Source organism: Dermacentor albipictus, chromosome 7, assembly GCF_038994185.2.
Source record: "Dermacentor albipictus isolate Rhodes 1998 colony chromosome 7, USDA_Dalb.pri_finalv2, whole genome shotgun sequence".
Classification (NCBI taxonomy): Eukaryota; Metazoa; Arthropoda; class Arachnida; order Ixodida; family Ixodidae; genus Dermacentor; species Dermacentor albipictus.
This window is the reverse complement of record NC_091827.1, coordinates 13,975,410-14,219,202: the sequence shown is the minus strand read 5'-3', so window position 1 is coordinate 14,219,202 and position 243,793 is coordinate 13,975,410. Positions and strand designations below refer to the sequence as shown.

The window sequence follows — 243,793 nt, the reverse complement described above, 5'->3', positions numbered from 1 at the left end:
TGGTTCTGCGCATAAATCACTCCCCACGCACGCACTGCACGCGCGCATATCGATTTACGCAATAAATAAACGAATAGGCACCAATTAATTTTTCTCTAAAAAATAAAAAAACGTCAAGCCTATAGCCCATGAAAATATCGTCCCGGCCAGGTCCAATCATTTCTCTTGAAAGTGCTGGTTCTGCGCATAAATCGCTCCCCACGCACGCACTGCACGCATGCATGCCGATTTACGCGATAAATAAACGAATAGGCACCGATTAATTTTTCTCTAAAAAATAAAAAAATGGCTGTGGCTTAGGTAAGGTTAAGCCCAGGATGCGAAGCATACTAGCCTTTATTTTAGTTGTTGAACCACTGTTTAGCCTGGTGAACTGCTGTTGCTTGGCTATATTTGGTTCGGCTAGACGAAGAAACAACTCATGCATTACTTCTTCGCCTTCAAGAGTGGAACGCGACAGCATTCCCGTCGACCCGCCAAGGGGTGTAAGACAATGGGCTACAGGGCAGCGACTACGCGCCCCGCATTGGACGCGGTGAGCGTCGAGCAAAGCAGCGTTCGGCGCGGCAACGAAATGTGCGCCTGAGCAAGAGACGCACGCCTTAGAAACAGCGCGTTTCTAAGGCAACACCGCATTCACTAGAGGCGCTTTTGTACCGCTTTGAAGCGTTGTACTCGTGGCTCAGTGGTAGCGTCTCCGTCCCACACTCCGGAGACCCTGGTTCGATTCCCACCCAGCCCGTCTTGCAAGAGTTGAGCCAAAGCCACTTCTCCTCTGTCGTGACGTCACGGTGTCACGTGATTTCATGGTCACCGCCGCGCCTGAGGAGCTGGGTTGAGCCCTCGTAATATGCTTCGCATAAAAACGTCAAGCCTATAGCCCATGAAAATATCGTCCCGGCCAGGTCCAATCATTTCTCTTGAAAGTGCTGGTTCTGCGCATAAATCACTCCCTACGCACGCACTGCACGCGCGCATGTCGATTTACGCGATAAATAAACGAATAGGCACCGATTAATTTTTCTCTAAAAAATAAAAAAACGTCAAGCCTATAGCCCATGAAAATATCGTCCCGGCCAGGTCCAATCATTTCTCTTGAAAGTGCTGGTTCTGCGCATAAATCGCTCCTCACGCACGCACTGCACGCGCTCATGTCGATTTACGCGATAAATAAACGAATAGGCACCGATTAATTTTTCTCTAAAAAATAAAAAAACGCCAAGCCTATAGCCCATGAAAATATCGTCCCGGCCAGGTCCAATCATTTCTCTTGAAAGCGCTGGTTCTGCGCATAAATCACTCCTCACGCACGCACTGCACGCATGCATGCCGATTTACGCGATAAATAAACGAATAGGCACAGATTAATTTTTCTCTAAAAAATAAAAAAAACGTCAAGCCTATAGCCCATGAAAATATCGTATCGGCCAGGTCCAATCATTTCTCTTGAAAGTGCTGGTTCTGCGCATAAATCACTCCCCACGCACGCACTGCACGCGCGCATGTCGATTTACGCGATAAATAAACGAATAGGCACCGATTAATTTTTCTCTACAAAATAAAAAAAACGTCAAGCCTATAGCCTATGAAAATATCGTCCCGGCCAGGTCCAATCATTTCTCTTGAAAGTGCTGGTTCTGCGCATAAATCGCTCCCCACGCACGCACTGCACGCGCTCATGTCGATTTACGCGATAAATAAACGAATAGGCACCGATTAATTTTTCTCTAAAAAATAAAAAAACGTCAACCCTATAGCCCATGAAAATATCGTCCCGGCCAGGTCCAATCATTTCTCTTGAAAGTGCTGGTTCTGCGCATAAATCACTCCCCACGCACGCACTGCACGCGCGCATATCGATTTACGCAATAAATAAACGAATAGGCACCGATTAATTTTTCTCTAAAAAATAAAAAAAAGTCAAGCCTATAGCCCATGAAAATATCGTCCCGGCCAGGTCCAATCAATTCTCTTGAAAGTGCTGGTTCTGCGCATAAATCACTCCCCACGCACGCACTGCACGCGCGCATGTCGATTTACGCGATAAATAAACGAACAGGCACCGATTAATTTTTCTCTAAAAAATAAAAAACGTCAAGCCTATAGCCCATGAAAATATCGTCCCGGCGGGCTCCAATAATTTCTCTTGAAAGTGCTGGTTCTGCGCATAAATCACTCCTCACGCACGCACTGCACGCATGCATGCCGATTTACGCGATTAATAAACGAATAGGCACAGATCAATTTTTCTCTAAAAAAAAAACGTCATGCCTATAGCACATGAAAATATCGTATCGGCCAGGTCCAATCATTTCTCTTGAAAGTGCTGGTCCTGCGCATAAATCGCTCCCCACGCACGCACTGCACGCGCGCACGTCGATTTACGCGATAAATAAACGAATAGGCACAGATTAATTTTTCTCTAAAAAATAAAAAAAAAACGTCAAGCCTATAGCCCATGAAAATATCGTATCGGCCAGGTCCAATCATTTCTCTTGAAAGTGCTGGTTCTGCGCATAACTCACTCCCCACGCACGCACTGCACGCGCGCATGTCGATTTACGCGATAAATAAACGAATAGGCACCGATTAATTTTTCTCTAAAAAATAAAAAACGTCAAGCCTATAGCCCATGAAAATATCGTCCCGGCCAGGTCCAATCATTTCTCTTGAAAGTGCTGGTTCTGCGCATAAATCGCTCCCCACGCACGCACTGCACGCGCGCATATCGATTTACGCAATAAATAAACGAATAGGCACCGATTAATTTTTCTCTGAAAAATAAAAAAACGTCAAGCCTATAGCCCATGAAAATATCGTCCCGGCGAGGTCCAATCATTTCTCTTGAAAGCGCTGGTTCTGCGCATAAATCACTCCCCACGCACGCACTGCACGCGCGCATGTCGATTTACGCGATAAATAAACGAACAGGCACCGATTAATTTTTCTCTAAAAAATAAATAAACGTCAAGTCTATAGCCCATGAAAATATCGTCCCGGCCAGGTCCAATCATTTTTCTTGAAAGTGCTGGTTCTGCGCATAAATCACTCCCCACGCACGCACTGCACGCGCGCATGTCGATTTACGCGATAAATAAACGAATAGGCACCGATTAATTTTTCTCTAAAAAATAAAAAAACGTCAAGCCTATAGCCCATGAAAATATCGTCCCGGCCAGGTCCAATCATTTCTCTTGAAAGTGCTGGTTCTGCGCATAAATCACTCCCCACGCACGCACTGCACGCGCGCATGTCGATTTACGCGATAAATAAACGAATAGGCACCGATTAATTTTTCTCTAAAAAATAAAAAAACGTCAAGCCTATAGCCCATGAAAATATCGTCCCGGCCAGGTCCAATCATTTCTCTTGAAAGTGCTGGTTCTGCGCATAAATCGCTCCTCACGCACGCACTGCACGCGCTCATGTCGATTTTCGCGATAAATAAACGAATAGGCACCGATTAATTTTTCTCTAAAAAATAAAAAAACGTCAAGCCTATAGCCCATGAAAATATCGTCCCGGCCAGGTCCAATCATTTCTCTTGAAAGCGCTGGTTCTGCGCATAAATCACTCCTCACGCACGCACTGCACGCATGCTTGCCGATTTACGCGATAAATAAACGAAAAGGCACAGATTAATTTTTCTCTAAAAATAAAAAAAACGTCAAGCCTATAGCCCATGAAAATATCGTATCGGCCAGGTCCAATCATTTCTCTTGAAAGTGCTGGTTCTGCGCATAAATCACTCCCCACGCACGCACTGCACGCGAGCATGTCGATTTACGCGATAAATAAACGAATAGGCACCGATTAATTTTTCTCTAAAAAATAAAAAAACGTCAAGCCTATAGCCCATGAAAATATCGTCCCGGCCAGGTCCAATCATTTCTCTTGAAAGTGCTGGTTCTGCGCATAAATCGTTCCCCACGCACGTACTGCACGCGCTCATGTCGATTTACGCGATAAATAAACGAATAGGCACCGATTAATTTTTCTCTAAAAAATAAAAAACGTCAAGCCTATAGCCCATGAAAATATCGTCCCGGCCAGGTCCAATCATTTCTCTTGAAAGTGCTGGTTCTGCGCATAAATCACTCCCCACGCACGCACTGCACGCGCGCATATCGATTTACGCAATAAATAAACGAATAGGCACCGATTAATTTTTCTCTAAAAAATTAAAAAAGTCAAGCCTATAGCCCATGAAAATATCGTCCCGGCCAGGTCCAATCATTTCTCTTGAAAGTGCTGGTTCTGCGCATAAATCACTCCCCACGCACGCACTGCACGCGCGCATGACGATTTACGCGATAAATAAACGAACAGGCACCGTTTAATTTTTCTCTAAAAAATAAAAAAAACATCAAGCCTATAGCCCATGAAAATATCGTCCCGGCCAGGTCCAATCATTTCTCTTGAAAGCGCTGGTTCTGCGCATAAATCAGTCCTCACGCACGCACCGCACGCATGCATGCCGATTTACGCGATAAATAAACGAATAGGCACAGATTAATTTTTCTCTAAAAAATAAAAAAACGTCAAGCCTATAGCCCATGAAAATATCGTCCCGGCCAGGTCCAATCATTTCTCTTGAAAGTGCTGGTTCTGCGCATAAATCACTCCCCACGCACGCACTGCACGCGCGCATGTCGATTTACGCGATAAATAAACGAATAGGCACCGATTAATTTTTCTCTAAAAAATAAAAAAAAGTCAAGCCTATAGCCCATGAAAATATCGTCCCGGCCAGGTCCAATCATTTCTCTTGAAAGTGCTGGTTCTGCGCACAAATCACTCCCCACGCACGCACTGCACGCGCGCATGTCGATTTACGCGATAAATAAACGAATAGGCACCGATTAATTTTTCTCTAAAAAATAAAAAAACGTCAAGCCTATAGCCCATGAAAATATCGTCCCGGCCAGGTCCAATCATTTCTCTTGAAAGCGCTGGTTCTGCGCATAAATCAGTCCTCACGCACGCACTGCACGCATGCATGCCGATTTACGCGATAAATAAACGAATAGGCACAGATTAATTTTTCTCTAAAAAATAAAAAAACGTCAAGCCTATAGCCCATGAAAATATCGTCCCGGCCAGGTCCAATCATTTCTCTTGAAAGTGCTGGTTCTGCGCACAAATCACTCCCCACGCACGCACTGCACGCGCGCATGTCGATTTACGCGATAAATAAACGAATAGGCACCGATTAATTTTTCTCTAAAAAATAAAAAAACGTCAAGCCTATAGCCCATGAAAATATCGTCCCGGCCAGGTCCAATCATTTCTCTTGAAAGTGCTGGTTCTGCGCATAAATCGCTCCTCACGCACGCACTGCACGCGCTCATGTCGATTTACGCGATAAATAAACGAATTGCCACCGATTAATTTTTCTCTAAAAAATAAAAAAACGTCAAGCCTATAGCCCATGAAAATATCGTCCCGGCCAGGTCCAATCATTTCTCTTGAAAGCGCTGGTTCTGCGCATAAATCACTCCTCACGCACGCACTGCACGCATGCATGCCGATTTACGCGATAAATAAACGAATAGGCACCGATTAATTTTTCTCTAAAAAATAAAAAAACGTCAAGCCTATAGCCCATGAAAATATCGTCCCGGCCAGGTCCAATCATTTCTCTTGAAAGTGCTGGTTCTGCGCATAAATCACTCCCCACGCACGCACTGCACGCGCTCATGTCGATTTACGCGATAAATAAACGAATAGGCACCGATTAATTTTTCTCTAAAAAATAAAAAAACGTCAAGCCTATAGCCCATGAAAATATCGTCCCGGCCAGGTCCAATCATTTCTCTTGAAAGTGCTGGTTCTGCGCATAAATCACTCCCCACGCACGCACTGCACGCGCGCATGTCGATTTACGCGATAAATAAACGAATAGGCACCGATTAATTTTTCTCTAAAAAATAAAAAACGTCAAGCCTATAGCCCATGAAAATATCGTCCCGGCCAGGTCCAATCATTTCTCTTGAAAGTGCTGGTTCTGCGCATAAATCACTCCCCACGCACGCACTGCACGCGCGCATGTCGATTTACGCGATCAATAAACGAATAGGCACCGATTAATTTTTCTCTAAAAAAATAAAAAAAGGTCAAGCCTATAGCCCATGAAAATATCGTCCCGGCCAGGTCCAATCATTTCTCTTGAAAGTGCTGGTTCTGCGCATAAATCACTCCCCACGCACGCACTGCACCCGCGCATGTCGATTTACGCGATAAATAAACGAACAGGCACCGATTAATTTTTCTCTAAAAAATAAAAAAACATCAAGCCTATAGCCCATGAAAATATCGTCCCGGCCAGGTCCAATCATTCCTCTTGAAAGTGCTGGTTCTGCGCATAAATCACTCCCCACGCACGCACTGCACGCGCGCATGTCGATTTACGCGATAAATAAACGAATAGGCACCGATTATTTTTTCTCTAAAAAAATAAAAAAGCGTCAAGCCTATAGCCCATGAAAATATCGTCCCGGCCAGGTCCAATCATTTCTCTTGAAAGTGCTGGTTCTGCGCATAAATCACTCCCCACGCACGCACTGCACGCGCTCATGTCGATTTACGCGATAAATAAACGAATAAGCACCGATTAATTTTTCTCTAAAAAATAAAAAAACGTCAAGCCTATAGCCCATGAAAATATCGTCCCGGCCAGGTCCAATCATTTCTCTTGAAAGCGCTGGTTCTGCGCACAAATCACTCCCCACGCACGCACTGCACGCGCGCATATCGATTTACGCGATAAATAAACGAATAGGCACCGATTAATTTTTCTCTAAAAAATAAAAAAACGTCAAGCCTATAGCCCATGAAAATATCGTCCCGGCCAGGTCCAATCATTTCGCTTGAAAGTGCTGGTTCTGCGCATAAATCGCTCCCCACGCACGCACTGCACGCGCTCATGTCGATTTACGCGATAAATAAACGAATTGGCACCGATTAATTTTTCTCTAAAAAATAAAAAAACGTCAAGCCTATAGCCCATGAAAATATCGTCCCGGCCAGGTCCAATCATTTCTCTTGAAAGTGCTGGTTCTGCGCACAAATCACTCCCCACGCACGCACTGCACGCGCGCATGTCGATTTACGCGATAAATAAACGAATAGGCACCGATTAATTTTTCTCTAAAAAATAAAAAAACGTCAAGCCTATAGCCCATGAAAATATCGTACCGGCCAGGTCCAATCATTTCTCTTGAAAGTGCTGGTTCTGCGCATAAATCGCTCCTCACGCACGCACTGCACGCGCTCATGTCGATTTACGCGATAAATAAACGAATAGGCACCGATTAATTTTTCTCTAAAAAATAAAAAAACGTCAAGCCTATAGCCCATGAAAATATCGTCACGGCCAGGTCCAATCATTTCTCTTGAAAGCGCTGGTTCTGCGCACAAATCACTCCCCACGCACGCACTGCACGCGCGCATATCGATTTACGCGATAAATAAACGAATAGGCACCGATTAATTTTTCTCTAAAAAATAAAAAAACGTCAAGCCTATAGCCCATGAAAATATCGTCCCGGCCAGGTCCAATCATTTCGCTTGAAAGTGCTGGTTCTGCGCATAGATCGCTCCCCACGCACGCACTGCACGCGCTCATGTCGATTTACGCGATAAATAAACGAATAGGCACCGATTAATTTTTCTCTAAAAAATAAAAAAACGTCAAGCCTATAGCCCATGAAAATATCGTCCCGGCCAGGTCCAATCATTTCTCTTGAAAGTGCTGGTTCTGCGCATAAATCACTCCCCACGCACGCACTGCACGCGCGCATATCGATTTACTGCAATAAATAAACGAATAGGCACCGATTAATTTTTCTCTAAAAAATAAAAAAACGTCAAGCCTATAGCCCATGAAAATATCGTCCCGGCCAGGTCCAATCATTTCTCTTGAAAGTGCTGGTTCTGCGCATAAATCACTCCCCACGCACGCACTGCACGCGCGCATGTCGATTTACGCGATAAATAAACGAATAGGCACCGATTAATTTTTCTCTAAAAAATAAAAAAACGTCAAGCCTATAGCCCATGAAAATATCGTCCCGGCCAGGTCCAATCATTTCTCTTGAAAGTGCTGGTTCTGCGCATAAATCACTCCCCACGCACGCACTGCACGCGCTCATGTCGATTTACGCGATAAATAAACGAATAGGCACCGATTAATTTTTCTCTAAAAAATAAAAAAACGTCAAGCCTATAGCCCATGAAAATATCGTCCCGGCCAGTTCCAATCATTTCTCTTGAAAGTGCTGGTTCTGCGCATAAATCACTCCCCACGCACGCACTGCACGCGCTCATGTCGATTTACGCGATAAATAAACGAATAGGCACCGATTAATTTTTCTCTAAAAAATAAAAAAACGTCAAGCCTATAGCCCATGAAAATATCGTCCCGGCCAGGTCCAATCATTTCTCTTGAAAGTGCTGGTTCTGCGCATAAATCACTCCCCACGCACGCACTGCACGCGCGCATGTCGATTTACGCGATAAATAAACGAATAGGCACCGATTAATTTTTCTCTAAAAAAATTAAAAAACGTCAAGCCTATAGCCCATGAAAATATCGTCCCGGCCAGGTCCAATCATTTCTCTTGAAAGTGCTGGTTCTGGGCATAAATCACTCCCCACGCACGCACTGCACGCGCTCATGTCGATTTACGCGATAAATAAACGAATAGGCACCGATTAATTTTTCTCTAAAAAATAAAAAAACGTCAAGCCTATAGCCCATGAAAATATCGTCCCGGCCAGGTCCAATCATTTCTCTTGAAAGTGCTGGTTCTGCGCATAAATCACTCCCCACGCACGCACTGCACGCGCGCATGTCGATTTACGCGATAAATAAACGATAGGCACCGATTAATTTTTCTCTAAAAAATAAAAAAACGTCAAGCCTATAGCCCATGAAAGTATCGTCCCGGCCAGGTCCAATCATTTCTCTTGAAAGTGCTGGTTCTGCGCATAAATCGCTCCCCACGCACGCACTGCACGCGCTCATGTCGATTTACGCGATAAATAAACGAATAGGCACCGATTAATTTCTCTAAAAAATAAAAAAAACGTCAAGCCTATAGCCCATGAAAATATCGTCCCGGCCAGGTCCAATCATTTCTCTTGAACGTGCTGGTTCTGCGCATAAATCGCTCCCCACGCACGCACTGCACGCGCTCATGTCGATTTACGCGATAAATAAACGAATAGGCACCGATTAATTTTTCTCTAAAAAATAAAAAAAACGTCAAGCCTATAGCCCATGAAAATATCGTCCCGGCCAGGTCCAATCATTTCTCTTGAAAGTGCTGGTTCTGCGCATAAATAACTCCCCACGCACGCACTGCACGCGCGCATATCGATTTACGTGATAAATAAACGAATAGGCACAGATTAATTTTCTCTAAAAAAATTAAACAATGTTAAGCCTATAGCACATGAAAATATTGTCTCTGCCAAATTGAAACTATAGCGCTATTTATACATCGATTTCGCCAAAACGGCCCAACTTTTTTTCCCACTGTGTTTCTGTTTCCCACTGTCAATTTCTGTTCCCCACTGTCAATTTTTTTTCCCATTGTCAATTTCTGTTTCCCACAGAAATTTTCAAACCCTAGTGAAATGCGAGAAATGATTAACAACCAATCAGACCAAGTTGAGTTTCTACTAGCAGGTTTCCAAAATTTTGCGAAGGTTTTCTTCTGGGCAAAGTGACTTGTATTAGTGTAAATGCATGACTTGGAAATGAACTGAACCAGTTGCAATAGAATTTAGGCGAGCGCACACTGTCAGAAAGCAAACTAGCGGTGCTGTGTGCAGGTTGAACACTCTAAAGCTGGAACGAGCGTTGTTTGCTGTTGCTTCTAAATTTTTCGCTAGCAAATAAACTGGCAATTCAATGCTTTGAATGAGAAAACAGCATCATCTGCTTGCATCGCTAAACTGAGGCATGCTATGAAAACAATATGTCACCTTGCAGCATAACAGGTGTCGTGATCAATTTCAAACCTACCGAAGCAGTTATCATTCCTGCTACCGTGCCTGCAGACAAAAGTACATTAGCGAGAATTTTCCTGCTGCTTAGAGCATTGTAACACCAACGCTGGCACAGAGTCATAAACAAACAACACCAAATTAAGCTTATACGTACATCGCTATAATTTATTGAAGAGCCTGCCTAAAAAAAGCACACTCCCCGATATGAAACGCCAGCAAGATCTTGAAAGCAATGTTCCGCTGGCCGGGAAGAATGAAGTCCCGAGTGAAGTATTTTGAAGAAACCGGTATAGTTATCAGCCGTCACCTTTTCCCAATAAGAAGTTTCTTATTCAAGTCATTCTACGATGCGCATTGCCTGCTTCTTTTCCAAAAGGATTAAATCATACATTGCTGTCTTTCCACCGTGATGACACACATATTACACAAGTCTTTTGACATCCATATTTTTTTCATTTTCGGGCTAGCGCGCCATGGCATCACGACCATTTAAGAACTACAAGGCATTCAGGTGCATGCTGTGATAGGAGGCCCTATTTCGCTTCAAGTTTGAACCTGGATGGGCTGGTTCTTGGCACGGCTGCTAGGGTGCGAGCATTTAGTTTGAGTCGCCAATAATAAGGTCACTGGCATCAAAGAGCTCTTAACACTTAGTAAAAAAAATATTCATGCACACAATGACATTTATTATACACATATAAGTGCAATCTTACATATACATACATAATTACAACATACAATACAGAATATAGCAGAATCAACAGCTGCTTGTGTCAGTCAGGCAATGTTTCCAAGGTCCTTGTACAATATAAACCTCTGAATGGCTGGTGGAATGTTTGTCTTTGGAATAATTTCCTCGAAGTAGTGGCCATGATTGCTGTGCAGCCACTTGCGCAGGACCACTCGGCAGAGGCATTTCAACTTCAAAGGAGACTCTGCAAGAAATAGGCATGATGAGAAATTAGGCATACAATACTGAACTGCACGTGTACTACAAAATAAGAACGTGCAGTTTTGCACATAATGTTAAGCAGCAATATTATGCGCTGTAGGTCTTGCACTGTTCCATCTGGAGTAAAAGTTCCGAGTTGCGCAGTAACAGGTAAAAAGTGCTTGAAAAAAAAAATGAGTATGAAGGAGGGCACAACGTGAGTGCTGATCTTTAGACAAATGGCTAACTTGAACCTGAGGCACACATATATGCAGCAGACACCACTTAAACAGAACTTGAAGAGACAAAAAAAGGTGTTTCATTTATCAGGAGTTTTGTTTAAGTGAAGGACCATACAAAAAGGCCAAAAAATTATTTGGAAAGCACCATGTTTTAAGTTTAATGCAGTGAAAAAAAGACATTATTGTGCTCTGCTTTGAATATCACTTCGCATATTTTGAGCAAGGTATTTATTCATATGGGAGAAGCTTCCCAATAATTCCACACCAATCTCACGTTCCAATTAGTGCTGCAGACTCTCAATGACATGTCTTCCGTCTACTCCAAAACAGCAATGTGCACTGAACCAGTAATTATCTTCCAACGCACACCTCAGAGCAGGTAACAAGGGCATCAGCTAAAGTCTCATATTCTTGCAGAAGTTACGAAGCAGCAACAACTTGACTGTAAAGTTCTTCCGCATCAATTCTGTTTCCTTCTTCCTCAACAATCGCTTGCCTAGAGAAGCCCTATGGTGATTATTTGGCGTCACCATTTAAGAGGAAGCTTTAGCTCGGGCCCAACTCCGACGCGGCCTATTCAAATACATGTAAAACACAAGAACACTTTTATAAGATAAACCCTGGACCGATTTTAATGAAATTTGTTGCATTTGAGAGAGAAAGTTGAATTCTAGTGACTGTTGGAAGCGGGATTTCAGTTTAGGACCTGAATTTTGTTAAACAAAGTTTACAAAGTAATAGCTCTGTATCAAGAACGGATAGCATGGTTCTGTAAACAGCATGTATTAGATCATTGAAAGTGGACAAATTCGATATGTCATTTTATATCTTACATGAATTCATTACGTTGTGTACAAGGGTTCTGCAAAAGCTGTATTTCTATATTATTAGATTTTTCTAGATTCATGTGTAGCGTGTCAATTTTGTCTGGTTTAGATGTACTATTACATGCAATTCACATAATTGCAGTATAATTTTTCATTGCTGAGCTACAGAGCTGTAAACTTAATAGTTTCGTTTTGTGATAATTTAAAATTTTTGCCAATTCTTAATAAAGAATTGACAACCTAAATAAAAAATTCGAAACCAAGAGTCACTAGATTTTCAGTTTTTATTTTAAATGCAACAAACCTCGTCAAATTTGGTGTCATGGTTGCTGAGAAAAACGAATTCTACTTTTAGATGTATTTATAAAGGAGCACCCAAGTTAAAGCTTCCTCATAACATGGTTGTCATAGATTTCCTGTTCCATATGTGGTATAACTGTCAATCAAGCAGGTGGTAGTTTCAGTTCCAGTTTCATTGAACCGTAGTTCACGAAAAGAAGCACTCCGTTAAACTGAAGTTTGTAAACGGTTTCTCTATTAAGGCCAACTAAAGATGGTACCCTTATTCTGCTTATCCACCATTTACGTTTGAGTGAGTTTCGTTTATCTGGAGTCCACTGTGCCTGCCATGCGTGGAGATAATGACTTTTTTTTTTTTACGTGCACACTTTCCAAAAATGCAATCACACTATCAAAGCACACACGAGGACACATTAAAAAATTATAATTCTTTGTCTGACGAGGAGAAGGATGAAGTGCTCACACATTCAGTGCCCGAAGTTGCAATTTCCAGTGCTTCTATAATTAATTTTGTTAGTTCATCTCTGCATGTCAATAAAACTATACACAACTGTATAAGATTTACAAAAAAAAAGTTTACAAATTATGCAGAACACGCGCACTATGGGAACTGATTCTATGCAAAGCATTTTGCAGGTGACCATCCAGCATCATCTGGGGCTGTTCAAAGATTTACAGCTGTGTGACCACAGCTGCAAGATGATGACGACAGCTAAAATAGTATGACAGCTACAGCATGACAATCATTATTTTTTTCACTCCAGCAAAGAAAACGTCACAACTTGTTCCATTACGACTTGGGTCGTATGATGGCCGCACAATGCTGTGCGACATCCTAGCGTTATCTACTAAAAGGAAAGCACTGGGGGATGTGGGCCAATCTCGAAGCACTAGCTGCCACAAGGCAACTGGCAGGAGAAATGAGCACGCTCCTGCTTGTGATGCACAGGAAAGACAGTGGTTAGTCTGTGGCCAAATGGAAAGTGGGTACGCCAGACCTCTGAAAGAGCTATTTGGTATTGGCATTGGCATGAAAGAAGTATGCGAGCAATCGCAGTATAATGGTAAGAGCATCGGGCTGCTTTGCTGGGAAATCGAGGTACGATCTCACCATCTCACACATACTTATTTTATTGAAGAGGCCTGAAATGAGGTGAGACAGGAACCTATACAGTTACCACAAGGTGCCTGGAATGATTCAAAGAAGCTTCACATTTTGAATAAATTATGCACATGCCAGGTGCTTTGGGAATGGGTTTAAGCAAGGCAACCATTTGCAAATATGAAGCATTTTCACAGAGAAACGCCTCACTCAACGTGAACCTGTAGCGCTTGAAAGCATGAAAAGCTGGACGAGTTGGTATGGCTAAATTTCTCTAGTACTGGAGACATGTCCAACATAAACCAGAGTCTATTGCATGCACTAAAAACTGGCTAGAGTGCTTGCCAGCATGCCCGAACTATGAGATCAGCTCAAGTCAAACCCAGGCTCTGGCCACATTCTGCTTGTGTTGGAACTCACATCAGCACTCAAGTGTATTATGCCCCTGGAATTCCTGTGCCACGTCAGTTTGCACTATCTCCGGGACCGGCCCATTGTGCAGGACAGCAGTCAGCCCCCCACAAGGTAAGCAGAAATGAAAAGAAAGTTTGGCTTTAAAAATGAACTTCAATAGAAAAATCTGCACATACATAACTGCACAAACACAAACAAACCGATTCCTTGCAACACTCACCTAAGGATTCTACCATGTCTGCCCACTGTTCCTGTTTTAGTGGACACCACCGAGGACCAATCCTGATACAAGTCTTGACAAGGTTCTGTAGTAACGACGGACTTGTCACAAAGCACCGAATTGTTTTGAGAACATTCAATGCATGTTGTTCATTCTTCTTATGGTAAAAAATGCAGCTGGAAAGAAAAATCAAAGCCATTTCAAATGGCGCCAACAGGGATGAAGTGTGTAAGCAACATTACAAATGCGTAAGCAATGAGAACTGAAAGCTAAAGTGCCATAAATGCCATTATCATTTCTATGCCAGCTGCTTTTGTTTCGTGGCATTCTTGGTATGCTTAGGCAGTGGTTCATCTGCACTGTGCCTTGCTATCATGGCAACGAGAAGTCTGGGTGCAGACACTGCATACTGCATATAATCCAGCATCGCTACTATGGCAAACACAATGACAATGGCAAAAAAATCAAAGCAGAAGTAGCACTAGCACTAACTGAAACAAACTGAATGTGGTTTTTAACATTACATATTTGACTTTATCTATACAAACCCTTTAGAATTGTGCTACAAAAAAATTACGCTTTCTTTCTTTTTTTAACGCACTAGGCTCAAACACTAAAAGGATTTCAACCACAAACCTCACATGATGAGTGCTTCCCAAAGTGTGTTTTGCAATTTAAAGGCAGGCTGCACCAAAATAAGTTCGGTTTTGAAAGATGGCTTGGAAACATTAGTAATAAAGAGATGGAAGATGGCTGTGGCATTGATGACAGCAAAATACAGGCTGCAGCTGAACATCAATAAACGAATCAAACCAGTGCACTTTCATTTTGGGCGATTCTGCTTTAACTGCTGCTTGCTTCCTTTCTCGTTGGCTCAATCTGTACCCAAGCTGAATCGTAGCAATCTTCAGCCATCTTTGTAAAAAAATTCCAGGCGCTCAATCAAAATCCGGCTTCCTACAGTCACCAGAACTTAAGTTTCTGACTGAAGTGCACCAACCTTCATTCAAATAAGTCCAGGGGTTCGCTCATAAAAGCATTTCTATTTTTACAAGTTATCTGAATAGGTGGCATCGAAGTTGGCCCCAAGCCAAAGCTTCCACGTAAGAGGAAGCTTTAGTTCGGGTATTCCTATCTAAATACATGTAAAAGAAGAATTCATTTTTCTCGGTAACCGCTCCACCAAATTTGGCAAGGTTTGTTGCATTTAAAAGAAAAACTTAAAATCTAGTGACAGTTGGATTTAAATTTTTGATTTAGGTTGTCAATTCTTTATTAAAAAATGGCAAAGAATACAAAATTATCACAAAACTATTAAGTTTACAGCTCTGTAACTCAGCAATGGAAAATTATACAACAATTCTGTGAATTGCATCTAAGAGCACATATAAAGCAGACAAAATTGATATGCTACACATGAATATAAAAAAGTCAAATAATGTGGAAATACAGCTTTTGCAGAATTCTTGTACACAATGTAACAAATTCATGTAAGTTATAAAATGACATATCGAATTTGTCCGCTTTCAATGATCTAATAGATGCTGTTTACAGAACTGTGTTATCTGTTCTTGATGCAGAGCTATTAATTTGTAAACTTCGTGCTTCTATTATTTTTCAAACTTGCAAATATTTGGAAATCTTTTTAATAAAATTCAGGCCCTAAATCAAAATTCCGCTTCCAAAAGTCACTAGAATTTAACTTTCTCTCTCAAATGCAACAAATTTCATTAATATCGGTCCAGGGGTTATCTCAGAAAAACGCTTTTGCATTTTACATGTATTTGAATAGGCTGTGTCGGAGTTGGGCCCGAGCTGAAGCTTTCTCTTAAGCACAGGCTGTGAACAGAATTAATTAACAAGTTAAATGAAGCCACTTTTTAAACGAGACCAACAACACTCATTGCACTAACTTTACGAGTCTCGCGTCTCCAAGACTGCTATGAGGCTTCTTCAATATCATCGTGCGAAAGCTGCAAGAACTTGACAGAGAAAGCATCCATGCTGCACTCATCCAACAAACATCCAACTGCGCCTTGCCTCGACACACTTGGAGGTCTCGGTCAGCTTTTGCCGCCACTCTCTCCTCACAGTATCAATGTGTCTTGGCAAGCGCTCCCTTGCTCCAGAGCAATGTCCTACATTTTTTTACAACTTCGTGTGCATGTCGCTTCTACTTTTACCAAGTCTGTTGGCTGTAGCAGTTGCATGCAATGCACGTTCACACTGTAATTTATTTATTTATTTTTACATACTGCAGCAGTTTTAGGGCTATGGCAGGAGTGGGGAATCATACAGTTGTGTATCGTAGAAAAATGTGCAGAGTAAGCAGCACGAGAGAGAGAAAACAACAAAAAATCGATCAATAACATTCAAGTTTAAGCAAGAAATTGTCCAACAGAAGAGAACGAATGGCACCGGGCAACGAGTTCCAATATTCAATGGTTAAAGGGAAAAAAACTATATTTTGACGCATCAGTTCGTGATCGATAGGATGCAATATTGATGGTGATACCTTCTTGATGAGGAACGTTCAGCAAATTTTACGTATGTACTAAGGGGGAAAGTGAATCATAACATGTATTGCCATTTTTATATGAGCCTGCCCTGTACTGCAGCCATGATCACATTACATACGCGAGGATATGGAAACTGCTTCCTTCCACCCCTTCCATTCCAGACCCCCTACTATATGTTAAGTGCAAGTTTCACTCATATGCAGCCTGGCCCCATATTTAGTTCAACCACTTGGTGCGGCAAGAAATCTCTGCATTAAATGTCACCAAACATAACTTACCTTGCCAACTTGAGATTGCTGGCTTCATCGCAAAAGCCGACAGCTGGATCGAGCCCCATTTGCAAGACTCTAACAAGCGTGTTCTGATCACTGACGGCCACTTGAAGGCATGGGTTCCCACAGCTGACAGTGTGGTTGAGACGATTCAAGTCGCCTCCAGAAGCGACGAGAAGCCTCAGGAGTTGCTCATTTGGAACTAGCAGTGCTGCGAATAGATCACCATCATCAACCACTTAAAGACTAAGTGCTAGAAAGTCGCACATTGGCTAAATTGGCTACAAAGGAGTAGTATATGCTGCTGAAGAAATCTTGGCAAAGCTGCAATGCTGGTAATTGTCTGATTGTCTTATTAGCAGCCGTTAAGTAGTGGCACCTAAACAGATGACATTTGAAACTTGTGGGTAATGGATATGATGAAAATCCCAGACTAAGACCTCCAAGATTTTCAGCATGCTGAGGGCTCCATTTAATCTTGGAGCTAATGTCAAGGATCTGCTCTGGTTCTCAACTTTCTGGATCCTGCATCACTTTCACCATTCCCTCACCACACTTGACAAGGTTTGTCTCCTGTATCAAACACCAAAAGGCCAGCTGTTGGCACTAGTGATGTTTAAGCACTCAGCCCTTGACACTTCACAGATTACGAAACGAGACATTCCATTCTCTCATAACGTTAGAGACAGACTTGCACCGAAACTAGGAGATTTAGATTGTTCTTGCCTGTAGTTCATGAATATGGCATGCTCATTGTAGTTGAGCAGCTAGTGCTTGTGCCAGTGGCAATTGTGAGGGAAATTTTTTTTGAAGTACAGAGTGACAAATGGCAAGTGCATTACGCTTCTTTGGGAAGAGACATTCCTGTATTCTTCACTTGTCATTTGCTCTAAAATTGCCGACTCTTAGGAAAAGTGTTTCAATCCATACTGAGCTGGGCTCATTGCCTCATATTGTGATACACACCCTGTGATACGGAAAAGGTACACTGACGAATAGTAAATCTGAAAGCAGTTTTGAGTGTCATGTGAGAACAAAATTTACTCTAAGATTTCACGAATCAGCAAGGCTATGCTTAGGTGCATGAATAAAGAGGTTTTACTGCAAGTTCATGTTTGTGTCAACATGATTTTGCACAACAATAAATAAGAAATTATTAAGCTCCTTGAAGCATTATTTCATGTACATTTTTTAAAAGATGTGAGACCAAAATGTTTCATGAGATTTCAATATGTTTATCCATCTGGGTGCTGCAGCGTTCCAATTAAAGTAGTACACTTGGCTTCAGTGTTATCATATGAAATCTGTGGGACAAAGTGCACAACACACAGAAGCAGTATGTGGGCTGCACTTAGAAACAATTTTTCTCATTTTTAATTCCTTTTGCTCTTGGCCACTGGCTTGCATAAAGCAGTGGCCCTGACTTTGCTGCGAATGGCTGCTCTGAGCAATGGGTAATAGGAAGTTGCAGTAAAACGTTGTTAAACCGTACCCGCTTAAACAGCAGTTTCGTTTCAAAAGTACTAGTAAAGTCAAATCCCCAACTCAGTGGCCACTGAACATAATGCGTTTTGTATCCACATAAACCGTACCAGCTTATTGTGTACATATCGGTAAACACGTAGTGTTTGCACTTTTCATAGTGCAATCACATTGGTACATCTGCCAGGCAGAAGAACGAGTCTCAGAGATCAGAACAGGCTCCAAGCACAAACGCAGAGGGCGCCTGGAAGGATGAAGCCACATTAACATCAACATCATTTCGATGTTGAACCAGAGAGCGTTGCAGCTGACTATTGGTGGCCTGTGTTGTGGCATCGTGCAAGCTAGGGCTCGCGTCATGCCAAGGAAGCGCGGACAAAGACCAGGTGTACAGCATAAAAGAAAAATTGGACATCATTTGTGCTATCGAACGGGGCACAATGTCGGCACTGGCTTTGCAAGAGGAATCTACCGTTGACCACGGAGTATGGCATTTGGAATGTGAAGGGAAGATGCTAGGCTGCTGGGACTGCGTAAACATGTCAACTACAAGGTTCAACTTTTTGAAGTTCGGCGACTTTTCGCCACTGTTGCTTCTGTTATTGCAGAAGCATTGCCTAACGACATTGGTGAGCACAACACTGAAAGTGACAGCATGGGTGATTCTAGCCCGACAGAAGCTGTGCGTTACATCAGCTTCATGTGAGTGTTTGCTGAGAAGAGGGGGCTGGTGGAAAAGCTGGCTTGCAAGTTTGAACTTTGTCGTCACTGCTAGGTCGCTGCAGCATAAAAAAAATGTAACAGACTTTTGTCGCGCAAAATGAATAAATACTGCATATTTTTTGCCTTTTCGTCGCACTCTCTCTGATTGCATGCTCTTGACAGGTAAGTGGGTGATCTCACGCTATTTCGGTTAAGCAGTACTACCGTTTAGTACGTACTTTTTCCAAGCTCTGGCCAACTACGGTTTAACGAGGTTTCACTGTATTACAATATAATCGGACGAAAGAAATCCTAAAGAAATACAACCCCTCAGCTACTTTTTTTCTCCAAAACTTAGTTTTTTGCTGCATCGTATGTATTGTAATCTGATGAAAAGCTTACGCTAGTGTTGCCAACTGAATGACTTCACAAAAATGCTGGTTCATAATGTTTGACTTTTTTTAACAGACACAAAGTGGTTAACGAGCGCTAATGTTGGAGCACAGTAGTTGCATTTAACTGCTTCTCAGTCAGCGAACGAGGTGGACACCCTTGGCACAAAACACAAGTACATACAGAAATAAAGCTCTGATATGTGTGTGTTTAAATACGAAAAGCATCAGTGAATTCTAAGAATCCCCAAGACTCACTAATGCCCTCACTCTTAAATCTTTCGCATTCAGGCTGTTGTGAAAGATGATATCGGTCTTCAGCAATAGAAAGCACTCTGCACCAGCTGGCTTTGAACTACATGTGGTCGCTGTCCTGAACTGCTTTGGATGCAGCAGCGGGAATTACTTTTTCCATTATTTCAAAACCTTCAAGACACCCATATTACAATACACCACTTCACACTACTACAACCCACTCACAACGTAACTGATTCAACATGAGACATAACCCCACCGTCATCGTACCGCATGCAAGGGGGCTGACACACTTGTTGCTGACGTGATTTGGACTAGCCCCTGCTTCGAGGAGGATCTGGACGGAAGGCACATCACTCTTCAGCACCGCAAATGACAGGGCAGAGTGGTACCGTGGGTGTGACTGACGAGGCAGCTGTTCTATCGGCTCCGTCACCCGTAGCAGGTAGGTATTGGGGTCGAAGCCAGCTTTGAGCAACTCCTGCAGGCATTCGTGGCTGCATGAGAATGAACACTAAGTGCCTTTTGTGAAGCTTTTTGCAAACGACTGTTGAATGAATGAAGCTAGCATGCCTGACATTTCAGCTGGGCTCTCTTAAAAAGCAAAAGCTCTGCAGTGAACACGAATGCCATATATTTTTGTGCAACGGTCACACTTCTTCTAATGATTTGTGCCCAAATTTTTTGGCTGCAGCCAGTGCATAAATAAAGAGTGAATAAATTTGTATATGCTTTGACAAACTAACACGCTTGCTGCCATATGGGATGACTTTGGGAAGCTGTTATATTAGTTTCATTTGCTACCCAATTCATATCATGGGCTGGCACGTAGCCATGAAGCTGGAGCAGCTAAAATTTGGTTCACCACAAGCACACTGTTACAAGACGAAGCCATCCTTGAAGGCGGGCCCGAATGCTGCACTGCACATAAGGTTGTACCACATAAGGTTGTACGATAAGGGCACTACTGGAACTTTCACACAAAACAATAGTGCCTGCGCACATTTCAGCTGGCGTGGGAAGGACAAAAGCTCACTACACAAACGTGAACAGTATGTAAAAAGCAGAGAACCTGTGGATGCTGCCCTTAGTGGCCTAAAACATTGTGTGAACCCGTAAGCATGACCCTACAGGACAAGCCACAGGGTACCTGGATACAAATTTCGTTGGTGCTTAGTATACTACTGCGGAAACAACCAAATAGAAAACCTACGTACTGCACCAGCATCACACTGTTCAAAGGTGAAGACGTTCTCGGACAGAGCACTGCACAAGGTTTCGTGGTGAAAAATACCCGACGTTTTCATGCGAAACGTGAACAGAATATTGCAGTCGAACGCACATGCTTTTTCAGGCAGCACGATAGTGACAACATAAGCACAAAGCATCGAGAACCTTACGGTGCAGTGCTTACGTGCAGCAGCAGCACGCAGCTGCCTACGAAAGACAGCATGGACGAAAACTGCGACAACACAAACTGAGGGAATTGGGAAATTAATTTTGTGACGACATTAATGGTTAAGTTGACGATCTTCCTGGCAAAAGATTTATCAACTTCAATTACAACCGAAAAGGATACCAATATCTGCACCTATGTACAGCACTGGTACTATGTGGAGGTAAGGTTACAGGACCTCGCCTGACAGGTTGCGTGCAGAGAAAATGGAGGTGCAGCCCATACCTAAATAACTTGTTCTGAAATATTTAGGCCCAGATTTAGGGGTGCAGATCTTACATGGCTGCCACCCTTACATGGGAACCTACAATATCTGTTATTGGAATAGCTGATCTTTCGTGATGACTAACGGTAAATTAGCCAAACTTAATGCGCGGACACAATGTAGAAGGCAAACACAAGAAATACATTTTGTTGTTTATACCTGGCTAGAGAACAGCGCAAGTACGCCAGTTTGTACAAATATGGATTATAGAGGCACTAAAAAATTATGCTAATCTAGTTTTCACTAATGAAATATTCTTTCAGAAGTCAATTCCCATTCATTTGGTGGGAAAATATTAGTTACCAGAGTAGAAAATTAAAAACAAAGTTTCCTTTACTGAATTATATCGCCTGACTGCAAGGCCCACATGCTAGTGTAACATCGCAGACATCAAATTATTTTCTCGTATCATTCTGGAGTGGAAAATGCTTTCCCAACTTGCTAGGTTGACTCTTTGGTCTCTTTGCAATAAAATGCAAGCCTTCTATATTGCCCAGGATAGGTTGTCTTACTTCCTGCCAGTTACCATTTTTCACTACATTATTGCTGTTATCGCTCGGCACAGGATGCACCTACTCCATTGAAAATTTCCTGAGTGTAATGACCTATTCCACAGCAAGAGAGACTTGTCTAATCAGACTGTGCATGCGATGCAAATAGTGTTGTACATTTTCAAATGTACACAACCACCTGCTATTACTCCAGAATGAATGGAGATATATGTATAAATAGTGGATGGACTTGATCTCTGAAGTTCAGATTCAATTACAGACAACTATGGTTGCCACTATCGTGATTTCAGTGCTGCTTGTTTCTCTGGGCAAAAGTTCACCCCATAAATAACTATGCTATTAACTCACATTTTTGGCAGTGTTTGTTTTTTAACTGTCACTATGTGACAATATCATTAAACGATTGCCTAGTTTTTAGCAAAGACTGTAAAAACCCATGATATCACAGATCTTGTGCCAGGAGTGCAGAGCGGTGTCACAACCAATCTTCCATTTTTGCACTTTTTTTTTACCTTAGCAAGCCTCCACTCACAATACAAGTGACATATTTAGTATTCCAGAAATAGAATTTGCCAATTTAGCTTAACCTTACGCTTCTCCTTAATATCCCTTAACACAAAGCTGTGTGGATGCAAGAGCCGTGATATAGACACACCACACATGGGCATTTGACAAGAAAAATTTTGACAAGTGCGCACAGACTGATCAGAGTGCCATGTTTTATCAATACAAATATATCCTATTTTCATGTGTGTAGCCCGCACCAAAAATTACATAAATTAAAAGTGCTGTGTGTATTACACGCAAGTATTGCCTTCACATAGGGTCTCATGGCAATGCACACCAAACTGCTATGAGGCCAGGCCACATTCAACAAAAAGCAGCGGTGAAGCAGTGCTAACTGAATATATAGAATAAGGTAAGTTCCGGAGCTTTTCTTTTTGCCGATAACTGTGCCAAGTTGCATTAAGAAATAGTTTACCACTGTTGTGTGTGGTTATTGTATTTGAAAAATATAACGCCAGGAAAAACTTTTGACCACTCAGAATATCGTTGAACATACAGAATAAAAGTTTCGGAGCTTTCATTTTTTTTTCTGATAAATGTGCCAGGTTGCATTCAAAAGGAGTTGAACACTGTTGTGTGGATGTCAGGAAGAAATTTTGATCAGCCAAAATATTACTGAACATGCAGAAAAAAATAGTTTCGAGGGCTTTCCATTTTATGGATAACTGTGCCAGCTGGCATTCAGAAAGAGTTGACCACTGTTATATGTGGTTATTCCATTTGCAGAAAGAATGCCAGGAAGAATTTCTGAACAGTCAGAATATTACTGAACATACAGGATAAAATAGTTTTGGGAGCTTTCCTTTTTGCTGATAACTGCGCCAGGTTGTATTCAAAAAGAGCTGACCAGTGTTGTGTGGTTAATGTATTTGCAGAAACATAATGTCAGGAAGAACATTCGACCACTGAGAATATTACAAACAAGGTAGCATGACAATTATAATGGGAACTAACGATGCAGCCATAGCCACGGGGCTAAACTCGAGCACATTAACATAGCATAGTGCCTGGTAAGAGTACAGTGATGCATGCTGGTGCAAAACAACCTGCGCATGTGACAATACTTGCATGGCCGTGCACCACAGTGGCAGAAAAGGGTAATGTGCTGCCCTCAAGAGTTAGTGCCATGCATATGCCAGCATTGCTGCATTAATGCAGAAGTTGTCTTAAAAGGTGTAAATGTAATCAGCAAGTGAATAACCATGCAACTTCACTGCAAAGGAGGAATAGCACTGTTTACACTACGCAATGGAAAAAAAAAAAGAATCTGAATAGATTGAAAAAAAAAAAGAAGGACTTTAGCATCTCAAATTTATGGCACCAGTAAAGTGGCACCGCAAACTTGACATTCACAAGTTGTTTGCAAATCCGAGAATCACTTGGGAGTCTACTGTGACTAGGCTGATGTGCAAGTACTCCTATTGATTTTCAAGAACACTTCCACGACAGGAAACATAAGTTCCTCACGGAGCACCGTCCATTTCAATATCAACAGACCGGGTGTACATCAACATACCTGTTCCACTCTATGGCTATGTGGAGAGGCGAAATCATTGGCTCGGATTCGTTCGCTTCATTGGCAGAGGCAGCACTTTCCCTCTGGAAGGGCTGCAGGCAGTTCTCAAGGAGCCGCTTCATGTCCATGGCACCAAGCAGAAGCCTGAGACAGCTGTAAGCAAAATATCCAAGCCCGTGAGAGAACCGTTACAAATGGAAGCCACTGCCACAAGCTCACTATGGACACAAAGCAAGTAAAACATGCCAGGCAAGAGAAGGTGCTGTCGTGTTAGCAGAGAATATACCGTGAAATTTGCAGTAGACAACGGCACGGAATGTAAGCCGGTACAATTGCCATGGCAACTGTGGTGGTAGAATCATTGCACTTTCTTTTCACGTTACGCCAGCACAGTTTGGCTAGTGTCCTGCACTGTTTTAATGTTATCAGGCCAGGCCAGAAAGCAGAATTTCTGCTCCTGTTCCACTGGAGCACAAATACTCATTAATGATGGGACAAATAGGGCTGCTAATGCGCACCTCATGTGTTTTGGACAAGCATTTGAGAAAATTATGGGCTTTATTTGTGCAGGCAACGAACAAGGCTTACTTGCAACCTTACATGTATGGCCATTAAAAGTGAAGTGCAGACAGCTACTGCCATAGTGAATTTGTAAACAAAACCACAATTTTCTTACAGTGCTTAACAGCAATATTTTTTCTTTAGTGACTTCAGACAAGAGTAATGAGAATGTTCTTGTGAGCCAGTGACATGACCAAACGGTTGTCACTTGATTTCAAGTGGTGCAGCATGATGAAGTGGTGGGAACACCATTGTACATTGAATCTCGCAGATCTGTACTCACTGAAATAAACAAACGAATACCTCTTTCAAGAAATTACAAGAAAAAAAAAGCACAATATACTTTAGGAAGAACATGAAACTTGTTTACACCAAATTGCAATACACATGAGGATAAGAGAACGCAAACAAGGACTCTACACCGAATGAATTAGTAAGTTACATCCCTACCTCGCATTTTATTTTCACATGTCTGCGTGTGTCATTTTCCTGTGCCCCCATCTGTGGTTGTTGCATGCAGCTCCAGGTGAGAACGTTATTGATGCCAAAAGCAAGCCCTTGCATTTTATTCATGCAAACACGTCTCAGCATGTTTCTGGTTGTCAACAGATAAAAGAGCGAGTTGGATCCAAGTGTCTCAAAACACGTACAGGAGGCTGTTGGACTGAGCAGCGAGGTGCACTCCTGTGTTGTTGTCATTCGTAGTTCGGTTCGGATCGGCACCACAGCGAAGAAGCAGCTCCACACATTCATGGTGACCCTTCTGAGCAGCAATCATCAAGGGTGTTGCCTTATCCATAGCACCACGATCAATGAGTGAATCCTCCCCTGAAGCAGGCAGAAAGCAAAGCACTCACACAATGGTAAAAGAAAATAAATAAAATGCAATAAAAAGTGCTTTACAGGTATATTTGGCCAAGCTAACAAGGAAAATAAAAGAAAGACCAGAAAGTGCAGCTGTGACTAAAGCAGCACTTTGATCTCTGTAGCGGCATCAAATTAAATGCAAGTGGAGCTGAAACCAATGCTTTAACTGCAGAGGAAACATGTCGGTTTTGTACGACCATTACGATGAAACTTTTAAACCCTCATTATGCACGAATTTGTTATCACATCAGCCAGCGGCAAGAGTGCTGCATAATGTTCAATGCTGAATGGAAAAGTTTGGTGGGTAGATTCTACATAGTGCACAATGGACAGACAGACAACAGACAGACACAACACCCGCAGTGGCTGCATTTAGTCAAAATGCACCCCCACAACTTGCAGGGCCACTAAACAACCTCTGAAATTTTGAAGACATTTTAGGTAAGCAAAGGCATCATGCTCAGAATACTGCGACGATCATCACTGACAAACAGTGCAGCACAATGTGCCATGAGGAAGTCACAAATTTTAAAAAAAAGGACGTAAGTTAAGCTTTCTGTGTTGTTTGCTTTGATCGAGGACAAATAACGGCAAGGTTGACAGTGAATGTTTAATTTCTTAAGCGTTTGGTCTAATACAAAAGTGGTGAGTTGAGTTTAAACATTACCTTGCATGTACCACAGCTGTTTGTCTGCATAGTACACAGAACACACAGCGAGATGTGTTTGCTTAAGTCATTGCTGCACGCCATTCTTCACAACCTCCGAGAAGGTTAGTATTGTCATTGCCTCACACAGCACATCGCATCGTGGCAGACGTGTTAAACTGTAGTTGAATTATGGGGCTGTACATGCCAAAACCACCATCAGACTACGAGACACGCCGCAGTGTCGGACTATGAATTAATTTTGACACCCTTATGTTCTTTGACGTATGTGCACCTTAATTTAACTGCATGAGCATTTTTGTATTTCGTTCCCGTCCAAATGCAGCTGCCGCAGTCGGAATCGAACCTGTCACCTCGGGCAATGTCATAGCCGCAAAGCTACCACAGCGGGCACAAAGGTGTTGATTCGACGTGCAATATGTGGGCCCTTGAAGATCTTGCATTCAAAAAAATGCAGCACCGCCACATTGTGCAAGAAAGTAACTAACCAAAATAATAAAAAAAAGAAGGATGCCAGGAGTAGATATACATACCTGCAGCTTTGGCAGTGCCAAGAAGAAACTCGAGGCAGGCAAGGTGGCCATGTTGGGCGGCGACAAAGATGGGTGTCATACGGCACTCATCACGTACGCCAAGCTTGGTGTGGCGCCCATGCTCGACGAGACACTTCAGGGTGGCTAGGTTACCGCGCTCGGCTGCTTCGTGCAGCGGGCACCAGAAGCCACAGTCCCCCCTGTTCACGTCAGCCCCACCAATGCACAGAAGCTGCCTTACAACGTCCGTCTCTCCAGCACGAGTTGCTGCATGGGTCATCAATGGAGAAGCAGGGTTACCGAGCAAACAATCAAATCGTATCAATCAAAATTTCTGTTTATCTTGAGGGGTGAAAATAGGTAATGGCAAAAGGCTATATTGCTGCTCTTATAGGTGCCGTTCATAAGACATGTTGCCACTCTTTATAAGTGCAAGTACAAAGTAACTTAGTGCAAGCTTACACAGCTCCATAGGGGCCATAAAGAGAGATGGAAAAATAATTGCAAAGCAAGTACAGAAGCAAAACACACATGCCTCACAAAGGGTAGCAACAAAACAAAACAAACAAACAAAAACTGCAAGGATCGGCATACAAGAAATACCATGGGCAAAAGACGGAAAAGTGACATGTATAACAAGAGAAATAATAAACATGCATCAAGAACATTAGTTTGTGCTTTATGATGTTATACTGCAAGCATAAAACGAGCAAGAAAATAAACATCAAAATCACGAACAGCACGAGTTTATACGAAAAGAAGAAGGAAAACAAGCTACAGTCCACCAGTCCTATACACGTCAGTCGCACCAAAGAACTAACCTGCTAGCAGCGGTGAGTCGCCCTCATGATCAGTAATGTTGACGTCAGCATTGCTGCTGAGCAGTCTGTTGACGATGTCCAGCAGTGTCTTTCCTTTCAGCCTCTTGCATGCAAGGAGCAGTGCTGTCTCCCCTTCAAAGGTGCGCCAGTTGACATCCGTGTCAGCTTGAAATAACAAGGGTCATGTATTGAAGTTTAGAGAATTACTCGTTGAACACAACTACAAATATTTGGAAAGGCAACGGTGCCTGATTGACCGGCAAGAAAAGAGCAAGATCACAACACCAACTGCAGAATTTCATTGCCCTTTTTTAACTCTATCTGTCTCTCTCTCTCACACACATACACACCAGCGCGCGCACACACAACCAATCAAAACAAAACAAAAACCAATCTAAATGAGACAATGCAGTCGCATCACTGTCATGTGTACAAATGCCTATACAAAAAGTTATTTCCTTTTTATTAAAGCAACTGCGAGATCAGTCAGAGAAACCTTAACAGGCGCACGTCCCACGCAAGCATTTCGGGTCTCATGCGCGCTGACGTCCACAGTCACCTACGCCGAAGGTGTAAATTCAATTTTATCGTTCTCTTTGAGCACTGGCGGTTCTTGAACTTCGATAGCTGTTGATGGGGGCAACAGATGATGCGAAAGCGCAGGGAGTCGATTGGCCACGCCCTCGACAGCTTACACATTCGCGTTCTCTTTACTGGTAGCACAGTTAATGAAGACAATACGAACGATCTAGTTGTGCTCATTTGCTCGTTTTCAACGCGCGAGCTTTGCGTGCCCAGTGAAGCTTACAACCGACACGCTGCAGTTGCGTTATTTAACGATGACTGGGCTTGTACACGTATATACTCACGTTCGTGAGTTGTCATCTATGCTGGCGCTTAGGCGCCCCATCTCCATGCACTGATGCTGATCGTGTCATGAGAGGAAAAAGCTGTATGTGGGACCGGACAAGATGAGCACTGCTGCAGTGTCGCCTTTCTGATTATGCGACAGGGAACACTTGGTGATATGTGAAGCACACCTCACCGTGGTTTAGGAGGAGGTCAAGCACTTCAACGCTGCATCCCGCTGCGACAGCCTCGTGAAGCGGCCTCCAACCGCGGTTGTCTTGCACGTCTACGGGCTTGCCGCTGTCAATCATTTCTTTCAACGCCGCTACGTCCGAAGACACAACGGCGACGCTCACCGTAGACCGGGTGTTACTCCAAACTTCAGTGAAATCCATCGTTCTTTTTTGCTGAAATAAATGCACAGGCGTGGTCGAAAACGACCGCCGTGTTGTTTAACAATTCGCGAACATCTTGATGTTGAACCGGTTGAACTTTCAGTCGAGGTAGACGTCTATTTTACTACTTGCGCGTATTTTCACGGCAAGCCAAAGCAATGAACTAGCCAAGTCAAGCAAAAGTTTAAATCGAATGATTTTGTTTGCTTTATCCAAAATTGAAAGACCACCACGGCTTCGAGGAATAGATCATCATTTATGATGATAGTGATCTAAAGAAATACCGCTTGATTCTGCAAATTCTGAAGGAGCACGGTCAAGCTTTGCTAAGGTGGCTAGCGTCGCACTGTCGTGCTACTGTAATCTAAGCGCCCCTTTTCATCCCTTTTCGATAGGTGCGGTTCTTTATTCGATCAGGTCCGTTCGATTCGCCTGCACCATTTCTTTATTCTATGGCACCACTGTGAACCAGTTCCTGGTAATTCACGGTGCAGTAGGGGGTAGGTTCGTTTCTTCTACACCACCTGAAACAGTTCACGACGTACTGCACCCTGCCATTCGTTGTAGTGGTGCAGCCACGACCTACTGTATAAATAGGTCGTGGTGCAGCAGTGGCGCCTGTTGAACCACGATGTTCACTGTGGACCAGTTCACGGCGATTCACGAGAAGTTCAGCTCGATCCCAGAGGTGCAGGCCAGTGCAGGCCCAGCTAGACACTCGCGACGAATGCAAAGGTGCAGACACGGTGCAGGCGTTATATATATATATATATGTTATGCCAGACTAATGTGCACGGAGAGGTCCTGTACTGCAGGTATGAGCGTAAATTCTGGGGCGAAAATGCACACCACATTTGCGTAGACATATCAGACAAGTGTAAGCGGGGTTTTAACTGTGCTCGCGCCCGTCTGCTTCGCACCTGTACGCCTGCACCAAGTCGGCACCGACAGTTGAGTGGGTGCAGCAAAATCATGAACCAGCCTTACACCATTGGAACAGTTTCTAATATGAAACTCTATGTTTGGAACGAACGTCGTGGTTCAGCGGGCGCCATTGCTGCATCGCTGAAACGAATGACAGGGTGCAGCACCTCATGAACTGGTTCAGGTGGTGCAGGCGAATCGAACGGACCCAAAGTGCAGACGCGGTGCAGACGCGGTGCAGACATTTTGTTTTTTCCGACCAATGTACACGGAGTGCGTAAGTTTGAGAAGTCCTGAATGGCAGGTATGATCGGCTTCTGGGGCGCAAATACACGCCACACTTGCGTAGAAACATCAGACGTAGCTAAGCGCGGTCTTAACGGCGATCGCGCCCGTGTGCTGGGTCGTCTGCTGCGCTCCTGCATCGCAACCATAGAATAAAGAATCGCAACTGTACGCCTGAACGGCCTGAACAAAGTCGACACCGACAGGGAACGAGTGGGTGCAGCAGAATCATGCCAGCCCTGCACCTGACGCACGTGCACCTTTAGAAACGAACGGCGTGGTTCGAGCACCATATTGCTGCACCGTTGAAACGAACGGCTGGGTGCAGCAACTCATGAACTGGTTCAGGTGGTGCAGGCGAAGCGAACGTACCTGATGACTCCCCCTCCTCGGAGATGGTCGCTTAAACAAATACGGCCATGTGAAATCTAGGCGTATGCAGGCGCCGAAAACACGTCTGACAGCACGTCAGACATTTTGTTTCGTTTTATAATAACGAGTATTTTGACGTTAGCTTGTGATTGTGCTCCCCTTCCACGCACTAAATTAAGAAATCAGCTTTTCATATGCATTTCAGCTCTCGTATAGCATATGGCAGTGTGTTCCGTTTGTACCAAAAAAAAAAAAAACGGCTACTGGACGAACGACAGAAACGACAACACAGTTTGCTCGTCCATGTCTTTTACATGTTTAAAGCTATCAAAACTAAGCACAAGACCGACTAGCCCAGCTTTCCACACTTCAAACTCCAAAAGAACACATTTGGACGCACGGCATCTGGCGCGCTGTTGTAAATGGGCATGCAGGGTTTCGTCACAATTTTATCAGTTAAACTGTGATTAGTAGAAGAATTCTTGTGCGTCATATTTTTTTTACCCGTTTTACTAGTGCGAACAGGCCATGGCGCATTCCTCCTTTCGATGGTACCCTGCCCTCCTCTTGGTTTCCGTTTCACTGGGGAGCCACCCATGAGCTGCCACTCCAAGTAACCAAAAGCCTCCTCTTTGAGCTTGCAATATAATTTTAACAGATCTTGTGAACCACAGACGCTGGGTGACAGCAAATTTCGTAGTACGTGCCAGACTATGCAATAGCACCGTGCCTGAGACTATCGAGACCAAACCCGACGTCTGTGCAGCGGTGTTGCTGCTTGACCTCAGAAGCAACACTAATTTGCCCTGATCACAAAATTCACGGTATGATAATCCATGGGCATTAGTTACACTAGCTTTGACCAAGTTCTGATCAAGGTTACAGCATCATTGGCTGCGGTACCGATGCAAGGAGAAATTGTTCTTCTCGCCACTGCACTAAATGTGATTAGGTTCGTTGCATTTAAAAGGGAAAGTTAAAACCTATATAAAGTGACTGTTGGTAGAGTATTTTCGATTTAGGCAGTCAATGTTTTAATAAATATTGTTAAGAATCGCACATTTTCAGAAAACGAAACTATACGTTTACAACTCAAACTCGGCAATCAAAAATTCTGTCTAGTAGTATACATCTAAAGTGAACAAAATTGTTACATTACACATGGCTCCCCAATTTATCAATAATACGCGAGTGAGAGTTTTGAAAAACCCTTGTAGACAGTGTAACAAATTCACATAAGACATAAAGTGACATATCAAATTTGTCCACTTTGAATGCTCTAATGAATTCAGTTTACAGCAGAACTGCGATATCTGTTCTAGGTGCAGAGCTATGAATTTGTAAACTTCGGGCTTCTATTTTTTTTCAACCTTACCAATTTTCGAAAATTCCTTTAAAAGAACTCAGGCCCTAAATATAAATGTCACTTCCATCAGCCACTAGAATTTAACTTTCTCTTGCAAATGCAACAAATTTCATTAACACTGGCCTAGTGCTTACCTCAGAAAAGCGTTTCTGCATTTTACATGTACTTGAATAGGTAACATCAGAGTTGGGCCCGAGCTAAAGCTTCCTCTTGAAAGACAAAAACAAATCGCTTCTCAAGGACTAGCTTAGCATTAGAAGTGAGCTTGTCTGCTTCTATTCTTAGCCCTTGTCTTATTTTGCACCTAAAATCGTTTCCAGCTATGTACAAACTAGCCCAACAAGCATACTATGAGCAACTTGTACGTAATGACGCATGCATATTGTGCGTTTCTTGTGGACGATGCACACGGGCGCTCGACGAAGACGACCAACACTCTCTGGCTCTTGAGCTGTCGACTGAACTGGCCAGCACTGCAGTTATCCTTCGTAAATGTACCTTGTAAATAGTCTGCAGTTCTTAATCCTTCGTTCGCGTAACAATATTTTTACATGCATTAAATGCTTTTACTAACTTCTAGCTAGCTAGGGTTTATATCAGTTTCATGACTGCATAAATAGGTATTTCTTGATATTAAGTTTTCACAACCACTATTAAATAAAATACCTTACAAATAACCAAGCTATTTACTCGAATTTAAGAAGATAAAGAGAAATTCAAAAATAATATTGATGCTGAGTGAGAGTAGACCTTCTATTCTTTATTCCGAACTATGCATGCAGGCATGTATGAATGCATAAGTTTTGATAGCAATCACTTACGTTAATAAAGCAGCTTCTCTTGCACAGCTGTAGTGTAGGTTAAATGACTACATGCATACCTCTGCTCCGAGATGCTGCTTTTCCTTCTATAGATAGTTGCCCAATGTTGCATTTTAAGTGGCACAAAATCATTCCAGAATATATGTATCACTAATCTAAATTGGATTCTAATCTGGTATGGACTGGTATACTAATCAGAGTACTATCAAATTTAAATGTGCTGAACTTCTTTGAGTTGATAATAAAGTGAATGGCTGCTCCAGGGAAAGTTGATGGCAAACATGGCAAGTTAAATAGAGGTGAAATGTCCAGAGCAGGGCTGCTGCTTAAGTCAATGTTGTCAATAAAGTCAGCCTAGCTGATTGAGTTTTCAGAGTCACTGCTAGTTGGAATTAAGTTTAAGTAATGTTCCAAAGAGACTCACTGCTTTATTTAGTTGCAGTGCAGAAGATCTTTCTAAATGATGAGCTTAAGTTATTTAATGTTGCAAACCAAATCTCCTAATCTTATTGCAATTGCACTGATAATTGAAATAAATTGCAAGGTGCAATCATTATGCAAGGTTCTCACATGTATGTGTATAGAAGACTTCTTTCTTTCAGACTGACATGCAAACGTTGTCATGATAAACATACTGTGTGCTGTATTATTAAATAGTGGCTGAACTCACAGGTCTAGGCTGTTTACAGGGAAACCCTAGATTAAGCAAGTAGACTATGAGGGGCCATGTAATATAGATGAAGCATGACCAGCAGTCTCTTAGCAACAGTTTGAAGAAAAACATAATCAAGGCAGAAGAGAGTCAGACTGAAATTGCCCAGAATTCCATAACTAAAATTTTAAACTACTTGGTGCTTGCAGATGTGCAGGACAAGTATGATTAGCATTAAAATACTTTTTGTTCCACAGTGGAGTTGACTTGGCTGAAGATTATAAAAAGAAAGTGTAGGTAAATATTAAGTGCACTTACCTTGATGCAGCTCATGCATGTATTGTTTTCTATACCTGAGCTACCTTCAAAAAAAAAAAAGAAAGAAAGAAAGAAAAACTAGCTTGAGTTTCTTTGTATTTACACTATTGCCACCTGATTACCTCTTGAACAATTTCCATAACATGACGATGGTTAACCTACTGATCTGTATGCATGTTTGTTTCCTGGTCCTCACTCGGTAAGTAACTGAAAAGATGTTGTGAAAACACCTGTGCGATAGACAGAGTATATGGGGTGTTTCAGAATATGTTTGAAATCCCTCTATATTGATTTCCTTGGGTTTTTCTTTTTTACCAAAGGCATCCACATTAAGATTACTTGATGGTAGTAATTAGACAAGTAATCATGAAAATTTGGACTAAAATTTTAACCGAAAGCATCAGACAATTGATCGTAATGTTAGAACTCAAGCCCATGACCTGAAGAGTTCACGACTGTTTCCAGACATAAAAAAGCTGATACTTTCTGTAGTACAATGAATTTCAATCAATTTAAATGAGAAAACCAATACTGAACTGCCGAAGAGTGCAACTGCCATGCGCTTAGCAGATTCCCATGGGTGGCGACTAAATATATTGGACTTCTGTCAAAATTTTCGTGTTTGTAAGTTCTATCAGCTCTAAAATTTAATAATTCGTACACCACATTGCAGGTATAAAAATATGAAACATTCTCTTTATTTCGGCTTAAGAAGCGATAAAGCAGGCACGCACACACCATGAATCTCGAGACGTTTAAATGCAACATGAAAGACAAGATGTAACTAAAACAATAAAATGTATGGCAGAACATGATCCTCAAACACTCCATTGCAGTGTGCCATATCGGAACCACAATAAGAAAAAAAGAAAAGAAAGAAAAACAAAAGAAACAGAAGCTCAACGAAATAAACAAGGAAGCCAAGAACATCAGTTCCTGGCTAATAAATAACCTATAACAAAAACCAACTAAAAACACAGCACAATGAGTGACTCTGGATTTAACAACTCAAACAAAACAATGAACGCCGGCAAAACAAAAGAAGCAAATGAGAGTTCCGTTCGGCACAAGCAGTCTTTGGTACAATTCGGAGCTGCAAATAAGCAGGTGAAACATACCGTCATTAACATTCTCACAAAAGTGCATAATGAGAGTCATGAGCATTGTGTTCTGCAACGACGGAGAGTTACAACCACACATTCATTGTTGTTGTGCAGATATAAAAGGGCATTATTGCTGTGTCATCTAAAATAGCATTATGCAGTATATATTATCATAATAATTATAAGTTTTGTATAGAAAATATATACTATCAGACCACGCATATAGCATTCTTGCAGGAAAAAGCATGTGGCACTTTTAGAAGAATGTCTGCATTGGCTAAGGAGCATGCAAGCCCAGTATTTGCTGATATACAGTCTTTTACTGGTGTAACGTACATGCTAGATGCATGCATATGTAATCTTCATTATGCATATAAACTGCGCACAATCTTGCACCTCTCAAAAACGTCTCGGCAGACCGTGTCACCAACATGGCAGGATATTCAGCACTGTACGCTTTACGAGATTCACTGGAGTGTTGCGTTGAGATACTACATGTAGCGCAGAACCACTTGTAACAGCCATTGCGTAAGCAGAAATGCATGTGATCGCGTGACACAATGAAACAGCTGTACGAAAGTGAGGGCCAATGATATGACAATGCCAGAATAAAAACACTCCCCTCCCTCCCTCCCTCTTTCCCTCCCTCTCCAACCTCAGTCATCCCAGATCCCTGTGATCACATATGCACACATGCATGCACAAAAAGAAACTCATTTAATGCACAAACACTCACATGAAATGTTAAGTACAACGAAGCCTGTTTAAAATGGAGATCTGGTTACTGCTGGTCAAAGGATTGCAATATTTGGTCTACATTGGCTATACTAGAACTTCACTTGGAAATTTATTATCAAATACACAATTTATTTTATATCACTTGATTTCAATTTCATCCAACTTAAACAGGCTTACGCTCTTATGTCAAGAATCGCATACACCTACAATCAATGATCCCCAATGTTCACAAATGTGATGGGGTCCTCTCTCTCCATATTGCTTAAGGTTGATTATGAAAGCACTCATTCACTTGCACAATGAATTGCAATAAAAACAGACTAGGTGCATGGCGCCAACGTTACACCGCACAAATGATCTGAAATGCTCAACCTGTGGCTATGATTATCTGAGGATATTTTGGCATTATGCATTGAATGCAAAACTTGTGTGCACCACGCCAGGACTACAGCTGCTGGCTTAACCCGCAGTTTTATCGGGAAAACCTTCTTCCATTGCTAACAAGCTTTTCCATTGACTCTACGCACAAAAGCCTTCTGCAACGATTCATTTCAGGTAGTGGCCACGCTATGCACTTCTGCATGCTCTGACAATCAAAGCTGAAATAGCGAAGAAATAAGTTATGGACATATTTATGTTACTGCATAGTGCAGGACATATTGTCATGTGTACAGGCACCTAACATCTAAACTACAAGGTTTAAAAAAAAGAAAACTGGACTTGAATGAAAAGCCTCGCTGAAAGGTGCTGACATCAATGCCCATAAACTTTTGACATCTGACATCCTTACTTTTTATGGCTCAAGGACTGTCTGAAAACTGTGCACATTATATACAACCCTAATTCAACTGAAATTGTCCAAGCATGCTACAAGTAAATGACAATTGGAGGCAGCCTTGAAAACACGCACACAAAAAAAACAGAGATTACTTCCCGATACTCAACAGTGACAAACCACTCTGGCATGGCACATTTGAGGCGACAAGAAGACACTTGTTGAGCAAATTCAAAACTTGCAGCCTAGCATACAGTTCCTAAGCAGCCTCCATCAATATCATCACACATGAGCTCCAAGGGTGTATGAACCCATTCTTCCCAAGACTTCACAACCAGCCGACTAAGGTGACCTGCATCACGAGGTGTCGCAATCTGCGACACCAGAGGAATGGTGTTTGACTGGAGCAACTGTACTGACTTCCTTCTACAGCAACAGCTTGGTCTAACAACGCACTGCCAACAAACACTTCAATAATCTTCTGAGAATTATAGTACACCACAGGCTGTCAGCGGGGAACTAACTGCTCTATAAGGAAGCAGTGTTCAAGGGTGTTTGTTACCACCACGGCAAGGCAGCAAAGGACACATATTCATGTAAGGGCATGACGCCCTGTCAAGCAGACACAGCTGCAAATTTAACTTGGATCGACAAAGTTTGGTCATCAAAAATAGCTTGGATAGTGAGCAGTGGAATACATAGTTAGAGCACTTAAGAAGAACCACACTTTATAAATCAACTTTTTGCACTCTGATGCCAAAAGTTCTCGGTAAAAACTAGGAAAGTGCTGAAGCATGGAAAAACACAGACACAGTCAATTTATACGACATATGAGCCCGTTTATCAAGCTTATTAAAGAAAGGAATAATCCACTTCAGGCTCATGACAGAAATAGAGTAAGAAAAAATTACAGAAATACCTTCCATGTTAAAAGGCACAGGCAGCATACAACGATGCAGCAGCAAGTTACGTTTGAGGAGCTGACATTTATTTCCAGCTCTAGTACAAACAAACACACTGCCCCCAGCAAGTGTACCTAAGTACCTCCAAGCGAAACAGAACAGAGCAGCCAGTTCCCGGCAGGCACATCACGTTGGACGCGTCCGACTCGTTGCAAATGGACATAGGGCAACAAGTGCCAGCATGAGAGGATGACAATGTTGCACACGGTACGATGCACCGTTAAAAGTTCCGAGCAATGACACTCGGGGAAAGAACTGGTGGTGCATGCAACCCCGTGAGAGGCTCGGTCAGAGGTCACAGCTCCCAAGATGCACAAACCTCAGTTCTGTGGGGGTCAGAGTGACACCAGCTTGGGGGGGTTCATGCCATCAGGACTGGACAGGTCACCGTTGGTGTTGCGCTGCTGCTCGGCACATGATGTCACTGGCGAAAACGTGAGAGGTGTGGTTCCCGTGGGCGTCGCTCCGGTGCCCTCGACGATGGACTCAAAGCTGTACATGCCGGCTGACGGAGTCTGGATGGGCACACCGGCGACTTCCGTCAACAGCGAGGGACAAGATGCAGGAACACTGCAGCTGTTGTTCAGGGCACTGCTGCCATCTGAGTTCGTGAACACCGAGGTAACAGCTAGAGAGTTGGGACGGGAAAACTTGGGGGCTCGGCCAGGGGCATTCGGAAGCTTGTGGTTGTTGCGGACAGGGCCAGAATCTGATGAGGTGACAACAGGGAGATGCTGAGGTCGTTGCTGCGAGAGCGCGCTCATCGTAGAAGAGGCAGTAGTTATAGCTTTCATGTGGGACATCTTGCAGCTTGCCCGGTGAGCCTCAAGGATAAACTCAAGGTTTTCCTTTTCGTTGCGCAGTGCAGCGATCTCCTTTTGCAGTGAGCTACGGGCTTCTTCAAGGCCTTCTGTTTCCTGCAAGAATGGATGCATCAAGTCACGTCATAAGTAAAGCTTTCCATCCTAAAAGCAGCAACAACAGAGAGTGGTTCAGACTATTTCATTCTATTTCAATAATTTTATGCCGACATTTTCTTCTTGTATTTACAATAGTTGGTTTTACTGACATTGCTTAGAAAGCAGAGAAAAGCAAGTGCCGTCGACACTGCAGGCAGACTTGGTTTATTCGGAAAAGAAATTAAATTTTTTTTTGCACTACACAATGATTGCATTCTTGTGAGCTTACCACTGAGATCTGCATTCAAGAGACGTTATGCTACCCACAGTTAGATAGAAAGGAGACAGATTTCCGTATAAGGCTTCTTCCACCTACAATAGCTTAGCTAAGGAACGTGTGTGGTATTGAGATGAGTAGCCAAAGAGCACAAGCCGAGGTCTAATCTTGCAACCGTGGACATGTGCTGACAGCGCGAGACCACGTTAACAATGAGGGAGCCTGCAGCATAGCTAGGAACTTGATTACATCAGTGCTAAAGATTATGGGCATTTCTTCGAAAAGGCATGGCAAGTAAATAAAGGAGAGCATTTGTATTCATTTGCTATATTTGAAAGTTTGCAAAACTGAATTGGGCTTAATAAATGCTGGAGAGTGGTCACTTATTGGTGGGAACCCAAACAATGCTCACCTTAATGAGGCTGTTTGTGTGATCCATCCGCCGCTTCCTACAACGTGCCGCAGCCAGTTTGTTTCGCTCCCTCCTAATTCGCCTTCGCTCTTCTTCTTCAGGACTCAGCTGAAAAGCAAGAAAATAATAATAAGCAACTGTCAGGATCTGGTAATCATATTCATAATCATGTTTATTATGGTAATCATAATCACACAAGAAGCTTGCTTTAAGAAAGGATATCAGAGGGCCTCCGGTCTACATGGCACGAACATTGTAGCAATAGAGAATCTTAGCTTGTCCACAAAATTCTTACCATTAGCAGTTTACCAGAGCTATAAACAGAGGCAGCAAAGCTGGCAGTGACGCCCTGTGGCGCTTTGACCAACTACAATGTATTTGAAAACATCTTGTGTCGTGCAAGTGTTTTCCAACAAATAATAAAAACATGGCATGCTAATTATGTCACTACCGACGCTTTACACCAGCAGGTCAGCAGAATGTGGTAGGTCAATGCATCATTAGCTTTGTGTGCTCTCTCATTAAACGTAGTGTCACATGTTGCAACCAGCATTGTTGTTGCCGTGCGCCTATCCGGTAACCCAGAGAACTGCAAACAGTAATTAGTTTGGGGACAGACTAAAACTCCCAAATAACAAGCCTGAAAGTCGAGCCCTTTCACAATGCTACCCATGAAGGAATACCGAATGCATGATATGAACAACATTTGCCCTTTTCTCATCGAGATGCAAGATAGAGGAACACAGATGTGCAAAATTTTATGCAGTACATCTGAATTAGCTTAAGCAGCACTGTGGTAATTCACTGGCACAAAGAAGACCCACAACAAAATCTTAAAAGGGGTGATTTTTGTCCCCACCTGCAATTGATTTGGCTATCGCCTCTCATCATTTCAGGCCAGGGATTAATATAGTTTTCACCATTATTTTTTTGCGATTTCTGATGACACTCCCAACTATATTCTGTTTTAGTGCTCTATGCACAACTCTCCGTCACTCTCTCTTTTTCTTAACTTTTCTTAACTAAGTGGTTGTTTACAACACACTACCATTCTTTAAAATCACACAACTCCGAGCAGAGTTCTGGGGTGTTGTCTTTATAAAGCTTGCTTAGTATCAATTGTGAATAAAGGTTTGATTGGTTGATTCATTGACTGATAATATCCGAGACTAAAAAACCAAATGAATTCATGTACTCATTAACTGTGAGATTGGCCTAGCCCCACCCCCCTCACGTTGCAGTGTGCGGAGTCTCACCTTTTCACTCCTGTTGGGCCTCCTGCCACCACCAGTGCGAGCTGGCTTAGGGGGCAGAGGTGGCGATGGTGTAGGTGTGTTGCTGATGTGCCGAGTCACTTGCTGCTGCTGCAGCTGCTGCTGAGTGGTGCACGGGGGAAGCCAGTCATCGTCCACCTCTTGCTTGATCGTCACCATTGGAGGCTGCTGCTGCTGCGACCAGAAAGGAGGAGCCTGATCGGCTTGAGCACAACACACATCATGGAGAACAACAACATCAATGTTACATACAATGTCATAAACGACTAGGTCACTGAGGCGCCTAGGATGGCAGCTAGTTCAAAAGTGCCACCTGCTTGGGTATTGCAGGGCTTGAATCCAGTGTCACAGAACAGGCCGTTGCTTAATATTCACATTGTTGGGGCATCAACTAGGCAACACACGTGGCGTACTAAATCCAAACTTTACCACCAAACTGATATTAAAGGGATAATGTGGGGCATAATGTAAAATGAAAAACACTACTTTGCTCTGGTCCACCGAAGACTATTTTTCTTAAGGATCCACCTAAAACAGCTGATTACAGATTATCTCCACCTGATCTATATAAGCATCTGAATACCATACAGAGGAATGAGTAATCGAGCAAGACCAAAAATGTAACTTTGTCCTTTGCTCAGATAAAAGCATAATTGTCTTTAAGGTACATTCATACAAGTTGAATAACAGTAAAACTAAAAGCACTGCAGAGACATAATTTCACAAGAATGTAATATAGAGGTAAAGCTAGGCAACAATGAGTTGAGACTAACCTGTTGCTGCTGCTGATGCTGCTGCTGTTGCTGCTGCTGGTACTGGGCAATGTTGACCACGGGTGGCACGAAGCCAGCTTGGTGTTGATGCTCCATTGGTGCTGGAGGGACCGACTGCAGCTCCAAGAACGACTCCTCTATGTTCTTCAAGGTTGTGGGAGTTAGCGTGGAAGTGGTGCGTGTTGGGATCCCAGTGATTCCCGAAAAATTGGAATACTGCAAAGACAACAAAACAAAGGTCGCAGTTGAGTTGACAGTTGCTAAATTCCACTACGGGGCTGACAGAGAAAGCTCATCTTCATACAGAAATGATGTCTGACTGAGTAACAGTGCAGTGACAATAACTTATGAAACTAAATGAATAAATAAAGGAGGATAACTAGACGGCTGATGTATAGCGTCATGCAACGAAAATGACACATGGTCAATGGCTGTGTGTCTGGGCATGATTGATAGGGCTATTCGAAAAGTCACTTCATGTGGAAAAAAAGAGCGCTTTCGGTGCATTTATACACTTCTCTAATGAATGCCTTGAATAATTTTTTTTTCGTGTTTGGTAGTTTGCTGTTCAATTATTTAGAAAATTACGTCTGTACTAAATCATAATAATAACAAATAAAATATGTCTGTTTTAAATGCGGCACGTGCACATCTTTTTCATTCAGACATGTTGAGAAGGTATCATCAATTAACATCACCACATCATCCCCGGAAAGCTATCCGAATACCAGGGAAAAAAAAGTCTAAATCCTCCCTAGGAGATCGAACGAAACCGAATGAAAATGAAAAGAGTCGTGCACGTAAACGACGGGCGAAGAGGGCTACGAGCACGAGCGCCTCTGCGGCGGCTGCAACTTCTTGCAGTCAGTGCCGTGCACGGCTAAGTGCAATGCGGGAGAAAGATTACGGTCAAGAGGCGAGGCCGTGCGATCGATCAGAGGCACTCCCACGAAAATACGTCCCCGTTTTTTTCCGAGAAGACAAGTTTACCCGGAAAGAACGAGAGGGAGGCCGCCGCTAGCGCTCATCAAGCGACGCGACAATCAGTCCCCCCCTCCCCCGGTGTCGCGCCGCTCGTTAATCGATGGCGCCAAAAGTCGGGTCCGCGTCAAGGGTGCAGCACCAGCGATCATTCGCATCTCGAAACGTTCAGTGGGCGGTAGGGAATGATGCGCAAAAACAATAATAACGCGAAACTGAAAACAAGAGCCCCTTCAATAGGCTTGTGATCGCGAAGAATAATAATTAAAAAAAAAAAGAGCGAACTCGTGAGCGCACACGGATGAACTAGGTTGCTAAATGTTGCTAGTCTTGGCTCAAACGCGACGTTCGTCACACAGTTACTTCATGCCTTCCGACCGAACAATCGTGTCGGAAGGTCGCGCCAACGTTCGGGGAAGACAACTTCCACGGTCGACACGCAACGAGCTTCGCAACAGCGAGCGCTTCGCAATATCGAGTGAGCACGACAGGTGGCGTCCGAGCGGGCCGCGCAGTAACCGCATAGTACGGTGCACAGGTGGAACATGCCACCGCTCTGTTTTAAAAGGGAAACGGTCACCATCGTCGTCCAGTGCCGCCTTCTGTCCCTCGGCGAAAGCGCCGGCGTGTGTCCTTTTCTCTCGCCGGGCCGCAGACGCAACAGGGGCAGCGGAAAGCGCGCCTTCCCGCAGTAGATTTCCACCCGCGAAAGCCCAGCACGCGGTGGCCGTAAACACTACTGCGAGAGGGCGACCAGCAGGCACCGCCAGCCACGCGCACAAAGCGGGTCAAGGGTGCGCCGCAGTCTACGGCGCGGCCGATCGTCCGGCCCTCGGGGGGCCCCCCCGAAACAGCGCGAAACCCTCGTTTTTTTTTTTTTCTCCTCCGACGACGACGACGAGGGGCCGCCAACAACGCCACCACCACGGACGTTAGCCACATTAGATGCGGAAACGTACCGCCGCCAGACCTCGTTTTCCGATTCGCTTCCCCCGCAGTTCGCCTTGTAGTGGGGCGCTTTTTTACCGTCGAGATGGTCCGCCTCGGCAGAGTAAAGGGTGAGGGGCGAAATTCACGAAATTTTCCTGCCCACATTGTGTCCGCAGCCAGTGCAGTAGTAAAAAGTCATAAACAAGCAAGCCGCCCGCCGGCCTAATGGAAGTGCAGTTAGAGGCAGGTGAAAGCTGTGCGGAAGTTAGCGTTTTTGGCTACCTGGAAGATGAAACTAGCGTTAGAGCGCGACGATTCACGAGTTGAGAAACGAAAAAAAAAAGGCTCTCGATTCGCATCCACAATCTCGACAGTGGGCCTTGAGCCGATACGCACTTACGCCCAATGACGTGTTTTTCTGGAGCACTCGAATGGCGTGGCTGCCGCATACATTAACCGCAGCCTGGGCTGAACTCGAATCGACTTCCGGCGAATTGAGAGCCATATAGCGTCCTACTGAAATAAAGCACTACAGTGACCTGCAAGGGTCCCAAGGAAATAGTTCACTTAACTGAAAGTTCACTAGAACATGGAACAGCACGCGGACATCGAGTCAAAAGTGTGAAATGCAATTTATGGAGTTAGGTACATAGATATATACGAACTGCGTAACAGTGACGTTGCAGCCTATCTCATTCAATATATATATATATTCTCCGGGACGAATACTGGAAACAATTTCCAGATCTGGACAGTGGCAACCAGCTCACTGTCGCACTGCGCATTAGGCGCCGCTGGAGGCACAAATTGGGGGCGGCGGCATCGGCTAGGCCAGCACTGCAGGGCGCAAGACTTCGTTGAACTGATTTCAAAACTGAGCCCGGGTCCACAGATCAAGGTCGTTCAACTGAAATATTCGCTATTCAGAAATTCGTTGAACTGAAAGATTTTTTGCATAGAAAACAGGAAAACCGCCGCGGAATTTTTAAAAAAGTTCGTTATTCTGAAACATTCGTACAACTGAGAGTTTAGTGTACGCTATAGGAACGATGCGGCAGCCCACGCGGTTTCGAGCCCCAGTCAGTTACGGCGCCACTGTTGAGCAGGAGGGCAGCGTTCAGGCATATGTGCCACGTATCTGAAATGGTGGCGCAGTGGCTTGGGCGTTGCGCTGCCAAGCTCGAGGGCGCGGGATCGAATCCCGGCCACGGCAGCCGCATGTGTAGCGAGCATTTCATTTACATATCACGAGTTCAAAGCGACGCACCGCCGACCTATAGTGGTCGCCCAAGACTGAGAACAAGAGGGAAGAAAGCGCCCGCAGTGTCCCTGTCACCGTGGCGGCTAATGCACTTCGCAACAAAGGCACGCGGGCGCGCGAAGGACTCTACGAAAGCCACACACGTGATTGCCGCTTCGTCCTTGCAAGGAAGCCTACATGAGCGACAGCTGCGTCGGGATGCACGAGGAAAAGAAGACGAGGCATTGTGTGTGCACCTCCAGCCACACCTCGACGGAACACTACACTTCAGTCTAGCGTTCAACGTGCGGAGCCACGCTGTGCGCGCCAACGTGACTATGTAGTCTCGAGACTGTCTTGCAGCGAACGGCAAGCTGTGGTTGCCAAAGAAGGCTCCTCGGCTGGAGCAGTGTGACTGGGGAAGCAAGAGGGGTTTCGTCAGAAAGGTCAATCGCTTTCGCCAAAGCTGATGCCGTTAACGATGCAGCTGTCAAGAAGGGCGATTGGTCGGTGGCACAAAGGGAGGTGGTTGGGGTACTTGGGCGAAGGGTGTGATGGTGGCACATTGCACAGACTAGCACGACCGCGTAGCTCATGATGAGCCACTGCTTTCGGTGCTCCCTACAGTCAATGCTAAGCCTCCACTCCCTTTGTCCAAGGACCCCAACCGCGTCCAATTCGTACCTCCGACATTGCAGATCTTTTGCAAACGGCATCAGCTTTGGCTTTGACTGACCCAAACGAAACCCATTTTGCTTCCCCAGACACATTGTTCCAGCCGAGGAGCCATCTTTGGCAACCACAGCTTCCTGTTCGCTGCAAGAAAGTCTCGAGACTATACACACATAATCAAGTTGGAGTGCAAAGCGCTATTCCGCACGCAACTCCTTTTTTTCCTTGTCAAGTACAAAGCAGCTGTCAGCCAGACATCACGCCGTGCGATGATCTACCTTAACGACTCCTCCTAGGAGTGTTAGTAGTAATTCATTGTTCATATATATATATATATGGATAGATAAAGCAAAAGGAAGGCAAGGAAATTACTACTGGTCGCAGTAACTACCACGTCATCATTTCGGTTTTGATTTCAGTTAGCGCACTTGTAACGACGACGAGCGCTCGTCACGTCCGTTTTCATCGGCGTATGTGTGCCAATTTGCGGGCCTGTTCTTAATACCTCTAAAGCATTTCACCAACTAACCCAACCAAAAATACTCCTAAGCCCATTTTCAAAGTACTTATTGTATCTGTTTTATTGAATTCACGCGTTTGTTTTCTTCGCTCTGTAACGTTTTATTTTCCCGTTATTTCTTTCCTTGGCCGCGAGACAGTTCCGAGTGTCACCGACGGGTGAGGCGGCAATTGGGATGTTGCGGTGAGCTATCATCTCGCGTTATATTAAGCATTCCGGTCGGTCTAGCTGGTACGAACCCATAGTTTCGGGTTGTGAGTGTTCTGTTGCCAGTGTCCTCAACTAGCAAGCACTACACAAAGCTATGGATCCAATGTCATGATTTAAATTATGCGAGGGTCAGGCAGTTCGTACGTCGTCCCACTCGTGTAAGAATACAGTCACGAGAACAGATATATGTACGCGGAGACGGGAAAGACCGATAAGTTTTCGCCTGAACACGAAGATGTAAGTGAGATACATCGCTGGGCACGACGGTGCACCCGCACCGGCCAGAAACCTGACAACCGGCCACGGACCGAGTGAGTGATGACACCGCGCTTTCCACGCCGAGGGTGGCTATAAAACTGCAAGTGCGGCCAGCGTTGCCGCGGGAGAGGCCTTGGCAAACGCGCCGGGCGCTGACAGCTTCTTCGGCGCGAATCCAGTTTGGAGGCCACTCTTCGCCCAGCCGTTGTTTCGACACACTTTTTTTTTTCCCATTTCCTTCCTCACAGCCTCAAAAGCGGCGCCGCCCAGTGGAGGAAAAGAAACACATGTAACGGCAGTCAGATGTAGCGGCGACGGGGACTTTTTCTCGCTTTTAACGACAGCGCCAAGCGATGAGCGTGCTTCGCATGCGGACGACGACAGCCGGAGCGAGGCGGCGTACGCGTTGCCACGTGTTTTAAGAGCACACCTTCACACGCACCGGCACGGGAGGCGTCTTCAAGCAACGAACCGCGCCCTGCGAGAGCCAACTCCCGCAAGTTTCCTACAAACATTACTGCAGGTGGCGCTAGTGTCCAAGGGAGCTGCAAGCATGGCGGAACGCTGACAAATACCGCCGCTGCGTCGAATCTGCCATCTTGCAAGCCCCGATTGGCTTGAAACCCCGACATGGCGTAATTAATGTGCGTTTGCCCTAAGCTCGTCTTTCTGGCTCCGTACGATTCTCCGACTCTGCAGAGCGATCATTTTCGAGACAAAAATTGCGTTCTCAATGCAACAACTGGAATTGATTGATTAGTCACGTGCACGGAGACCCACTGCCTCCACGTGTTTAGATAATGAGTGCCTGGAAATTTATCGAAAAGACAAAGCGGTATAGACAACGCCGAAACAATGTTTTCAAGCTGCAAGCACGAAGACTGTAGATAAATCAATGCAATAGCCATTCATTCACACGGTAGCCAGGCGATCGCAGCGTCAGTTTCTTCCTCCATGGCCCTAGTCAGTAAGAAAAGCTGCTCCCAAGTGCGTCATTCGTGCTACAGTCAATGTCAGAGCAACGGTTACGCAACTTGCGCAGCGACAAAATGGCTGAATTATCGATAGGTCCAATGGGTCAAATGCGTCTATTACGTTGCTCCGAAGGCGCACATGGACAGTGCTCCCGAATTTCGGGGCGCGGAATGCCTTCCAAGCTTTTGACAAGGCTGCATGCAGTTTTTTTTTTGTTGTTGTTTCCCTGTATGTTGGCCCTGCGACACAAAATCCGTGATGCATGCACTTTACGTTACGTGTATTGTTGGCCAACATGAGAGGGGATGCCCGATTTGCTTCGAGTAACACCGACTGGGAATGCTTTTTCGCACCGACAATTACCAGCGTCCTTCAAAACGGAAGCTATGCTCGACATGCCTCGGCAAGTTTGGTCCGAGCCTCTTTTGTGTTCGCCAGCAATTGTTACTCAAATTTCTATCTAATTTTCGATCCCGCGAATTCTTGGTCAGCACACGACTACCGACAAATTTTGTTAAGCTTTCACGGGCTGTAGCTTCTACATCGAGGTTCAAGCAAGTTTCTATAGTCCGACGCTACATACGTTCTACGGAGCCCGACTTGTTGGAGTCAAGACTGTCACAAAGATACATTTCAGGCTTTCCCAGGGGCGCACTCGTTTCGTTCCGTTACCGTACGACCAAGGGTCCCATCAAATCCGCGCGCACGAAAAGCGAGCCACAAAAAAAAAAAAAAAAAACAGAACGAAGCGATGAAAACGAGCTCGAACACCGAGAAGAGAAGCAACAAAATGAATGGAATCGTCCGCGAGGCACGTACACCACAGGTGCGCGCGGAGACAAAAGGCAGCCCGATAGCGCCGACGAAGCTGAGAAAAGGATAATACCAGAGAAAAAAAATTAAGATTAAGGGTTGCGGGAAAGGGATGGACAGAGACGTGCGGGCCAAGCACAAGCCACCAACGCAGCCAAGCCATGCTCAAAAAACGCGTGCGGCCTTGAGCGCGACTTCGCAAAAAAAAGGAAGAAAACTCCGCGTCACGAACGCACGCACGCACAGAGCTGAACAGCGCGAAAAGACCTCGCACCGGTTGCCGCTCGAGAGAGCAGGGCAGTTCCATTGCTTACATTTCAAGGGCGCCGCCAACCAGCCAGTCAAGGGCTGTTTAAAACAGAATCCTGCGGGCGGCAAGCGTGGGCGTTTGCAAAAGGGGCGAGGGACGACAGTGTACAGGCGCGGGGCCATCGAACGGCGGGTCCCGCCATCGAATTCGAGCCTCCTCGACGTGCCGACAACGCCGCGGTCCTCGCGAACCGAAAAGATCGACGACCCGTCTTCGTTCGTCGGAGACGAGAGCCGCGGGAAACGTGCACGGGCATGTTCGGTGCACCCGCCCCCGAAGGCCTCGCTCGCTCCGCCGCCAGTGTAGACGTCTCGCGTGTGCGCGTCGCGTGACAGCGACCCGTGCCCAATGAACTATGCATGGATGTACAAATGCACGCGACTGCATAAAAACACAGGGCGCCTGAGCGGAACGCAGCTCGCGACGTTTATCGCCCGCCCCCCCCTGAACAGACTTGCGAGCGCCGTGGAGCGTGGCCGGCGGTGCCGAACTGGTAATTAAGAGGTGGCCGGCCGACCACCCCCAACTCCGGGCAGGACTTGTTTACGCTCGAGAGACGCATCGCCGCACTTGTAAATCCAAGCCTTCGACAGCTCCAAGCTCTGAGGACGCGGCACTGGTGCGTGAGTGACTAAACGGCTACCTGGACATGCAATACATCTAGCAGTATCATGGGCGCCGCCGCCAAACAAGAGCGCACACGATTATCGCGATGACGAAATGTGAGCGCGAGAAATCGGTCGCGGTAAAATCCGTGGCACTACCTGTGGACGTTACAGCTGCTAGAAGACACCGGCAACAGACGAAAGTTGACACGAACTTGTCGAGCGAAGGGACAAGCGGCGGCCTCTTGCGAGCAGCAGACGACGGAATGCCGGCGAGCGTTCTCGATGCCGCCGCTGTATCCAGGGGAAGGCCGGGCTCGAAAAAAGAACAATAGGGGGTTGATTCGGGCGCTGCGACTTGGCAGCGGTGCGGTTAGGACCTCCGCGGCGTTCGGGCAAGGCAGGCGAACCCCCCTCCCCCCTCACCGACAACGAGCAGGCACACACCGGAAAGGCAAGCCGGTGATGCAATGCGCCGACAAACGTTAAAGAGAACTCCGTTCGCGACGACCAGCAGAGTAGTAAATCAAGAAATAACAAGCAAACCTTCGCGATAGTTTCAACCCGCAGAGGCAACGTGCGCCGGCGCTTTCCCCTCCCACCGTCGTCTGGTCACGGCGCCAGAACCGCTTGTTTACCGCGGTCTCGAAAACACCTACGCCCTCGCAAAGCTGCCGCAGACCTCTTTGCACGGCTGCCCAAGAAAAAAAATGCTGGTGGCACGACTCACATCCAAGTCGATGTCAGTCACTGTGTCCATGATAGTCGGTGTCTGGAGGTCACCATCAGCCTTCAAGAGACTGTCCGCGTAGAAGTCCTCATGGACCGGGTACTCCATGGCGCAGCTCGACCACACGTCGGTATCCATGAACCGCCGACTACCGCGCGTGCACTACGAAACTGAACGAGTGTGCGGTGCGCCAGGCGGCCGCTTTCTTTTCAGGAACGGCAGCGGATCGCTCCTCCTCTGTACGCTTCCCTCGCCCTTTCTCCTCCCCCAGCCCCATGACACGTAGGCACGCATCGGTGACGTCGCCGCGACGTCACGCCTACGTCGCGTTCGAGCGCGTCCTCCTTTGGCTGTCCTCTGCCAAATGGGCCGAGCGCCGTCCTATCTCTTCGTGGAAGGAAAAACAGCAGTGCGTTCTCTCCTCGCACTTCCAGCGATGCTGCCCTCTCTCCCTCCGCACAATGTGACGTTTTAGCCGTTCGGCTCGACGTTGGCAGACATGTGGTAGCGTCGCCGGCTTTCCAAACTTCTCTCTACGACGCCTGCGACGTCGCGATTCAACCACTACACGGCTCGCCATGAGAGCACACCAAAACGCGCGCACGGAGCTGACGCCCGAGAAATGTTGTGCGACATACAAATCATAGAAGCTCATAGCAAAGAAAACGGAGTTCGACGTCCACTTATAATGCGAACGTAAGCGACCGACGCTATGTATATATCGCCCCCACATATATAGCCACAAATGCGATGTAAGCAACACTTCCCGCCTCGTGTTTTGGAGAAGCAGTCGAAATATGCGCAGAAATATACGCATACAGGGTGTCCCAGCTGTCATCACCGAGTTAAAAAGCGAAGCCTATGCGGATGAGACCAATGGCATGTCGTTGGCAGCAACATGGAAAGACGTCCAGTATCTTTTTTTTATTGCTCCTAATTAATTAACCTGTAATGATCTACGAGCTAACTTTTGTAAACACAATTTTTTAGAACATACTCGAAAACCAATCTAAATTGTTTACAGCGCGCATCGCTTGTGCGTCTTCCTATTTCGCGCTCAAAAAAAAAAAAAAGAAAGAAAGCCGCAAAGTGTAATGAAAGCCCTCAGTGTGGCAACTAAATTGTTGAACGAATAAGTGGATATATTTAATCGGATTCGGATTCATTGATTTACAGACGCGATCTTCAACGTAAACAAAACTAGCGATTTATGCGCACATACTTAGCAAAAAGCAAAAGAAACCGGGCTATTTGTATCGACTAATTACCTTTAACGGCGACACTTCGCGCCAATCGACGTATCAATAATACCAAGTCCACACACGCGCAATCGAAGAACTCTAAAAATGATGTCGCCGAAAAGCAATCTAGTGAGGAAAATCAAGACATTCGCGCTCACACAATGACGGTTTGGATGCCGCCACATTCGCCCTGCGTAACCAGGCGGCATCGCGTGAGAAATCCTCGCTGCTGCATCCAGTAAGTGCAGCAGGATCTGCATGTACCCACGGTTTATTCAAGACGGTACACGTACCGTTTCTCCGCCGCCAACTTCGTGCAGTGAAATGGAGACATCGAAAAACTATCCGTAGTCGTGCCGATCGAAAGGCACGCTCTTCTTCTTCTCCTTGAGAATATACATTTGAACACAGAAGAAAGGCCTTCCATGGCGCCTGCCTGCGTCGCCTTGTGTCTCTGGACACAAGGCGCGCTAGGAAGACTTGGGCCTTTGTTTCTCACATTTCCTAGAGACACCGATCTCTTCGACAGGTGTGAAGATACACCAGTGACAGCGACGAAAGAGACGCTCAGGCGAAGCAACTGCCGGCACCGATCGCTAGGCTAAAGCCCACTTGTTGATGCAACGCCACCACCACGAGCTTGATGACGTTGCATACTATAAGTGAGGGCGATCGAAGAAGCACAACTTCGCAGTAATCTTCGGTTTATTTGCCTAACAGTTGGTCGGTGGACTGACCTTCTTGAATTGGAAAATCCCGTCCCTATTGATAACGAGAAGAAAGGGAACCGAGGGGCCCGATTTTTACTAATAATATCATAAGAAGGCAACAAAGACTCCACGGACACCTTAGGGGAAATTACTTGTACTTACTGATTGAGTTAAAGAAATGATAAATTAATGGAAATGACAGTGGATGAAAACTCAACATGGCGTAGGTGGGATACGAGCCCACGTCTTCGCATTAAGCGGGCCAATTGCGCTGTAATTGAGCTCTTACCAATTGAGCTGCGCCGCGGCACCGTTTTCCTATCAACTCTCTGGGGTCTTTATGCTTTACTACTATAACTAACCCTAGGAGTGTTGGTGTGTATATATATATATGAACAGGTTAGACAGCGGAGAGGAGATATCGTTACTTATTGTTCTTCGCACTAACTATCTTTTGTTTCAATTTCCAAGACCCAAGAAAAGGGTACTTGGATAAACAAATTATTGTGCCACGAGTGCCCAGCACACGGTGTTGGTTAGCTTTATACTTTTCAGCGTCACCGCCGCACCGAAGTCCAGCCAGCTTCGCCCGTGCTTTCGCAGCCATACCCTGCGGCCGGGAGTATCCGGCCCACCGCCGCTCCAGTAGCGCGCAGACCACCGCACTTGGCAGCGGTTCAAAAGAGACGCCTTAAAACATTTGCATGCAACGTCCGACACCGCCGCCGGCGGCAGAACCGGTATACCGTGCGCCGTAGCAGCGCTAGCTCGCCGGGACTCTCTCCTTGCCGTCCACTACGTCGGGTGCAAGCCAAGTTCGCCACCAGCACTATAGCGAAGTGTATTTTTTTTTTCTTTTTTTCGTCTCACAAGCCTTCAGCTACTACGAAGAGAAAGGAGGGTGAAGTGTTCGGTCGCGTAACCGCATGCCGTAGTAAAACAACGTGCTCTTTCTAGGAACGGCGGAAGTGAGTTTTTTCTTCTTTTCTTTTTTTTCTTAGCGAGGCATGCTTCGACCGCCCATTCCATTGATTACCGGCCTTCGCTGACGGCTCGGTGGTTTTCGAAGCAAGAAAGACAAGAGGAAGAGGCGGCGGTGTACCTCCCGAGGCGATTCGAGGCGGTGTCGCTCAAAAGCATACCGCTGCGGGTGCCGGGGAATCGACTCCGAAGAGGCACCGACGAGGAGGCACAATATCTTCGCTTTGTTGACCACCGCCGACAACCACCACCAAAGGCGAGAGCAGTATACATTGCCCACGTCGATATTGCAAAGGAACGTGCGTGCTAAGTGCCTTAAAGTACCGAGCGAGAAGATAGGGGCCCGAGGTTTCTTTCTGTACACGAAAGACCGCCGCTTGTCGCTGCAGCAGCAGATCGTCGGTTGTGAACAAGCTCGCGAAAGAAACAGTAGGAAAAGCAGCCGAAAAAGGGGGAAAAGAAGCCTCGCAAAAGACAAGTCCACTTGTCGAATCCACGGTGGTCGAAACGTTGCCTCCCGATTTCGCCTTGTTCTCGCTTTGCTCATCGTCTTGAATTTCCAACTTCTGCCTGCCTCCCCCTCCCCCCCCTTTTCATTTTTGCCTGAGCGAAGTGTGTGGCATCTCACAGCTCAGCGCGCAAACGTCTCGTTTCCTGTGCGTGCGTGCGTGCGTGTGTGTTTGTGCGTGTGTGCGTGTGTGTGTGTGTGTGTGTGTGTGTGTGTGTGTGTGTGTGTGTGTGTGTGTGTGTGTGTGTGTGTGTGTGTGTGTGTGTGTGTGTGTGTGTGTGTGTGTGTGCGCGCGCATGATTGATGCGCGCCCACATTAGCGCAGGGCTTTCTGTCGTGCTTCCGTGTACGCCACCAAGTCGTGCAGTACACACGTTTTCGCGTAAACAAAGACCGAACAGGCGAGACCGCCAGAGCCGTTCCCAACCGTCAACAGCACAATTTTGTTTTAACCACGTGGAAACCACGTGTAACTATGTGGGACTAAAGCCCCTCCATGCGCGTTTTCGCCGACCAGCTATGCGGCGGCAGGTGGATGGAGGGGCTTTTTGTGGGACAACGTCGCGCTTGTTTAAAGGCGGTTTCAGGTAGATGTGTGTGAAACAATGTTTCGGATAATAGATACACTGCAGGTATGCGGAACATCGTTCGGGATAACAGGGGGTATATCACTGGAACCCAGTTCTACATATACACTGTGATTGCATTAAAAAAAAAAATGGAGACGAATCTATGGGAAGCCGTTCCAAATACTTTGCGATTTTATGTGGAGCGCCGTTTAAGTGGAAAATATTCGCGAAAATATACCGATAACTGGCGCCTAGGCGGAACTAGGTTAATGGCGACCGACATAAAGGATAGCTTGCTTATTCATACCTCAAGGGTCCCAGTGAAACATCTTCGACTGGGGCGAAATGCAAAAATAAATAAATAAATAATGATAATAATAAAAAAATCCCTGTGTCTCGTAGGCATTGGGGGCACGTTAAAGATCGCCTGGTGGTCAAAATTAATCCGGTGTCCGCGACTCATAACCAGACCGTGATTTTGGCACGGAAAACCCAAGAATTCAATTCAATGGGACACCACCTATCGAGCTATGCAAAGCGGCCATTAGCGCGGAACTGGCCTATAGCGCACTTATAAGTTTGAAGAGCTCGAGATTACAACAGAAGCACTGCGAAGTCGTGCATGTCACGACAGGTCCTCGTGAGGGCACAAACACATGACGCTCAAGTGCCATATGTGTTTTCGCCGCTGCTGCATTAAGCAGACGCATAAGCTCTGTTTTCGTTCCTACGAAATTGTGAACTCGTGATACCACGTCGCTTTCCTGCTACGCATTTGCTAGTTGCTCTATCCTTTATGGCTGCTTTGTTTGTCGGCGTGAAGCGATGTTCTTTTCCCACCACTGACGCAAAATTAACGCTTGTTTCTTTAAAAACATATGAAAAGAAGGTCGAAAGCCCCCACAAGCCGGTTCCATAGCGGTGTTTCTGTCTCAAATGAAAACAATGCAGGAAAATAAAAAACTAAAATGGAGAGTCTATTGTACGAGTCGTAAGCAGTACGGAGGTAAGTCACTTGGAGAAACAATTCGACATCTTTCGTGCCTGGGGAGTTCAACTAACTTTTTCTTTTCTTTTTTTCACGACAAGCACTTAAATTAACGCCGCGGAAGGCATTCGGCAACGGACATGTTGAAGAAAACCACACATGGTAGAATAGCTCGGCTGCAACGTTTAACACCAATGAGTGCCACTGCCTTTGTTCAGTGAAGGACGTTTGGCAAAACTTTAGAGGTCAGAGCGAAATCTTCGCGGCTTCCAGAGAAGAAATACTCGCGGCATTGAAGGATGGCCCGAAAACAATGCGTCCATGCACGGCAACCTCTCCTTAGAAGGCCCATCTATATCGCTGCGCCGGCGACAAGGGCCACAGGCATATCAGAATCGCCATGCGTGCTGGGCCATCCTGTGATACCATATATACTGTGCGGTATCAGCGGCAGCCACGAATGCCTTTGTCTTCATTTTGCGCACCAGGACGGAGAATGCAGTTGCCGGAGCCGAACGGCGACAGGGCTCGGCTTTATCGGTCACGATATAGCCCCCAAAATATAGCGCAGATATCGCGCGAGTTGCCAATCGCTCAACAGTAGAAAACGATTTCTTGGGAAGCGCATTTCGCAGTTTTTCGCTGCCGGCTAAAGGCGCCGGCGATAACGAATTGGCGGGATCGCTACGAGCAGGTTCATTCATCGAGGTTGCGGGGAAGTCAGGCAGCTGAGTCATCTACATGACTCAGCTTCTCTGAGCCTCCGGAAACTCTTTATCAGGCATAGCGAGTTCCATGCTAAGATTAATCTCGAATTTTAGCCGAGACAAGGGCGTTCGATGAACGAGTGAACGAGGCCTAACTAGTGCGCATACATTCGTTTAAAAAAAATTTAAGTTTAAAAATATAAGTTTTAAACAAAATAATTAAATTCTGCGTGTTTTATGTGTCAGAGCCCCGACCTGATTACGAGGCACTCCGTATAGTGGGGGACTCGGGATTAATTATGAGCACGTAGGATTATTTCTTTCTTTAGCGTGCACCTAAATCTATAAGCATACACGAGCGTTTTCTTTTTACATTTCGCCTCCATCGAAATGCGGCTGACGCGTGCGGGATCGCACCCACAACCTCTGGTTCAGCAGCGCAACGCCACACGTAGCCACAGGGCTACCAGGGCCGCAGTGACGCTTAATTAGATTCTAGAGCTCAGTGCAACTCAAACTGATTACACAACGGTTCGCAAATTATTAAGCGTGCGTCTCATTACAGCACCACAGTTCTTGAAGGCACCTCCTGCTTGCAGTGGGCCTGCTCGTCACGTCTACAAGTCACCGTTTCCATCCGATAGTGTTCTAACTAAAAGCATAGCTAAAGAGCGTGCTGCACGTATGATGGCGTCAGTGAAGGAAATTATGTGTGGTGTATATTCCGAACAATTCATTTGCCTTCCTTTATTGATAGCCTGTCCCTGCATGTTGTTGAACTAGCGTACTTTTGGAAAAAATGACTATAAGGTAAAAAACTAGTGGTGGGCAACACCACAAAGGCGTTAAGTGCATGGACGTTTGCCACGAGTCGAACCACCACCAATCCGTCAGCGCCTATCCAGAGGTCAACGCAGCGTGGACACTGACTCCTGACGGGTCCCACAAAAGGTCAATCACTCCACGATTACCTGGTAGCCTGAGCGAATGATGAAAAGGGGAGGAACGACGACCTGGGAATCGCAGTTAATTAGACGTCTAACACAAGTCAGCGCCGATCCGCGCCAATCCGCGGCGCCCATCCATCAGCGCCTATCCAGATGCAACAATACCTTGGTTTGAGCGAGTTGGTTCATCTCGACAATTTTCACAAAAACGCGTTAAGGACGAAAGGAACACATACGACAGGACTGGCGCTACTTCCAACTGGCATTTATTACAAACAGTCATCTATTTATGCTCTGCGCACAGGTTCCATCATACACTCATCATCAAACACACAAAATATTGTCAGAAGGACGCTAAAATAATACCACATAATATTGGGGCTATTGACGAACCGTCAATAGCTCGTCAATCGTCAAAAAAGAAGCGTCAATCGTCAATAGCCCCAATATTATGCGATAATTTTTTAGCATTCTTTGACTGTCCTTTTTAGTGTTTTAGCGTCCTTCCGTAACTGGAGCCGCGTAAACCCTCTTCCTTCATTTTCTACAACCTGACGTAGCAGTCGATGGGCTTGGTGGATTCCTTGCCCTAGCGCCACCAGGGTCGAGAGAAAGAGGCGTCAAGAAAAAGAGGCGTACAACACGGCCGAGTAAATCTAAAGCCACTAAACCCTGTGCGGAGCGCAGAGAAAGATTTAGGGAGGCGCGTTTGTCGCTTGGAATGTTTTCGAGTTAAGAGCGCATCCGAATCGTCAGACGAGGTTGAAAAGAAATCGACGTTCGGCGTGGAGGACAAAAGTCAGGGGGCAATTATGTTCCCACTCGTTTAGTTCTTTTCTAGGTGTAGATTGCAGGACGCGATAGAACACGGTGGTCAGGGGACGCGACGTGGTCATACCGAGCAGTGCATTCCGAGGAAAATGCCAGAAGGGCAGGTGGACAGTGCGAAAAGATATCGGGGCTCTGCGTGCCCTTGTTAACTACGTGCCCTTTGTATTCCCGGGTTGACTAGTTTGAGAGAAGCTTTCAGACAGCGACCCCCTCCAGTACGGCTTAAGGAGAGGGTTTTCGCGAGCATCAATTTCGGGAACTGTTTTTTTCGGTATGGTGCTCTTCTTTAACAGATATGCGGTTTTCTATTTCTTTTCTTCTGCTTCCTTTTTTTTCTTTTTTGTCTAGGGTATTTCTTAGAAATCTGTAGGGCACGCTTGTGCAGCAATTCACTTTTCCCAACTGGTCGCGAGGTCTTTTCTTCTTTAAAGACTGGTATTCAGAGGAGCTGTTATTAACAGCAGAATTTAGAAAATGTCCCTTGAAGGTGTGTCTCGCTCGGACACAGAGAAGCAACGCGTTAGTGCGCGTCTCGCACGGATATTCATAAGACGACACCGTTTGAGAATCGCTTAGAGCGTGCGTGGTAGTATTTGGAAATGAGCTCGAATGTAGCAGAAATTCGTTTTCTTTTTTCACGGCTTCTGACCTTATTGCGACAACCATTTATTTAGCGTTTTTGGAAAGCTAGTTACAGCATTAACTGATCCTTGGAAGGTTTGTTTTCCAGGCTCTAAAGATGTTGAGATGCTAGTTCTGCAGGCACTTTATGACAATTGATGATCTTGTGTTTTCCACTGATCCTTTGTCCCTGATATTTCAATTTGTTTTCTTTCTTTTTCTTTTGCACTAGTCAGTACGAACGTGGTAACGAATAATACAGAAATACTTATTATTCCTGTCCGACACGTATACTCGAAAAAAGTTGATATTCGCCCACCTCTAGTAAAAACTTAGGCATATAACATGTCATTAAGAAGGATTCCCCGCTTTGCATAGGCCTCCAAAAATACACACCCATTGCGGAAGAAGCTTTAAAGTCTTTTTGGGATGTGCGATTTGGTGCATCCCAAAGATTTTTTCAATACGGTTTAGATATCTTTTTCGCATTCCAGGGGCCGGCTCCATGCTGCCAGATACTATATCACTTGAAGAGCACTGGTGGCGGTGGTGTTGAGCTATTCTTCAACGGCGTTTAACTCATTTTGCGCTTGTCGACCGAAACGATTTATCGTCGCTGCTGTTTCCATGCGAGCCAGCTAGTGATTTGAGCGTATACCCTATATTCTTCTCTTTACAACGACACGTGACAAATTTGTGCTATCTTGCACGCCGCATCGCGGGCGGTGGTTCAGAGCGTGCGCACACTCGTTTACGCGTGACGAACGTGACAGAGAGAACAGGCGACGCCAAAAATTGGTTTGAACCATAGAGTTACTGTGTAGGCTCTCCCTTTCAGGGACAGCAACTATAGCTTGAACCTCTCCATCGCGTCCCACGTGCACAATGCCCTCTCGAGCTGCCTGGAAGTCGCCAGAGTAGCCTCTTGACAGCTGTAATTATCCGTGACCCCCTCAGAAGCACTAGGGAAAGCGCGGGGCATGCCTTTCTACTAACGACGCAGTCGCGCTCGCTCGGTACAGATTTATCGATGCGTGCGAAAATAAAATATACAGTTGAAAATTAGCGCTGTCTCTGCTGTCTCTGTGTATCTGCTTCTTCATATATACGTCCTCGTTCAGTCGCGATTACACATTATATCATGCATTCAAACCAACTAGCCCGCCAACGTGTTTTAGCCGATATGTTATGCCATTAGGTATAAGCGCGTTTCGCAGCACGGTACGAAAAGGGCTGAGTGCGATGTACCGCACATGTGAGGAAGTTTAGTAGTTGTGACACGTGTGTTGCTTATAGTATTCCCATTGTAAACAGTGTGGTTTCGCCCACCTCTTCAATAACTTTTCAGTAATTGGGAACGCTAAGACGCAAAAGGAAAGAGATTATAGAAGCTTTCCACATCTATAAACTTGGTCCGGACAAGTGTGTGAGCGCGCCATCTGTGTTCCTGACAAGCAGAGAGCTCCGGTTTCTCGGTAAAGGTTGTCACGCGTATTTAGATAGTTTGCCTTCGAGTGATTTGAGTGCTGTCACGCATGATCAGCTTAGTCTTTGGGGACGCCGTTTGTGAGAAATGAAGCAAGTTGTCAGACCAGCACCCTTCCCGTTCCTTTCTCTGTGTATTGCCTCGCGATTTTTTTTTTCTAGTTATTCTTTCCGTTTGCTGGCATGCCCTTACAAATTCCCATACATGGGGGGAAGAGCGGGACAGTGAAAAAGAGACGTGAAAAGGTAAGGAAATGCTACTACCATAGACACAACAAGGGTTGTGGGCAAACTAAAGGCTGTTGTGACTGCCAGTCCTTCAGAGCGGGGGACGTCCCACCAGCGACGTGCGATTGTCACGGTTGATTTTCACGCCTCATCGTTCGCTTCGCTTCAAGACAGCAACGTCGCCCCCCTGACCGTCACTAAGTGGCCAGTTATCGATGAAAGGGTCCTTCCCGGGACAGGTGGTGGCCTCCCATTGTGACAAGTTGGAGACGGGTGCACCACGAGGCAACACATAGAGGGCAGCACGCTGACAAGCAGAGAGGGGTGAAGGAGGTGGTCAACGATTCCGGGGTTGTGCTTGGCCAGTGAATTCCCTCAAGGAGGGAAAGAGGGAAGAAAAGGGGCATAAAAGCCGATCCAGACGGCTGTGAGGGGGGGGGGGGGGGGGCATAGAGAGACTAGTAAGCTTAAATTTAGGTGCACCAAGGGGTCAAAGTAACACCACGGTATGAAAGTTAATCTGAGTCCGCCACTGAGGCCTGCCTTATAATGCCCCATTGTGGTTTTGGCACATACAGCCACATAATTCAATTAAAGTTTAACACTTCTGCCACGATGCGATGTGTCATTCGAGGCAATGACGATGCTCAACCCTCTCAGGGGTTACGATGCGTGGCGCACAACACCTCAAAAACAAACTCGTCTCTCGTTGTGTTCTGTGCACTACGCAGGCAAACAGCAGCTGTGCACGCAACTTATAACGTTTAGCATCAACTCACCCCTCTCGTATCGGACTAAACGCTGAAGAAATTAAGCATTCGCCGTCAACACCAGCGCTAATTGTCGTAAATCAAAGCAGACAGCCCAGAAAGCTTTGCTTACATCGATTCCCAAAGCGCGTGAGATACACACTATTTTTAATTCTAAGTTTTACGAACAGCAACCAAAATCGGATTACGTGACACGCCGTATAAAGGGGAAACTACGAATTAATTTTGATAACCTGAGGTTCCTTAACGTGCACCCTGATCTAGGCACACTCGCGTTTTCGAGCTTCGCTCCCATGTAAATGCGGCCGCCGCGGCCGGAATCCAACCCGCAACCTCTAGCTAAGCAGTGCAACGCCATATAGCCAATATAGGCTACCGCGGCGAATTATTATTATTATTATTATTATTATTATTATTATTATTATTATTATTATTATTATTATCCTTGAAATTACTCGCAATGGCCGCTGCTCGACCAACATAGATGCAACGGGATTACCCGCACTAACCACCCTACGAATGGGGCCACATGCCCGATGTGACGTTACCCGCGCGGGCGCCAATCCCGCGCAATGCGGGAAAGCGCGCGCAACCGGGGCAAGCTGCGGTGGAAATCGTGCGCGCGTATATATACAGGCAACGGGCTAAAGTACTCCGCTTTCCAAAAACGGAGGCCAGCCCCCCTCCTCAGAAAGTGGGCTGCGAGCGACGGCAAGGGAACCGGACTCGCCAAATCGATACATGTATGCCGTGGCGGGGAAATCCCCGGAACGCTTTCCCCCCACCACCATCGCCGCCATCGCACAACCACAACAAACGCCGAGGCAGAGAGGGGGCCCCACTCGCGCAACGAGCTCGACGAAGGCTACGCGCGAGAGGAAGAGAGCGTGTCTCGGGCACAGCGTGTGCCAAGAGCGCCAAGCGCACGTAACGGCGCTGCCTTCCTCGGAGGAAGTGGAGAAGAAAAACTGGGCCACCGGCGGCACCGCGCCGGCCGCCTCGGCGACGGAACGATCGGGGTTTTTACGTGGAACCGACAAGAATCTGGCGGACGCCGCCGCAGGGTCCGCGGGGTGAGGGTACACGTGGTGTCGTCGCGTCGCTTTGAGAAACTGCGGCAGCAGCAGCAGCACAAGCAGTCGCTCGTTTGGCTTTGTTTGTTGTTCTCGAGGCGGTGAATTTCCACTGCGTCAGCGTCTCGTAAACAAATAACGACAGAAGCCATGGGAGAAGGTGTGAATACCCGCAGAAGTTCCTCGGACCGCGACCCAGCAGCTCATGCGAATACGCACTTCTGAGAGATTTAAGAAAACGTACATGCGCCTCGATATCGTTGCCGACTGACGTCTGTACACGCGCACGTGTTAAGCGCACGTGATACTACACGTGCATTTGTAGATTCGGCCCAATCGAGGTGTGCTCGTGTGCAAGTCTGCACTGAGCCGTGTCAATGCGTGACGACCTGCGGGTATAGCAATCACGTATGCAGCACAGTCTCCTTCGTCACAAGTTTTGACGCGGCTCTACACGAGTTACAAGAGCTGTCACCAGACCCCGTTCTGTATTTGTGATATTCAGAACGAACCAAACAGGCTACAGGTTCAGAATTAACCAAACGAAAGTTTTTCGAGGGCACAAGTATACAGGGCCCGACAACGTACGCGTCCGTTCACGCGCGCAGTGGCTTCAGAACTTTTCTAAGAGACTGTATATACGCGGTGAAGCACCACCATGGCGTGGATTCCGTGAGAGCAAACGGGGGTAGCCGATATTAAACTTGACATTAAGAGGGCGAGAATGGAGCTGAACAGGTCATGTAATGTGTATAGGGCACATAAATGCATGGTGGTCCATAAGAGTTACAGAATGGGCGCCAAGGGGGGGAGGGAAGCGCAGTCGAGGACGGTAGAGAATAAGGTGGGGTGACGAATGGAGGAAATCTGAAGGCATATAACGTGGAACCAGCTAGCGCACGACAGGGGCTTTGCCCTACTGTGGACATACAAATAGGGTGATATACACGGAGAACACCTGCACTATATATATAAAAAAAAAAACTGTAGCGCGAGCTGCATTTCACAAGTGATGAATGAGATCAATGCTATAGCCGCGAACATGTACACAAGCTGTAAAAAAAAAAAGGGGGGGGGGGCTATAGAACGAGGATGATCAAGGGAAAAAAAATTCATCAGCCCTTCCCCTCTGTGAAGAAGGACGAGTATATGGAAGCTGTGGTGTGATTGATTGAGGCGTCTATGTGTATAACGTATTATTATTGTTATTAAAGGACACAGATAACGAATACATTTTTTGACTGTGGAGTGATTTATTTTTGCTCTTTTATGCAGTATAGTGACGTGTGCAAGTACCGCCGCATGGCAGAGGGGAATTCCGCAACATCTACAACTTCAATGCGAACTAACTAATAATGACAAGTAAATGAAACTCGACGTAATGATAGAGTCGTCTTAGCGGCCAATTTCAGTATAATCTTTCTTTGGCCAAGACACTTACAGTAGAATGAGAGCTACAGAGGATTCGCAAGAAACTGGAGACGAAAATCTGTTGTGTCGACGCGACGCGTATATATAGACGGAAGGACATCGAAGTACCACCGCTGGAGGGTAGCTATATTCGCTGTAAAATGACCACTGCAGAACTCCGGAATTTAATTAATCTAAGCGCGACATTTCGACACCCGCAAAGTAGTGCCATTATAAGCGTATCTCTTGTTGTGCGATCATAGAACAAATAGCCCGAGAAGAAAAACAACTCCCCACTCGTCCCCAATCCCATGCAAGCACCCATATATATATATATATATATATATATATATATATATATATATATATATATATATATATATATATATATATATATATATATATATATATATATATATATATATATATATACGCGAAACTGTGTACGCACTTGCAGCGAGCAATTAAGCGTCCACTAAAGCTGTATGTTACGAGTTCACCAGCCATTGTGTGTCGCCGCTGCCAGACGCGGCAATTAGAAAGCGCGTATTTCACTAATCTAATCGAGTTGCCAAAACAATATAATGTGACTCGAAAGGAAATAAAGAAAACCACGAACGCTTTATCAAGCGACGCAGCAATGAACTTTCACGTCCGGCAGGAACATGCATGCCGTTGTTTTCTGTCAATAAACGCTTTCCGGTTGCGCACTATAGCGAGAACGCAACAAGCGCCAATATGCCCGGTATGCGCACCGCGAAGGCAAGTATACGTATACGCGTTCTATCACGTCCCACTTACACACCGGCTATAACCGGGACAATTTCTGCTTCGTTCCACACAAAACTGCGGAATCTGTGAAAAGGCGTTACACATGTCGGATAAAAAAAAAAAAAAAACTTTTTGAATACGTCACAGCAGTAAACGCAGGGTGCGTACAACACATTTGACTAAAAAAAAAAAAATTCAAGGACAGTTTCCGGAGGTCTCGGATCTCACAGGTACCGACCACCGCAGGTTCGGAAGATCGCCTCTCTCTAATCTTTTTCTCCCCACTCCCCTTACCCTGTGCAGTGCTGTTGAGGTGCCCTCCCTTGAGAGACAGTTACGGCATTGTACTTTTCTCTTCATTTCATTTTCAAAATCACTACAACAACAAGATCGTCACAGCCGCAAACCGGTCCGCGGGAAAAAATATGCAGATCCCACGCCCCGTGGGAATCGATGTAAGCGAAGCTTTCTGTGCTATTCGGTTTGATTGAGGATAATTAGCGGTGACGTTGACCGCGCATGTTTAATTTCTTCAACTTTTAGTCCAACGGGAGGGTGGTCAGCCGATGTTAAAGGTTACCTTGCGTGCACCACTTCTGCTTGTCTGCAGCGCAGTACACATGCAGAACATAGAGCGAGACGAGTTTGCTTGAGATGTTGTTGCGCGCCATACGTGTTTGCTTGAGGTGTTGGTGGCACATCGCATCGGGGCAGAAGTGTTAAACTTTAATTGAATTACGGGGCTGCACGTGCCAAAACCAGGATGGGGGATTATGAGGCACGCCGTATAGAGTGGCGGACTGCGGATTAATTTTGACACCGTGGTGTTCGCTAACGCGTCCCTAAATAGGTGCAGGAGCGTTATTTATTTATGTCGCCCAGGTCGAAATGCTGCTGACCTCGAGCAATGGCATAGCCGTAAACCTAAAGCGGCGGGCACGGAAGCGTTGATTCGATGCGTGACCGCATCCGTATAGACCCTATACAGTGCGCTTTTAATGCGGCTCTGCTCCTGCACGCCATACGTTAAGTTCTCCGCTTGACAAATTTGCGTGGCGTTTATATTTCAGAAATAGCAGAAACGTGCCGCACCGTACCCTTGAACTTAAATGTATACCGTTTACCCGCAACCGCAGTCGGGTATCCATTCGTTTCCTTGCCTTCTCACGCCAGCTTTTCCCGATCACTTCCCCCCCCAACTTTCCCTCCCCCTTGTATGGGAACTACGAGCGAAGAGTAGAGAGGCTGTTACTCGCTCGTTTCGCGACTGCGTCGGTTCTAACCATTCTGTGCCGCCTCTCTCCCCTCCTTTCTGCCATTTTACCTAGCTTCCCTCTGGACTTGCACGTCAGTAGAAAGGTAAGCGCTGCAATTTCTGTAATGCTTTTGCAAAAGTCACGGATAATTACAGCTGTGAAGAGGCTAATGCGGCGACGCCCAGAGAGCTCAAGACGGCATTCTGCACATTCGACGCGGTGCAAAGGTCCAAACGAGTTTCTCGCGTCGCCTTTACTCTCTGCTGCGCTCCTGTTATGTATAAACACGCTATGAAGCCCTTCCCCCCCACTCCCCGCACGCGGTGTTCCAGATAGCAGCAGCAACGGCAGTGGGAAAGTCGAAGAGACAAAGAAAGCTTCGCTTTAAATCGTATATATAGCGAGGCATCGTAATTCAAGAGTAATCAAGCGCCGATTTGGTGAACAGTGTGCCGTGTTGCATCTCTTTTTTAAATAAGAATATTAGCATCACCGGATCAAACCACATATACAGTTTAGTTTAATGGCTGCGGGAATGTACAGTCAATAGCAAAAGTTTGCGAGATGCGCGAACGCGTAGCAAACGCGCATGCGTGTAGGCGTCGGTCTCGACACCAGGGGTCACCGCTAGAAGGGGAGGAGGGTCGCTTTGCCACGCGCTCGCGCATCCCGCAAACTTTTGCTGCTGACAGTACGGGTTCCTGACGGAACGCAGCGTCTCGAACACACTGCCAAACACCGCAGTGGTCGTACGCAGCAATACGCTGCAGTCTATAACGTGGAGTCATATAGGAACCACTTTAAGAAAAAAAAAGTCTACTCTTTTGACGCCATATCTTCTCCGCAAACGATAATCGCCACCATGTCTTGCTTGCGTTTCTTCGAAAAATATCTGCAGGCTGCATATTCCTGTCAAGGATGCTATACGTGACGCTCGATAATTAACGCGCATGCCCTCTGCGACCTGCAGGCACAGGGCGCGTAGCGAAAACGGGGAAAGGAAAGGCATCTCCAAGATTGATGACGGTTATTGTTGCGGGACAAACATGCGCTATATTTTTTAATGGTATATACAGGGAAAGCGGAGAGTTCGATGAAACTGCCGCTCAACACCCGTGTTCTCTTTCTTACTTTTGCCACTCTGGCAGATCTGACAAAGTCGAATCGAGTACACAAATGTGCACACGCCGCAAATGCAGGGGATACACATGTTTCGATGTCAACGACCGCCGGTACATAGAGCATCCAGGCACCCACGCCTGCTTTTCGACCGCGAACGGTTCCGTCTGTCAACCTTGGCGTAAAACGGAAACACCTGCCCCACGCCTACATTCCGCAGAAACGTTTGTTTTCGCACCGCATGCCGGCGAAGGCCGTTTGCTCAGGCCGCGCGGCGATTACACCCCCGCCCCCTCTCTCGAATGAGGGAAGGGGTCTTCGAATGGACTAGCGAGCACCTCCCCGATGTAACACATCCACTTCCGCTCCAGCGTACGTACAGTTCGCTGACAGAGAGAGAGAGAGAGATTACAGCGAGAACAAAACAAGACAAGAATGGACGCTTATCAGCGCCTTTTCGTTGCGCGGATATGTCCCAACTTTGGTCGGACCCGCCTTATCTCGATGTCATGCGATGGACGCGGGAGCGCCGCAGAAGCTTCGTGCCCATATATGGCGTGAAACGAACGGTCGCATCCGCCGGCTAAATAGATTACGCGGCTTGGCGCTTCGAGAGGTATAACGGCACTGGCACAACAGAGAGAGAGAGAGAGAAGTAAAAGAAAATGTAATTGAGAGAGAGGCGGAACAAAAAAAGATTAAGCGTTATGTTATACGAGATGAACCTTTACGAACCTAATTCGCGAGGCTTAATAATAATAATAATAATAATAATAATAATAATAATAATAATAATAATAATAATAATAATAATAATAATAATAGGCCTGGCGCAAAGAGGAGGGGGGTGAGGGGTGCACCCCAGCTCAGATACGCTGTATTTTCGGGTCCCACGCTCACTTCCCTTATGACAACGGCACGAATATGACCCGCGCTAAACAGGCATGGTTTACTATACAGTTGCAAACTCGATATGAACAGATCCTCTAATGAGCCGCTCAAGAAGATATGTTATCAGCAGCCAAAAGCCAGCAAACGGTTGCGTCACATGCGAACAAATTGAAGAACTCTCGTCATGAAGTATATAGTGATCGACGTCTTGGCGAAGTGCAGCAGTGGTCTTCAAGTAAGAAAGCCACCAGTTCACTAAACGTGCGAGTTGGTTGGGGCCAAGCACGTGTGTCGGTCTTTTTGCCATTGGTGTCAAGCCATGGGCGCACATCGCCGACATCATCATCATTACGCGACGAAAGCTCGTTCAATAATCGGTTCACAACTGATACGATTCGTAGACCAGCTGACTCCGGACAAGATCCTTCACGGACTTCCACAAGAGGTACAATGTTCTTAGAGGGACGAAAAACAAAATAAGTTAGACACTTACGACGAGCCTCTTGCAGCAGAAACCCCGTGACGTCGTCAAACTGGCACCACCAACAACACTACACTCCTACACTCATGAAAGGCGATAAAGAAACGTACGTCACACGCCGTCCATATATCGCTCGTTTACGATACGAACCACCAGACTGCGCGGCTAATCGGGACGAGATAGGAACGTACGCACGTATAGGTATATAGCAACAGCAGACGATCGTGCGACGGCAACGCAGACGACACGACCCGAATGCAGACGACACGGAGAGCGAAGCAGACGTAAAAAAGAAAATAATAAGTAAACGTAATCGTCTGGCACGGCGTAACGCCGCCTGCTACATTACATTACATGCGCGCTCGAGCCAATCGCTTGGCAGGCCCTCCCGCTCGAGTGCACTTTCAGAGAATCGCGAGGGAAAAAAGCGAGGCAAGCCCTTCCGGAGCTGGAAATTCCAGCGCCCCGAGCACTCGGTCGCGGCGGCGTCTTTATCGCGAACGCCGCGAATCGAGCAACAAACAACTGCGCGCGGCCTCAATGCGCCAAGACCACGGGAGGGTTGGTCGCTTTTCCATATACAGCGGCGACGCACGAGGTCTTTGGACGAGCGGAGCAGTCCGAGAACCCCTGCAAAAAATACTGGACGATATTGAAGCCGCTATTAACACAGACCCATACGAACATATCAGAAACTCCATAGAGACACTGTAGTTAACATGAACACTTGTTTACGGGAAAGCGCCGACCGCATCCGCATTGAACGCATTTTCGCTGTGCCTTCGCTGGGTGTATAGGCGCGTTTGCTTTCCCGGTGACTGCACAACAATGCCTGCCACAGTGCGGTCCACGGAGCACATGCGTGGGTCTCCCAACTTATCAGGTTAAGTAAAGCGCCATCTTATTTTGGGGCACTAAAGCGAAATGCTCAATCAATTGGGACTGTTCAAGTAACCTTTCAGAAGATTATTTCCATTCGTATTATAAAAGAAGAAAGAAAAAAAAAGAAAAGAGAACGCCACGTAGGCGCAGCGCTGCTAAACATGAGGTCGCGGGATCAAATCCCTCCCGGCTGCGGCTGCCGCATATAATTTGACGGGGTAAAAGGAAAAAACGGCCCTGTGCAGTGCACTGGGAGCACGTTAAAGAATCCCAGGTGGGGAAAATTCATCCAACACTACGGCGTGTCGCATAACGGGATCTGGGTTTTGGCACGCAAACCCCCAAAGTTTAGTATAAATTAAATTACAGGATAAAATGATTGCAACTTCCCTGTCTTGAATTTCGCGTCGGAAACTACGTGTGACGCCGCGTATTCCAAAGTAAGCTTTCGTATTCGGGCCGTTGTACGTTGTTCAGCAAAAGTGCTTGAACATTGCTAAGATCAGTTTTTGGTCATTTTAGGATACTCCATGCTTAGCGATAAAATAAAAAAGGAGGGGGGGGGGGGGGGGCGGGCAGGCGTCGTCAAAATCTATGATGTCAAGGTACACTGGTGCGAGAACTTCAAGATGGCGGCGCCACCTGTCTTTCTGTCTTTTGCGTCTGTTCTGGTTTACTAGACCACCTCTCAAAATAAGAGTTGGTTTTCTTGGCATTGTAGAAGGGCAATTTACTAATATAGCTGAACCTGTTTTCCCTTTAGCGTCGTCCCTTTCAACTTTATGTCACGGTAAACGTGGCCGTTTTATATGGCCGTAAATATGTGACTTACTAATACACTTTAACATGTTTGACAGTCCTCTTCAACGTCCCTTCAAAGACTACCTGCTCAACGATTCATATCAGCCATCTTGCTCTCCATGACATCAATCATTGACCTGAACTGTTGAAGTCACAGTGGTCTGAATACTGACTAGTCTGGTAGTTACGGACGTGTTAAACAGTGCGTGGTTATCGTGCAGTACGACATCGAGATGCAGATATTCCAAGCAACGCCGCTGCAGAAATACGTCGGCATCGTGCTTTTAGTTGCCGGGCTATATTCCGTCGCTATACATAAATCTATCGTGATCTATCTATAGCTTTCCAAACGGCCTAAGTAAGGTCAAATCGCAGCTGCAATACACGGCATATAGGAAAACCGAAAACGATCGTCAAAACCACAACTGCGGCTACGTCAAGGTTTCTAAAACCACGCATTTTGCGTTTCGTTTTCTTTCTTTTTGTCTCTCGTATTTGACAACTGAGAAGCGCGGATCAAGATGAATTACGACAAGTGTTCGCCTCGACGACCACGGAAACATTAAATTACATTAAACGCGGGACAAGTGATACTTCAAGTGTCATTTCACTACATAAAGTCAATACATTAAACAGGTCACATTGTCACGGATGAAAAATTAAAAGAAGATGTGTTGCTTAGTAGCGCCTAATATATGCGGAAAGCAGTCTATATAATACGTCATATATATATATATATATATATATATATATATATATATATATATATATATGACGTATACAGCAGGCGCACGTCTGCCACATACGAATTCCTGTATCGCACACTCAAAATGTAAACAGCCTGCACGCCGCTTTTTCCATGCATTTCCCTCATGCCAGTATATACTCCTGAACACCACGGAACTTAGAGAGGTATAACCAGACGAACACGGAAAACTTTTTTTTTTCGTAAAACAGGAAATCGGCGACAAGAAACTAAAGATAACTTACTTAATACGGTTACGTTCTCATCAAATTTAACAAATTTTAAGCCGGTATACAGCTGCATAGTCATGCGAAGAATACAAGTTAGGCGCTGCAATTAAGTTAGTGCTCCAAGGGCGCATTATAAGGCTACAAGTGCTGAATCTCACGAGAGTTGCTCGTTTTCTAACCAGCCAAATTTCGTTCGTGTCCCCATGTGTCCGTTAAAAAGATGTGTCAGTGTGCTTCCACTGGAGCGACTATTGCACATTTACAGGAAGAACATAATAAACGGAAACAGCCGCTCTTAAACCTCGTTATAACGAAGTAGTCATGGCTCCCCTTTCAAATTCGTTATAACGAGGTTTTACTCAATATAAGCACTGCAGTGAAGCATAACGCGCACACACTATATATATATACCGTCCGCTCCCGCTATCGTTCGGCTTCCGGTGACGCAGCTCTACCAATCGTCCAATTGAATTGATCTAGCAAATTACACGTAAATTAGCAATTAATCAGCAATCAAAATAAATTAACAAAACGAAGCTGTATGCGTGCCTGATCCGCGGTGTTGCATGTTACCGTTGCAAAAGCGATCTCCAGCGTACGCACGTACACAACTGCGTGGTTTTTACGAAATGTTTGCACAGCACTGTCGGACTAATATCGCGTCCTCCACGGAAATGCCGTTATACAGTGAGCGCCGAAGCGAACTGATTAGTACCGCGGCGCGGGAATTAACGCGGCACGCAGCCCGCGAGATTGCGAAGATAAGCGCGTAGTCGTTATCGAAGCAACGCGTGGCCAAAATGTGGCAGCTGCCCTTTTGTTCAGCACTTCGCATAGCAATATCGGGACGAGCGCATGGTGGATGGCGTACGTCACGAAGCCTCGATCGAGGGCTCGTTCTGACACGGGCGCCGTGTCCACGGCGGAGGTCTATGGAGATTAGTTTTAACCGCCCGGGGTTCTTTTGTATGTGCCTATAAAGTGCAGTACCTAAATCTAAGTGTACGAGAGCTACTTTGCATTCGGGCTCCGTCGGGAGTCGAACCCGCCACCTCACGCTCATCAGCACAACGCCATAGACATTGTTAAGCCACCGCGCAAGGCATTGCGATGTGGCGAGATGCCAGTTTTATTTACCACGATACTTTTACCAGAGATTCGAGCGTTCGATCGGCACGTTAGAACGTTAGTAGCCTGTGTTTGTATCACTAGGAGAGTAAAGAGTAGTGGTTGAACTAAATTCTGGATTTTGCGAGCCAAAGCTAACGATCTGATTATGAGACACGAGACTCCAGAACAACTTTTGACTGCCCACGGGGCTCTAACGTGCACCTAATGCACAGTACATGACCGCTTTATTTTTTTATTCCGTCCCTTGAGGAGTGCTGCCGCCGCGGCCGAGATTTGATCCCGCGACCTCGTGCCTATAGCGGCGCAGCGTCATAGCCACTGAGCTGCCGCAGCAGGCATTGAAGAACAGTAGATTCAATGTTCAATGGAATGTACTGACTTTACTGTACACTATGAATTTCGGCTGGGTTCTGCGGTTCCCACGACGTTGCTGACACACTGCAGACCTCTGGTGTGGTAAGTACGAAAGTTGTTTTCGGTCTCCCAGGGCGTTCGGAATTTCGGCGTACCGCGGGAAATCACTTAAACAGCCTGTACACGGCCTGACAGGTCGCAGGCAAAGTCTACCTTCGTCAAAGAGTGTTACACATGGCAATGCGGGGCAGAGCATCATACGCAAAGAATAAAAAGAAAGAAAGAAAGAAAGAAAGAAAGAAAGAAAGAAAGAAAGAAAGAAAGAAAGAAAGAAAGAAGGAAAGACTGCTCCCGCAATTTCCGGCCGACGGGCGAGCGAAGTCCCGTGGAGGCGAGGAAGTGGTGTGGCCGCGGTTAAGCAGTATTGCACAACGCTTGCACCGCCCACTCTCAAACCTCACTGGTTGTTGGCTGTCTCCCGAAAACCATTTAAACCAGGCCCTCCTGCCGCTTGCGACGTGCAACCGAACAGAGAAGGGGGGGGGGGGGAGCACACGAAACGCCGCAACGCCATTGGTAGAAAACAATTCTCGCGGGAAGGCCACCGGTTGGTCTACTCGGATTTGGGAAAGAGCGACAAGAAAACGCGGGGCGGAGCAGCCGAGACGAAGGGGACACCCGATACCGACAAAACGAAAATAAAACGAAAGTCGAAAAGAGAAACCCAGGACCACCTGCGCCTACACCTTGCTCCTGCGCGAAAACGCAGCGGTCTTCAAAGGGCCCGTTCGTAACGGTGGCAGCCCGCCACGGATAGAGGCATTTCACACACGCCGGTTCTTTCTGCGAAAGCTGTCTGGAGTGCCCTAAAGTAAACGAGGGGGGGTAACTAATGTTTTCGTTTTTTATGCTTCTTTGGCGCGTGCATTCTTAACGGCTCTGTTTTCCCTCAGGCTTTTCGCAGAACGGAAGGGGAAATCCGTGAACGACAAATGCCACGGTACTAAACGGTTTGAGCCTTTCGTTATGCGACTCGGTACACAACACGACTGAGACGAGGAAAAAAATAAGAAAAAAAAGATATACACACACATAAAAAAAAAGAAGAGAGAAAGAAAAAGCGAGGCAAAATGGAAGGAGGAGTAACCGACGGCGAAAGAGGCGCGGCCGGCCTTGACATTTTCGCCTTTCTACTAGGAGGGGTGGAAAGTAGGAGGGGGGGGGGATCAGACATCAATAACGTGCGCACGAGACCAGAGGCAGCACTCAAGACGAGCACAAGGCAGGGCAAAACGAAGACGAGGCAGAGAAAGCAGCGTCGTAAAGGAGTAAAACGGCGTCCAGCAGAGCCTACATCGATGCAGAAGCGGCACGGCCTCTTCGCTTTGACAGAGATTGCACGGGAAACGCGCAATACATGCGGCCGCCGGAGTCTCCCCTTTCCGTCTTTTCCTCCCTCTCTCTCTCTCTCTCTCTCTCTCTCTCTCTCTCTCTCAAGGTTTTATATATCGCGCGCTCCAGAGAACGCGCGAGGCCAGTTGCACCGCTGGGAAAAACAAAGTAAAAGCGGATAAAAAGAAAACGAGGCGCTATAAACAGGAATAGCATAACACACAGAGACGCGTGAAACGAGAAAGGAAAATTGGGGAAAAAAAAAAGATGGACCGACGAGGTTGCCGCAACGGCTTCGCAAAACTTCTTTTGCGAAGCGCTGCAACGGTTGCTTCCGCCGTAGTCCACCGCGCGCAGGCACACACTCCGTCGCGGGTATGCAGCGTACTGTATACACAGCGACCCACACGGGCATAACCCCCGCCGAGCTTTTAGGAATGCCGCGGGGGGGGGGGGGGGGGGCAGACGACCTCCCCTCGCCGCGTTGTGCAACCACGCCCGTCTCGTACGAAAGACACGAGCACGTGAGAATCGTATCAGCCGAACGGTTACGGTCCGGCAACGGCAACGACACCTCGCGTCCAAAATAGTGAGCTCTAGCGCACTGGCAAGCGACACCGTGAAAGCGCCAGCCACGCAAAACATGCCCGAAACAGTTATGTGAAACCAATAGGAAGCCTAGAAAAAACATAGGGGAAAGCTAACTGCTTATTTAACCGAATTCATAATGAATAAAATGAAGTAAATGATAAGTTCAATGGAAATTAAAGTAGATGACACGACAACTTGCGGCAGGCGGGACCGTAGTCCACACGTCTTTCGCACTGAGGGTGCGATATGCCCATTAATCCATTAAACCCATTAATCTATCCCCGGCGGCAGAGTCATCTATAGTCAACTTTCTCGGGTATTTGTACATGTGTGCTATTTATATATAGCTCTGGGGGTGTTAGCCAGCGCCATCCCTCACAACCATTGATACATATAGCCAATGAACACTCGAAATGCTATGTATGAATCTCATGGAAAGTTGGCAAGTCGAGACCTTCGCTACATGCGATGGGCGAGCAGGATAAATGGAATCGAGGGGCTCGATTCGTTGTTAAATTTAAACACATTAGGCGAACATTTCAACTAAAACTAATTTCCCTTATGCTTCGCGTTTCCCTTCGTGTGGTTGTAATTAAATGATTTTGCCCGCTCACAAAATAGTCACGATTACGAGCGTGCAGAGCATGTCTTCCCACGAGATAACCAAACGGTCTCGAATCCTAATCATTAGACGCGCGAACTAGTTGACTTAGTTTTACAGTTCTGAGTTCGTGCCCCCTTTCCATCTCCGCTGTTTTCTGATTGAAGTCCCAAGCGTCCCTCCTCACTCAGAAGCCCGCAAGCGGATGTTGGCTTCGCGCGCGGCTGAAGCATACACTTCGATCGCGATCGATGGCCGATATTATAAACATGCGTATACGTGAGCGATAGCTCACTTGATCATAGTTTCCTAGCAAAAGGCCGTGCTGAGAGAACTATGGCCAGAATCCTGTAAGTGCCACAGGTCGTATATATACCACGGTATACATTGCTGACGTTTGATTTTGTTAGCCGCGTCTTGTCTTCGAAACTGTCAACTTCTGCGCGTGTTTTCGGACTAGCTCGTGAACTTTCACTCGTTTCCGAAACTTGGCCCGTCTCTACGAGTGTCATTCGACTTTCTTTCGTGCTTTCGTTTACACGTGTGGGGAGCTTCGAAAATGTTCGTGATATTCGACTGTCGTCAGTCTTCTTTTTTTTTTTAAGTGTTTCTCGTGGTTTCAGTTTCCGTTTCTCTATGCGGACAAGAGCAGCCATCGCCACTAAAGGCGTCAACCTCACCTTTCAATCCATATCAATGAGGGGAAAAAAAAAAAAACATACTTCCACTGCAAAAGTACTGCGCCGGCAGCTGCATTTCGGAGTGCAGCTGTCACGCGGCAATTAAGTTCCCTCACGGCTTTTCAGCGAGGAAGCGGGCGTGGTGCATGTATTCCCTCGCGGAAGTATGCACAGAGGGAAAACTACGCGTGCGCGAATTACGCGTTTCCTGCGAAGCGGAGACGGACTTATTCTCGACTAAACACGCTTCGCAATCTTGCGGTGCGGGCAATATGGTATATGTGCGACGCAAGGCGTAACATTCCAGGGACAACTTTCTTTTTTTTAATTTTCCAGGCGCAGCTGTAGGCTTCATAATTATTAAAACAAAGAACGTTCGTTTACTCGAGAGCGCCGAAAATCATTACGTCGACTTTCAGGCGACCTCTTCAAAACACGCGCCAAGTTGCAGCGCGCGGCATTCGGACGTTAAGCACGGAGATATTCACGTCACCGAAACTAGAGGTGGCGGCCACGTGGTAATCATACACAACCAGAGCTCAAACGCGCGCCGTATAAAACTGGACACATAATACGATGTTCAATTCGTAGTATTAATTTCATAACGTAAACAAGCTTATGATCATTATACATCGCACGTAATGACGCGTTGTTAACCTGAAGAACAAATGGAGCGTTGTGAACAAATAAGCACTTCGTTTCGTATGCGCAGCTGCGTTGGACCCTTCAGACAGTGCTAATGATTGCTGCGTATACAGTGAAGTTGGATGCATGCGTCGGTGACGTGCATACGGCCTGCTCGATACCCTGCGCGAGTTCTCACGTGTTATACGCTCACGGGGATGAAATTTATTGCACCATTTTGCCCCAATTCCACGTTTGAATGCGAGCAGTTGATGGGTTTCAATATTCGAAAGACTATATGGAAGGAAACAATTTTTTTAACGTACCATGAATATTCGATTCAAAGACCGAATCGAACAGCTAGCTACGGGACACTATATTCGATTCGTTATTCGCGATGTTTCGAACATGCTCATGTACAGAGAGTCTCGAGTATAGACCCTTTTCAAGCTTACAAACAGGCTTCCCAGAAGACTTCTTCCGATTAAGCCTTCTGGAACAGCACAAGTTACAATAGTCTATAAATTTACAGAACCCTCCAGCTGGCATCAGTTTTGCTGTGAAGTTGGAATGTTCTACAAGTGAATTTTATTGTTCAGTGCAACAACAACAAAAAAGCCCATACATGAGATCGACACATGCCGCACTTTCTTTATATCTCAACACATCGAGAATATATGCCTACAGTAAACTATGCGCAAAATACTTCCGTTTTCTTGGCTATAACTTGACTGTCCGAAATGCATGACCGGAAGTTTTCTGGGGACATGAATGCACTGCTGCTACAGCGTGGACAAAAAGTGCGTGCTGGGATTTATCGCTCACGGCCAACGCCGCCGACGACACCGGCTTTTCTGCGACACGAGCTCCTTAACGCTGTCGCGTTAAAAAGGTCTATTCGCAAGGTTTCGAACTTTCACACGCGCGCCCACAGAGAGAGAGAATGAACTTTAACAGAAAGGATGGCTCCGTGGCCATATGTTCGGGTGCGGGTTGCGCCTATACAAATGTTGTGCGTCAGCACTCATTTGCAAAGACATCGCGCTGCATGAGACGCGCTTTTTTTTTCCCCCTTATGAATGGGCATCCATCGAAGTGAGCGTAGCAGCATCGCACGAAGATATGTATATATCGCGGCACGGCAGCTGTTCCGAAAGAGAAAACGCACTTGCACGTCTCGGGGAACGCAAAGTATGCGAGCAAGCGAATGTGCGACGCGCATATCGTATGAGAAAAAAAAAGAAAAAAAAGATAAGCGAACAACAAAGGGAGAAACCGTTGTCACTGGCGGCATTTGCCAAGGCAAAAAGGGAAGAGAACGCCAACATATAGTCACACGCCGAAGAGCGATCAACTGCCGTCTCGTGTGGCGTGGGGGGCCTCGAGGAATTCTCCCGAGTTATGTGGCTTGTCGTGGAAGCCTCAGGAGACGTGTACAGTCGTTCCCTGTAGATTCAATAAATAAATAAATAAATAAATAAATAAATAAATAAATAAATAAATAAATAAATAATCACCCAACGTGTCACGTATGTGCTATATTTTACGCTCAGACTGATGCGTCGAGAAAGGCTGGATTTAAAACCCGGCAACTTAACGCAAATGAAAACTCATATAGTTGGGTTTTGGATATAGCAAAGTTTCAGATGTGTATATAGTTCAGCGAATCATTACTATTTATTTAATGTACTAATTAAGCTTCAACTCGAACAACATTTCATATTTTTGTACGACTGTATTATTCATGGTCAGAAATGGATGTGAAGAATTTGTTCTTATTTTCCTTGATACATGTGGAACTGTGCTTGGGCATTGCAGGGATAAATATACACTAAAAAGCAAAACAAAATTATAATTAACGGTGTGTTAGTTAATTACTTTTCTACGATACTAAGGACATCATTATACGGAGGATGGTGACGACGACGCCTTCCCGTACCGTGCCTCGCCACGGCGTCATAGATTTTGATGACGTCTGCTCGGGTCTAGATCATGGGCAATGACGGACTACATTGTATTCTAAAATATACAAAGACTGAACTTAGCAAGTTTCGAGAACCTCTGCTGCGCCACAAAACCCACCGAAATAGGAGAACTTGTACACATCGATATATATTCACGACATCACAGAGACCTATACCGGACGGTGCTGGGATTTTGGCTCCAAGTTCAATAAATGGCTGCTGGACCAATTTACTTTTCTAATAATCGACCCCACACGGCGAAATTTATGAAAACAGAGTTTCTAATGACTGTTTTTACGAGTTTAGACCGATAGTCTATAAGCTCAGTTTAGGTCGAATTCGCGGGTCTCCGCGACGACGGGCGGTGGGCATATACATGCAGTCGAGTCCTTCCGCCATTCCCCGCCCAACACAAGGCAAACCAAAGGCCGTTAATCAAAACTGCCCACGGCGTGCAATGTCTGCGGCGGTATCAAACCGATTCGGAAGTCACGCGCGCGGAGCAAGAAGTTGCGCGCAGCCTGCCCAGATGACAGCGGGCAAATACGGACCCCGAGTTCATATACAGGCAGGAAATCCGCCGCAGTGAAATATCCTCTTCTCCTCGCTGTTATCATTTGATGCCTCGGAAGAGTGTTTCGAAAAAGCCGGCTCGTAAAGAGGCAATGTGTCCTGCGCGGCACGCAATCCCTGGGTATATAGAGGATATATATATGTATATGTATATATATGTATATATATATATATATATATATATATATATATATATATATATATATATATATATATATATATATATAACGACTCGGAGATTTCAACGAAAGTTGCCCGACGCGGATGTGGTAATAGTTCACGCGAGTGGGCCTCCAGCCTTTATCGACACCAATCGTATTGCAACTGATGCGCACGCATGCTGACACGCGTGTATACGAGCCCACCGGCTCCCCCCCCCCCTCTCTCTCTCTATCTCTCTCTCTATCTCTCTCTCTCTCTCTCACACACACACACACACACACACACACGCGCGCACACACACACGCACACACACACACACACACACACACACACACACACACACACACACACACACACACACACACACACACACACACACACACACACACACAGGTGCGTTTTTATCGAGCGGCCGTGACAGCACACAACTATCGATTGTGCGGTGTAGAGTACGAGGTTATGTACCTTTCTGGCGCATATACACGGCTTATATATACGCTGCTTCCAAACGGTGCTTGTTCAGCCTGCTCAGAGCACAACCGCTTTTCCAGTCGGTTATTGTTACTGAACGATAAGTCACGAAAAATAAAAGTTTTTTTAAGGTTCCGCGTGGTTAGAGGCATCTATGTGCCCACATACGTGGAGAAAGAATACAGCATTTCTTTGTCGTAAGAACGTTTCTTCTTGGCCCAAGCACAGAAATTAAGGTTCGAAGGCAGTGATCACTCGAATGTAGTCACTCCGGTTGGGGAACAGCTGAAGTTAGACGAATTAAAGGAGTACTAGCCGAGTAGGTTCGTTGAACTTAAACCAACGTTGCGGAGTCATTCCGCCGTCACTGACGACACAACAGTCTATATGAAGTTAAATGTACTTTTTCACACGTATGAACTGACGGCGAGAACATGTTTGCCGGAATCACTTCCACGCAGTCTCGCGTGCGTTTCGTCAGAGGGCGCTCCGCGCGTTATCACCGGAATCGGCGAGTCGTGCACGATGGATTGAAAAACAAAACAAAAAACGAATAGAACCAAGCGAAAAATAACGCGATCAAATGACGATCTGGCACTCTTAACCACGTGCACTCCCGAACTTTTGAGTCATCTGCTGAACGCTATTGAAGAACCTCGTGCTTAGCCCGCATTCTATTGTGAACAAGGGATCCGTACGGACCCCGAAGCGTCATTTTATTCTGACCTATAGGTCCGTGATCTGCTTTTTTTTCTAACCACGAAAAGAACGGTGTGACAGATATTGAAGGCGACTGAAGCCACGTTCCCATGCTTCGAACTAAACGGATTACACGTGGCATAGGCAGCTAACATTCGCTATTATTTAAAAGAAAGAAAAAAAACGAAACAAAGCAACCCGGCGCTTCACGCTGAACAGTGGCGGCTGCAGATCGACGGACCGAAGACATCTCCTCCCGGGCTCGTATATCGCGGTCCTTGACTAGGCGCGCTGTATATCAGCACCGAGCACACGTCGCTTCGCTGCTTCCGAAAGCGCGCGGCAGCCGCTGCGGAGCGCGATAGAAGGCGTTCCGGAGCGAAGAATCTGCCTGCGAACGCGGAAGCAGATCGCCGAAGTCGCTGTCTCCGTTTGTCCGCGGCGCAGAAGCGAACGTTGCGCGCGCTGATTAGCGGCTCCTACCACCACTCCTCCACGCGGATGCCGCAGGCAGCCGCAGCACTTGGGCGCGAAGAGCCGACAGCGATTAGACAGACCCGTGGAGCAGTGACCTTGCGGGGGGAAGGGAACGCGCGGCCCTTCTATCGCGGCTCCTCCGCGACAGCTGCTGCTGCTGCGCGCTTCCAAAGTTCGCTTCCACGAGCGAGCCGAAAGATACGTGCCCATTATTCTCGAAGACTGAAATCTGCCCCGAAGTGTGCCAAACGGCGGAACGCGGCGATCAAAGAAAGATTACGCTTTGTTCTGAAAAAAAAAAAGGAACAAGAAACTCGTGCCTAGACCAGTTAATATCAATATACACCCTCCGATAGCATTCGTTGCGTCTCGTCGAAATCTTCGAAGCGGATGCCGGCCGTCCCTGCGACTCTGGTTATACTCGAAAACTACAGAGATTCAGAGACAGAACGTCCAGCGCTCTTATACTCGGCTTCAAATTCACAGAACGATCGTATATATGGCACGATAGACAAACGAAGTCCACTGCGAGATTGCCACTGCTTGCCCACACGCGCCGCATGCATACCGTTTAATTGTGTGCAGTGCTCAGCGATAGAAACGCGATACTCGGAGCTGGATTGCGGCTCTCTCTCTCTCTCTCCCTCCCCGTTCTCCCCCCCTTTTCTATTTTAGCCGCTGTTGAGCACTGGGCACCAAGCTGATTAATTGCGGTATACCATGAAGGCCGCAGTCTCTGTGACCCATTGTGACTGCATTTAGTCCTGCAGCGCCCTCCGATGCATGGCGCAAAACAAGCGCCGGCCGCCACGACCTCCGAGTGCGGCGCACTGCACACTACATATTACATAGGGTGCATGTTCTTATACACTGTGCACGAAATGTGCGGGTACGCTCCGAGTCTCCCGCGTCCCGTTCAGTTTCGGAGAGCACGCGCGCCGCTGCACGGGCGAACACGTTCGCGGGACCGCGCCCACTGACTGGCGAACATTCTCGGCAATTACACCTATAGCGTGGAGCCAAGACCTTCCAGCCTGCATCTGAGGCGGCGGGATTCGCCCCCTGACCTGCGTGTCGGGGGGTGGGTAGATCACCTTATCCGTTGGACAATAAAGTTTATTCTACCTATCTGTAGCGTGGAGGGGGCGAACTTCCGATTCCAGAGAGTGTCGCCTGTACCGGGAAACTATTCCTTGCGCGCGTATTTAGGTTACCCGGACCCTTGCGACTTCGAGGACAAGAAGGCGTGCCTCTTTTGCGTTTGCGCTATGCGCCGCGTTGCAGCGTGCTTTGTTCATACCAAGAGCACTTGAGGTCCGACAAACGCTGCCCGCTTTTGCGTATATATCTGCCTATGCATAGAGACCGCTCTCTTTTTTCCGCGCAGTAAAAAAGAAAAAGTTGTCAAAAAGTTGTTGTAAAAAAGAATGACAGTTGAACTTCAGCCATCGTTCTGTTTTTCCTGTAAGCCCTCGTTCCGCTCTGGGCACATTCCGAGTCCTCGCAACAACTACACAGTCCGATGTTGAGGTGTCTTAACACTTGTAAACTCATGGCGTTACACACACACACACACAATGGTTGAGGTGGCACAGAAAGAAACACCGGAAATGCGAAGCTCTGCAGCAAATCGCTGCACGGGCGGTATAGGACAGGCTTCGTTACACAACACTGCTCGGATCTATATAAAAAAAAAGATAAAAAAAAGCAAAGAAAAAGAAATAAATCCCTCGCAACTCGCCAGCTATACATAGAGGGCAAAATGGCGCTGTTGCTTCGGCGGCAGAGAGGAAATCTGTGCGGTGAGGGGAAGTTTTTTTTTTCCTTTCTTTTCTCTACAAAAAAAAAAAGCGCCTTAGATTATTTGCTGAAACCAGTGCCGCGCGGACGTATAAAACTATAACGGCCGGCGCGAACTGCTGACGTCACGGAAACGCACGGAAACTTCCAAGCCGAGAGGATATATAGACACATACAGAGACAGAGAGAGAAACGGCATTCCCCGAATTCAAACCATGCAACAGCTGCGCGCCTGAACTGTGCGCTATACGCGTGCATGGAGACAAAGCTACTTGCACCCGATTACGAAAAAAAAAAAAAAGCGAAGGAAAAAAGTTATTAACAAGCACAGAACGAGAAGATCGGGCAATGCACGCCTCGGAAAAGTGCTTTAAGTCCAGTGCGACACGTACTTCGAGCGAAGAGACAATGAAGGAATAGTGCGCGGACGCCACACGCACCGCACAAATGCGTCGCAGGGTGCATATGTTTCACGTCTCTCGGACACTTTGTTTGTACTGTACGCCATACGCTTCTCGTGCCCGTTGTAAATTGTGAGTATATATGCGTGTTGAATTAGGTGGTTTTGCGAGCCAGAAGCATGCCGTGACTGCGAGGCACGCCGTATAGTAGGGGGATATATGGATTATAGGTTCGACCACCTAAGCATACTATCGTGTGTGTGTGCGTGCGTGTGCATGTGTACATGCATTTCCAGACTGAATGCAAAATAACGAATGCAGGAGGATCCATATGTGCAAGTAACGTTAGCAGTAGGAGGCCCCCATAATTACGGCTTTGTCACTGGCTGCTTCTGTCGCAGATGCTGTCAGCATCTGCGATGTCGCACGCAGTCGGGCAGATTATGCGCCATGGAACCTAACTACATCCCAGTCGTGAGGTTATTATAGAATCCCACGACCTAATGCCGAAATAAAAGAAGCCCGCAGAGTAGGAGACATAGAGAATAAAGAAAAAGAAAGGAACACCCGAAGCACGCGAATTCCGATGTGCAATGAAAAAAAAAGTCACAGACGGAATCGATCGACGTACGAATATCTACAGGTGATAATGTTTAAGTTCTATGGAATTTTTAAACATCGCCTGTGGCAGATAGCGTAATTCTTGTCCTTAAGCAGGATTATTCGAAGAGGCGGGCATTACTGGCCCTAGAAATCAAAACATACGTTAAAATAACTATCAAGAATTCACTACTTAACTTGCAAGACGTATCCATTGGAAATTCATTTCCAGGATGACACCAGCTTCGAGATATTGTTTCCCAAGCTGTGGAACGAAATACACGGCCGTTCCAGTTATTTTTGTGCATCAATATTAAAAGAGCGTTTTGTTAAAAAAGCAAGTGGAACCACAGTGCACTTCAGGGCAACCAAGCTTGATGGCGCATATCTGGACTCCCAATTGGCGTCATTCTAATATTCATTCTAAGTGGACACGTCTTGTGAACTCACCGACTACAATTCGTAAATTGCAATACGCGCCGTAATGTAATTAATCCAAAATATAATTAACGATCTTTTGTTAAATAACTGGGCCTGTGTTCACATTTCTCGTGCAAGGAATGTCTGCCTCGTTGAATAATCGAGATCAGGGACTGCAATTATGTTACCTGCAACAGGCAATTTAAAAAATACATATATATAGTACGCATGCAGCATGTACAGTCCATACTGCAACCCACCCCCTCTTGTTTTTCCTTTTCTGTTTCCATTCTTTAAAATCTGCGGCAGCCCGGAAACTGTTTTCCAGGATATTGCGCAGATCCTGGATGCCTCCGCACCAGTTGCTTTCATCCGCGATCCGGATTTGGCATTCGAATGCGATATCTATATATATTTTCTTTTCTTTTTTTCTTCCGAAGAGGAAAATCTGCTGTCCACCTGTTGCTATGAGCCCAAAATGAAAAAATAAAATAAAAATAAAAATAAAACGGCGTTGGCGCGCAGCATCACATGTGCAGCGCTCCTTCGGGAAGGGCATCCGGCAAAGCGAGCGCCGTAAAACAAGCGGACGGGCGAATACTATTCGAGCGCCGAATTCGAGGGCTCCTAATAAACCAACCGACCATACAAGCAAACAAAGAAATGAGAGAGAGAGAGAGAGAGAGAGAGCAAAAGGGTATTCCGAACCGAGACTGCACGGGGTGTCGCGGCCTCGGCCGATAACTGCGACGCTTCCCGGAACGCAGTTGCTCATCAGTTGCGTCAGTGGCAGCCAACAACAGTTCTTTGTTTGGAGCGGCACTGTCGCCGCGCAGCTGCACACGCAAGGCGCCACGGCGGCCGCTCGCCGAAGGCGGGCTTGGCCTCCGAGATCCCACGAGCCGTTGCGGTCACTTGCGGCATCCCGGGCCTCCTTTCGTTTCGGGGTGTCGCGCGATGCACCTAAGTGTAGGCTTCAGATGCGGGATGCCGGGAACGTTGCGAATGACGATATCGGTTGCGTGACGTCACAGGAAGACTCGCGGCGCGACGTCAGCGTCCGTCACGGATGGGTCGTTCGGATTCGAGTGGCGTGCGCGCAAAGTGGCCCTGCACCCACGACTGGCGCGATGCGAGCGCCTCCGGCAGAAGTGTGGCGAAGGACAAGGCGAAATACCGTGGCCTCCGAGGCACTCGCATAGCCTCGGAGGCTATGCGAGTGCGTTACGGGCAAGCACAAAGCTCATTTTCCGCGACATTCAGAGTGGCGGATCGGCAGTAAAGAAGCGGTCGGCCGTCGTATCCAAGCCCCTTCCCCCCCCCCCCCCCCCTCCTTTTTTCTTTCTGTTATGTAGAGGTTGTCGTGGGGAGTTGAGGTAAAGCACTTCTTCGCTGTGCAGCAAAAGATAAATGATTAAACGATAACGATAATATAGAAAACTGAAAGAAAGTCGACAACGAAACTAACAAAGATAACGCCGCAATGGAGAGTTCACTTGACGTCCGTCCGTGCCACTAACCGATAATATATGCGCTTCGTAGTCCTCATCCTTCGATATACGAGAGTCCTGCACGTATACAAGTCGGTTCAAACACGTACACACCTCCGCGTTCGAGTTCCGTCCACGCTAGACAGATCACAAGCGCCTCACTTCATACATAACTGAACAGCAGTACTTATTACAAATTAACGGTTTTTCTAACTATATGTTCACAAGGCAATTGCGCCGTGGCGATTCCAGCACGTCAACTTATTTTAGCGGCGCTCAGCAACCGGAACAAAATAAAAAGGAAATATAAAGAAAGGGAAAGGAAAGAAAGAAAGCGCGGGCGCCGAAGCACGGCTTCGGCGCTAAAGCCCTTCCGCGGCGCGTTTTTTGAAAAGAGTGCGCGGCTCAGAGAAGACGGCGGCACGTCTGCCATACGCGGACAGGTGAACGGACGAAGCACGCGCGAGGGCAGAGATGCGCATCGACAACTTGTCCGCTGCTCCCATGAACGCGGGCGTCGGTGAAAAAAAAGGTCCTCGCCTTCGATGCATCTCTCCTCCCTTTGCATGCGCTACAACCTACAGCGCCTCTACGCCGCTGACGCGATGCGTGGTGGACGACCGCGCTCCACGGGGCAAACGAGACAAGGGCTTCGTAAACAAGCCGTCTGCTCGAGCGAGTCCCCGAGGCACGTGACTTCGGGCGACGCTGCGCTGCGCGGACGATGCACCGCTGGCCAAGCCGCTCCTCGCAGTGTTGCAAAGGGGGAGGACGTATCGGCGCGAAGAACGCGCTCCTCCACCTACCCGTCGCGAAGCGAGGCCGACAGCCCGAGAGTCGCGGGTGCGCGCACTAACGAGGACGCCGGCGCGTGTGCAGAGACAAAGAGGGGGAGGGGGGGAAGCAAAACGTGACGTCACGCTGCCGTCAGTTTGGGTGTTGGCAAACAGAGAGGCGCGCGCGCATGCGCACCCACCCGGCGCCGCCCAGAGATAAGGAAAGACACCTCCGCTCTTCGACTTTTAGGCGACTGTACGCAGTGATGTTCGGTGCAGAGAATTCATCCCCCCCCCCTTCTTTTTTTATTTCGGAGAATTTTCAGCCACAATTTCGGACGAAAGGGAGCAAGGGAATCTGCGATATTGCGGGTGATTTTAATACTGATGAAGTTAATATTAGAACCATACCTTTCAGTTAAGCCATCACTTTAACAAAGTGCAGGGTGACAACTTGGAGTCGGTCGGGTTCAAGTTCTAATAGCCTTTATTTATGAAAAGCTGTTGTAATGTTTCGGCATAAAACGCCAACTGCAATTTGTTGCATCTATATTGGATAAGGTGACCTCAGAATCGCTAGAAAGGTGCGAGCCACCTGTGTTGATGCTTTATAGAGCTGTCTACGCGGAATATATGTCGGGAACCGACATTAGAAAGTGCCACATCTTAAATTGAGTTCTCGTATTGTAGTGTGTGTGTGTGGGGGGGGGGGGGGGGGGAGGATTTGCAGCGATGTTTCTTGGAATCATGCAGGTAACATTGTCGCAAATGGCGAATTTTCGTGCATAGGAATTATGCTGCAAGGTACGGAACATCACTGACTGTACGCGCACGCAATGCGTACACAGCTCACGATCTCCAAGACCCTTAATCCTTCACCCACACCCTTTCATCCAAATGGCCAATACGAAGACATGACCGCATCGAAAGTGAGAAAAAATTTGGAGGACGCTTAAGCTTCGCCTCTAACGCCATAGATTTAGAAGAACCCTGACGTTGCGAGAAAGCGAGTGGGAAGCGCCGCTCGGAAAAGGGAGTTGCGTTTGAGTTTCTGCGTAACAGAATTGTGTTTTCTGGTATATCCAAATTAAACTCCGACGCTATCATGTCTGTAGGTTGCGTTCAATTTGTTCAATTTGTTCAGTAACGCATCTGCGCCACGCGGAGGGCCTGCGTGGTTGTGGTTCGGAATTCTGTTTCGCCAAGCGACGTCCGACGCCGACATCGTATATCTTGAGATACGGGGCCCTTAACGCTATCGCTTTAATAAACATCTGGAATTAAGATAAGCGTAACGGGGGACAGAAAGAGAAGAGGACGATCGCTCAAGGCGCTGGCTTCCAAAAATCCTTACGATTAAATATTAATTTCAATCTTGGGGTCATACGTGCCAAAACCACGATCTGACTATGGGGTAGGCCGTAGCGGAGGGACTCCGGATTAATTTTAATCACCCGAAGTTCTTTAACTTGCGCCTAAATCTAAGTAGACGAGCTTCTTCTTGCAACGCCCACGGCCACTGTAATATACAACCACAGTTCCACCAATCCTTTATTCTTAAATAGCAATTATTTAAAACACCCCAAAATAAATCAGCAATATATATATATATATATATATATATATATATATATATATATATATATATATATATATATATATATATATATATATATATATATATATATATATGCGTAATCAACAGCGCGAGCCGCGTGAACTATATATTTCCCAATGTAGCGCTGGGAATGCTACGAACTGGTTATGCATGAATCCTGCACTATGTGGGGAAAAAAAGAAACGAATGCATGGTGACGTGCAAACGACGCCACGTTGCACTGGTGAAACGAATGGCGAGGTGTTCCTGCAATATAGTTCGGTTAGAGTGCGGGCGAATCGAGTGGACCGACACCGGTGTCACGTACAGAGCGCGCGCGTGCATGCACGCGTGCCCTCGGATCCGCGGAAAACACAACCCCCTCCTCCCCCCCGCCCCCTCGTCCAGCTCACCCATACATGCACACACCCGTGGTCATGAAAAAAGGAGTCGCATATGCTACCGTCGATGTCACGGGACCCATGAAATAGAGAGAGAGAGAGAGAGAGAGAGAGAGAGAGAGAGAGAGAGAGGGGAGGGAGGGAGAGAGAGCCATCTCGTCGAAGCACGAAAACACGACGGCAAGGAGCACGCGACGACTAGAAACAATGGTCTCCGTATACGCACACACACACACACAGACGGCGGCGTCGGCTGTGCACAAAAGCCATAGTACTCGCGGACACTGGAAACGCGATCTCGTGGCACCTATGGCCGCGCGAAGTAACCCGTGCGCGCGAACACCGGTGTTTACTTCCGGTCTCGGGCTCCCAGAGGAAGCCGTGGGGCTCGCCTTTCGCTGACGCCCCGCCGGAGACGATGACGGCCGCCACGTTATTATTATGCGCACGTTCCGCCGGCTCCTCCTCTGCAGAGCCTATCGTCGCCCGCGGTCGGATTTCCCAGGACGTTCCGACTTTAAATAGACGCTGGGGACAAAATGGGTTGGGGCCGTACATTCGCGAATCGAACTTCTAAGAGGACGCTTTAGCTCGGGGCCCAAACTCCAACGCGGCCTATTGAAGTACATGTAAAAACGCAAAAACACTTTTCTGAGGTAACCGCGGAACCGATGTTAATGACATTTGTTGCATTTGAGAGAGAAAGCTAAGTTCTAGTGACTGTTGTGAGCGGAATTTCGATTTAGGGCCTGAGTTTTGTTGAAAGAAATTTCAAAAAATTTGAAACTTGGGAAAGACGGAAGCACGACGTTTACACATTACAGCTCTGCTTCAAGAACAGATATCGCGGTTCTGTCACTAGTCATCGCCCTGTCTTTGCAGCGATGTTGCTATCAAGTGTAAGAAACAATTGGACGAGAAGAAAAAAAAAAACCGCTTTTACCCTGAGGAGGCTTGATAACGAAGCAAAGACGCAAAAAGGAGCAAGGCAGGTGGCGACGCCACCTTAAAGTCCCTGCACCAGCTCAAGGTGACGTCATGGATTTTGTTTGGCATATCTTTAATTTTTCGTTATCGGCAAATGTCGAATACATTGTATTCCAAAAGATACAAAAGACAGAACTTCGCAAGTTTCGAGTACTGTAGCGGATCCACAAGCACATAATAATAATAATAATAATAATAATAATAATAATAATAATAATAATAATAATAATAATAATAATAATAATAATAATAATAATGCGAGACCTGTCACGTCACAACGAGGTGCTGGCGCTGGGCGCGAAATAAAAATAATAAAAAAATGAAACTTTTATTTTCACATTCTCTTCTAGAAGTCAACATATTATCGCAACATAAACGAAAATAGAGTTTTGAAATACTGATCTGTAAGGTAAAACGGATTCAGCCTATATCGTTGGTGTCTCTTCAAGGGACACTAAATAAATGTACAGTTTATGTTGTCTTTAACGGCAAAATGTGGTCGAAGCAACGGCTCCAGCGCCCCGCCACATAAACTGCCTCCATCGAGCGTAGGTCTGTTGGGCCCATTTGAGGAGTCGATCTCCACCATCCGTCAGAAGAGACACGCACACAGAGATAATCAACGTATCTGCACCAGCGCGGAAGTAGTACCAGCAGAGGCAGGCTGGATTAAGAAGCCCGTCTTTCCACAGCGCGGTGAAAAACGTAATTAGAAGAGCGTTGAAATCCCCTCCTTTCGTTTTGTTTGCTTTTCCTGCCTCTGACACGTCCGCTGCAGAACAATAGGCGATCATATTAACGTGACACGTAATCCGGCGCAATCTCGTGCGCGGATTGCGCAACCAACGGGAAACGACGAAACCACGAACAGCGCGCACTTTCCCGAACCGGGCGAGACATCGACGAGTGGGCGCGTCGACCTTTTAGTTCGCCCCCGCGATTCGACATCGTTAAAAAAATAAAAAAATAGAAAGCGGAGAGCAGCGTGCTGCCCCCAACCGCACAAAAAATAAAGGCACACCGGGCGCGACAGACGAAAACGACGAAGGGAGCTGCGCGATCATTGCACCGGACACGAAAGGTGATGGGGGGGGGGGGGGTCAACAAAACAACAGGTGTCAGAGCTATAGATGGCTCGCGCTGCGAAAGAAGAGGCACGTGAATCCTGCTCAAAACAAAAGGTTCCCGGCAGGCAGGCAGGCAGTCCGAGACACATGACTCCCGAAGAAGAGACAACAGGCTCTATAGCCGCACTTTTCCAATGCAATCCCTCCATACCCTTCCCCCCCCCCCCCCTCGCAAAGCATCCTCCTTTTCCTCCTTCATGGAAAAACGAGCGAGAGAGAGAGAGAGAGAGCACAGAATACGTCGAATCGGAACCGGCCCGCGGTTGCCGCATGAGTCCCTTCTTCGGGTTACGTACCAGGCAGAGAGGTATTAGACAAAGGAGGCAGGAAAAAGATGACAAAGGACCGAGAAATATAAGAGACAAAAAAAGACGGTGGACGCTGCTGCTGCTGCACCTGTCAGCTGGGCGACAGGCGAGACGGTCGTTCCAGCTCGAAACCACGAGCGCGCGTTCGTCCGATGATCCCCGCTTTGTTTCGATTTCTTGTTTTTCTTTCCGTTTTCCAGGAAAAATAAAAGAAAAGCGCCGCGGCGGTCATTGTCTCAGCAACACCGAGGCCCACCGACCGAGCCAGCGACAACAGGAGAAAACGAGCTCTCGTCGCATCGTTTTTCGCTTTTCACGTTCTGGAAAAAAGAAAGAAAGAAAGAACGAGAAATTGCCAACACGGAGGGGGAGTCGCTTTCTGCGCAAGAAATGGCCCACCCGTTTCAGAAAGGGTGGGTGAGCGAGCAGAGCACTAAATGGTGCAGACGTGACCCACGTTCGCTGGATTCATCATAGGCGGCTGTGAGAGGAGCACCGTGGGCGACGGTGGCGGATTGATCACGAAGGCCTGGGGTTTCTTAACGTGTATCTAAGGATCTCGCGAAAGGACCGCGTGCGGATACCAAGATGCACGACGCCAGTGCTTATTATTATTATTATTATTATTATTATTATTATTATTATTATTATTATTATTATTATTTGCATAATCTCCTTCTGGTACACCTCCCCCCTCCCCCTCAATACTCCCGCTCTCGGTAAAAATGTACATCATACATACGAAGAAAACTGACAAGCCAGAAAAGTCATATTCGTTATGTTTAATAATTCGCCATGTTACGCAATATAAATTGTGCTAGGACTAATAAGGTAAATGAAAACCAAGAACCCCAAAGAAAAAGTTTTCACCCATTGGGGCGCACCCTGACCCCGAACGATAACCGTCGTTCCGTCTCGCTCGCATTTCACTTCTTGAAAACTCGCTGCTTTCCTGTCAACAATGCTGCATCACGTTGATAACGCGCATGCCATTCGTGACCTGGAAGTAGCGGCTGCGCAGCGTTGGCGAAAGGAAACGCACGCGATAGAGATGACGCTTGCTGTTTGGGGACAAAGTAAGCTCCTAAAGGGGCGCAAACCTTTCTTAGTGTAAGCAGCCGCGGCGGTCACACTGACGTACAATTTGCAGCATTAGCACTGGAAGTATTATTCGGCGCCCCCCCCCCCCCCCAACAATACAATTCCCCTTGTCTAGCCTCATTGTTGCCTCCATACCGGGTATTCCAACGAACGCTTTCAACTTTTTTTTTTATTATTTCCTGTGGCAAAAGCGGACATCACTTGCACACGCACAAAATTGAAATGCACAATCGACTAACCAACAAAAGCTATCTAATTAAGTGTTTAACTAATTACATTGTGGCCCACATTGCAATTTACAAATTCTAGCCGGGGAGTTGGCAAGGCGGATGCACTTGAAACGAATTCTTAGGATGAGACGAATTCTATAGGATGAGATCAGTTTCGAGATATTAATCCCTTAACTTTGCAGAGAAATGCATTGGCGTTCCAGTTACTTTTGTGCTCCAATGCATAAAACGACGTTCTGTTAAGAAAGTAGGTGGAACGACAACGCAATTTTTTAGCGCAAGTCTGACGGCGCATATCTCGTAAATGGTGTTCAAGTGGAAATGCCTTGCTGTCTCATACCTGCTAGAAGTCGTGAATTGCAATATGTGCTATAAGGTAATTAGCTAAAACTTACTTAGTGCATGTTTGTTAATTAGTCGATTACGCATATTAATTTGTCAAGCATGTAATGTCCGCCTCTTCGACTAGAATTGTGCCGTCTGCCACAGGCGATATAAAGAAGTTTTTGAAGGTGTTCGCTGAAACGCCCGGTTTATATGATCGCGGCTACCAAAAGATCGATATCATCGGGTCTCCTTATCCTCCTTCCCAATCTATATAGAGGCGTTCCTTGTCGGAGTTTAAAATTAATTTGCACAGCGTCCGTTATACCACACCGCTAAGAACTTGAGACGCACGAACGTCGCGCCGCCTTCGGTCCATCGCGAGAACAGAGCCGTGCGAACGAGCGGACGCAAACAAGGCACCGAGGGCGCGCTATCGGGGTCAATGCCCTCTTCGAATATCAGCGGCCAAGGAGTCCGATCAAAGAGGAGGCAAATACCGCGGCTCGTGGTATACACGGCGGGTAAACACAACGCGAGAAAACGCACGTGCGCGCCCCGGAGAGCGACGTCCGCGGCCCAAAAGTACACACTGGTCACCTATCGGCTACTGAGAAATAAGGAAGCGGCATTATACCAAAGGAAAGCCCGCAATCACCGACCGGGAGTTCGGATAAATGTCGCCTCTATTTCCGCGGGAGTCGCACTCGAAACCGAACGTTATCTCAAAGTTCAATATGCAATTTAGACGGACATCGTGATTTCAACGAAAAAGATAGATACAACGCACATTTTGGGATCTACATGGAGCGAAGGTTTCGTGAAACGGTTACACAAGCGCTACAAATGCGTCCGTTTGATTCGTGCGTCTTCGGCGCTAGAGGAAGCTGGCGCGCGCGCGCGCACCCGTGTTACACAGACGGCGACGCAATCTGAAAGCGCTATTTGGCGTTGGCACGATGCGGACTGCAACTATTGCTGTGGGACAAAGATGCATCCCAAAGGGTTTGAACTGTTTCTAGTGTGTAGATGTCGCGCGCGATCGTGGTTTAATGGTTACAGCACCGGGCTGCAGCTCTCACTATCAAGCACGTATCTCTCTCTCTTCTTTCTTATTTAGTGCGCGCTATCCAGCAAGACAGCACCCAGCAAGCAGCCTGGGTTAGACGGTGCGCGAGACGAGATCGACGGAATACCGTCAGCGCTTGATGCAACGCCCAATGAAAGGGTTAGTTGGACTGGTTTAGCTCGACGCTTAACTATACAATACGCGTTCCGCTGAGATGCACGGTGTATTACGCGCACCACAGTGTGCGCACAAACGCGCACGCATGCTCAGCAGGAACGCTCAGGAAGGCGCGTGCGTACACCGCTCACGTGGCATAGCAGCGGAAGCCATACTGATCTGGCTCCAGCAGAGCCGACCGAGTGGAACGCGACCGAGGAACGTGACACGTGGCTTTGTCGTTTTTGCAGCCAGACGTCGTCTCCGGAGGCCCTGCAAACTCCCACGCGCGGGTCGCGCATGCGCCGTCGATACAGCGACAGCACGGCGGCGCGAACGCGCCTCCAGCGTGAGTACAATTGATATCGCCATACCACACAGGCAATTACTTCCACGAACGAGCGTGTACTCGCGTACTGTATGTACTGTCTATACATATATCGTCATCATCACTCCCCCCCCCCCTTTTTTTTTGCTCCCCTTAATGAATTAGTTCCTAGCACGAGTATATAGGTTGCTCTTCTGTCAGACCTCTCTGCGTTGCCTCGTAATAATTCCTCTCCGCAGGCAATTACTTTGTAGAATAATTAAAGGGGCTACGACCAACGCTCTGTGGAGGTCACTTCGCGAGTGCGACTACAACAAAAAAACTGAACTGCTGCGTGAGACTCTTTCGGGCGGCGGCGTATACAGCGGCCGCGCACGCAGGAGCCTCGAAGGAACGATTCTCACTCGTCGGGGTTCGCTTCAAGACTGAACGTTTATTTTACAAAAGACATCGCAGTGACTAGAAAAGAAGAGAAAAGAAAATACAAAATCCAAGTTGTCCGTTGGCCGCACTGACGCCTTCGTCCTTCTCGGAAGCGCCGGCCATTTGCGCCCAGCAGGCGGTCCGCCGAAAACGCGGGGCACGGATCAGGTTGCGGGTCGAGGCGCCGGTCGGGACACCAGCCCAGCGGGGCGCCCCCTCGTCCGTTCGCCGGCTCCCTCTTCGTGCGTCGCCGGGCCCCCAACCATGGTTGCAGCTAGAAACGCGCGACGGTCGCTACCAATTCTTAACAACCTCCCCCGCAATGAGCGTCGGCTCATTCCTCCCCTAGTTCAAGCGGGTAGAGGGCTTGGACCGGTCGTCTCAGCAGCTTTCGGTCCGGCAGAGAAATCTTGCATGCTCGAACTCGGCCGTCCCTTCCAGGAAACGTCTCGACAACGCGGCACAGCTTCCACATCTGTCGCGGGACCTTCTCTTCTCCGAGTAGGACAATGTCCGCTTCCCTTATGCTTCTCTCTTTGCGCTGAGCGGTAACATAAGCAGAGCGAAGCTCTAGTAGGTATTCCTGCCTCCATCGTCTCCAGAATGAATCGACAAGTGTCATGCGGTGTTGCCATCGTTTTGTGAGCGCAGCCTTCGTAGATTCGCTGGAGACCGTTTCTCCAGTGCTAGGCAAACTTGTCATTCGGCGCCCTATTAAGAAATGCGATGGCGTTAGCGGCAGAAGCTCCCCCGCATCCGAGTGAAGGAACGTGAGCGGGCGGGAGTTCACAACCGCCTCGATCTGAATGAGTACGGTGGTAAAGATGCCATTATTTAAACCACTTCTTCCGATGACCTTTCGCAGCCCTGATTTTCTTGGAACGGAAACTTTTCTTAAGTCAGGAAGCTGTTGACACCACTTGTTCCACGTTTCGAGGATGTCTGACGGAAGTGGGTCATCCCATTGAGCCCCTCGTTCCCATAGGCTCTGAAACATAATCTTAGTCGTGATAGTGATGGGCGCAAGGAATCCAAATGGGTCAAATATGCTAGCCGTCGCTTGTAGAAGGAATCTTTTTGTGTCCTGATGCTGTTTTAGAAAGTCAATCAGGGAACTCATTTCAAACGTGAATTCATCGGTGGTCGGTCGCCACTCAACGCCAAGGATCTTAGTTACGATATGTGCTGAAATTCCGTGTTCGTCTCCTGACTCTTCTGACCATTCTGCTGCAAGGTTTGGGTCATTGGACCTCCATTTTCCCAAATTCATGCCTGCCATCTGAAGAATATGTTCCGCCTCCTTGCATATGCGCATAGCGTCCTCTAGAGTATCGGCACCTGTGACCAAGTCATCCACATACACGTCGTTGTTTAGCATGCTTGTTGTCTCCGGAAAACTATCCTTTGTGTACTCCAGATGGTGCTTTAGTGTCGCGGCGAGGAGGAACGGACTGGATGTTGCGCCGAACGGGACCCTTGTCATCCGGTACTCTCTAATTGGAGGGAGAGCTCGTCCCTGTTTTGGAGTACTTTCATACCAGAGAAAACGAAGGGCGTCCCGGTCATCCTTGTTAAGCTCAATTTGCAAGAATGCCTTCTCGATGTCGGACATGATCGCCACATTGTGTACTCGAAATCGAGTTAAAATATCCGACAGATTTGGGTTCAGATTAGGTCTGGCGAACAGGACGTCATTTAGAGACAGTTTTCCCGGCGCTTTAGATGACGCATCGAAGACGACCGTTAATCTTGTGGTATGACTGCATGGACGGGCCACGCCGCGGTGTTGTCTCCGGAAAACTATCCTTTGTGTACTCCAGATGGTGCTTTAGTGTCGCGGCGAGGAGGAACGGACTGGATGTTGCGCCGAACGGGACCCTTGTCATCCGGTACTCTCTAATTGGAGGGAGAGCTCGTCCCTGTTTTGGAGTACTTTCATACCAGAGAAAACGAAGGGCGTCCCGGTCATCCTTGTTAAGCTCAATTTGCAAGAATGCCTTCTCGATGTCGGACATGATCGCCACATTGTGTACTCGAAATCGAGTTAAAATATCCGACAGATTTGGGTTCAGATTAGGTCTGGCGAACAGGACGTCATTTAGAGACAGTTTTCCCGGCGCTTTAGATGACGCATCGAAGACGACCGTTAATCTTGTGGTATGACTGCATGGACGGGCCACGCCGCGGTGAGGCATGTAATAAACGGGCCCTCTTGGGGACTCACCCAGTCCGATGACCTCTTCCGCGTGTCCAGCAAGGACGTAGTTCCGAACCGCCTGGTCATAATCGCGCATAAGGTCATTGTTGCCCATCAATTTTGTCGTCAACGACCTGAGCCTACTGAAAGCCGTGGCTTTGTTATCTGCCAAATCGGCAGCATTCTCTTTCCAGGGAAGGGAAACTTGATATCTGCGGTTGTTCCTGGAGACGTTCTCCCGAAATTCCCGCAAAACTTGGTTGTCTTCCACGTCGGCCTCTCCTTCGTCGACAATGCCAATGTGCTCGAGCTGCCAAAACGATTTAGGTTGAGCAGCAGTGTCGTCTTGGTCTTCCTCGCCGATGACAGCCACGCGCAACACTCCCACAGTGGACACGTACGTTGCTGTTGATTCTGTGGTGTGCGTTGTCCCCTGCAGGGTCCAGCCAAAAATGGTCTCCACGGCTACGAGACCGCTGTCCAGGCGCCTGACACCACCGGTTGTGACCTCCCAGTAGTAATCGGATCCCAGCAGCAGCCCTATTTCTGCTCCATCTTGCGTACTGTCGGCGAGTTCGAGGCCTTGCTCTTCGAGGTAGTTGACGGTGGAAGCTTCAGGTGCTGACACGATGTCGCAGCAGATTTGCGGGATCTCAAGCGCTTCAACGCGGATCTTTTTCCCGCTGTGTCGACTGCACAGCCACAACTCCACTCGGCGGCACTTCATTCCTGAAGACGGCTTGTCGTTTCCAAATGTCATTATTTTCAGGGCCTCCTCTCCCATCACACGCAGTTTCATCTTCTGTGAAACTTCTTCCTTTATAAAGGTACGCTGACTTCCGCCGTCAATCATCAGCCTGACCATCGCTCGCTTCTCCCTACCCTGAACCCACGCTTGAGCCGTCTGCAGAAGGACACGGGTTCTCTTCTTGGTGCCTTCGACTTGCAGCGAAGACTGTACGATTGTCTCAGTGAGTACAGTCTTCTTTTCCGACTTTCCTGTTGCTGGTGGTCGATTCAGGTTACACAGGGCTGCAACGTGCCGGCCGGAACATCTCTTACATTTAAGCCATCTTGCGGTGCGGCATTCGCATGCTCGATGACCTGCCCTGGCGCACCTAAAGCAGAGTCTTTCCCGCTGCACAATTGTCCTCTTCTGATCCGCAGTCAATTCAACATCACAGTCGGCGGTTAAGTGGCTGCTCGCTTCGCAAAATTTACACAGTGTTTCAGCTTTCAAGACGGCAGTTAAAACCGACGCGGACGCCTTCTTTTCAGGAATATCCTTGCGGATCGGGCGACTCAGCCTGTCGGTGCTCAGCTGTTGACGGGTTCCACATTCGGCCCTCTCTCGACTTTCTACTTCGGTCTTGAGGAAACTGAGGAAATTTTGAAGATCATCTCCTGGCGCGACTGCAGATGTTGTCTTTTGTCTGCAGTAACCGAGGCAAAGCTCATTCGGGATGTTCTTCCGTAGGACTGTCAATAAAAGCACTCCATAAGTGCTCGACGCCACACCCAATGCCTCGAGACTCCTAACCCCCGTCTGTACCTCATCGTAAAGGGCCCGCAGCCTCTCGGTGTCGAGGATGTTATGGACAGGTCGGATGTTGAGCAACCTCGACATATGTTCTTCAATGATAACGTCGTCCTTTCCGAATCTTTCGACCAATGTCTTCACTGCAATTTCATAATTTCGATCACTGAGTGGTAGCCCGTCGATAGCGGCTGCTGCTTTGCCGGTGAGATAGCTCGTCAAATACTGAAACTTGTCAATTGGATGCAGAGCTGGATTCTTATGGATGGTAGACTCGAACTGATTCCAGAATCTGTGCCATGAGCGCAGGTTTCCGTCGAATTTGGCGATCTCCAGCTTCGGAAGTCTTGTCGTTGTCGACGGTAGCTGAAGAGTCGTCGTAACTCCATGCTGGACGGAACCTGACTGTGCGACGTGGTCAGAGTTATTTCCCGTTTCTGATGGTGTACTTGACTTCGTTTCGCTCGTGGCTCCACCTCTCAGTGCCCTCTTGATCCTTGTTTTCAAGGTGCAAATTCTCAAGCTGTACGCAGCGCACTCTGTTAATACGGTGTCGAGCTCCTGTAGGTCCACTTTCTTTTCTATAGCGTCGTTGACTGCTTTAAGCTCTTCAGCTTGCTCAAGAAGGATGTCCAAATGTTCTTCAAGCTCACCGGTTGATGCTTCTGTCGCTTGAAGTAGGGTGCTGGCCGCTGCGATGGTAGTGTCGATGGCTTGTCGCAGGGCCGCTTGCTTCCTTTGTAGTCGCTCCATGATGCAGGCGAAGTTATTCCAGATGTAGCACTCCCGGGTTTCGGCACCAGAAAATGTAGAATAATTAAAGGGGCTACGACCAACGCTCTGTGGAGGTCACTTCGCGAGTGCGACTACAACAAAAAAACTGAACTGCTGCGTGAGACTCTTTCGGGCGGCGGCGTATACAGCGGCCGCGCACGCAGGAGCCTCGAAGGAACGATTCTCACTCGTCGGGGTTCGCTTCAAGACTGAACGTTTATTTTACAAAAGACATCGCAGTGACTAGAAAAGAAGAGAAAAGAAAATACAAAATCCAAGTTGTCCGTTGGCCGCACTGACGCCTTCGTCCTTCTCGGAAGCGCCGGCCATTTGCGCCCAGCAGGCGGTCCGCCGAAAACGCGGGGCACGGATCAGGTTGCGGGTCGAGGCGCCGGTCGGGACACCAGCCCAGCGGGGCGCCCCCTCGTCCGTTCGCCGGCTCCCTCTTCGTGCGTCGCCGGGCCCCCAACCATGGTTGCAGCTAGAAACGCGCGACGGTCGCTACCAATTCTTAACATACTTCCTCGCTTGATCAAACGAGACAAAAGCACTCGAGCGCTGTCCAAATATGTAAGGTGAGTGCATGCTTACTGTCGATCCGGTTACTATATAAGGTATGTAGGGCAGCGCATTTACGTAGTGACGTCACCGTTCAATGCTGTGCAGACCGCGCGCACAATACGCGTGCACAAAATTAAGTGCAGCGAAACAGCATTTCTCGTGTGACCGCGATATAAGCTAAAGCACTAACTGCGGAACGTCAACTTTGAGTGCGTGCATATACGTTACAGTGAGCGGCAGCGCAGACGTGTCCGCGAAACTGAGTCTCATTAACGCACGGCGATATAGTATAGGATGACAGCACGTCACGCTAAACTTAATGACATCCTACATAGCGATAAGGAACGTGAAGAAGTCGACAGAATGACGGAAGCCTGTCTGCTCTGCATCCAATGTGGTGTGTAGACGTTACAAAAGAGAGAACAACCAACACAAACAGAAATCCTGGCAGAACACATCCCGCGGTGCCCGTCGACGTTGATGCGATCAGAATTCAAGTAATGCGGCGACACCCGAAACGTGTCGTGTATGGTGGCATATGAGCCGCGTATTACCGCTAAAGCCCCTTAAACTTCGTAAAGTAGTGCCACGCTTTGAAGAACGCAGCCTCCACCTCGCGCGCTCTGGCTGAGGCCAACGACGCGTCGCTATTGGCCCAATAGCATCACGTGGGCTCTCGCGCCGTGCATCAGCGCCACTTTTGCTCGAGAAGCGTCTGCGGAGTGGCGAGGAGCGCATGTTGGCGCCGTTGCTACGCTCGAGTAGTGTAGGCGGCGCCACGGTCGAGGAGGGAGCATGAAACGGAGGAGAAACGAGTAGTGAAGGCGGAGGAGGAGAGTCTCGCTAGTTTACGAAGTTTAATGGATTACGAAGTTTAACCGCCGCGCGCACGCTCCTCTCTCGCGTTTCCCTGCAGACAAGCCGCGCAATCTAGCGGCGGGCGCGCAAAGTTCCCATCATTCCATTTTGTTGGCACCGGTGCGTGGTAGCCTGGCTGCCCGCGGGCATTCGTGGAGCAGCGCTAGAGCGACGTAGGGCTGCAATCCGCCCAGCATCGAAGAATTTTAAAACAGTCTTTTATTGAAAGGAAAACGGCCAAAGATAGATAGATAGATAGATAGATAGATAGATAGATAGATAGATAGATAGATAGATAGATAGATAGATAGATAGATAGATACGGACAGCATGAACTCGACCACGCGTCACATGGACACATGCGCACATGCGGCGGCACATTGCATACGCTCGCTCCACGCAACGGCGGCATTATACGCAAGGAGGAGCAACGGACTGTCGATGGCAGCCGACCTGTGTGTGTCGAGGGGTTCTGAGAAGCCGCAAGCAGCAACAGCAGCAGTAGTAGCACCTGCTGCTCACATTGTTATTAGCACGAGAAAAGGTCGAGCGCGGGGGTGGGGGACGACACGCCACGCTGCGCAGACAACGTGACACGTTCGGAGTTGCATTCGCGCGCATAAAGCCTGCCTCGCGCGTCTCGGCTGTCTCCAGGCCCCATGCGCCTTGCGCAACAAAAGGCGGAGACAATACACAATGTAACGACGTATACACCTACGTCGCCACCGGTCACGGGTCGTGTGCCGACGTCCACTTGCTCTCGCTTTCCTATGTCAAAGGAAAACCGCCTCGCGCACATAAACAACGAGACGGCGCACTATTATTAATGCGAAAGCATTATATGTCCCCTGAGGCAGGAAAGCCGGCTTTGTATAGGCAACGAGTGGGGCCAAAGACTATCATCGTCAGTTACATCCTCAGCGTCTTGTATGACACGTCAGTAGTAATACAGAATTGAAGTTACAGTAAGTGACTTAAGGTGGAGTAAAGCGAATTACAGCGAAGAGAACGAAGGTGAATTATGGTTGGCGCAAATTAGGGCAAAGTGGATTAAGGTAGAGTTGTGAAGGACATGCGACGATGTGTAGCGTCACGTATCACGGACGTAACCAACTAATTAGCGAAGTCATAATGCTTTCGCACTCAGATCATCTAAGCATACTTAAGTGACTCAATTATTGCACTTCGTTTTCATTTTTTTTTAATATCCAGCATACGAAATCTCTGAACAATTGCACATTATATAGCTCCCCTATTCGCTGCTAGGGCACATTCACACCGGCGACTGACAGTGGTCGCGCGACCAAGTTGGTCGCAAAGCGACCAGTCGCAAATGGTCGCAAACGGTCGCCTTTCTTGAAAAGCGACCATTTTGGGCCAGTCGCTCTCTGCGCGATTTTTCAGTCGCGCGACCGTGGTCGCAAAACTGATAAACCAATCAGCGGCGCACCGGAAGTGATCTTTCGTGTGTCTACATCCGGCCTCCTCCGGCGTCGCGTTCAAATTCCGCGTAGATTCCGAGAGTTCTCGCTGAGAACGATAATCACCAGGATTGCGACTTGCGGGTCGCGCTCAGCCGGGCTTGCCGGTGTGAACATCCGTCGCCTTCGGTCGCATTTTGATTGCGAGTCGCAAATGGTCGCGCGACCTCCTCAAGTCGCCGGTGTGAATGAGCATACTTTGTCCCTCCAGACCACGGCTATCACAACCAACACCGCCTAGACGTCACAACTCAGCACGGTCATTCCCTTCAGTTTGTGTACATTTACGCATGCAGGCAAATACATTGTCGGCCTCTCTTTCCCTCCCTCCCTTTCTCCTCTCTCTCTCTCTCTCTCTCTCTCCCCCCCTCTCTCTATGCCAACAGTGTAACGCCATTCGAGCACCATCAAGTCGCTGCCACACGCCGCGGTAGACCGGTGGCTATGGCATTGCGCTGCTGAGCTCGAGGACACGGGTTCGAGCCTGCCCACGGTTGTCGCATTTGGATGGGAGGGAGCATGCAAAAACGCTCGTGTAGTTAGACTTCGGTGCACGCTAAAGAACCCCGAGTGGTAAAAAATAATCTGGAGTCCCCCATTACAGCGTGCCTCATGACCACATCGTCGCTTTGACACGCAAAACCCAAGAACTAAATTATTACATTTTAGAAGTCTTTGACGTCACCTGCCCATCACATTTTGTTCAAGATGTCAGAACATTCTTTTTCTCGATTAGAAAGCGGTGGTAACACATTTCCCGTATATGTTAATCGTATACACACCCATTCATACCCTTATACGGAGTTGACGCGAAAAAATATACTCTCGGGCACCCCAGCCCCATTTGCAGGCAAGTTGTAGTTCTATTTACGCTCTTACTTTTTTTTTGGAAGCTATTATTTTTTTTTTCTACACTGTGTTTCGTGAAGGCGTTGGTGCTCTTGGTTAAGCATTGCGCTTGGGGAGCAGAGTGCGGACGCATGACGCCTCGATCTCGGTCCCCTACAGAAACTGGCGCGGTGGAAGACTCTTAAACACTGGCTCCTGCGGTGCATGCAAGACCAGTTGACGTTTAAAGCCCGTCCTATCAATTTCATGCTGCGTGTTATACCGCTTTTCCGGCGGTGTACGAATATGTCAAAAACTCAGGCAAAACACATCTTTGGGGATGCTTACCGTCGTTAATGCGATTAGAACTTGAGTGGTGGTGCTCATGTCATTTGGTGGAGGGAAATTCCTCAGTGAAAGGATGGGTAAACATTCGTTTAACGTTACGTAATTATGTAACTCGTGTATGCAGTAAGGAAGGAGAGAGGTTTGAGATTCACATATCTGTACAAGTGATGAGGACACTGAGAGAGCCACAGAAGAAACGCGTCACGTACGAGCAGTACACTGCAGCCAGGCTCCTTTCTCGCACTTGCCCTGGACACGCTACGCCGCCTAGCGGCGCGCGCGCGCGAAGTCCCCCGCCTTTCGCGTGGTCTCCGAGGTTGCACCGGGGACAATGCCGATGCGTGCTTAAGCCTAGGGCTAATCCCTCGTTGCCCAACTCGTGATCGTGGCCGAGCAGATACAGCGTCACACTGGTGCGCTCGGGAAGCCAGGTTAGTTTTCAAGTCTTTCTTTATCGGAGAGGCCGCAAGAGTAAAGACGGTAGAAACACGATACAAACCGCAAAGTGGGGGAAAAGTAGATAGTACAGAATGTTAATCGCGTCAAAATACTCACACCAGCTAGCGCAGCTTTCAAATGCAGCTCACAAGACTCTCGCTTTCTTTGGCAGGGTCGGGGCGCGCAAAGCTTTTCGAAAACTAACGTTGCTGTGCCTAAGACACGAAATAAGGCGAACAATCTGACCTAGACACGAACCTTGTGGCATGTGGTATGTAAATAAATATTTTCTCATCTCCGCGATGCTTCCTGCTATTTTTCCTCCCTGGTCATCTTATATATCCCACACCCCTTCCCCCTCTGCTGGTATAATTTCTGAATACATATCACCAGATACTTTTTTACGCGACCACGTGAAAGCCTCTAGCGTTATGCACACGCATTGCGCAGTGTAGCAGGAACGCGATCAAATAAATGCTCCTCCCAAACGGCGAAACAAACAAACAAACTTAACAACAACAACAACAACAACAAAACGAGCATAAATATGTTCCAAAAGGACTTCTTCTTGGGCAAGTTGATGCTTAGATTTCCTAGGTATACATTGTGGCGCAAAATACATTTCTGGAAAAGGGACAGAAGAAAGGGAGACAGTGAAGCGCCAAACTACCAACTGTTTAATGACAGCCTGAACACTGTCTCCCTTTCTTCTGTCCCTTTTCCAGAAATGTATTTTGCGCCACAATGTATACCTAGGAGCATAAATATATTTCTCGCGTATACTGTTTTTTTTCTTTCTTTTTTCTTCGTTAACGTCGCTTTCTTGAGAATCTACACTTACATATCTAATCGTACGCTACTAACCTCGGCAGCAAACTTCAAAAAAAAAATTATGGTGCTTTACGTGCCACAACCACGACCCGATTGTGAGGCACGCCGTAGTGGGGGACTCCGGAATAATTTGGACCACCTGGGGTTCTTCAACGTGCACCTATAAATCTAAGTACACAGGTGTCTTCGCATTTCGGCCCCATCGAAATGCAGCCGCCGTGGCCAAGATTCGATCCCGCGACCTCGTGCTTAGCAGCCCAACCACAGCGAACTTTGCGAGCGCCGGAATACAGTGCCACCAGCCAGCAGCTAACCTAACGGCGCTTTTAAATTGATTACTTTTTATCCAGAGACAATGGCTTCACGCCTATTATATTTTTGTGCATTACGCCAACTTCTAGCGGGGAAAAAATCACTTTACCACAGCGAAATGCAAAAAAAAAAAGAAATCGCTTGGCAAATAGGAAAGCGGTAACAATAGCCCACTATTGCTGCACGCAAGGACAAATGGGGAAGGTCGGTGACAGTGTACGGGATATGCAAGAATTTCGAGCAGCGGGTATTGTTTTTCAACGGATTTTTCAACTTTCAACAATACAGCATTGCAATGTCCCCGCGTTCGCTGCTACACACAAGTTTTAGAACGAAAAGCAATGCATCCACCGGGAACGTACTACGGAGTCAAGCTATCAACAAACAAGGACAACGCGATAGGAGGCGCCAATTATCCGCCGACACGCTAATAACAATTGGCACACCGACATTGAAAGCAGTAAGCAGGGGGACATGCTCAACAACACAAGCGAAAAAAGAAAACCGAAAGAATGCGTTCACACGGATATAGGCGCGCGTATTTTTTCACACTGATAAGCACATACCGCTCTGGCAGGAACGGGCGATTACGCCTACACGGCGGCTTCTCCAGCAAATGTCGGCGTCCACATACGTGGCGTTCAACACGTTTTCAGCGCGCTGCGATCTTCAGAAAAGAAACGCAAGGACGGTGGCGATAAGCAAAGGCTGCGACGCAGGTACAGACGTTTATCTTGCGCGGTCTTAAGAGCCTTTCAGAACGCACAGTCACGAGCGACGTCTACTTCACGCGGTGCGACATTCACCCTCCAGACAGCGAAGGGAGTTCAAGTGCACACTACGGCGAGGCGTTACTCGAAGCGATAACGCTTTCTTCGGAATACCGATTTGTATCGAACGTACCTTACGGTCTACACCTTTTCTAATCGATGATCCGGAGCTTCAGGAGCTAGCGCCTTCCGTCCGCCGTCTTCGCCGTGCTACGTGTTCTACCGCAGCGTTCAGAATTACGCAAAGCGAACTGGCCCAACATTGACTCCAATCGCAATTCGCAATGAGGCGCTCAAGTGTGAACAACTTCGCGCGTTTTCAGTTTCTCAGCGCCATCACCAGTAATAGAATGACGGCCGGACCTGCAGGCATACAAGAGGGATCGCGACCTCCGAGATCCGGCTACGCGCGCTCGCGTCGCCTGATCTCGAAGGCCATGTTTGGATATACGCCGTGTCTGTCGAATCAGCCGGATATCAACAGAAAGCGGCCGTCGGTAGAGCTATACGGCTGGCGGCGCAACTTACGTATTTTCTATGAGGCGCTTTCTGTACTTTCGGTATAAGGTGCGTATAGCGAATAAAAGAGAAACGTAGGGACAGCAATAAAGGAGTGGATTAAGAACGCTTGAAACAGTGATTGTCATGCTTCCTGTTGCTTTTTATAGTGAAATCGTCTGCTGCGCCCCCAACCGCAGCCAGTCGGAATCACCGCTGCTGCATGGCTGCTGCCTTGAGCCATCTGTCGTTGCATGGTAACCTAAAATAAAGGCAGCGAGGTTTGTCGTTTTCCTACCCTATTTATAAATACACGTTGACTGTCATCGTGCGCTAGTGGCACCCTCAGAGATGACTGTAGCTTTCGGACTTGGGATTGTATTTTCTACAGTCCAGGCCGACATTTGAAGAAAAGAGGGAAAATCATGCATGGAATACAAAATTACGGGATCAGCCGAAAAGCCCCATGCCAACACGTCGCTCCATCTGGCAGCCAGAAAGTCACTTTCGTTTATTGTGGTTGTCTGAGATGCAGTACGTCTGCTGCCAGTAATGTATCACGATCTCTACGGGATGCAAACGTACACGTACAAGTGACCCCTGAAGGAGAGCGGATAATTATTCTCATTTTGCTGTTACTGATACTTTATTTCCCCGCGTCTCCTTGCATTCAAGTAAACTTTTCTTTGTCTTTTCTTTTATATCCGCAGTGTTTTTTTTGTTTTGTTTTTTCGTTGACCAGTGCGTGGAGCAAAACTTTTCATCGTGACATCCCATTGCGAAAGCCGTTTGTCATTCTCTATACGCTTTCATGCCTTCCGTAAGCTCATCCGAGCGACTAGGCGAAATTATTATCAACACCACTTTGGAGCGCGCAGCCTTGACACTTAAGCGCACCACTGAACCATCCAACTGGTTAATCGGACCCCGCAGCTGCTGGGACATGAAAGCCGGCACGACAGAGATGACTCACTCGACCACCCCGGCGAACTTCTTCCGAGAGGCGTTGCACGCTAAACTACACTCCGACTACGAATATATATGCATACATTAGTAGCTGTCACGCATTTAGCCGGCGTAAACAAGTAGAGTGCTCTAGCGAAACAGATAATTGGACGGTATATGCTACACTGTTGCGGAGATGACTGAGAAGAGATGACGATGTGTTCCGCAACGAAGGCGTCGAAGACGACAAATCGCGAAGCAAAACGAAATGCACGAGTTGGTTGATGTGCTTGCGAATTACCTCTAGCGCTCAGCCGCACCTGTCTCTTACACTCTGCCAGGATTCCTTGTTTAAAATTATTGTTTACGTAGTCTCCTACCACACACCATGCAATTCCTGGCTCACAACTGCGTTGTATGCGTATGAGTAACTACGAAGACAAAGGTAGGTAAATAAATAAATAAATAAATAAATATCGAATGAAGCGGCGTGCGTAAACAACGTGACGAACCCGCCATGCCATTGTCGGAAAATATCTTAGCATAATTTCGGTTCGCGTATCAGATTTACTAGCACGTACACTCGTCGCGTCATGGACGCATCGAGACGTGTGCGGGAGAGAAGGAAATTAATTTTCGAAGTGGCGAAATTTACAGGGCGATAAAGTGTACCCCCCCCCCCCTCCCTTCCAATTTAAAAAAAGGCCGCGTAGGCCTCATGAGAACAGCAGATTTTACGGCTGGTGGACCGAGGAAGTGCGAATGTGACTGCAAATTTCAATTCGGAACAAACAATATTACAGTTTACAAAATCATCTTTCTTTAAATACGGCCATGCACATGATGTGATAAGCTTGTGCTAACAGTTAAAAATAGATGAAAAAAGAACAGCATACACAGTAGGATCGAGCGTTGGTTGGCTCGTCAGTTCAAGTGTCAATCAGAAGGAAGTGTCAGTTAAATACAAGAAACGTTACGCCGCATACTGAAGCAACAATGGCCGACATTCTGCGCCCACAATTAAAAGGTTATCCTCGTAATATTCAGCAGTAAAGGTATACGTTTATAAAGAATTATACATACGGGTCATCCCTGCATTAGCGATTTAACCATGGCGACCCCGCACGTTATACAACAACAACAATTCATTTAACGTGCTCAGTAAACACACACGGGGTGAAATCTTTTAAGTTTTGCGAAATTTTTATAAATCGCTTGTAGGAAACAAATTAATTCCAGACCTTGAGCAGGATTATTCACAGCGGCGGACGTTACTGGCACGAGAAATGAGACACATTCAGCTTATTTATATAATCACTAATAAACGTAATTACTTTACGGCTCGTATTGCAATTAACGAACTGTAGCAAGGCGCTTACACTTTGGATTAACTTCCAGAATTGCACTGGTTTGGATATATGCGCCTAGAAATTTGCCCTAAAAATGCGCTGTTCCACTTTTTTTAAAGAACGTTTTTTGATCCTTGAAGCACAAAAGTAACTGGAACGCCCATATATTTCGTCACGCACTTTGGCAAATAATACATCGAAGCTAGTGCCGTTCTGGAAATTAATTCCAAGTGGATATCCCCGCCAACTCACCAGCTACAATTCGCAAATTGCATTACGTGCCGTAAAGTAATTATATAGGAAGTTGATTAGTGAATTTCTGTTAATTAGTTGAACATGTAGTTAGATTTCTCGTGCTAGTTATGCCCGCCTCTTCGAATAATCCAGCTCGGGGACAAATATTACGGTATCTGCCACAGGCTATATTTAAGAATTCCGGAAAAGTGAAAAAAATAATCACCCCGTATAGTATATTTATTGAAAGTCATGGCGCTATGGGGGCTACTAAATAATAATAGCTAAAAAAAAAGAGGAGTGCGCAAGATGGTAACAGTGCAGTTCTACCCTTGGGCCCAAGGTCAAATCGCGCGCCGCATCCGAAGGGGGCGGGATGACGAGCATCAGTTCGTCGCCGGATGAAAAACAACCAGATTACGGGTTGCATGCCGAGCATAAAAAGAAAGAAAGAAAGAAAGAAAGAAAGAAAGAAAGAAAGAAAGAATGAAAGCAAGCAAGAAAGAAAGAAAGTAAGAAAGTGAGCAAGAGCAAGGACCAGGCGGGCCTAGCGCAGTCACGAGACACCGTCTTCGCGGAGGTCGACTCAACCCCGGAAGGCGCCTCAGAGCCGCGGCGACGACACGGGACGCAAACGCTGGGGGGCGAGGGGGGGGGGGGACGGGGACAGGCCGGAAGCCGGCGGCAAGAAGCGCGCGCGCAACGCGAGATTGTGCGGCGCCTCGGAGACTGGAGGCCACCGGCGAGCGAGCGAGTGATTTCGGCGTTTCTCGACGATTTCCGAGAAGCCCGCAGGACGCCTCGACAAACGACGAGCACATATAGAGTGACTCAGGAATGGTGACTATGCCGCGCGCAACACACACGGGAAGCGGCTGAAGAAGAAGGAGGCGTCGAAGACGGAGAGGAGGAGGAGGCTACACGGGCATGTGGTAGCCACTTGAGGGGAGGGGGGGGGGACACGCCGACTTAGTCACCAGTGAGAATAACAACCGCGTCCGTTGCGCCTTCGTCCATCTGCGCGCCGAGCCGGGTGACTTAGTCACACGCGCACACACACACACACCTAAGCGTACACGCCTCTCCGCTGCTCCCTCTTCCGCGATACGCGTTCGGACGGCGTACATACACACGAGCGTGGGTGTCGAGTGTGCGCGACGGTTTGTACAACCCGATACTACGAGGCCCGCGTTACGGTCGTGACAACATCCAATAAGAACGCCACGGCACGAAAAGTGAAACCTACACGGCGACGGCATGGCGGGGGGGGGGGGGGGGGGACGAAACGGGCGCGCCTGCGGCTTCGCTGATTTTAGAGTAGGTTGTAAGCGAGAGCTATACGGAGTGTAGGGGAGCGGTTTCCTAATGATGCTCGCGCTGCATGAATGAAGTTACTCGAGCCGCCCGAGCGTGCCTGGTCACGAAAACGGGAACACTGCCAAGAGAACTCATGTCGCATGAGCTGGCAAATCGCGTGCACACGCTGTACTACACATGCCGTGGAAATAGCAGGCGTACCGCTTTCTCCCGGATGGTATTGGGGACCGGTGAACGCATACCGCCTGCCAAATTCGATCCGCCATCTATTTGACGGGTGCAAAGTACATCAGAGAGGCAACATGACGGAGCTCGCAGCGAATTTAGCTGTTGTCCGGAATAGCGCGCTAGGGGGCATCGCGAAAATATTATTACTGCCGAGATAGCTGACGTCATGCATATGTCTCCGCCCAAGCAAGCCGTCGATGAAATGCCGGGCAGTGCTCGCGGTCGAGATGGCCTGCTGACGCGGCCTCGTGTATTTTTAAGTTTACCGTCTTGACGTTGACTTACCATTGCAAACATGTATAACAGCTATTAGTTTAACCTCTGCACGCTACGACTCTGCTTTGAAAGCTTCCTACCGATTGTATCGTTAATATATGAAATTCTATGGCCAACATGAAGTAGTATCCTTATAACGTCCATAAAACCCGGGATGTTTGAGCTGCTACTTACACTCTCACACCTTGTAGATGGTACCGTAAGGAAACTGCCTTATGAACTCTCCTTAATATCACGAACAGCGAGTCGTTAATTAAACGCGAGAAGTTGGACCCCTTGAACGGAGGTGCTTTCTCTGTTGCCAAAGAGTACTTTGTCCATAGCCACGACCCGCTGAACGCGCGGCATTGTAAAGTGGCGCGAAAAACACGGACGGAAGAAAAAAACTAAAACACGCAACAAGCTTCCTGCGGTCATATCTTTCGCGGACCACTTAGACAAAACTTCCATCCCGCTATGACTGACTATTAGTATCCTCCTCTCCTTATCTGTTCTTCCCCTTTCCCCTCCCCAAGTGTAGGGTAGCCAACCTGGCACGTCTTTGGTTAACCTCCCCTACCTTTGCCTCTTCATTTTTTCTCTCTCCATCCCGCTAAACACAATGTTCTACATGACTCCCCGATGGGGATTCCTGCGCGTAGATTTAGTACTTTCGGTACTTTCTATATCCCGCTGCAGATTCGGTCTGCTTACGCCGAGCGTATGCATGCTACAGATTTACTTAAACGATACGACATCCGTGTGTTAAGTGTGCACTATCTTTAGTACACGGAGTTATAGACGTCCTTGGTTAGCTCTGTTTCAGAAAAATTGAGTGTTCGGACAGTTGGCCTTGCATTCTCACTGTGGTCGCAGAACACAAAGCGGCGGACAGACACCAACAAGAAAGTGCTCATTTTTGTACTGTATGTGTGGGTGTCCCACCCCACGATACTTTGCGCTATACCGAAGTTGCTCTAGATGTCATGGTTAACCCTATCTATTTCATATATCCCCCTCCCTCCCGCTTTCTTTGTGCGTATGCTTATACTTGAGCACCTCTGCGCGTTATACTACATGGTTAAAGGGAATAGCGTTAAATTCAGCCGCGTCTTGGCGCATATGGGACTCAAAGCTATATAGCCCACCTTCTCATTTGTCCGCAGCTTGTCGAGCAGCAGAGTTCCGGTTACTCGAGATAGCCTATAGCGTGCATTCAATATATACGCCGGACGGGAACGTTGCCAAGAGGGCGGCGAAAGCTGCTGAGCTCATAAATCGAGACTATTTTTCTCAGCCGCGTGTATAGCCGCTTATACAGCCGCCCGAGGCGTAATCGTAGAGAGTGAGCACACATCGCCGTCCAGCAGGACTCAGACGAGACATGAATGAAGGAACTACTATAACGCTGGAGGGCACGAACGCCGACCGATGAAGAAGGGGGGGGTGCAAGACCGAAACGGGAACGCTGCCAGCGAGACGACCATGCAGCGCTCTCGGCAAAGATGCCGCATATGTCGAACAAAACAGGCCGTCGGTGACGTCGATCTAGCCGCAATTTCTTACAATACTATTACCAGGGAAATGTGTGGCGCTGCGATAGTGCAGCTATATAGCACGTGTATGACGGGCTATTTGAATACAATTTTCATGCTTGTAGTATCACGCCTTCCCACGTCAATATGAAACGCCGATGAGAAATGCTGGAACTGCTTATCTAATCCAGACTACTATTTTTGTACCGTCTTATAATTACCTTTTATGTATTGTAACAAATATTTGCAATTATTAGTTTAAATTTTTTTTATGCGACCACCGCCTTTCCGCCTAAACTGCGCAATAACCGCTGCGTTCTTGCTCACTTATCCCTAGCGGGTGAACGCAATTACTTGAGGCAGAAAACTGGCAAGCAATTGTAAGGCGCATGGTGCTCCTTTTCTCTTTCTAAACGCACGAACACATAAGCAAGCAGCATTGGGAATTATGGCACTTTTAACGCAACTATTTTTTTTTGTTTAAAATGTCCATTTGGCAGTGTCACAAAGCCGTTCAAAAGCAGGATGTACGAAATTCAGACAAATCGCAGATAGTTGTACAAAGTAAGGATAGTAGCCTTAACGGCCGTATAAACTTGTAGACATTCACTTAATAACTAAATTAACAATGATAGAATGTTAAGCGTCACTCAACGAGGACACAGAAACAGACACACAGAGACAGCGCTGTCTTTGCGTGTCTGCTCCGTTCTACGTCCTTGTTCAGTCGCGCACAGGCAAACATGAACACATCTCGCTCGATGACAGCAGAAACTGTCTGTGAAAACGCTGGAGTTATAGGAATCGCGGCAGCAGCCGCGAGCCAATCGACCTCCGTGCATCTGTCGCTTCAACGCGAACGAAACGTCGAAACCACGGCCCATACGAAGCTACCGGTACTACGCGCACTCTGCTGTAGGGAAGTGACGCAGCTGTTAGTGTTATGAGGCATCAGCTCACCACGGAGACGACAATGAGGAGGGGTGAGTTCCGGCGGGGGCAAGTCCAGATCCGCAGGTACGAAGACGACCAAGAGAACACGCATTCCCTCTCCACCGTACCACGCACGTTGAGGCGACCACACCATGTGACCAGCGCGCCATTGTTAAAGGGACACTAAAGTGAAAAATGATTTCTTCTCCATCAATAAATTACCGTTCTACAACACCAAAAACACCACTCTTACAACGATAAGACGTTTGGTAAGCCAGAACAAGCGCAAGAACGAAATACGGGTGGCGACGCCTACTTGAGTTCCCGAGAGTGGCTTGTTGGGCTAGTTGGTACATGGTTATGCTAGGAGTTCCCGCACCTGGGGTCTGTGACGTCATGGATTTTGATGGCATCTTCTAGGGCCTATTAATTATATACAGCGGTACAGATTGACCACATTGTGTTCTAAAGGAACCAAATATTAAACATGGCAAGTTTCGGTTACCTTTATTCAGCCAACGCGGCCCAAATACGAAAACATACTTTGGAATCCCTGACGTCACGCTGACGTACCGGCGCTGGGGTTTCGGCGCGAAATTCAAATATTGATACTTGGACCTTCATTTTCTCATCTATTAATCAAATTATTTTTTTTTTGAAATGAGTGCCTGCAGGGTTCTCAAACAATTCTCTATTAGTCTAAACTGATTTACTGTTTCCCTTTAGTGTCCCTTTAATTACTCCGACACACGGACGCACTGCAGCACGGTGGCTCAGGCTAAAATTTAATCGTCACCCAAAATAGAATTGCCCGAGCTAGCAACGAGCACGGCACCCGTGCACATAACCAGGACGAGCGTTGGACACCATGCAGCTCTTTTCAACGTTTCGCGCCACAGTATATAGTCGCACGGATATCACAGTGCACGAACGGGCGGCAAGATGCGATGGGACAACCCACGTACACCAGTATCTGGCATTGTTTCTGGCGATTGTTATGCGAGATATATGCATATTACTATGTTGTCTAATTGCGAATGCGACTGCATCATACGCGAGACGAAGCATTTGGATATAAACATAGCCGGAAAACGGGCTTGACTAGTTACGTAGGCGGGTTTGTCTTGCGAGATTGTTGTTCGGAAGCGGGAAACGTAGCAATTCGTCTCCGTACCTTATTTAATCATATGAAAAAAAGTACGTAATAGCAAGTTATAAACCATTTATCATTGCTTTTACTAAGAAACGAGTATGCTCAAGATGCAGAAATAGGTGCACGGTGGAGGTCAGGGGAAGGGGAACTATATTATACTAGTCTTTACACCCATCTGCACGTTTACAAACACGTCTCAGTTCAGTATGAGTCAGTCTTCCTCAGCTAGATGAGTCGGAATACACAGTGGTACTACATGTGAAGAACTTTCTCCTGTTTCTGTCCTGACATTATTTTAAGGATCCCGGACGGAAGAACCGACTCAAGGTCATCTACCTCTGCCTTCTTGGAGCTCATTTCTGAAGGGGAGACTATAGAGGGACGCTAGGCGAGGGAAAATCTATAAGCGAAGGAAACGAGCAGGTGTGCCTATATGCGCAGACGCATCTGGTTCGTTCAGACGAACTATAGGTTCTCCGTGCGAGTTCGCCCTGCGAAATGTTCGCTTAGCGATGGCGAGGCACCAGTGCATGTATATGCGTGTGCCGCGTTCTTTATCGCAACTTGTTCAGCCGAGGAAGGTCATCGACTTGACCCAACCACATGCTTTACCTTCAAGACCACTACATATATACCGCTCCGCACGTGAACTCACTCGCCTCGTATCCTTTTGTTCAACAAAATGGTGACGAAGCGTCGTCCCGTGATTTTTGTAAGCAGGTGAAAGCGATAGCGGAAGAGCATGCAAAGCGAGCACGTGCAGTTGGCCAAACCGGAGCTTTCGGTAGGCCGTAAGGAAGCGGTACGATCGAGACTCGATCGGCCTGGAGGCAAACGCTATCAAGCGCGCTCGAACCGACTCCGTATCGGTTTGGATGAACCATCCGGGACAGGACGATGCGGACTGAGTCACCGCACTCGGCCGAACGTATCCGGCGAAACAAGCGAGGAACCCAAGGTATAACTTTCCTCGGGATGGGTGATATCAAACCCGAGGTGGCTCCGGTATCGCGCATGGCGAGAGATTTGAGCGCTGAAAGAAAGAAAGAAAGAAAGAAAGAAAGAAAGAAAGAAAGAAAGAAAGAAAGAAAGAAAGAAAGAAAGAAAGAAAGAAAGAAAGAAAGTCCGACAGACGGCGTCGCTCACAATTCTTGCTAAATATCGCCGAGGATGTATAAAGCACGTGAAGCAGCCCGCGTGCCACCACGTTACCTCTGAACAAGCCCAGTCCAGAGCTCGGGTGGGAGAGAAATTTTGGTGAGGACGAATGTTTTCCACTTTACCTCAAGTGGGAATAACACGCTGACATGACGAGTCATCGAAAATACTGAAAAAAAGAAAAACTAACTAAAAGTAAATTTGACAGCAAAAAAGAAGAACGAAGGCGGTGGAGACCGGTTCAAGACGCACTCAGCGAAAATGATATTCCAAAACTGCAACATGGCGCAGACATTGGTGAGAACAGAATATAGTTAGAATAGCATAGAGTGACTCTACAGTAGCGCAGAGCCACTAGAACTTGTTTTTCCAGGGACACCACAGTAGCATGCGCTGTTGGCGACACCTTGTGACACTCTGTATAACCAAACCACTTTGAACCTTGGTTGCAACTGCCGACTACCGCTTTCAGTTCTGATGAGGTAAGCATGCAGGCCATGACGTAATCATCCCCACACGACAGTATATTCTCATACACTTTCTTTTCTACGAAAAGCCGTAGCGAGCTATAGGAAACGAGCCATCATCTTGTTCGCTCGACGCGACACGAATACACTTTTAACTTTAAAGAAGCAATTCGCAGTCATTCAGTTACCGGCATCAAATGATCACAAGAGCACCGAGATTGCTTTAATCAGTTTCTCTCTCTCTCTCTTGAAGAGAGCGTCCTGCAAATCTAGAATGTCTCCATCGTGTCATATATAGTTGACTGCAGCGCCGCAGGGTAATGCTACCAGTGCGGATTCCCTGTCCTAGGTCCTTTCTTTGACTGTGAACCATTCTTCTTTCAACTTTCTATGTTCTAGGGTGTTTCTACACCTGCCCGTTACAAAGCAGCAATATGTGAGCATCTTCGTCGGACACCGCACCTTCGGTATTCGGCCGTATATATCTATACCATATGCATATATATATGGTGGCGAAGTTGCCTTCTCTCGCTACATGCCAAAACTCTCGATCCTTTATGTCGTGCCACCGGCAAAGGAAAACGTGTCACAGGATCTCCAACATGCATAGACTTATTTAGCGACATGATTTTACCGCACTAATTGCTATACAGTGCACGAAGTCATAACAATGAGCGCGAACTTATAAGCAGGGGCAACGCATGGAAGCACGCACCAGCACTGTTACAAACAGCGGTGAAATGAAAAGGGTCGTCTCCACATACAGGGCCAACGCTAATTCGACAATGAGGACTTTTTTTCATCGGGGAAACGACACACACGTGGCGCTGCGTTTGTTCACCTTCTTCGTCACAGCCTGTTCAAAGCCATGTATAAAAGCGGCCCGAATTCTTCATTCTTACAACCAGCAATAGAAACAGCGGCGGTAGTTTTAAGTCTACCGCGAAGCAACAGAAGTGCACTCCTCTGCAGTCCGCATACAGGATCTCTTAATTATCTCCTGCTGCACCTAATTAAAGCTCCTCGATTGACGCGCCTCCTACTGGTCGGCGGAAGACATGTCATGGAGCTGCGCCTAGAGCACATCGTATGCCTGCAAATTTCCTGACGTCACCACATTCCCTCTGCCATCATCACCGAAAGCATTTTTTTTTCCCTCGGAACTTTGTGGACAAAAATGCTATACGCATGGACGGCACAGAAAATCCTGGACGGTTTCCTACACGCATTCTCTTGTATCGACGGTGCGTTCCGATGCCACTGCGGTTCGCAGCGGCGGTCAAACACCCGGCATCGGCACGGGACATTCGCACGACGCAACGTTGAAAACATTTAACGCGAACTCGTCACGAGAGCAACGCTCCCAGAGACGAACGTGCGACGATTCGTTGGCTCAGAATGAAAGCAACGCATAAAAGAATGCGAGCTCGCGCGTCGCCAACCACGAGACGGGCGATCAATCGTGCGGCTGACAGCGTCCGCCGCCCCGGGCTCCTTTGTCCCTCCTGGCTGGCGCAAATCAAACTCAGCCGCCTGGTAATTAAAACACGTGCCGGACAGGACACGCGCTTGGCACCCGCAAGAACGCCGACCCCGTCGTGTACGCCGCGAAGAGGTGCTCGGACACACATCTATTGCAGGTGACGCGTATACAGTGCGCGTCACCCTTGTGTAGAGCGCGCGAACGGAGGCTGCCGGGGTGCTCCGGAGGCAGCCAGCAGCGCCGTCGGCCATGGGCTCGAGATTAGATAGGTTTAGCTTAAGGTGACGCAAGAACTAGGGACCACAGTAATGCGCATGCGCAGACCTCTACGTATGTGTCTGCGCATGCGCAGTACCGTCGCCCCTGGTTCTTGCTACGCAAGCCGCTTGGGTCTGCGCATGCGCAGTAATGTCGCCCCTAGTTGTTGCGTACGCAAGCCGCTTGCGTCCCCTAATCTAAAACTCGACCGGGCGTGCCCAGATTTCTGGGCACGCCCGAGCGACGCATTTAGTGTACAGAGCGCCACGGCGGCTGCCGTTAGCGCGCTCTACACAAGAGTGACGCGCAGTGTACATGACGAAGTCGGCTGGGCACTTGAGCCGGTGGGTGTTATTAGAACGCTTTAGAATATTGCAACTGTGTCCTGCCTGCGGGACGAGCCTCAGCAAAGAAAAAAAAGTCAACTGCAGTTACAACCAGCGCTGCACCTGCGCGGATTAACTTCGTGGAAGCGGGCCCCACGTGTCACGGCGCGCTGTATACGACCCTGGGCCAGGCTGGGGTATACGCGGCAGAAGGTGACAGGCATCCCCGGCCAATCATGCAGCACTTCAAGGGACACTAAAGGGAAACAATAAATCAGTTTAGACTAATAAAGCATTGTTTGAGAAACCTGCAGGCAGTCATTTCAAGAAAATAGTTTGAATATTAGATGAGAAAATGAAGGTCCAAGTATCAGTATTTGAATTTCGCGCCGAAACGCCAGCGCCTGTACGTCAGCGTGACGTCAGGGATTCCAAAGTTTGTTTTCGCATTTGGGCCGCGTTGGCTGAATAAAGGTTCCCGAAACTTGGCATGTTTAATCTTTGGTTTCTTTAGACCACAATGTAGTCAATCTGTACCGCTATATATAATTAGTAGGCCCTAGAAGATGCCATCAAAATCCATGACGTCACAGCCCCCAGGTGCGGGAACCCAAGTAGGCGTCGCCACCCGCATTTCGTTCTTGCGCTTTTTCTGGCTTACCAAACGTCTTATCGTTGTAAGAGTGGGGTTTTTGGTGTTGTAGAACGGTGATTTACTGATGCAGAAGAAATCACTTTTCACTTTAGTGTCCCTTTCAGCAAGGGACAAAATGGACGCGTCCGCTAGGTCGGCCCTTGCAGAATGGCCACCCAGCTCTCTCTTCGCTGTGGCATCTGCTAGTCGCATGGTCGCATCCTCGCACCCGCAGCAGATCGCGTGACCGGCAATCCACGGCGCGCGGACAGCGCATGCGCCTCGTAGCCCTCTAATAATGGCGCATGCACGCTATAAACCGCCGACAGATACGTATAATCAACGCACGCGTCACGTTTTGAAGGAGGTATTTTGTGCGTTAAGGGCCCCCGAGTCGCAGAAATTCCGGCGCCGGCGTGAGCGAAAACTTCCGTATATGTATATTCCATGCCTAACATGCGGCATACGCGGGTTATATTGCCACAGCATTCTATACCACTAAAGTTGCTCATACCACGTCTTACATTCTTGACAAAGTTATTCCTCGGAATTTCTGACCAAAAAATTTGCGTCTCGCTTTATTACTTCAACAAGTGCCTGCATCACTCGCAGTCACGTTATGAAGTCACGTTACTTCTTTTACTGCGGGAAGTTCAAGAACGCAGGCCAAGCGCTGCGCGGCTTCGCGCTTGCCCTTGTTACCTCCTTGTTACGTCGCGGAAATGGGATGTGGTGATCACGTGGTGTATCACAAACTGCCGACGCCCAAAAGCCACAAGCAGTGCTGCATGTGTGGCGCGCGCTTTGCATCGGTCGCACTGACGCAGTTATATGTCGCGCTCGCGGGGAACGGAGGCTGCGGTGGCCAATAAATAAATGAATAAATAAATGAAAGAACATATCAAAAATACGCAACAGAAACAGTTCAGCCATAGTGGGGCCGATTCAATATGAGTTTGCTTAAACTTCGTCCACTGCTTCAAACGGCTTTATTGTGACTGCGCTTAGAACATTTTCAAAATATTGCGTCATTATAGGCAACAACGCTCAATGATTATGGATGCGCGCAGACGCTTATAGCGTTGCTGTGTTTAAGAAACTGCGCGTCTGCTTGGAAATTTAATCTGCAAGTATAAAATTAAACAACGTCACAAGAACATTCGAATTGAGCCACATACTACGAAGATTACACATACCCTCGATGACATGCCCGTAATTACAATCAGAATACGGCTGCTCTGTGCTTAGGACACAGATAACGAAATTAGCTCCTAACATCGATTTATGTTATAATGGTTAAACGTAGGCTGACACCGGCCATGGGGAATCATATCGATTTATCACAATACACAGCTAGTAGTTTGGCAAGACGAATGACCAGTGGCGTAGCTGGTCGTCTGGCACCCGGGGCCCATAGATACCCTCCCTGCTGTAGTCGAGGAAGGCGAGGATATCAACAAGTTCCGGATGTCTTCAGACGTATATGACACCCCCCCCCCACCCCCCCGACTGGCCCCTAGCACCCGGGGCCCACGGCCCCCCCTGTTGCTACGCCACTGCGAATGATTGTTTTGCTTGCAGGCTTATTCATATGTCATTCATTATTTACTGCCTGTTACAGCGTCGCCTTTGCGATCTTCACTGTGTTTCTTGGTGATAGTTTCACATCATGCCCACGCTGGTCGTCGCGTTGATTTTGTGTATGCAGAATATTTTATACTGATACTCGATGCGTAATTACGTGCGATTTACCTTTTGTGAGAGCTCACTGCTGCGTGCGCGTGCTATAGGGCAAAGACGTCTGTGACCGTGAGGCAACTCGTGGCTGCAGTCTTCTTCCACTTCACACTTCAACATAAAAAATGAAAAAAAAAGAAAACAACCCACCGTGGTTGCTCAGTGGCTATGGTGTTAGGCTGCTGAGCGCGAGGTCGCGGGATCGAATCCCGGCCACGGCGGCCGCATTTCGGTGGGGGCGAAATGCGAAAACACCCGTGTACTTACATTTAGGTGCACGTTAAAGAACCCCAGGTGGTCCAAATTTCCGGAGTCCCCCACTACGGCGCGCCTCATAATCAGAAAGTGGTTTTGGCACGTAAAACCCCATAATTTAATTTTAAAAAAATAAAAACAAAGGAAATCAACGATTCCCATGATAAGCGAACGACTGCAGCGCCAGAGTTCCCCCTGGTGATTTTTTGCAGGAAACTCTATGCACTTAGCGATGCGAGATTAAGAAACGCAGTCGGCGTAGCGCCGCGCACGCTATGCGCAGCGCGCCCACGTATGCACTTGTATACTTGCACATGTGGCGCAGACGTGGCGGTTGTTGTGCGAAAGAACGCACGAGGTCATCGACACGCGACAGATATATAATCCATTGTAAACCCCCCCGCGCGCGCGCCCACAGCGCGGCGGCATTTCTAAACAGCAGCTACGAATTTCCCCGCGAGCAGTACTCCGGTTATGCGTTTCGTCGCGTTTGCACAGCGAACATCAACCAACTCATCGCCCGTAGCTAAGCCCGTGGTTTGAGAAAAGCGCTAACAATAACGAGTGAAGCTTAAAAGAAGACTGCTAAAGGGAGGCACTCCAAGCAGCTTGGGTTGGCAACACGTTCTTTCAAACCTTCGCTCAAAATTCTTTGGCGCCGAAGGGGAGGGACATGTCGCTTATCGGCATAGAACATTGGGAGGAGGCCGAACCTCCAGCACGAACCTCGGCCGAGAAGAATTGCACATTCGACCTGTTGGGAAGGGAGGTAAAGTGGGATCGCTATAATATAAACACACGCGTCGTGGTCGACTGCAGCTCGGGACAGTCACTGAGCAAGCGCATCCCGCACAGAATTTCCAAATGCGTATGGTTCGTTATATATTACGGAACTCTTTCTTTTCTTCTTTTGCGCGCCGCCATCTTGGACCGTTAACGTTGCCGTTTTGTGTGTATAGCTCCGGCCAAATGCACGGTGTACTACTACACAGCCGATTCGTGTGCATGAAAGTAGTTGTTTCGGGTACGTTCGGCGTTTTCCCGTCACGTCACTGCGCACAAGAACTGAGAAATGCTTTAGTGTTGACAGCCCAAGATGGCGGCGACCACGCATCGAATGTACCCACCCTAACCCAGTGCTCCATACAAAGGCAAAAAAAAAAAGGGTAACGTAATGAAACGAAGCTCGAGCATGCATTGCAGCATCTGCGACTCCAATACCGTTCTACACAGCCTTTCGAGCCACGACGACGGGCTCACGATCATCACAGAACAAGCCCTGCCGCGCCCAACGGCGTCCGGTACGCAACCGACGCCGGCAACTGCAACCTTGTGCTTCAAAAAGGCAGCGCAGAGAAGGACAGTAACTATAGGGGGCCCGGGAAGTGAGCAGCAATTTTTACGCAGGAAATGGCGTCCTTAACGAACGAAACCGCCGTGCTAATTAACGTCGCACGGGGGGAAGGCGCCCCCCCTCTCCGGCGATCGCCGAAGGACGCCAGCAGCACCCTTTCTCGATTCCACGGCAAGTGGCAGACAACACCGCCGTCCTCGGCGTCCTGCCCAGCTCAGCCGAGAGAGCCGGACGCGCGGCCAGGGGAACAACCTCCCTTCGCGACACGGACCAGCGGCCGCTCCCGCCGAAACAAGCGCGCGCACGGCCCGCCCCGCCAACCACCCCAGCTCCTCTAATGGGGGAAAAAGAAATTTCGTATCGTCCCCCCCCCCCTTTTTTTTTCTTTTTCGCTCGCATCGTATTCAGCCCGCGCCGCCGGCAAGCTCCACATTCCGAACGGGTCTTCGCCCACTGCGCATCGAGAGAACGGCTAATCCATGATGCATGCGCGCGCCTAGCGGAACCCCCGCCGAACATCCAAACACTGGCGACGTAGAAGTAAAAAAAGAAGGGAAAGAGGGGCACAAGTTGTCGTGAGGTGAAGCGGGGAAGAGGAATAAAAACGGCATCGAAAGTGCAAGAAATAACGTTAAGCAGCGGCAGCCGGCACGGGACCCACTCCCCCCTCTCTTCCCTCATCGTCTCTTTAGTGGGCGCGCCCCCCAACAGCGTCCTTTTCCGCAAGGATCCCCGAGCCGAGTTCAAGCCGGGACGACTGCGCTGTCGCCGGCTCGGCCGGTGGTGGTAATGTGTGCACGCGCTCGGGCTCGAGCCGGGAGAGGGAGAGACGACGGCCCCCCAAAATAGCAACGCGAGAGAGGCAAATTTCGGCGGGGTGTCCGCCCAGGCCCTTTCCCTTCGAACTCTGGGGTGGGAGTGAGGGTTGAGGGGGGCTGGCGACCGACCGAACGACCCCGGACAGAAGCACACGGCCCGCCTTGTTTCGAGGCCAACCCCCCCCCCCCCCCCCCCGCCCCACTCGCCGCTCTTTCTCTCTCTCCACTCTTATAACGGCGCCCCAACCCCAACCGAGCAGCCACCGCCTGACGCTGGGCTGTGGGGAGACCCCGCGTCGGCGCTTCCTCCTCGCCCAGTGCCCCCCCTACCCAATGCGACCGCTATGCGTGGCGGCCCAGTGCGCCCCAAACCCCGAAAAGAACGGGCTCGCCATCGACGCTGTGCCCCTGAACAGCGGCATTGCGAGGCGAGAGCTGGAACACCGAAACATTGCATGTTGTAGAGCGGCCATCTTGAAAATGTGTTTGCTGTAAAGTGAATTCTGATTCTGCATTAATTTTTTGGTGGTGTCTTCCATGGTGGTGGTTTAAATGCACTCCTATGGCTGGGCACACATTTTAGCTTAGTTATAATGTGAAAGCATTACATGCCCCATTTCGCGAAAATCCGTCAGCACAACTGGCATGACCGAAAGATGGTACCAAAAATGGCTAACAGCGCAAAGAGCAAGAACACGTCAGGAAATGCTGGGATTAACATTAGCTTTCTCAGCGAGGCTCCTGTAAACAAAGTAAATTAATGGCTTTGAAAAAGAAATTTGGTAAATTTCACTCTAGGAGGGAATCAAAGCTGGTCCTCCGGGGTGCGAGACGAGCACGCTTCCCTGACGGCACGGTGGCTCCACGGTTCCACTACAGGTGATCTATAGAAAGAAATGACACTTAATTCTGCAAACCTTGAGGGAGCACGGTGAAGTGTCGTCAGGGGAGAGGGAGTGGGATGTGAAAGTGGATAGAGAGAAGATGAGGGGTAGTAGACTCCACCATGTGCAGAAGAGCACAGGTGGCGGTGCTCAGTAAAGGGGCCAGCGTTGTTGCAGGCACTCACAAGGTGGTGATCCCAGTTGAATTACAAACTCCAGCAGGCTTTGCAGGGCAGGGAGCTGGGGACACACTGGGAATAGCAGGTCAGTCTCCATGGCTGCTGAAACGTCGTGGCATCTGTAGGTGGCGATGACTATGAAATGTGCTCGCGCTAAGGATGGGCAGGCACAGAGAAGGTGCTCCAGAGACTTGAGGTCCCTGCACCCCTTGCAGGCAGGTGACATGGCCCTTGGAATACAGCTGGGCCACAGTCCAGGCACAACCAGTCCATAAGCACAGGAGCGTGGCACGGTATATTCTGGAAAGGCCGCCCTCTGGAAGTGGCTTAGGAGCCTTGCCACTCGTCACTCGGGGGTTGAATTTCACCAAAGGGACTATAATGCTTTTGCATTCCCACATGTAAGCAGTCTTAAGGATCTCTGCCGAATTTTTACTTGCTCATGACTGCTAGACTAAGTTAAACAGCCAGCTGAATTGACACTCTGCACAAGTCAAGGAAGCGTCATCAGATGGAAAAAGTGTAGAAAGCTTTAAATAGAGCATCCCAGTTTAAATGCTCATGCAAACACAGCTAATAGGTAAAATTGCAATAATTTAAGTGTAGTTTTGACCTGGACGTGTTCAGAAGGCAGTTCTATCTTACACACTTTTCTGGTTTCTGACACTACATAATTTAAAACAGTTTTACGTGTCTCCCAATGTCAAATGAACTGAAGCCTACTGTACAACAGATGACAGGCACAATAAGGTTTTTGCATCTCAAGGAACACTTAAAAAAGAGTCATTTGTATGAATGACAGTAACATCTCTAGCAATGGGCACGAAAGTGTACATGTTAACAGGACCTATGAAGCTATGCAACCAATATACTCGTAAATAAAATGCCTTGTGGCACTGCTGTAGTTCAGGCACCTACACCTCTTCATTTTGTCCAGATTGCAATAACACCAGGGTTGCTGTAAATAGTGCTAGACAACTTATGCCAGGGTAAATTTCTGAAAGCCCAAATGAATTTAGCCATACAAGGTGCCTGTTTGGGTTTCCTGTATTGGTTTATGCTACATTTAGATCAATCTAATATTCTAATATTATATAATACACAATCACAGTGGCTTTGCTGTTAAGAAAATCAAAGCCATGGTTAAACAATGCTTGGCATGCATTAGTGAACACTGTAGCCATACTTACGAACATGTACGTACTATTGAATGTGTTCCCTGCTCTATATTATCGTTTTCATACTGCCTTTTTTTCTCCATATGAGTTGACGTCACTGTGTACTACCAAATTGGGACAAATAAAGTATCATAGCCTACCACAATAATATATCTAAACTGCACAGCAGCTAGGCCAATTAATGTGAAATTGCTTTAATGAATATTTTAAAATTTGCATTTCTTTAAAGTAACAACTACCAAATAACTGTAACAACTTAGAAACTATAGAAAGAAGTGTGAAAATCTGGCAAAAAACAACTGATGGAAAGACAAACCCTTCCACAGCAATGAACCAGTTTGGCTATAATACAATTTAAAAATTTAGCTTCCCTGCTTTAGATATTGTGTAGCATTCAGCCCACAAAGCCACTGGCAACAGTGCATCTGCCATTTTCTTTTTGCATTTAAGACTCCATCCAGAGATATAAGAAGATAAGTTCAATGAGCACCGATTGCAAACAGAGCAGAGAGCATGTGGTAAGAAGAAAGAGGAAATAAGGACAAGGCAGGTGACAGCAGAAAGCCCGTGCTAGTCTTAAGCGTGCATCTTCCCATGCAAGTTAAAAACTGACACTAATTATGAGCCAACACATCATCAGAAATGGAAAGCTACCATGAAGTGCCTTTTTCAATAGTGAGAAGTAACATTAAAGCCCAGGATGCCGCATAAACGTGGAAACTCGCCCCACAATATTGCACCTCCATACATGTGTTTATGCAACGAAAAGCAGTGTGCACCATACCAAACATAAGGAGAAGGTTACTTTGTAATGGTTATGCCATTTTGCTGCTAAGCTTCAAGGCCGCAGGTTGAATCCTAGCTGTGGCAGCCGCATTTCGATGGGGACGAAATGCAGCAAACACTTGTGTGGTTGGTTTGAGGTGTACACTAAGTAATCGTAGGTGGTCAAAATTAATCCGCAGTCCCTCAATACGGTGTGCTTCATAATCAGATCGTGGTTTTGGCATGTAAAACCCCAGAACAGTCTCAGGTGCAAGCCTGCACTATCCTTCTGATGCTGGCACTCATTTGTGTTCTTGTAATGTGTGTGTGTGTAGAGCTTGTTGGCATTTTCTTATCTTTTCCTTCCTTATTCTTGCATGAGTAGGGAATTTGCAATTGCTGGCTTAAAGAGGCCTATTTTCATATTTTTCTTCATTCAAAATAAATGTATAACATAATAGGCTATGTTTCCCTTCTTGAATTTCATGTTCAAACTGCTGCGCTGATATTTTGTCATGGATGTGACAACATACGTCCCAAACGTGCACTGATGCACGTTTGGGACGTTTTTGTTTAGAAAGAGTTCTCAGAATTCACCGGGTCAAGTCATCGGTTTCTTTATAATGCAACCTTCCTTTATTGATGAACTATACATGGCAGTTTTATGGTTTCATGGAGATGCTGTCTGTCCATTATAACATTAAGCCCATCATTTTTTTCTCTTGTGTTCATGTTTTTTCAAGTTTACCAGAACTACACTGCATAATGGCAGAATTTGCATTTCTAGTGGAAGAGGGAGTTTGGTGACTCGGAGGGTCCACAAGCACAGAAGTGGTCAAAGGCGGAATCAAATATAATTTGTGTAAGCAGTGGATGTGTCTCATCAGAAACAAGGAATGCACACCGACAGACTTCCTTCTCATGGCTTTCATGTTTCTTGTTGGGCTTAGTAGGGCGTGCAACTGATAACAGTGAAATATGTTATACAAGAAGAGACCCAGACATACGGAGGACACTTGCATACGGAGGTGGGCACTTGTATTTGTACAGACATGTGGATTCTCAGCGGCAGAAAAGAACTGGAAAACTAACTGCTAAGTATACAGGGCTAGAAGGAAATGTTCTACAAAAATTATACAGATCCCATGCACTGTGGGAATCGATGTAAGCGAAGCTTTCTGAGCTGTTTGCTTTGATTGACAATAATTAGCGGTGGTGTTGATGACGAACATTTCATTTCTTCAACAATTTGTCCAACACAAGAGTGGCAAGTTGATGTTAAATGTAGCGTACGCCACTGCTGTTTGTCCGAGTAGCACACAAAAAACAAGGGGAGAGGTGTTTGCTTGAGGCGTTGTTGTGCGCCATATTTCATAACCTCTGAGCATTGTCATTGCCTCACATGGCGCATCGAATTGTGGCAGAAGCGTTAAACTTGAATTATGGAGCTGTATGTGCCAAAACCACAATTGGATTATGAGGCAGGCTGTAGTGGCACACTCCGGATTAATTTTGGCAGCATGGTGTTCTTTAAGGTGTCCCTAAATCAAAGTGTGCGAGCGTTCGAGTGTGCGAGCGTTTGCTATCCGCAAACGCAAAGCCCTATTCTAAAACTTTAGGAGCTTTACCCAAACCAAGATGACCTCTGTATCATGTAAGAAGCACTATAGAGACCACACATGTCTGACTTGTTAAAATGTCAGAGTATGTGCATCCAAACGTAGATAAAAACGTGGTCGGTCTCCATGAAAGCTGCAAGCTTGAGGACGGTAATGTGAGGGTAAACATTGAAAATAAGCGAGACTTGAGACTTTGTTAATAAGCGCTAAAACGAAGGGGGACAAGAACGAGAAGCACACAGGACACAACGCTAGTTGACACTAGCATTGCCTGTGCGCTTCTCATCCTCATCCAGCGTCGTTTTACTGCTAGTTAACAATGTCTCTAATCTAGTATACGCACCAACTAGCCATTCTTTTCTAATAAGCAAGATGCATTTGGAAGCTGGGCAGCCCATAAGTAGATAACCAGAATGACTGAATAAAGACTGGTACATGGCAACAGGATGGTGTAACCATTTGCTTATTATAGATATCAAGGAGTGGAAAATAAAACATATGACATTATAATGCTGCATATGAACTTCAATAGTATGTTGGAGTGTGGTAGAATGGGCCCCTTTCCAATGGGGAATTCTCGTGATCGTCATCACATAAATGAGCTTTCTGACGTACGCCGATGTCTCGGTGGTCACTTTTGCAAGTGACGGTCAGTGCACAGCCATGTCTCAACTACATTACAAAATGATGATTGTGCTGAAATACACAGCTTTAAATAAGACCCTTGTGGTAATAATATAACGAAAGCTTGTATTTCCTATTCTCAACTCCTCCAATATGAAGATTAACTGATCAGAAACAAACTTTCTGAAAATACCAGGCTCTTTTATAATGTCTGCAACTTCGACTAGCGGTGGTTCCTGTTTCGAAAAGTTGTATCCTTTTATGAACCGCGCCATTTGATTGCGAGGGATTTTATGAAAGCGGGAGTTTACATTCTACACTACTGCAGCTCCCATAAAACCAGGTTAAAACTGCGCCATGAACGTCAAAAACGGAAGCCCAAAATGATAATGTAGAGACACAATATGTAAATAAGTGATCAAATGTAAACATTGCGAATATTCACGTACGACACAAATGTCAAGCGTAATACACGACTACCACGGTCGGGCGAATTGAATGCACCTTGCGGCAACACGTACGAAAAAGAAGTCGAGCGGCTGAGCTATGAAAATTTCAATAAGCATTGAATCAGTTTGCATGCACGCATTTGGTAGCGCACACACAGCGATCGTGTAATGAAAAGCTAAAGACAACCAGACGCAAAGTGGCCGCACGCCAAGTACCACGCAGGCGCGAGAAATCTGGGTGACAAAATCGGAACAGTCGCCAAAACAGATCCCACTAATCCGGCGGGGCCGCGCGAGGACACTTGACAGCGAAACCAACAGGGGGCAACGTTTACGACTTTCCCAGCGATCACGGAGACGTTATTTAACGGCACGGGCCGCACGCGCGCCGCGATACAGCTTGGGCACGCGGAGGGGAGCCGCAGCAAACAGGTATACGGACAAGACCTGCCCACTCACGATCCGCCGCCGACCAACACCCAAAAGCGCAGAGCCCGCAGAGCGCTCCGAAGACTTCCGTGTCATAAGGTCACAAGCGCGCGTCTCTTCTGGCCCGCACAACGAACGCGTTTATTTCCTGGCGAGAAAAGAAGCCGATGCGGCACAGCCCGATCGGGAGCTTTTATCTAGGGCGTGAGAGATACCGCGCCAGCGTTACGGCACGCGCACGTAACAAACAAGTCCCGTCGACGCGCTGCGGGCCCCACTAGCCCTAGCGCAGTAGCAGACGGTGAAAGTATCGACGGCCGGGGCGCGCCGCCACGCGCGTGCACAGGGGAGAAACGGCGCGACATTCCGTTGTTTTCGCTCACCGTAGTTGTCGCCGGGGCGTCGGGTACTCCATTGGCCATCGACGACAGGATATCAGCGACGGACAGCCGCAGATCGGCCGACTCGCTCGTAGCGCAATACATGGCGACTCACAACTGCTCACTAGCAGGCCACCAACAAGAACGGCAAGGGACGCTGGCGCCGGCGTTCGTGGGCGTCCGCAGCAGACGACTACGCGGAGCCCGGAGCCAAGTCGCTCGTGGTGTTCGCGCTGTGGCACCAAACGAAAGGATGAGTCACCCGCGGTGCCCGAAGGTTGAGGGAAGCCCTGCCGAAATTCTGACCAAGCGGTGACATCATCTTCTCAGCTAAAAATAAACCAAAAACGACGTCTAGAGGCGGATCACGTGCCTAACTCTGGTCGCAACGTCACCGCAAATTGCACTGACGCCACGCGCATCACGAGGTTTTGCTCCTCGCATCGCGGTGAAGTTTCGTACTCGTTTCGAACGTTTTAACGCCCGATAAAGGTCGTTAGTTGCGCCCATAATTAGCAAAATTTACTACAATTTCGTAAACTTGACGAAAACGAGACTTTAGTTCCCACCACGAGCGATTCTCACCTCCATGCCCATAAAAGGCAAGCTATGAATCACGCTCCAACGTCATCGAAATGTGCGGTCTACGCTGCGTTTCGCGAGAATGGCCAGGCGTTACCGCGAAGCGGGGAGGGCTCAGACTGGCTCCGAGGGATTGGTTCGGCCCCTCGCAAGGAGCGGGCCAAGGCTGGCGAAGGCCACAGGAAGGGGTTGCGCGTACGGCACGCGTTCGCCTCCAATTTTTCTCGGAACTGCACCGCCGTTCTTCGGAGAGACAAGAATCAATTTGCAGTTTGTTCGCCGTCCTTCGCCGCTGAAACGGTACTTGCCTCGCACCGTTCCGAAGGATTGCGCGCATTCTGTAAAGTTGCGCGATCGCTATGAATGAATGAGTCACCCTTACGCACGACGAGGTTGTAGTAGCAGATCAAAACTTTTATTCCGCAGTCGCAGAACGTACACACTTAAAGACACGTGCGACCTACCATTCTCCCCTTCAGTATATGTACAATGGTAACAGTACTTACTAAAAATCGAGTAGACACATAGTAGCAAGCTGTATGTTCGACTCAAGCAATAAGAAAATTAAATACATACACGAAAAAATATAAATACAGGGATTGTGGCCGCACTGAAACTAAAATGAAACTAAAATCTGAGACAGAAACGAGATTAAAATCTCATTTTACCGGGTGACAAGAAAATCCATTATGTATACAGTATTTGTAATGGTGCTCACAGCAAGTAAAAGAAATTGACCACAAATCTACTTTAGCAACCTCTGTTGGGCTTTGACAACGAACACTTGCAGGTTCTTGTGGCATATCCTTGTGAGTTAGCTGCAGCAGAACTGCAAAAAATATGGCAAGTTCATGCTTCTTCATACTGTGGATTGAAAGACACACGCAAGGACAATAAAAGAAGGCATGGACAGCATGAGCGTAGATTCTCAACTGGTATATTTGCTGAAAGGCACAGTGATTTATAAGGATGGCTATGCTAACATGCTAGCAAAATATGCCCTATTGATCTCTTACGAGTAATACCTGATAGTAAATGAAAGTCAATTACATAAAACCATAAAACTTGACTGAAAACATACCAAACAAATATTATTTTGTGCTGGTGAATCTTACACATGTACTGTCCAGTTACGCATGTTGTTGTTCTGCCAACAAAATAAACGGCTGACAAACACAGGTGTTTCCCATTAGCCCGTGGCAAATTGCATGTTGGCCAAAGTGGCGTGGCCACATCAATAAAATGGGGCCAACTATTTTTTTTTTTTTTACAAAGAAACAATGTGCGTATCTCTCCAGCGCATAGCTGCGGATTCACTTACAGGAAAAGCCAATCCTAAAATAGGATATTCTCATATTTTTTGGTTATTTCTTTCAATCCACTGCCACCAGGTGGTGACGAAGGAGATGCATGGCACACCTGAATAACTCAAGCAGGCTAGGTGACTGGCATCACCTTTCCAAGCGGATGGAAATAAGTCATCATCATCACCACCTTGCAAATCACTGTGTCTTTCAATAACATGCTAGTTCAGAGTTAGTGCTCGTGTCATTCATGTCTTCCTTCCTTGTCTGTGTGCCTCTTGTGTAACCCACAGAACGAATAGGGAGCAGTTGTGGCCATGGGGGGCATACTAATCATAACACAACTCAAATTTTTCAATTTCGTCAAACTCCGCTGCCATCTTGTTCACCCATTCGTCGAAATCCCTCTGAAAAAGAAAAAGGAAAAACATCAAGCCTGCTGAGAGGGGCACCATGAGTAAGTCAAAGACAAGTCTGAGCCAAACACGGAATTCCACTGTATGGTGGCAAAAAGGGTCATGACAAATCTACCAGGAATAAGCTGGAATTCATGCGACAGTTTTCTAAACAGTGAAGAGGAGAGGGAGGAAATGAGAGAAAAAAGGCAGAGAGGTTGACCGCAGTAACTGTACATTTGGCTACTTCACACTAAAGGAAGAGGAGAGGGTAGCAAATATGAGGAGGAAAGTAGACATATGAGGATTTGTTCGCACAAGTATGAGGAAATCAAGCGATAAGAATTAAGAGGGTTCGATATTTCTGGGTGAAGCAGCTACGTTTGAATGGAAGCACAATGTAAAAATTACCCTGTACCAAGCTTTGAGTGCATGCCAAAAAACCCCAGCTGCTCAAAATTAAGCTACAGTGCCTGTGTTCCAATATTTGTCATAGGCGGCTAAATGGACAGCCAAGCATAAAGCCGCCATGTAAAGTTTTGTTCTGATTCTGATGAAGCCAACAAAGAAATCAACATCAAAGTCACTAAAGATGCATGCATGTCAAAACAAGCTGGCAGCTGAGCGGCCCATGTAGAAAGAAGCTCAGCAGAAAGCTCATCTGCACTCAAGAAAGGGTGGTGAGGCTTTCTGCTGTACATTTAATTAAGTAAGCCACATTGTTTCTTCCTGGGTTCGCATGTGCAAACTGTCAAAATATAGCATTAAAAACCAGCCCATCACCAGGCCCCATTGCAGCTTTGGATTATATCTATGCAGGAAGCTGTAAAGTGCTGCCTAAGGAGCGTCTTACCAAAATAATTTGTGATATCGGTTCATACTTGGAAGAGACAGAAGTAATTATCTGTCCTGTTATCATGCCACAAGGAGGCAAGCATCACTGCCAATGGAGACCATCACTCCCTCTGCCTCTAACAGTGCTCCCAAATGGTGTTCCTTCTCTGCCTTCTCTCATACTAGAGCCCAGAAATATAATGCGGTATTGAGACCTGCCTCCTTTTTTTCCTTCTCTTCATTTTTCGCAGCAATCTTCCTCATTTTATGATTGGTAATGGCGAGTGATGAAACATGCACTACGAATAGGTATTTGCGTGTGTGTGACCGTGACTCTCCGGCTGGGAACGGGTTTCCTTGAGAAAGAAAGCGTACAGTGTTTGGCTTGAAACTTAAGCTGTTTTTACAGCGTACAGCGCTGTAATAATTTACAGACAAGATCGTCAACACACCATGTATACGCTTATTTATTTAATGTCGCCGAACCTGGCGCAGGGACCTTTCATGAGCTTTTGTTTTGTGTGTGAAGTAAGGTGGTATCAAGTTGCAAAGACGCATTGCAAAAGCACTCATATACTTGACATTGAAGCTGCTTTCTTAGCTGTCATTGCAGGCAGGCTTAATGCTGCTCAGAAGTGGAGCCTACTCAGTGTCTCCCACAACCACTGTGTTGTTTTGAGATGTTATACCACATCAAACAATTGTTTAATCAGAGAGAAGCAGTGTTAGTTAAAATGAGATGGCAACAAATAAGTGGTTGGTTTCGACAGTGGCAGTCCATCAGCCAACCAAAGCTTTTTGTGTGAGCAAGTACCCGCATCAACGGACTACCCACAATTGGCATCATGGTGGTGCGACAGGTAGTAACATTACTAAAATAAATTTGTTGGCTGACTCAGTTGGCAGACAAAGTCTGCCTTGTGTGACAGACACACATTATGTTATGCAAGACAATAAAACCATAAAGACACTCCGCAAACATGCATATGCTGAATCATACATAAGGCTTCAACTCTACAATTTTCTAGTACCCCTGTCACATGCATGCTTTCAGAGTGTCCAAACAGAAGACAGATGAAATACGGTTGCCCCATCGGCTCCCTTCCATGAGCTTGCTCAAAAGAGCCAATCCCAATAGAAAAATATGATCCCAATTTGGCTCCATTGCGATCAAAAGTACCTGTGTAACACAGGTATATACTTAAACTAGATTTTCATTTGCTGCTGAAACAGCACAAGCATTCTTTCTATTGCCCACTCTGCACATTGAAGCACACTCTTCATGTTGTATATGAAGGGACCTTGAAATAATTTTGGCAGTTTTACGCAAACACATTAATTTGACAGGGGAAGTCAGTGTGGATATTAAAAACGAACTTTAAATGCCCAGTGTGAACTCTGCAATTCACAAATGAAGTTTAAAGATATCAAATTCCTGCCAATAAAAGCAACTCCTCTCCATGCGTTCCCTCCTGCGCCTTTCCATTAGAATAAGTGTAGAATGGCTGAGTGATGTTAATTTGAGTGGATTATTGGGAATATTTTATGCATGCCATTGCACAAACACTCTTAACAGTTTGTGTTGTAGGGACCCCTTGGAGCCCCATGTCCGGTTTGTGGCCACTTTCCCATGTGATCACCGTGGTTACGCTCGTACTGCTCCAGCCAATCAGCGGTGGACAAAATGGTGAGTTCATTAAGAAGTGGACACTTACAGAAAACATCTCTACGATTTGCCGGTGAGTCAGCGAACCCTCCCCAGTACCCCTTTGAGTGCAGTGGGGAGCGCGAATCAGCTACGACTTCTAAACCTTAGCCAGCTGGGAGTGGACATGTAAGCCCATACCCCAGCAATGTGTACATAGGAATTTTTTACCTGCATAAAATAAATGTACCATTACAAGAACACAGGTGATTCTACAAAGTAATGGCTGACTTCCACCAGAGAATGCAGATCTTCTGCTAGCCTCTCAACCATTTGCTGCAGCAGCTGCTCTCTGTATGCATGCATTTGTGTGTCTGTTCGTGGAAAGATGTAGTATACTGAGTTTCTTCCAGGGGGCCAACCCCATCTAACACTACTACATTAGGCCTGGGCTTCAATATAAGAAAAAGAAAAGATGAATAAAAACAAAATAAGCAGGGGAAAAATAAGCCCTGGCTTATTTTGCCCTTGTAAATTCATTATTCCTTTTGTTTACACCATTTCATTCATGTAAAGGTTCTATCATGCTTCCATTTGATCACTTTCAATATGTATCTTTAAAATGATCACCTCACATAAATATCTGCTCGTAAAAGTACCCAGAAACATTATCTTTTCTTTTAACAGAACAAATTTCATACAAATTACCAGAGGGAACAGGGTCAAGCCTGACCCCCCCCCCCCTTTTTTTCATTACTCCGCAGAGTGAAGCCTAGGTAAGGAAGAAAATGACAAAGGTAAAACAGTACTGCGAAAATTTCACCAACTTCCATGCTATAAAATGTTCCATTTGCAATTAGTAAATTGTTGCCAATCAATAATAATAATGGCTAATTATGGTATACTTCAGCATATAAGAAAATTAAGTTGGGCTGACTTATTGAATATTCTTGCAGAACTCACTGGTGCTACCAACACTAGTTTATAGGAGCGTGGTGCCCTCTCTATGTAGGCATCTGACTCAAAGCAGGCAGTAGCACATAAGAAAGCATTACCTCAGAGATTACTGGTTCATACCTAAGATTCATATCTAAGATGGGCGATTTGAAATGAAGAAAAAAAAAGAGCTGCTCTTTCTGTCATGATTACCTTTGCAACTAAGTCACCTCCTGACATTAAAAAAAATAAAAAGAAGAAAGTGGCTAAGTACTTAAAAGAGCAATCTAGCTGTCTGAATTGACTCGGTGTTAGTCTTTAACAGCCCTTTAAATAGAACATCCTGTCACACCTGCGTATGACAGTGCTAAGTGGATACAACTGTGCAATGCCAACTGCTGCTGTGTGATCCTCCTGTTCTCAACATGGCCACAGTGATGCACTACTGCCTACTGAGCATCAGGTTAGCCCTGATACAACTGGCCAGGATGGTGGCACCTGAGGTGTTTAATGTCGTTGCTAACAAGGCTGTTGGTGAGGTAAATTAGTTACATACGAACTAAAAACACAACGCCTTTTGTGTGCGTCCTCTTCATGCCTGTTTCTGTCTTATTTCCACAATTTTTCCCAACGGTTACACGCTGTCCTTTTTAAACGCACTCTGCTATAGCACAAAACAGTGTGTTTAAAGGGACACTAAAGCGAGACACTAAATCAGTTTAGACTACTGAAGCATTGTTTGAGAACCCTGCAGGCAGTCATGTAAAAAAAAGTTTGGATATTAGATGAGAAAATGAAGGTCCAAGTAAGAGTATTTGAATTTCGCGCCGAAACCCCAGCGCCGGTACGTCAGGGATTCCAAAGCATGTTTTTGCATTTGGGCCGCGTTGGCTGAATAAAGGTTCCCGAAACTTGCCATGTTTAATATTTGGTTCCTTCAGAACACAATGTAGTCAATCTGTACTACTATATATAATTAGAAGGCCCTAGAAGATGCCATCAAAATCCAAGACGTCACAGCCCCCAGGTGCGGGAACATAAGTAGGCGTCGCCACCCGTATTTCGTTCTTGCGCTTTTTCTGGCTTACCAAACGTCTTAGCGTTGTAAGAGTGGTGTTTTTGGTGTTGTAGAACGGTAATTTACTGACGCAGAAGAAAACATTTTTCACTTTAGTGTCCCTTTAAGATTAAACTAATTCAGACTGTTCACAAAAGCATGACTTGTGAATGAACTAACGCCACCTTAGATTGAACCACAGAACTGCACAGATCATTACGCTTGTAGTATTACCTCTGCATGCTTACCAGGAATGTTTTCATATATATGACTGACGACAGATTGCTAAAAAATCTTAAATTCTATAAATTACTCCCTTCTCTGGACTCCTCGTGATGGCAATCATAAAAATGTAATTGTTGAGAGCAAAATAGTGAGACATTAAAGGGACACTAAAGGGAAACAATAAATAGGTTTAGGCTAATGGAGCATTGTTTGAGAACCCTGCAGGCAGTCATTTAAAAAAGGTAGTTTTGTTATTAAAGGAGAAAATGAAGGTCTAAGTATCAGTATTTGAATTTCGCGCCGGAACGTCAGCATGACGTCAGGGATCCCAAAGTATGTTTTCGCATTTGGGCCGTGTTGGCTGAATAAAGGTTCCCGAAACTTGCCACGTTTAATATTATGATGTCACAGCCCCCAGGTGCGGGAACTCAAATAGGCGTCGCCACCTGTATTTCGTTCTTGCGCTTTTTCTGGCTTACCAAACGTCTCATCGTTGTAAGAGCGGTGTTTTTGGTGTTGTAGAATGGCAATTTACTGACGCAGAAGAAATCATTTTTCACTTCAGTGTCCCTTTAAAGATGCTGGTGGAGACGCATCTTCAGAGCAGCTACAGGTGCATTTGCCAAAACACGGCTGAGAGATGCAAGTGCATGTCCCCCACCTAGCTCCGACGTCGACAAACATGGGCAAACATGGGCGAGATGCGAAATTTTGCAGACGACGGGTGACTTCGGCGTCATCAGCGCTTTGGTGGTTCATGTTAACTCCATGAAGCTGGGTACTCATGATTTATATCACTCAAAGGTTGTCCACCCCTACTGGCGGGAATATCGAAATCCGGAATTGTGCGGTGGAAATCACTAAGGTAGCAATTAAGCCACATTCAAGAGTCAAATTTTTTTCACAAAAGTGATTTTTCATTTTTTACATTTTATGTATGCTCAAAATTCAACAAAATGTTGAATAGAATCATCTTCCTATCATCATTAGTTTGTGGTTTAGAGTGCGTTTTCCAACCCATACTCTTGTATTGCAAAACCGCAAATCAGTACCATTTATTTTATATAGATATAATTGAAAATACTTTTTTTCATTTTATGCTGTCACCGAGCAGCCACACGAACGAAAGGAGGCTCTATTGCATCTCATAGAGGCTCCAGCTGTGAAGCTGGTGCATTTTAGGACTCTGTGTAGCTTTGACAGCTTTCACATGGTTTGAAGGTTTGTTTATGTTTCTCTCAAAACAAGATTTTGCTGCATCTCATGTTATGCAAACTTTGATAACTTTTTTAAAATGAACATCTTGATATGAAATTTTGCACCCTCATTCTTCACATGGAGATGAGTGCAACGAACTAGAAGGAAAGAAATTGATGCAGTATGTTTGCATTTACAGCTCATTTTGCAAACAAATTTGGTCAAAATTGGCAATTTTTTTCACTTTCCTTAGCTTTTTGAACATTCCTTTCTTAATATTTATCACAATGAGTTTACCTTAGTTCATTGCACAGGTCTACCGCTTAGCTACATAAATGCCAAAGCTTTACTCAACTCAGCAATTCATTAGTTACTTATCACTGCTGGCACGACTAGCAGTTTTACGACATTTTATGAGAAAGATTACTTGCCAAAAAATAAAATGAATAATTTTCTGCACTTTAAATAGTTGAATAAGCTAAATAAAATATGCTTATTCAGGTAAAAAAGTTATTTGAATCCTCGCTCCTGATCTAAAAAAGAAAGAAAACTTACTGGGTACACAATCGTGCATATGCTGGCTGTTATAATGGTACCCTAGATGCTCTGTATTGCCCAAGAGTAAAAAAATCATCACTGAAGAGTGTGGTGTCTGCGCTCCTTTAGAGTACTTAGTTTATTGCAATGTTGCTATCTTTGTCGGTTCAGACTGAAGGAGCAATACGAGCCTTACCAATATGAACACTCTAAAAGGGATATTTCGGCAATGGATTATTGAGCACTCTAGCTTATGTCCTGAACCACGTCACTGCAGAAAACATCAATCATCGATCTCGCTTTGCTGCACCAAAGTAGTGCTTCATATATAAATAAAATAATACCCAGCAGACAATCAATGCCAATTCTGAAACTGGCATTTTTGCGGTTTAGAATGTTTTAAGCATCCCTGCTTATAAAAACAGCCATTCTTCTTCTCCCAACAAAATCGGTGTCACTTTCTGTGCACTGACGTTTCGCCACTGTCCGGACTTTCTGAAGTGTAGCACATCACTTGGGTTTTGGATGCAAGGTTGTCTGCTCCCAGATTATGACATTTCATCACATTAATGGTATTTTGCAATTAACTAAAATAACAAGTTACATGCCTACGTAACGAAGTCTGTAAAATCAGCCATTTGGTTTGTTATATTCAAATCAGACTTTTTATGCAACTAACTACACCGACGGATTTTTCTTACACGGAAGGGGCTGCAAAATTTGGTGATTGAAAAAAAAAAAGCTAATCTGAACGAGAAAAAAAGTTATTTTGTTGAATTTGAGAGTCAGCAATGAAAGATACAGTTTCATGTTGTGCAGATGATATCTACGCATCGGCAGTATGAAGGGAGGCCAGTCACGCTTTTGCGTCCCGTCTGCCTCCATGGCTGATAGTGTTGACAGTGGAACAACGCTATCACAAGAAGCAACACCAGGAGCAAACAAATGCTTCGTCTGCCTCTCGCTTCAATGTGTCTCTGAAACTTGAGATTACGCAACCTCCAGTAGTAACAAACACGCGAGAGTACTACACATAATGCCGTGCTATCTCAGCACACCTACTCTTCGCACACGTGGCAGATTACATCTAAAACACGGCGGGCACTCAGCCGCACTGATAGCCATGCACAGCCACAGTCGCGCTAGAGAAGACGATGCACACCAACCTGCCCCCCAAACCCCCACCCTTACACTCGCGTGTGCTTGATCACATTACCATGAGCTCGCTTCACCTCCTACCCCTTCCCTCTGCCCGCGTGGGAAAACACCGCTCATCAAGCCACCATCCTTCTCGACTCATCCTCGCATGTTTTCACTCTAACAAAATCATACAGCAAGCAGGGTGCAATAGGATAAATAGGACTTTATACGGAGCATGACGCTGCTCTGCTTCGGGGGTCTATTTGAAAGGTGTGTTCACAAGCAGCCACTTGTAATTCAACCATTAGACCATCTGCATAAACAGAAGTTGCCACTTATTGCTTTGGTACTCGTGGCGGCCGTGAAATTTCGTTACAATGAAATAATGTATAAACACAATTCCTTATTTGAGGTTCTAAATACATGGTGTACTATGGACAAGTTATAAAACGTTAACTACTTTGAGAATTTCGTCATATTTAGGTTTTCTGTATCGAGGTTAAACTGTATGTGTGTGTTTCGTGAGGTACCACTGCCGTCAATTCCAAATGACCACTTTCTTTTCATATCTTGCAGCACACCGCCAAAGTGCCACTTGCTGCAGCAAAGTGCACCCACTCAAAGCAACACAAAATTTTCACGTCCGACTCCAGCATAAGCCCACCACCAACTTACATCATTCTGCCTTTGCAGCTTCTGTGCCTTGGGTTTGTGCACCTTGGTCTTCTTCACCTGCTGTTCTTCCTCTGGCTCAAAGAAGTTTTCTTCATCCTCCCGCACGTGATCAGGGAGCTCGAGGTCTTCGAACAGGTTGACACGAACGGACGCAGATCTGTTCCCACGAGAGTATGTCCGCTTGACCTCCCGAAGGGACAACTCTGGACTGTCACCACAATGCCTCTTCTGGAAGAATCAATTAAAATGTCAAAATGCAGACAGAGTTAGAAGTACTGTTTGCAACAGATAAAAAAGGCCCATCCTCTTTCAAAAGAGAAAAAGAAGTTGTTGAAAGTTCCGACTCTTAGAACAAGTGCAGAAGGTGCTTTCCATGAAAGAAGACCCAAAGAGTGACCTAACACTTATGGGGGCAACAATGAGAACATATGCACTGTTAGGATGCATGTTATGCACGCACAGATTATCGTAAAAACTGTAAAATAGGTTGGACTGGAATATAGGTCGACTTAACAAACATTAATTCTAAAAGAATGATGGGAAGAAACAACAATAGTATAAAGTGGTAAAATATGACCGGTATATAAGATGGCAGTTTACTTTTTTTGCAGTGGATCCTTGAAAAAAGTTTGACCGATATTCCAGTTTTTATGTTACTAATGAAGCATACTGCCACTACAAGTTTAACATCACGCAACAACGTCCTGCTGAAATTGCTGAAAACTGGCGGTTCCATGGGGCTGTGCAAAAAGTATTCACCGGCAAAATTTATCTTTCTTTAATTGCAACAGCACATAGTAGAATCTTGTCAATTCAATCTCGAAGGGGACCGAAGAATTATTAGAATAAAATGGAGTTCGAACTAATAAGAGTCCCTTTAAATATAGCGCCCGATCAACTGTGTGGTACAGTGCGCAAAATCGTCACAGGGCTTGCAGCAAAAAATATACTATCTTTCCTTCATCAGGGCGCGACAACATGTGCCAGGGGAAACCTAGATTCTATATAAAGTCCAAATGTGATAAGATCATGCCTCGCGTGCTGTTTGCTGTGGGTGCAAGGGAAAATGTGTGAAGGTGAGCCAAGAAGGGTGCTGGTTTCAAGCGCACTCTACTCTCATGTGCCCAACGTTGGGGATGATATGCTCAACCACGCACTAAAGGGGGGCATAGACGAGTGCACGGTAACGTAATAAATGTGCACTTCTCAGCTCGCCACACATCTTTTCTGGTCTTTCTTATGGCATGCGACATTACGATAGCTAGCGACACATTGAAACTTTGTCTTAGGCTCAGGTATATCTGAAAAGCGGTGCATTGGCGTGAGTGAAATATTCTGTTCTAAATAACCAATGCACCATTTTTAGAGCTCAAATTCGCAGTTTTTCTCTATTCGAATACTAGGTAGAATTTTGCCGGGTCCAACAGAGCTGTTTGAATTATCCGTCAATTAGAATTAAGAGATTTAGAATTATGGAGATTTCACTGCAGCAGACTTGCAGCCTCTAAGTACAATCTGACATCAGCATGCTGGTTTTGATGGTGTGGAAATTTAGGATACTTATTTTGGTCCTTAGCCAAAAACAAACATTTTTTTCTTGGTACCCGCTGGTTTCACATTAACGATGTGCTACTGTATTGCATGCTGTGTCATGCGAACTCCATTTCATTAGAATAATTTTCCAGTGCTTCTGTGTAACCCCCTTTCCCTCATCCCCCCAAAATGCATCCACTCTTTGCACATCTGTGGCACAGTGAAGGTTTGGAAGGGCAGCAGGGGATGCCTCACTGGGGAGTGCGAGGCATTGCTTGCCATACGAGTAGTGCATGAAGTTATCACAAGCTTTAGCTTTCACCCGGGTGACAAAGATCAGACGTGGCCAGATTCTACAGCACTGGCGTTATGATGATAAGTGAGTGAATTCGATGCCAACTGCAGAGTTTGTCCAGTTCAGTCACCGTTACTGCTCAGAACTTGTTCAATCTTTCCCTTCTCTTGTTTCTCTTTGACCTGCATGCTGCCTGGACTGAGCGCCGGCACTACCATTACTTGCAAATGTAGTGCAGGCGTTCAGCGTGGCTGACCGCAAATATTGATCCAGTCAGGAACGCATGAACCAGCAATAAAAAGGCATAACTGTATTGAGTCATTTTTTGTGTTCTTGACTTTGAACGCTGGCACCCGGAAGTCGCACATAGCGGTAAAGTGTAAACTATGTTCTGCTGTAGCAGACTTAATAATGCCTTATTTTTTCAAATATATTCATGACTAAGGTTTCGTTTAATGCCAGCAATGTTATCTAGCTGACTTTCAATGTGCCATTCACAAAGACGAAACTTTATAACAATTCGGTTGTGAGCATGAGATTTTACATTTACGAGTACTGAAATTCGTGCTTTATATGTCTAAGAATATTTTTCAACTGTTCTGCATGTGCTTCTTATGGATGACGATAAAAGCAAACAAGGGAAAGAGGGAGCTCAAGGATGGACGTGCCAGGGCACTGCATCATGTGCTGCACACTGCAGCGACACCAATGCCAAAGATGGCCGTCTTTAGAGAAACATTAAACTGCATTAATTAATATCCATGTGAAAACCACTAACTGCTGTTTCCCATGTGCCAATGGGTCCATTTTGGCTTCGTTGTGACAAAACTTGTGCATGTGCCATGTGCACAAATTGGTAACACCGTGCAGCCTGTCGCCATGGGGGAAGATAAGGCTGGCTCCCCGCAACCGGTTCAGTGTTCCGATCCCGGTTTGCGAACCATTACAATCTTTTTATTTATTCAATCTGGAACTCAACTGTAGCAAAATCGGAGTGCACTGAACTAGAACCTAAACAAGTTTTTTTTTTTCTTTGTCGTTTTGACACCATGGTTTTGTCAACTTCTCCAGCTGCCTTTACATACTACACTAGTATTACCTTTTACCCACATGCCACACCAACTCATCCAGTAATTCAATACTTTCATACAACGTTGCATGTCTATAGAAGCCCCACAACTGAAAAAAAAAAAGAATAGATTGTGGGGTTTTACATCCTGAAATCACGATTCAATTACGAGGCACACTGTAGTGGGGGACTCCGGAATAATCTGGACCACCAAGGGATCTAACGTGCACCTAAATCTAAGTACACAGGTGTTTTCGCATTTCACCCCCATCAAAATGCAGTCAACGTGGCCAGGATTCGATCCCACAACCTTGTGTTTAGCAGCCCAACACCATAGCCACTAAGCAACCACAGCCGGTAGAAGACCCCATAATGTAGAGATTATTTACATTTGAACAAACTGATAACAATCACAAGCTCTAATTTTGTGCCCGTTAATCACATATTTTAGATGTGTCCCATATAAAAAGCAGGTTTCCAGAAAACAAATATTGCTATATGCGCTTGTGAAGGAATGTATATACCCTTCGCGTCCGTGATGGAGAGCCTGTGCGAGACGTTCGCTTTGGTGTCATTGCTGAGTCAAAGAGGCATGGCGTTGCGACAGCACGACGGTCTTGATCAAATGACATGTGTGACGATTCTTCTACATGCTGTGCATCTACAACAAGAAAAGGGAAACAATGATCATGTGCGAAAACAGAAAGTGCAAGATACAAAAGCAAACAAGTGGCAATCTCTCATCACCATAATCAGAGGTGCCCTCTTCAAGGCCAACTGCAACGAAATTTTCACCTGGTTTAAATTGGCTATAAATGCATAGCATATACTATCTGAGTAATCTTGGCAAAACTGCAGGGCTGGCAACTGTGTACTTTTCTTATTAGCAGCCTTTAAATACCACCTAAGTAGATGACCCGTGCACCTGGCGGAGAACGGTAGCGATGCTGATATGGCAAAAGTCCCAGGACCATGCACGACTGCCGATCTCTCAGTTACACCTATACACCAGGATGCAACACTCACTCAACATTTGCTGGTTGATGGGTGTGTCTTACGGCATGCTTTCCCATTGTTGCACATGTGCTTTGAGCTGTTGCAAGAATGCCAATGCGTTGCATGGCCGTCAAGTGCTTGGACACGTGCTCGAACACAAGCGATGACTGTCCAGTACACAACATTGGGCAGAGGAAGGCAAAAAATATCTTTCTTTTCAGGACGCAAGTGCGCACCGCAGCAGGCAAGTGCGAAGCAGACCGGCCAACGAGCACAAAGCATGTAAACTGCACTTGATGAAGCTGCATAGGCTGCATTTTGCGAGCACAGTCACTTACCCGTGCAAGATCTGCTTCCCTAACGATGCCAGGATGTGATGCTACCAAAACGAAACAGGAAAAACTTTCTGCGCACTTTGTGCCGGACCTCAGCTACTTCCCAGCCTTTACTACAGATGGCAGTAATTGCCCACTCATAGGGAGGAAATGCTCAAAATCATTTTGTAGCAATTTTTGGAATGGATGAAATTTATTTCTGGAGCAGATGGGAACAGACAAATTCTGGTTTTGGAGCAGTATGTAGCAGATATATTTTAGTGGAGCAGTCTGGAGCAAGTAAATTTTACGGTAGATCATTATTAGACTCAAGTGGGGTAACAGACACAAAACCTTGAATTCTGCATCATCAAAGAAATGTTGAGGAGCAGCCTAAAGGCATTTTTTATCCTATATTTGTATTAAGTGCTGGTGAACTGATTGGAGATGTTTTCCAACAGAAGTTTTAAAGAAGCTAGGGTTAGCTGACACTACATTTCATGGTAATGTAACTGCACTGACTAGCTCAAACCAAGATTCTGCATGTGACTGACTTCGCTTCGCCACTCACTAACTAGACTCACTAGAAGCACCAAGACATCTGGAGTTCACATTGAGTGACTGAGTGTAAGCTTCCTGGATAAGCTAAAGAGAGCGACATTTCTCCTTTTATGGCATCTCCTTTTCCAAATCCTCTCGCCGCATTCGCCGTCCCTCACTGCTCGCCCGCTCAGTTCGCAGTCTCTGATCGTGATGATCATGCTGCGCAGCAATGTGATTGACATGATATAAGGATTCTCTATCACTGCGATGGTGGGGCTTAGCAGTGTGATCAAGAGCAAGTGTCTGGGAGTCGGTGAAAATAAAAAAAGAAAAGGGCATAGCCAGCAGTAAGCACGCACTTTTCCGTGGAAGTGTCACCAGTAGAACCACGTCACTTCACTTCACCAACAAAGAGGCACTGATAAGTCCCAGATCCAGCCAGCTCGGGCAGCAAGGTAAAAGAATGCTGCTAGCTTCCGTTTTATTTAGGAGGTACAGCCATTTGCAGCCACTGGCGGCCAAGATACAAAAGTTACTTTTACACGTGCTCCGAGACCAATGACACAAAACACCCGCCAAAGCCAAAGCTGCCAAAGCGGTCCTGGTGCAGCAAGGTGCAATTTGGCACAGCAATTTGTTTGAGTATCAAAATGGCGCAAGTGAAGCAGGGTTTCCATCCATGCACTCAGCAAGGTCCCTCAGATTGATCACCTAATTGTGGTCATCTCAGCTCAAAGACAAGCAGAGCATTGATGCTCTGCTTGTTGAACATTGACAGCCAGATACAGAAAACCAGTTTGACTCAGAGAAGAATGCTTTGCATTAATAGAACATCGCAGCCGTGCTACGGCAAGGGCACAGTGCACAAAGGAGCTAATGGCGTTTTTCACTGGTCGATCTGGAGCGGCCGCCGAAATCCTCGAGCGAGCGCTCAGGTTTCGCAAATCCGAATCGGCCAGCGGAGCGCAAAAATGCTCCGTGGGGGATCACACAGGAAGTCTGCGTGCACGTCGCACAAACCGGTTCCGGAAACCATGCCCGACTTCTGCTCTCTACGTTTCCACGGCAACCAAACGCACCGTCCCCCGTGCGTAATTTGACCACGGCAATCGCAGAGTCCGTCATTTCCATGTCGCGCCCGCAAGGATTATGCATGGACAACGTGCATAGAAGGCTTCGTACAGCACCTGCGTCACCTAGTAATCGCTGTCGTCCGAGCTCTCATCGCTAAACGCGAGCTCTGTAGCAGCAACGAACGCAGCCATTTTGCGAAGCAACACAATGTTGTGCGTACCAACCGGTACCGATTTCGCTTGAAGACGGAAGTGACGCGAGCTATTTCCGCCCGAATCCGCGCCTCGGCGGCGGAGCAAGTGAGAGCGATCCGGCGCGGAGCGAGTTGATCCGAAACGACCAGTGGAACGCGCGAACCCACTCCAGATCGACCAGTGAAATTCGGATTCGTTGCCATGGAGCAAGAAATCCTGCTCCGAATCGACCAGTGAAAAACGCCATAACAGTATACCAGTTCTATGGCTAGCAACGTGCAGGACCTGTTCACCGATACACGGGAATAGTACAAGCAAGGGAAGCAGACGACATGGGTGCTGCTGGTTCTGTTCGGTCGAAGTCACACATCACTTCCGCCGAGTGGTAATTGCAGCATTTTCTATAAGTTTCGGCATGAAAATCATCAATTTTTGACAGCGTTTTGTGACGCATTCACTCTTTCTTTAAACAAAATTTTGCATATGCTACTGTACGTCTAAATTAACTGAAACTGAGCTTTCTAGGCGGTCGAAAATTTCATTGCAGTAGGCCTTTCAAAAGTCTCCCTTGGCATGCCAACAATGCAATAATCAATAGTGCACAGTGATTAACATGTCACAAGAAAAGCATACATTCTAGGTCTAACTTCTGTAAATGACAGTCTTAGTTTAAACAACTCATCAAAGGCAATACTGTGAACAAATCTTCAAATTACAAATTTTCCAGTTACATCAGGTTCTCTTAGCCTATGCTGACCAATGCAGTTGGTGGTGCATATGTACCTGCCATGTCTTTTTTTACTATTTTACTATAGATTGTTCAGTCATGTACTAAACAACCATGGTGCACTAAACATACATCTGTGAAAACATGTATGAGTGCATTACTGATCCATTAACTCACATGAACACGCCATTTCTGGTTGCAATTCTAGCACTACAAAAGGTGAAACATTGCATTACACTCCTCACAGAAACAGGTACGAGACCTGCATATATGGCAGGAACGGCACAGCGGCACAATTTGCTACCATAATGAAATAACTATGAGACTCTCACACCAAGTTCCGGACAACCAAATGTTTCTGTCAACAGCATTTTTTCTACCCCAAACAACCAAATAAATCTATGCATCCCAAATTTCCGTACTCTCATCACAGAGCACCATGCATGATATTTCCATTTATAACAACATGTGCCTGCAAGCAGGCATTCTCAGTCCATGACTACACAATTAAAAAAAAACACATCAGAACTATTTGGGAATAGCAGACGACGCGACACTGGCACAGATTCAGCCTACGAAAGGGGCTCTGCAAACACTGCGCTGGTGAAAACAATGTCACAGATTTCAGTTCGGACCGAAATGGAAATGCCTAAAACAAACATAATGCAAATAAATGCATTGAAATTGGTGATGTCACACTGATATACTGGTGCCAAAATGTCCACATGCACAGAAATTCCAAAAACAATAATAAAGCTGTTCCTACTAAATGAATTAAAATGTAGTTTTAAAAGAATGCTTTAGCCGTTTTAAACTGATTTAGTATGACTTTTTAGCATGTTTACAATGCGACATGGGTTACGGCAGTAATTTCCTCCTGCACAGCCGTGCAGGGATTTTTAGCAACAGGAAAGCGATGTCTTCTGCTAAAATCTAAGGGGAAAAATAACTGCTTCTGATTTGATGCGTGATCGCGTCATCTATCTGAAGGACGAGAAAACTTGAAAGACACACAGCCCCCTTGAGATTCACCAGTGGGTTACAATGTATTAGCGGAATAGGACAAGTGACCTACTGATGGGTCATCAGGCACAAGAATTGGGACAAGAAATGCTGCCAGAGTGAACGTGTTTAAATGGTCATCCATCTGCTGCCCTGAGTTAAATGCTGTCAGCGATACATGACTACCAACAAGCTCACATTTACAATAAACTTTGTGGAAGCCAATGCAACAGATACAATCACAGGTCAGCAGATTTATCTTTTATCTATTATTTCTAGCAATGTCACTGCCCCTAACCACCAACTGGCTAAGCCAGTGGTACAATGACCTTAAAAAAAAATAATAAATAAAGAGTCGTCAACAAACACATCTTTGACCAGCATCATTTTCCACTCAGAAAATTGGCAACTGAAACATGTTTTGATATAATGAACCATAACACTGTCACACAAAAGTGGGAAAGTTGATGAAGATAATAAATTTACAAATTAGTGCCAGGCCAAATCTTAGACTTATCTGTGAAGAATTCTTTTTTCTTTCTTTTGCAAGTTCACGTGTAATGCACATTTCAGTAGAGCCCTTATGTAATTGATGCCTTTGGGTCTTTGTAGCGGAAATAAATAAATCGTCATGGTAAGGCCTAGTGTACCTGGCAGTGTTGGCTGCGACTTTGTATGGTCAGGGGTAGATGTGGCAACGTGCACAGAGGCTTCACGCGCAGGATTCCTTCGAGGTCTACGCAAGGGACCGCCACGTCTTTCTATCGGACTCACGCCCAGCTCCAGCATTTTTTCAGGTGGCTTGGATGAGGCTGCTGCAGATGTTGGCTTCACTCTCGTGTGAGCTCTTTTGCCGATCTTTTTCTTTGGAGGCTGCACAAAGAACACCATTATTGGTTGAGAAGTTAACCTGTGTCACATGTGCAAGAGGAAAAGAAATTCGGCAAAAGAAATAATAAAATACTGCTGGGATCAACACAACTGAAGAATGTGCAGGTGATGGCAGGTGGCTCTGCAGAAACCCCAGTGTAATGAAGGGTAAGCTCATTCAACATCTGCTCTAACTAATGAGTGTAAAAGCTGGCTTGTTTGGCCACAAATTAAACTGTGCCCTCTACACCTATGATCAGCAGCTATTAACACCTAGAATCAACAGTAACAGATGTTTGAATACTACATCCATTATTGTGCCTGTATTAGCACAGATTATCATTAAAGTAAACATTTAACCCAGGACTTGTTCCATTAAGTCACATTAGAAGCATCAAGGCTAGCTAGTTAGCTAGCTACTTATTTATTTCACTCGCTCACTTACATTTATTTATTTATTTATACCACAATCACCTCGCGGTGATTTTAGCAGGGTGGTACATAAATAAAGAAGAAAGAAAAAATGTGGCGCATGCATGAACATATAGTAATTACAGGTTACACTATAGATATCAAGGGCACAAGAAATATGAAGGCATTAGAGACATTATCAGAGACTTGTGGCTCATTTCTAAGATTTAAAAATTTGCCTTCTCAGAAAAAGGCATAAATATGGACCAAAGAGAGGTAGTGAATGACTTTCTTGAAGAACTTCAGGGGAAGCCCGATGGCTTACCTAATGAGGGGAAGAAGGTAAGCCCCACACTTTCTACCATAGCCCACAGCTACACTGCCAAAACACTTCAACAAACATTGCTTACTTCAACCTTGGGCAACTGTACTCAAATGCATCAATCACGAAATGAGGCAGAGACACAATTTCTTTGCATGCATCGCTACAGTAGTTCCTCAAATGCATACACATACTCAGGGCAAAGGGAATAGAGGAAAAGCCACACTTGTGTCATCTCTGCTTCAGGTGGCTGACCAGTGATAACAAGTAGATGAATTGCAACATTGGCTTGTTAGTATGGCATCATAAGGCATTCTAGAAGCACTACAATTCTTCAATATATTTTTCTTGTGTGTTTTCATAGGCTTGTGCATGAGCTTGCAATGTGTTTTGAGGATGTTGAAAGTGTGGCTTGTTTTCAAAAATAAATTTTTGTTGAAACATAGTGCCATGCATCCGCATTTGTGTTGTCTTGTGTCTGCGTTCCTGCATGCACTACTAGAATAACTTTTGACAACAAGCAGCCTTGTTCCCAGCCACTTAATGAACTCAGTACAAAACAGTGAGCGAGTCTACAAGAGCACTGTGGGTCAATTTGAATATTAGAATGCCCCTGTTGGCATTCATGCGGAGGAATACAAAGCTTTATAGGAAATACTACATGCACAATTTTATGGACTATATCTGCTGGTAACATGTTCACATCAATAAGAGACCCCAAGAAGAAAACATAGGGTTGTCTTTCTTGGAGGCATATGGCTAAACTTTAATCGTGTAGTTGAAATGGGGAGACATGAGCTGGCTCAGGATAAATTGAGAAGCAGCCAAGTGCCTGAGCCAAAACCATTTCAAAGGACGTAGGCAGTTTTTCTTTCTTTAATGGCAGAAAGCCGCACAAGCAATAAAGTATGTGCAAAAGTACAGTATTTTATGCAGAGATAGAGAGAAAGAAAGAAATGTGTTGTGCTGCGAGATCTTAAATGGGAACATACACTTCACATACAGCAGTCAATGCCAGCCAAATGAGTGAATTTGGTCAGTCCATTTGGCCTGGCTGCACTTACTAAACTAGTTCACAAGGTACTGCACTTCGCTGTTTGTTTTACCAGTTCAACTACACCTGTTGCCATTTGTTTCACTCAGTGTAGGCTTCATGCAGGACGAGCGCACGGCCGGCTCCATAGAGCAAGAACCAGAACTGAACTGGCGTAAACTAGCTCACAAAGTGAAGGGCGGATCAAATGGACCTAGCGTCTCTCTGCAGTGCACAAATGAAACTTTTTTCTATGAAAGTCAACAAGTTTCTAAGAGTAAGAGCAAGCACATAAGAACGAAACATGACACTCACTGGCTCGGGTACAATGTTCTCGATCCCACCAAGAACATTTCTTGCAGGCCTTCCTAGAAAAAAATAATGCAAGAAAATACATTTAAAAAATGGGAAACAGCACTTAGCTCCAAGCAGCTGACAGGTCAACAAGGCTCCCGAAGGTACTGAAAATGCATGATCGGCAAGTAAACACGTTAGATCGGCGCTTGTCCAACTTGCCCGCTTTTCAGTTCTTCAAACAAATGCTGCAGGTAAAGCATAGCACTGTGAACATGTCAGTGAAGTTTTGCAATTATACAAGGTGTGTGGCACTAACAAATGAAGAATCAGAAGGTGGGTGGGAGAATAGCACTCGTTAAAAAAAAACAACCATTTAATCACACACCTTTTGCAGGATATAGGCACTTTATTAACCCTCTATGGACAAGTGTTGCCTACAGGCAACACCAGAAAAAAAAAAAGAAAGTTTTTTTCTTGCCAAGTTTTGATATAGAGTACACAGTTTTCGGCTAAACATCCTTGGCCAAAACTGAAAGACAGGCAGCAAGCACCATCTATATGTTTACAGCAAGAGAGGATAAGGAAAAAGATGTGTTGTACTCAACTCGCTTTTTCATAAAGTGCGATTCGAGGAGACAAGACTGATGCAAGATCTCTGGCTGCAGTGATATCACACACATAATGTAAAGCAAATGCAATGTGCAACTGTTTCACATCCGACAAGAACTACAGACCTCACAACGTCGGATAGGTAGCGCTGCTGCACCTCTCGAGAAGTGCCCCCAATGATAAAAAGTGTCTTTTGTGGTCGCATCACCAGGCCACTGTGTGTTGTCTCTACGGCAATGCGCGTGCTCTTCTCTCGTTGCTCGCAGTGCTCAGTCACACTATGCATGCTGCCTCTTTCTCTCATTGCTAGTGACACTCACACTAGGTTTGCTCCTCTTTGTTGCTTCGCGTTTTCACGGGGACTCCCTGAAAAGGGAGGTACCCTAACGCTGTTCCTCAGGACCATTAGTAAGGTTCTTTGTCTGTCTGTCTGTCTGTCTCTCTCACTGCTCACGGCACTTGCGCTGCACGTTTACTATTGGTGGAATGACTTCCAAAGGCTTGCGAAAATTAAACTAAGTGCTTTACAACAGACAGTGCGCAATTGCCAATTGTGTAAACTACTACAATTGTTGTTCTGTCACTTGGCCGCCATACAGACTAGCAAAGCATGGGTAGAAATTCCAGAAAATACCCATGATATTTGCCCTTTAAATTGCTTCCAAAATATGCTATTGCTTTTACTGCATTTCTGCAATGCCCACTTAACCACAACAATGTTTCTCGTCACGTGATCCTGCAGTGGGCTTTTTCCAGATAGCGTCCAGCATTAAGCGAAAGCCCTCATATGTACGAACCTTACTAAACTTGATCACTGTGTACATAAGGGCCACTTGATTTAACACAAAACATGTATCAAAGGAAGGCATGCAAACAGAAATATGTGCAATTTGACTGCATGTAGAGAGCAGCGCTTGTGTCTCACCTGTAAATTTCTCTGAAATAAGCAGTTTCATGGGCACTGTCAGTGTTTCGCGTTTTCAAGGCTGTTGTGGCATTGAGTGACACAAAAATACTGCGTACCGTGCTTTGGGATGACAAGGTCATGCTTGGCAAAGTGTAAACACAAACACCGGTAGCTAACACTAACACAAACAAGCATGCGGTTGCTCCGACGGGAAAGGAGGCAATCGGCGAAGTTGGAGTCTGCGGAAACTTGGGGTTCTCTAGTCGATGGTTTACGTATGACGAGAACTGTTTGTGCAAGTTCCAAATGAAGCCTAGGTAGTTTAGCATGAAGCGCACTTCCGCTGATCTGCCTGGTGCCAGGCAGATCTGCCTGGCCACCTTTACCGAATAAGTTTCTGCAAGATATATTTTTATTTTCGTTATGTTTATTTTCAACATATTTTGCACAATTCGAGAGAAAATCAAAATTTCCTTCAGGTATTCATGTGTCTTGTCTTTAAAGGATTAGCAAGAATTTACCTGTACAGCACTAAAGCAGCAATGAACGTGGAATGGCAAACACTGACAAGCATCACACTATGTTTGTAGCCCAGTGACTTTTTCAGAAACATTGCTGCTGCTGATTTTGCCTGCTTCAGGAACTGTTTGCTTGAAGCAAGAGCCCCACTGGCATTCTTTCACAATTATGAAGCAGATTTTCTAGTGACTGTTGGAAGCGGAATTTTGATTTAGGGTCTGAATTCTTTAAAAACAATTTTCAAAAATTCGAAAGTATGAAAAACATAGAAGCACAATGTTTACAAATTAATAGCTCTGCATCAAGAACTGATTTCGCGGTCATATAAACGGCATCCATTAGATTACAAGAGGCGGACAAATTCTATATGTCAATTAATAGCTTACGTGAGTACAATGACTCTGCAAAAGCAGTATTTTCGTATTACTAAATTTTTTTGAGATTCATGTGTAACATATCAGTTTTGTCCGCTTTAGACGTACTATTACATGCAATTCACATAACTGTGATACGATTTTTTTTGTGAGTTAGTTGTTAACTTGATAGTTTCGTTTTCTCAAAATTTCGTTATTCGCCAATTTCAAATAAAAAATTGACGACCTAAATGGAACATTCAAAACCAACAGTCACTAGATATAAAGTTTTTCTGTTGAATGCAACAAACCTCGCCAAATTTGGTGTACTGGTTGCCGAGAAAAACGAATTCTCCTTTTACATGTATTTAGATATGCGCACCCGAGCTAAAAAGCAGAGTTCACAAAATGGCGCGTTCCGTCTAACCTATGGGCGGCCAACCAAATCACAAATAAAGGGAAAATCAGACATCCACCCGTTCGCAGCAATTGCTACAAAGGAAACACGGGTTCCTCGAAAGAAAAGCCTCACAGACGAAGAAAAATTCGTCCTGGTCCGGGACTCGAACCCGGAACCACCACCTTCCCGGGGCAGCCGCTCTACCATCTGAGCTAACGAGGCGGCTAGCAGGCAGGGCGAAATTGAATTTGACGACAACACGAAGCAAAGGCAAGTGTTTGACGTAGTAGTACACAATTATGTGAACAACTACGTCAACCAACTCACTGTTCCGCCTATCCGATAGGCGAGTTTCGTTTATCCGGAGTCCACTGTATTCGACTGCTTGTTTCGCGCTGCTGTAACATCTATGAGCCTAGACTAAGAAAAAGGGCGGCGTGATTACGAAAGGCCAGCGCAAAGCGCAGCTGCTTTCAGCAGGCAGTTTCACAACTAACGGCTCATCACCAGGTCGAGATGCACAACTCGAAGCCGTTCAACGTCAATCGGTAACACCGATTGACAATCGGCAACAGCCGAAGTGAGTTATTCGGCCTTTGTCATTCGATTAAATAAAACGCGCTAGATAAAGAAACACGATTAACAGTTGCTGATACTATCCACGACTTGCCTGTGTCGAAAAAGAGCAAGAAAATTTCCAAATTGTGCGCGACGACTTGCGCATGTTGTCGCCATTTTGCAATTGACCGCGGATCAAATACAAACTCCCGAAACGTAGGAACCAGTAGGAACAACCGATCTATCCTCGGACCTACCCATGCATGCGGAATTTTTCGTTTTGCTAAAAAGTGTCAAAGAAGTACGTTTAGACAGAAAGATGCGCTCACCTGCGTCACTTTTCCGACAGCGTCTGGCGCGCCGAACCATAGCAAAACTTTAACAAACTTCGCGCCGCGCGCACGGCGCGTTTGATCACGTTTCCCTACTCTCCACAACCGACAGAAACCGACTCAAATAAAACATCGTAGAAGTAGACATTAAGCTCAAATTAGGCTTCAGCACATAATTTTACAGTGTTCTTTATATTGAAATTTTATTTTTTCATTTTTATATGTAGAACAAAATGTATGACGCTCTATTTTTAACGTTTGTTTCCACGTTTTTAGAACTAACAGATATGTTTGTTACCTAGGTAAAAATTATAAAACCATTATTTGTAATTTGTAATAAAATAATTATTAATATTAGTGTATATTATGGCACATAGGTGTCGCAGCAATCTATAAGTTACAACTTTAGGTCATTTTTTTGTGTAAAAATTGTGGATAGAGAAGTAGAGCGCGTGAGCGGCTTTGACACTACTTTCGTGTTTAGCCAGTTTTCTCTCTCTCTTTCTGATTACCGATTTCCTCTTTCCTCTCAGAACCCTCTCCTCCGCTTGTAGCTGTCGCGTCCGTCGCGTATCCGTAGCCGCTGGCCGCTATGCTTGGCTGTTCGGGGCGTGCAGCAGTCTGAACCAAGCCAACGCAGCGTAGGTCGGCGTTCCCGTGCAAGTAAAAGTTCGGGCGCTCGTCGCTCTCGCTGCTCGCATCGCCTGCACCCGTCGCTGTCTGCACCATCAAGGGCCGCTCCGTCTGCTAGGGACGGAGCATGAACTGAACGGGCACGATAGCTGCGAGAAAAAATTCGGCGGTCGTCGTCCGGCGAAAGAAGCAGCGCCGCGGGAGCAAGATGGAGCTAGAACCTTACCGCCGCGACCGAATTTTCACCGTCGAGAGCCTGCCGATCGAGATCATCGATCACATTCTGAGTTACTTGTCCTATGACGAAATCAGTGTCTATCGAAGGGTGAGCGCATTCTCCACTGCTTTCGCATCCTTTTGTGTTAAACGCGTAAGGATGTAGTTTGTTTTTGTTTCTCCAGGGGCGAGCTTGGTTGCGACTGAACCGCGTAGTCTACATGGAATGTTCTCGCCGGCAGTCTTCGTGTTGTGCTGTGCGGCTGTAGCTGCCGTACCACACTGTGTTCGTGTAGGCAAAGTTTTCGTAGTGGGTATGGCCGATCGCGATTGCTGCGACCCCGAGGTAATTGGCTTCTGCAAATGCGATCACTTCTGCAGCGCTTTTGTCACATATGCTATGAATGCGGTATAAAACTTGGTTGCTATGACGCACAGCCTTAAGTCGCAGCTCAAATCGAGTTGCTGCTTTTTGTTTCTTTGTTCTCTGGGTATGCCTGATATCGTCATATCGTAAGATCGCGATATGCTCCCTATTTGTCATGGATATGCGTGCTGAAATACGAGACGGCAGTGTGAGTGTCCACAAGAGCAGAAGTGCAAAATTCATCGACAAAAGCCTTCGCAGATGTATGCCAATCGGAGCAACTCATGCATCAAGTACAGCGAAGCACACCCTTCGAAAGTCCTAGGGGTCTGTTTTGCCACTGTTCGAAATCAAGTTTGCAGACATTTCATTATATCTGGTGCAATTCCTTCGCTCTCCCCGACCATTTTCATATGATTCGGTATATCTGAGCTTTATAAAGGGATTTGCGTTTTCCCTTGTCTACGCCAATCGTTTCTCCAGTGCTGTCTACGATTGTGATTTCGTCAATGGACGTGGCGTCTCCGGGCACGTTCAGTGTTCCTTGGGTGGCAGAAGTCTCGACGCCATCCACACAGGTGACCCCCCGCCCACCTCGCGGGAGGGGGGAGGAACGGTGGTGACGGGCTGAGCCACCCCAGATTGGAAGGCAGGCGGGATACCCGGTAGGCCTGTGGGCGCTGACGGTGGATCTTAGCCGAAATGCCCAGATGCGATACCTGCAAAATGTACTTGTACATATTACAGGGGAAAAAAAGTGACCAATTACAACTACTTCATTTAAAAAATGTGATTAATTGTACTTTACTTTCCTCCCAACCTTTATTAACATTCCGCAAATGCAGTACATAGAATGGCCTGGCTCCTTCAGTGTGTCCTCAGCAGCCCTTCACACATTATCTTCACTACCAATCACCTTTAAAATGTTTGATTGGTCATCTTCTCTCATTTTCTTGTGTTAGGCACCAGCAGCAAGACGTAGCTTGATGTGTGTGCTGGAGGGAAGAGCAGTGTTGTAACATTCAAATATCTTGGGCACAAGATTCTGGTTATCAATGCCACAATTCTGGTGTCTGGGTCCTCCATGAAGTGCAGCGCTTTGTTGTTGCTGGGGCTCGGAGAATGTGCTCCTAGTGAGGCCAGTGATGAGCCGAAGAAATCATTTGTAAGCGATTTGCTGGCACCAACGTCCATTGGCATCATTTGCACAGCTGCCTATTTCCCTTTTCCTCTGTAATGTGCAAGCCCCAAGGATAAAATCATTATGTTCCTTATTTTATGTGTGGTTTCTTGGCCATTGAAGTTCATTTCAAGTGCTGACTGTTGATTGACCACTGTTCGTTGTCCCATGTGTGCACAGGTGAGCCGTCACTTCAATGCATGCTGCCAGAGGCTGCTGAACCAGGGTTTCTTCCGGGCCGAGCGCTTCCATGCACAGTGTCTCAAGGCTGTCAAGAAGCAGCTTCCACGGCGAGAGTCTGAACGCCGGACTCATCCACTTGCACGCCACTGTGAGATACTCACCAGCATAGAGACCCGCCTGTCTCTGCTTAGCATGACCTTCATGAAGTATATGGACATGAACCTGTGCTGCTTCATTCCTGGCAAGGTAAAGTTCCCTGCCATGTGCCCTACTACTTTCTGTTTGTGAAAGGAAGAAATTTCTGTGCAAGAAAATCTGCAGCCTCCCTGCACATCCTACGGTAGCAGCTAAGTCTGGGCTGTTTAGGTTTATTTTTTAGGCATTCGGTTTTAGGAATGCGCAAGAAACAAATAGTAAATTTCAAATTGAACAATAATTCGTATATAAAAGAATTTAGCATGAAGTTTAGTTCTTGCAAATTTTGTGCAAAATAAAAAAAAAGACCAGCTGCCACATGATCTTAGGAGTCGGCTTTTATTGCATAGCAAAAATGTTGCTATCAATAACACAATGCAATACTTAGACATTGAGATGTACAGTATCATCTACTCTTGTTGAAGGGAACACCAAATTAGTATGCCAGCATAGATTATAGCTCAGTTTTTATAAAAAGGCCTGGAAAATGTTTTATCAATATAATTTATAATGAGTCAAATCAATAGAGTGCCTTTTTCCCTCTAAAGCGATGGTCAAGTTATGTTGTCCTGAATACCAGAGAGCTATCCATATTGACACTGGAGCATACTGTGCTTTGTGGCAATCTTCTATTGCTTGCAAAGTTTTCCTTTCCAGTTTTCCTACAGGAAATAGAAGGGTTTTCCCATTTTTTGTGGCAGCTGAATTCTATAGGTTATCGCCAGCTCGTTAAGGCTAATCTATGTGATGGATGAAAGTGTGAACTCTGTATTGTGTTACTCTACATCACCACTTTGCGTGTAGCCATTCATGCTTGGAGGGTATCACCAAAGCCTACACAGGATGAAAGAGAGCGACCAGACAGCACTCTTTCCTGTTATTCTGTCTCTTTCGTCTTGCGTAAATTCTCACGCTACGCTTCGAACATCAACCAGTACTGACTTGCCCAGTTTGCTAGTCTTATTACGGTAGCCATTGTTGCCACAATGCAAGTTGACGGGGGATTAGTGCGGCATTGCTGCACATACATTGGGCCATTATGTGGATGTTCCACGGACTAAGTGTTTTCACTGGGTGCAGACAGTAAAAAGCAGCATTCATATTCGCAATGCCAAATTCAAGAAAACACGGGACGAGTGCTTCACATCAGCTGAGTAAATTACACGTACAGTCAAACCCAGTTGTAACAGTATTCAAGCGACAAAAAAATTACATTGTTATAACCAATAATTGTTATAACCGAGTTGCATGAAAAAGAATCAAAATAGAGGGATGGCATAGCTGTTATGAGAAAACTGTGATACAGGGAGGCCAGTGCTCCTCCCTACCACCTTTCTCCATCCGGCTGCTAACTGCGTTCACTCATTTAGGTGTTTAACTTTGCTTCCTGCACATTCCGATCGCTTTTAACAAGCCGCAGTTGTCATCATTCAAGAATGGCACTGGTATAACAACTGCAAAGAGGGGTCACGGGCGTCAAGAGATGTGCAAGCTCCGCCGAGGCAACGCATTGGTGGCCCGAAAAGGGGTCTTTTAGAAAATGTGACAAGGTTGCTGCAGTAGCCTCTCAGCTTAAGAAATCCTGAACAGATGCTGAGGTGAGATCACTACAAGCATCTCACCACCCACTTACGTCTCACTGGCTTGCACAAAAAAACTCCGTGTCTGTTGGCCTTGCTCACTTTACACGAAGCTAGCCGACATCCTTCTGCAAGGTATCCAGGCGCTCCACGTAGTGCAGCGGAAGGGTCCTCGCGAAAATGAAGCTCCGGGGAAACTTAATCATCTGCCGAGCCTCCTACAAGGACAACATTGAGGCAGCCTGCGCTACCGTGTCATTGCTTCCGTTGTCGCCACCACTATCCGATGCAAGCGCGTTCATGACAATCGCCTCATCGGTTAGAAGTTTCTAAATCTCTAGCAGTGCACTTTCTTTTCACTGGCAACATCATGCATTGCTGATGATCAGCGGGCAGACCAGCCATCTTCCGTTTTTGTGGCTAGTAAAACGAGGCAAGGAACGCCTTCGACGCAACCTGCTATAATGAGTGCAAGCGACCTAATCCGTACTGCGCAGAATGAGGGGCCAGTCATAGCTTTCTCTATGGGCCAATGAGCAATCTGGGAGCAACACAGTGGGCTTGGTCCATTCGTGTTTCGAAGGGTGGCCTGGCGCAGAGCTATGGGCGCAGCCCATCGCGCTTGGAGGGGTAGAAGGGCAAGGTTAGAGAGGTACGTGGAGTAGACTGCAAAATAAGCTCCCGGCAGCTGTTGGAGTGTCAGGCCATCATGCAGCACCCTGAATTTCTTTTTTTTTTTTTTTCAAGGATTTCGCATTTCATTACCTTTCGGCACAGTACCCTGTAGCCAGACTTTACCATTATAACCAATAATGTGGCATGGGGGCATTGTAGTAAATGGGTTGTTTCACTATTGAAAACATACAAATGATGACAGTGCAGCAGCTTCGCATTGCTCTGACCGACATATTGTTAAAGCTGAAATTGTTATAAGTGGGTTTGACTGTATGTGCACAGGAGCAAACAGTGTGCACAGGTGCAAACAATGTGCACAAGCCAGGATGAAAGCATTTATATTGATGTTCTGAAACAAATCTACCACGAAAGAAAGCGGCGAAAACTCAATAACTACAGCTACATGTGCTTAAACTCTTTTTGTGACAGTGCTACTCATGCAATGCTCACGCATTCTTTCTGATTGTTGCTGATAGCTATGGTTTCCAAAATGTCTCTGTTCGCCTGGTCTTTGCTCTTGTGCGGTATATGTGTGGTGGTGAAGGCTGGAGTACACACCATTGCATAGGCACCGGTGACAATGGTCTGACAAATGTAATTCAGATTTACGGGAAGTGTAGGTAGAGATTGAAATCTAAAATAAAGATATGTGGCAGCAAAAGTTGACAATTACCAAATTATTCATAGCATGCTGAAGCCACATACCAAACAATGCTCCCGAGGAGTTGTGAGTTACCTTACTTATTTGAACATAAAGTGAGGTTTTCTCCCTGAAGCCTCAGATTTGAAGTCACTCCCCCCCCCCCACGGCCTTATAGGCAACATTGATTTTTTTTTTATAGGGTTTCACGTGCCAAAACCACAATCTTATTACAAGGCACGCAGTAGTGGGAGACTTCGAAAATTTGGACCACCTGGGGTTCTTTAACGTGCACCTAAATCTAAATACACGGGTGTTTTCACATTTCACCCCCATCGAAATGCAGCCGCCGTAGATGCAAGGCTGATAGAGTCAGTTACTGTTTTAATATGGCAGCAGCAGTGCAAGGTTGAGTTACTAATTTGGCAGGTGAGGCAGTATCACATATTTTCATACTGATAATTCGAAATTTTTTGCAGTAAAGGGGGAGTGGCTGGCTATGTACGAATTTTGCCTTGAGGTTGGCTTCATGGCAGCACAATTTGAGCCTTGTATAGCAGCACACACTGCCGTAAAGCCACACCTTAAAAAAAAGAAGAAAAGAAAAAGGGTTCTCACGAATTCAGTTTCGTTATCTCCTAGGAAACCCCACTCTTTCCCCGCCTCAGCGTGTTGAAGCTCCATTACCCCCTATTACATGGTTGCCATTTTACGTTCTCGGCATGTTATTTATTCGGTAGTTCAGGCAATCCTCACCAAGTGTGAATAATACACCAGTTACACTACACTGCCTCATATTAATGTGCATACTGAAGTTATGTTGGGGGGGAGTCCCTTAACTGCACCCCCACCTTATAATCAAATAAAATCGGCAGTCAGACAAAAAACATTAACAAACCCAATATGTTTGTCACTACGTTCCTTTAAATCAGTGCATATAGGTTCGTGAGTGGTATTTCTCACCATGTAGAAATAACTGATGCATCAATCACCGAATCGCTACTAAATGTATGGATATCCAATCTTTACTTGCCTTGTTTCCCATGCTGCAGGTTATCGATGAGATCTTCAGGGTTTTACGCTTGGTTCAAGGGGCTGGTAACGGCTGCACGACAACGCCTCCGCGTGCGCACGAGATTCTGCAAGAGCTGCGTGACATCTCATCGATGGCCATGGAGCACTTTGATGAGCGCATTGCACCAGGCCTCAAGCTGCATGTGGGACCCATGAAGCCCACTCTAGGATTCATTGGCGCAGGACACCATGGACCGTGTGCTGCCAGTGCAACAGTGCCACGCAGCTCTGAGCTAGGTGGGCTTACAGCAGCTTTTGCTGCCACCTCACTCTCTGTTTGACCAACATTTGGCACAGAAGAATGCAGAGAAGTGCAACACACATAATAGCATTTTAGATGGGCCACTTCGGCACTCTCGGGCAGTGCTGGTAAAATAATGCAGGGTCGCTTTAAAGCCATACTATGAGAATAAGAAGATCTAACTACTTTTATCGGATTTAGTAATTGCCATTTGTGCCCACTTATGCTCGCAGCAAGATTTAGTTGCTGTCTTACATGACCTTCAAAGCTGTGCCAGAACATTGGCGGAGCACTATGCCTTGAACATGCCATAAGAGAAATGGTGTAGACAGCGAACAGATGTGACTTGGGATTTCAAACGAAACAGAGGCTGGGTCTAATGCTGGAAAGGAAAATGGTAGCCATGACTTTACAAGACTTAAAGCAAAATAGAGGGTTTGTCCATAAAGTAATGAGACTCTGTCTGGAAAAAAGAATTTATTGATCCGATTGGTATATATTATTAAAATTCTTAAAATATAGTCTTCTTGGGCATTGATACACCACTGCCAATGTAATTCCCACGCTGCAAAGGCTCCCTGTAAGTCAGCTGCCTCTTTTGTAGACTCTGTGACAGTCCGTTGGATTGCAAGAACACTGTCGAAATGGTGACCTGTCAGGCTTCTCTTGAGCTTTTGGCACAGGAAAAAGTCTGCTGGGCTGGCATCAGGGCTGTACGGTGGTTGCGGCAAGGATGCAACCCCTATGCGGGCCAGGTAGGCAGTGCGCATTGGAGTGTTGTTGTGGTGGAGCTTCCACCGATCAGCAATCTCTGGTCGTTTCCACTTGACGGCTCTGTGAATGTGCTCAAGGACTTCTTTGCACTGGAACATGGCGTTGATGGTTCGTCCCGGAGGTACAAATTCTTTGTGGACCACCCCACGCTTGTCAAAAAAGGCAATGAACATTGTCTTTACCTTGGACCTCGACATTCTCACTTTCCTGGGGTGCGAGGAGTTTGCGGTGTGCCGCTCTGAACTTTGGCACTTTGTTTCGGGTCGTACTTGAACATCCATGTTTAGCCCAGGTTATTACGCCGCCTAAAAAGTTTCGTTAACTTTCTAACTGCATCAACATCTCACGGGAAATGTCAACTTGTCATCGTTTTTGTTCATCACTCAACACATTTGGCACAAATTTCAGACAAACCTTTCACATGTTCACATTTTCAGGAATTTTGCAAACCATTGTTTTGCACATGTTGAGGTCTTTGGCGATTAATCTGATACTCAAACAACAGTTGAAGTCCAGGAGATCTTTTACTTTAGCCACATTTTCATCCAAACCACTCCAGGGTGTCTACCAAGTTGGCATTTCCACATTCCCTGAATTTTCCAGGTTTTTCTTCAGTGCCATTGCAAAATTCTCTGAGTGACACAGAACTTTGTTTTATGTCAAGGCAGGCTGACACCCTGTTGCCCAATGCTGTCACTCTCTAGTAAGCATGTTAAAAATAAAAAAGGACTTAATCCAGTTTGAATAGTAAGGAGTAGTGTTTATTTTATTTAAGAAGAAAACAGAAGGGAGGGATTAGTAACATGCACACAGAATAAAATATCTTCGAAAATATGGTAAAGCCGATTGCAAATATAAATAAAAATAGATGCATACAGAAGCAAATATTTTCGAACATGAGCTATTTCTGTCAGCTTATAGCAAGCTCATTGGTATGAGGCCCGAACTTTGTCACAACTGAGACTCTCTATCAGCAGCTGGAAGGTCAATCTCAACTGTCCTGACATATTCTCAGCCCATGCACAACTCCTCAGTGTTGGATGAGGGACACCTGCATCTCAGCGTCAGCCAACACCTTGTTTTTTGAGCTCAAGCTTCTTCAAAGTGGCGGCACACTTCCTTTCCCATTCATTTGTCAGTGTATCAATCCTTTCTGTTCTCGTCCTCCTTCCACCGCGCATTCGCCCCACGGATCATTTTTAGCATCCTCTTGGTCAGTTGTACTGTCAACATCCGATTTTTTGGACTTCCTTGGGGCCGCAAAAACATCTTAAAAAATGAATGCACGACTTTTACTGCCCTTAAGAGCTCAAATCGCCACGGGCACGCCCAAAAAAACCCTGAGGGCCTGTCTGTACACTTATTAGGCATATCGGTCCTCGTACTGTGACAGGAGACAGCGGGTGCACACATGTATAATACATACTGTGTCCGGTGACAGTTGTCCATTTCCACGCTTGTTGCGCTTCACCGCAATACTTTGCATATGCTTCATCACGTAACACTTCTGTATCGAGGCGAAGCTGACTTTCGGAAACCAGCATTGTGCAACGCATTGTGGTTTTCAAGCTTCGAAGCCAATCGCGAGAATTACAAAGACGGAGTCGATGCCATTGCTGACAGTGGCGAAATATTTAAATGAAAAAAATTGACTGTCCTTCCACTACGTTTAAGAGGGGTGCAAGCGAAGCTCTGGATCCGCAGCTCTTCTCTGTTGTAACGCCTCGGCTTCGCGCTCCCTCACGGCTAGGTTGGCACATTGATGACAAGCATTTTTTCGAGCGAGTTCCGGGCAGCATTCATGAAATTCCTCCTGTTCTTCAGCCGAAAGCAGAACGCGTGGCCCGCTGGCATTCCTTAAACGCAGCCTGCTCTTCGGCAGAATGAACCAAATGCGGCCTCCCCATCTGACTGCAGAGACTGAACTGGCGGGAAATGGTGGGCGTGAGGTGAGCAAACACGCGATCACACCCTTTCCCTCCTCCGGACGAAGGGGACGCCTGTGATTGGCTCGTGCATTGCACTGCGTCTTCTTCTTCATGCATATAAAACCCCGCTATAAAGGGTGTGTGTGATGAACCGACAGTCGCTGAATCAGTTGGCATGGTGGTCTTGCAACATGGAGATCAGTGGTTCGAATCTGCAGCCCGACAAGCAATTTTTATTTTCGCGCAGCTTTTTTTTTTTGTATGGCAACACTGACGCCGACACAAGTGAGGCAACACAAGCTTCACTTCAAAACGCTGAACCGAATAGCAAGGAGCTTAATCGCAAGTGTCGAAGCAGCTAGACCTAGTGTTGCTGCAGTAGTGGCTACGGCTGCCAGCGGATCTGCGGGCAAGAGCGCTGGATTGAGGTGGCGAGAAAATCAAAATGGCGGCAGTAGTGGCTTTGATTAATGCCATTTCGGACCTGTGGTCATGGCAAGAAGAAGATCAGACGGCGAAGGGTTCTTGCGTCCAAAATTTCAGTCGTTCTTATACATTGACTCTATGGGGGCTACGTGGCAGTCCAAAAATTCGGTTCAAGAAATAGTCCAAAAAATCAGTCATTGACTGTACACTGGCAACTCCTCCAGCCGACGACATGGCATCATAGATGATTCTTTACAACTCCTCTGTTACTTGAGCCAGCATTAGCACGACTTTCGTTCCCTTTCGATGAAATTACAGCTAATTTTCCCTTATAGAAGCACAATTTCACCAAGTTTGCTCTGAGTATTTCTAGACTGTTAAGAATCCCTGAGGATTCCCGGTTGGCAGACACTCTGCACTCGTTGGAAGGCTTCCAGATTGCTCCATGTCTTCAATGGTCTCCTGTCCATTCTTGAACTCACTGAACCACCAGAAAACCTGGGCCCTTGACAGGGTGTCGTCTTTGTTAAGTCTCCTTAACCAAGGCAAGCGTCTCGGAAGTGGTTTTGCCCATGTGAAAGTGAAGTTTAATCGCATACCCCTGCTCTACCGAGTGCTTCATCTCTGGCGTTTTCTGCCGTGACAAAAAATCAAAAACAGATCTTGCGCCACTTCAGATCCTGACTGCATCAGAGCCCGGACGCAACTGCTGCCCGAAGCATTACTTAGCTTAAAACTACCACCACAAGTTACGCCTCTGGGGACCACACACTGGCGACTGCAGCGCCGCACGGTCGCCAATCTCATTACGTTACGGACAAACCCTGTAAGTTAGATAAGAAATACAAAATGGTGATCTTACAGCTGAAACTGGAGGGAAAAAGTGGGCTCGGCCGGTCATATCGCCGCTGTTACGGCTGCATTCTGATGTGGGTGCAGTGAAAAACAAAAGAAATTGATAGATTTGAGCAACTTCTCTGGCATTGTACTCATATACAGCAACAGCAGCAGGTTGTCACCGTGGACACCGCTGTCTTTTGCAGTACAACTTCTCTGAAATGCATGCAATATTGTCCTCATCCACTACAGTATTGCCTGCAGTGGCCTCTGAAGTACCGTTGACATCCAATTTTTCGGGCTCCCTTGGAACTGTGAAAATATCTAAAAAATCAGGCAGTCCAAAAAAACGAATGCATGCTGGAAATAAGAATAAATATGAAGTAAGGATAGTAGTTTGATCGGCCGTATAAACTTGTAAACATCCTCTTATTAACTAAACTAACAAGCATGGTGTCACGCACATACAAGCAAACCACCTCTCACTCGATGACAGCGGAAACTCACTGTCGAGAACTTTGGCGTGAGGAAGCATGGCAGCAGCAGCAGCGAGCGAATTGACCTTCGTGCTGAATCTCACTTCAACACAAACTAAGCGGCAAGAACACAGCGCACACGAAGCTATCGGCACGCGGCCCACTCTGTCCCCATCACAGACCGCTTTCAAGATAGGGCCCGCTTGGCCGCACCATATGCAGCCGCTGCCAGAGTAGTACCCCTCCCCTGGTACCTTGCACACGTTGTAAGACTGCACACTTCCTCCCTTGCGCGCACAAGATCGGGCCACCATCATCAGCTCACCCTCGCACACTTTCACTCACACATACTGCATACAGTGTGCGGCCATGATGTTTTCGCCCTTGAACTTTACACGAAACATCACAGCGATGACAACGGTGGAAATGCGCCTGGAGTGTCCATATAATTTCCATTGCAGTGAACATATATACACAAGGACTGAATGCTACCTCTTACTGCTCTTTTGGTTTGTAAAATTTATTAATTTGCTTTTGCATGACGTTCCGCTTGCTCAAAATAATGTATGCTTGAATTTCGCCTAGGATCATGACATCACTTTCACTGATGACAGGGTCATCAATGCTCGCATCAACTCGGAGCTTCTCAGTAACACAGGCGCTGGCTCCTCATTTTCCGTCTGTTAATTCCGCACAGAGGTTATCCTCGTTGTCAGCAGCGAGAAATCATTCAAATGTTATCTCGAAAGATCAGCATTTGCATATGTCATCAGTTACAAAGTCCATGGAAGAGAACTGATCGAGCATGCTTTCGTTATCTTTAGTCAAGATCGCTGGCCCAAACAGAATGCGAGGCTCACGTGGTGAAAACACTGGCGAAGCTTGTCATATGTTGCTGCCTCCCATGCATCTGTAAGCACACCAACAGCAGACCTGAGATCAACTTTCTAACTTTTGCCACTGTTTGAGTGTCTGAGCATGTGTGACCTGTACAAAAGCTTAATATTGCGAATCACGCCAGGGTCCATCAACTGGAGGATTGCTGTCATGTTCAGAGGTAGGAACTCCATCTGTACAGCCTTTAGCTTCTTGGTGCGTCCATGCAAAGCACATTTGTCCACAAACAGCCAAACTTTCTGCTATTGAAACCTTCTGTCCAACTTGAGGATGTACTCTTCGAATAACTGCTGCATTATCCAAGCCTTCTTGTTTGCTTCGTATAAAGCATGTACGGTTGTCCCATTAAAACACATTGGATTCTTCAACTTCCCTATGACAAGCATTGGAAGCTTCTCGCTACCTACCCAACGTGCTGCTGCCTACAAGGACAGTTGGCCGTTCTTTACTGTGTTTGCCTCCATGGCAGGGGTAACCAGCAAAGGCAAGCCTTTTCCCTGGGAGAATTTTGTAGAACAACCCAGTTTCATCGCAGTTGGAAATGTTCTCAAGCACAAACTGCTCAACAAAGACTGGAGCTTTCCATTGCAATATTGTTCAAATGGCTGAATCGTTGACAGCACTGTTTTCACCGCACATCATCTCGAATCTGAAGTCATTCTCAATCATGCCTCATTCACCCATCACTGATCCTGTAAATACACCACATTCATTTGAAGCACGAGAGCTCTCACCTTTTATTTCAAGGTGCAATGGGAGATTGGAACATGCTTGGCAATTATAGCATGTAACCATTTGAAGAAAGCTTCCTCAAGCTTTAGGTACACACCCTGACTCGCGTTCTAACTTCACTTGAGCCTTGATGGATTTTCCAGCAGCTTCTAGGATCTTCACCTTATTTTTGAACAAATCCGAAATTACCTGCTTGGAAATGCCAAACTCCTTGCTCACGTCAGCGTGTGAGTAGCTAACTTCATTTGAGCATTGCTTGATTTTCCAGCAGCTTCTAGGATCTTCACCTTATTTTTGAACAAATCTGAAATCACCTGCTTGGAAATGCCAAACTCCTTGCCCACATCAGCTTGTGAGTAGCTGCTCTCAACTGGCCAGAGGTCAGTGGTAATTTAGCAGTAAATGTGAGAGTAATGCATTAAGGGCATTACGTCGCTCCTCTTTGAGGTCCCGGATCCATGATTTAAACCGCATTCATCACACTGCAAATTATTGTTCAGCAGCTCACTCGACACACATCCTGCCTCTTCTAGGATCGAAGTGCATCTGATGGTAGTCCGAAGCAGACTACCGTCAGTTGCACTATATGTCTATATTTACCACCCGACTGGTTTCCCACACTTCACGTACACTTTTTGCCACTTTGACACTCCTAAAGCGGGAACCACATGTATAGGCTGCAGCATCGGTGTCTGGTTGTGTGAAAAGCGACTATTCTTGTTACTGTTGGATGAAATGAAGGACGGGTGGAATTTTGCTGGCTGCACCCATGACTGACACCTGAACAATGGCCAGAAGTAAATTTCCTGAAGTTTACGGGCTCTCCGCTTCAGTTAACCAGCCAGTGTGGAGGCACTCTAGAGATGACACCACTGGCCTTCGCTTCTCCCACCCTCCTATGTGCGCACACACTGATATCTGGCAGGTACAGACCTTTGCACCACTCACGTGTCTCCCCTCGTGAAACACGTCAGCAGAGGAGAAAGGGAAAAACTTTATTATTAGAGGCAACTCGCACGCAGAAGATTTTTGCCCAGGCACAATAATTGCCTTTTCCATAGTCAACACAAGCTGACGTCAATGCAAGTTGGTCCCCCCTGGTCCCCCTAATGCTAACGCATTAAAAGCATGTCATCGAACAGCAGGAAGTTTCTAAGTGAACATCGAATCAGCTAGGCCTAACATCACAGAGCGCACGGCAGCACAAAATGACTATGCACCAAACTTGCCGAATACCGTGTGGCAAAAACAAATGGCTCTGGTAGATGCAGTAGCTACGGCTGCCAACACATCAGCGTGCGAAAGTGCTGGTTCGAGGTTGCGAGATAAATCAAAATGGCCGTGGTCGTGACTTCAATGAAGGCTGTTTAGAAGTTTTGGTCACGGCATAAAATCCAGAAAATCTGACGTCAAATTGTTTGAGCTTCTGAAATTTTTAATGTCATTATACATTAGCTCTGTAGGGATACGTGGCAGTGCTGCGAAAGCATCCAAATTATCGGGCCTGTCTGAAAAATTGTTCGTTTACCGTGAATGCATGGCCACCACCACTCTTAGACTCTTTGTAGCGCACACCACTTTGCATAAATTCCCATAGGTCAGTGAAGTAAACAAAACTCAGTAAGACTCACTCACAAATTATATCTCCTGCTTAGAGCTTAATGTGACTCTGACTCCCGGGCTGATCTGAGTGTGAGCGAGCTGACTCTTGAGCGAGTTTGCTGACCTATGCTAATTACCTCCCACGAGTTTTGTGCAATACTGCATGGAATGCACATCCTGCTCTGAAGTGCACATTGCCACAAGGACATGAGTTGAATATTAGTAGCAGTGGCGGGCAACGTATGGTTTTAAGCACACAAGTGCTTACTTGGCTACCCTTCCACGCATTTTGCCAACGTTCATATGCAACATCCGATGTGTCAGAATAATGAAACCCTTGAAGACTATACGGTTCTCTATTAGCAGGTGTGTGCTTTAGAGATAACTGACATGAATATACAGTCGACTTCTGTTCATTTGACCCTGTTGGGACCGTCAAAACTGATTGAATTATCCGGCGGATTGAATTAAACGTGATGCAGAAAAACAACATGAAGATAAGTAGATAAATAATGTAGAAATGACAGTAAAGCTCCTAAACAAAGTAGAAGTCTAAAGCACACCTAATTTTTTAGCAAGAAAAATGGGCAAGAGTCTAAAATATGTTGCAGAACGGCGCCCAGTTTCCTAAAGTCAGCTTCGCCGCAATACATCCTGCCGACACCGCCGAGGCGGTTTTGGTATAGTGTCCAATTGGCACTGTGCAGGCAATTTTCAGCCCACTTTTCTAGAAAAAAAGGGGGGGGGGGGGTGCGTGTTAGAATTGGATAAATGCCGTGATCAGGCATTGTGAGCTACGATTCTCGCTTGAAAACCTTCCTAGAGCAGCTCGAAAATAGTATTTTTTGACTAGAGATGACGTGTGCTCAATACATTTGCTCTTCACCAAAACAGGCGCTGCCACTTCAGGGGATAGGGAAAAGGTGACGTGAGAAGGCAAGGAAACACTGGATAAACTTAAGTTGTGGTATGGTGCATTTCTGCGATTTCTCAAAAATAAAAACATCCAAATATGTCTAGCGGACAACTTATGCAGGGTCTAGGCAACACAATGAAAGCAGTTGCACGTCAAATCAACACTTCTGTGCCTGCTGCAATAGCTTTGCAGCTATGGCATCGCTCGAGGTTGCGGATTTGACCGAGACAGCCGCATTTCGACGGGGGCGAAATAAAAAACGCTCGCACACTTTGATTTACGGACACATTAAAGAACACCACGGTGCCAAAATTAATCCGGAGTGTGCCACTTCGGCCTGCCTCATAATCCGATTGTGATTTTGGCACGTGCAGCCCCGTAATCCAAGTTGAATGCTTCTGCCACAACTCGATGTGCCATGTAAGGCAATGACGGTGCTCAACCCTCTCGGAGGTTATACAATATGGCGCACAACAATGCCTCAAGCAAACACGCCTCCCTTTGTGCTTTTTGTACAACGCAGACGAACAGCAGTGGTACACGCAAGGTAACATTTAACGTCAACTCACTACTCTTGTGTTGGACAAGATGTTGAAGAAATTGAACATTCACCATCTACGTCACCGCTAATTATTGTCAATCAAAGCAAACAGCACAGAAAGCTTCACTTACATTGATTCCCACACTGCGTGGGATCTGCATAATTTTTAGAAAATGAGGTTTGAATCGAACATTGCTTGTGTGGCGCATTCCGACAGAAATCCAGAACCGCCTTTGCAACATTTGTATGCTTTACCGCCAAACACGACTGTATCGAGGCAAAGCTGACTTTAAAATATGAGTCGAAGCGGACCCTGCTAAATGAGCTGCTGTTGTACAACACACACAAGACCTTTGCCTATTTTTCTTCCTAAAAAAATATTTACGATACTCCCTAATGCGAAATTTGAGTGCAGCTCTATACTTGTTTTCATTTCACGATATATTGGCTGGCATGGACAATCTGTCTCGTGCGGCATGTTGTAAATGGAGTAAAGTATGGCACGACATCCTCGCTAATCTGGAGATAGTGAGAGCCACTGTGTGGGTGACATGAGGGTGCAATTCACAGCAGCCACTGCTGACCGACCTCTCAGATGACACGCGCCATCTCATAGCCATCATCGCTGCGCTGCATTCTTCTTCTCACCCTTTAGCCATACCCTCCTCCACTTTCTGCCTCATGGTTCCGCTGCACCCTCATCCTCTGCTTTCCTCCTCATTTCGTTAATCCCCCACAGTGCTCCGCATTTGCTTTTCACCGTTAGCTCAGTTAGGCCGATGCCCGCCGCAGCAACGGGCACCTAAGAACTGCGCTCTAAAATTGGGTGCGCATTATATTCGAAGGCGTGTTGGCGTGTTAAAATCGGGCAAATACTGCTAAGCGAATCAGCAATGTGTTTTCACTTTTTTTTTTATCTTGCTTAATTCAACCTGCCGCATAATTCAATTTCACCAGTGCCATCAGCTTTGAATTAACCAAGGTGAACTGTATAAGTGATGATGGCAGATTGTCTGCTACCATCTACGTTGCAAAAAAAAAGATGACAATTTGACGTCCTCTGTGCACAAGTCAATTGGAACGCGTCAAGGCCCATGTCATGTAAGGTGGACTCGTCATAAGCCAAAGAGTGATGATCACGCATGATGAGCTGAAGTTGTCAAGGTTCCTAAAGGGTAGAAGCGAAACGCAAGTTATTGGGCAATAACCTGTGCGAAACATTACCTGTCAAAGTGTGCACAAGCACCAGTATTTTGTATTTGCGTGTTGCAAAAAACATAGAAGAAATAATGAGGAACAGTTTTGGAAAGAGCAGATAAAATTACATTTATGGCTATAAGCTTTACAACCACTTTACCACCACTCCCCTCTGTAATGCCTTTGGCCCTGAGGATATCATAAATAAATAATTGTATGAAGCATGTGTAAACATTTGGGTTCATGAATAAGAATTGCATACTTTGGGCCTGCACTGAAGTCTTGATAGCGAATTTTAACATTTTATAATCTGGTCCCATCAGCTACCATAATTTGCGGGGTCACTGTTTTCAGTGAGTTTCTCCCACTTTACCACATCAGTTACCAACACCATCCTCTCCTCGACAAACCACTATCCTTGATACAATATTGTCCACTTAGCTGGCCTCACCTCTTCTCCCAAGAAGCTGTTGCCATTGCCTTCTTGCCAATACAGCTTTCACATTGTGGCCAAACCGTCTGAGGTTTTCCTCCTGAACACCTGCTTCTGTGTTCCCCACTTTTACCTTCTCTCAGATGTCGTCTTCCCATGACAGTGTGAAAACCTGTCTTGGCATCCTCGTTTTTGGCCTCTTGCAAGTTATGAGTAGTATACTTCATTAGAGTCAGCATTATTGGCCATTCTCCCTGTCTACCCTCTCGACTTGGTCCTTATCTTCTTGTTGCACAGAACTCCTGAAACATCTTTCCAACTCTTCGATCCTGCCGGGATTCTGCTGGTCATCTCACTTTCCTCGCTGCCTTCTTCGTCTGCCATTCAACCAAGGTACTTGAACTGATTTGTCCTCTTGATCATCATGTCATCGAACTTAGGTCTTCGCTTAAGTTATTTCTCATTTTACAGGCACTCGTTTTGCTTTTGCTCCTCCTCAAGCCTTTGTTTGTATTTTCCCTGAAAGACTTCTCACAGCACTGCAACTTCACCTTGATATTTTCCTTCAACCTTGCACAGAAGAGGACTGTTTCATTGGAGTGTTCCAAGGTGTTTTTTCTGTGTGGTGTTTCACTGGAAACCAACTGACTCGAAATTTCTCACATCCTTCTGTCCAAGATCAGTTGCAACTATATTGATCCTTCTGGAGTTCCTGCTTTTCTGACTGTCAACCTTGTGCCTGTAGACTAGAACAATTATGCCTTTGCCCCACTCTTTTAGGAACCATTCTTATTTACAAATTGTTGTCAGGAGGTCACTTAATACATAAATTCCTTCTCTCACTGCTATCCATGCTTCAGCTTGGAATTCTGTTTGGTCTGAAGGAATCTACATTTTTAATCCTCATCAGTGCTTTGTAGACATCCAACTTGCATAATTTTTACATTCTGCAATCTGTCCTTCTGTTCATATAGATTCTCTAAATTGTGCAGTCATGGTAGAAAATACCTCCCCTATTTTCATACTTCCTTCGAGTTTTTCAGTGCATCAACTCCCTTGATGTCGATGATCTTCTTTGTCACCTTCCTCTGGCTTATAGCAATCCTGGAACTGTTCTTCCACCCTATGTTTGCTTTCAGGTTCTTGTACATTTCTTTATGTACCCTCAGGTATTGCCTGCACTGCTTTCTTTATTTGCTTCATCTTCATGTAAAATTTGAAGTCCTCAAGTCCCTTCCCTTGTAGTCCTTTTTCTTTGTAGGTCTCGCTGACTTTTCTCACACCATCAGCTTTGTTTTCCTAAGGTTTGTGAAAAAAATTTTTCCTATCACTTCAATCTTCCCATTCCTGATTAGTTCTCCATTCCTACCATTCTTGCAGGCAGGTGTGAAAATCTTGGAAGCTGGTGTCTTGTGCGAGGCAGCTCCTTGAATCTCTACCTTACTTTGACACCGTGAAGCCCGAACACTTTAAAGCGAAGCTTCTTTTGCGAACCCTCCCAGACATTCCTGAACGTGGCTGCGGGCTGGATGCTGCTGCTGTCTTGTCAAATAGTTCATACACAGGGCAGCAATACCGTCTTTACTACCCTTGTAGGTGTCCAGGCTGGTGAACCTGTTTCCCACGGAATTACTCAGTGATAAAATAAATTATACTTAAATATCCTCAATGCAACAAATATATGTACGTATAACAAAATTATATAACCTTTCTAACCTTTCTATGCCTACTTTCCTAACTATTAGGCTGCAATCACACGTAGAAGATGATGGATTTCATACTATGGCTCATACCCACAACAGAGGATTGGCCAAGAAGTGAGCAGTACATTTAAAATAAATAAGAAGTGAAGAAATACAATGCAGTGTAAGAGTTGTCACAAATGCGTAGCACAGGAGCGCTTGAGTACGTGCAGAGTGAGTACGTGAGCGCTTGAGTACATACCTCCAGAGATGACCAGGGACGAAATTCAAGATAAATCGTAAAAAAAATAGTAAAGTACAAAATTCATGGGTTTCATTATAGATATGATATCAGAGCATAAGTTTACTTAAAATTAGAGTTACTGAAGTGTCTGGAATAACTAGAATTAATTAGAAATCACTAATTGCCGCACACCAAAGCACAGAATCGTAGACTTTAGAGACTCGCCACGTGAGCACGACTTTGGTGAAATTCCTGGAAACCCGGAAATAGAAAGCGGAAGTAATGACGTTGCTAATGACGTCACTGATAAGAAGGTGGCATGATATTTAACTGGCTAATTAATGGAAAACAGTTGCCTGGCATAGACTGAGCATCTACCTAGCAGAGCGGATGTGACGTCACTCCCTACTCTCTCCCTTCTCCTATCCTGGCGCGCACCTGCTCGCTTGCTCGCAACAGCTGCCCGTGTGTGCTCATTACACGCTCTGACGTCGGCACCGGAGAGGGTAAATAAGGTGCGCTTCGTGCATCGCTCATTAGGGGGCTACACCCTGCCAAGTACCCCGCGTTGCACTTCCTCCTCATCCGCATATTGTGCTAGGGGAAAGATGTTCGCTTGCTTAACCTAATGAAAACCAACACCGAGGTGCAAGTGCCATAAGAGACACCTGAATCAAAGATTAGGATCACCTACCATTATTATTATATTTTTTTTACCTACTTCATGTAGGTTTTGAAAAAGTTGTTTTCACAAATTATTCGTGTGTTTCAGGCCAGTGTATAAATATCAATTTGTCCCGTTTAAATGGCTCAATAGTTGCATCTGATAGCATTGCAACTGTTTTTTACTGAGTTACAGAGTTGTACACTTTACACTTCGGTTATTAAAAATATGCCTTTTTGTCATAGCCTTAATAAAATTGTCACGAACTTACCACTTACAGCTGCTACACAGTATCCCTCCTTGACCACTCTTGCACTTTCTTTTCTTGCCCCTCTCCTTTCTGTAAACGTGAAAGGAGTATTTGGTGCCAAGACTTGCGTAGTATTCATGCTCGAATTTGATTTAAAAACATTACTATATTTGTGCACTGCTAGCCATATTTGTTTATCATAGACAGTGAATAGTATTTGCAGACACACAATCATGAACCTTGAAGCTGCAAATGGGCAACAGTGTACGAGGGTCATAACAAAAGTCCTGCGCACTGACAATGTTAAGAGTGCTAAATAAATATTGAATAAAAGTTATCTTATTGCCATTCAATGCAGTCACCTCCTGAGCCCGCCAGCATTTGGGGACAACTGTATAAATGTGCAACTCCATTTTGGGGAGCTGTCGGATGACTTGGGTCAGGTCCATTGATAGCTCATCCGGGCGTTTGTAACAGACGCCTTTTAACTGATTTTATAAATTTTGGAAAAAATCAAAGCCCGGTGAACTTGGATCTGGAATGTATGGCAAGTGGGACGAAGTTCCCCGGCTATACTTATTCAAAGTTCCTGGACCGTTGCCACACCGTGCAGTGTGTACTCGTTTTCTGGTCGGGGGACAGAACATGGGGCACCCATCTTTTAGTGATATTCCTTTTTTGCAGGGGGGTCATTGAAATCTGGTTAACCAGCATGATGACAAGCCTGCTTCATGAACTATCTCTTTTATGGTCATCCGACAATTTTCTTCAGTCATCACCATGACAGTGTAGATTGATGTGTCATCCATCGCTGTTTGAACACTGTCTGACTGGGGATTGGGAGACCGGTGATGGAAAGAAGAATGATGGGTGTAACGTTAAGGGATAAGAAAAGAGCAGATTTGGTGAGGCAACAAACACAAGTTAATGACATCTTAGTTGAAATCAAGAAAAATAAATGGGCTTGGGCAGGACATGTAATGAGGAGGGAAGATAACCGATGGTCATTAAGGGTTACGGACTGGATTCCAAGGGAAGGGAAGCGTAGCAGGGTGGCGGCATAAAGTTAGGTGGGCGGATGAGATTAAGAAGTTTGCAGGGATGACATGGCCACAATTAGTACATGACCGGGGTAGTTGGAGGAGTATGGGAGAGGCCTTTGCCCTGCAGTGGGCATAACCAGGCTGATGATGATGATGATGACCGGGGATCATGTTTGATGCTGCTTTGGTTCTTTAGAAAGCACGCTGACCAGTGGGAAATTGTGCTGTGATCAAAAGTACCGTCCTCACATACTTCCTGCAGGGCAGCATGAATCTGTGTCAGTGTTTTCCAACACAATATCTCAACCCTCCGATATACACGCTGCTCCGAATTGGTAGCACGGCCTGAAGATTGCAGCGATTCTATTTCTGACAAGTCTTCGCTTGCGATGCCCAGTACTAACTGGCGGCTTTTTGAATGCCAGCCTAACAGAGAGATAGCCATTGTGTTATACAATCGCCTAGACAAATTGTGTCAGCCAATGCAGCGCTAGATGGTCATGTGCAGAACTTTTGCTATGACCGTTAAGGTTATCATTTTGTCATGGAATATCTTTTTCTGTGCATGCTTTCGCACTGAAGAGAAAAAAACATTTCCCAAAATGCCTAAATTACCTAAAATGCAAAGCAGTCAATAGCCTACATTTGTGTGTTAGTCTGCTGTCCGCCATCACGCAGCTGGTGTGTCCCATAAAGCACAACTGGCAAAAGCTCTGTTGCCAGAGCTTGTTAAAGACAATTAAGAAAGGCATCCCATTAATGGCGTAATTTTTTTTTCTAGTCATTATTGTCACTTTCTTGCTTCTTATTGGGTTCCGAGACAGAAGTGCCAGGTAATTAAAAGTTTGTGGTATCCGCCTATAGCGGTGCTCCGCCGGGAGTCGTCTAGACCACCGCGCTGGTCCGAGGATCCGAGCCCCTCGGGGGGCCGATCAGCTAAGCTGCATGTGTAGCGTGCGCCCGAAGCGGACGCTCGTTCGGTCTCCTCTGGGAGCAAAACAGAGCGCTGCAAGGAGAAGGGCCAGAGTACAAGGAAGGCGTTTATCAGATGACCACCTTGGCATTTACGATAACTGTTACACCCGTATTGGCACGGGGCCCGTGAGCCAAAGCTCCCGAAAGTCAAGGGTGACATTCAGTATTAGAAAACACGGTAACACGCCACTACACGGGAGGATGGCTCCCAACGACCGTGCTACCAGGGTAACGTTCCCTCAGCTTGGAGTAGCCTCCGAGGGCGACTCGGCGCAGTACGACTGCACACATCAAGTGAGCCGCGTCTCTTAGGCGTGGCATCCAGAACAGCAGCTGCGAATAGGTATGCAACGGCCTCTGGTCTAGGACCTCCGGCAAGACCGGCTAACCCAAGGGGTTACCGGGAGAGTCGGAAGTCAGTATGCACCGCTTCGCTGACCGAGAGCTTCTCCCCACGTTGCCGCTCTTCGGTCGGTTTGAGCCACCAGGAGGGAGGGAACGCAGATTCCCACCCAAACAGACTAATTGGTAGAGCCCCTGGACCGTTCGGGCATGGACAGCAGCAGGTGTTTTACAGTCCCGCTGCTGTTCGGCATCCTCAGAGGAACGAGAGAAAGGGAAAGCGGTGGACCGCGCGCGCAAAGTTCGAAAGCGATCTCGCTGTGATGCGGCTCCTATGCCCAAAACATGCTGCGCTATGGCGCTGCAACGAAATGGACTATGCAGTCCCCACAAGTTGCATGCCCAAAAGCCATCACAAAGCTTGCTAAAGCATAAATATAAACGTTGCGGAAGAGCAGCTGGAGCCCAATGGCGACATCTAAGTGAAACACATTCATGTGCAGTGCTCTGCGTACTTAATGCAGTGTGTTTGCGACAGCTGTCGTGGCTTTCCTGTAGTGCACACCACTGTCCTTGCACACCACAGATCGACAATGAAAGCCTTCAGGTGCGGGGACCTTTGCAATGTGGATTTTCTTTTCAACTTTTATGTATGAACCTGATTTCAGTTGCCTCAACCGCTGGCATCATTTCAAGCCTGGGATAGGGGCCCGTAGCAGCAGTCACTGTAAAATGTCCTTTAGGGGAGCCTGAACCACCTGCAAAAGGGTCGGGGGTTCTGTGATGCATGAAAGTTGGAGAGCCATTGCACCAGAGAATTATTGATAGCCCTTGCAGCATATTTGAAAAGCGAACCTGTTGCTTTGGAAGCGCTTCATCAGCGGTGGGTTTCATATTCGGTCCTCCTTTGTGCAGCAACTGCTACCTCCATCTTAGGACGGGTACAGAAACCATGTGTGCATGCAGCCGCACATTCGAGCTTGACAGAGGAGCTGAAGCAAGTGCGTGCAACCAACTTGAGCCTCCGCAAGTCACTGACGGAGTGCAAGTCCAAGGTGAGAAATCCACTTTTTGATGGCAGGTGTTGCCTGAGACAGGAATTCTATAAACTTCTTTGCAGCTGCACATCATAGCGAACAAACAGTTGTCAATATGGCTCAGTTCTTTTCATTTCATCGCTGGCTTATGACTACTGGAGCAGCAGTTTAGCAACAGTGTGGTGCTTCCTCAGGTTTCTGAAGCTGTATGATGTAAAAACTTAGGCATACTACTGCGTCTGGGCAATCATTTGGTTGGCATCCTCCTTATCACACACACAAAAAGATGGTACACTTTCGTTTTTTCTGTGCGTTAGAAAATAGTTTCTAAATTTTTGTCTTTATTTTAGGTACAGCAATTAATCATTGATAGATGCATTAGAAGCAAGTCCCATTGTAGAAATTGCCAGGGTAACATTCTCTGGGTAATTTTGTTGTCATTTGAAATGAGAAAAATTGAGAAACTATGGCCCCAAGCTTGAGGAAAGTGTATGTGTATGTACACAGGCTAATACATGTCCAGACATCAACAAGCTAAACAGTGTACAAACATTTTTACAGCGCCAAAACTATGGATGGGGCAGGGTATAATGGATACCAATAGTACCAACTTGCAGACAAAAATTGGGCAACAAATACTTTGTAGTATTCTTTGAAAAGTAGCACATCTATTTTGATTGCTCTGCTGAACAGTCTGTAAGGTCCCGTCCTATTCACTGTAGAACAGTCTGCCTCGCATGTCAAGGTTGACTCATTTGACCTCTGTTGTGTTCCCACTTGCAGCTGACTGCGCATGCCAAGAAGCAGTGCGAGCAGGATAAACGGATGCATGACCAGGCACAGTTGGTTGCGGAACAAGGCAGCCGTCTCGCTGAACAAGAAGGCAAGCTCAACGAGTTGAACCGCAAGCTGCTCGAGCAGCACCGTGAATTTGCGGACGTGCTGGAAGAAGTGAGTCGTCTTCGAGAACAAGTGGTGAACAATTCCAACAGCGGAGTAGTAGTTGGCAGCAACAACGGCAACGAACCTGACCAGTCTGATGGCACCGACACACTTCAGAGGACAACGCGACCTCGGTGTGGCACAAAGGCTAACACCACTAGGGAAACCACTGCAGCCAGCAGCAAGCGTCGGCACAACAGTGTCGCCTTACCTGATACGGAGACTAGTAGGAAGCGCATATGCAGCAACAAAGACAAGGCTGCTGCCGAGGTGGAGAGTCAGAGGCCACGGCGGACAGGAAGGGCAAAGAATGCTAGGGCAGCGAAATGTTGATGGGTGGCCCATGTTCCTATCAACATGGTTTGCCGAACAGAACACTGTGCTTTCAGCAGAGAATGAGGCGAGACATTCTGCCTATCGTGCAAATGGTGAATGCTATTGGTGGCACTCTCTTGATGCATATACAGTGCTGCAAAAGTGTCACATGCATATTGTGAGATGTCAGGCTCGTGAAATTGAGTTGCATTCTTGTTTGTGAAAGCAATCCAAGCAAGATCGTGTCTCCTGTCAGGTTCACGGCGTGGCAGTTCAAAGCACTGGGCAGATGACAGAAAAACACCCTGGCACCAAACACTTTTGTAATACAAAATTTGTAACTTCTGTGCACATTGTTACCTTGATGTGGTTTACATTATTATAGCATAGTCACATATATACTTGTTGGCTCGTTCTTGTTGCAAACATTTGAGCCAATAGGAGTTCTCATAAGAGCGAGCAGTCAGTAATCTATAGCAGCAGTATTCGCAGAGCAACCATCCAAGTAAATTAGTTTCAAGCCCAGTAATTTCACTACATTTGCAAATAACTGCCTTGCCTAGTGAGCGTGTTACTGAGTATCGGGAATGTTGGCTACCTCTGAAGGCTCACATTGCATGCTTGCTTACATCGATACATGTGGTTAACAAAACTGTTGTGCAACTGTCATAACTAGCTGCCTTCAATTGCTTACTGTGAAATGGTTGCTAGTTACATGTTTCATGAAAAGCACAGCCAGTTAGCAAAAGACTTCTTGTAATGCGGAGAGCTGAACTAATGTCTGGCCTTTTGTTTGCTGTGTCTGCAGGCTCTGTATACTATCTTTTAAGTACTGTGATTTACATTGGCCCATTTGTCTATTTGTGTTCAACTTGCCATGTACATCTTTTCTAACGAAGGTATAATGTTTCTGTGTAGCCTCCTTCCTACACCGTCCTTTCTTTCTCTTTCCTGTTGTTCCTTTTAAAGGGCAGCAAAAAGGGATGGAGACTAACCATGCTTTTCATGTAGAGTCCATGCGATGATTCGAGTCAGCACTGTGTTTAAAGTTTACAGATTGTCTGCCACTGAAATTGCTGAGCTTTTAGAGTGTTGCAAATTTCCCTTAAAAGAGTTCCTCCTACACTTCGTTCATGATAAAGCAGCAGCACTGTGGTGAAATTGGTTTGACTTGTTCTTGTGATTTAGCGTGTTCATTTTTTGCTACACGGTAACTGCTCTATTATGTCCGAAATTCAAGCTATCGGATATCTGCTGTAATCGGTAACTAACAGTTCAGTTATGTGCTGCTAAAGGGTACAACTATCTCATGAATTGTTGCAAAGGGAGGTCCTGACATGATGTTGTGAATGGGAATGTACTCGTGCTGGCATTGACTAGTGTCTCTGTACAAAAATGTTATGTTATTTTTAAGGTGAACCGTCACTGCAGACGAGGCATACATGTAAATGCTATTCATCTTTTCCTTTTGACTCCCATGTGAATACATAATTCGCTCTACACTGTGAAACTGCGTGTTACAAACTTTTTTTCTTTCTTTTTTTCGTGAATTTTTCTTGCTATTTTTCTTTTGTTGCCATCTGTTCGCAGTTTCTTGCACAAAATGTCCCAGTCACAGCGATTGTTCTTCATTTGCTCTTTAATTTTCTGTGCTACTTTTGAATAAAGTGGTAAAGTGACCAGGTGTACCGACTATGGCATCACATGTCTCACTTTCCGTACTAATGTGCGAGCATGCGGTGCACATGCTCCCAGCTAAAATAGAGCCTCCTTACCGGCAAGACGGCACTGTGAAATGCACAAACACAAACACATCAAATGGTGCAAGCAAACAGACAACGCCATCTTGTTGAATTGCCAGCAAGAGGTGTGTGCAAGAATTTCAGCGGTCATGTTGTAGACACCGAGAAATCATCGGCCACAGCCATTTTTACAACTGCTGAAAAGAATTAAGCCTTTTCACGGTTATTTCAAAGCATGCAAGCGTTAAGTATTATTGCCAATTGGAATTAAAATTCTTCACCTTCCTTTACCTAGCACGAGAGCCCCTGGCAACTACTATTGCCATTGGTTGACGCACGCTTAACAGCCCACTCCATCAGCTGCTCATGTATCGAAAGGATCTTGGGGTAGAGCTGTCAACAGAACACATTCATGTCATTATAGAAATAGATCTGAATTCCATGCATGCAAAAATAAACAGCGTCAATGTATTCAATTCATTTTGACGGTATTCGCAGTGCACACAGACATGGGTGAGACATTGTTTTTCTGTAACTCTGCTTGAGCCTTATTTTCAGTGGTATGTGTGCGCTGTGAACACCAACGAAATAAACTATTGCCAACTCGCTCAAGCTTCCACACTTGAAGAGTATATTCCCTGAGTCATGAGCATTTCCTGCATTAAATGAAGGCACTGGACTTCTAAACCCTAGAAGAAATACTGGCAAGCCTCACAGTGCCTTAAATATTTAATATGATCACTTTTCTACAGCCAGTGTCGGTTTCATTTATACTTGGTCGTGACGTCATGATAGGTGGTCACACGGAAGCGGAACATTATGATGTTTTGACACTCATTCGCGCTTGCTCTATTGTCTGCTATGCTGCTACATCGGCACTTGCAACTTATAGCAGCACAGGAGGTGACCGAGCGAGTGTCGAAATGTCGCAATGTCCTGTTCTCACACGACCATTTTTTATGTCACGATGTGACATCATAGTAAGCAGGTTCCTGAGAAATGAAAGTGAAACAACTGTTGAAAAAAAAAAATATTATATTACATTATTTAGGGGGCTCTAAAGCTTGCCACTGTATTTTTCTAGGGCTCTGCAAAAAAAAAAAAAAAGAGAGAGAGAGATGAGTTGAAGATATGCAAGTTAAGCTCTGGCGTCTAAATTAGGGTGGATAGAACTGATCTAAATACATGGAAACGTAGAAATCAAATTTCTCAGCAACCAGTGCGCTGAATTTGATGTTGTTTTGTTGCATTTAATAGCAAAAGTTCAAACCTAGTGACTTGGATGCGGATTTCCGATTTTGGGAGCCGGATTTTTTTTTTTACAATAGTTAAAAATTGCAAAATTGAAAGACTGAAGTTCTCTTTTTCGAAACTCTGTAACTGAGCAATAAAACACTATCACAATTATGTAAACATAATTTAACGTAAACATAAACGGCACCTAATAATGCATCTAAGCTGCACAAAATAGATACATATTGCACACCACTTTGAAACTTGCCACCAATTTGAGAGTAAGACTTGTGCAAGACCTTTGTGATCATTGTAACAATGTCACACAAGGTGTAAATTTATATGCCAAATTTGTCCGCTTGAGATGCTCTAACTGATGAAGTTCACAGGTTTTGGTGCAATGTTAAGGATTTGTAAACTTCGTGCTTATATTGTTCTTAAGCTTGCCGATTTTCGGCACTTTCTTCTTGAAAAAAAAAAAATTGAGAAGCTGTGTATGTGGGCCCCTTAATGGCGAACTGCACCTCCGCCGCGGGTCGGTCCGGCATTGCGCTGTCTCCGGGACCGGCCCACGTATGGGGTGTGCGTAACGCCTGCTCCTTATGGCGAATTCCAATGGCAAATTCGAAGCACTTCCGGCAGTAGTTTTCCTGCTCCTTGCGGAGCAAGTCTTTCCCATTTAGAGATTCAGAGTGCCTCCCAGTGGCGTAGCTAGGTCGTCTGGCACCCGGGGCCCTTCGCTCTTCTGTCACCCCCCCCCCCCCCCCAGGCTTAGTCGAGGAAGGCGAGGATATCGACAATTTTCGGGTGTCTTCACACGTATATGACACCCCCCTACTGGCCCCGTGCACCCGGGGCCCCCGGCTCCCCCTGTTGCTACGCCACTGGTGCCTCCCGTATCTTTCATTGGCGGATTGGGATCAAGGAGGCTATGTACCAAAACTTCTGGAGTGGCAGCCGCTGCGCCCGCCTACGGGAGCGAGTGAGGCCACCGGGCGGCCATCTTGCCGGGGTTAAAAAATATTTATTTATATTACATAACTATTTTATTTGAACATGAGGCAAGTTAGTTGCAATAATATATGAAACTACATTTATCTTTTGTGTGCATGGAATAGTTAATGACTAGCTTGGATTATGCGCAAGCTTCCTTTGGTAAGTACCCCAGCTCCATCACGCGAAGAGTGTAATTTAAATGCCGTAATTGTACCTGCACAAGGATGCGCAATTTTCAAATCGTTATAATAGTGCAAATGTAGATGAGTGGTAGATTTAAAAGCGATTTTGAACGAATAAATAAAGACTCTGTGCCCTTCCGCTCTGTGAAAAAGGATAACCTCCGCCGCGAGTCGGGCCGGCATCGCACAATCTTCGGGATCGGCGCACGTACGGGGAGTGCTTAACGCCTGTGTCACCTCTGCCGCGGGTCGGCCCGGCATCGTACTACTATCTTCGGGATCGGCCCACGTACGGGGAGTGCTTAATGTCTGCTTCACCTCTGCCGCGAGTCGGGACGGCATTGTACTATCTTCGGGATCGGCCCACGTATGGGGAGTATTTTTCTTACCACGCCAACGACACGAAAATTTCATTGGACGGCAGAGGTATACAGCTTCGCTGTAAAAAATTATCAGAGAGAATACCCATAGGGATGCACAGGGCTGCATATAAAATACATGGGGAAGCTTATAGTAGGGGTGGGCTAATTGAAATTTGGGGGTGGGGCGCGAAGTGAAATTTGGAGGTCGCCCAATTTGAAACTTGAATTTCGGGGGTGGGAGTGGTGAACCAACAGAAATTTCAGGCTGGGCCAACTTGAAATTTCGACGTGGGCCAACTTAATGTTGGGGTTAGGCCAAGTTGATATTTGTGGGTGGCCCAAACCCATATTTCAAGTTGGCCAACCCCGAATTTCAGTTCCCATGCATTTTCTATGGAGCATATGTGTGTCTCTATGGATATTCTCTCTGATCAATTTTTTTTATTGGTTTAAGCTGTTTCTAATCATTTATAAAGCTACCAATCAACATTTACACTATTGTAAAGATTAAATGTCTTAACTTCGCAAATTATGCAATTTTGGGCAGATACAAGGCATAACACTTTTCGCGTACCCAATAGTACCTAATGTTTGGCACATAAGCGCCCTCATGCTTAAGTCCTATCACATGTTGAGTGTAGACACAAAGCGATACGTACAATCCGACCACACGCGTACTTGAGCAGAACTCGAGCGCGCTGGAGCTAGTGGTGATATCCCAGCCCAACCACACGCAGCGACGCGCCATTGAGTATTCAAGGCGTAAATTCAGCATCTAGACACGCGTAATGTAGTACATCATGTACGTGTATCTTCCCAATGGTTCCCAACTGAAGAAAACGCACACCATACAGGCGGCCGTAAGCAAACAAACAGAAACATGTACGTACTTACGGGTGAAATGTTATTCCCTGGCCCTGGCATCTTCTTAAGTCGATTTGTTCAGCCGGAAGCAATGCACGATTTCACCACGGCCTACAGAGGTGCCGCAATAGGCGTCTTGCGCTGGAGTTTGAGGTATAGTAGCGGCGTCTGGTGGCGGCGCGGGAAACAACATCTGGGTCGTACCAGCTTGGGTCGTATTGGACCCTGGCTGTCGCGAAGCACGTTTCTAGGCCGAGTTTTGCGTCGATTCGCACTTTTTTCTGCCCTGTTGCGAGTACGAAAAGGCTCGTCACTTCTCACAGACCACGCCGACCACGCTGCGAGCTCGCCGCAGCCTATAGTTTAACGAAAACGGACTCTCCGTGTACCGTGGGACGTAATGCTAGGAGCAGAAGGAATCGGTGACGCCGATCCGGAGAGACCTAGCCCAGCCTCGAAAAGCCGTCACCGTCACTACTTCTGCGTCGTGGGCTGCTATGAACAAGAAGGCCTGAATCCCAACATCAGATTCTACCGTTTTCCTAAAAGGCCTCACGAAGTGGAGCGTCGGGCGCGCTGCATAGCTGCAGTTCGTCGCGCTGAGTAAGCCAAACTTCGCGCTATGCTGACTGCTTCGACTGTCTTGAAGCTTGCTTGATTATCTGCGTTCTAAAGTTCGGTCTTTTGCACTTACAGTCTCGACAGCAGACCGACATAGCAGCAGGCATGGCTGGTAATTCACAATTCGAGACCCGGCCACAGCGACAATGAACAATTCGACCGATGCGAAGTGGTGAAGTGACCAGGTGTGTGCAAATGAGCACAAATGGTCGGGCTCATTCGACGACAATTCACTACTCCACTACGAGCAGCACAGGTTAAGAGAGTTAAATGCGCTCATCCTTGATCTCAAGCCAGCACGTTGAGGCAGCGCAGCAAGGCAGTATTGATTGCAGCACATCGATGTTCGAGCGCTGTCATTAAAACCTACATCAAGCGAGCAGCGCACGAGCTCGCGCTGCAGCGCGATTCGCACGTACGTGGGAGCTCATATGCATTGCATCAGTTATTACCAGTTACTAAAAGGGACAGATGGCCGCTACTACAACGCAGGAATAACTACGTACTTGTTTAGCGGCATGCAGTCAACAAAGATTGCAGGAGGCCCGCCGTTTCACGGCATATGTCGAGAGACCGCTGCCGTCGCGGCGCGTACGATCGTGCACTCGAGAAGTTCGTACATCGCGGCGCGTACCGTCGTGTGCTCGAGCAGTTCAGTACACATTATGCCTGCTTATCGCTGCTGTGGATTCATTTATAGCAAGCATTTCCTCGCGTTTGTGCGCCTGAATCTAGCAGCTAGCGTGCAAACCTTACCTGAAGTTCCACTTCGTACGCGACTCGCTTCACTTGCGATTGACACGGCGATAAAACTTCGCCGCCTAATTCTTGAACGGCGTACACGTGTTCGGATCTGCATAATTTCTTGCCTTTACGCAGCGTGCCACTCCTGAAAAAATCTTCGGCGCCCGATATTCGCTGCAGGCCGTGAAACAACACAACCGAAAGTGGCGGGTCCATATTGTAAACGTGCTTCCCGAAGCAGACGACCGAGCTTGGTACGACCCATTTTAGCACAGAGGGCGCTTTTTAGCACCTTTTTCGCAGTGCCCCCTGGGCAATGCAAGAGCCCCATGCTCTAGAGACGCATGCCACTATCACTAAATACATTCATAGCAGCGGGGCAGCACACTCCGTGCTCTGCTAGGACGACTAACCACGGCGGCGCGGGCCTTTTGCCCCGAGCAAGATGGCGGCGACTAGCTTCGCGTTCGGTGAGCCACCAGAACTTTTAGTGTATAACATAACCTTCAAGAAAGTTTAAAATAAAAATGTGTTAAACCTCCTTGATTTGGAACAGCTCCGCCGCTAGATCCACTCCACAGATCTGCTACACTCTAAAAACAGTTGCACCCTTTGGGGTGTATGTTCACAACGATAATCGTCATCTGTCTCGCCCGCATTTCCTCTCTTGAAAACGCTGCGCTCGTTACTTTCCTGTCGAGAATGCTCTGCCATGCTGATAACGCGCATGCCGTCCGTGAATTGGAAGTACCGGGTTCGCCGCGTTAAGGAAAGGAAATGCAGGCAAGACAGATGAAGATTATCGTTGTGTGGCCCCTGTTAGGAATGGCCTGCCGAGGTGGCAATATTTTCTCAGCCAGCTGTGAGCGTTGCGAGCTTCCCCGAAGAGAACCATGGAAGCCTACCACAATTGCTGCGGTGACTCATTTCGTGGGGACCTCGAGGTGCCGCTTTATCACCCCCTCGGCGCCGTTATGGCTAAACGCGATCAGCGGTCCAACTATTGTCTGCTGACACACGTTGCGACTTTAGGAGAAAGGCAGCTTTGGAATTTAGAGGCGCCGGACAAGGGACAACCGGTGGCCACGGTGCCTGGTCAGCTCGGGGAATCAACGCGCCTGTCAAGACTCAAGATAATGGGCAAGCGGCGGGTCGACTGCGTTGACGTTTGACGCTCCTAATCGGCAGTGAAAACTGTGCGTACGTGTGTGCGTAAACCCCCTCCCCCCTTACCTCAAAAGGGGGCCGGCTGCGATGACGTCGAACGTTTTGCCTCACCTAGGGATTTAGGGAAAACGAAGTACTTAAAAACGGCTGTTTGTCTGCTGCTAGGTGTGCTCGTCGTCGTGCTCTGAGGGTGCCTCGATGCACGCCCGCGCTCCGTTTAGGGTGAGGACAACCACGTCGTCTGCTAGCGCGGCCGCCATTTTCTTGCATACGCTGGTCGCGGTGCGCGCGTTGGCTGCGTGACGCGCCTTGAATGTGCTGGCCCCGCTGGCAGTGGGGGCTTGTATGGGCCTTTACCTTTGATAATTATACCTTTTCTAGGGTAGATGAAAACTAGGAGTAAAGATTTGGTGACGCATTCGCTATTTCGAGACGATTAGTGAAGTTATATCGGATATCTTTTTTTTTTAACGTTAGATGAGCAAGGCGGGCAGCTTCTCGCCGTCGTGCACTTGCTGTCGTTGCGCTGACATATGGACAGAGCGGTAAGTAGGCGAAGTACGCGAAGGAAGGGAACGGCTGCATATTCAACTACGGATGCACGGCATGTTTACGTCCACTAGTAATATTCTTCGCCGTGGTGACATAGGATTACCTGGCTGCAAACTGTCATGCGTAGACCATGCAATTAAAACATGAAGGCTTAGGCGCAAGGAAAAACAATGATTTAATACCTTGATCCACAAATACGTGATGTTTAAAACGATAACGAAAACACTTCACTGCAGTTGTAATGCTGCTTATGATTACTACACTTAACTTTTTCTCATGCTTATGTGCATGTATACGAAAAGTTCATACTTAATACAGCGTCTTTAAGTTAAACTAACACCAGCACAAGTTTTGCTTCCGTGACCTCCGGCACGTGTGGCTGGGTACTGACGTAAATGGATACGTAGCCGCAGTCTTGTGTAGGTGGCTATCAGCATTTTAGATATTGCTTCCCTGTGGTCTGCGCATGTGTTCAGGCATGGCCGGTCTACCTTCGCAAGGTATTCCGTAAGCGATTTCAGCGGGGACTTCATAGTGTGTATATTGTTTGTGCACCACGCGATAACACCCGTGAAGTGCTCCTCGTAGTTCTTTAGAGTGCGGATCACTTCACTGCTCGGATAGATCAAGTTCCGTCCATCCCTTACATACTCCTTGAGAACTGTCAAAGAGGCATATTCATTGCTTGCTGCTCCAAGGAGGGCATCCTTGCATTGGGAACAGGATACGTTCTTTACGATGCTTTTCAGGATGAAGCCACCAAGGTAGTATAAAATACAACATTCCGTTGACGTCAGCTCCTCAATGAACAAAATCTCAGAGTCGTCTATTTCTTCGGACAAATTTTCTGAGCACTGCTTCTTTGCTTGAGAAAGGAGGTCGACGAGGTACTCTCGATCATCAAGCTCATAGTTTGTTGTTCGCGGTGTGTGTAGAAACTGGCTCACGCTCACAAGCCTCAGAGCACATTTTAAGTCATATGCCGTTGGCACTGGCTTCTTTAGGCGTACTACAGAAAAAAGATTTTCGAGGCAGTCTTGAAGTAGCCTGCTCGTTAGGAAAAATTCGTAGCGTTCATTGCCCAGGAAAACTTCTTGGAGGCGAAGGACGACTGTCGTGGAAATGAGGAGCCCAGCTTGGGATGGTTTCCATTGAGATGTGGCGCCCATATTCATCCCTTGAATTGTTTCTGCTGCAAGGCGCAAGGTTTTCAGAGCGGCATAATATTTGTCCATATTCCGGTTGCTTAAAGCTAAAGTGGGATGGCGTGACGACATCAAAGCATACCACTTTGACACCAGATCCATGAACCATGCTGTCGTTTCCCCAGATGGGTCAAGCAGCCCTTCTTTTACCAAAAATCGGATGGCCGGTGCAGCTTCTCTGAAGAATTGGAGAGCTACACTAACCTTCATTTTTGTGAAGTGGCCGCTGCTCACATGAACCTCCGATAGGGCAGGGGCTACTTTAAGTTCCCTTTCTGCGTCGTAGTCCACCACTGCCTCGACGTGCTCCAGTTTCACGTTCGGTGACGGAAGGTTGTTGTCGAGCACGGTGGCAGCGCTCAGTGTAAAAACTTTGGAGCTTAAAAGTTGCCCTCGTAGGTTCTTCAACACATGTGCTGCATCGGCAGTGAAAAAAAGCTCTTTACCGTCCAAACATGGGTGTGGTATCGAGCACACTGTGGTGGAATTTCTATGGCTCGAAAACCCGAATTCTCGCCACATTGCTCGATTTGCTGATCCCATGTCACATGTCACTGCACGGACTCTTAGGGAAATCTGGCTACAGCGCCGGGTGATGTCGAGAACATAGTCTTTGAGCAGGGCACCTTCCACGTGTCGGCCAGTGAATTCATATCCGATGACTTGCTTCCACCGCTGATTAATTCCGCCCAACATGAACACCAACGCGTGATTGGCGGGCTCCTCTGGCTTTGAAGGAAGTGTTGTACCTCCAAGGAGAATGTCTTCACTTCTATCCAATTCAAACGCTGTAGCTATTTCCATCTCGTCTAGAAACAGCACGCAGTCTTTTTCCACGTTTTCCATAGTCTCTGCCTTGCACTTCATGACGTCAAAAACTTCTTGAAGAATTCCTGGAAGGAACCTCAGTCCCTGGATCCTCCGCGCCAACGTCCTGCTGGACGGAAGAGGATAACCCAACTTCCTCAGTGTCTCATAGCCGGTCGTTCCGCAAGCAAACTTAATTTGCAAACCTTGTTTAACTGTCTCCGCAGACCATGTGTGACCCTGGGTGCTATTTTTAGAAAGAGCGGAAATCTGATCTGAATTCAAGAACCGCGTATTTCTTGCGAAATTATCCGCCTTACTTTCAAGCTTTTGCACTTGCTTTTTGAGGTTTTGGATTGCGTTCTTAGCAATTGTGTGATGTTCTTGAAGAGTGGCGTATTTTCTTTCCATGTCTGCCAACTGCTTTTTCAACTCAGCACAATTCCTTTGCGCCTCACTAGCTGTGGGAGTTTCATCTGTCGAGCTTGGAATTCTGACGTTCAAAGCTTCGTCACCTGGGTTGTTGACTTGGAAGTTGTTCGATGACGCCTCTTGCGATACCGTGTGAGTTGACTCGGGGAGCATTTCCCCTGCCTCTGATCCGGCGTGAGGTACTTCAGCGGGGTTGATTACCTCTTCATTGGTGGATATGGGCACAGGCTGCGTTCTGTCTCTAGGTGGCTTTCGCTTCCTTAGAGCAACTGGAAGCAGAAAGGTACACAAACCGATTATCAAACTAAGCACTAAGATGAGGGAAAACGCGGTATCAAGGAATATGGAAAATCAAGACAATGCGGAAACAAGGCATGGCCAGCGTCTCGGCAATCTTTATTGAGTTTTCAGTTTTCCACAAAGAAAACCTAAGGGTAGGAGGGCAAATAGGTATACATAAGTACCTGACTAGGTATCCGCTCCCTGTAATAATTACAATGTCGACTTGGTTAATAACACATTAATTAGCCAACGCGACTAATTCCCTTTTTCAAGAGGAAATGTGTTAAGTGGGTGCGTTGAGATTAAGGTTGTTGCACGAACCGATCGACAGTACAACTGATTAGGTAGAAATGCTTCTCGATAAGAGCGGCAGAAGCAGCATTGATACACACACGCGCACATACGTACACACATACGTACAATCATACATACATACATAACCTGTTAAAATCAAAATAAGCGACGCATGTCGGGCCAGCGGCTCAAATACTGCTGAAATGTTTGCGAGCGACCACCACTCTTTCGGTAACGAATGTATGCACTTTCAAAGAATGAGGCGGTGAATCAAACGGGAAATACCTACCTCTGAATGGGAAAACCGTTGGTACAGCATTTGGTTTCAGCTTCTTCCATCCATCTGCTCGGTTTTGTTCAAAACAGGATTCTTCAAAGTGAGCCTGCACGAAAAAGTGTTGTTAATATAGGTGCCTTATTCACCCGAGAAATAAGATTAAATTACATTAAAAGAAGGAAACCGAACGAACTGACACCGGCACACATATGGGCTCACATCTGCACACATGCACAAATTAAGGCGTCATTCACAAATTTTTTCACCTCCATGCGCTACTTCCGTGACTTATGATATAAAGCTGGAATAAATGTCATGAATAGCATAATTTTCGCACACAAGAAAAAGTATAAAAGACCTTTATTTGAAACAACACGGAGTAAGCGCGAGCATAACGCGTCGCATGCTCTTTTGCGCTCCGGGATTCGCCCTCCACACTGCTATATGCGCCTGTCAAATATGGGTAGCGAGGGCTTTTGGTGAAGCAAGCGTGATGCGTGGCTGAGAAAGATCGTTTACATTTTTATAAGGCTGTGCCTTATTTCGTGATGCCAAGCGAAATAAATAGAGCTGCAAATGTGACTGGGGTTTCATGTCGGCCCCCAGCTCTAAGAGGCTACGTCCGTTTGCAGCGATCAAATATCAGAAGGCCGCAAAAGCATGATGACGGCTCTAACATGAACACATAAAATCGTACGTCTGGTTTTTAGAAACAGTTGCACAGACAAGCTGTACGTAAGCCTAAACATAGATTTGGCGTTGCTGAGAAATTGGGTACTTACACTGCAGATACACGAGTAGTTCGTCGGCTGCCACTTGTCCCGCTTGATTTTCACAGTCCACAGAAGTCGTCTTTTTTGGTCTCTAGGAAATGAAAACATTCTCCAGCCATTCTTAGCGCTGTTAGTGCACTGGGGAACGCAGCAGCCAGGCATTCTGCAAAGAGACTGCGTGAAGAATGCCGCTTTCCGTGTAGGGAGCGAGTCGGCGTGCCGGCGGGAACGGATTGCAAGAAAATGGCGGCGGCGCCTCCTGAAAACTGGTTTTGGCGGCGACGACCCCTTCAAAGAGTGGTGCCACCCTCTGCGGAGAGCGGGCGCACATCGAGGCACCCTATGCTCTGTGCTCGTCAATGTACTCGTGAGCTGTGTGCTCGTAAGCTGTGTGCTGTATGCTCGTCTTGCGTGCTCCATTTGGGAGTCACGCTAGGCTGTCGATGTATCTCTTGTCTAAAATGTAAATACTGCAAATAAATCCTGCTCGCCTAGTCCTGTCGCCCCAAGTTCCTCCGATCGTCCTACAAGCCCGACTCCAAATATTACACCCCCCAAAGGGTGCAACTGTTTTTAGAGTCTTCTTGCCTATGGTAAGATGGCGGCGGTTCGACTTCACTTTTGAAACGTCGCACCGCCATCCCTGAAGAAGGAGCCGAACTGGCCCCGAAACGTCAGGCTGATAAAATTCGCTTATTTGGTCGGAGTCAGTCTGAAAGTCCCAAACAATTTCCGAACCAGACAGGTAATTCTGTCGAAATGTGTAGCTTCCTCTCTACTCCAGCATTCTTTTTCTTTTTTTTTGTCTCCTTGATTCAAGCAAGCTTTTGACATCATGTTTCGAACACCGGCCAAGAGGCCGAAAGTTGCGCGTTTCGTCAACGAGATCGGTCGCCAGTATTCGGATGAAGGGGTGACAACGGCTCTTTTTCAGAAGTTCGCATTTCAACAGCTAGCATTTACTTTTGCTGATGAAACGCAGTCCCGAAGGCACTTCAGGCTGCGTCGATGTGTTGCCACCGAACTGATCGCTGGCTTCGCTGCAACTCCGATGTTTCCGACACACAATCATGGCGGACAAGAAAAGCAGACTTGGATGCGGTGCGACTTTCCATTAGAGCTCAGGAGGCCAACAAGAAACACGAAACTTCCACACACAACGCGCGCGTGAGTTCAAGCCGAAAACGACGAAGAAGCCTTCGGGGGCGGATGTGCGCTAGCGCTCCCTGCCAATTGCCCTGCGGGGCAATAGTGTATCTTTATTCTAGATATCAAATCTGCATTTATTTAACCTAACTTGGTTTCTCTAAATTATTTATTAACATTATTCTTGATTGTAGCCTCTTTTAGCATTGACCTTTCAGTTAATCTGACTGCTCACTCGCATACAAGTCTAGTTATTGCATCATTATCTCTTTTTAAACAGCGGAGCTGTTTAAGCATTAAGCTCCGCCGTGGAGCGTCGCCAGACAACTCAGCCCAGCTGTGCGCCGCCTCGTGTTGCGTAGCAACCATCTGCGAGAGCACCGAGCCACGTAACCTCCTCGCAGCCCACGCGCGTAGGGTGGATTCATGACGTCACAAGAGAGTAAAAGCTCGGAACAGCTAAAGTTACTGTATATGCTAACTTTGGTAGCATATACAGTAACTCTAGGAACAGCCGGCGCGACGACACACCTCGCGCCTCCTCTACTCCGTGCGTATGTGCTGCTGCCATGGGAGACTGGAGAAAGTCCGGACGCCAGAAGAAGCGGCTTACCAGGAAGAGCGCCTTACTGCCAAGCGAGAAGCGATGCGTCGCTGCCGCGCTGATCCGGAACGCCGCGCCGAAGCTGCGGCTGAGAAGAGACGACGCCGAGTCGAGGATCCCGAGTTTCAGTCCAGGGAACGCGAGAGTCGGCGTCTGAACGCTCGACATCGCCGAGAAAGCGAACCCAGCCTGCGACTACACTCTTACGCTCTAAAAAAACAGTTGCATACTTTAGCGTCTATATTTGCCGCACAACGATAATCGTCATCTGTCTTTCCTTTCTTTAACGCTGCGAGCCCGGTACTTCCAAGTCACGAGCGGCATGCGCGTTATCAGCATGACAGAGCATTTTCCACAGGAAATTAAGGAGCGCAGCGTTTCCTGGAAAGGAGACGCAAGCAAGACAGATGACGATTATCGTTATGTGGCAAATATACACCCTGAAGGGTACAACTGTTTTTTTAAAGTGTACCCTCTTAGACAATTAAAGGTGCACTCTTTACAACAAAAACTGGAGGACGCTTAAGCTTCGCCTTCAAGAGTGGAACGCGATAGCGTTATCGCACCCCGTTCGCACCGCCCACTCATTCGCTCGACATGCTCTTGAGTCACACAAAGACGAAACGTGCGCCTGAGCAAGCGGAACGAACCAAAGAGCTCGGTGTCTCGGAGGGAGAAACGACCTACGCTAACCAAACGTCGTGATCGGCACGGACGGCCGGGCCGCGACGCGCCATGAAGGCGGACGCGATCATGGGGCTGACGCCTCGATGGGATCGTCCTCTGTCTCGCTTGGAAGCACCACGCAGACGCGCGACTCCTCGCCAGCAGCACGGCACACATCGCAGGGGACGCTTTCCCACCTGACGCGCTACGGCGCAGCGATCACGTCAGAGGCGTCCCGCATCGGACGCTGCACCTAGGAATCGCCCTCACGACGACGATTTTCCGTTCTCCCCGCATCCAGCTAATCTCTCTGCTTCCCCGTCACCATGCACATACTTCTCTCTCTAAGGTGCGTGAAGCCTCACGTGTCCACTTCCCTGCAGAGTAGTCAGATCGCTTGCAATTGAATGATGAATGCTCGAGCATGCATGCTGCGAAATTTTTCTTCTCTCCTCCTCCTCAACCTGTTATCCCCTTTCCCCATAGTAGGGTAGCCAGGTGGGTCCAGCCTGGTTTATTTCCTTCTCTCCTTCCAACGCATAATTTTACAGTGTGCAACAGGAGATATTGCTGCTGTGCTAGCAGGGCACCAAATAGAAGAGAGAGAACTTCTTAGACTGCTATCTTTTAAAAAGCATATTTTTGGTAATTTCATGGTAATAGGTTTCTACAAAAGGAGATGATGGTCCAAGCTAAATTTTTTTAAATTTAGACTCCATTGCCGGTGCATATGTGGAATTTCATGGACTGCAGTTTTTTCTTGCATTTGAGTCATTGTGGATCAATAAATCTTGAAACTAGCCAAGTCTTTTGCTTCTTGAGAATGCAATCTAGTCCATCTTTACCAATAAACGATCAACTAGCTCCAAGCTAGTTGATTAACTTCCTCCAAGAAATCTGTGATGCCATGTCAAGATGGTGCACAAACTTCAAGGCAGAGTAACCACCCATCATACGTTCTTGCATCTTTTTCTGGCTTATTAGGCCTCCTCTCATAGTAAGAGTGGCTTTTTTTGTCACTGTAGAAAGTTAATTTGCTAATGCAGCTAAGTTACTTTTTTCTTTAGTGTCGCTTTAGGATGATACCTGCCAGTCTCTAACAAGGCAGGCACAGCCAAAGGCAATTGAAGAAAAGAAGTCCACCAGTTTCATTCAGTACACATGTTTTACTTCATTGCAAGATGAAAACACAGTCAAGTCTTATTGCTCTATGTACACTTCTAGACAGTCTTTCGTTAAATAATAGACACATAAACACTGCTCTTATTTACACACAATAATAAAAGAGAAAGGTGCATGACGGCAATGGTGCAGTCGAGAGTGCGTAAAGATAAGTTTGGTGGTGTAGTCATCAGACTCCCCCCCCCCCCCCCCTTTTGTTTGACAAAAACAAATCTGCCTCGTCCATGCATTTCACTCGCATTAGTTATGGCACAAAAGCAGCAAATTAAAAGCACAACATAAATCTGTAAGGCTTCCACATGAAGTGCTTGCTTGGAAGAGTCGACGATACAGGTGTGGTGAAAGCTCGGTGACAATTTTTGGATGCTTTTCCCGTTGGGGAAGATGTGTGCTTTTCACCAGTAAATGGAAGTTATGTACACATTTCACGACACTTGCCACTGCTTGCGGAAGCAATAGTTCCATATCAAGGAAAACATTAATAATACAAGGAACATGTCATAAATCAATGCAGTCATGTAAAGATGGCAATGTGCAAGTCTGTTGTTGATGAATACTGTAAAAATGCCTTTGAAAATGCCAAGAAAGAAAATATACCAAGAATGTTAAAGAATGTGATTGCTTACCCAAAAATCTGCACGAACAGTTGACTGTGTGCTGTGAATGTCATGCAGATCCAAACATTGAATTAACAGCACAGCGCTCATTCAGTGCAAGGTGCAAGACAGTTGACAAAAATGCATCAACAGGATGCAGACAAGTGTGATGCGCTGCTGTTTTTCTTTCCTAAAAGCATTACTTTCATTAAAATTATACGAAAGTGCCTTACCTTCTTTAAGTTAAAGCACATGAAATAATTTGCCTCCAATTTATCTTGCAGAAGTTGCAACACTGACATAGCAACCAATCCGTAACAGCACAACCTGGCTCTTCCAACAATGAAAGGCCCTTATGTTGACTGGCTGGCTTTTACAATTTGTACACAAGATGCGAGCAAGCCTGAGCAAATCAATGGCCAGCATTCTAATCTGCCACATCATACTTACAGACTGTCACACCATACATTATCACGTCACACCTTAGATTTACTCCTACCTACGTAATTCAATATTTCTAAGAAGCTTGCTGCAAGCACTATGTTTGTGAAAGCACTTTTTCAGACAAAGCTGAGGGCTACTATGAACCTTCAGCCTGGCAACTTCAATTTTGACACCTTTCTCAGCACAAACGAATTTGGGCAAGCTCTTCACTGCCCAAAAATTTGGTCCAACTGGAGATGCACCTTACAAGGTTTACACTCCCTGCCGGATGAACAACTAAAGCTTCCTTCAGTACATCCATTCGCACACCACTGGTGCGAGAGCAAACAACACCAACAAAACACTGCAGGAACAAGAGAGGGTGGAGCGAGACGCTAGAGAGTAAATTTGCATGTAGTGTTCTGACGTGCAGCTGAACACACAGATCCACGTGAACACTAACCACCCACTCGTGTGTTGCACAAATCTGCTTACAACTTACAAAACTCAATAAAAAAAAAAAGACAACAATAACAATGGCAGCACATCAGTGCTGCAACTTCTTTCTTTTTTTTTTAAAGGTGGTGGTTACACAGTCACCGAACACTCTCGAACCGCTCTAATGCACAGAGTGCATTTTCTGACACTTGATGGCCCAACCTAGTTCTCCTGAGAAAGGATCACCGTTTACATCGACTTTATCCTCAGGGGCCCTTTTTTTTTTTGCTAGGAGGCCCTGCCCCATGGGTCTGACAAGAGTGCTAGCATATTGCAATGCCCCACCCTTAGGCCTAAAACTGCCAGGCTTTGGGGTGTGTGGCAGCCATGGTAAAAAGAGAGGGATCATGTCGTAGTCTTGAACAGTGACCACAATTCATTGATTGAGTGTGTTGCTTAAACACACAGCTTGCAGGGCGCATAAGGCAAACCAAATAGGAGATACAGCCATGGCCAAAGTATGAGGGATGTTCTGCTGCGTTGGTGTGTTGATTCTTGCCAACTTGCACAGACCGCAAATTTTCCAGGTGCGGCAAACCCTGCAAGAATACAGCACACATTTCCTTGGTGGCTCTCACCCACAAGGTTCTGTACAACTCTCTTTTGATCAAAGAGAGGGCCATTCTTGACATCAGGGTTAAGGTGCCCTTGCTAGCAGTCGTTTGCTGTCATTTCAATACACTGACAGAGCCTTAGGTAGTACAGAAAGCCAGCCAGTGCTGCAGTGCAGTCTTGGTGCTGTTTGGGCAGGTTTCAATTTTCTCGCCAGTGGTCAAACATAACCGAAAGCAGCAAAAATCACTGGGTGGCCCCAGCTCCACCTAAGCAAGTCAGCTTAGGCTTCACGAGCACTTGTTAGCAGTAACCCAAAAGGATTCACCACAGCCAAGTATGGCGCCCTTTTCCATGGACATCTATGTAGCTGTACTTGGGCCTCCCCCACATTTCGTTTCACTTCATTCTCTGGAGAGTTCACTAAGTTGCAACAGGACTAACCTTGGCAGGCCACCTAGAGGAAACCGCGTTTGCACTTTGCGAGCACTTTCGGCTGCAGTTTATCATCGCACTGTCAAGCACCATTGAAAACGGTCGACAGCCCCCCGAGGAGCAGAGGCGTTGACACGTTCATCCACATAGTAGTAGCCCAGTTCACAGTCAAGTTCACAAGGCTCTCCACAGTTGGGCACAGGCCACCACAAAACATGGTCCAGGGCTGTGCTGTGACTCGAGGGCATGTTGTTGGCCTAGGCGGGTATCTCCGGTGGCAGGCTCTTGGAGTAGCCTCCGCAGCGATTGTCTAGCAACTCCTCGAAGATGCCAATGAGGTTCGAGAGGCCAATGAGGTAGCCATCCTCATGGTTGCCAACTTCCCAGGGTTGCCGATGCGTGATGGCCACACCAGGTGGCACTGCCACAGTTTTGGCAAAGTCAATCAGCCACACACTGGCTCCCACTCTATCATGTACGAACAACAGAGAACTGCCGATGAACTGCAAGAAAAAAGCAGGAAGGCTCTTTAAGTACCCGTGCCATACCTTTCTCTTCCATTCTTCTAATACACTTTGAATGACTGACTCTATATACAAGATTTAAAATGATAACTTGATCAGAACCAAACCAGGAGAAAAACAGTGACAGAAAATCTTGAGATTAATCCTTTGTGTATGTGTCACAACAGGACAAGGCTTCTTCAATCAGTTATGCAAAGCATGGGAATGCCAGCATGCTCCAATATTCACAGATCTTAGTATTGAGCCTTACAATGCACGAGTTGAACTGTAACAACGAAGTAACAAACTGCCCATTACCATATTGCCCAAAGCTTGTTTCTCTAACGGTTAGAGTTGAACAATCACAAGCCGTGGAACCAAACATAGTTTTAGCTTGCCTGTAAACATCTTGCTGTCTATAGATTACTGGAGCAGTAAAGTGCACTAGCAAAGGTACTAGCGACATCTAGTGATGATTTGTGCAACTACACTGCACTCGAAAAAATAAATATTTGTTGTCAGTACTATTGTTGAAAATAAATCATGAAAGTACTGTACGTTAATGATTATGTCGTTAACAATGCTCTACTGCAGAAGTGAAGTAAAATATGCAAGCCACTGAAGTATTGGCTTTGCGTGCACTCTGGTTAGACCGCATCACCAGATGTCATCATTATTGCTGCCATACAACTCTCCGGTAACCCGATATTCCAAAAATGCAAGTATGTTTACCGATAGGCTAAACCTCTATTGTAATTTTCATTATGTGACATGCATCTACCTGGCTCCTCACTAGTGATTAGGTATAGTAAAGCCACTGCACCTTAAAAATGTTTCTGCTAACCCTACTGTTTTTTGCTTGAGGATTTGACGAGCTGCAACAATTCAGTTCTGGCATGTACCTCATGAGTGGAGAAGAATTCTGACTGCTCAAGTGCGTTGTACAGAGACCGTAACCGCTGAAGGTACTTCCCCTGTAACAGAAGACAGACGCCAATGAGTGCTGTGCAGAACTGAATGATACACTAGTAACGACGTGAACAAGATAGATGCAAATGGGAGCTTTGCAAGCACTGAATTACAAGCATTTGTGCCAAAGGCACATCTGTTCAGAATTGAACTAAACCTACAAAGCCCAAAATACATATTTTATATATCAAGTTCAATACCTCAAAATGCTTATTCAAGCTCAGGAAACTAAATGTAAAAGCCATAGTGTTTTTTACATGCTGTAGCGAAGTTTCAGCTGTAGATAGCAGATCCCAATTCATTTAGAACTGAAATAACATTTCATTGTTCCTTTAATAGGGATATACTTTTCATGGCCAGAAATAAAAGTTATCAAGTTGTTCTAACCTTCCTTAATGTGGAATGGTGTTTGGGCTTTCTGGTACTAAGGACATGAAATTGGCTGGTTGCAAATGTAAGCAATGCAACTTACAGAGAGCAAAAATAATGGAATGAGAAATGCACACTGCTGCTACAAAACTCACTAGTGCGTCGTCAAAGCCTTTTGTGAATGTGTCAATGGCATTCAAGACCTGCTCCCGTGACTTTGTCGTCTTAAAGTCCTTTGTGGAGGTTCCATCGGGATTCTGCGGTTTGAATAAAGAAGGAAAGGAAGAACAAATAAAGTGAGCTTGCAAGTCCACAACTAAAGCATGCATGATTATACCTTAGGTAGATATCATAATTAAAGTGCGAGTGCTGTTGCGAAAAAGCTCCATTACTCGATGAAGTTTTTTAGCAATACTCCAAACCACAAGATGTCACACCGCATGCATAACCAGCGCAGAATACTATAGAAGAGCACTAGCATTGCATGATGAAACAAGCTACTCTTTAATAGAGGTAAATTACCAAGAAGCATAAAGAACTTGGCCCAGGGCTGTAAGAATTCTAGTACAATGCTATTCTTTCAGCTTCTCATCAGTGGTTCGTGTGGCCCACAATATCACCGGGATTGGCCGGTCATGAATGGTGCAGGACAAAAAAATGAATTGAACTAGAGCAAAAGAAAATCTTGCATTATACTTGCCCAGGATAATGTGAGTTTTATTTTAATTGTATTCTTCTTTACACTTTTTCACTTGCTTGAGCAGTGCCCCGCATAAAATTTCGCAAGACCAGAATAGACACCATTTAGGTGTCAATTCCATTCGTTATTGACGAATGGAATTGCAGGTGTAATTACATTATATTTGTCCTGACATGGTTTGGATTCTGCTTCAACCACCACCAACACTGTAAGCACAGACTTCCCAGAACACATCTGGTATGCTCAGACACGCTGTCCATATAAAACAGAACACTTAAAGCACCAGATACCACTTCCACTTATCCCCGCAGCATAAATCGTGCTCTACTTCACAGCCTCAACATAAAAACTTGGCACACCTTAATGCCCTCGATGCGGAATCCCAGGCTGGCTGTGGAGCTGATGGTTTCCCTCCAGATCATGTAACGGGGCTTGGTCACTGCCTTCAGCTCGTGCTCCTCAGGTGTTGGCTCATCCGGATCGACAGCCACCATCTTCTCGTACATGTCCTACGACAAGACCCCAACATCATGAGTCATTCTCGTATTGGCAATCACAACAGAATGTAAAATCACAGTGCAACAACAGAACTGGGACTAAGCTAAATGTTTACTGCATTGGGAGGTTTACTATGAGCAGACTAAGCCTACCCTTACCAGGCATTTCAACATTGAGTTATTGGTGTGTCAGTCTATTATTTAATCCAGTTGCTACCACTTTTATTACTACCTATACCGGTTATCAACAGAAGGTTCAAAAGTTAAACATTACGTAGCAATGGCAAGCAGATTATTTATGCAGGCCGGAAAATTCCAAAAAAGAAAGAAAGAAAAGAAAGAAAGCTTCTGCCACAGGTGTTTCTTCTATGCAACAGTACTGCAAGCGCTGTAGGTCTATCATAATTGGCTATTTACTTTTCTGCCGTAGAAAGCGAAAATGCTAATTTGTAATCAGCACACCTCTTTACAGCAAGCAACAAGGTCTTATAGTTATGAAGGTACTATAAAAGGGTCTTAATGTATATTTGCGACACTCCAGAATAAATACAGAAAGTAACCACTTCCAGCTATGTAAGCCTCTTGGTGTTGTACCTCAAAGTGCCCCATGAATTCAAAAGGGCCGCAGGTGTTTTGGCAACAAGATTTAGTGTATGCGCAGTGGCATAGAGAAGCATCAACTTTGTCAGTTTCCTAGCCTGGCTCCTAGCTTTGTAAATTCATATGGAACCAAGGTTCCAGTGAACACATTTGTCACTGTACTGACCTTGCGGAGCTTGGGCTTTTCCCGAGCCTTAGCCAGCTCTTCTTCAAGGTATGTGCGCAGGCCCACTTTGACATCCATAACACAGGGGCACTGAAATCCAGCAAGTAGGTCTTGCAGCTCCAAGTAACCTGCACAGAAAGCACACAAAAAAGCAACAATGTTATGCATGAAGTGCCAAGTTGTTGCCAGACAAACATAAATCAAATGTGAAAACCAGAAGGCCAGTCTCTGGAAGAACTCCTGCCATTTCTAAAGCAGATAGACAACTTATGGGCAGAGGCTACTGTAATGGAAGACCAAATTACTTTTAATTATGGGGTTTTACGTGTCAAAACCACTTTCTGATTATGAGGCATGCTGTAGTGGAGGACTCCTGAAATTTTGCCCACCTGGGGTTCTTTAACGTGCACCTAAATCTAAGTACACGTGTGTTTTCCCATTTCGCCCCCATCGAAATGCGGCCGCCGTGGCTGGGACTCGATCCCGCGACCTCGTGCTCAGCAGCCTGCTGCTCATGCTCGTGACCTCGTGCTCAGCCCAACACCATAGCCACTGAGCTACCACGGCGGGTGACCAAACTACTGTTGTGTTCGAATTCAATTCAAATACAAAACACAAGCCAAATCATTCAGTTGGACACTAATGAAAACTTCGGTCAACAGAAGTTGAAATCACTTGTGCGGTGTATCACGCAATGAGCAATTTTTCTGGCTGCTCTTAAGGGTTCCTGCACAAAATATCTTTGCAGGAGGAAGATGCTGTCCTATTGTGGAGAACAAGTCAAAAGCAATGTCAAGTTTGCAGAAAGCAAGCCCGCGAGGTTGGATTGGTGTAACACCAAGTTGTGTTAATTCCAGACACTAGACTGTGAAAAGTGTTAGTATTCTGTTGGTCATGCCTTCTGAAAGACAAACGAATGTGAATTATGGACATCTGTTCGTACACTAAGATTGTGATGAATGCATGCAGCACTATTCACAACATCAGTGGTGGCATAATCTATCACCATTGTACCATTGAAATGTGCTGTACCTTTCATATTTCATCAGTACACAAGAGCAAATTACTTAATATAACCCCCAAAGTAGATCAGTAACTCACTGCTGCAGTCCTCCATCTCCACACGGCCTTTGAACTCGGGCACATAGTCCCGTAGCCAGGGGTCCCTCATGAGCTGTTTCAGACAGGATTCCTCCTTGCCACACAACTTCTTCAGAATCGTGCCCTGGGTGCCTGACCTGAAGTTGCCTGCAAGTACCACCACATCAAGCCATCAATTTCACTGCGATCTTGAGATAAGGTTATAAGCAACATTTCTTCTAAGCTGCATGATAGTGCACTGCCTTCAAGAATATCACACAGCTGCTAATGTACAGAATATTAAAAAAAAAAAGAAAGCCCCTGCAATGCCTCTATCACATGCATTGCTGTGCAGAATGTGACAAATGCACCAGCACTATGCGACATTTACGCACTAATGTAGACCAGAGCCTACGTGGGCAAAATTTCCGTCACATGTAAGAATTGGTAAAATTAGAGCAAACATCTGAAATTAGAGCTACCTGACAGATGACCAATAATGTTTCACAGCATACAACCACTTAACTTTCAGATTATCAACCATGCCGTCAAAACAAGGTAAAACGTAAAACTAGCTTAAAATACTTGGAATCTTAGCGGACACCAAAAAAAGAAAGGTGCTAATGAAGTAGCGTCAAGCAGCAGTAAGCAGTGAGAGAAAACCTATAACAGTGGTCGAAGTATTGCAATTGAGGAACAGTTTTTATTTGCTCACAGAAGTAATAGCGAATGTCATCATTTGGTAGTTTCGTACCTTGATGCCCAGCAAGCTGTATCCATGGGTACTTGTACTTTCTGTAGGTCTGGACAAACGGAGACCAGTGAACGACATTCCGCACTTTCCGCCATCCTGAAGGCTGCACAGACAAAACAAAAAAGACGTGGAAGCTTTAGACACAGAGACAAAGCCACAGAAGCACTTGCACTAATGCAATTAGTGAGCACATAGTTACAAGTGATGGCAATGACAAGTCAGTGAGATTTTTCAAGCTCTTGCAGAGCAGTGCTTGCATGGAATATGAATAAAATGGTTATCTGGTGTTAGGTTGATCAAATAAAAAGTATTGCTAGCAGAAACCACAGACCTCTAGTGCAATGTTACAATGCTATGCACGGACAAACTACCACAGCAGTTTCAGTGTCATCAAAATATGGAGAAATGCATAAACACAAAACCAATTCCCGACAGATGAGCTGTGGTAAAAAGTTGTGCAAGTCAATCAAGGAAGAAACAACAGGAAAAGCACTAGACGTGTCGGCTTGCACGACCAAATAAGGCTTTCAGAAGCATGCAGGGTCCGTTTGGCGCGGCTAGAGGCGTTGTCATGCAACGAGCGCTTTGTTGATCACAACTTCATCGTTAAACGATATGACGATTGCAGGCGTGTCAATACAAATGGGGGACGGGCGGGTCAGGATGGCGCCGTGAAGCCGCGTCGGCGAAGTCGCACCAAGTTTGGCATTCGCTCTGGCGCCAGAACAGCGCGGCCCGACGCGATTCGTAGACTCCGATCGATACGGATGCGTCCGACGAGATCGGAGCGCGTTATGAACGCGTGCTCCGTGCGAGACGTCGGGGAAAAACAAACCGCGTCGAACGTGGCCGAGGCGTCGATCGACCGACAGCTCACTTTTTGGGAGCGCGGGGGCCACGGAATCGCAGTGAACTGTACACTAAGCGACCCGCGGGTTGGCATACGAACGAGTTTCGCGTCAACGGAGGCGCAAGCAACAGGCGCTGCCGCCTCGAGGCCAGAGCCCCACTACGCCCAAATACGCCGCCGAGCCGCTATCCACTTACGCTGCTCGTTTGGCGGCGAACCTGGCACGCAGCCTTGGCGTTGCAAACCGCGTGAGGCGAAATGCAGCCGGTCATGGTTTCCTCTCGGGCTTCCAGAGAATCCAGCTTGTGCGAGGGCGGCGCGCCCCGCGGAAGGGCTCCACGTCTGTCTCTCAACCCGACGACTCGCGGGGCCTCCGCTCACGGCACGACCCGCGCGCCATTGTTTAAAAGCACGGCGTCAAATGAACGATAATTCACGCCGGCTCGCCGTTCGTCCCCGGCAGAAGTCTCACGTAGTGTAGGGGAGTCGGAGATGCTGAGTGACGACGTTCTCGCCTGCCCGCTTCATGCTTTTTTTTTCCTTCTCGGTACCCACCGGGAGAGCACAATAGTCCACCCGACGGCGACGCACACGCAAAGCAGCTCATTACACGAGTGGGGAGGGCAGGGAGGGGGGCTTCCGGGTGGCGGAGCCGACAAAAGCTGGCTTATCTCCCCTCTGCTCCGTGCGTGCGTAGTAGACAACCCGCAGCTGTCGCCTGTGGCCGTTGAGGCCAGTAGCCGCTACTGTGGCGCTGGCCACCCCCTCCGTCTGGTTCCACTTCAACACCCCGACAGCGGTTGCCGCATACATTGCTCCATCGGTGTCGACACCACCCTGTGCCATGGAGTTCGCGGCGCGTTCGCTACCCTTGAATAGATATGCTACACGGCGCCGTCTGATGGTTCGCCGCGGCAAGTGGCGCAAAATTTGACTGCAGGATAAGGGGGGGCTCGCACCAGTGTTCCGGTTTCGAACAGCGCAGCTCGTATTCAAGAGGGAAAGAGTTCGTAAATATATATATACTTGCGCACTGCACCCAAAAACAAGCACAATCATTATTACATCACGGGTCCCGTAACAAAGGGTATCCGCGCTGCAAACGTTGCTGAAATGCGCTGGACACAAAAGCGCACTTCTCGTGTTCATGCCAGTTCCACATTCGCCTATTCCGTGATCACAATAACGTCTGCAGCGCAAATACTCGTCGTTAAGACATAAAGACTGTTCACCACATTAACTTTGCTGCGCCATAACGAGCTCGTCCTGAGGATATTGCAGAGTTAAAAAAAGATAACAAGAAGAACAGCACCATAACACACCCAGGCCTTACGACGGCATACCTTAATAGTTTGGTCATTTTCCAACAATTAAGAGCCAAAAGTCATCTTAGGTTGCTAAACATAACAGAAGAACGTTGACAGCAGAGACGATGGAGAGGAGACATTGTTGTTTGCACGACAGCTGCAGACGTCTACGCGTATAGGTTAGAGGAATTCAAAGTGCGTAGCGGCATCAACGGTTAGCATCTCGCAGCTGGGCCAAACGTGCACATAGATGTGGCGTCGCGAATCGCAGGCGACTCGGAGCATCGATCGACGCAAGTGGAATGCGCCGTCTGCTCCCGACTCCCGAGAGTATCAAAGCAAACGCTGCGGACGCCGTGCGACATGAGGACGACGTTTACCTCTGACGCGTCCTCCCCGTGGGTGAGGCGGCGCTCCAGGAAGGCGAGCTTGAAGAACGTCCAGAGATTGGCGACCGACGCGTACAACAGGTCCCTAGCCAGCCTCAGGAACGCTGTGATCATCGCTTTGAGAAGCCGCGGGCCGCTGCTCGAGTCGTCCGATGAGGAAGGGAACGACCGCTCTTGCACGCATGTCTCAGGACGAGGCGACACCTCCCGAACGGCCCCCAGTCGATGTCCTTCTCCCCCGCCTGCCAGCCTATGGATCGCCGCGGGCTCGGCATGACACCCATTGTTCCTGTTTCCACTTGCCCGCCGTTCTCCGCGCGCGTCTGAAATATCACGCGTGTCTCCCGCTGCCTTCTCCTCCTCCTCCTCCGGTGTCGTCGCGTGCAATGCAGCGAACCCTCGACGTCGTGACGTAGAGGCGACGATGCGCTGCGAAGAGCTCGGCGCCAGCTGATCCAACGGGGATCATCTGACGCGCGAAACGGAGCGTCTCGTATAGCGATGAAAGTTCCAAGCAGTCGACGACACTGCCGAGTCCTTGTTGTAGTCGAGCACGTCCTACTCGCGTAAGATGCTGCTGCGCTCGCTGACTAGAACTTTAGAGCTCTGAGAATAGAGCTTTAGAAACTATACGTACGTGACTCACGTGCGAAGCATCCACTGTCAGGATCAAAACTCCCCAGGAGCTGATACGCAATTTTTTCACAAGCGCGCGACTCGGTTCCTTCCCGAGCACCCACCGCAACACGCGGGCTACAACGAACGCAACTCAACAACGCCTTGGAAGGACACGTTTTCCGAAGTGCTCCTAGACCACAGCGCGAATACACCTAAGGTCCGCGCATTCAACAAAGTATATATATTTCACCGGAAATCGCCGGACTCAATCGCGCCACCTGCAACCTCCGTCGTTTCGGTGGTCGTGACGACCAGCAACGCATTTGCCTAATGCCCACGGAAGGGACCCGAGTGGCTCAGACACTTTTCGCTTGCATGTCGCGGTACACCGACCAATGGCGACCCTGTTCCTACCCGGACGCTTTGGCGACGGACTCGGGATCAGCGCGCGCTAATGGCGCTTTAGTTATATGACGGAGCCAACGTTCGTAAACAACCACGTCGCCGACACGAACGCTGTTCATCAGCTTGAGGCGCTGAGCCGCCGAGTTGCTAAAGGCGCAGTGTATGCGGTTTTAACAAGGATCGAACAGGCACTCCGCGCTCTTATCTCAAGTAGCGGAAAGATGACAAGGTCACGGCCAGATATGACGTCAAAGAGCCGCGGGTAACTCTCAGCGAGGGGTCAATTTTGCAAGCGCCAGAGGCCAGGCGGCGAGACCTTTGGCTTCGGTGTCACGGTCTCTGCACAATCTCAGCTTGCGGCGCGTGTACGTGCAGTCACGGTGTGCGACGAGCTATGCCCACGTGTGTATATATATACACACACACCAGACGCGTTAGACTTGCAGAGCGTGGCGCTTCGAGTGTATGTATGTATGTAAAGAAAGGTCTATCTCGGACGTCACATAAGGTCGCCGGAGGTGTCGACGGAGCCGCAAGGGACCCCGTGCTGGGTTTGGAACGAAGCCCTGCGAAGGGCGGCGGTCACAAGGGGGCGTGCGCCCGCAAGGAGAGATATGCTGGCGCACTTACCGCCCAGTCGCGAACGTCGCGTGGTGCTGCGAGATATGCGCGAAACCTCGGTTTCGCTTGGTGCTCACACTCTTAACAGCCGACTTAATTTAGCAGCAGGTCCTCCGTGTGTTTACCTTCGTCACTGCGATAACGACACGTATACTTTCGGAATCGATAGCTCAGTTAGCATAGGCTAGCGCAGCGAAACAATATTTATATTCGTATATCGACGCTCAGTGGCGCATCGCCCTTTTGTCGGCGACCTTATCAGCTCGAGCAGGTGGCATGTTATTCGAACATCGCAGCGTCTTATGTTAGCAGGTGGCATGTTATTCGAACATCGCACAGTCACGAGGCTAAATGAACACAGGTATCTTTCTACAAGTTAATATAAACGCTGTACATTCTGTTCATGACAACACAAGACGCACGTATAATAACACGACCCTTCCGAGACTTGCACGGCCGAACCATAGTGCACGCAGCGACACGTGGAGGGAGCGCAACACGACGCTGGATTCCAAGAGAGCCGCAGTGCGCCAGTCCCATAATCCGGTCAGTGCGTATACGATTTGCTCAGGATACCGCATTCAGATCGGAACAAGCAGCCATCATTAGCCGAAAGGCCACACGGATCCGTCGTTCAGCCAAAGCACGGCGGTGAAAAGGACGCCCGCTAAAGAGCAGCAGCTGTTCGAAAGCTCGACATGTATATAGCGACAAGGGCTCACTCTCACAAATTCTGTGCAACGCTAGGACGACGACGAAGGCGCCGGAGCGCATCCGCAAATCTATAGGCGCCAGATACCAATCCTGCTTTGAACAGGCTTTCTTCGGAAAGGGAAGGGCCCACTGGTCCCTCCCGGCCGCGGTCTGCTCCTTTGCTGCCATGGCGACACCTCTGCCTTTCTCCCTCCTATCTCCTTTACTCCCATCTCCCCCGCCCAACTGGCGCTGAGTCGTTCTCCCGCAGGGGTTGCAGAAGATAGTGCCAGCCTTTCCTCCTTTCCCCCCGCAAGAACCACTTCTCTGCTCCCAATACCATTAGCGAGGGCGCGAGGGGTGTCGCACTGTGTGCGCCTCAGTTCTCGTATTATTGCGCTGTTCTTCCACTATACAGGTTGGTACCTACACGGCACAACCTCCGCGGCCGACTGCACCGAACTGCCGCAACAGTGCGCAGAGAAAGAGCCGAGGCAGTCCACTATACGCAGGTCGTGCGTGCTCGGCTCGCGAGGTTGGGGCAATCGCGAGGTGCGCAAAACAACGAAAGGTCTGCGGCCAAGGCCGTCCTGGGGTCCGCGAGCGTGCGTTCGCGTTCCTCTGCTGGCCGGTCGCTTGGCACGCGTCCCCGCTGCTCCGTGCGCGCATACGTTTAGCGCAAGTCACGTGAGCGGGCGCGGCGCGTGTACCGCCTCTTGCCCGGACCTGCAGCCGGAGAGCCACAACACATCGCAGGAGCACGACGGCATCGAATTTCTTACCCCCCCCCCCTTTTTTTTGTTTTGTTCCTTTCCGTTCGGAATATGCCATGCAGCAAATCTTACCAAAAATTAATAATAATAATAATATTTGGGGTTTTACGTGCCAAAACCACTTTCTGATTATGAGGCACGCCGTAGTGGAGGACTCCGGAAATTTTGACCACCTGGGGTTCTTTAACGTGCACCTAAATCTAAGCACACGGGTACCAAAAAAAAAAAATTACTCTGGCGTCAATGCGTATGGCAGCTGCAAGCAGGGCGATTCAACCATCGTGGGAATGACGGGTGGATTTGCCAAAGCTTCGCCCTTCTGGCTTCAAACTGCTTTTGTCTCGAATGACACAATCACAGAAACGGATGGGAACTGCACTAACCACGCCCAAGCGTGTCGTGTTAAGGGTTTGGAGTGCAAGCAAGACGAGGTCACAGGAAAACTGAAGTTTCGAGCGACGATATAACAGTGGTCGAACAAGGTATGTCGCCGGAGCGAGCGTTTGGCCAACTCGTCAGGAGGGGTAGCAGCGAAGCAAAGCAGCCAGCGCTGGCTCCGGCGACATTCTCTCTGTTCGACCACTGTTCGTAAGACTGGAGTGCGCGACATGTCTTAAACGAGGGTGGAAACGAAGGTGGGACATTGATAACATAGCTTCTATATGGATGATGATGATGATGATGATGATGTAGTTGTTGTTGGGTGCTGCAAATGCATTTTCGTTCTTAGCGTGCTCGCTTTTTCTTTCCCTTCCTTTTTACAACCCGCATTCAGTTGCTTTACATGTGGTAAGAAAGGTAACACAACGTATGTTATCGGATGTTACGAACAATGTCGCACATATTGCACTGTGAACGCAGCATGGAGGCACATATTCATTGACAGCAATAAATGAATAAATAAATTAATAAATACAGACACGCCAGTGCTTCCGCATAAAATATGAACCGCGACGACGCTCAGCGCACGCGAAGGTGGAAACTTCACCCTCAGTTTCCATGTACGAGACTCAGCAGACGAGAATGCTAAATCGATAAATATTTCCGAGAACGTTGAACGCTCAACATTAACTTTCCTTTTATGTCTGAGCAGCGAGTGGACACAACACTTGGCAGCGTCAGCTCCCACGCGCTATGTCTCCGCGCGGGAGTCGCCAGCTCCCGAATTAGAGAGTTTTACATAAGGGGGACGCAAGCGTTGGGGCCTGCTAACGCTCGTGGCGACGGTACTGCGCATGCGCAGACCGGTTTGCGCAGTGCCGTGGCCCCGAGCGTTAGCGGGCCCCAACGCTTGCGTGCGTCCCCCTTATCTAAAACTCTGTAAATTTCTGCCAAAAATTTGCAGCTTCAAAAGAATCAAGTTCTTAAGCCAGTCTAGCGTCCATGCAAAACATTGCAATTGACTGCTCCAATTAACACTTAGAGAAATATGGCGAACTTTAAGACTTAGACTGCTACCACGCAAACAAGACGGACGCACATATTACCATTCATTTTTTAAAGCGTTATCTCTTCGTAGCCACGTCCCTCAGTTACGTATCGTCGGGCGCTGTCCCCAGCGCAGACCTTGGCAGCGTGCCAGAAGATGCTTCCACAAATGAGAGGGGAGAGTTCGGTCCCGTGAAGCAAAGCTCGGTTCCCTGCGACAACACCAGATGGCATTGTTTCTCCTCGCACCACGGGCGGCGGATCACGGCTGCAGTGTGCGCCAATGTGCACTACCTAGTTGGCATGATGCAATCGCATCAACTCGGCCAGGTTACTCTGTTTCTGAGATCGTTTACACCGAAATGTCGTGGAGGAAGCAGGACCTCCATGAACCCCAAGAGATTCGGCGAGATCGGGAGCGAAAACGCCAATAGCCGGCACCACAGCGAACGCTTCAACCATGCGCATTACACACCCGTAACCGTCCTCTTATTTTTTCAGTTGTGTGGGGAGGCATTCTTTCCATATGTTTTTCCACTGCAGCGCAGAAGGTTGCGCGGCGCGCTCTTCAAGGCAGCCCGGTTTCGCAACACCGCGGCGACCGTGCGCTTTACAGGAGAGCGCTCCTTTCCGTTTCTACTCGCAGTGGACTTCGCACAAACCGCACAGCGGAGAAGAAATGAGACAGAGGGGAGCAGAAATGTGCGAGGAGGAGAACGGGTGAACGAATTAATGAATCAAGCCGGAGAGGGAGGGAAGGAAGAAGTTGGGCGTCGAGGTCGGGATGCAGTATGGAGAAAGGCTCCGCGAAGTGCCTACTACACACACACGCTCGGCGTCGAGGTCAAGGAAGGACGCGGCGGTTGCGTGCGCCGTGGCTCCAGCCGCCTCATTAACACGCGGGGGCAGCAGCAGTGTGGAGGTTACGGATGACGTCGGCCAATCACGCGCCGAACACACAACGCTGTAGTATGGCGTGCGAACGAGAGTTGAAGTCCTAATTCACTCTGGAGCTCAAGGAAAAAAAAAAAGAAAAACCATCAATTTCCCCCTATGCTTTCTCTGGCTTCGTCATCTGTTATATACTAAAGACTAAGCCCTTCGTGAAATGTCGTAATACATGATGGCAAAGTGCTTATTAATGAGAAGACTATTAGGAAAGCGCTGTTGTATGCTATATACCGAGACAACATAGAGAGTCTTCGTGGCCGCGGAACAGAACGTATGCAGATTTGATCAAAGCGCGCCCTGCACTCTCGCCTGCACGTGGACTCGCGCGTCCATGGCTGTGCGCGTCCTAAACGGGCGCCATATACCAGACAACAAGGATGCCTGTGCGCCCTTGTAGCGCATCTATATCAGAGAAGGATCTCTCTTAATGGCGGAAAAGACAGGGATAGAGCGAGAAAATAAAAACACAAGAACGAACGGCAACTCCGGTTCTCGCGAACACGTGAAAATGATCGGAAGTTGAAGATCCATCGCAAAGGCAGCGCGTGACATATTTCTTTCTTTTTTTTTCTTGCATCGCTAATATTCGTGTTATTTAACATAAAGATTCACTCCTCGATGTCGTCATTTTCAAAGTGGATGCGCACAAGTTTAGAGAGAGAGAGAGAGAGAGAGAGAGAGAGAGAGGGGGAAAGTTGAAATTTTACAAACCGCGGCGGTATATATGTATAACCTGATCCGCTTGCAGTAATCTGTTAGTGGTTAGTGACGCATTTTCGGTGAAGAAACTCATCTCGCCAGTTCGGGAGCACGCGCATAAGCATTACATGCCCAAGGGCGCGCGAAAAAGGGAGCGTCCTTTGCATTTCAATTAGGTTTCGATCCGAAGGAGAGGTGGTCGCGATGCCCGATATACCGCGCCAGAGCCAAGGCTTCTTTCTCACAACGAACAGGAAGCCTACAGCTATACCACCCGAACCCATTTCCATAAAATCAGTTGACGTGAAACAACTACAGGAAGAAGATTGTTGCGGATCCAAAGCGCTTGTTTGGATCAACGTTATGCGCGAAGCTGCCGCGAAACGTTTCAACTAAACGCTATATGCAAGGAGACACACGACGCGTGCAATTTTATTCTCAACTGCGCTCAAGGAACTCTTTCACGTTTCTTATCAAATCACAGAAGCAATTGCGTCACCCGCAGCTTCCCTCTAATGGCGCGCGCAACTGTCCGTGTACTGCATGTCCGTCCGGCAAGACGTGGAGACACCCACCAAGCGACCGCCGATTACACTGCATCCGGAATCAGCCCAGTTTATACTATATATGTTGCACTATACCTCCAGGATCGGTACGCTTTACACTCGGTGAAAAACTCGACCGAACGTACGCACTAAGCCCCGGAAAAGAAGGCGCAGAAAACTCCCCTTTAATAGAGGAAAGATGCGCTTGAAGGCGTTATGCATTGTTGGTAGTGAGGACATTTATGTGCACCGTTTCTATTTAACTCGTAAACAACAGGACAACAGCAAATCTTGCATATATCGATAGCATAGAGGCGGACGTATATATAAGCCGATTCGTTACACAAGTGTATGAGCTATTCGGCACGGTCACGAAATAAAATTTTAAATAAGAAACAAAGCTCCGCAGGCCGTTTTCGAAAGTTGTCACGGTAAGCCTGCGCATGACCAGGAATTTGTCTGATCCTTCTGCATGTTCGTGCTCCCCCGGAGATGGGGAAAATGAGGACGATGTATGTGTACACGTCCCGCTCACCCGTGCACACTTAAATGTCGCCGGCGATGTTTGTTTTTACAATCCGCGCACACGACGAGCTTTTGCCCGAGCCCCATTGTCGAGGCGGTGCGCGCGAGCTGCATTCATACGCGCCAAAGTGGCCGGAGCACGCAAATTCAGTCGGCGCGTCACACTGCTTGCATTGCTGATGCGCGGCAGGGACGGTGAAAGGGGACTGCGCGTCGTGCTGTTTCAATGAGCGCAAGTGATTCTATATAGTATACAGCCGAACGCCTTCGTAACGGAGTGCTTGGGGTCCCCGAAACCATTCGTTATACAGGTCACTTCGTTGTAGATGCGCTAGACTGTACCCGTAACGCAGAGTAGTTTGATATACTGAGAGTTTCAGCTTGCCCGTAAACGTAGTAATGACCCCGAAATGTCGGGTTACCGGAGACGAGAAAGGGAAAAATAAAGACCACTGGCAGTGCCATCTTGTGAAGCCTTGTCCAACCACAGAACATCAGGCACGGTTTCGTGTTACATAGGCGTCCTTGTCGAAGAAAATACGCAAAAATGGGGCACGTTAACGAGTATGTCATCGCTGATGCTTTACACCAGCAGCTAATATAGAATATGCTTGGTTTCAGCAATATTGGATTTGCCTCCTCTCTAGTTAAACCGTGTGCCACAAGGTGGCGCCACCAATCCGGTCACTCGCGTATGCGTCTCCCGTAACCCGGTATTCCGCAAAAGGCAATACGTTTACGCAGATGCTAAAGTTCCCTATCCACCATACCATTACATTCGTACGAGAAAGCGCAACGACTCTAATGACCTTTCCTGCTTCCCTGCAGGAAAAGGCAGCAAGTTCCTCGACTCCAGCATCGCAATCTCCTTACTCCCTGCGTCACCGCCATTTTATCCTCTTTCTCCGGGTAAGCAAGCGGAGAATTAGCTGTGAAACGTCACAGAATTGTGAACCTCGGGTCGGCTAGCCTCCCGTTGTCTCGACTCCAGCAAAGAGTTGGGCGGCCAGGGAGCAATCCACTTGCTAAGCTATCTCCTAGCTGCGGCCCTGTGCGTGCTCGTTTCCCCAGCTCCATTATTACACGGATGTAGCTCTCTCGGTGGACCGGATAAAAAACCAAACCGTTTCGAGTGATCTCAAACAGGTCATCCAACGTCCAACACAAAGACAGCCTTTACGCGGTATACCCCATTCAGGCCGTATCCCAAGTGCCAACCACCATCCCCACGCTGGCTGAACACAGCTACGCACGCAGCTCCCGGAGGAACTAGCACCGAGTACCCCCTAGTAATTCTTGTACGAAACTCCAGGTGGCCGCCTGCCGAACCCCAGCTCGTCCCTCCGACTTTTCTGTAGCATGGATAGCCGCCGGAGGACACTCGCCGCGTTCGGCGCTTCTGGGGTCGAATTCGCAAAGCCTTTCGCTCGTCAGCGCTCTTTGCCATTGGCTATCCGCTTTCGCTAATCACATGTCCAGCATCGGGATTGGCTCGCATATGCTCTGACGAGCAATTCCAGCGTCAGAGTGTTCTCTTTTTTCTTTCTTTGTTTTCTCAACGAATACTGCCAGCGCGAGTGTGCACGACACGCTGCAGGCCTCCGGGTGCAGCCGGGGGCAAGGCTGCGAACAGGCATCTACGACGCACACAGCAGCGCGTGCACCCCCGTCGTCCTTGGCAGGACCGCGTGCCGCAACCGGCCGTCTCTTTATCGAGAACGCCGAGCGAAGCGGATGGGGCGCGGGCGGCGACGCCAAACCATTAGGGTTCTGCTGCCGCGCTCGTTAAATGGAACGGGGCTGGCTCTCCGTCTCTCTCTTCCCTTCGCTGCGGCAGAGAGGGAAAAAAAAAAGGGGGGGGGGGCGAGAATAGGCAGCCATGTCGTTATGCGTGGTGCGTAAGCGCGCGCAATTAAGTAACAAGACCGAGTAGCAGGAGACGCACATAGCAACGAGCGTCGCGTATCTGTACGGTACACGTGCACCACCACCGCGCGGACGTCGCCTGCAGCGCATACGCGCGACGAGTCCCAGAAGGAACGAGGCAGGCTAAAAAGCATGGGCGGCACATTCCGACGTGATAGACTGTCTGCGCGAACCTCCACTCAATCGGATGTGTATGCGGATCTTCGGTGGCCGCGACGCAATACAGCGCGCTAGCTCACTTGTCGACGGACTCCAGTGAAGCAGCTATACAGGTGCCGAATTCAGGAAGCTCTTCATTCGTAAGAGCTGCTTCCCACTGGCAAACCGGCTTCGCTGAATAACGTATCCGACACTACAGTCGGCTGGCATCTCTTCTTACGAACAGCCCTGTCGTAAAACTCTCGCGAATACGGGGCCTGCCAGGCTGGCTCTCGGCGAGGGCCACAACTATGGTTTTCCAGCCTCCCGCACAAAGTGTAAACTATATAAACCATTTGCAAAAGGGGGAGCGGGGCGAATCCCTCGAACTCACCAGCGTGCGAAGCGGATTCGCCAGCACAGTGCCGAGTGGGGGACAGGGGATCTTGCGCCCGATGTGCAGGAGCAAGGAGGAACCGCCGCAAGAGTCGCCGATGGCGGCGAACGACACCACACTGGGCGCCGGGGGAGCACCCTTGTTCGGCGACGCCTCGTCGGCGCCCTTCCCGGAGTCCGGCGGTCCGCCGCAGCCTTCTTCGCGCGCGTTAGTCCGACCGTCCTCGGGGCGAAGCTCGGGGGCGAACTTGAGCACACACAGGGCGTCGGCGGCGGCCGGCCCCGGAGCCGGGGGGACGGCGGCGACGCCAAACTCGCGGCACATCGTCGTCGGCGGGTCGGACGGGACGACGAACTGTTCTTCTTGTTCTTCTTGCCGCGCACCGCGGAAACCACTGCGGTGCGCACTCCGCCCGAAGCGGGGAAGAAAAGATCCGCTCGGGGCTTCGCGGTGTCACGAGGGGAGTTCCCGAGCCACTATTGCAGCAGCGGACGCAGCAGCGGCGGCGGTGAGCATCGCGGAAAGACAAGATCACCACTCGCCGGAGACGGGGAACGCGCTGCTCTTTTCTTTCTCCGCCCTCTTGAGGTCGAGGTGGTGGGCTTCCCTCCCCCTCTTCGTTTGCCCCCTCTCTCCCTCTTTCTGCTGTGATAGCGAATGGTGTGGGTCGACCTCCGCAAGAGCACCGCGGGGTGGTTCTCACGGACCTGGCGCGCGGACAGTGCGCGTGCAGTGAGTCACGTCGTCCAAGAACAGAGTCACGCTACGGTGGGAGGAGGAGGAGGAGGAGGACTGCTGGCTGCCAAAGCACGGATGTTAAGCCGACCCATTGACGTCACAAGCCCCGCCTCCAGAAAGAAGAAGACGAGGACTTAACGAGGAAGAGAGAGGATCCCAGGGAGGGCAGCTATATGTCAAGAGACAATAAAGAAAGGCCACGTGCCCGAAACTTGTTGCCCTGTCACCAGTGTTTCTCACCTGAGCGCTGTTCTTTCTTGTTTTTATGTCTGAACACACTTGCGCGGAGGCCATCCGGACAACATGAAAGGGGGGGGGGGGGGGTTGGAAGTTACAAACGATGGAGGGCGTATAATTGCACAGTTTTTGTATACTTTCCCTGTCACCGCACGCTTCAACGAAGCGTGGTGGAAGCATTCAAGTCCGAAAATAGGCGTACCTAGAGAAGCGCTTTTTGCACTAAATGTTCGCAATAACGAAAAACTGTCCTTTTCGAACTACCCACCTTTGAATGTCCGGCATATGCGAACCTCAAACGTCGAAATCTCTCTTCGCGTCTCGTTGACCTGACTAGGACAAGGGTCTGGCGCTGTGGCGTGCTTCGGCATCCTTGTTCGCAGGGCGTCCAGTGGCTCCCACACACTGACCCACATTACGTGCAGGACTCCGAAAGCGCCGCTTGAAAAGCGCTCTCCGATACGCGAGATGGGCGCCTCAAACATCGAAAGAGCCAGTGATAAGAGATCGACGGTAAGGTCTAAACAGATTCGGTTGCTGATCGGTGCCTGCCACAGCCGTAGCAGCCCTCGCATCGCTGTACTATACACATGAAAACTACTCATGCGGCCGCACAGGCTTCGATTACATAGTTTCCAATCCAAGTCATCGTCGTCGTCCCCCATCCACCCTCTTTATTTTTTTTCTTTCTCTGCAGCAGCAGGTTTGCTTTCTTTTACACCGCCGCTGTCGGGGTGGTCGGCTCCCATTTACGTGCGTCATAGGCTCGCGCCAGTTTCCTGCTACGACGGGCGTCACTGCCTACATGGAAATAATAAGAAGGGCCCGAGTGTACAGAGCGCGCTTCGACAAAAACAGCTCGTCCTATGTCAAGGATGGCGGCAAGGGAGGAGGGGGGGGGGGGCGTAGCGCAGCTCGCAGATGGCTGCATTAAATACCTTTCCGTTCGTTCAGCACACCTGGAGGCTCGGCCGTAAACGAGAACAGAAATAAAACGAGGAGCGAGAAGAACGAGAAAGAGAGAGACACTTTCCTGAAAAAAGTTCGGTGCTGCGCTGCACCGAACACGCGGCGGCAAGGAAGCGCGCTCGCACGCACGCCTCCCGATGACACTACTACGTGCGTCAAACGCTCGCACGCGGTTTTTTTTCTTTTTTCCCTCACGCTAAATATAGTCGCAGATGACCCAGCGTCGGCCTGTGTAACGAGCGTCGCGGCCCACGCCTTGGCAAGGCTGCATGCTTTCGACAGGAACGCGCGGGAAGGCGGCGGGTGGCTTGCGGAGTTGACAACCGCACTAGGACATGAACAGAGGGCAGCACGTGCCACGTCTCAGCAATTCCGTGCAGCGATGTGGAAGTTAGAGCTAGGCGACAGCCAACCGGCAGCCGGGAGTTCGCTCGTGATTGGTCGGAGACTCGACCTTAATAAGTTTAGGCACCCAACAGAACGTCAACTCGTACATCACCAGCCGATCGTGATGTGGGCCATAGTATTGGCGAACGCGGTCGGCCAGTGGGAAATAGCGCTCGCGAAAAAAAAAAGTTTTGTGAATCCGGCCTCAGTACTGCTTTCTTTTACACACGTATAAAAAGGTAACGAGTGGCTGGTAACGCTAGCCCGGTAACGCCAGAGTAACGGGTGGCTGACCTGTAGACCTTTTCGCGATAGAGTGTAGATCTGTGCCCGTACCTACAAAGTTCGTATTTCGTAACTGTAGTCTGCGATTGGCCATTGCCGCAGCCACCGTTTCGTTATCGTACTTATCGATCTTACTTATCGCTCGGCAGGTCGGCGCTTGACCATCAGTTAATGAGGACTACCGTCCCTTCCATATACCAGAAGATTCCTCAATACGATACAGACAGTTTCTTAAACCGAGCGCAAAGCCAGAAGCCCGCAGACGCTCTGTGTAGAGTCTACATATAGTGACTACAAGAGTTTAAACTGTGTGTAGATACATAGACCCGCCTTTTTTATGTGCCGACAAAATAATATTGTTTGTGTCAATCGCTGGCCAGCGGGCGGTCGCCGAATCAGGAAGCGCACTGACGGCCTAGAGGGAATATTCGTCGGCTACTGATGTAATGCATGGTTGAGGGCCAGCTATAACGTCTTGAACGCTGCATGGAATTTAGCGAGATGGTGTTACACCTCATATATACGCATGCGCGCTGCGCCGCACATACTATATTGCAGCAGACGACGAACGTATGCACGGCGGTACGTCTGCCAGCTGTAGTTTCCAGACGGATTACGATGCGACTGTCGTCTCGCAGATTAACCTCGCTCAAAGCATGACGCACACGGCGTACCTGTTCATGGAAGCGCGCGCGCGGTGTATTTGCATACTCGCCGAGATATATCCAAGAAACCTGCCAGAAATGCGTTGGGCGTGCGCGGCTGACGCGTTCGATAACGTGTTGTCGCGGTCTCCAAAAATAGGCGTTTCGAAAGGTGAGCTCGAGTACATAAAGGCAAAGGAACGGCCAAAAATAAATGCGGTGACCAAGATACAGACGATTAGGGGCGATCAGCGGTGACTCAAATCTCCGACGCAAGCGTTAACATTATCTGCCGCTTCTGAACGCGGTATTCATCGAAGCTTTTAATGTGTCAGCATTCTTAGGGTAGTTCACGCACTTTCCGAGGGCTATGTATGTATGTATGTATGTATGTATGTATGTATGTATGTATGTATGTATGTATGTATGTATGTATGTATGTATGTATGTATGTATGTATGTAACCGTTTTCACACCTACTTGGATCACTGGGCAGTTCGTGATCGCATGGGTAGGGTGGCTAGCTAGCATGGGTAGAGCATCGGGCTTGCCGCGCCGACTCACAAAAGGGCTATAAACCAACCACCACGGGACCAACGTGGGTCAGCGAGTACGTAAACAAAGCGCAGACGCGGGGAGGGAGGCCCAGCGGTGCCCGACGTCGACGCCGAGCACGAAACGCGTGCATGCAAGGGCAAACGCGCAGCGGAAAGACATCCCCGGAATGGACCCGCGCAAATCGTCGCGCCAAAGAAGACGCAGGGTCAACGAGCGCCAGAAGCCCCTGCGCAGGCATTGCGAGACAGCGCACGCCCGCACGTCCGCGTACAAAGGCGACGAGGCGAGCCAAGGAGACAGCGTGCGACCACGCAATGTTTCACGCGCTGTAACACTTACACTTCGAGAACTCGTTCCCTTACATTAATTTTCTTCGTTTTGTTTAAAGTAAGCAACCAATTACAACTATACTATACCCGCCACGCGTCTTGCTGCATGCTCTCTACGTGGGGGTCAACTGCGAAGAGCGGGCGCGTATATGATCCACGACGCGAGCTGTACAGCACATGCGCAACAACGGCCGCTGCGACATTCCCCTGACGGGGACTCGGTGCGCGGCCGTGTGTACACACTGTATAAGCGCGCCCTCCGATTGTTCCAACTCGATGGAATAACCGACAGTCGCACGAGCGACATCCACGCGCGGCCACGTGTCTCTCTACACACAAGCGCCCGCGCAGGAATCAAGGACTCGGCGCGGAAACACACAACACACACGCGGGCATGCATGCACGCTGCGGCGCAGTGCCGGCCAAGGCAATCCGCGGCGCGTGCAGAGAAGTGTGCGCGACGCGCACGTGCGATGCGCGTGATTACGCGTGCGGCTCGGCGGGAGAGAAAACTCGCGATTGCATTGCCTTGCCCCGCATGGTTTTCTTGAAAAAGAATGCCCCGCAACAACTGACGAAGTATCCTTTCCTCGCCGGCGATCGAATCGCGAACCGGAGGACACCGCCAGGAGGCGGGAGCGATCGCTCGCAGGGCCGTAAAGCTTATATAGGCATTGGTACAAACCGACAGCTCAATGGAAAGTTGCAGCTGCTTTCGTGAAAGAAAAGTGTGCGCTGCCGGCTGATTGCGGCTAATTTTACACGGTCGCGGGACTAGATATATATATATGCTGCTCTATTTTCACCGACGTTTTCAACCATCTATAGATGTAGCTCTGTTCTGCAGAGCAACCAGCCCGCGCGTTATAACCCCGCTGTTCAAAAGACGAGTCCTTGGCGAGGACTAACCTCTAGCTGCCGCAATACATAATGCAAGTTACCCACTGTTACGGCGACACGTGTATCGGTCGGGCGCACACCCCGCATCCATATACGTATACACGCGCGGCTGCAGCCAGGTCGTTGCGCCACGGACGCTTCCCACTGCGGCGCCGGCATACCGCTTCGTACTGGTTCCCGCAAGCCGGTTAATGAATGGCGGACTGGTCTTGCGAAGTGCTCGGCATGCTCGAGGGGGCGGGGAAAAAAAAGAAAAAAAAAAGAGAGAGAGAGAGACCGGGCGCGAACCTAGTGACTGGCGATAGCGAATTATCGAGAAACAAAACAAAAACAGAAGAAAACAAGAATTCGACATACCTGGCCCTTCAAGGAAGACAACGCTGCAAGCGTGGGGGTTACGCGAGTGCTAAATAAAATAAAAAAAGTAAAGAACGCGGAGGTCCATCTGTTTCTCAAAGTAAACAAAGGTAAAGAACAAGGAAAACAAGAAGAGAGAGAGAGAGAGCAACAAAAAAGAAAGAAAGAAAACTAAAAAGAAACACGAACAAAGGCATCGAACTAGAATTTCAAGCAATAAGAAATCGCGCCGCACACAGGAGAAATGCGCATCGATGGCACTGCCGTCGCTACGTCAAAGGCGACCCTGTAGGGGTTGAAGTACGGACTCCGGGATGAAAGCCAAACTTGGGAGGATTTATTCTACATTATGTACAGAGAGGTGAGCGACAAGTAACATTTGTACATTCATTACGGGCCGGCAGCAACTCGGACGCTGCGGCCCGCGGCAAGAAGTTCGAGAGAGGTGAATCAGGGAATCAGGAAATGTCCCAGAATGCTCAGGTCTCTCTGGAAGGCTTCTTATAAACCCTTCGAGCACTGTAAGTCACGTCATGTTTGACCAATGGGAGAGTCCGCTCCGATGACGCCACTTTCAGCCAATGGTAGGCGCCCGTGTCGCGGTGTCACACCTGGCGGCTCTCTGTGGTCTTGCCTCGCAGACTGGCAATGCACTTCTAACGAGGAGAAGGGGAGGGCTGCTCATGCTCCATTGTCGGATGCCCACCTGCTAATCCCGGCGGCGCACGAACTTGTTGGCACGTGAACTTGTTGCCTTAAACTTGTTTGCTCGGCCGCTCCTCTGGAATGTGCTTTCCTGCTTCGGCATTCCTCAATTAGCTGTGCTGCGATTCGAAGTGGTTTGGGGAACTCGAAGTAATCGCAGGAAACAGCTCCATATCTAACAACCCTGAAGATGTAACATTGCGGGATTCGCGCGCATATAGAAAGAAAGAAATTAAAAAAAAGAAAGTGCGCGGCTGCAGCGATCGCGATAGGCCATCATTGGCGACCTCGACGGCATCCGGCGATTGCCCCGCGGCGTTCAGCAACGGCATTTTCCCAACTGTATATACATCGATAACTCCCGAGTCGCAGGCGCGGGCCGGGCCAATTCGCACCGCTGCAGGCGCCATAAATCACGCTTCATCCCGCCGTCTCTTCTTTCGGTGCTTTCTTTCGATTCGCCCGGTAAACCGTGTATTCGATTCGCCAGATATTCGATTCGCCCGAAACACGGTAAACCGTGTTTTCGATTCACCCGGTAACCCGGTAAACTGTGTATTCGCCCGGTAGCCCGGTAAACCGTGTATTCGCCCGGTAACCCGGTAAACCGTCTATTCGCCCGGTAGCCCGGTAAACCGTGTATTCGCCCGGTAACCCGGTAAACCGTCTATTCGCCCGCTAACCCGGTAAACCGTCTATTCGCCCGGTAACCCGGTAAACAGTGTTTCCATAGCGTGACACGCTCCGCCTGCATCTGCTCCCCCGAGGAATTAAGGGTCAGTTAGAACCCGCAAAGAAGGCTTCGCGTCTTATTCCTGTCAGGTTTGATGGACACGACCGCAGTATAACATTGTCGAGAGACGCTCTGGAGGAGCAATTGTCCGCCTCGATCGCCAGGCCAAATCCGCCTGCTGCTACAGCCTATATATACATCACCACCATCCCCCACGATATATGGACCGGACAAGGAGGCTGCGCGTGCGCAAATAAAAGCCTCGCGCGAGCGTAACTGCGCTAAACATTGCCTGGATTTTGGTCTACCAAAGCTACACCCACAATACGCGAGGGCCCGTAGTGGAGAGGTCATGTGATTAACTTTGACCGCCGGGCAATTTCTTCAAGGCGCGCCTAAATCTATACGAGACTTTTAAAATGTTGTCGTCCTTATTTTCCCGGTTGTCACACTATTTACTGCCTCGGTATAACTCCGGCCGGTAACCGTAGAGATATAGTCACATTACTGACTAAACAAAATGCACTCGCTTAAGATACCAATTCCAAACGCTGTTCGCATCACAGAATGCGAAGGTTCTATAGCCTATGTAACACATGTGGGACCACCTCTGGCGTATCTGCACAGTGGTCCCGTGCAATCAAAGCAAGTGATGCAGTCGCATACAGCGGTCGGCGATGAATATTCGTGCGAAGCACGTACAATGTATACCGGAAGCGTTGCCCAACTCGGCAACTCGGATGATCGAGCGTAAACGTGGGTGGCGTGAGTATCTACTCAAGCGGACGGCGAAGCTCCCAATGCGTCACTGATATATGCGTGCCCACCGTGTGAACGAAAGCAGTGACAAGCTTTTGCACTGACCAACCTTGACGTCAATTAAGTTGCACCGATGCGGTCAGAGGATTGTGCGGTCGAGTCGCCAATGCAGCTTGATCACCTCCGGGAGCGGCATCGTGTAGCTGCCCCCCCCCCCCCCCTTTTAACGCGACAGCGTTAAGGAGCTCGTGTCGCAGTAAAGCCGCTGTCGTCGGCGTTAGCGGCGTTGGCCGTGAGCGATAAATCCCAGAAGGCTCTTCATAAAAAAAAAACATCTTGCAACACGGGCTGGTGGGAATCGATTCTTTTCGGATAGCGTCCAAACGGTGATCAAGGGAGGCGGAATTGTGTTGACTTCTTACGATGTGATTAATACAAATCGGGCCCCTCGTTTAACCGCCTTTCTTCTCGTTCAATGCATAACGAGGGTCTCGAATCCGGCAGATTTGATGCCTTCGGGTAGCATGTGTGGGTTTATTGACCAGTTGCCTCCACCCAGAAAGATCACGTACTCGTGCCGCCTGCGGCAGAAAGGATGTTCCACACCCGCCGCCAAGGTTTGTGAGTGGTGGCGCCGGTTAACACTCCCAGAGTTAGTCCTAGTAGTAATACATAAGTACCCCAGAAAGTGGTCGCGAAAACGGCGCCACGGTAACTCAATTGGAAGAGAATCGCACGTGTTAGTGCGAAGACGTGGTATCATTCCCCACTTGAGGCAAGTTGCTTTTTCATCCACTTTCATTTACATTAACTTGTAATTTCTTTAATTCAAATAGTAAGTACGAGTAATTTCCCTTATGTTGTCCTTGATTTTTCATTTTTCTAAATACGTTTGACCCATGGAAAAATCCCGTCACACTATATATATTTAAATATGGCGGAACCGACAGCGGTCCGTTTTGTACCGCCGTAAGTGGCACTTCGCTCCTCGAAGAGGCAGGACTTGTGCTATAGTGAGCTCCTGAACAACACCTTGCAATGCGGTGAACGCGGTTTAAATCGCGGGTCCGGGACAGAGCTAGGTGCGACGTAATGCATAGCCGCCACCGATTTCTTTCCTTCCCAGAATCTCGCGCCCCTCTGCACTATACATCACGAACCATATACTCCCTCCTTGTGTGTGTGTTTCCATCAAACGAGGTCTTTGCTTTCTTTTGAACTCGACGTGCGCGTTTACTTGCGCAATAACGTGCCTTTCCCCACTTTTCGAGCATAATTTCTTCACAGGCTGCTTCTTCTCCTTCCTTAGGCTGCTGCGGGACATTGCAGGTGTCCACCGCAAGCTCGGACGATGCTCGCGGCCTTTTCCCATTTACATTTCTAATTTCTGCCTCTCTCTTTCTTTTTTATTAACCCGTCGTATGTGTCACCGCGGTGGGTGCTCTCCCGCCTTATCACATCGAGCCTTCGCGTGAGATTTGTCGCCGTTCGAGCGCCGCAGGCATCCATGCGAGAGATCACAAACAGAACGGTCGGAACTCGGCATAGAGTCCGGCAAGCAAAGCGGCGACCTCCTCGCCAGTCTTGGGGAAACTGAAACTTTTTCCGCGGCAATATATAGTATAAGCACATCAGCTCCCGCAACCGAGAGACGTGCGTCGAACCACAAAGCGTTGCGCATTTGTGAGAGCGAGACGCAGAGAAGCAAACAGAGGCCGATTGTATGTATGCATATACATAGGGGCCGAGAATCGATTTTTCTCGGCGGGCCTTGACGCATCCTCAGAGTCCGCGACGACGGGTCTTGAACAAAGCTGTCGGTTTCGTAACGACCCGATTCGCCTCGTGCCATGCGAGGACGCGATTCTTCTTTAAAAAGGCTCCCACGCTCCAAAGGTCCTCACATTTTAAGGGATGCGAATCACGAAGGCGCGATCTCAAAAGAAAAAGAAAAAAGAACAATACAAAACGCGACAGTCGCGCGTATATACGGCAGAGTGACGCGGTTGGCGTGGGAGCGGCATTCCCATACGAGAGAATATGCGCAGGAAAAGTACGCCTGGAACGACGTCGAGACGAAAAGGGGGGAAAAGAGTAGGAAAGAACCGTGGGTATGTAGTGAGCCTTAATCAGAAGGCCGAAAAACAACGGCGGCGCGAAATAAAAGGAAAGAGCAGGATTTTCAAAACCGCGAGAAGCGCGTATACATTATACACGTGGTGTAGAATTCGAATATATGAAGGTGCCGAGGCCCAATTGGTCGCGGACGCTGCCTTTTCACGATAAAATGCAGCGGTACAAACTCCTTACCCTGAAATTCCCCAACGTGTCATTCATTGCTACACGCGGAGTTTTGACACCCCGAAATCTTTATTTAAGAGAGCGAAATTGAACGCGCATAGTGTATACTGTATATATATAGCGTTTCTGGTACGCTGGAGCTAGTTTCCAGCTGTGGATAGCAAAGCAAACGAATTATACAAATTATTTAATTATTATGCTTATTAGGTTCTTCATCAAATAATATATCCTTTTTAATTACACATGTATCTCACGGACAGGAATGAGCGTGAACGAGTTGTTTGGAATGCATGCTGTGGGACTGTGTTTGAGCATTACAGGATCAAATCCTTTACAAAAACCATTATAGATGTACGGTAATGTTTCTGTTGACTTTATGATGCCTTCAATAAGATAAACGTTGAGATGACTACTGTATATCATGCTTTATTTTTGTAAGGGAATTATTGCTATACAGCCTTATTTCGCAGATTATGCGAATGTTTCTGGCCGTACGAACAGCTTTTCGCACTGTTTGCACGGTGACAGAAACGGGTTTGAACAGACAAATGTGTGTTTTCAATAACCTGCCCAAGTGACGTGGTCTTAGGAAGAGAATGCGAGATCGTGCGATAAGTGTTAACGTGTGCCGGAGACGAATGTGCGAGCCTTCCAATCTTCATCTGCAAGAAATCATTTGCGGCGGCCTGCCGCTAATGACTCCGAGCTATACAGGATCAAATGAGACATACAGTGCGTACACAGCGCGATATACACGCTCGAACAAGCACAAAAGCCGTCTGCGCACTTCGATCGCCATGACGATCGATCGCAAGCCGATATCGGGATGCACCAGCCACAAAGCGACATACTTCCACGTGGCCTGTCCATGGAGCCCGGCCTGCAAGAGATGCGGTTATTTCGCGCTGCCTCGCTTTATCTCCGGTATATCAGGAAATAACACGTCCGCAAAATACGCCACGTGTTTGCCAGGCTCCTCCGAACGGGACCCCGCACAATGTTATCAGATGGCCGGTGCACGGTAAACAGCGCGGAAAGGTTTCTCGGGCGAGGGCGCGAGGACCTTTACACGAGACAGGAACGACGTCACCAGGGTGGTGCCATCGCGGGCATTGTAAAGGCGGCAAGCGCTGTTGACGGTCTCGCGAGTCGCACACAGCTGGAAATCCGTATCTTGGACACCGAATCGCGACGTTGTTTACCCTTCGGCTGTATAGTCCCATTCACCTTTTTTTCTTGCAAGAAACGGAATGAAGCGAGCGCATTACGTTCATGACAACGCTTACATCATGCCAGACGTCCGTTTCCAAGACGACATGATGACCACGTACATTTGTTCGTTCCAACGATGCGGTGCTAGAAGTGCAAAGCTAAAAGTGACGCCAGGAGAGTCTATTAAGAACAGCACAATGAATCCATACGATTGTGAAGTGCATGCTGGCAAGCTAGTAGGTTCATTTCGTGAATACCTTGAGCCTTTGTATGGTTCCAGCGGGACGGAGAAAAACATGTGCTGCCTTGCCTGTACGGGTGTGGTTAGCCTTAAAGGCTACGTGCAGTATAATTAAAGATGAGACCCAGCAAGCAGGCTATGAACGTGTTCTCACACTCCACATCTGCAAGCAGTGAAACGGCGCTCTATAGAACTCTACGACACATCAGACTGCAGAACGCGAGACCGCAAATTGCACCTCCGTACACTCACTATACGCAGCCGGCAAATACTTCAGAGTCGACACCGCTTCCGACTAAACACAACGCTATTCCACCGCTGCTGAACGTCAAGCCGGATCAAAAGAACGTATACACGACGCTTATTCCGCGGTCAACTTGCACCCTGCCCCGGTGTCGCATAACCTCCCCCCCCCCCCCCTTCCTTTCTTCGCCACGTACCGCCAGAACAGCGTCAAATGGGACACAGTCATCATCCTCACCACCATCCTCAGACAGTAGAGGGAGGCCATGACAGGAAATGACTATAACGAGTTTTAACTCACGGAGGAAGGAACTATATATAGGGAGCCTTACGTTATGCTTTGGTAGAGTTACTGTATATGCTACCATACAGTAACTGTACGCCTTGGCAAGCGAGCTGCCGGTGAATCCATGCTTTTCGCTTTCTTCCCTCGCAGTATCAGCCCAACACGTGACCCCCCTGAGACTATAGGCGTACTGGCCGAGAACGCTTGCTTTCCGGTAGTTTCTTTAATCAATGCGCACTCGTGAGCCTCAGGGCGCGTGGCTGCATGCCCTGCCCGAGCGGAAGCACTACAATCTATATACATACCGCCTGCTCTGACGTGCAGATCACGTGCCGGGCCGACTCGTTTGGCTTCAAGCGTGTGGCGCAACGCTCGAGCCCTCCTACACAGTTCTAACAAGCTTCCGCCATGTTCTAAGTGGACCTACGTCCTTCCTGTTGGCTGCTGCGCACGCTCAAGAGGCGGGTGGCAGTTTCGAGCAAGTTCCGAGACCTTCGCAAGCAGCCGCTCTCGGTAAGCGTGAGCACAACGCACGCGCGAGGATCTGCAATTGGCTACGGGGCCAAAGCACCGACGCCGAGACAAAGCTGAGCGCGCGCACGATCGCATCCATCGGTCACCGAGATCGACACGCGTCTAGTTGACATATGGCACAATGTACGCTTAAAGCTACGATTAAAACTCGATCTAACGGAACCCGATTTTACGAAGTTTGCTAAAAGATTGCTATATATACTCGCAGAAGTATATGCAATCACAGATTTTATTATAGACATCAAAGAGTTGGAATCGAAACATATCGAGCGATTGTAAAGTTGCATACGAACTCAAATAGCACACATGATGCTAATGAGTGGTGGCACATGCCACCGCCCTCGTTTCGAAGGGGAATTTACTCATCATCATCATCATCATCATCATCATCATCGTCGTCGTCGTCGTCGCATTGCGTGTGGACGCAGCACCTCCTCTATTTGGCGCATGTAACGGCGCCGGAACCCTGGCGCGAGCGCAGACACGCCAGAGCTTACTCGACCGGAACATTCGAGAACGCGCGTCCGCGAAACAAGAAAAAAAAAAATACGAGGAACAATGGGGCAGGCGGAGAACCGTTAGGATGGGGGGATCCGCCCGTCAGAATCGAGTGCACGGTTGGCTGGCCGCGGAAGACACGATACGCGGCGTGGTGTCGGTAATATATACACACGGACAGACACTGATGCGGCACCGCGCTCCGATGGGAATAATAAAAGAAAGGTTCCGTGACGTAGGGGATGACGTCGCGTGTATAAAAGAAGAGCGGCACCGCCGGCCAGCCCCCTTTGTTTTTCGGCGGAATAAACGACGGCTTCGGGTGTCGGCGCGCGAGTTTCGAAAACAAAGGGGAAAACCGACACGCCGTCATAGTTTTGTCACGCTGTGTCCGGAGTTAGCGAGAGGCCCGAGCAAAATTGCCCCGGCTGCCTGTCACCTCGGCAATGTAGCTCTGCAAGCTCGGATGACAAGTTGACCAATGCGTACAGCGACAGGCAATTGGTCGGGACATGACAGTCTTGAACATACCTATACGTCAGAGACAAGGCCCTTTTTTTCGAGGCAAGGCAGTTAATCCGCTGCAGTGTCAGGAGATGCGCAGTCACGCGGGGCATTTCTGACACAGGCGCAATGCTCGCGCTGCAAGATATTGGGTCTCTTAATTACGCAAAAAAGCAAACAAGAGCCGCGCGCTGCAATACCGCGGCTGCAACGCATCCGCGGGTATCAGATTCATGGACGCGGCTTCCAACTTCCCGCGCCAAAGTCAACAATCATCGCTCTTTCGTCCCGGACAGAAGCGTCACAGTTAGGGTGTCACAAACTTACCCCATCGACTCCCATATGGAAACTGTGAGTGTACGGCAGGAAGCGGCAAATTTCCCAGAACAAGGTAACACGCTTACACGTGCGGAAGCGACTCAATGAAAGGCAGGTGACACGTGTTGTGTCACGAGCAGTTCTGGGAATAAACCTTATAAGGTTTATTCCACGACGACGGGGAGGTTGATAGACGCCAATGATAAAAAACAGCGGGAAGATATCACCAGCAGTGACGCGTCGAGAGCAGCCTGCCTTGATAGCCTTCTCCGGACGTCTTTCAGTGCGCCCAAATAGAAGGCGACCGAGGATAAACAACGGACGCTGAAATCCAACGCGACCGGACGTCAGAGCCAAACAACGAGAAGCGCTCAGTATCAAGTTCTGCTGACGTCAGGGCGGAAACGGCGGTCGACGTCAGACCGCGTTTGTTTCAACAGTGTACGGCGAGAATAAGCACCGCGCCTTATTCGACCCCGTTCGGATCGTTATGCCGTACAAGGGTCGTGACGGAGAAGAATGCATAAACAAGAAGCGATGTTCAGTGGCTCTTTAGCAAAGGCTTTTTTTTCTTTTTTTTTCTTTTGGCGTGAGCAAGGGGCGCATACGTGCTCGAATTACGGGTATACATACACAACCGCAGACGGACGGTGGACAACGGAGAGGTCCGACATATACGTGTACAGATTGCACGCATGGTCGACACGACGCTGGATCTGGGCATATGCACGCAAGAGACGCTTATACACAGGGCGACACTGTGTGTGCAGCGTGCGCAAGCTTTAGGAAGGTGTTCTTTTGTTCTGTTTTTAGGAATACTGGAACATTGCAGGAATACAGCAACGCTGCTTAACACGTTATACGTTGCATATGTCATACCTCCAAGTACGTCATCATCCTCATCATCAGCCTGGCTACGCCCACTGCAGGGCAAAGGCCTCTCCCATACTTCTCCGACAAACCCGGTCATGTACAACAGGATAATAAACACATAGCTAGGCATCTTCATGTTAAGTATGTCTGGAAGCTAGGATACGCACTAACCGTGTGGTCACAATTTGACACACGTTTAGCCTTAGAGAGTGGAAGCCTTGGGGTTCCGACACGATATTCCTTTCTTTTTAATCTTTGACGTCAGGCTTAGAGACGCTTCCAGCCGGAGACAGGAACTGCACTTCTTTAACAGCTCACTGATGAGGAAGATATGTTCACGCCGATTGCAACGGCATTCACGAAAGTGACAAGCGGGCATCGTGCTTCTTTTTTTTTTTTTAACAAGCCAAACCCGACCTCAGTAGAAAGTCGAACATACGACCATCAGCGTTCTGGTGCACGCTGAGCACTAGCCTCGAGGTCGTGGGTTCGGTTCCCAGACGCAAGTGCGTTGCCCTTGGCCGTAATTGCAAGAAACATTCCTTCCGATATATGGGCGCACGGTAACGCCGCCTCTCAGCACCCAAGTGTTGTTTTGTGAGGTAAACACACACACACACACACACACACACACACACACACACACACACACACACACACACACACACATCTCAAAAGGTGACATTTGTTGGAATCCTCGCTGATCCAAACGACGGTGGACACAACAGGACAGATGGGAACCTATACTGTCGCTGATTGCATCATATCATTGCATTAAAAAAAATAATAAGCGGTTCTTGTCCACCTTCATCATCAGCCTATTTTGATATCCACTGTAAGAGGAAGGCCTCTCCCAGTTACGTTCCAAGTCTTGCGCTAGCTGATTCCAACTTGCGCCTCCAAATTTCCTAATTTCATCGCTCCACCTAGTTTTCTGCCGTCCTCGACGGCGCTTTCCTTCCCTTGGTACTCATTCTGTAGCTCAAATGGTCCACCATCTGCACTACGAATTACATGGCCTGCCAAGCTCTGTTATTTTTCTCTTAATGCCATCTAGAATATCGGCTATCTCCGTTTGCATTCTGATACACACAGCTCCCTTCCCGTCTAACATTACGGCTAAAATCCTTCGTACCATTGCTCCTTGCGCGGTCCTTAACTTGTTCTCGAGCTTGTTTGTTAACGCCCAAGTTTCTGCCACATATGTTAACACCAGTATAGAATGCAGTGATTGTATACTTTTCTTTTCAACGATAGCGCTACGTTCCCAGTCAGGATTTGGTAGTGCCTGCCGTATGCACTCCAGCCCATTTTTATTCTTCTGTCTGTAAATTTCCTTCTTGTGATCAGAGACCCCGTCCCCAGTGAGTAATTGACCTTGATAAACGTACAGACTCTAGGGGCTGACCGGCGATCTTAAGTTCTTGTTCCCCTTGCAGACTATTGCCCATTACATTTGTCTTCTGTATATTAATCTTCAGCCCCGCTCTTACACTTTCTCGGTTACGGTCCTCAATCCTTGTCCGCCTGTGCACAAAAAAAAAAAAGAAAAAAAGACGCATGGTTTTTGGAACGTCTCTGCGTCTTTCACCTTGATTCTGCCAGTGAGCGCAACGTTTTTCCTAGAAGAAGTGACTGTGCTAACTCAAACGGATTATGCACGAGATACACTGTTTAGCAGTCGTCGACTAGCGAGACTGGAGTTTATAAAACAAGTGAGCAGCAGTCATTAATTTAGAAACGTCTAAGCGTTTACTGCGCACGACTCGTTGCGAAACGTCCGTACCACGGGAGGGTTAATATTAAAGTTAAATTATGGGGTTTTACGTGCCGACCGAAACCACGATCTGATTACGAGGAAGGCAGTATATGGTGGGCGACTCCGGAAATGTGGAGTCCCCTGGGGTTCTTTAACGTGCGCCTAAATATAAGTATACACACGGGCGTTCTCGAGTTTCGACCCCATCAGAATGCGGCCGCCGTGGCCGGGATTCGATGCATAGCCACTATATGCACACATGCATCGCCACTATATAAGCAACCACGGCGGCTACCACGGGAGGGTGCAAGCGCCCCCTGTAAGCGAACTGTCTTTAAAACCAAGCTTCCGGCTGTGATTTGCGATAGTTCGACGAGCCTTATTGCAAGCCTAAGCTCCAAGGAAGAAATAATATATATATACATCGAGTCGTTCAGCAGAAAGCTGAAAGTATATACACGCTATATATACGCGTTCAGCAGGTAACGCTTGTATCGAATATTGCACAGCCGGAGTTTCGTACACACAGAACTTTCTCGAGCGGCACGCGGCTGAGAGAAATTTCTTTGGCGACTCGCTCGAGCGCGGTGGGGCTCGGCAAACCGTGAAGTGACGAAGGCGCCTCGAACGCGTGGCCCGTATACACGTGAGCGAGCGCCGGCATCATGGGCGATCCGCCCGCGACAACAGCGCGTCGAGGAAGTCCGCGTGCATCCATCTATCTATGTAATGCAGTCAGGCGGTGGCGCTCTGTTGTGGCGTGCAGGCGCGCGGCGTTGCGTAAGCGCTCCCTTCGGATGCACCCTGCAGTATACGGCCGCGTCCAGCGCGCAATTAAGGAACGACAAAGTGATTACGCACGAGTGGATTCAAATTGCACGACGAAATTACGTGCGGGCCGCGTTGCTGCAGGGAAGAGACGCGCGCCCATTGTGTATAGGCATCTATTCACGCGCGCTCGAACATATACACGCCGTTCTGCCGCACGACGTCCGCGAGAGAACGCCAAGTGCCATGCGCGTCGTACGTCGCGTTGCTCGCTTTATTTCGTCGAACGTCGCACGTAAGATTGCCGGCGACGAATGCGAGGCAAGAATAACGTAACGCTTTCCTTATATCAAGCCAGTGGGGCGCTGCATGGACTAGGGGCTCCACCCAGTCGCTTTCCACACTTTCTTTTTAAATAAACGTTTTTATATCTACATATTTGAATGGTAAAGCCTTAATCGCGAGCCTTAGTTAATTCGATCCTTTGCCTTTCCGCGCTTCTTCGGTGGTTGGTGCGGCGCTATATATATACGCCTCCGTTACCGCCCCGTTCGCCTGTCCTGAGCGGTGTATACGACGGACAAGGAATCGAGCGTAGGGCATCGTTCCAGCAGAATGGCCCAACTCGCGATGAGCATGTGCAACCGCGGCTTCCGCATCTCGCTCCTCCAGGAGGCAAAACGAGTGTACAAGCGCGCGTATCGAGGAAGAACGTGGCACCTTTTTGACCTTGCGGCCGTCGTCGGGCTCCTCCCAGTCGCTGCTGAGGTCGTCGCTGGACGCGTCCGCGTACTCGGCCCCGGCCAGCTGCTTGAGCAGGCTGAGCCGGTACATCTCGTAGCCGGTCATGGGCGACAACCGGTCGCCGCCCGAGGAACTCTTGCGCGACGCCGCTAGCGCCTTCTTGTACTCCCTGAGCGACATCTTCAGCAGGTTCAGGTTCGGCCCCGGGTCCGACGCGAAGGGCGCGAACGGCGGAGCCCAAGGTCCGAGGAGCGGGCACGTCGGCGGCTGCCTGGCCACTTTTCCGGCCGCCGGAGGCAGGAGACGGTCGAGGAACGGAGGGGGCCCTTCCGGAAGCGGCGCGTCGGGGAGTCGTGGTGCAGGCGGCACGCGCTCACCACTGTCGGGGGAAGCGATTTTGGCAGCAGCTCGGGGGAGGAACGGGTCGTCCTCCCTTGCAAGCACCGCAGGACAAGGGGTAGCTATCCCGGAAAGGATGAAGGATCCTCGGGGGAGGACGCTCACAACTGGCGAAACACTGTCCGGAGGCAGCAAAGTAAGTCACGGTACGTCGTAGCGGCGATCTTCGAAGATGTTTCTTCGCCGAGCACCAAAAACCAAAGCCGATCCTGAGAGTGATCAAGTCGCACGCCGTCCTATAGGTCTCGAAGATCCCGAGTCGAGGCGTGCAGTAGGATACACGGGTGATATCGAAGGGCGGTGGGAAACTCAGCGTCCCATAGGTCTCGGACGCTTCACTTCGGCAAGTCCCATGGAGACAGGCGTAATCCTGGAAGTTGTGCGCAAGCTGGTTGGGTAAGTCCAATTCAAACACGGTGGCGTGCGTAGTCGGAGGTAGTCCAGTCAATCTGAGGTAACTTCTCGTTTTCAACGGCAGCTCCAAGGAGTAGCTCGGAAGGCCGATTCCAAAGACATCCGTCTCCGTAGTCGCAGTAGATACGAGAGACTGCCTGGCGGCGCGAGAGCTGCGTTGTGATCGGGACGAGCGACGTCGGTATGCGCTACAGCTGGGCGCCGTTCCAGCTGACACGATCGACGCGCACCGGATGACTAAGTACGGATGGTCCCGTGGCGCAACGAGTTTTGTGACGCACGACGAGTTCTGCGACGCGCGAGAGCTATACCGGGACCGTGCGAGCGGGAAGCGCGTCGAACTCACGGAGAGGAAGAGTCCCAGCTTTGTCGAGCGGCTGCGTCGACACTCGGTGGATTCTGCATATTAGGTCTTCTAAAGTGTCAGATGCGTTGCTAGCGCGACGTCCGCATGCACTAAGTTGAGCGAATAAAAAAAGAGAGAAAAGAAAGATTTTCGCAGACGTAGATGACGTTGTCAGTGGAGACTGCGGACTCTACAGACGCCAAATGGGCTTCAGACGATTACTGTTCCACCGGCGAGTGTCGCCCGTTGACAGAATAAGTGCTCTTGCTAAACCCGAGAGCGGACAATGTGAATGGCGGTTTCTTCCCTGAATCTTGAAATGGGCCAACGTGGCCGCAGCTGACCACCTGTCACGCTGACGTCTGGATCCCAGACTGTTGCGACGGGTACCGCGACGGAAAGCCGAGGTGAAAAGGGGGTGGCTTCACCACGGAAAAGGGCTGCGCAGAACCACTGGCGACGAGTCACGACAACCACTTCCTCGCTGGCACATCACTCGGGGCAAATTTTGTTAATCGAGGCGGCAACTTTCAAAAGCGGACGACTGCTGCGGCGACGGGCAGACGATATAGGGCTCGCGGAGCCTGCGTCGCCTACCGGCGCTTTCGAGATTGGCGACTGCTAACGGGCGGCTTCGATGAAGCTCATTGGCTGGAGCAAAAACAAGTGCAGCAGCCGCCCAGAAGCGACGCGGGCGTGCGTGCGTGCTCGCGCACAACCGAGGTCAGGGACGGGTCCAGGGACAGACAGCACGCGGCGCGTAGGACAGCGCCGCAGGGCGGTAACGCTTCTCCGGCCCGGCAGGTTTCGTCACGAAGGCGGGCGGGCCCCGACGTTAGCAAAACAAGCCGTACACCACCGGCCGGCAGAAAAACAGCAGTCAGCAGCAGCTGCATGGGTTTGTTGCGAGCACGTTGTACGGGTTAGTATCCACGACCGATCGGCGCCACGTCGAAAGCGCGTCTCGCGTTCCGTCTGCCGATAGCGCGCTCTTTTTTTCCCCCTTGCGCCCCAAGGTCCCTCGTGTGCCGCGATGCTCGACACGCGAGGCGACCGAGGCGCCCTCTGCGATTGTACTCACGCGGCGGCCGTGCGTGCGCGCGATCCAACGCCGAACGCTTCGCCGTCTGCAGGCCGCGGCGCATACGGCACGAACCCGGCGGATGCGAAGGAGGAGGCAGGATTCACGCTAGACGGGAGAATCTGGGCGAACGCGCATTCCTGTCGGTTCACACGAGTGCCGCGCGTCTACCTCCATACTTCCGTTATAGTTGACCTTCACTCTCCCGTTGGGCACGCGAATGCACGACGTGAAGGTACTCACTGTACAGGTTCCAATGAAAACACTGAACGGAAGCCACGCGCAAATTGTTGGCAGACGGCGCCGTAGCAGACGACGCGCTAGAGCTTGCAGACGGACAGGCCGCCATCACATTGCGCTGACCAGTCGGGTTGCCCCCGGGGGACCAGCGATCTCGCTGGCCCCGACTGTGAACGGGTTTCGCGTTCGCGACATTCGCGCGACGTTCGCCTACACGAGGCGGCACCGGCCGTGCCGAGTAGGCGGCGCCGTACGCGCCTTACCTACATGGTACTGCCCAGCGGGCTATACACAGAGGAACAACGCCGAACCGGCCCCGGACGCGTCTCCAGGTCGCCCAAACCGAAACTTTGTGACTGGACGCACGTCTAACCCGCAATCGCATGTTTCAGCGCTCGGCCGGGCAACGACACGGCAGCAAGAGGCATCGAATGCACGGGACTGTGAACATGGTATTCGAGTACGCCGATAAAGCGTGCGGATTGGTGTAAAGGTCAACAGCGCAGTATATTAAGCGAAAACAACCAACCAACCAAACAAACAAACAAAAACGAAAAAGAAGAAAAACACGCACACTATTTTGGGATCAATGTCGGCAATAAACACGGGCGTTCGAGGGCCTACGTAGGGTCAGCATTTCCTCTGACGCACAGCGGAGGCACGGGTTGTCAGATAAGCGGACTAAACATACAGTGGAAATCGGCGCACTTCCGGTGCTGCTCATGTATGAGGCCGAGCGCGTGCACTCGACAAACATGACAAACAAATCTCTCTCTCTCTCTCTCTCTCTCTCTCTCTATATATATATATATATATATATATATATATATATATATATATATATATATATACGAAAGGAACCTTGAGAATCGATAGTACAGCGCAAGCAGTGGCGTAAAAAACAAAAGAAAGAAAATTATGAATGATGAAAATGATTAATTAAAACACGATTACGGCTATTCTAAGTTAGTTCTGGAGAATAATTAGAAAGAAAAAACAATAACTACCAGAAATATGCCATAAAAGGCTCTAAGAAAATCTGTAAACTATTTAAACACAGAAGAAAGAAAGAAAGAAAGAAAGAAAGAAAGAAAGAAAGAAAGAAAGAAAGAAAGAAAGAAAGAAAGAAAGCGCGTGCTGCAGCACACGTATGCATGTGAGCATTGCCACAGACCATTCCATGTTTGAGCATCTCGTTTATTTGCACCCAATGCACGTAACACGTAACAGTGCACACGCGAGAACTAAAACACGAATAAACCATTCTGCGCGCGTCTTTATGGCTAGAGGAAAGACCGAGCCGAACCCTTCCTAGGTTTAGCGATCGCATCGAGCGAGCAAACGTTGCAGGACGCTTCCGTATATGAGCATGCCTCTGTTCAGTATGCTTAGGATATGTGCTTGCCGAGACTGATGAGCGTAGCAAGTCTGAGAGAGAGACAGAGAGAGAGAGAGAGAGAGAGAGAGAGAGAGCGTGGGGAGGTCAACCAAGCTAGAGTCCCGTTTGCTGCCGTTCACTGGAGGTAGGGGAAAGGGGAAGAGGACAGACAGTCAATGCTGGCAAGTGTACCACTAACACTGGAGATGGTAGCAAGTGGACCTAAGGGAACGTAGAGAATGTGTCAGGACGGCATCGTGGAATATCGCAAGAACAAGAACGAAACTGAAGATGGAATCTGGCACATGCAAAGAGGGAAAACAGACTATAAGAGGAAGACGTACCGAGAACCGAGAGTGACAGATCAGTTCTGCGGAAGCCCGCAAGGTGGTGGAAGTTCCATGAAAGAGAAAACTGTCATCCACACATGGAGTGTCCCTATGCTTCAAGTTGACGATCAATTCGCTCTGCGCTTCAGTTAGCCTCTTGGTTAGCTGAGATGATAGATCGAATGCACCAGAAAGGCGTTTGTCCTGGGTTTACTCCCGGCGCCAATGTAGGACGAACTCTTATTTTTAAAATTATTTTTCCCCCAACTACGATGCTTTGTTTCTCAGAAACCCTTATGGGCTTCCTTTGTAGCTTCGCGTTGCGGTCGGGTGGGTGACAGTTTTGCATTTCGAGAACAGTGGATGTTACATGTCTATATAATTGTGCTAGTGCTCCTCATTGCCAATACACAGCAGGAACCGATAACAAGACTACTATGCTCAGCGCGTCCGCAGCATGCCACCGTAATCAGGAAGGGTCCGCCAGCACAGACGGCTGGAAAATACGCGCCGACCGAAGCGGGGGGGTCCGTCGCAGGGCGCCAGATTGATTGGCGGAGCACGACGCGACCAGGAAAGTGACCAGCCGACGTACTACGCAGTACAGCGGGCACGCCCGGGAATGCGAGCTTGCAGCCGCAACTCACCAAAGGCTGCATGCGGCGATCAGCGCAGGAGTGCGCCTCTGCATGTACGTGTGTTGTTTTGGGACTGTATTATTTTATTTTCGCGTATCATTTTATTTATTTTTATTTATTTATTCATACTGTCGATCCCATCAGGGATCATAACAGGAAGGGCATACATAGTTATCTTGCAGTGTAACAATAATAATTAGCGCAATAATAAGGTTAGACATATTAAACATGCAGTTAGCAGAGGCAGACAATGTAGTAGGCATAAAAGTAACGTTATACACTGTAATAATGTTGATAAAAAAAAGCAACAGGTAATCAAAGCCAGAAAATATACAAAGGTGAACAAAATGGTATGCATAAATTACACAATACATAGCATTAAATTTAAGAGTAACAAGGGGAAATGAGGTAGTCTGTCAAACATCAATGGTGGTAAGCAATAATTACAACAGGAAGGAAGTAAACAATTTGCATAAATCAACAATAGTATTCAGTAATGGCAAGTAATACAAGTTATAAAAGTGAGGTATACACAAGAGGTAGTAATCCATAAGGTACGGTTAAGGTGTCGTTAAAGAAATTGTGATTATGTGCACAATCTAATGAAATAAAATGGCACAAAAATAGATGGTGACACAAGTACATCATAATTGCGAAGCGCGCAATTCATTTTCGGCTAATGTCAAAAAAGTAGTTAAGGATGGGCTGTCTGTAATATTAGGGTCCAGCTTGTTCCATTCACGTGTCATTAAAGGGAAAAACGAATGCTTATGGCTTTCCGTATGAAATGGGTGTTCGTTTAATGACAGTGAATGTTTATGTCGGGTGAGTCGTGTTTGTGCTAAAGATATGTATTTGGAACTGTCTATTTTCAATTCATTATGAATAAGTTGGTACATCAATTTTAATCGTGCAAGCTTGGCTCGTTCTTGTAAGGTCAGTATACCGGCCTGTTTTAGCAATTCTGTGGGTGAGTCTGTTAACCTATGTTTGTTGTAAATATATCTGAGTGCCTTCCTTTGAATTGCTTCTAGTTTGTTAATGAGTTCTTTGGTGAAAGGAAACCAAACAACGTTAGCATACTCTAATACAGATCTGACATATGTGTTATATGCTAGTAGTTTTGTGTATGAGGGTGCTAGTCTAAGACGTCTGTTCAGGAAAAATAATTTTTTTTGTGCGGTCGAGGTAACGTTGTTAACATGGCGCTCCCATCTGAAATCGTGTGTTAATGTTAAGCCAAGGTACTTGTACTCCTTCACTTTGTTAAGTGTGGCGTTATTTATAGTGTAATTAAAATCTGATGTGAGCTTTTTTCTAGTAATTGATAAAATAGCTGATTTTTTAGTATTTAAAGTCATTTGCCATTCGATACACCATTTGTACACAAGTGACAAAGCGTCGTTCAAGGCCACATGGTCATTATGAGAATTGATTACCTGATACAGAACACAATCGTCAGCAAAAAGTCTAACATTGACTGGAATATTAGAAGGCAGATCATTAATGTAAATGAGAAATAAAACTGGAGCCAGAACACTTCCTTGTGGAACTCCGGATCTTACGCTAGATTTCATGGAATATTGCTGGTTAACTTCTACAAACTGAGTGCGGTTAGTAAGGTAGTCTTTGATCCAGTTCAGAATAGGGCCCTTTCCCAAGGTAAGTTAGAGTTTATAAATTAATTTCTTATGTGTTACGCGATCGAAAGCTTTTGAAAAATCTAGAAAGATTAGATCGATTTGTTTCTGTTGGTCAATACTTAACGATACATCGTGGACAAGCTCAATTAGTTGTGTGACTGTGGAAACTCCTGTACGAAAACCATGCTGACAATCCGTTAGTATTTCTTCCTGTTCAAGGTGTTTGGTTATGTGCTTTAAGATAATGTGCTCTAGTAGTTTGCAAACAGTGCATGTTAGTGAGATTGGTCTGTAGTTAGCGGGTTCTGTTTTACTTCCCGATTTATGAATTGGCTTCACTTTGGCTGTTTTCCAATCCTTAGGGAGGGTACCTGAGGAGATTGATTTGTTAAAAATTATTAATAAGTACTTGGCCATCCACTCAGCGTATCTGCGAAGGAATGCATTTGGAATATTATCAGGTCCTGGTGATTTCTGTGGGTCTAAATTAAGCAGTAGGTTAAGTATGCCTGCTTCGGTTAATGTGAGTGGCTCTAGTGGCTTATTTCTAGAGAAGCCTGCTTGTGGTAGTGTGCCGTTGTCCTCAGTGAAAACAGAGCAGAAGTAGTCATTAAGCAAGTTAGCAGAGTTCCCGTTATCTTCATTTGAGGCTTCGTTGACGTTACGATTCTTTTGGTTAATGTAGCTCCAGAACTTTGTGGGAGCAGTTTTCAAAAAGTTTGTGAGTGTATTAGTAAAGTAGAACTGTTTGGCTGTCTTAATTTTTGATTTCATAAGTTGGATAGCTGCGCTGAGATTTTCATGCGTAAATTTTAATGGGTTAGTTTTCAGCAATTTTCGCATTCGGTTTACTTTTCGTTTCGCGTGTATAACGTCACGCGTTATCCATGGATTACGTCTAGTAAGTTTCTTTTTTTTAGTTGGTATATAATTGGTTATACAATGAGATATCATTGTATAACCAATATCAATGAGGTATCATTTCTCCCGCCGAGTGGCCCGATCTCCGTGACAGCGCCGCGACGCGGCTTCGAGAAAGCTGATGACGAAGGGCAGAAACATTGGAAGACGAGAGTCCACGTTGACGAAATACGGCCACTCCGAACGCGAATAACTTAGCCTGTCGGGCGTCGAATTGATACGGCTGGCATTGGTGAACGTCTTGTGGGCGGCTAACTAATCGCCTGGTACTCAGAGCAGTGGGATCCGGTCCACACGAGTTGCTTTAAAAAAGCGAGGGCCGCGGGCAGTGTGTGCGTGTGTGAAGTGATACTGAAGGGAGACGGAAGAGATAAGTGCAGTGCCGTAACTGTCTCTCACAGGAGGACAGCTCAACAGCACTGCACGGGGAAAGGGGTGTGGGGAGAAAAAGATGAGAGAGGAAAGGAGGATGCGGCAAAAGAGAGAAAAAAAAAACATAAGCGAATGCGGGGCTCAGAGCCGCGCTCTTAGTTGTGTCGCACTACAAAAGTCAAGTAGTGCCGCAAGCGCACTCTTGACGATAGACGAGTGGGCAACAGGAAAAAGCAGCGCGTTGGTTGTGTCACAAGACAGTCCCAAACGCCGGTACGACGAACACAAGTCCGCGGGCAGGCTGAAAGAGCGCTCTTCCACTCTGTGCGTTTCTATGTAGACATTTTCTCAAGAGCATTCGCGCGTTGTGAATGGCGCAGCAGTGAAGCGTTACCAACTCCCCCGAGCTGCTCATTGGGTCAGCGGCAACAGTGCGCGTGTCACTGCTAATGCATGCACGCGTGCGTTGAGATGACGTCATCTGAGGTTCCGAAAAGTGCGTTCCGGCCGACTCAGATCGCGCCCCTCTTGCGCTTCGTGGCCCGTAAACTCGCCAGTGCCAGTGTGCACTAATGCTTGACCATTGTGCGGGCCAGTCGTAGACCGATGCTCTCACGCGAGAGCACCAACGCGGACTCTTGATTGGTTGAATGCCTCGGCTGCAGGCTTACGCCACTTTCCTAACCCGGAGGCGAATTAAACTTTAACGCATCTTCTGGATTGGGTAAAATAAAAGCATAACTGCTTGACATTAATTAAGGTCGGTTAAGTTACCGCACAAAACAACGGATGGATCCGAATTTTGAAAGATTTTCGTTCGTTACAGAGCCGTTCGTCAGAGGTTAGGCGATACCGTAACTAATATGTTTGGATTTATGCACAACTGGCAAGGCAGTGCTGTCATAGACCAAATTTTAAATCGCGAACCGCTCTATGAGTACAATATATATCTTGACAATGATCTTGATAATGAACAACCTGATAATAAAACCTTGATAAGAGCTGGATATAACTTGATAAAAAGACCTCGATAATAAACAAAAACCTTTCGTTCGGGAAGTGCGCTTTGCCACTGGCTCGTCTCCTTTGCCAACACAATGTGTCCAACTTCACGATTGGCTAACGCCCGATTTTGCGAACAGCTGAGGTGCAGGAACTTCTCCCCGGTCCCCGACGAGCACGAACGCTTAGGACAACTTGAGGTGATTCGGCTGCCCCAATCTCGACGCGCTGCAAGGCGGTCGAATTGCGTACCGACCAAGCAATATCTATACAACAAGCTACCCCGGCGCGCGCTCCTCCGGTATACCAGTTTCTTAGCTATTCGCGCGATTGTTCTGGGATATCGTTTTAAAGCGCCACCAGGAATCCACCGTTTCCTATTGGCGGCGAGGAGTTACGGAGTCGCCCTCTATCGGAAGCGCCTCGCTGCCGTAGTATGAGGGATCACGTGGCGCGCTCCTCATAGGTTTTGCTGTCAGCGCTCACTGAAAACACCACGCGCGAGCTCTCCCGGACATTTCTGTAAGTACTTTCGAAACGAGAGAAGTTTCTTACTGTCTAAATAATAATCTTGGGCAAGCTGAAAGCACACAATCGTTTACAGCCGCTATCTCTTTACCGAATACGTACAGTGAACGCCACTGCGCGCGGTCGCCGCGATGGAGTCTCCCGAACCGGCTTCTTGCGTGAAAGGTAGGTAAACTCTGAGAGCAAACTATGTGAAATATGTTCTTATAGTGTTTGTATAACTAAATGGAGCGTAATAGAATGAAGCCTCAATGCAGCGATCGCGCAGATTCGCAGCGACCGACTGCGCGTCTGCATGCTTGTCCGCGCACTGTTTCGCTTTCTGCACGCGCGCGTTTTCGCACCGTGCCATGAGCTTTAGGCCGCGGAATATAAGCATTTGACAGTATACAGGCAACCATTGTTGCGTGAGCGCTATCAGAGCTGTTCAAAAATAATTTCATTGTAGAGACTTCGACGCCTACAGGGACTGTGATGTGCCGTCGCGACGATGCAATATTTTTTTTCTTCTAAATTCTTTTACCTTTGACCTTCGACCTTCGAGTTGCGTCGCACTGTATGTTTATCGGCGTTCTCAGCGTGAAATTTCCCGCTGCTCCTTTTTTTGTAATCCAGTGCATTAATTCATAACACAAACATGACCATATGCTATGCTTTCTTTAAATGTGCTTCTTACCGCTGCCTTTCCACTCTACTGAACTTGGCAGTATCTATAGTATCGAGAAGTTCATAGACCAAACCGTCATGACATTAGTCGGGCAGCGGACTCAGGCGAGCGTCTCAGTGCGCGTTTTCAGAACATCGCAGACCGGGCGCCGTAGCAGAAATCTTCCTCGCGTCTTTGCTTGCTGCATACCCGAGTTGTAGCCGATGACTGCCGGTTTTATGTTTCGCGAGCCAAGCTTCACACAGCTTCTTGTCCTGCGGCTACGTGTGAATAAGGCCGACACCGGCCTCCGTTACGTGCGTCCGGCCCTGCGGCACCGAGCAGTAGCCTACCATGTTGCGCGCCTTCAAAGGCAGCCACTACCTATTGTAGTGCTTTCAGGCGTTGTAAAGGAGACACTCGAAGCGGGAAAATTTCGCCACTAAATGAAAACCGCAGCGTACGAGGGAATTTAAACTCGTTTTCAGCTCGCTTCGGCGCGCCCGAAGCAGCCGACGCGGCCGCAATGTCCACGTGATCCCTCCTAGCACGTCACGCCGACGGTGGCGCCAGCTTTTCCAGTGGTGGAGCTCGAGGCCAATAGAGCGAGGCGCAGGTGACCTCCTAAGCGAGAGACGGTTACGGTACTGCACTTATCTCTTCTTTTCTCATTCCAAAAAAAAATCACTTACTACTAAGGGGGGGGGGAGGGGAGGAAGAAGAAGCAGAGGAGAGAGAGAGCAAAAAAATTATTAAGTAAAATACGCCAGGGACGCCGAATCAGGTCAGCGCGCGCCTCTCGACCGGAACACGGAGCGGCTGAAGCTTTGGCGGCAACCCCGCACGTAAATACGTAAGAACACGTAAGTGGTATAGCGCACGGAACAGGCTCCGCGGTGGCATAACACAAGAGAGCCTCCTTGGGAGCGACTGCGTCACAGGGGGCGCAATCGGCGGGAGGGCGCGTCCGATCGTCCCGGCTCCTGTCGAGCGCGATGGAGGCGGTGACGCAATCCTATCGTTTCATCGCGGGCTCGGCCGGTCTCGCTGGCGCCGTGAACTCGATCTTGCGCCCATTTCCGGCCTTGCCTTCCTTCCTTTTTTTATCGCTCTATTCTCGGCGAATGCACTCTATCACTCTTAGACGAAATTACACCCTTTGGGTCGTGTCTTGCCACACAACGACAATCGTCATCTGTCTTGTCCGCATTTCCTTTGTCTAACGCTGCGAACCCGGTACTTCCAAGTCACGAACGGCATGCGCGTTATCACCATGGCAGAGCATTCTCGACAAGAAATTAGCGAGCGCAGCGTTTTCAAGAAAGAAAACGCAAGCAAGGCGGATGACGAGTATCGTACACTCTAAGAACAGTTTACACCATTTGGCTTGCCCCTTCTGCCACACAAAAATAATCGTCATCTGCCTTGATGTGTTTCCTTTCTTTATCGCTGCAAGCCCGGAACTTTCCAGTGACGAACGGCACGCGCGTTATCAGAAGAGGCACTCCAAAGGGTGTAAACTGTTCTATGCTGATAACGCGCGTGCCGTTCGTTACTGGAAAGTTCCGGGCTCGCAGCGATAAAGAAAGGAAACACATCAAGGCAGATGAAGATTATTTTTGTGTGGCAGAAGGGGCAAGCCAAAGGGTGTAAACTGTTCTTAGAGTGTAGTGCGGCAAATACACACCTCAAAGGGTGCAACTGATTTTACAGTGTGGAGAAATACAAACGCTACAAATGGTTTGCATTGAGTCAAAGTGGCCGCCATATTTCGGCGTATATACTATAGCACGCCGAGAGGCTGCGCAAACAAGAAACGTGATGCGTAGAGCGACAAATCAATAACCGCGATAATCCGGCGAAAATACGGCGGCGGCGCGTCGAACGGCAAATCGATGTACGCGTGATAATGTGCTGCACTGACGTCACCGTATAGCCGCCACGTCAGGGTACCATATCGAGGGGAGAAGCTACGCTCGTGACGTCACGTGAAAAGTATCTCATGCGCGGCGCCTGACGGGCGTAAAACTATGAGAACGATTGCTGCTGGCGCTACAAAAAAATAAACAAGAACGGAAAGAAAAAAAAAGACAGACACTCTCCCCCGTATGCCTGCTGTCGCAATGAACTGCACAGGAAAAAACAACATTTTTTTAACTTATCAGCTTTCGTCGTCTTGACTAATCCCCACGTATATAGAAACGCCATTTGCAATTTGCGTCACACCTAAATTAACATCTGCGACGCGCTTTTCAGAAGGCCACGGGAGAAGAAAGCACTACTAGAGGCCGGCTGGGCCCCGCCGTGATGTTCACAGATTGCTCTCGGCAATATATCACACGGTCAGCGAATGCCGCGATCGGCTTAAACTCGGCCAATGTGCGCCGGAGAGAAATTTCGAAGGGGACGCACTTGGCGATGTCATGGCGATACGCGTTATACTTTTGACGCGACGAGGCCGCCATCAATGTAACATCTGCTAAACGAAGCGAGGTATAACTAGCAGTGGAAAAAGAAATTCCCTCGAAACCATATCATAACCATTCTCTGCCAT

General features: G+C 47.3%; 5 protein-coding genes and 1 long non-coding RNA gene across 16 annotated transcripts in view; 1 reads left to right on the top strand and 5 right to left on the bottom strand.

Moving 5' to 3' along the window:
• Nucleotides 1–10,682: 10,682 nt before the first annotated feature.
• On the bottom strand, nucleotides 10,683–28,823 carry LOC139047709 (ankyrin repeat and SOCS box protein 3-like). Its single transcript, XM_070521660.1, has 9 exons — nucleotides 28,486–28,823; nucleotides 27,441–27,605; nucleotides 26,620–26,886; nucleotides 25,203–25,380; nucleotides 23,992–24,144; nucleotides 19,946–20,172; nucleotides 16,851–17,055; nucleotides 14,054–14,229; nucleotides 10,683–10,952 (listed from the first exon to the last, which is right to left on the bottom strand). The coding sequence occupies exons 1-9, from the start codon at nucleotides 28,682–28,684 to the stop codon at nucleotides 10,795–10,797; spliced, it is 1,728 nt and encodes a 575-aa protein (XP_070377761.1). The 5' UTR covers nucleotides 28,685–28,823; the 3' UTR covers nucleotides 10,683–10,794.
• Nucleotides 28,824–34,089: 5,266 nt separating this feature from the next.
• Nucleotides 34,090–127,106, bottom strand: LOC139047711 (transcription factor kayak-like). 7 transcript variants are annotated; one of them, XM_070521671.1, is made up of 5 exons: nucleotides 126,764–127,106; nucleotides 40,636–40,851; nucleotides 39,845–40,033; nucleotides 38,589–38,696; nucleotides 34,090–37,917 (listed from the first exon to the last, which is right to left on the bottom strand). In XM_070521671.1, exons 1-5 carry the CDS (start codon nucleotides 126,863–126,865, stop codon nucleotides 37,336–37,338), a joined length of 1,197 nt encoding a protein of 398 aa, XP_070377772.1. In that variant the 5' UTR covers nucleotides 126,866–127,106; the 3' UTR covers nucleotides 34,090–37,335. The 7 variants fall into 7 exon arrangements, with proteins under 7 accessions (XP_070377772.1, XP_070377770.1, XP_070377769.1 ...); XM_070521669.1 differs by having other exon boundaries at nucleotides 39,845–40,057; nucleotides 126,764–127,105; XM_070521668.1 differs by lacking the exon at nucleotides 126,764–127,106 and adding an exon at nucleotides 48,880–49,082.
• A 629-nt stretch (nucleotides 127,107–127,735) lies between these two features.
• Nucleotides 127,736–152,374, bottom strand: LOC139047712 (uncharacterized). 2 transcript variants are annotated; one of them, XM_070521674.1, is made up of 6 exons: nucleotides 152,158–152,374; nucleotides 147,986–148,038; nucleotides 145,685–145,907; nucleotides 140,709–140,845; nucleotides 137,288–137,515; nucleotides 127,736–129,053 (listed from the first exon to the last, which is right to left on the bottom strand). In XM_070521674.1, the coding sequence occupies exons 1-6, from the start codon at nucleotides 152,372–152,374 to the stop codon at nucleotides 128,976–128,978; spliced, it is 936 nt and encodes a 311-aa protein (XP_070377775.1). In that variant the 3' UTR covers nucleotides 127,736–128,975. The 2 variants fall into 2 exon arrangements, with proteins under 2 accessions (XP_070377775.1, XP_070377776.1); XM_070521675.1 differs by lacking the exon at nucleotides 152,158–152,374 and adding an exon at nucleotides 151,643–151,780.
• Nucleotides 152,375–152,472: 98 nt separating this feature from the next.
• pall (F-box protein pallbearer) lies at nucleotides 152,473–178,575 on the top strand. Of its 4 annotated transcripts, none has more exons than XM_070521663.1 (6): nucleotides 152,473–152,603; nucleotides 154,222–154,470; nucleotides 158,367–158,625; nucleotides 169,686–169,781; nucleotides 175,504–175,643; nucleotides 176,409–178,575. In XM_070521663.1, the coding sequence occupies exons 1-6, from the start codon at nucleotides 152,487–152,489 to the stop codon at nucleotides 176,898–176,900; spliced, it is 1,353 nt and encodes a 450-aa protein (XP_070377764.1). In that variant the 5' UTR covers nucleotides 152,473–152,486; the 3' UTR covers nucleotides 176,901–178,575. The 4 variants fall into 4 exon arrangements, with proteins under 4 accessions (XP_070377764.1, XP_070377763.1, XP_070377766.1 ...); XM_070521662.1 differs by lacking the exon at nucleotides 152,473–152,603 and adding an exon at nucleotides 152,787–152,840; XM_070521664.1 differs by lacking the exon at nucleotides 152,473–152,603 and adding an exon at nucleotides 152,885–153,188.
• Nucleotides 153,197–182,397, bottom strand: LOC139047713 (uncharacterized). Its single transcript, XR_011507330.1, has 3 exons — nucleotides 182,292–182,397; nucleotides 172,250–172,318; nucleotides 153,197–153,580 (listed from the first exon to the last, which is right to left on the bottom strand). It is a non-coding gene; the product is annotated as an uncharacterized lncRNA (long non-coding RNA).
• Nucleotides 182,398–192,977: 10,580 nt separating this feature from the next.
• Nucleotides 192,978–243,793, bottom strand: part of LOC139047708 (inositol-trisphosphate 3-kinase A-like) — a 284,440-nt gene continuing 233,624 nt past the window's right edge. Inside the window, exons 2-8 of the mRNA XM_070521659.1 lie at nucleotides 201,156–201,258; nucleotides 200,423–200,569; nucleotides 199,322–199,449; nucleotides 198,418–198,567; nucleotides 197,514–197,615; nucleotides 196,923–196,994; nucleotides 192,978–196,020 (exon numbers count right to left, since the gene is read on the bottom strand). Coding sequence (XP_070377760.1) covers nucleotides 195,775–196,020; nucleotides 196,923–196,994; nucleotides 197,514–197,615; nucleotides 198,418–198,567; nucleotides 199,322–199,449; nucleotides 200,423–200,569; nucleotides 201,156–201,258 — 948 coding nt within the window. The 3' untranslated portion in view covers nucleotides 192,978–195,774. The remainder of the gene's footprint in view (nucleotides 196,021–196,922; nucleotides 196,995–197,513; nucleotides 197,616–198,417; nucleotides 198,568–199,321; nucleotides 199,450–200,422; nucleotides 200,570–201,155; nucleotides 201,259–243,793) is intronic.

Coding starts and splice junctions, on each gene's coding strand:
- LOC139047709 (XM_070521660.1), bottom strand. CDS start 28,684: ATGGATTTCACTGAAGTTTGGAGTAACACCCGGTCTACGGTGAGCGTC. Junction 27,606..28,485: donor TGACCTCCTCCTAAACCACG/GTGAGGTGTGCT, acceptor TGTTATTTCAAG/CTGACACGGATGTCAACTGG. Junction 14,230..16,850: donor AGCAATCTCAAGTTGGCAAG/GTAAGTTATGTT, acceptor TTTTCTTTCCAG/CTGCATTTTTTACCATAAGA.
- LOC139047712 (XM_070521674.1), bottom strand. CDS start 152,374: ATGGTGCAGACAGCGACGGGTGCAGGCGATGCGAGCAGCGAGAGCGAC. Junction 148,039..152,157: donor TGAGAGGAAAGAGGAAATCG/GTAATCAGAAAG, acceptor ATTTTTTTCTAG/GAAGGCCTGCAAGAAATGTT. Junction 129,054..137,287: donor AGCTGCAAAGGCAGAATGAT/GTAAGTTGGTGG, acceptor TTTCTTTTTCAG/AGGGATTTCGACGAATGGGT.
- LOC139047711 (XM_070521666.1), bottom strand. CDS start 49,017: ATGGATACCGACGTGTGGTCGAGCTGCGCCATGGAGTACCCGGTCCAT. Junction 40,852..48,879: donor TGACTGACATCGACTTGGAT/GTGAGTCGTGCC, acceptor TTGTCTTTGCAG/TATTCCAATTTTTCGGGAAT. Junction 37,918..38,588: donor ACACAAACAGCCTCATTAAG/GTGAGCATTGTT, acceptor CCATTCTTGCAG/GAAACAGAAGGCCTTGAAGA.
- pall (XM_070521663.1), top strand. CDS start 152,487: ATGGAGCTAGAACCTTACCGCCGCGACCGAATTTTCACCGTCGAGAGC. Junction 152,604..154,221: donor AAATCAGTGTCTATCGAAGG/GTGAGCGCATTC, acceptor ATGTGTGCACAG/GTGAGCCGTCACTTCAATGC. Junction 175,644..176,408: donor TGACGGAGTGCAAGTCCAAG/GTGAGAAATCCA, acceptor TCCCACTTGCAG/CTGACTGCGCATGCCAAGAA.